At 40.5% G+C, this 205,000-nt stretch overlaps 6 protein-coding genes and 2 long non-coding RNA genes across 11 annotated transcripts; 7 read left to right on the top strand and 1 right to left on the bottom strand.

Moving 5' to 3' along the window:
* The first annotated feature begins 7,984 nt into the window (after positions 1-7,984).
* Positions 7,985-8,722, top strand: LOC122776255. Its single transcript, XR_006361189.1, has 2 exons — positions 7,985-8,046; positions 8,113-8,722. It is a non-coding gene; the product is annotated as an uncharacterized LOC122776255 (long non-coding RNA).
* A 4,424-nt stretch (positions 8,723-13,146) lies between these two features.
* Positions 13,147-48,426, bottom strand: ranbp10 (RAN binding protein 10). Its single transcript, XM_044035739.1, has 15 exons — positions 48,094-48,426; positions 36,076-36,187; positions 33,127-33,179; positions 25,203-25,370; positions 25,072-25,094; positions 24,360-24,544; positions 23,646-23,758; positions 23,312-23,420; positions 22,310-22,458; positions 21,489-21,693; positions 21,173-21,312; positions 20,390-20,538; positions 18,378-18,489; positions 17,918-18,059; positions 13,147-17,176 (listed from the first exon to the last, which is right to left on the bottom strand). The coding sequence occupies exons 1-14, from the start codon at positions 48,290-48,292 to the stop codon at positions 17,929-17,931; spliced, it is 1,848 nt and encodes a 615-aa protein (XP_043891674.1). The 5' UTR covers positions 48,293-48,426; the 3' UTR covers positions 13,147-17,176; positions 17,918-17,928.
* On the top strand, positions 28,765-31,264 carry LOC122775666. The gene is made up of 2 exons (XR_006361127.1): positions 28,765-29,081; positions 30,797-31,264. It is a non-coding gene; the product is annotated as an uncharacterized LOC122775666 (long non-coding RNA).
* Positions 48,427-48,445: 19 nt separating the features above from the next.
* Positions 48,446-54,871, top strand: tsnaxip1 (translin-associated factor X interacting protein 1). Of its 2 annotated transcripts, none has more exons than XM_044035741.1 (9): positions 48,446-49,221; positions 50,044-50,134; positions 50,405-50,545; positions 50,638-50,731; positions 51,629-51,825; positions 52,470-52,611; positions 53,202-53,365; positions 53,472-53,591; positions 54,630-54,871. In XM_044035741.1, the coding sequence occupies exons 1-9, from the start codon at positions 49,124-49,126 to the stop codon at positions 54,717-54,719; spliced, it is 1,137 nt and encodes a 378-aa protein (XP_043891676.1). In that variant the 5' UTR covers positions 48,446-49,123; the 3' UTR covers positions 54,720-54,871. The 2 variants fall into 2 exon arrangements, with proteins under 2 accessions (XP_043891676.1, XP_043891675.1); XM_044035740.1 differs by having other exon boundaries at positions 53,199-53,365.
* Positions 54,872-55,620: 749 nt separating this feature from the next.
* On the top strand, positions 55,621-61,242 carry nutf2 (nuclear transport factor 2). The gene is made up of 5 exons (XM_044037155.1): positions 55,621-55,703; positions 59,194-59,315; positions 59,549-59,620; positions 59,895-59,993; positions 60,340-61,242. Exons 2-5 carry the CDS (start codon positions 59,217-59,219, stop codon positions 60,451-60,453), a joined length of 384 nt encoding a protein of 127 aa, XP_043893090.1. The 5' UTR covers positions 55,621-55,703; positions 59,194-59,216; the 3' UTR covers positions 60,454-61,242.
* Positions 61,243-62,524: 1,282 nt separating this feature from the next.
* On the top strand, positions 62,525-96,382 carry edc4 (enhancer of mRNA decapping 4). 2 transcript variants are annotated; one of them, XR_006361131.1, is made up of 31 exons: positions 62,525-62,734; positions 64,897-65,059; positions 65,152-65,263; positions 65,515-65,614; positions 65,747-65,933; positions 66,147-66,294; positions 66,652-66,756; positions 66,976-67,088; positions 67,199-67,282; positions 67,398-67,493; positions 67,679-67,778; positions 68,056-68,236; positions 68,397-68,463; positions 68,589-68,680; positions 68,978-69,153; positions 69,589-69,668; positions 69,791-69,971; positions 70,067-70,356; positions 70,451-70,681; positions 71,763-71,864; positions 72,040-72,183; positions 72,385-72,421; positions 72,617-72,755; positions 73,015-73,170; positions 75,174-75,289; positions 75,387-75,552; positions 77,410-77,596; positions 78,291-78,510; positions 79,395-79,558; positions 84,079-84,580; positions 96,372-96,382. XR_006361131.1 is itself a non-coding variant. In XM_044035829.1 (30 exons), exons 1-30 carry the CDS (start codon positions 62,650-62,652, stop codon positions 84,260-84,262), a joined length of 4,206 nt encoding a protein of 1,401 aa, XP_043891764.1. In that variant the 5' UTR covers positions 62,525-62,649; the 3' UTR covers positions 84,263-85,951. The 2 variants fall into 2 exon arrangements, 1 of the variants encoding a protein (XP_043891764.1); XM_044035829.1 differs by lacking the exon at positions 96,372-96,382 and having other exon boundaries at positions 84,079-85,951.
* nrn1la (neuritin 1-like a) lies at positions 87,837-160,286 on the top strand. Its single transcript, XM_044035830.1, has 3 exons — positions 87,837-88,015; positions 139,830-139,980; positions 159,522-160,286. Exons 1-3 carry the CDS (start codon positions 87,958-87,960, stop codon positions 159,820-159,822), a joined length of 510 nt encoding a protein of 169 aa, XP_043891765.1. The 5' UTR covers positions 87,837-87,957; the 3' UTR covers positions 159,823-160,286.
* A 29,445-nt stretch (positions 160,287-189,731) lies between these two features.
* pskh1 (protein serine kinase H1) lies at positions 189,732-200,722 on the top strand. Of its 2 annotated transcripts, XM_044037013.1 has the most exons (5): positions 189,732-190,122; positions 191,860-192,012; positions 192,105-192,652; positions 194,335-195,246; positions 198,790-200,722. In XM_044037013.1, exons 3-5 carry the CDS (start codon positions 192,584-192,586, stop codon positions 199,105-199,107), a joined length of 1,299 nt encoding a protein of 432 aa, XP_043892948.1. In that variant the 5' UTR covers positions 189,732-190,122; positions 191,860-192,012; positions 192,105-192,583; the 3' UTR covers positions 199,108-200,722. The 2 variants fall into 2 exon arrangements, with proteins under 2 accessions (XP_043892948.1, XP_043892947.1); XM_044037012.1 differs by having other exon boundaries at positions 191,860-192,652.
* The last annotated feature ends 4,278 nt before the right edge of the window (positions 200,723-205,000 follow it).

Below are 205,000 nucleotides of genomic sequence, written 5' to 3'. Positions count from 1 at the left end.
TGAGTGGAAAGACAAGTGGAGAAAGGAGGACAAAGGAGAATAATAAATACAGAGGAATGTATGGAAAAGGTAAAGAAAAAGAAAAGTGAGATGAGGGAAAGTGAATGAAGTGATGAAAGGGTGAGAGAAGAAGAAATGAAAGAAAACGACACAAAGGAGAGAAATATTAGAATAAAGAGAAGAAGTCAGTGAGGAGGTGAAAGCAGAAGTAAAAAGCAGTTGATGTTAAAGTCATGTTTTGTGATGTCGCTGCACTCTGGTTTTTATTGTCCGGATTCTGCGTCCGTCCATCCGTCCATCTGTCCCTGAAGCTCAATTGTCCACTTTGACCTTTTGGAATTTGGCTTTTTTACGAGACGCAGCTGCGGGCGAGTCGACCTCGCCTCAGCGATGAGATATAACATAAAAAAAAAACCCAGACCGTAGACATTTATTTAGTGGCCACTGCTGCGGCTTCTGACTTTCTGTGGTTGTTAAATTCAGACGCTGAGAAGCTTTTGTTCAAATCACCAAAAATGTATTTTCTCTCTCTTTGAAAAAGAGAAAACCTTAAAATCATCAAGGTCAATTCTATAATTCACTGACATTCCTTTAAACAGAAGAATGTGTTATTCTGATTAAATTTGTGTCTTTAAGACAGAAAATCCTCTGCTTTCCTTTTGAAAACTCAAAAGGGTCAAAGGTCACAGACTGTATGTAAAAAATGTATTATTTACAGTGTTGTAAATGTAGTACAAATACTTTGTTACTGTCCTGAAGTACAACATTCACATATCTGTTCTCTTTACATTTCCTCTTACTCTCTTTGTCACGCGCTATAGCAGAAGAAGAGCTGGTATTATGGTCTGTATTTACATAGAGCTTCTATAGTCTCCATAAACTGCTTTACATTACAGTTTTCACCCATTCACACGCTGGGGTTAAGTGGCTTTGCTCAAGGACACACCACTGACCCACCGTGGCTCACTTTTTTAATACTTTTACTTCCAAAACTTAAGTACATTTTATATCAGAAAATGAAAAATGTCCAGTAAATGTCATCTACTTTAAGACTTTAAGACTTTAAGACTTTACTTTATCTCATCACCACATATTTATTGGTCTCTGTTCCTGATGTATGTCGACCTGAAGTTCTAAAATCTTTCACTGGCTATTGTTGGTGACAGGATGAGACTGTGGACAACAACAGTCTGTCCTGAACGTGTCCTCAGGTCTGACCACAGGAACCACATTGAGACACGAGTGGTCCCTGAGCTTCAGGACACATTAGAGACCTCCTCCTCCTCCTCCTCCTCCTCCTCCTCCTCCTCCTCAGCTGAGGTTGTGTGATCTGCGTCACAGTAAACACTTAACAGCTTCTACTTATCAACGACTTACTTTTACATGTCAGACATTCATTCATTCATTCATCATCTACCGTCACGGGGCTGTTGGTGCCAGTCCCAGCCGAGAGAGGGATGGAATAATAGGAGGAGAGGACAGTGAGACAGACAGTGAGACAGCGAGGGGACGAGAGGTGAAGATCATTTCATTTCTTCAGTTTCTGGTTTACTTTCATAGAGCGTGAGTATTCGACTTCACACGCAGGATTTGGTAGCTCTCTTAGAGCTGGTGAAGTTTGACGCTGATTTCAAAGTTCCTTTGATTATTTCTGTAATTCAGCGCCATAAGTGACCCCGCCCACCTGTGCACCCCCTCTTCATAACCGTCCACGCGAACACGTGATCGTAGCACTTTTAAAAAAAAGCTTTCTGAGCAAAATGTGTGTTTTTTTTCCAGAATCAGGTTTCACAGTTTCCACAGTTTCTGCGTCTGTGTGTGAAACGTCGTCGCAGGAATATTTCGGACAGAGAGTCTCGTTTCTACTTGATTTTCTCTTTTCTCTTAATTCTCCTGTCCTAAGAAGAGGATGTGCACTGACATGGTCCTGATGTGACTATGTTTCATGGAAAAGACTGAAAGAAATCGCCGTCTCTCTTCTGGGAAAAACACGTACGTTGAATCCCGGGCTTCGGGAAGCCTCGGCAGTGTAAATTGAAACGACGCTGACTCTCAAAGACTCTCTCTCTCTCTCTCTCTCTCTCTCTCTTTCTCTCTCTCTCTCACTCACTTCTTAACTGATTTGAATTCATCATCATGAGCGAGCGGTTAATGATTTGATTAGCTTACCATACGTGGAGGGGAAATTATTCACAGTGAATGATGGTACATGATAAAAGGACCTCTCCTCCTCCTCCTCCTCCTCCTCCTCCTCCTCCTCCTTTTTTACCTTCCACTAACTGGCCTTGACAACCTAATTGAACAATGGTCTAATATTGAACATTAGCAGAGCACAAATGAAAGCCCGGCTCTCCTTGAACACGCCGTCAGCTCCATTGTGAGCGACGCCGTCTTCCCTCCTTTGCCTCTGAGTGAAAGGACCTTCATCCCAGAGTGAGGAGCAGAACTTCGCCTCCTCTAACAAACACGGAACTATTCAGCGGCCCGTAATTGTCGGACTCTCTCGCCCTTCCGCGCTTGTCTTCTGAGCGGTGAACCTCCGCGAGTCCTCCTGAGAGGCAGCTGGAGCCCGGGGGAGTTACGCCAGCGCCGGGGAGCCCATTATTTCCTAATATGCTTTTTTTTTTTTAATGTGAAAATTAGAAGCAGGCTGGATGTGGAGCTAATTCCTAATGTGTCATTCAGAGTGTGATCATGTGTGGGGGGTTCATGGGGCTTTAAGCAGGCTGATCTCCAATGTTCTTCAGCTAATACCTGTAACTCAGTGGCCAATACTTGGACATTAATGAGTACCGAGAAGGGTACAGAGAGAGGAAGGAAGGAGAGAGGAGAGAGGAGAGAGTGCTGCTCTAATGAGCTCATAGTTCGCTGTATGCTGTCACTCTCCTGACCAGCGCTGTGACCTGGACAATGCCCGCCGCAGCGTTTGCCTCTGGCATTGTGTGCGAGTCGACCCGGGCAGCCAGTGCCTCATGGAGAGAATCAATGGCTCCTGTAACTTAAACTTGGCGACGGCGCGGGTCAGTGAAAGCAGATGTCACTCTTGTGTGTTGTTGTCTGGCGATAAAGTGAGAGAGAGAGAGAGAGACAGAAATGGGAAGTGCGTTACGGTGCGACGTGGAGGTGATAGTCCGAAATGATTTCATACATACTCCCGTACTCCCTCAAAGAATCACTGTCCAACAACTGTCCAAATGTTCAAAACATTGGAGCCAGAACTCTCTGTTTTTTTGGTTTGCAGTTCTGTCCATGGGCGGGGCCTTAGGAAGCTGCCTGCTGATAGGTTACTGAGTTTTGGAGCAACAGCTCAGCGGGGAAAAACTTGGGGAACCACGTATCTCTCACGGTTAGTGTTTGCTTGCTTTGTCCATCCATCTATTTTCTACCACTTATCCTCCACAAGAGGGCGCTGTGCCAAACTCAGCTGACATGGGGTGATAGGCGGGGGGTCACACCCTGGTCCGATCGCCTCGTTTCCAGGCTGTCAGAATCCGCTGTTTATCACGGATTCGCCTTACGTGATTTCCGTATTCCCGTAGCAGCTTCCGCATTAACACCACTTGTTCTCTATGTGACGACACAGAATAGTTTGTTTGTTTTTGTCACTGCGGTGAGGCTCGGTGCTGATTTGGACAGATGAAGTCAAAGTCAAAGAAGCTCGGCTTCTCTGGGAGTGAGCGGAGCAGTGGGCGGGGCACAGACGGAGGGAACTGCCTGAAAGGGGGCGTGCACACACGGGAAGAACATGCAGACTCCATGCAGAAAGGCCCTTGTTCCCACCGGGGCTCGAGCCCAGGTCTTGGTGGACTGTCTCTCAGGCTTGTTGTGAAGAGGGTGTGCACAGGTAGGCGGGGTCCACCTGCTGGATTAAATAAATATCAGGCAATGTAGGATTAGTGGTATAAAGAGTATGGAATAATGACGAACATCAGTAAGTAAAAAAAAGAGAAAGAAAGATGGCACTTACAGGAAGCTCGTCATTTGAAGATGAAGTGCTATACACACTGTTTGGCTGACAAATGATCTGTGGAAGTGCGGCGCAGACACAGCACAGCCTCAGCTGGTTAGCGCCTCGCATGTGAAAATCAATTAAAGATGGGACTTGAGGATTTACCACTTTTTTTTGGTGTGGTGGTGTTTGAGAGAAAAAACAGCATTGTTCTCGCAGAAAGCTGTAATTTTACTGTAATCACATGCTTTTAAGCTGGTGAAACACCGGCTGGGGCGAGTTCCTCTTCCACGCTGCACCTCCCACAATCCTCTGCTCTCTCTGTGTGTGTGTGTGTGTGTGTGTGTGTTTTTTAATATGCAAACCAGAGCGATCCATTTATTCTGTTGTGTGATTTCACACATCAATCATCCTTGTCATGGGTAAAAGACACATTTGTTATTTAATTCCAGGGGGCAGGAGGAAAGCGATGTGAATTTCCCCTTCCAGCTGTAGTGATAATAACAATAATAATAATAATAACATACAGATTTTAGATTTATACATTTAACAGCTCAGCAGCCCAGAGTCCTGCTCCTTAATGGGCTTCAGACCCCGGGGTTTGATTGGGTCTCGTAGTGACTCAAGCCCAATGAGGAGCTGAAAGCAGAGAGCAGGCAGTGTATGAATAGAGAGGTATTCAAGCAGGTGTGTGTGTGTGTGTGTGTGTGTTCTTTCAGGTCTTAAGAGCTCTTATCCTGCAGCAGTATCACATGGAGCACAGCACTCCCCGACCCTGACGGTCATTTCATCTACTTTCAAATGTCACCGTGTCACAGACCTTTGTTGAGACCAGAAAGCAGGGCACCACTGTGTGTGTGTGTGTGTGTGTGTGTGTGTGTACTCGTAGTTACATCTTTGTGAGGTCCAAAATGAAAACATAAATACCTGTCTTTGTGAGGACATTTTGTCTGCACCCCCACACATTTAAAGGGTTTTTTTCATAGTTAAGACCTATTTTAGGGTCAGGGTAGGACACTTAGTCGTGATGGCTAAGGTTAAGGTAAGGGTAAGGGGTTAGGTTAAGGTTAGGATGAGGTGTCCTCACTAAGATATAAAAACAAGTGTGTGTGTGTGTGTGTGTTTCAGGTATTGCTCATGTTGTGGGGACCTGTTTGACACAGTCAAGTTATGGGGACTTGTCTTTCTTATGGGGACAAAATGCAAGTAACCCCATAACATGAATGATTGCATTGTAAGGTGAAGACATTAGGATTAGGCTTAGGTTAAGATTAGGCCAGTACTAGTTATGGTTAAGGTTAGAGTAAGTCTCCAAAGTCAATGTAATGTCCTCTGATGTCATGGAAACCAGTGTGTGTGTGTGTGTGTGTGTGTGGACCACACGATTGATCTTCTCGTCAAGGTTTAAAAAAACAAACTCTGCCTGAACAAAATGGCTGCCATCCAACATGAAAAGTCCCATCTTTCCCGTGTTGTTGAGTGAAATCAAAGAGCAGAGATTCAGCGGCGCTTCAAGAAAAGACGTCAAACATCAACAGAGCATTTTTAAAACAAAGTCAATATAAAGGAAGAGCGACGAATGCTCCCTGTGGTGTGGGACTGTAACGAGGTGCTGGGTCAGCGCATGGAGCGTTTACGCCGCATTAAATATTAAACAAAGAAACAGAAGAGGAGCAGAGAGGTCAGGGAGGCTGTAACCATGGTGATATTAACAGGAAACAGGAAGGAGCAGAGACGCTGGAACAAGACATTATCATTCATTTACAAACACGACAACAGCAGCACAGGAACCTGCAGGTTTCTCCATGTTTGATGTTTCTCCACATTCACTTTTCCATCATTTTCTTTCAATTCTTTTCCTTTCCTTTTTTTACCACCTCTATAGTTTTTCATTTTTACATTTGATCATAATGCTCATCTTTGCTTGTCCACATTTCCCTTTCCCTTTACTTTCTATTCTTTCTCTTCCTTCCATTTCCTTCTTGCCTTTTATTTCCTTTCTTTCCTTTCCTTCCCTCCCCTGTCCCGACCTTTCCTTTCTTGTCCTATTCTTTCCTTTCCTTTCCTGTCCTTCTCTTTATCCTGTGATGATCCAACTTTATTGGCAGAGCTTTACAGAACCAATTCCAGGAGATTAAACTTGTGTCCTTTCCCTCGTCTGTTATTAAAACAGCTGCTCAGCTCCGTCTCTCTCCCCCTGTGTGTGTGTGTGTGTGCGTATATTGTTATACCACATATATATATAAGATATTTGTGTGTGTGTGTGTGTGTGTGTGTGTGTGTGTCTTCAGCAGCAGCAGCAGGGTCGCTCCTCTAAATTAACTCATCAAGGTCTCTTCATGTCTCCTGTGGTCTGTTGTTTCCACACATGCAAATCCACTGTGTGTGTGTGTGTGTGTGTGTGCACGTGTGTCTTGAAGTTGCACGTGTGATGATTGTATGAAGTAGTTGTGATTCATGTAACGTGATAATATAATAAAATGCAAACATCTGTCGTTACACAGCGTCGAGTGGGTTGTGGCGTTGTTTTGTGGGATTAGCATTAAGCGTGTTTTTCTTACATTAATATTTTAATCTACCTTCTTTTTCCCACAGGTTTATTATTGAACTCCTGCATCAAAAGACACAATTATACATTTAGTATTATTATTAAGGAGATTTACACTTTTTAAATCAGTGATGTTACTCAAAAAAAATCAGATTTCATGTTTTTGTCATGAACTATTTCATCTAAAGTCTGCAGGTTATGGTTAATGGAAGAAATGGTTGGAATTCTTTATTTTTTTTGTCTTGACAAAATTTTGTAAAACCGAAAAAGACCAAAATCACGACGGCTGCACATTGTATTTCTCTCTCAAATCAAATCAAATTTCTCAACAGACAAAACGAGAGTGCAGAGGTAAAATATTACGCAAAACAATAACTACTGGGAAGCCATCTGTTTTTCATTATCGACTTATTAAATGTGAATATTTTCAGGTTTTTCTTTCCTCCAAATCACAAAGAAATCATTTAAAACCCTGAATTTTTTGGTTTGTGGGCAAAACGAGACATTTGAGAACATTTGGAGACTTGAAGACATGAAGACATGAAGACATGAATCGATTCATGTCGAACACACGGTCCAGTTAAAGTGTGACACGTTGTGGAAGACTAGTGATTTTGTTGTTGTAAATTCACATTCTTGACAACAAGTCCCAGTCTACCTCACTGAGTCACGCACGCACATCAGCTCAAAGCCACCCCCCACACCTTTTTTTCCCAGCATCCCTCACTGCGGCTTCAGCAAACAATTATAATCAGCTCCCATCAGACGGAAACACGTTCACAAACAAAAGTCAAACTGAGCCTAAAAACCTGAATGTGCCTTTTGTATCAAACCACACGGCTTTAATTCCTCAGGTTCTCCTCGTGTTCTCCTCGTGTTCTCCTCATGTTCTCCTCCTGGTTTCTTCATGTTCTCCTCAGATTTTCTTCATGTTCTCCTCCTGTTTTCCTTGTGTTTTCCTCAGGTTTTCCTTGTGTTCTCCTCCTGGTTTCTTCATGTTCTCCTCAGATTTTCTTCATGTTCTCCTCCTGTTTTCCTTGTGTTTTTCCTCTGGTTCTCCTTGTGTTCTCCTCCTGGTTTCTTCATGTTCTCCTCAGATTTTCTTCATGTTCTCCTCCTGTTTTCCTTGTGTTCTCCTCCTGTTTTCTTCATGTTTTCCTCCTGTTTTCTTCTTGTTCTCCTCATGTTCTCCTCATGTTTTCTTCTTGTTCTCCTCCTGTTTTCTTCATGTTCTGTTTTCTTGTTCTCCTCAGGTTCTCCTCAGGTTCTCCCAGGTTCTCTCAGGTTTTTACTCATGTTCTCCTCAGGTTTTCTTCATGTTTTCCTCTCAGGTTCTCCTCAGGTTTTACTCATGTTCTCATCAGGTTTTCTTCATGTTTTACTGTTCTCCTCTGTTCTCCCTCAGGTTTTCTCCCTCAGGTTCTCCTCAGGTTTTACTCCTCATCAGGTTTTTCTTCATGTTCTGTTTTCTTGTTCTCCTCTTTTTTACTCATGTTCTCCTCAGGTTTTCTTCATGTTTTCCTCAGGTTCTCCTCAGGTTTTTACTCATGTTCTGTCATGGTTTTCTTCATGTTTTACTCATGTTCTCCTCAGGTTTTCTTCATGTTTTCCTCAGGTTCTCCTCAGGTTTTCTTCATGTTCTCCTCAGGTTTTCTTCTTGTTCTCCAATCTAGTCAACAACAATTAGAATAGAGTTGTGTCAGGATGTCACAATATTGTACGACACAATAAAGAATATAAAAAACAAGTGCACATATAAATACTATGTTCATACAGTGATAATCTATATTTATAAAGCCCTTCTTAGTATTGAAGTTTTGCCACTACCATTCACCCATTCATTCACACAGCACATTTTTTATCTCAGCCATCACAGACTAGGTGTTGGCATGAACCGGGAATAAAACCCACAATCTTCCAGTTGAAAGACAACCCGCTGTACCACTAATCCACCGTCATGTAGGTAAATACTTTCAGAGTTCAGAGTGTTTTTTTCCTTCTTTGTCTGATTTTGTTTGTTTGTAAATTCAATCTGAAACAATGTACAACCTCTGTCTAATTGTACATATATATACTGTATATATACATATATGTACTGTATATATACACATATATATATATATATACACAGTATATGTATGAAGGTAAGTGGCCTCATTTTTCCTTCCTGTTTATGACAATGTGTGTATGTGTAAGACAATAAATCAAATTTCCTGGTAAAAGTGTTCACGGTGATTGTTTTTATTGTGCGTGTGAATTGTGGACACGACAGATGTGGAATAAAAAAAAGAAATCGGACATCTTTTATCGGCACATGACTCCGACTGTATACATTTGTGGCCCTACCTGGAAATAAAAAGCGGGAGCCTGTTGCCCCGTTAGTGTGAGCTGATTAATGTTCTCCGCTCTGTATGTTCCGAGCCATTGTACATCTCAGCCAGACTCCAACTGTGGCAATCAATTCAATCAGCAGCGCTTATGAACCCATTACAATCTGGCTGAGAGCAGGCGGAGGCTGCATCCTTCCACTGGCCTCGCCGTAATTACTATTTATTCAAGCCAGAGGAAGGATGGAGGGATGGATGGAGGGAGATGGATGCACAGATAAATGATAGATTGGTGGGTCGACTAATAAAACATGTCCCTAATGACTCGCATGTGGATATGAATATGCATCACAGCGACGGGGCAAAAAGAGTGGGTGTTGTGTTATCCTCCACCCTCCCGTCGCACTGAGAACGCCGTAACAGGTTGCCATGGTGACTCGCATGCACCATAGCAACCACGCCGAATGCTCCATCCCAATTGTGAAGGCCAGGGGGGGGGGCCTGTGAGGGGGTCTGCACGCAGCCTGGAGGGCGTAATGTACCACACTAGAAACTCAGTGGCTGTGACGCTGACACACACACACACACACACACACTGTGAATAATTACAGGCTCAGGGATGCATCTGCACAGAGAGAGAGAGAGAGATGGGGGTTAATGATGCTGCGAGCACACTTTTGAACCACTAACCTCTGTGTGTTTTACGACACCAGGCCTCCAAGTCAAGTTCAGCCCTTATTTTGAAATGGTTTACTTAAAAAAGTTCAGTGTACAGGAGTCAAAATGAACATAAAAGACAAATTCACCACTATGTAGCTGTGGAATAATGAAAATATGACAATACAAAGGTATTTTAGATGGACATGAGGTCATATCAGCGTGTGTGTGTGTGTGTGTGAGAGTATGGCTTTCAAATGAAATCAAGTCGGATTTTTCCAACTCACATTTGAAATACTGACCTATGTGTTTTACTGTGTCACTAGACTGACACTATGTGTGTGTGTGTGTGTGTGTCCTGTGACCTCAGAGTCAATTGTAAAAGCTCTCAACATCATCAACATTTTACCTTTATTTTGAAACATGCTTACTTACAAAATAAAGCAAATGTGAGCTCCGGGATTTATTTAAGTTCAATGTTCAGAAGTGAAAAATGACATAAAATTGGAAAATTACCTATATTTAGCTATGGAATAGTGAAAATATGACAATAAAAATGTGTTTTCGATGTGTGTCCATATATAGACTGTGTGTGTGTGTGTGTGTGTGACATGAGGCCTCAGGGTCAAAGTCTCAACATCCAGTTTTTTCCTTATTTTGAAACGTGCTGGTTTGGTTTACTTACAAAATAAAGCAAACATGATGTCAGGGATTTAGTTCACTGTACAGGAGCTTAAAATAACATAAAACAAGAAATGTTCCTCTATTTCTATTGGTCGTCAGTAACAAAATAGTGAAAAGATGACATTAAGAATGATTAAAATGTGTAGATACATATATAAGTGTGGGCGTGTGTGTGTGTGTGCACATGAACACACAACACAATGCCCTTAGGTCACTTAGGCGTTTTTTTGTCAATGTTTTTTGAAGTTCATTCCAAAATAAAGCAAATTGCCATAAAAAGGTAATAAAAGTCAGTTTGCAAATGTTTTTCTTGAGACAGGAAAGTAAATGTCATCTCAGGGATTTATTTAAGTGAAGTGTGCAGAAGCCAAAAAGAAATAAAATAGATAAATCAATAATAAATAGTCATAAAACAGAAATGCATGTGCACTGTTGAAGTTACACTCTAAAATCGTGCTTTTATGATCTAAACGTGTTGGTTTTAGTGAACACTTTGAATTATGAAGTAGCTTATTTTAGGGGGATAATGTCAGACATTGAACTGTCTCTGCTGTTCACATGTGACTTTAAAGACACAACAAAGGTTAAAGAGGTCGAGTTCGTCACTGAGGGTTTTTCATTTATCACGTTACAAGGACACGACGTCGAGTGCAAACGCCCACTCCTCGTCCTCTTGACCGCAAACAGCCTAAAGGTCCAGGAAAAAAAGAAGAAAGAAAGAAAAACAAACTCCATCACTACTGTGACGTCTCAGCATTCTGAAGCCTCTGAATCTGTGTTTTTAAACATTTTAAGAGCCGTCGTCGCATCCTTAGCGTTCATGAATGAGGACGTGTGGAATGTGCAATAATCATAAGACTCACGGAAGTGAAATCTGCAGCAAGAACTGAGCTTTGGAGGGATTACGTTTGTTTAAAAATCTGCATTTTCGTGAGCAAAATTAACGTTTTAAGCTCGGGAGACTTCGATGTCACACAGACATACAAATATTTCGTTTGTCTGTGTAAAATGAGGTTTGGTTTCATATGAAATTGTCACGCTGAGTTCTCAAATCTCACTAAAACCACTCACCGGTTCCTGTTTCCTGTCATTTATGACACTTGTTAGCATTTATTAATAAAGACGCGTGACTCTGAAAGTCATCGACAGTGACAACTGAGCTTCGGAGCAGTTCTTTCTGCGTTTCTGTGAGCATAATAAGATTTTCTGTGTAAAATGAGGTTCGGTTTCATATTAAATTGAATATTTTGAGAGTCACTGTCACACTGATAATAAACAGGGAATAAAGTTCTCACTGTGGTTTGTCACATTAGTTTAGTCATTTATAAATAAAGACAAGAAAAGTGTGCGGGGATCAGCAAACAGAGAGCATGTCATGAACGTCACGTATAAACACGCTGTTAAGAGTTTGGGTTCCACCGCTACAGTTTCTTCCTTTTTACCATTTACTTATTATTATATTTTTATTCTCTTTCTTCCTTTCATTCTATTATGGACTGGTGTGAGAGGGTTGTTGTACTGGTTTGGGTGTGGGGGGATTGATTCTTGTATGATTTTGTACCTCTGTCAATAAACTATAATAAGTTGAAGGACGTTTTTGTTGACTCAAGTGATCTCAGGGCCTCAGGTATTTATGGAAATATATATTAGTAAGTCAAAATGAAGAGGTCGTGAGATATTTGAGACTGACTAATATATATTTTTATTTTTCCAAGCGGCAGAAACAAGCTCCCATACATATTCCTATTGTATTATTTAGAAATGGACTGCTTTAATTTAATTTAAGGGACAGTTTGGTTTGCATAATAATAATCTAGTAATAGATTATATACATAGAAATAGAGTAAATACAGATATACAAAAGTAAACAATAGCATCTGTATCTATTTAAATAATGTCATCATTTTAGAGTGAGGTTAGTGTTCCATGGTATGAGACTCGTGTGTGTTCTCCAACCTATTTACGCCCCCTGCTGTACAACCACTGAAAAACAGACACAAATATAAAATGATATCTATTTCAATATCAGGACATTTGATGATTATGAGAACTTTAAACTGCATTTGCCTCATGACACAAAAGCTAATAAGAATTTTTTTTTTTTTACCTCAGGATGTGAAAGCAAACATGTCAACTGTCAGAAGCCAAAGAAGAAGAAGGCCAGACTTACTTTTAACAAAACAGAGGAGGAACAGGTGAGAGTGTGAAAGCTAAAATAAGAATTTAAATAAATGAAATAAAGATAAATTATAGATACCGAAGACTGCATGTGACGTCTATATCACACATGAAAGAGCGGAATAAACTGTCTCTAATCATGTTTGTCTCGTGATAAAAGGAAACACAAATCACAGCTGCTTCATACTTCACCTTCTATTCACCCACTCATACTCATTCATGTGCAGCTCGTTCTCCATCACACATACTTGTGTCTTGAACCTTGCTCGGCGGCAAACTCAACCCCTCCGGTTACAAGCCCAAACCGCCTTCCTCTTGGCCACCGTCTGCAAAACAGGTCCTAGTTCAGGCTGGAATGAAGCAGTAAACATGACAATAACGGTCAAGGTTTGACACTTTTCTTACTTACGAGGAAACATGAACCTCACGGAAAACAACTTTTCTGTCTCTGATCCACCGGGAGGAAAATTGTTAGATCCATAAAAAAAAAACATGCACACAGTGAATAAAAACAAGAGGTCCATGATTTGCTTATGGGTGTATTTTAATAAAAATAAGTCTGTCAAAATTAAACAGAATACAATATTTCTTCTTTAACTTGTTTCCAGTACATAGGTCATATTTTTTTTATCATTATCATTTTTCCTCTTTTTTTTTGTTTTATATCATTTTAAAGGTTTTTAAAGTCATGCTAAGTAAGAGGGAATCTCATCTCACAAGTGTTTGTTCTTTTCTTCTTCTAAAACTCAAAACCCCAAAATATGACAGAAACCCGACATGTGCACATCCTGTCTGAAATCCTTTTCGTCTGTTTGTCTGTTTGTTTGTTTGTTTGTTTGTTTTCGGCCGCCTCTCCAGAGGAAGTCCATGTGGCTTCAGAGGCTTCGGGGCTTCAAACGTCCTAAGAACGATCACCGATCGATGATGTGATCGGTGGCTGTGTGAACGCGGGGAGAAGAGGGAGGGGCCCCGAGACGCGACTCAGGCACAGAAGACAGAAGACAGAAGACAGCTGGTGGACTTGTTCCCTACAGGTTTGCAACAGAGATTTGTGAACAGGTGTGTGTGTGTGTGTGTCTAACAGAAGTCCTTTACAGCTGCAGGAGCAGATGTCAAGTGCGTACTGCATGAAAACGTGTTAGAGTTGTTCCTATTACAGCTAAGAGTGTGAATTAAATACAACAACGGTGGGGCATTAAAGCTGCAGTGTGTAACTTTATGGTGATTCATCTTGGAGCGTGGGGGCAACAACACAGAACTTTCCCTATCCTATCTTTCAATCTTTGCAAGGACTTTCCAGGACTAATTCCCTCAAATTCATGGACCGAATGTGGGGACACAGATTCAGATGGTGGGGTCCACTTTCATTGATTTGCAGCACACTGGACAAGTGATTGTCTTTGGGATCTTGGGTGAGACAGTGTTTGTCATTTTCTTTGGTGAGCCAGAGATCCCCAGAGCTAACATCTGCTGTCCAGGTTCTTGCCCTCACTTATGGGCACGAGCAGAACGAGACCGTGGGTACAAGAAGCCAAAATGTGTCTTCTCAAAAGAGTGGCTGGGGTCTCCCTCTTTACTTAGAGAGTCCATCTCCTCACTGGGCTGACAATGTGGACAGCACCAGGGAAGTCTGGGGCCGCCCACTAAAGCTGCTACCCCAACGACCCGATCTCCGATATTCGGTTGATGATGGATGGATGGAGGGAGTCAGAGATCTTGGAATTAGCATTTTCCAGGCATCACGGAAGGGAGAGACAGTGGACAGCGACCACAACGCCGCGAGCAACGTAACTTCTCTCTCGCACAAAACTCAAGCACTTCCAATGACCCATGTTTACTTAGTGTCCTTTAAAAGGATCCATGGGAACCCTGTGAAAGCCCCCAAGACAACTCACAGCTGTGGTGGATTATGCCAAGCCGGTATGTGGGTTTGGTGGGGCTATGACAAAAAGTTGCATATTGTCAACACAAAACATGGGACCCATTTAATAAAAAAATAAGTTAAAAAAAATGGCGGTTTCACATGGATAAAAAGCCGATATGATGAAACTAAATTCTCCGTGGAGTCTTCTTTGTGTTTCCTGTCAAACTCACACCCGTTTGCCTACGTCTGTCATTTCTCATGTTTGTATTTAAAAAGTTACATACTACAGCTTTAAGTTAGACCACATAAACTGTTGTTAACCCAGTACTCGATACATACATCTGCAGTAAACACACTTCTTGACCTTTTTATGTTTTGATTCTCCCATATGTTCGAATATACACCTCACGGTCGGTCCACTAGTCACAAAAGGTCAGAGGTCACATCAAAGCAGCCAATCTAACAGTTTGCCACAGGTCAGAAAAAACATTCAGTCTTTGCTATTTGGTAAAAAGTAAATCCTGTGTAAAAGATTACTGTGTGTGAAACAAGAGTCAGATTTGTTATTTTGCCACAAAACCATAATCTGTTCAGATTACAGAATCAGAAACAGACAGCAGGTGATGATATAAAGATTCAAACATTTAATATTTAAAAGAAATAATTCAACAAAACTGCCAAAGAGCTCCTGCTGATCACAACAAAAACAAAAAGAGTTGTACGACTTTCTGTGGGGAAACCTTTTCAGAAACGGTGTCGGTTGGCTCGCGTGTGGTACTTAGCTAACCAAGCTAGTTAGCTAGCTACTGTACATGGGTTACTTCAGTGATTAGTTGGCTGACTCAATCAAAATGTGCTCGCTAGCTAGCTAACAGGTTAGCTACTAACATACAAAAGCCAACTTGGACATTGTGAGAGTATCAGTGTTTGAGCCAAGAGGAGCTAAAAATGACGAGTTTATTCAACTCAAACTGTCACTTTATTCAGTTAATTAAAGGGCCAATATGCAACACTATGAATTAAATATAAATATTAACAATGTAAACCGTTTGTACAGTACATAGCATCGAGCTGACGGCAAATTTGCTGGATTTGTTTTATTTTTTGGGCTAAAATGCTATAGGATTAATATCGGTTTAGCATTTAGCAACGATGGAGAGCAAAATCCAACATAAAGCCCTCCTCCTGGCCTCATTAATACGTACAGGGTTCCCAAACCTTGGTTGACATCAAATTCAAGAACTTTCCAGGACCAATTCCCTCTAATTTAAGGAGAGAATGTGCTGACACAGCTGAAAACAAACTTGTAAGAGGCTTTCAAGGATTTCAAGGACCTGTGGGAACCTTGTATGTAACATCATGCACACATGTTTGTTTTGGTTTTGGACATTCATATTCAAATATGACCATTAGCGTCAGTGAAAGTATTGCATATTAGACCTTTAATCTCTGTTATATGTCGTTTGGGTGGGTTTGGTTGTTTGGTTGGTTGGTTACTGATCCGACTCGGTATTGAAGCAATGCGACGCCTCCATTTCAAATCTCATAGTGGCCACAGCAGCAGACCTGAACGATAAAAAGATGCTCTTTTCCCACCACATTATCGTACAGGGCGAAAAAACATTCCGAGACAATCTCGTGACTTTGGGCTACTTCTATAAGTCAGACTTGACTGTGTCCTTCTATAAAGGAACTGGGCAAAACAGTGGGTTAAGTTTATGATTTACGGATTGTGAGTGGGGGTGGGGGGGCATTAAACAGAACTGGTTTTCAAACATAATGAAAACTAAAGAAAGACTGGCGGTTCTGACAGTGGCGGCACACATACAGGAGCACAGCATCAGGCTGTGGGTGATACTGGATTTAATTTGTCAGGGACCCACAGGGTGGCTGCACTTCTCCCCATACACACACACTCACTGAGCTTGTTAGTCTGCCTTTGATATGGATTTCCTTTTACGCCGTCAATACGGTGACCATGCTAATAGTGTTAGGCTCAGTTCTGAGGGCAGGTGTCGTGGGTGCCACATCACTGATTGGTTCGATGGCATGGTAGGCACAGTAGAAATACCTTGCCATCGACTTTTCTCCCTGGTCGGTGGCAACAAAGCCTCCTTCAATTACACTTAACACACAGGTGATGTCTTCTTTGGCTGCTTACCTGTTACCTCTCAGTATTTTATCCATAATAACATCATGTAACTATGATGCGGGATAAAACCGAACTTTTATTTCCCGGAATAATTGGGTCTCACTTTAGTTTTACATAAGTGTCAGTGTTTACGACTGTGCTGCAGCAGCCATGACCAGCACTAACGGTGTGCTCCAGCCAATCAGAGGTGTTTTTCATGCCTGCCGACTTGTTTACACGCCCCCTTAACAAAAACAACAACAAAAAAAGACAGAAATCCACCTCCAATTGGACATATGTCCCTCTTCTACATCTTATTAAAGATGATATATATTTCAGGTTGAAATTGACCTGCAGTCGTGAGGGTCGCCACGGTTACCAGCTGTGATTGGGGTGATCGACAACAGCGTTAAGTGTAAAATACTGGTTGTAGGGAATCACAACTCCACCCGTTAAAACAGAGGGAAGATAAAGAAAAAAAGGGAGTTGGGAGGGGGTTACATTTGTTTTGTCCAGGATGAGCACAACAAACTGACAAGAAAAGAAGTCAATAAAAAAAAAAGGCTAGATAAACAGAATAATAATTCAATATCTTTAAATAGTGTCACACATTTCTTTGTTTGATAATACTAAATTAAAAAGGAAGCTTTCTTCTCTCCCTCCCTTGCTCTCCCCCTCTCTCTCTGTCTCTTCTTTGCTCGCCTCTGCTGCTCTGCATGTGCCGCTGACTCGGTCTGACGGGACAGCCAAACTCACCAATCACACACATGCTCTTTCCTCCGTCGCCATGACAACTACCTGCTGGACATGCCTTCTCTCAGTGCTACTTAACATTAACCTGTGGAGAGACGAAGGTAGCGGGATTAAAAAACAGGACAGGTTCGCATTTACAGTTTTAGTAGAGCAGTGGTTCACAAACTGGGTTTGGGATCCAACAGGTGATCGTTTTTGGGTCCCAAAAAACACATTTAGGATTTATGTGTAAACATTTAAAAATAAATATATATATATATATATATATATATATATATACATATATACATATATATACATACATATATATACATACATATATATACATACATATACATACATATATATAATATATATATAAATATATATATATATATATATATATATATATATATATATATACATATACATATATGTATATATGTACACACATATACATATACATATATGTTACATTTATTTACATTGTGATTTGGGTCACAATTGTTTGCCATCTTTAAAAAGTTTAATTTAATGAATTAACTGCATTTTCATCATATTGAGAATCAAATCAATGCAAAGAAAGTTACTTTATGGACTTGCCTTATAGATTTATTCTATTTTTTTTTTTTTTAAAGTTGCAGTTTCATACCGCGTATTTAAATCGAGTGAAATGTTAAACACAATGAATGAGATTAATATTTTTGTCCAATTTTGTCATATTAATTTAAATACAGTTTGGCCAACTGAGTAAAGGTACTGTTCCAGACATTCCAAACTGCACTGTACCGTACCAAACCGAAACATACCACGATGGAAACCCAGCGTTTGACGGCGTCTCACTCACCTGGACTGGGGCTAGTGCAAAAAGTTGTCTACTCTGGCAAAAGAGCAAGAACCGGACCGGACTCGGGCCATGAGCTGAACGCACTCTGTGGCCTGACCCAGCGCTAACATCAGCGGAGGCTGCTTGGGCAGATTTTGCGACTCTAGAGCAGAAAAACACACAATCAGACACAAGGGGGCGCAACATCCGAGCCACAGTATATCAGAAATGTCTCCATATGAATAATGGCTTTCGTTTTCTCACTATTTGTGTGCTTGTTGTTCTTTTGGGATGTATTTTCTCTCACATTCTCATAGAAATGTTTCATACAGTTTTTTGTAATATATGAACTTGATATCATTACGCTAAGGCACTGTGTGGTTTGAACATCATTATATGCCACAGATCCTTTCTGAGACAGTTTATTAAAGGCCTGCAGGTGTAGTTTGAAGAAACATATGTAAGTGTGTGTAATCTTTACCCAGTATGGCGCTGTTGAGTGCGGCGCAGAGTGATTCTCTCTGCGTGGGATCTAACTGCTGTCCAACTGGGCAGTTCCACGGATCTGAGTACGCTAACAGACTGAATGCATCCTACACACAGACACAAACCAACATAAATACAACACCACAGTTCAGTAAAGACACAGACTGCAGCAGATTTTGGCGTTAATGAGCAGTGATTACATAATAACCTTGCATCTTAATGTAGATCATATTGGGCTGCAATGACAACATTTTAATATTTAAAACGAGCCATTTGACAGACAAGAAAATCATTCAAAGTCGATCTTTTTTTGTTTGGTGGACAAAACAAGACATTTGAGAACATCATCATTTCAGCGTTTTGGACACAGCAAACAACGTTTTTTGTAAGGACCAAACAAGTGCTCCATTAATCGAGAAAATGGTCAACGTCGTCAGAGCATCGTTCTGTGCCTCCTCAGGAATCTGTTTACATCCGCACGACTAAATGTGTAGCATCACAGAAGACTCTGAACAAACACAGCTAAAGGTGGACCAATTATTGGGTTTACTGAGCTGATTTTAAATAACCAGCATTGGCAACTTTTTGATTATTACTTGGTCAGCTATTACAAATGACACACTCTCAAAAACGTGACTTTTACTTGACAAAGTTTAGTTTTTTTGCTAAATATATAATTGATTTAATATTTATTTTATTGAAAACACATGTAGATTCTAGAGGCAGAACTTAAGTGTTGGTGACAGAGGTTAAGCATTTAAGCAACAGTTATATATCAATATCAGTTTTAATTCATTTTTTACAGTTTTCGATTTGAACAGACTTTTCCATCCCCCTTATCCGAGTCCCACCGCTGTCATTTGAAGTTGATTGTACTGTATTTAAACCCCTAAGCGGCTGTTTCCAGATCATAAACCATATTCAGCATCAAATGACCGAGAAACCAGAGACACTTTAATCATGTGACCAGAACTATGACTTAAAGAGAAGGATTGCTCTGTGTCTGTGAGTGTGTTCATGGGTAACAAGGACAGGATTGCACAGTTTCACTTGGTTTGGAGTCTCCTGCCCTCTGGTGGTCACAAAAAACATCAACTCATGTGGACATTTCCTTAGGGTGTATTTTGTCGTGATTGTGGTATTTGCAATTATTGCAATTATGTAATTAGTGTAAAATGGTGTGATAGTAGAAAAAAACTGCCCATAGTTGCACAAACAACAACAACAACACGTTTCCATTATATAATGCATTTGCTATTTAGTTTTCTCCAGGGACTCAAAATGGGAGCGCGCTGAGCGACTCCATCGCTTTCATGAGCGTGTCAAGGATATCTTTTTTGAAATAAAGGATCATCAGAAATAAAAACACAGCACTGGTTGGTTTATGAAGATTATCCTTGAGAAGAATTATGTCTGTAACTCTCAAATCTTTGTCAACTACACCCACCTCTTCTGCATTCTAGGCTCTGCGCTACGGGTGACAGGGCCTTCACCGTGGCTGGTCCTACAATCTGGAATGTTCTTTCATTATGCCGGTGATAATTCACCTCGCTACAGCTTATAAATCCCAACTAATCACACGCCTTTTTAAATGAGCCTTGACTGATGATGGACCAGAATTTGTAACACAGTTGTGTCGAGTGTTCCTGCTGTTTCACTCTGCTTTTAAATGCTTATCCTGTAAAGTGTCCTTGTGTGTCTTGAAAGGTGTTTAAAAAAACAACATCAACAAATGTATTAATAAGTATTACGTGGGCACATCTGCTCATGCTCGGCTCCCTCTCGCTACACAACTTTTTATACAACGGTGAATCATGGATTCATCTTCACAGCAGCGCTGTCCAAATCACACACTGCTCCAGTTCCCGCAACATGTAAACAATTAAGTGACCACGGCTTTTAACTGGTGCCATCACAAGAAATCTCTTCAGCCTGATTCTGGCATCATTTTAATCTGCTGGGTCCCATCTGTTTGTTGAGGTCAAGCCTGTGTGTGTGTGTGTGTACCTGTAACATCTTCTTGTGCGTGGCGTTCTTGCCGTATTCGCGGCACAGCTGTTCGCTGAGCGCCTGCAGTTCCCGTCCAAACTGGATCATCCGCTCTGTGGCCGCTTGGTTCCCTCCGCAAAACTGTTTGCCATTAATACAACTCTCATCTGCCGGACACACACACACACACACACACACACACAAATAGGAACATAAGAAACATGGAACATGGATCACAGCTTGTTGATTTTGCAGTTGCTAGAAGCTGCAGCTTGACTGCCATGGTTGCCTTAGTTTTGGATGGAACCTTTCAACTTAATTTGTAAAGAAAAATTGAAATTCATATTTATCTGCATATACTGATTCACGACAAAGTGAAAGCCATGTGACTGAATGTAGAAAACTGAGGGTGTCACGCGTCATGGAATAAATTAAAAGGAATCATGAGATGAGACGCACAGCCCTGTTTTTCCGGCATATGCACTGAACTTGTCAGGACCAGTAGTCCTCATAGAGACCAAAAACCGAGACCTAAAGCCTCATTTCTGGAACTGGTGAAGTTTAGGGCTAAGATTTGAATTGTATTGTGGTTAGGTAAAGGTAAGGGTTAGGCATTAACCGGTTATGGATAACATGACAGCGACCTTGGGTTTCATGAAAGGCGGTTTATAAATCTAAGTTATTATTATTTTATTATAAAGCGTTGTTAAGGCTGTCCAAATGAATGCAGTGTCTTACGAAGTATACCTACGCAGACTTGTGTGTGTGTGTGCGTGTATGTGTGTGTGTGTGTGCACATACCTCTGACACCATTGCCAATGCTGTTGTCGTCCGGCTGAAGGATCTCTTCGTGTTTGTACGTGCCGTTCATAATCCGCGCTGAGGAGCCCTCAACAACCCCGTTGGTATAGTGCTCTGCTTCTATTTCCATCTCACTGTCACTGACGCACACAAAACACACAGAAGGCTTAGTGAGAACCCTCATACTCATAATGCTTCCCTCTTACCCTCACAAATAAATGAGCTAACCCTAACCCAGGCAGGATAAAGGTATAGCCGAGCATTAAAGCCACACTCTGCGTTCTCCGTGTTACAGACCGGCGTCAGGGCGTCTCACCTGGTTTCCTGGGTGCTGTTGTTGCTGTGTGGCTTGGTGGAGTCAGAGGAGTTGGATTCAGAGTAGTTGACTGAAGAAGGGGAGGAGGAAGTGGAGGAGGAGGCGGAGGACGACGCGCTGGGGTATTTGACGCTGCTGCTTCCGGCGTGGCTCTTTGACTTGTTGGTGGGAGTCACCCCGTTACTGCAGGTGGGACTGTCGGCCCCTGGACAGAGAGGAAGCAAAAATGTGCAACATTTCTGCATTAAGTAGTGTAATTATATCAAATAAAATGACTTTTATAATCAACAGAAATGCATATTCATATCGAAGACAATAGAAATTTACATTCAGTCATAATTCTGAGCTTCTGTGGAGCTGCTGCTTTGATTCACATGGGGTTTGGCTTTGAAAATTGTCATAATTAATGTGCTTTTAAATTCTCTAAATCCTTATCTGTACTCAACAAAATGCCAGGACTCTTCAGCTTGAAGCTGCACGTCTCCTGGTCCTGCAAATATTTCTCAATAAAAGCCTTGTTGATGAAAACTAATGGAATCAGGGAACAGGAAATGCTAGAGTGCTTTTCCTCTGAAATAGGTGTGTTTGTGACACATGTCACATGTGACAAATAAGCAGCTGTGTTTAGAAGAGCAATAAAACATATCACAAACTTGGCTGATCGTAGTCGTGGAATACAAAGAGAGGATCAGTCACTTAATTAGGAAGTGAACTGCAGCTCTTCCACGTTGCTACTCCCTGACCTCATCAAACTCAGTCTTCAGTGAGAGACCGAGAGACAGCCCAGTAATAACTCATTCTGTGTGTGTGTGTGTGTGTACCTCCAGTGTGCAGGTGTGTGTTGCTGGCTCCGTGGCGGGGGCTGAAGCTGGGGGAACCGGGGTAACTGTCCTGTGACTTCGGGGAGCGAATGGTCAAGCAGCGAACCTCACTATCTGTACCGTTCACCATCTCCACAAACTGACGACACCTAAAAAGGACAGAGAAGGCGGGTTTTAATGGCAACTACTCGGAAATAAAACATAAGTTCCGGTGGCACTTTTTCATTTTCTGACACCTTAAGCTTAAATATTGATTTTGTCCCAGTGCATTTAAAAACAAACAAATGTATTTGAACAGCTGTGTCCTATTGACCTTAAATGATCATCAGTCACTTTGGGGGGGGGGACACAAATTCACACATAGACAAAGGACTTATTTCACTGTCTTGTTTGAAAGTCATGACTGAAAAAGTACAACCATTACATCTAGAAAAAACAGTTTCTTCCTCTTAACAACTGTTAAGTGCAGCTACAGTTTAAAAAAAGATCTGTACTGTATGCATTACATACTTTTTCACACATGACACATGTAGTGATTCTACGTGATTCACTTAAGTAAAACAATATCTCAAACTGTTTCCTCAAGCACCTTATTTATCTGTCTATTCATGTGTTCTTCACCGGCTTCTGTTGTTCCATGCTTTGACAGATAACATAATATTGATTGTTGTGATTGTAATTGGGTGTAAGTCCTTCTGTCTGAACCTAAATCCTGCAATAAGCCCAACTACTGAGATGTCCAGATGATTAGTTTGATTTTTTAGCCGTATAGGGATATGAAAAGGCTGCGACTAATAATTAATTATCGATTCATCCGTAGATTCCTTTCTCAAATAATCGATTACATGTTTGGACCAAAGAAATGCCTGGAAATGGTAATGTTCTCAAATGACTGCTTTGTTTCATGTGCTCATCGATCTATAATCGGTGTGATTTCTGGCACTGGTGACAGTGAGAGAACATCTCCATTCCACTGCTTCTGATCGGGTTCCGCTGACTTACTTTAACATGAATAGTAGGTTGGGGTTGTGCTCTAACAGGCTGGGATAAAGCTGCTGTGTAGCCTCTATGGCTTCGCCCACCCGTCCTGCCAGCACCAGCTTTTGTATTCCTATTAGACAGAAGAAGAAAAAAAGAAAGCAGAAAAGAAAAGAAACAAGATGCCATTTATATTCAATTGATTGAAAGGAACCAAAGTTTCCACTGCACATATTTGATGGAGGCCAGTGTGTCCTTCGTCGAGGCCACGGTTCACCAGGAATGAACACACACACACACACACACACACACACACACACTCCCTCAGTATCTGCTGTCAATATGTCTGGCCACTCACTCTGTCTGTTCTTAATAGACATCTGGTCCTCTTGTATTGTTGTCTCTGTGGCTCTGGCGAAAGCTGTGGCGGTGGCACAGTACCCATGATGCACCAGGTAGCTGGAAACCATACTAAAGACAATACACGGAGGGAAAAAAGACCCATGTATAATTAAGTATAATAAGTATAAGTACATGCATAAATGTTTTCCTTTCCTTTTTCTTTGATATTTATGTTTTAAACTTTACATTTCCATCGAACAGTTTCCAGTTTAACCACATGGTAATTTGCCGTGGGTATAAGACACAACTCCTTATATGGACATCCTGGGGGTGTGTGTTTGTTATTGTAATGTGTTATTGAGTTTAAGTTATGATTCATTTTATATGGCATTTTTAGTAGCGATATACAGTAGCAATAATTGTGCAAAAGTCACAACTATGCTCAGGTGTGTTTACATAGTTGGTGAAAATGATTTTTTTTCATCAGATTGCCTATAGTTTGTGCTGAAAAAAAATACATATCACATTCTTATATTTCCATCTCAATGGAGCTACAAAAATAAGTCAACTTTTCAAAAAAAATGCTTAAATGAATCTGATTCTAATCTGACGGAGAAGGTCAGCTTTTCCATCACATACTCTAAATAATGTACATTACTTAATTAACCCAATCTTCTCCCTTAACACAAAGCTTTTATGTTGATCCCAAACGATAGGTCGTGAATCGTACTTCTGCAGGACAGCCTGCCACTCTCCCAGACGCTCTCCTATGGGGAAGCGGGCGATCATGCCGTGGATCTTGGCTCGCCACTCGCTCATGTAGTCCTCGATGTCAAACACAAACGGCTGCTGGCCGAAATTAGCGTCAACGATCTCGCCTGGTGTCTGGAGACCCACGGTGGGATACAGGTTGGGCTGGAGAAGAAAAGTCATTCAGCAGTCAATAATAAAGATACAGAGACTTTCAATACACTTCAGGAGGGAAATTCACATACGCAAAGACTTCCTGAATGGCAGACTTTTCCTCGTGCTAGTTTAATTTAGTTTGACCAAGGACTTCTCATAAACGCAGATAAATGTGTGTTTTGTTTTATTTTATAAATTTGACCAATATTTAAACAATTATGTTTACATTTATTTTGAAAAATTACTTTTTTCACCTCTTTATTAGAAAAATCCAGGTATTAAGGGTGTTTTTTTGTTTAATGTAGGGGTTAATGTTTCAGGTTTTTTTTAAATCAAGTTTTCTTAATGAAAAAATGGAATCATAGCAATATTTGCATGTTTTCCATATATTGTGCAGCCCTAATATAACAATAATTATAATACCAAGCTATTTTCCTGTATATTGGCAGCTATTTAGACACAATTGTTGTCAAACATTAAAAAAAGAGGGGTTCGTTTCACTGCGTAAAATCTGAAATGAGGAAATGGCTACTTACAGGGAGGTCAGTGAAGGCCACACCTACAAGAAAAAAAGGACAAATAGTTGAAAATGAACTTCATTATACATATACTATATATGCCTGACAGTTACAAAACTAAATATATTCAGCATAGTTCATTAACCAACCTAAACTGATGCCATTTTTGGTGTAAAAGCAAGTGTTGTTTATGAGGTTAACACAGCAGCCAATCACATCGCCTGTGGTGAATGTCGGGCCGTATGGTTGGCCAGTCCCAGAGGAGCAGAAGGAGTGGCCGTCGTCTCCATGGTAACCGTATGAGTGCTTGTCCCAGCCTGAAATAGCACAAACGGATTAGGATTAATGTTTAATTTTATACTTGACCTCTAGTGAATAATAAAAAATAAAAAAGTGCTGTTTAGTGAAATGCTTCAGCACAGACAGTGGAAAAGGAGGATGATAAATGTTTGTTGTTGTTGTTGTTGTTGTTTTCAGTTGGACACTTCAAGCGGGAGCAGCTCAGTTCATGAACTGCTTCTAATTCTGGAGCATGTGAGGTGAAGTAACGCGCTCGCGGTCACTTGTTAACTGCTGAGGGAAAGAAGACGGAGACAGTTACTCATTGACTTCTGCCTGCTCAGATTTTCCCATCTGACTACCACTGCCTGCCGGGCGTCTCGTGAAAATTCACATACACACACACACTCTCTTCCCTTGACAGTTTGGCATGTAGTGCAGTGCCATGAATGTCCAGCAGGAGGAACTTGTCTATGGGAAGAAACTGGTGAGTCACTGGCATCAGGAACAGCAGCAGTGAACAGGAACATGTCATGATTTACTCATTAAACTACTATTTTTTGTCTGTTCCTGACACACACGTGTGTGTGTGTGTGTGTGTGTGTGTGTGTGTGTGTGTGTAACTATGAGCTGCTTATTCAAACAAACTGTTACTGCAGCTGTGAAGTGCAAATAATGATGCAGTGTACTTTCTAAATCAGTGGCTCTCAAACTTTTTATACCCAGTAAGAACCACCTGAGAAAATACGGCGCTCTGGGAGTAACACCATTATCCCCAACGTGAAAATACAGTGGTGTAAATAGGTCGAGTAAAGTCAGCTACAGACTTTTTATTTTCTCTCATCATCCTACTCTTCCTCACATATACTTCACATACTGGTATAGTCAGATTAGATTAAGATGGAGAATTAAGATTAAGAAGGTTGATTTATTGTTATTTGTTTCATCGGTCAAAATTCCTCAGCTCCACTCTGATCACACACACGTACCACAGTTTAAGAAATAATATCCCGTCAAAGTTTATTTGGTACAAATGATCGCTAATAAGAGAAGGGAAGCAGCCCATAGACGATCGGGAATGTGAAACTGAGGCTGACGGAATAAAATTCACACGTCGTTAGTTTCATTTTTACACTTTGTGCTTTATGTGCTGTGACATGTCTCACTGTCCTCCGTGGAAAAGGCCCATCAAGTCTCTTAGAGTTAATATAATGCGGTTCGCGGCCGTTTCAAAGGAAACAAGGTCCGTTTGTGAACCTTCGTCACGTCTGTTCAAAGTGCTTTCATGTACTTTTGTGATACTGTACTACATGATTATGTAAATGGACATTTACACAATCGTAATAGTAACGTGAGTTTAAAATTAAAACTAGTTTTGCTTAAAATAGGCTCTGGTTTCTCTATAAATGTAACATCTCTCCATCAATTTAAGGAAAATTGTGTCTGTTAATTGTATAAATGTCCAACGGTTGACTTGGAGAATGTCAAATTTGACAAGTGAAGTACTAAGGACACCGGTGTGTGTAGTGCTGACTTTGGCGTTATGTTACATGTTTAAATTATCTGGGTTTTTTTAATGTGAGGGGGAAAGCCAAAATAGTGATCTCACTGTCAAAGTGTGGGTATGTGGCGCCACCTTATGGACGGTTTACAACTAAGACATGAGCCAAATAAAAATCTATGTTTTTATTTGGCTTATATTTTTATTTATATAATCAATATTTCAGAATAACTTACTAAGTTTCAATCTTTCTGATCCAAATTTTACCTCGTAATTACAACCAGTGATTATATATATTTAGATAGATTTTATAATTAAAAATAATTAAATATTAAGAAGATATTAATTAAAGAACGAGCCGAATCTTTTGAACGGCTCTTTGAAAGGAACGGCTCCTCTAGATCCCGGCTCCCTTCAAAGAGCCATAAATCCAAGCTCAGTGGCAGAAAACCTGAACCATCACTTCAAGTGAAACTTTAAATGCATATATAGTTTTCACCTTATTTAATGTCATTGTGTCTTTCACTTCTACTGCAGTTAAATAAACATTCCTGGGAATCTTCCGAGGCTATTGGTAAGAAATTAAAAACATTTTTCACATGACGTTATCAAATAACATCCTCAAACCCTTTAAAGATGATGTGATTGTGCCAGAGATTCACTGTAACCACTGACAAAGAGAAAGAAGCCCCCGTGCACACATGCAGTCACTGTCATCTGACCTCAAACCACCTCTGTATATTTAACTGCCACTCTTTAAAGAGGCTGTAAATCAATCCCTGCATTTGCCTCACAGGACAGATTCCCTAACAACACCAACAACTCTCTGATCAGTCAAACGTCGCTCCGACAAAAAAAGATCTTTAGAGAACGGAGGGTTAGTAAGGCCAAACTGGCTGCTTCATGCTGTCCGGTAATAAGAGACGACTGGACTGCAAAGACAAAACAGGAGCAGACAACGGGACTGGGCTCTGCAGCGAGATTCCTTTACAGCACGAGTGCCAACATCAGAGATTCACGCTGGAGAGGGGTCTGTGCGTCTGTGTGTCGCGACCAGAGGTCAACAGATATGCACGTCTCTGCGGTGGATGTGGATTTCTTTAGCCAATTTGCTTTTTACTTCCATCTGATAGAATATGAGTGTTTAATCAAAACTAGGGCTGCAACTAACAATTATTTTTCATAATCGATTAAATGAGTAATTATTTGGCCCATAAAATGTCAGAAAATGTTGATCAGCGTTCCTCAAACCTGGAAATGATGATGTTTTGTTCACAAACCAACACCATTTGTTTTATGGAGCAAAGAAACCTGAAAATATTCAATTCAGAGAACTTGTTTTAATTCTTTAAAGGTCACTCAAATCCGATTATAAAATAGCTGACGATTCATTTAGTAATTGATTAATAATCGATTCATCGAATAATTAATCTACATTTTATGGCTGTCCTTCAGTGCAATTACATGCATACAATTAGGGCTAAAACACTGACTCGATCTATTTTGATCATCAATTAATCAGTTTGAGTGTTTATTTTAAAGAATTAAGTTAAGTTACTAAATTATATTAAGTTTCTGATTTTTCAGCTTCTAAAATGTGAATATTTTCTGGTTTCTTTGCTCCATACAACAAAGAAATTATTTTGGTTTGTGGTAAAAACAAGACATTTGACAAAAATCAACATTTTCTGACATGTTATGGAATTTAGGTATAAACAGAGTTAGTTACAGCCCAACGTACAATAACATTACGTTACTTGGTGTCTCAAAAGCGATATAATATCGCAATATTTCCCTGTATCACTGTATTTTTCCCCCACCCTATAATAGCAGCACAAGAGTGACTCCACTCACTGTAATGTAATGGTGACCTCAGTCTAACCCTTATCACGTGACACGTAATGTGTTTTGATTCTTTTTATTTTGCTACTTCCTGACTTCTCATGTGATCCTGTGTGATTCGGCAAACCTTAAGTTCCCCCCCCACCCCTGCGTTCAGTATAATTAAGTCCACTTGTAGTTTCACCGCCTCTCTGGCAGCGATATGGACGACCGGCCCGCTGAGCCTCATGTTCTATACTTGTGGTGTTTTGCTGGAATTCCTCCTCGTGAAATGACTGAAGTGAAAAGAGCCTGAAGTGGACAACAGCGCTCAGCTTCAGCTCACTGCACTGCTGCTCTGTCAGCGTCTCGCCTCAATCACAGCTGCTCCACCATTGCCAAAAAAAGCAAAGTGGCGTTTGTGAAAGTAGGTCATGGGTGAGCAGAGACATTGTAATGTGTACTTGTATATATGTTTATGAGTGTATATGAACGCATTAACCCAAGGCCAAACGTGTGGATTTGTATTTTTATCACAAGCGGCTGTGGTGTGTTTCTGATTTGGACTGGACTGGAGTGCATACTGTTCCCTGACGGTCCATCATGCCTTCTTTTTGTGTACATGTGTATAAACTTCTACGTGTCAGTTTGTGTGTGTGTGTGTGTGTGCGGTGAGGTATTAGATTAATCTGCTGACAGGGATATTGCCTCTAAAGCCAGGCTCACTGCTCCAACATGCTAATGAAATGGGCAGGCATCCACAGCAGGATCAGACACAGAGGTCAGCAGTGGACTACACTGAACTATTAAGAGACACACACATACATACAAACACACACACACAAACACACGTACACTGTATGTATGTATGTGTGTGTGTATATATATATATATACACACACACATATATATATATACACACACACACACACACATATACATATATGTGTATATATGTGTACATATATATACAAACACACACACACGTGTATACATATATACGCATATACAGTACATACATAGGCACATATATACATACATACATACATACATACATATATACACATATGTAATATATTTATAATTGAATATTTGAAAAATCAACATCAACATCACATTTGAACACCAAGTATCTTTATATTTTTTTTGAGCATATACAGTATTAGTTTAACTTATGTTACAAATAAAAAGGTTACTTTTTTGGATTAGTATAAAAAATAGATTTTTTTAGTCCACCAGACACAATCACAAAGAAACCAGAAAATATTCAGATATAAGAAGCTGAAAAGTTTGTTTTAATTATTTAATTATTATTTAATAATTGTTTTTGTTTTTAATATTTTCTCCAAATATGGCAGCCTAACACAATTTTATTAAAATCTCCCCTCATACAAGTGAGACAAATTCCTTGTGTATATACATATACATACATACATACATAGTCAATAATTGGATTCTGATTTATTGCATGTTTTATCAGACTCAAAATATTTAAAAATGTTACTGAATATCGCATGTATTACACAGTCTATGACACACATGCTAATGAACATAAGAGTGAGGACGCACGGACGCACGTTTGTACGTACGCACACACAAAGAATTCAGAACAAACAATGGCACACAAACACATTAAGTCAGTGTCAGTCCTAGCAACCAAAAATATTTTCATAACTAATGTGTCAGCAGGTACGGAAAACATGTCGGTATTCACGCAACACCCTTTCCACGCTGTTCCACCCCTTTGTGTGACATTTGACACGAATGGATTTGGAAGAGAGGGGAGAGAATGATCTCCGTGTGTGTGTTCACTTGTATTTGTGACCTCTTTAGGAACTTTTTCTGACCTTGTCAGGACCAGTAGTCCTCACGGAAACCAAAACCTGGTCACAATACAGCGGAACCTAATTTCTGAGAAACTGGTTACGTATAACGCCAATATTTGGATTGTGGTTAGGGTTAGACATTAGCTGGTCACAGTTAGGGAGAGGGATTATGCTTTGTTTAGTCTGTCTAAATGAATGGAAGTCATTGCAGTGTCCTTAAAAGGATGTGTGTGTGTGTGTGTGTGTGTGTGTGTGTGTGTGTGTGTGTGTGTGTGTGTGTGTGTGTGTGTGTGTGTGTGTGTGTGTGCGTGTGTAGATGCAGTACGCTGAACTTGCTGCATCAGTTTCGACAGCATTCCACAAGCCGAGGTCACCGGACAGCTCTTGACTGGTCAATGAGCAGGTCACCAGACAGGACTGGAAAATTTAACAGTGTGATTGGTCGCAGCAGCAGAGCGGAGCTGTGATTGGTTAGTTAAAAGGCAAGTGGGCTTAAGCCCGGCTCTGGGCTGCTTTATGGCTCTTTCTGGCTACTACGCTTCCTTGTATGTCATCATCGGGGATTGCTGAACCATTCACCGATGTCACTGTGTGTATTCACGTGTGTCCGGGCCTAAATAGATGTGGTGAGTCAGGGGCAGAGGGCGCAAGAAGAAAGATAACAGTGAAACGGGAAGAATAACAGTGGAGGACAAAGAAGGGAGAATGAATTATCCTCTCTCTTTATGTTATAAATTGTGACCCAAAGGCCAGGTCCACACATTAAAGGGGGGTTTTATTTCTGTGCGTTTCGTCCTTTCATCATGCATACGTACACAAACTATGGGTAAGGTCTCTGGAAATGCAAAATTTCCAGTTAATTCCTCTTAATTCCTCTTAATTCCCTGTTTGTAAGGAGCATGTTTTCTGAAATAAAGCGAAGTTATGATGTCATTAAGCTGCTTGAGGTGCTTTTGTCAGACATTCGGAAGCAAGGGTGAAGGATGTGGTTAGAGGCGGGCACAAAAAAAGCACCTGGTTAGTGTTCGGGGTTAGATTTGATGGTGAAAACACATCAAATGTCTTCATAGCCTTAGTCAAAATAAACAAAAATACTGCTACAGACGTAGACCTCTTAACCACAGAGGGTGTAACATTCACACGACACTGCAAACAACAATGCATGTTCACAGCACGAGGCACATTTAAATGTCTGTAATTGAGCGAAGACTCAGGAACAGCACATTCACATGCACAGTACATGTCCTGACATGTTCTCTTTCTGCAGCTGTCAAAACTGCTCTGACCAAAATCCAAAAACCACATGCGAGGCCACATGTCATCATCTCCTGCTTTCATCTCCAAATAATCTCGCAGAGGTTGGAACGCTGCCAGCTGTGAGTTCACTGATATACCATACATAATCCATTTCCTGTCACTTTCTTTATTCCATTAATCTGGCCCTTCACGTCATGCCTCCAACTCCAAAATGATCACGGTTGTTGGAATGAAAACAATGGACCATTTGCTTCTAATCATCGCAACCTCCATATTGTGATATTAAGCCGAACACATTCACAGCTCTGTCAGGGGTTGATTGTAATCTGAGCGACTGGGGTCAGAGAGCTGGAGCTATAAGCCAAAAAGTGATAAAACCATGTTATGGGTCAAATAATTCTCAAATAATTACTTGTATGTATAAGTACGTTTTTGGTCCAGAAGATGTCAAGAAGCGTGGATCAGCGTTTCCCAAACCTCAAAACGATGGCATTCTCAAATGTGTTTGTTTGTCCACAACCAAAAATTATTCAGTTTTATTGATTTCTTTGATAAATGGAGCAAAGAAACCAGAAAATATTCACATTTAAGAAGCAGAAAACTCTATTAAAAAAAAACAAAAATGCTCTAACCGATTAATTGATTATTAAAATAGTTGGGAGTTTAGTTTAATAATCAATCAATCATCGATTGCAGCCTAAATGCTAACTGAAGGCTACACGTTCTCAAATACACTTGGAAGGGAAGGGCGAGTGATATTTAGCTATTATAATAATAACAACAACAACAACAACAACAACAACAACAACAACAATTCATTTTGCTAAATTTTGTGATCAGCTAAGTGATAGGGAAGGCTTCATACCACTTTTCAGCACCTGAATTGTGAATATTTTCTGGTTTCTTAACTACATATTACAAAAAAAACATTAAAACTAAACTTCGGTTGATGACCTGGATGACTGAAGACCTTCACTGACAAACAATTTTGGTTTGTGGACTAAAAAAGACATTTGACATCATAATTTTGAGGTTTGGGAAACGTCTAATCCATTCATCAAGAGACAAGAACCAGTATGGACTGACACCACATCACTCCTACAAAGTGGTGGAAAGTCTGGCCCCAGACCAGCAAACCAATGTTACTGCTGGGTATTGACATGATGAAGTACTCGCCATACTCTCCGTTTATGTGCTCTGACCTTGAGCATCCTTATTCTTCTTCACCCCATCTCGCCAATTGCTTCAACTACAGAATACGTTACACTGTGACGCAACATTGACAGCAAGTGTAAACACCCTCACATTAGAGTTTCAGCACTGACGGATTAAAACAAATGTCATCCTCCTTCACTGTGTTGTTGTAACATCACCGCACAAGATACTCACCAGGCAGTCTGTTCATGTTGACACCCTGTGCTGACAGTCCAATACCCATGTACCTGCAAACACACAGGTGTACAGATGTACTTTAGTGATCCCAGAGGACTGTGAAATTACTCTGCTACATCAGGCACAAAACATTAGAATATACTCTACATTAAAAGGTAGACTAGAATAAAATAGAAAAGAAAAAAGAATACTAAATGTATACAAAATTACAACTATATATTAACATATGACGGTATAACCTGACCGGGACCAGGATTTCAATGGGGTTATTTACATGGAATCAGTGCTTCTGGAAACCCTGTTTTTGAAAAGCAGGTCCCATAGTGAAAAGAATCTCATAAGAACACTCTTGATTTTTTCGTGTATACAGCCAATGTACAAATTTGGGTACAAACTATAGCCTCATAGTTGTCCGTACGAAGACGTGTCTTGAAACAATGCACTGTTTACGGAAAACCTTTAAGGAACGAAAGAGGAAAAAATTGTCGAGGGAACGTTCTGTTTTCATGTGGACGATAAGGCCTAAGGAGTCTCAGCTCCTTCCCACTTCTTAAGTACTCTAGACAGTTTGGCGTGTTCATGTTAACTTTATAAATACTCAGATAAAGCTCTGGATTAAGTTTTGATAAGTTCTATAAACTCTGGTGCTGGGAGAGAGAGAATCCCAAACCCCAGCTTCCTGTTGGAAAAGGCTGTCTTACAGCAAGCTAAAGAGCCAAACACATTCCTAAACATAACCCAGACTGTGAATTTGAACTGTGAAAGTAGAGAATGTTAATACTTGACATAAAGCAGTTCATGGGAGATATATTAACTATATTTCATTTGATATTTCATATTAAGTTTGCATACTATATTTACAGGCCAGAAGCTTTAAGTGTCTGTGTATTGAAGGACTACATTTCCCAAAATGCTTTGCAGATATAGAGCAGACTATGGCAGTTCAGTGTCGTGTTCTAGTTAGCTAGCAGGGAAGTGATCCTCCTTTCCCACACTTGTAAACCCTTAAAGCTGTAAAGTTCACTAAACTTTTAAGTCTTGTCGTTGTTGGACATAAGTGAACCTCATTAAACTACAACATGGATATTATTAGGTGAGCCTCGTGGTTAAGTAGCTCAATCATGTTTTCACCGAGAGCAAGCCATGTCAGACTATGTCAATGCCTTTTTTACAACCACAATTCAAAACACCTTAAGGTATTTTCTTTTCTTTTGTTTCCATACTTAGATAGATGCGAAATTTGATGCGCTGAGCAACTCTAGTGTTCCCCTTCATAGCGTGACAGCTACGCTAACAAGACTACTTGTGTGTTTTGGCTGTCATTCAGTCAATTACAGAGAGACAACTACTGCTATTTACGTCACTCCTTTCTATGTGTACAACTCTAACTAGCCTCCGCATGCTCATAAGAAGCTTGTTAGCCTCATTACTAAACTTAACGTGACAGCATGATTCATTACAAAGTTTTAAACAGGCAGATTTAAATCACTAATGGTAAATATAATCATCAATATTTGTATTTGGCAAAAACTTCGACCAGCGCCTGTAGCTAAGTTACGGTTTCCAAAAATAATAACAATTTGAGGCTGTGAATTGAGTTCATTGCCCAGTTTGAGTGATTCACTGAAGAAATACTCAAACAATATATGTGCTAGTCGTTGACTATCATGGTAGTTTTTCCTGTCAAACCACCTCGATCACCTACGTCACACAGCAGTGTTTTAGCAAGCAATCAGAATCCCTCAGGGGCAACTTAAGTTACACGTTGGAGCTTTAAATACGAGTTAATAAAGTGTTGATCCATGCAATGTCCAGTAATTGCACTACATTATTAATGCTGGTGTAATTTTGAATAGACCCAGAGCACTAAAGTGGTTACACAGACACTCCTTTATTATTCCTTGTCTTTTACATCACTGCTTAACTGGAACTACAACAGGGAGTGTTCATGGTGTATCAAGCTACCCAAGCCTTTTATTTTGGAAGGATGGAAGAGCGTTTTAGTTTGGAAAGGTAGGACTCTGAACACCTTGTGAGGCAATACAAATGTCACTGGTGCTGATATACAATGCCATCTCAGCCAAGGGGTAGTTATGTGGTGTTACATTCGCTGTATAGCACTTTGAGAAAGTGGCAAACCATCTTTATTTGTTTTCTGCACCATTAATTTTTGACTTTTCTTTGCCAAATGTTGGTAACAGTTGAGAAAACTGTTTGCAGTTTATTTATTTCAGTCAGGGATTAACATCTATCAATAAAACCAAAACTCTGACATACAAGATTATACCAAAGGCTAATCTTTTCTTCCTTTGGACAGGTTGATGGTCCCAAATAAATAAGTTAGATAACTAAAGCAAAACATAAGAGCAATAACAGACAATTCACAGATCATGTGAATAGCAGCTTTGATTTTCCAGTGACCCTGATCATTGCATTAAAATATAGGCTAATTTCCTCAAAAGTTGAAATTGGACAGGTTAAATTTCATTCTATTAATGTTTTTCTTTGTGAGTCAAAAATCACATGTGAGTATTTAAATTCATGAACTACTTAAAGCTTCCACACCAGAATTTTGGGGTGTCCTTTTTCAGTCTTTCAGTCTTAGGCACATTCTCCAACCAGTTACATACATTACTCATGACAGCTGTGGTCTTGGTCTTTTGTGTGTACATACAGAACAGAATCAGTATACATTTGGCAGACAGAAACTTGACAGATTTTTTACTTAAAGACTAAATAACAGTGGTCCCAACACTGAACCTTGTGGTACACCAAGACCATTTTCACATGTCGTTAATTTCATGTTCTGTATTATTCCATTCCATTTCAATGTGTTCACAGAAAACTGTTATTCAGATCCTTCCATAGAACACAGACACTTTGACAAAGTCGTGAGAGAAATACTGACTGTAATCCAAGGCTAGAAAGTGTTTCTTTTGTGCTTACCCATCTCGACCTTTGCTGACAATCTTGACTTCAAAGTAGTAGATCCCACATGCAGCAGGTATTGGGTGTGTGGCTCGCACTGATGCTGCATCCTTGTGGTTCTTACCGTGTCCTAGAAAAGAGGAAATACAGCGTCATCATATTTATATATACACAGTATATACACACAATACACAATTTTATATAAGGATTCAAGTTTTTGTGTAGCTTCACAGCATTAAAATGCATCTTTCACACAGCTTGAAAATGCTTCATTGTGCCTTTCATTTCAAGTTTGAACCAGTAAATGGAGCTTTTGAATAACATTACACGAGACCATCGCTGTCAAGTCTCACGTGATGTTGATAGTCTTGAAACATTCATACAGAGGATTTGGGAAATGGCTTTGATTAAAAGATAAGCCCAAGGATTTTATGAATCAATATCAGCTCCTCCAAAACAATAATAATAAAAAAAACTATGAATCAGAAAATTGATTAAGCCCTAACCAACATTTATGGTCACCAACCCAGTGTCCGTGAGCACCTGGTCAGCCAATAAGGTGCCCACTGCACAGTTCTAAAAATAGCAATGACAAAATGATGTAGTGCAGCTGTACATGAATTGCGCCACAGTCAGTGAACATGAAACTCTTTGTGAATAAAAACAACATAAAGCTGCTGCTGCTGAGGTCGACCTGGTTGTTGATGACGGCGCTCATTCGCAGATTGGAACTAAGGCTTGCACCTTGCGGCAAAACTGACCATGAATGCCTCTGTACCCGTCTGTACGTTGTACCCCATCTATGAATGTTCGCAATGAGGTGTGCTTGTGTGAGAAGGAAAAGTAAATACTATAAACTTTCTGGATACTTGAGAGAGATTAATAAATGTTTCTGCTGCTGTCTGCTAAACTAAAAGTGACAGTGTCTGATTTTCAAATGCCATCTCCTTCTTCTCTTTTCTTGTTCAATTTACAAGAAATTATACAAGGGCAAACACATGATTATATGAATTTGACATACTGCAGTATAACTTTCATATGATTACTCAGTAAAATATCATTGATATCGTTGATAAATTGTGATATTGTTAGGAGAAAGCGCTGAAATGTATCTGAATGCAAAATATTCAGAATCATCCATATCATTATCTACCGTTCAGGTACCGTAGCTCTCAGTCTCAAAAAGGTTGGTGAAATGAGGAAACAGAGAAGTCTAGTCGTGTCTCTATCGGACCCCTTCACATACAGTACATTATGTTGAAAGGTTATTATGGAATTATTGATCAATAACACCAAAAATATCCTGCCAACAATATTTAGTCTTCAGTCAGGCACTGATGAAGCTCAAATAGTACAGATCAACACCATTACTATGATAGATCAGTAAAAAGGCACAGATTTTTTCTGGGAACTCTATAAATGCAGTTTGTGGTGAAGACGTAAACAACAGGGTCAAAGGTCTGCACTCATGTTATGGGTCTGGACGACTCCCATTCAGGCTCAACACACTTTACCGTCTGTCATTCCAGATTCAGACGGCTGCTTATGCAACCCCACGGGTCCTGAGAGACACATGAATGCGTGTGTTCAGCAGTGTATTATGCAACCCGGCCTCTACAGTAAGCATGTGCATCCCTATCAGTTGCATGCAATCACACCACCGAGTTCATCCGTCATGACACAACGAGTCATTGTGTGCTCTTCTGTGTCTATCTGTATCTGTATGTGTTTGTGTGTATGAAACATAGATAGGCTGTAACCTTAAACGAAGCAGCTGGCTGTCAGCAGACACCTCCAGGCTCTGTGTGTGTGTGTCACTAACATACATCACAGAAAGTCACTATGATCAAAAATGCTGCTGGACTGAAAGTGAGCTTGGCATTTTACTCTATAATTAACCATGACATGCAGCTTCTTTCATGTGAGTCTGGTCCAGACGTTGTAATAGACAGAACAATTCAATCTTTACTAATCACTTACTGAATTGTCACCTATTTTGATAAATTATGAATCAGTTTAAGTTTTCAATAATTAAAATAAGCTCTAATTTTTCAACATTTTCTGACATTTTATGGACTTATCAAGAAAATAATAACAATCAACAGATTAAGTGATTATGGAAAAATCACCATTAGTTGCAGCCCTAATCTAGTCTGCACAAAATAATTGAGCACATTAGGTGATTGTTTCAAGGTGAAATAAGCCAGTTCTTCGACATGGACTGTGGATAATGTCCAGAGATCTCTGGGTTTGGACATTCTCCGGGGGTTGCAAGCAGGAGAATCTCAAGAGGATCCAGGTCAGGCGGATGGTGCCTGGCTTCAACACGCCAGGTGAGACATTCACTCATTCACTTGCTTTGGATTATGTGTTGCTTCTTGTGCCGTGTTATTTTTAAATATGGCAAACTATTGTGACTATATGATATAAATCATGAAGAGCAAAGTTACACTAATTTAGTGTAAATTTAGTGTAAACTAATTTACAGTCCCATCTGCAAAATCCTAACATCATTCTGAATTGGTAAACAAATCTTTTCCAAAAGATGTTTGGTACATCAATTAAAACATACACCTTAACTATATAGGTTGGGGAAACACTGGCAAATTTGAGTGGGGATCAAACAAATCTCCTTTCTCTGTTCTTTGGGAATCACTGATCTTGGGAGCCGACAGAAGAATATTTGGAAAGGATCTGGAGCATCTCCATCCGACAATCTCTCAAGAATGACCATAACTCAGTGCATGTGTGAAAGCAGCTATGGAGTAATACAAGTCCAAATATAGCAACAGTGTCAGCGAGACCACAAACTGTGACAATTATCTAAATATGTCGACATACTATTCAGTCGAGTCGAGTGAAATGAGAAACAGGATTGGTGCTGCTGCAGTGCCGCACATTACAGCAGCACATTTCAATCCACTCCTGTAGAGGTCAAAGATCAAAGGTCGCTGTCTTGTTCTTCCGAACAGTCTCACTCAGTCCCACATTTTTATCTTTGGTGGTTGGATAAAAAGGGCAAAATGTACCAGTTCTAGGACAATGTGATCACGAAGGAGTTAAGATGGAAGGTCTAAAAAATAAGAGGCCGTATGTAAACACTAAATTTTGAAAATCTGTGTAAATAAAAGATAGCAGAAAAGTAGTGATGTTCACAAGATCTAACTATAAAATAACTAGAGAGGAACACAGGGCTTATGTTAAGAACACTGGACCTGATGTTGTTCCCCCAGGACACAAATGTGGCAAGAAGTCAGTGAATGTAACTAAACACGAGTGAAAAATCATCTTATTCATCTTCCGGCTTCTCCTCTCAAGGGGTTGCCACAGCCCATTCTCTGCCTGGGAGATATTGTTCTTGTTTAACAATAAAAAATAAAAACCCTTGACAGTCAGAAACAAACACTAGACTCTTGTGAGAACGGGTGAATGTCACATGGTGCTCCCTGAGAAATTATTATCCTGGGCAATAATAATGAACAGATCATTTAAAGTACAAAATAGTAAAATTAAGAAGTACCAGTCCACTTTAAGCACTATATAAATAAATATATATAGTAATGTACAAAGGTCTTAGTACACTGCCAGTTTGCTACTATAAAATTAATTATTACTGTATGGTCATGATGGCATTACCACAACAGCAAATCTAATGGTGTAATGCCTGAGACTTTTGCACAGCACTGTATATGGTGAAGTACCATGGTTCTCAAACTACAGTACGTGCTCCACTGGTGGTACTTGGAGGAAAATCAGAAATAGCGTTTCACTGTATATACCAGGCAATGTGTTCAGAGTGGGCCTGAGGAATTTTGACTGGAATGCGTAGAAAATAACATAACAATTATAATAAAATAAAGGACTACTTCACCCATTTGAAACTGCAACGCTAATTTTGCACATTTTAGACCCACTCGTAGGGGGAGGGGACCTCATTCCCAGAATGTAAACAATGTCCGCCATCTTTGCTAAAAGTTAGGCTAACAGGACCAAATGTCACTAGTGGGCACGTAACAAAGAAAAGAATGAAGATATTTCTCAACTCAGGGGAAACTGAGGTTAGGAAGTAAAATTTTTCAAAAATGCTACCCCTATTCTAGTAATACAAAGCTAAATGCAAATCACTGAATTATTCCTTGAAATAATAATAATTCGATGATTTTATTGGGAATAAACCTGCCACCTGTGAAAAGTCCGTAGGTGAGTTAGCTCGACCTATTTACACCACTGTATCGTAACATTTAGTGATAACGTTGTTACTTCAATAGCTTAATTTTTCTCTGGTGGTACTAAAGTTTGAGAACCACTGGTGTAGTAAATTGACTTCCACTGACTGAATAAAGCAGAAAATACAGTGACAAAGTGGCATCATTATTTCACCACAATCAACACCATTCAGTCCATTTTACTCTCTTTTGTTAACGTAATGCTATCATCACACTCACACAACGTAGCCTTTGACTCATTCCAAGAATATCAAACCCGGAAAACGTAATAGGTTTGCAATAATAGCCTCCATCTCGTTTGTGTTTACATGTTCAGTCTGCATTTACACGGCAGTCTTCATATTAAAAGGCCTCAGTTTCAGGAGGCTTGAAACCTCTAACTGGAACATTTAAATAGCACACAGCACATACATGATTACATGATCATTATGTCACAGGCCTTTTTTCTCGCAGAAGCCTTAGCAGAGAAAGCACAGATGTTGACGATAACATGAAAAACTCAGCACAAGTGTCCCAGTGAGATATGAATGACAGTGATGCAGCACAGAAAAATACCAACACCCTGAAACGAAGCAGCAAAATGGAATACAGCCACATCCATGCAGCACCTACTATGACAAATCAAAATGTCTGCACTGAAAAAGGGGGCCTTTTATTCACACCTCCGCTTTTTAAAACGGCAAAATGACACCGAGTACTGAGTTAAAACAGTCATAAACAAAGAAAAGAGAAACATCTACTGCTCTGTCCGACACTGACTTCACTGAGAGAGATTGTGTACACCAACATCTACACATACATTTAAAAAAACATTAGATTAACTGCTGAATATCACCTTGATTGGGTACCTTGCTGATGGTACCCAATCATTGTTGATTTGACACTCTAATGTCAAGTTTTAAGATGATTTACTGTACTTCTAACCCAAGCCCTGATAAATGGGAGGGTTGTATCCGGAAGGGCATCTACCAAGTCACATATGAAGATCATCCACTGTAGCAACCCCAGGAAAGGGAGAAGCCAAAAGACAAAAAAGATGTAATCGACAGTAGCTTCACCTACTTCCTACAATGCCACCATATGTCATGTCATATTCAAAAACTACTACAACTTTGAGGAGCATTGAGAACTAGAGATGTTCCAATACCATTTTTTCCCTCCCGATACCGATTCCGATACTCATGCTGTTGGTATCGGCCGATACCGAGTACATATACCGATACCAGTGTGTTAAAAAAAAATTCATACTATGCCTGCGTGTGATACTGTGATATGATTATCATTGTGGTAAGGCCTTGCTCAGGTTAAACCCTTTGTAAAACATGAATGAATGAATGGAAGCCATTTATTTTTATATTAGTTTTAAATAGAACAGTATAAAAAACAGTAGTGCAACAGCAACTTAAATACATATAGGAATAATTATAAAAAACGAATTAAAGTGCAGCCATTATGTACTAAAATAAAAAGGCATTTAAATCTTTAAATAGTGTAGTATTTGTGGTATCGGATCGGTGCCTGGACTCCAGTACTCGCCGATAACGATACTAGCATTTTCGGCAGTATCGGAGGCTTTTCCGATACTGGTATCGGAATCGGTACAACTCTATTGAGAACCTAACCTCAAGTAACTTTTTTTGATTGTTCATAGTGTTTGAAGGATGACCTAAAAACAGGTGCAGCTCTGAGATTACGGACCACAATGAGCAAGTAGGTCCTCGTGTAACTGGACCAGAAGCTTCGTCTTCATCCTTGGCTCTGAGTCAAACGTTCTACTGATAGACAGAGGTTGTGCTTTGTCATCTACTTTGTTTGGCTCCGATTTAAAATTCTGCCCTTGAAAATCGTAAAGGTTGGAGGATGTCCAGTCCTCCCTGGTGACCTCTGGATTGCACGTCATATTTTTGTGCAGATGACGTAGTTCTGTTGACTTTGTCAGACTGTGACCTACATGAAATTTTGGAATTCTCAGCAGCACTTTAGGGATCTTGTAGTCATTGATATTTATTTATATAGCAGCACGTTAAAAACAACAAGAATAATCTTCCACAGATGTCTCATGCACTTTTGGTAAAGGGATGATGAGGATAGGATTAGGGAGGCAAGTAGCTAAACTCCTTCTTGAGCCGTGTTTCCACAGTGGAAAGTTTTGGTACAGTACAATGTGGGTTTTTAGCGTTTCCACAAGTAATAGCACCAAAATAACCATCCCAAACAATTCAATTCTTTGGCACCCTTCGCTTGGGGTACCAGAGTATAATGGTAAGGTACTGTCAGGGTGGAGCTAGACCGCATTTCAAACCGTACTGTACCAAACCAAATCTTACCATGATGGAAACAATAAAGTACATCTATCTATTTGGAAAACAATCTGAATACCTTATGTACAGTATATGTGCTAGTTTAAATTTGGTCAAAGTGCATGGTTCTAATCTGGTTCCAGAATTGGATATTAGCTGATACCACACCAAAATAGAGCAAATTTCTTTTGAAATAAAATGATTTCTATTACTGTTATTGTTTTTGGCATTATGTGCAAGGTTGCACAGGCTGCAGTAAACCACAGAGCACTTATTTTAAGAGCAAAAACAACTCAACTGAATGTTTAGTGGGCTTCACATACAAACACTGTGGCTGTAGGAGCACAAACAGTTCTCACAGCTTTTCAGGAACATAATATCTTAGTACTTGTAAGTAGACTTCCATACATTAGTTAAAGATGATGGAGAGAATGAGGGACACTGATATTGTATAACATATCACATATATCACTGATAATATCACTGATTAACACATTTGCATAACATTTTTGTTACAAGACAACAGATTAGTCCGTCTGGATCAACAAACAACTCTGGTTTAACAGCTTCAGACATACTGGTACCAACGCATGCAGCCAGGCGAGACATTTCGATTATTTGCAATCCAATATTTGCACCAAACAAATGTAACCGGCGCCTGATGGCAGCTCTGCGTTTATACGTGAATGTGAAAATGTCACAGGCATCTCCCTTCATCATCTGAACCATATAATTTATTCACTGGTCAATAATATAATGTAGTAAAAGAGAGACCAAATATAGATGGAGAGAAAATGTAGTTAGCAAAGGGCATGTTTTGATTTTAAAACCCTTATCATTAGGACAACCATACAACTGTCCTTGTCTAAGTTTATAAATAGCTCTGTATCAAATTGATCAATAAACAATAAAGATGGATGATGTTGGAGTATAATAGGTTTGCAGTTGCACATAAAGCGACGGAAAAACAAAAAACACTCAAGAGTCAGGGAACACGCACTGCTCTATTTTTACGAATATTTATTTACTTTTTTACATAGTTTCACTAGCAACACTGACATTACTATGAATGGAATGCTACAGTGCATCAAGAGTAGTCAAGTTAGATGATTTAGCTGCAGTTGTTCCCATTTATGAAGCATTAAGGTCTATGAAACAATGAAATAAAATTAATTAAAAATTAATTTATCCTTCATTGACCAGAAATCCCCAATTTTGTAAAAAAAAAAACAAAACTACAGCATCACCTCCCCTGATAGTTTCATGGATACCGATATGTTTGTATGAATATGTTGCAGTGTCAATTCATGCATCTACCCATTTAAATTAGGGTTTATAATCTGTGCATATTAAGAGTAGGTCGACACTGTGTGGCCTTAAAGAGAAAATTGGCACATTGGTCAAAATAGCATCTAAACCACAGGGGTGAAGAAACAAAGTACGAGAGAAGACAATGATCCAGCACACTTCAGAATAGACCTATTTTACAGTGTCACAGTAATCAGTGGACTTAATGCTCGACATCACGCACATACATACGAAGTGACACGTCCCGTCATTCTATGTAAATGGTGCGTCTCAGATGTGACAAATGGACATAGCTATTTATGGACAGCAGGCAGGGATGAAAATAGAGATGGGGGTTGTCTATGTATGGGACAATACCACTTTTTAGCCAAAAGTGATATCAGTCCTTTCAGACCTTTAAAACTAGGAATTTGTTGCATTACATTTTTACGGTCTCTACATAGTGAAGGATTTGATATATGGGATTAGTGGATTGTACATTTGTATCTGTCCGATATCCAATCCAGTGATTTCAACCAGTATGGGACTGATACGAGGGGTGGAACGGTTCATTTAAAAAATCCATCCCATTCGGCACGCTTGTCACGGTTCAGGGCACGTGTGTACCATTCGGTTTATGACACGCAACGTAGCCTAAGCCTTGCGCCAGGAACCCGGTGAAGTATTTTTTCCTGTCAGTTGCAAAAATGTCAAGAGAAGACAGGAGCAAGTGAGAGGAGCAGACCCGCCCACTTTATAAAAGCCACACAAGTGAGCATCTTTCTGAAGCACTGACACAAGCAGTGACAGAATGGAATGGAAACTAGAATAAAAATATAAATGTGTAAATGCAGCAATGTCTCACCTCCTACTGTTTCTCTGGATTGTCACAATGATGTGATTAATCCCTAATCAAGCTGTCTCATTATTTCAGTTTTTGCAAGATGAAGATGATATGTCCATAAGAATATCTGATGAAAAAAATCTAATTATTAGGCTATAGATCTGATACATAGTATGGTATGAGTGTAAAAAAAATAGAAAAAAACAACACAACCCCAAACCGTGACCGTGTCCCTTTACCAAAACCGCATCATATCGGTCCATTCCTCTGAGGTACATCAATTAAATGGTTGGCCAATTAAGTGGGGCAATCATTTATGTAAAATAAAGTCATTTTTTGTTCCCTAAAGACTTGCTGAGTGCAATAAAAATGAGATTGTTTTAATTTTTTTGGTTCATATGACAATGTTTAGTCCATTTAATGTATTTAATATTTAGTTTTAACATTACTTTCATTTAAAATATACAATTCCACTGCAGGGGAGCCACGAAATGCAGCCTGGAGAGACAGTAATTGTTGTTGGTAAAAGGTCATTGATGATGAGCAATCACATGCATCATTTGTTATTATTAAACTAAAATGGCCATCTATCTGCAATCAGCTTCCCTCATTTCTTAAGACCAGCATCTGCCACAGAAAATCCAGACATTGTTTGACCTCTAAATAAAAAAAAAAATTAAATTTAAGGGAAACCTCATTTGCTTCAACTGAGAAATCAAACTGATTCTCAACAGTACAAATAAAATACACATTTTGTTAAACAACATCACTTACACTGAGAATGGGACAGAGAATGTTGGCTTATAAAAAAAAATAAAACCGCTCTTTGTATGAACACCATCAATCTAATCAGTTGTGGTTATGAAATAATCTATAATGTTTTATTAGGCAATCTGCCAGGGTCTTGATTTACACAAATGATAATAAACAAAAGGAAAACAATATTGTCAAGTCATTTTCTATTTTTATTTCCTCTCTATGTTCTTATTATTGAAGAGCTAATATTACAGAGTTACTACATATATTAGATAGACCAATTTTTTGGTTGTGTTTCTTAGGGGTTATGCATTACATTACATTACATGTCATTTAACAGACGCTTTTATCCAAAGTGACCTACAATAAGTGCATTTCAACATTTTGGTACAAACAAGAGGTAGAAGTAAGTAAATGCTTCAAGTAAGCCAAACTATGAAGTGCTAGTCATACGTGCGATGTGAAAGTAAGTGCTTTTTTTGTCGAAGTTGTTGTCTTAGACGAGGTAGAGTCGAAAGAGATGTGTTTTTAGTCAGATTATGCAGGACTGTTTGTGTATTTCCGTGCTGGACCATATACACTGTTGAATATTATGTAGAGCCCAGAGTAGCTATTATTACACACCACAGTAGCACATGGGGATCTTTAAAAAAATGAATGTCACATGATATAACTTTCTTCAATTTCAATATAAAAGATTTTTTGTTTTCTGTCAATAAAGAATTTTAAAACAACACTTAACTAGTTTCCTCAACTTTTACTCGGGAGTAAAATGTTACCTTTATATATCTGACATTTTATTGTGAAATAGACTGATTTAAAAACAGTTGGCATCAACAAAGCTTTTTTTGCCCATAAAACTGACACTTAATGGATATTTTCTTACAAGTTAGATATATTTGTGTGAAAAACGCAATAAATCGGCAGTTTCTACAATACTCAAAGTCACTTAAATCATCCTTTTTCATCACTCTGATGCGCGGTTTGAACTTCAGCAGCTCGCCTTGACCATGTCTACAAGACAAAAACCACTGATTTGCAGTCATGTGATTGGCTGATAAGACATTTGTGTTGACACAAAGTTGAACGGGTGTTTCTGTTGTTGAATGTGGGCTTATGACAAATGTAACTACTTGCAGGGACAGCTGAAATCTGATCACTTGTGCATTCAATTAACAATAAAAGTTTTTTTTATCAGACTATCTGCCAGATTCTTTATTTACACAAATAATAGTAAACAATAGGCCTTTTTTCTCGCTCTGCTATTCACAAACAGCAGGACCATGACTACATGTACAGTGTGTGCCTGATAAATCTGTCAAAATGGGCCCTGATCTCAGTGTGTTTTGTTAACAGCCAACTGAACAAAACAGTGGCCCTCTAGTGAGATGTGTTATCTCTACAGCCTGAGATGAAGGACTGACTAGCCTGTCTGATGAGGATGATGATGGAGGGGGAGGGGGGCTGCCCTGACGTGTCGCCTGACGAAAAATAACACAGCAGGCAATAACACTTCACACAGATGTCACCTTGTTTTGATTTAGAATCTGAATACGTACGATAATCCATCAGGCGAGGCCCGTGTGAGCAAAATGACAGTTTTCTCGATCCGTGATTGACTGCGCCGTCACATGAGCAAAGTTGCCCTTACTGTGAAAATGCCAAAAGAGCTCCGACACCACAGATTTATGACAAGATCGGTACATTTGGCCTAATGTAATGCGCAGAGCGGAGGCCTCGTCCTTCTGCTTCACAGCACAGCAACTGCTGAGCTGCTGGAGATTGGACCTGACACTGTTGTTGTGTTACGGCTTTAACATACACATCTACGTGTAGTTATGGGGGATATGATTAATTAAAGACTTTGTGCGAGAAACAATTCCTTTTTGATCATATTTTGACGCTTTCTGTTGATCAACAACCAAACAACTGGAGCACTACACCAAATACTCAAAGCAATACGTTTTACATGGCTAACAAGTTTGGCTCGAGTCCATTTTGTAGGCAGCTTATCACTGTTTTCATTAGCACTTTAGCCAAAAGCAGCAGCTAGCATAGCCAGCGTTAGCTCGTTAGCCACAGAGCTAGTGGCAACTGTGTTTGCTTTACGGGGTAGCTTTGCTATTAGCCTACTCGTGTTAGTTAAATTCCATGAGTAAGCTCACTGGCAAAGCCCGTGGCAGTAATGCGTCGTCATAACTGTCAGTGACCCCCACCCCCCAATCCCAGTCCAAACTGAGGAGAAGGCCAGCTGTAGAGTCAGTTTACTGCAAACAAATAACGTCATAAACGGTAAACAAACAAAAGGGAGTCGTGTTGTTGAAGGTGGATTTCACTGTGCGGGTCAGCGAGTTCACGAACACCCGATGATTTGAGGTACTCGTCTGCTCATTTGTAAAACAAAGCAAGGTTATAGGACAGGAGAAGCAGCTCAAACTAGATCTACCAGGGCTACACACACGCACACAGTCATCATAATCGCATACAGTGTGTGTGTGTGTGTGTGAGTGAGTGTGTGCGACCCCCCTTCCCAACAACACAGTGACAGATTTGAGCTGAAGACTCTGCTGCTGCTGTTGTGTCAACATGTTCAGACCCATCAGGAGTGACCCAGCCCTCTGACCTTTATAGTGGACCCGCAGGTTGTTCTGTGACAGCCCAATGTAGCTGTATTTATCCTTGGGGCTCCAGGATCGGGGTAAAGGGGTCTCTTCCTCGTTAACAGCCGGATAGAGCCGCTTCAGCCGCTCGTTCAGCTCGTGCTCCTGGTAGTTAAAAGCAGGATCCCCTAAAGGCAGACTTCCCGCTCCGAGCTCTGCCATATTCTTTTTCCTTTTCGCGACTTAATGTTCGTTCCTTTCTGTCCAAAAGCCCCGTGTCACTCCGCTGGAGCTGTGGGCTGAGAGCGAGAGGGACTGAGGGGAGAAAATAGCACCAGCAGCAACACTGGTGTGACATCCCCGGATAAGCAGCAGCGGCAGCAGACTGTATGCTGCATTGTGGTTAATGTAGTTCCGCTGCGCGCCCGCGTCATGCTCAGGTCCATGGGAAAGACTACACAGCTCCCCTGCAGTGACCCTGGTTCAGGGCTTTCAGGGAGAAACGAATCAAGGAAATGTGTTATATTTCAGCGGTTACATTGATATAAATACATTAAATTATTTCACACTTACTCTATCTATACGTGTCACATGTATGAGAGAAACGTAAGCCGTACATGTACTGGCTAGCTACTGTGACAGAATGAATGTCCCCATTGATTTCAGAACAAAATCAAGTGCGATGTTTGTAAAAATGTGCCTGTTAGTCAAATGTTTTAGCACATGTTTTTCGTATTTTATATTGCCATGACTTCCATGTTAATTTGGCAGCTGCAGATTCCTGTGATATTTCTAAAGTAAGTTACTTGTTTAATTATCATATTGTTTGTTACCGGGACCAGGCAGAGTTAGTGGCTAATACTAAGGTAAAACATATAATAACAATAACTTAACCTAAGCTTAAATTAACTTTAGGAAGTGTACATAATCTCTGTTTAGACCAAGAACAAAGTTTTCGTCTATTTGAAAACTAGTTAGGCGCGCCGCGGTCTACTATGTGGGGTCCTGCCGCTTGCACCCTCCTCGTTACCATGGGAACCCTTCTACAACGCTATGAGCTGTGACGCTAAACCTTTAACTCAAGACTTTCCAGACATGTCACCACACAAACATATTAAGTTTCCGCCACTAGCGCCGTTACAGAATCAAAGGTAAGCCATGAAGTGATCACTATGTTGTATTATCACAAGTAGTTCAGTAGTTAGTATAACTAGATGGTTAAAAAAACAAAGTTTGTTTTGTTTATTGGTATTAGCTGCCAATAAGATAGTAGCTAATGCCTCCTGGAGTCAAAAACACAAAAAAATGTTTTAAAACAAACAAGGAGGAAAACATAGAATATATCTATATCTGTCTAAATATCTATATGTCTTATCTTAATTTGCCTTTTAGCCACTGGGCCACTAAAATGAATGTTTCTGCAAGTAAACTGTAATTTTACAAGTTTTTACAAGAAATAATAATGTACTTTACTACTGTTTTTTGTAAAACAGTAAATTTGAACATGCATGGATAACGATGATTATTATATATCATTTTATAATTATATATATCATTATAATTATCACTATGGTGAAATAGCTTCTACATACTGATGTATTAACCATTACAGAAACAGAAAAAAATATTCTGTTCATTTAGGGCAGCTATGGCATAAAATTAACATCGGAGGGTTGTCTAATATATTCCTTAGGCATATATATATATGTATATATATATATATATATATATATATATATATATATATATATATATATATAAGTGGAACAATGTCGAGGGAGCAGCATATTTATAGCCTTTATTCCAAGTTCTGTTCCTTCATCTTTAGATTGATTTAGATTTCTAAACATGCAGGTAGACAGATAGAGAGGAACCAGGCCAGGAATAGTTTTTTATATACAAAGATCGACCAATGTGATGGCCATTTTAGCAGTGTACATGCTGTCTCCACATTCTATATCCTTTGACCACAGTGATCAGAATGACTGCAATTCAGGGGGAGAGCGAGATGGAGGATGTGGTGTTACAGGTGTTGTAACTGACCAAGCAGCTGCAGCAAGAAAGGTGAGCAAACCAAATAAATTACATTAATATGTGTAATAATCCAGGTTATGATTACTTCAATCAGACAATGTTGTGTTTTTGTTAACTTTTTGGGGATATTTGTTACGATCATTTTTTGTCATTGGAATTAAAACCTCAATTCTGAGGCCCTGATGAAAGTTCAGAGATTTAACGTGTGAATTGTAGTTTGGTTAAAGCTGTGGTTAGGATATCCGCATAAATGTAGTGACCAAACTAGCCGCACAAACCTGTATGTGCTTGCTCTGTTAGTTGTGTTTTTCAGGAAGCAGTCACATTTATGCAGGTACAGACAGAAAGCCCCGACTGCTGATGTACATGGAAAGTTATTTGAACAAGGAGCTCCATTCTATCAGCCCCCAAGAGCCAAAGTACCAGGAACTAAAGCTACAGGTACTAATATAACATAGACTGCACATGTGTATCACCGTCACAGGCCTCATTTAGTGTCTCAAAGCTATAACCTTCATCTGCTTTGGCCGCAGGTCCACCGTGATATCTTCGGTTGTTACATCAAGGAGTTTCAAACCTACCAACCCATCCTCTCTGCCATCAGGAAGGAGTATGAAAACATGTTAGGTCAGTACTGTAGCTGCTTCATCGTTGTGATTTCTGAAGATGAATTGCACATTTATACAGGTACAGTACAAGATTAAATGATAAATAAAAATAAAAGGTTTATATAATTGAAGGGCAACAAAGAATCTGTAATTATAATGGAGAAAAATATGAGAAATAGCCAGCTGCTGCAGGATTTGTAACAAAAGGTCCAAGTGATTTAACCTTACGGCATCATCATATAAACATTTTTTAGAAGGTCATCATGGCAACAATGAAGGAACTAAAAGAAATGCTTCTGTTTTTTTCTTATTAAAGCTTTGAACAGGAACTTTTAATCCACATAAAAATACAGAGGCATATGTTTTATTTAAAGTGCAGTCGTTCTAAAGGGAAGGAGAATAATATTGGTCCTTTCAGACTCTGTCTGTCTGCATATTAACAGGAAAACAACAGACATTAAGAGTCTAACTCAGAGAATTGAACTCGGATTCAGCTCAGTAATCATCATTTTTGTCAATTCTGAGCCAATAATTGTTGTCTGTCCTCTAAAATGTGAAAAATAATGAAGCATGCATGTGGTCCTCAGATCCCAAAGTGAATTTTTTTTTTCGCTTGAAGAATCAATTAACAGCAGTGAATGAGTAAAATACTGTAAATCAGGTCGTTGACTCGCAGACGTCCATGAAAGGACTCATTCAGCAAGTCAAGGTTGTCAATGATGATTGTTTCAGCTCTATGGTCTAAGAGTATGTATATATATATATATATATATATATATATATTTATTTATATATTCATATATATATATATATATATATATATATACATATATATATATATATATATATATATATATATATATATATATACATATATATATATATATCCTTCATCGTGCGTTGGTCATCTGTTCAGCCTATCAGCAGGATCAAATCCAAGAACTGGAACCACTGCGATCCCACTTGAGGCTGGTGAGGGAGGAATGTGAGAGGAAGATTCAGGCTCGCTGGGGAGAGGAGCGAGCTGAGATTGGAGCCTTGAAAAGGGAGAAGCAGCAGCTGCAGAGAGACATTGAGGCCATGAGGGAAAACGAAAAGGCCACGCAGACGGTGGTACATGGCATAATACTCACACACACGGTGTTGTAATGTAACTTAAGTACATCGTTCACATATCTCTACTTAGCTTTATTTATATTTCTAGCAACTTTTACTTTTACTCCACTACATTTCCCCTAACCGACTTGTTACTCGTTACTATCAAATAAAATTAGAAGAAGTTGGTATTATGGTCTGTATTTATATGGAGCTTTTCTAGTCTTGATGAGCTGCTTTACCCTACAGTTTTCACCCATTCACACGCTGCAACGTGGGGTTAAGTGCCTCTGCTCAAGGACACATATAGACTAGTAGAGCCAGGAATTCAACCTCCTTCCACAACCTTCCAGTTGAAAGACAACTCACCCTACCACTGAGCCGCTATGGTTCAAGTCTCCATTTAAATGACTTTTGATAAGTACAGTTGATGTCATACTTAGTAATATTATAAAAAGTGACTTCAACTTCTACCAAAGTCATTTTCTGGTAAAGATACTTTTACTCAAATATCCCTTTAAAGTACTTTATACGAGACTGCTTTTTAAGGCACAACCACATGTACTCCCTGTTTTAAATGGCAGAAATCCTTTTGTTCAGATCATAACATAGATAGATTATTGATAGATTATTGTTATCTCTGTCTTTTCGGTCCTCTCCAGGTAGAACATGTGCAACGTGAGCTGTCAAAGCAGTATCTGCGGTACAGAGAGGAGCGCGATGCTCGCAGGTTGCTGATTGGGCAGCTCAGTGACCTGACAAGAGCGACTGTGAAGACGGAGACCCCCGCAGGTGACAACGCAGGTGAGTCCAAGCAGGAAATCACACCTGACGTCGACTGTGGGTTAGGGTTAGACTGTTGGATGCCAATTTCAGGTGACATTCTCCTCATTGAATGAGAACAACCTCTGAGTCAACAGCCTACATACTGAAAATATCCATTTAACAGGTTTAAGACAACACTTGTTTGTTTTTTTTACTATTTTGTGGTGTTTTTTTCTTTAATTCTCACAATTTCACATGCAAACTTTGTTGTTTGGCGTTTTGCTGCCAAAGATGGTTGTGATTATTAATAACTATTAATGATTAATGATACAAACAGGCCAGAGCATCGTTGGTTTTTTTTCAAAACTAGAATGATAAAGGTGCATCACACAGAGCTGAGAAAATCTTACAATTTTGCTTTAAAAATAGCGATATTTAAATGCAAAATATTAAAAGTAAAATATTTCAATCCCGAATGACACGTTCATGTTAGTCATTTATAAATAAGTGGCCGATTATCACCCTCTTTCCCACTGTTGCAACCCTCTGGGGACCTAATATCTAAATCTAATGTATATAAAAAAACAAGTTTGAAATGTTCTGAGATTCTGTTTCCCTTCTGAAAGAAGAGGATAAAGACCCAGTGGAGCTGCAGCTCGCTCTGAAGGTGTGTCGGGTTGACCTGACCAGAGCTCAGGAGGAGCTCAGCAAGATGAAGGCAGAGTACTGGGATGTTGTGCCGCGACGTAACTGGGACACGCTGGAAGAAACGCACAAGCAGACTCTCCTGCAGGTGCCTCATACTCTAGACACAGAAACGTGCCGTACAATCTCTGTAAAACAATATAAATGACAGTTTTTCAAATGAAATAATGTGTAAAAACGTCCCGGCTGTGCAGTTGCACACACTACAGGCTGATTTTAATCAGGTGAAGAGTGAGTACGACACACTGCTGGAGCTGCACAACAACAGAGGCGATGTGAAGGTGGAGACTCTCGACTCCACAAGTGTGCAGCAGGTACAGTGATTTACACTCAAAGACGCAAAAGATTTGGGTCCAGTGTAGAGGTACACCAATTTATTGATATATTTATTTATTTATATATTAATATGTTGGCCAATTATTCCAGATTGCTCTCAGAAACTCAACAATGTGAAGTCACTGAAACTTTTTTTTTTTTACATCCCAAATTTTAAAAATATTAATATTTAGTTCATTCATTATTTATTTTTACTGGAAATACTGTATATGATTGTAGATTTACAAAATGTAGAGTGGGAGACAGATCTATAACTGGTTTCTGACGATGAGCTGGTTTTTTTTTGAGTTGTAAACAGTTACATTTTATCAGATGGAGGGGGGGAAAAATCTGCTTAACCGTTAAGAGTTCTTTTAAAAATGTACTAATTTGTTCCTAGTGGCAGAATATGCCACCTTCCCCAAAAAATGCTGTAAAAACATTATATATTAATATTTTTTCACACTTTAAATTAGTCAGCCTTTTAAAACAATTTCAGCCTGAAATATACATATCAAATATTAATAATATATATAATTTTTAAATTGTAACCCTTTAAAGGCCATTATGTTTACACAACTCAACAAAAAAACTACAATCATTTCCATAAAATACCATTCAAGAAGTATTGGGTTATCATTATCAGCCTGTATATTTTAGCTTTAAAAGATTGACTCATGTGGAAAAGATTATTAATATATAATGTTTTACAACAGCGTGGCATTCTCTGCCGCTTGGAACAAAATAGTAAGTTCTTGTGTAGCTTAGCCATTTTGGGCTGAGAGTATTACCAAAAATGAATATCCTCTTGAAAATGTACACAGGAACATGTCCCCAGGAACTCTTAAGGGTTAATATATGGGCCAAAAAATGAGGGCAATTATCAATTATCAGCCATTGACTATCATAGAAAATCCTGTATCAGTCGACCTCTATTCCTAAATACAATATGTTGGTTTTGGTTGTAATGTGTTATCTCTGTGTAGTTTCTGCTCCTTCTCTAAAATGTTGCTCTCTCAACTTAAACTCCCCAACAGCTTGAAACTTCTGATGAGCCAGCTTTACCTCCAGCTCTTGACCAATCGGAGGAAAACGCAGAATCCAATGATTTTCCAGCGAGCAACTGATGTGGAGTTTGAAATTCACTGTTGCTTATTCTTGAATCACACAAAAAACAAATATGTACAGTAGATATTATAAATACAAGAATAAAAAAAAGTGCCATTCATCTCCATTTTACTAGGATCATCCAATAAACACACACATAAACTGTTATTCACCAAAGTGTGTCATGTGTGTTATTGAGCAATAATCTCTTGAAATCTCTTCCTCATTAACCCATTAAGCCCTAAGCCCATTTTTTAGGTATCTGCTTGAAAATGTCATACTCACCATAAAATGAGTATATCTCTGCAACCACAAGGTCTATTTTAATACTTTTGGTGTCAGAGTAAAGGAAGAAATTGTTTAGATGTGTAAATATCACTGTAAGTGTTACTGGTAAAGAGTAAATGAAGATGGCACACAATATAATGATTTAGCTTCGCCTGAAAGAAATAAATGAGGATGAATCTCTCTCTGGAATGATGGAGAATCAGCTCTAAACTCACTCAAATCAAAGTACAACCTGTGAAAATAATCTCTGCAAAGTTTGACTTTGAGCAAGTGAAGCGGAACAAAATTAGAGAGAGTTTAGTGCATAAATTACAGGCGAGGACTCATTTGGCACATTTTGGAAACATCTGTGCCATTTGTATTTGAACCATGTATTAAAACATTTTTCAGTGTAACTCGTGCAGTAGCCACATGTCGGTGTCAACTTTGGAATTCTGTGAAATATCATTATGAATATCTTAATTGTGATATCATGATGTAATATAGTGTTATAATTTTATTTTTTTTTCCTTGACCAGACTAGACGCTCATTAGCCTCCATGTGATTTGAGTTTCACACCCCTGACCTAAAGCAATGTTTTTCCTCCCACTTCTAAAAACTACAATCCCCACAATCCAACGCGGCCGGTTCGCCGACGACGTGCCTTGTGTACGAGCCCTTACGGAACGCACCCAGCACTGTGCGATCGAGCGCTCGGCCTCTGCATTGGTTAGTGGTAAGTTCCCACCGTTTGTTTTGTTTTCTCGTGAAACCTTCCTATGTAGCAATGAATGGGAACGTGTGTAAAAACATAAAGCGCTGCGATAGCCTGCTGTTTGAATCGCCATGGTGCTGTCGAAGTAGGCAACTTGGCCGCTCCTGTCCCGTCTCGTCTCGGGCTTACGTTGGTTCACGCCTATGTGGGCTCGCTACACCGGGTTGACAGCAAACTGCGTTTGCGGGCCCGCAGGGGCGGAGGGGGTATGGACACTTGGAGCGGACGGGGTATTTTTAGTAACGCGTGAAAATGCCAACGAGCCCCGGGCAGTCATGAGCACTGACTCTGTGAAAATACAATTAAAACCGACGTCTGTCGTTAGCTGCGCGGAGGTGCGCTAGCTACAAGAACTAGCTAAGTTATATCAAACAAGACAGCTTAGAAGCTAGCGGCGGCTATATAGCTGTTTTGAACTAGCAATTAACCGGTGTTTACGCGCAGTAGCCGTATTAAATGCACTCGCACTTCTATGCCTGTCAATTATATCTATTCGTGTCTGTTATTATTTATATCCCCATATTTTCGTTGCTGTTTTGTCAGAATTTCACTGCTAATGTGTCAGAGCTCTCAGGTTGTTCACAACAGTGCTCGGACTATGTGGAAGCACATGACTCGTGTTGTCATTCAGAGGCCTCTGTTACTACTCCCTTTACTGTGACACCACAGGCGTGCAGGCGGCTGTACATATTATAAACTACTGTGTCAAAGAGGTTCAACACAAGTGTAGTGTACGCGTGATTTTGGAAGTCTCTGCACTGTTGTAGTGTTCCCAGACCACTCATGTTGCAACGCACATACCCCTTTACGAGTAGCAGGTGCCGCTTGTACATGGTCAACCACTGTTCAGTCACAAAATCAGAATCAGAAGAGCTTTATTGCCAAGTACGATTTGCACATACAAGGAATTTGTTCTGGTGTCATTGGCGCATAATAAGCATACACAATTTTAAAAGTTTAAGTGAACAGTATATGTATATATACACAGTATATAAATGTTTTTTTTTGTTGTTGTTTTTTTAACCACACTGCCTGTGGTACCAGTGTACATTTAGTATCATGTCTTCTAATTTGTCAGTGTGAAAGCAACATACATTCATTTACATGTTCTTGCTTGTGAGTGCTATTGCTGGCTATGCATTATTGTATGAAGTACCTAAAAGGGATACGGAAGTATTAAGAAGCATGTTACTGATATAAAATGTACTTAAGTGTAAGCAAGACACTTAACCAAATGTGGCAGCATGTGAATGTGTATGAAAGATCATCAAGCTAATTAAGTCTAGAAAAGCTCTATGTAAATACAGAACTCTTCTTCCTCATAAAACACATTTCTTGCAGTTTGTAGATTAGATTAGATTAGATTAGTAGATTGGACATTTTGTTTGATGTGGATCATCGGTGTTCACGTGTGGTGGGGTAAATCTGGCTGCCTGCTTGATGGAGAGGGGCAGACTTGACGCCCCTGCATGCACACCCGTTTTGCGCACCACTCCACAAAGCCGCAACATTCCTGTAGCCGAAATTCAACCAGTTGCGGATGCTGTCGCAGACCAAAGGGCAAATGCACAACACTATGTGAAGTCCCGCCTGTAAGCTGCGCAGCAGCCGGTACCGGAGGACCCAGGTGACGTGAGCCAGGAGACAGGTGCTACGTCAACAGCAGCAGCACCCGCTGCAAATAAAACACCGCGCTTCGATCAATGGGAAACTGTATTTCGGGTTCGGGCGGACAATTCATGCTGATATGTCGGGGCGGGTCGAGTTCGGGTGTGAAGACCCGCGGCCTGGGACGGTTCGGGTTGTAATCAGGCCCGTTGAGAACTCTAGTCTGAAGCTATGAAGTAAACATCTCACTTGTTCTTGAGAAAGTTTTTGTGAGTTAAAATGACAAGATAAAGAGAAGTTATGTGAAGATTGTGAATTATATAAACATTAATTCTTGCTGTTATCGTTCTGAACATACTCTTGGGGAAACTTGTTTGTGTGAAAGTTTGAGACTTTCATATTTTTAAAACATTTTTTGGCAGTAAAATACAATTTACTGTGAATAATCTATTGATGCAATCTGCTAGATGTACAGTCCTGTGCAAAAGTTTCAGGGAGCCACCAGCTTTTTTGTTTTAATGTCACATTCTGAGATTGTTGGCATTTGGATTGGAATGATATCACGTCACCTTCATCACATTGAAAAACAATCAGTGCTTTACAAAGTAAAAGGCATAATAACAAGGTTTAAAACTTAAAGTAAAACACAGTGAGAAGTAAAATACTTCTATATCTAGATAGAAGTGTCCAGGTTGACTATTCTCATCCCAAAGTGAAGGCCAAGGAGAAGACATGGGTCTTTTAAAGTGATATAATATGTTCAATGGTGGGGGCAGATTTTGTGTGTTATTTTAAAACCACATACATGTTTACCAAATTTTCTGGATGTGTTCAAAAAAGTGACTGAGAAATAATTCTGTATGGCATGGCTACACAAGGTTATCGACACCATATTGGCTGTAAAACCTATCAGATCTTGGGAAACACACTAAGAACCCCTGATATGACTAAAACAGTAGGCAGAATAGCTCAACTTGTATTTGTGTCATGTTTACTTATGTTGTACTGCTACGACCAGGCCTAAGGGAAAACGTAATCGCAACAAATCATTTTAAAGGTTTATTAAAATCAAGCGCAAAATGTTTGCTGGCAGTGAGTCGTTTGAGGAAGTCCACTGCAGCTGGGATGTTCAGGCCTCTTATTCGGATTCCTTCCGTGCAGGACCAATCAGCTCCCAGGATCCCCCCTAGACTCACTCACACAGGTCATTCACTCAAACATGCACACCTGCAACACATCTCACACTCGCGTGCAGACACATACACCCAAGGAAAAAGCAGTCACAACCCTGGGGTCGTAACATGTACAATGAAGAAAGTATATTCATTTAACTACGGAAGAGACTAAATGACCTCTGCAACTTAATCAAAATAGTTGAGTAATGTTGAGTAATAGGTTGTTTATCACTACATATGTTTTGTTGACCAGCCTCATGAGCACAGACATTGACGTATGTGGATTATCTCATTATTTGTCTGATCACTTAAATGTTTATTGCCATTTTTATGACGTTACGCATTGTTGTATGGAGTGCCATCTCAGTCAAAATGAAATAAATAAATAAAAACAGAAATAAATAAATATGGCTATGAAAAAAATAGAAAAGAATAATTTTATTTATTTATTTATTTCATAGCCATGTTTATTTCTGTATTTATTTATTTATTTATTTATTTATTTAATTAATTTATTAATTTTGACTAAGATGGCGCTCCATATTTTTGGTCCAATTGTTTTCATAGACTGAGAATGAATGACTGTAAACTGTAGCTCACGGTCTCTCGCTTTGTTGTTTTTTTTCCTCTTTAACACTGTTTAACCTGTCGTGTCTCCATCCTTTCAGTGTGTGTTGCAGGGTGATTCAGGATGGTGGACCAGCCTCTGTGGGAGCAGATTGGATTCAGCTTTGTGCAGCATTACTATAAGATGTTTGACTCTGACAGAACACAGCTCGGATCCATATATGTGAGTAGGGGCTGCTGCTAACGGATTAATCTGTCAATTATTTTCTCATTTAATCATTTCCTTGTTTTCCTGGTCCATTAAATGTCAGAAACCTGGAAATGATGATGTTCTCGGATGTCTTGTTTTGTCCCCAAACCAAAAATGATTCCACTTAATGTTTTTTTTTGTTATGTGGAGAAAAGATGAAAACAAAAAGAACACAGTATGGTAATAACAGCCCTGTCTTCACACAGATCGATCAGTCATGTCTTACCTGGGAGGGACAACAGTTCGAGGGGAAAAGAGCAATTGTTGAGAAACTCTCTGTAAGTCCATTGGTAACTCACTGTTTTATTCAGAGAAAGATGCAATAGGTGTGTGTATACAGACAACAGTCTGTAATTTGATTACTTACTTGTGAATGTGCACGAGAGAGATCAGGGATATTTTTCTACCATTTTCTGTCACACACACATATATCACGTATTTACACATGATAAATTTGAGGAAACTCGGATGAATGTTTTGATTTACTTTTGCCTTGGACTCGGTATATTAATCTTCTTCAATTGTGTTTTTTCATCTGTGTATTTGTGTCAGAGTCTACCCTTCGCAAAAATAGCGCATAGTATAACAACACAAGACCACCAGCCAACTCCAGACTACTGCATCTTGAGTATGGTAATAGGACAGCTTAAAGTAAGTAGCACTGTTATTCACAACTTATACATATAATCAGTTGTCAACTTCTAAAGTGCCTATAAACGTTTTTCTATACTACTAAATGGAACTAGGCCATCATCATTTTGATGCCCCTCTGGGTTTCTCTACTGTGACCTGTTAAAATGGTGCTGTGCAGTGTGCACAAGCCCCTTTCATGTCCACTCATGTCTGAAAATGGCTTGAAAGGCAACCACAACCAGTCTGCACAGTGCTGGGACTCTGTATTATCCTGTCCAGTGACACACCAATAGTAAATGTGCTAACTGCATTGCTTTGTGGAGTGTCCAGTTTGTCCTGATCCCTTGTTTGTTCACAACTGCAGGTAGATGATGACCCCATCATGGGATTCCATCAGAGTTTCATCCTCAAGAACATTCAGGATGCATGGGTGTGCACCAATGACATGTTCAGGTTGGCCATCCACAACTTTGTTTAAGCTCCGCTCCCTGCTCCGGTGGACAGGGGCAGCCATAGCAAAGGGCGCTGTGTGTGAAGCATGGAGTTGGGGGATGGAGAGAAGTGCATCCCTTCCTCCCTCCTGCTGTCTCATCAACGCCTGTCCGACAAACAAGCAAACTACAAATTCTAGATGTCAATCACTGAACCTCATCCAAGCAAGTTTTTAGACCACCCCAACCAGTAGAACTGCGACACGTTTGTTTGCTGTGAGCCGGCTGACCAATCAGACGCCCCCTGTCTGCCACTCTGCTGACCTGCATGATGCTGGGAGCCCATTATGACAATATCTACACTCAAGCCACCTGGAAGACAAACAGCTGACCAACGCCATTAATTCATACTCTGCTCTGCTTCCCATCCAGCTTTATTCTATTCTAACCTTCTCTGCTCCCTACTGTTTTACCCACTGCTGTCAACTCTGTTCTCTTAGCACTACTGTTGACTGGTTTCTAGATCATATTCAGGTCCTGAGTTGGCCTCTTCACTCGTGACTTGTTTTGTAAGTCAGTTTTTTTAGATTACAGTTGTTTGTTGACTACAGCTTGCTTTAGTGCACTTAACTAAGTTCAATCTTTTAATTTTACCTAATTGTCAATTTTGTGACAGGTTTTGCCCTCGCAAAACCCAAGAGTCATGGACAAGAACGTTTGATTTAACTGTCTGATAATGCATAATATCTCACTCTCTCCTCTCAATCGTCTTTCTCTCAAATCTGGCATGGACTTACAGCCATGATACACAATAAAACCTGGACTTTTTTCTTAAATGGTGTGGCTTCATTCTCCTCAGATAATCTTATTTCCAGTCATCCATTAATCTCTTAACAGTTAAACCTGATAGATGTCTTGATCATGTATCTTGTAGATGTTCCTCATCAGCCATAGCTGTCCCCAAAAAAACAATAAAAAGAAAATATTTTAGTTTCTTAACCAGGTCAGAAATACCATATGGGTCAATAAGAATGATGTGTGGAGACCGTTGGAAGTCTAAGCTGGCTGACGGGGCCAGAGTTGCTGACTTGATTGAATGATTGTTTTTGAAGGATGCAGCAGGTTGTACATTGTGTTGTGGAAGCCCGTGTTTGTTTCTGTCTGCTCCAACAGTGATGAGGAAAAAGCAGTAGATGCACCACAAACTGAAGGAAATTTAATATTTCATCCTCCACATGTTAATTGTTTGGTTAGCTATGAATTAGTTGAATGGGGTTAATGGCACCAATAGCACAATTTTCAGATTTCAATTACATTTTCTGATGACATTTGTCCCAAGAAAAATATACGCTACGTACGTTCCTTTACAGAAGAGGATTAGGGCCACGCGTGATAATATTAATGTCTGAAATGCAAAAAATGTCATTTAGAAGTATTTTGAAGTATTATTTAAAAATACAACAAAGTGTTTTTCTCTTGAGAAAACAGACCTTTAGTGCAGGGGTATAAACCAATGACAGCCTGTGAGGAGGTGTTTGGTCATTTGAATATGATCATGTCATATACTGGCTGGTCATGCTTTACTCATTTGTTCTCAGTCTTTTTTCCTGTTGGGTTTGAAGAATGGGACATTGAGGTTTTTACATGCTTTCACTGATGTTACATTTAGAACCAATACACACATTTTATGAAACTGACAATGCACATTCATGCTAGAATTATTCCAAAAAAGGCTAGTTTTCAGCAACTTTGGTAAACCAGTAAACAAATGTTGACATAAATGATCATCCGGCTAAAATAACCTGGGTTCAGGCTCCACATAAGCAATCACGCAAGGCAAGAAGTACTATTTCTGGTTTAACAGTTTTTTGTTTACTACATAATTCCATGTGTTCCTTCATAGTTTGGATGTCCTCAGTATTAATCTACAATGTAGAAAATAAAATAAATAATGACAATGTGTGTCCGAACTGCATTTACAGTAGGTATTGTTAACATATACTAAGTAAAAACATGTATAACTGTGGAGGGCGCTGTCATGCCTTGTGTGCTGTGGATCCCGTCAGAATTCGAGGTAGGAACCAATGACCTCACTCATCCTCAAGTCGGAACCTTCGCCGCGGACATGACGGAAGTTTAGACGGTTGCTCTGGGTGAACGGAGTGAACACTTGACAGCATCGCATCCTAAAAAGACACTATTATCGCCCCCCAGATTAACCCAGTCTCCCCTTTCCCTCACCCATGGCTTCCACTAACATAGACATCGAGGATGCGACCCAGCATCTCCGGGACATCCTCAAACTCGACCGTCCCGGCAACAGCGCCGGTGAGTTGGACCGAAAAAGAAAGCGGTGGCTCCTGTAAGGCCGCGGCAGCTAACCTTAGCTCATCGGCTAAGTGGCTAACATGAGTTGGTTGAGCGCGCAGCTTTAAAAAAACACTCAATAGCACTTTGAATACACAATAACGAAAGAACAATGGAATGTGAACGTGGAGACACGCACATTTACATATATTTCTACGGAATAATGATTTTGTTGTGATAAGAAGGGAATGTTAGTACGCTGCGTCTGAACTGCGTCGGAAAGTCCCAAATGTTAGCTTCACAGCGAGCTAGCTTGAGTCTCCGTTGTAGGAAAGCTGTTGTCTCGAAAATGTTTAGTACGTTCGAAATCCGTCGTTTACAAATACTCTATAATGTGATACTCCATTGTAGGTATTTCACCCTATCATCATATCCTGTCAAATGATTTTATTGCTATGGACAATCAGCTCGAAACTGCGCACGGAGGTTTACGTTCGTCGATTATTTTCAGATTCATCATGTTGGTAATATTAATAGTGTATTCTGTCGTTTAAATATCAAAATAATGATCAAGATATTACAAAGTTGAAAATAATGTTGCCCAAAATTGGAGACTAAACAGAAATACATCGCGCATTGAAATTAATGTTATATTTAATGATGTGCCTGCACAAAAACCTACATGTGTATGTAACCTGATTATGTTTCAACATTTACTATAAATACAAACTCAAGGTCTGGCATCACCACATTAAATAAGTAAAAGCAAATTTGCGTTACAAATTCACATTAGAGAACATGGTTCCCTCCAGAAACTGAAGTCCATCGAACATTGAATTCCATTCAAGATTGAATTCTGTGCCTGTACATGAACCTACATGTGTACATATATGCCAAAAACATTTGTTGCACAAGGAAAACAACTGTGTACCAAAGAAAAGATGTTGAATATTGTACTGAACTTGTAACATATCAGCACCACACACAGACTACCACATTTTACATAATTACCAAAATGTTGGGTTATTTTGGTTGGTTGGTGGTCTTTTACAGCAGTTGCCATCCACAATTTTGTGTAACTGCCTTACCCATTCATTATTTTGTCTCCTCACAGCCTCACTCAGGTACGCAGATAATTGTTGTCTTTTACCAAAGAAGATTAGATCAAGGAAGACTGTGTTTATTCTGTGGAGGAAATGGAAATGATACTTGAAAACTTACTTAGAATTTACCTGAACCAGTTATGTAGGAGATACATGCGCATCAGCAAAAAACTTCAAATGGATACCTGTTTAAATTTTGTGGCAGGTCGGTAGAAGTCCATGTTGGTTGGGTGGATGTTGGTTTCATCAATCCATTAAATATCCATGTTGTACATAACTTTCTTTCTGGAGTAAGTGCTCCATCTCCTCTGTAGATGCATGCACTCAACTGTGAATGACATGAATGGTGTTATCCCGTCTCCATTTTTTTGGCGTATAGGGGGAGGGGAGGGGAGTGTGCACCTTTCTCTACACTGCAACAGCATATTAACAGGCATTTAGAGTGAGCCTTTCTATTGTAGGTTGTCTATGCAATAAATAATGTCAAGTTTAATGGTTGAATGAAAACGTTTTTGCACTATTGTGTAGGGGTGAACGATTTGGAATAAATATCGGATTGCCATTATTACTGAAATTGTGATTGCCATATGAGATGGAATGGTAGTTTTTACATAATTATTCTCTTTTTCATTCGAATAACTATTTTAAAATGATTACTGTGTGATGTTTGTGCAGATCTGTGGGAAACAAAGATGTTCAGTCTGTAGTAGGGCTGAACAGTTAATCGAAATTCGTAATTATTCTGAAATGGTGATTTGACACACAATTTATCTTTTGGAAACATTGCACCTCCTGTGATTGAAAATTACAGTAATCCGTATTGCGATTTTGATAAAAGTTTGATTAATTGTTCAGCCCTAATACTAAAGAGTAAAGTAGTTGATGTGAAATGCCCTGTAATACAGTACCACATATCATTTGAGCTTTATAATTGTGGGCTCGCACGATTTTATCACCCAGGTACACACAGTGTACCTTTTTGAATGTAAATTGTATCTTACTTTAACAGAACAGACACTGACAAAGAAACCATATACAGTATATATACACAGGCCAACTTTCCAACTTTTGCCCCCCCAGATGCACAGTCAAGTGATGGCCAGAAAATACCGTCTTTTAATGGAGAGCTGAATGGGTTATTGGGGGCAGCAGGCCTTCTGGGAAGCACTGACATGTCAACCATGTCAGACTCTACCCAACCCATCTCCACAGACCTCAGCACTGCTCAGGAGAGTCAGATCATGTGAGTGGGCTCTTAAAATCTCTTACCCAAAATAAGCAGAGAAACATTCATTGATGTCTCCTTCTAATTGAATCTATTTGCTGCTGTTTCAGTTGCCTTTCTGGTGATGATGGCTCCACCTGTATCCCTATCACCTCCAACAACGTGGAGATTGTGGCGAGTCAAGACTCCAGCATCAACAGCAAGGCCCGTGGCAGCAACAAGGTAAAAACTGTGAGCATCAGCTGCAGCATAACCATGTCCTTGATGTCTAAATTGCAGACTTTTTTTTGGCTTTTTCTGGCTGAACAAATGAATGGCTAACAATGATTAAAAACCTGTGGAAACGTTTCATTTGTTGTATAAACTGTACAAATCCAGTTTTTCATCACAACTTACCTGACTTGGAGATTTTTGTCACTATGTTCTAGTGAGTTTTATTTGCTTTTTAAAAGGTGAATTTGTTTTTTGTTCAGGTGAAGATTCAGCCTGTTGCCAAGTATGACTGGGAACACAAGTATTATTACGGCAGACTGATCGCTGTGTCCAACTCTTTTGTTGCCTATGCCATCAGAGGTGAGGTTCCCACACAAATTGGCTATTAATGACTGCTCTGCCTGAGTTTTGTACCACCGCCTAATTAAATTGGAGTTGTGTGCTGTTCCCTGGTTTAACTATTTAATTTAAAATAAACACTTGCTCCTGCAGGAGCCAACAACCATGCCATGATTCGTGTCCTGAGTCTGGGTTTTGCTGAGCGTTCATTACTGAAAGGATTCACTGGAGGTGTGGCAGATTTGGCTTTTGCCCACCTGGACTCCTCCCTGTTGGGTTGTGTGGATGAAGCAGGCAACCTGATGGTCTGGCAACTCACCTGCACTGGAATCAAGATACTGTATCCAGAAAACTGTAAAACAGCGATGTGAGGGAATGTTTCTGTGTGTGGATGGGTGGATGTTTGGGCTTGTAATTTGTAGTGTTTGTTGCCACAGCCAACACTACCTTGTAATCTCTCAAAAATCCACCGCTTTTCACAGGGTAACAAAAGAATCCAATGCTCTATGAGCTCGTCTTCTCTTCCAATTTCTTTAACTCATGCTCCCTACAGAGATCAAATAGTGGTTCATATCAGACGGCCAGATGATACTCCACTGAACTCCCAACGGCGCCTCATCTGGTGTCCATTTGTCCTGGAGGACAATGAGGAGAACCAGGATGATGCCAGCCAGACCTTGGCTCTTCTACATGAAGACAGGGTATCAGTACTTTTTTCCACAGAAATTTTGATTTGAAAACACAAACAAACACTTAAATGTAAATAGAACCAATTACAAGAGCAGAGGAAATGGTTTTTAATTCAGAGTCTAGTTGTGTTGACAGCCCCAATACCATTTTACAGCCTCGAGTTAAGTGCATGTGAATGATCTCATTTTCGTACATCAGGAACGATCCGCTTCATACAATAATTCTATCCCCAGAAAGAACATCTGGGCTCCAGGTTTTCAAGAATATTCCAAAAAGTCTGTGTTTACCAGCGTTGACCCAAATTACATCGGGAAACAAACAGAATTTCTCCACTGTTGATCTTTAATGTTGTCACTGGCCTCTTCCAGGCCGAGGTCTGGGACCTGGAGATCTTGAAAGCCAACTATAGCAGTTGGCCCGTCGATGCCACAGAAGTGAAGGAAGGCGTCATCACCGTGAAGGGACATACACAGGTACTGATCGTGATGAAAAACTAATATTGTCCAAGAATGAGAGATCAGGCTTTACCAATTATAAATACATAAAGCTATGAAGTAAACATGCCACATTTGAGTTGCTTAACATGCACACCACGACATGTGAAACTGATTTCTTTACAAAAGTAAAGATGTTGAATATTTTCATTAGAGAAAGTGAAAAACCTTGTGTTTTTTCATGTCCTGTCTCTGTAGCGTGTCAGTGAAGGGGCCTTGTCTCCAGATGGAACTGTATTAGCCACAGCTAGCCATGATGGATACATCAAGTTCTGGCAGTTGTACATAGAAGGGGGACAGGACAAGCCCAGGTAAGCTAGAAAGATGTGTTTTTAATGTGTGTGGCGAGTTATCAAGCGTTTTTCTTTATTCTGGTTTTCTCTTTTGTCATCGTTTTTCACTTCACTCTCTCCTTATCCAGATGTCTACATGAATTGAGGCCACATGGAGGGCGTCCCCTCTCTTGTCTTCTTTTCTGTGACAACCACAAGAGGCAGGATCCAGAGTTAGTACACAAGGGTTACACGCAGAACATATAACATTAATCTAAAGACATCGCTATTTGATTGTCCTTTTTTACTTTTCACCTTAGGCTATTTGCTACTTTTTTGTCATTGCAGTGTTCCTTTCTGGCGGTTCCTCATTACTGGAGCAGATCAGAACCAGGAGTTGAAGATGTGGTGCACTGTTTCTTGGACCTGTTTACAGACCATCAGGTTATTCTTTCAGTCTGTCATTTAAACTTACCCCCCTGTTATCACTGTAAAATGGTATTACATTGGCATAAACTAACTAACTAATACATTTTCTGCCTGAAAGGCCTCCATTAAGTAAAAAAGAGTTTTGAGAAGCAAACATGTTATTTAAAGATATTAATGATATGCCTTTTGTTCTCTCATAGGTTCTCACCAGATCCGTTCAACTCCTCAGCTCTGCCAAGTCTGAAGGCCAGCCTGGACCTGTCTGCCGAGTATCTTATCCTCACAGATGTACAGAGGAAGGTCAGCACCAGGTTTCAGAAATGTTCACAAAACACAGTTTTTAAAGGTCTATTGTATAAGAATGAGTGACTTGTATTTGTGAGACATACCAGAAATTATGTTGACACTCTTTCACAACTCTCTTCACTCTCCCATTCTCTCTGACATTTCCTCTTTCCTTGTTGGTTTATTTATCGGTTTTATGTGGGCAACGCTGTAACGCAACACCACACGTCTTACACATTAAAACACACATGGGAACACATGAACTAAAATTAGAAGTGACCTTTCTGGCCAGGTTCTTTATGTGATGGAGCTGCGTCAGGACCTGGAGAAAGGGAAGGCCAGTTTCACAGCGGTGTCAGAGTTTCTGCTCACCCACCCTGTGCTCAGCTTTGGAGTCCGGGATGTGACCCACTGTCGACTGCAGCACACGGAGGTCCTTCCTGCAGAGGAGGAGAGCGAGAGCATGAGTACAGGTGAACATCTACACCCACACAGACACACAAATCCTCACAGTGTTTGATTATTTCTTAATTACACATTGATACAGAAACTACAGAAAATCAGCATTGCTTTGTTACGTTTATCTTTGATGTAATTAACACATTACTTGGTTTGCATGTCTTTTTCTTTCAGAGGGCACTCAAGGACTCACAGAGTCCAAGTCCGGGATCCAGATCAAACTCTACTGTGTTCACACTAAGTAAGTTTTTACCCATTGTCTAATGTCAGCCACTGTTTTTATGGCCAAAATTGATAAGATCCTAATTACTAAAGACACTGCATGTCTATAATTTGTGTTTTTTTTTGTGTTGTGGTTTGTTTTAGGACTCTGCAGGATGTACAGATCTGGTTCCAGCCTCACATGCTCTCTAGCTCTGCAGTCTTCCTGCCTCATTCAGATTCTCAGGATGGTTTTGGTTAGTCACTGTCACCAAGACTTCAGAATCAGAACTAATAAATACCAATGGTTATTTATGATTTGTTTGTTTTGTTAATATTTGGAAAACTACACCAAGTATATATTGATAGGAAATATTTAGTCATGTTGTGTGTTCAAATTGTATATATTATTGTTTATAGGACACAAATACTAATTCTAAAAGTTATCAGTGCAAAATTATTTTAAATATCTGGGTCCACATGCTGCATACATACAGTAGCGCACTGGTCAAATATCTCCGCAAAGCTTAAGTCCTTGTGTGTGTTTCCTGCAGGGTTTTCAGATCACCTCACTGACCACAGCTCTGACAAGGAATCAGGAAGCGGCTCCCAGAATGACCTGAGGAAGATCCCATCTCTTCCTGCTCCTACTGACTTCTTGTCAAACTCCGCCACTGGGCCAATGCCCAAGCTGATGACTCCTGATGCCTTCATGACACCGAGCACTTCGGTACAAACACACACAGAAGACAATTAGATTGGCCTTTTCTGTCTTGCAGCATCTGAGTTTCTTTTCAGCAAAGTTGTCAAAACAATTCAGCCAATGAACATTATGCATTAATATGTCTTCTGCACTGTGTGAGACGGGGTGGAAGTGGCGCTTTTTCGCCATCTCTACTGATCTTGCTTGCATTTCTTATCCAAAGTTGGCACTGCACTCACTGGTGCCCTTTGTAATTCACCTGCCAGTTTGAAGCCTTTCAAGCAAACAGTTCTATGAATATCTAATGGTCAAGTACTAAGACACAGCCAAAATCTTATGAAATTCACTGGAAAACATCAAGTAGTCAAGCAAGGAACAAAATACAGGACATAAATGTGTTTTTTTAAGTAACCTAGCAATGATTTTCCAAACCCTCCCTGTCACTTTTTTGTCGCCCTTCAGGTACCAGCGTCTCCTGGCAGCAGTGGCAGCAGTCTGACCATTGTAACCGCCATCAGCAGCAACTCTGACTCCACTAACAGGTCAGTTCTCCTCAGCAGCCTCACAGTCATTAAAAAATCTGTAATGTGAAAATAGTTCCATCTTTTATTACTTTAACAAAATGAACCCCGCGTTTTAACTGAATGTCGGTCTCTGTGTGCAGAGGGATGGATGATGTCGGTCAGAGTCCAAACAGGGCAGAGTGTTGCAGTAGCAGCAGCAGCAGCAGCAGTAGCAGTAGTAGTAGTGGTGGTAGTAGTGGTAGTAGTGTGACACTCTCTGCCTCCATCAGCACCCCGAGAGCTGCTTCCTCTGTGCTGCTGCCTGGACTGGAGAATCTGCAGGTGAGCTCCGACTCATTTTCCTACGTCTAAAAGGCTCCATGTGCTCTTACTGCATGATTTTTTTTTTTCAGTGCTCTCTTCCTCTCCATATCCAGGCTTTGGCATCCCCTAGTGCTCCTCTTGGACTTGACAACCCCCAGGTTCTGGACTCTCCCCTCCTGCCACCGCTGGCTTCTCCAACCAGGGCTCGATCCCCTGACGTCATCTCCTCAGCCTCCACAGCCATGTCCCAGGACATGCCGGAGATTGCATCCCAGACCCTGCAGCTTCAGCGTGGATTAGTGTCCAGCCTGGAACCCTTACCACTTTCTGCTCTCCAGACAGACAGCATGGCCTCCGCTGCTTCTGCTCTGCACCTCCTCACGTCGCCACGCACAGCCAACAGGTACGCTGTTGACCAGCAGTGATGGTGCTTACTGATTCTTGTGACAAAAAAAAACAACAACTTAAATTAACCCAATACTATATTGTCTTTTAAGCTTATTACCCCTGGAACTCGGAGGAGCAGATGGACCAGTAGGTGGGGCTATAGAGACCGAGCCTAGACTCAGCCACACTCCATCTTTATTGGAGAATGCCTTATCACAGGAGAACCCTGGAGTGGGTGGAGGTTCTTCAGATGGTAACGTTAGCCACACACCATGGCCTGCTGCACCTGACATCACCAGAGAAACCAGGAACAGTCTCAGGGACAATGGTCTAGGAGACTGGTAAGAATCTCCGCATACGCATTTACACACATTTAACAATGAGAAACATACACATAGTAATCAAAATAATCTCTCCCTTTGCATTTGTACAGTATTTGTATTTCTTTTTAATGACAATATTGGTAGTAATGGATTATTCCCAAAGCATTTTTGGTCTCTAGAACAAGACACACATAGTCATGTTGACATAAACAAGCAGTTAAATGAGGATCTTCCTCCCCCTGAAAGGAAACATTTAAAAACTAAGGCAAAAAGCTTTTCGGCTTAGTTTTTAAATGTAATGTCAATAATATCCGGACTAGGTCTTTGGATTTCTCTGTTTCCACCATTTAATCATACTGTTGCAGTTGGTGTTTTTTTTTAATAGAAATGTAAACATCACTGTTTTGGTTCCTACATTGATTTATGTGTTGTAATATGTTGTTGAATCATCTTGGGCTGCTTTCACGTTGGATGTGTGTGCATCCAACGTGATCTGCTCACACAGATCTGTCGTTTACACCCGCTCACCTGCTAAAGAGCTGCTCTGCATTCTGCTTTTGTTTTTCAGAGAATTTGTATTTGTTGAATATACTTTTAAATACTCGTCAGAGTATTAATAAATAAGTATGAAGCTGTGCATCTGTTGGTGCTGCACAAATCATGGCAAAACTTGAAAAATGAATGAAATCAGGGAAGTGAAACACCAGAGTGGCTTTACTTTGGAAACAGGAACAGGACATGTTTGTTTATGGCATATGCGACACATGTAGATACTGAAACTCAGTCATGTGTGAACAGTCTTAAAGAGTGAACCATCAGAGCCATAACCTCCATATTAAACAAAGGTTGGGATTTAATTTGTCTAAAATGAATCGGGAGACTGCTGTGGCCTTTTTTCACATACAGAGGTTTTGAGATAACCAGTCAAAGCCATTTAAAGCTTTAAAATAAGTTAAATAGTAAAACAAAAATTTAAGTCAGTACGGAAGCGAATGGGAGCCAGTGAAGGGAGGCAAGGACTGGAGTGATGAGATTGTGAAACTTTGTGGAAAAGTATTTGATAAAAAGAGGTTTGTGTTGTGTTTCGACTGTGTTGTAGTTCAAGAGACGAGTCAAAGGACCGACACCTGAGTTCACCTTACCACCGCCGCTCTTATCACCTCACACAGAATGACAGTCAGGACACTGGTCCAGAGCAGAGGTAACACAAATCAACATACCTGTCCTCGTTTCTGCAAATAGTGACCATAGAATTTTATTTACAGTAACATTGTAATGTTAATGTTGGTTACAGTACACTAAGTAAACTGTATGCTTCACATGCTGCTTAGTTGCTGTTTGTCTTTTTATTGATGTGCCTGTTTTTTTTCCGCCAGTGACCCTGATGATGAGGTGGCCAGTTTGGCATCTTCCTCTGGGAACTGTGGCTCTCGTTCTTCTCACAGAATCCCAGTTAAAGACTGGAAGTCTTCGCCACGAGGCTCGCCCAAACTGAAGAGGAAGTTAAAGAAAGATGATGGGTATTTTGATATTTGGAGAATCTCGATGTAGAATGAGAATGTACACATAAATGATGATAGCTTTGTGCATTGAGAGAGAATCAATGTCTGTCACCCAGGCTAGGTTTGAGCATTTATTAGCAGTTTAAATGCACATAAAAACATTCCTTCTTTCCTTCCTTCATGGGCTGATTGTGTTTTATCTTTCTTTCTTCCACCCAGTGAATCATCTCAGTCTAGACAAATGGAATCTGGTCAGGTAAGTTGATCACAAGACATTTGTTCAACTTGTTTTTTCATAAACAGATCACTCCTAACATAATCCAGTATTTTTGACAACTTGTGGATTTCTTTTGTAGTCTTTTAGTAAAGAAATGTAGTCATTAATTATGAAATAAATACATGTGATTAATCAGTGATTCATTTTCATTTGTCATTCTCCTTCTGCTCATAGATGAATGCTGAGGTGCAGGAGGAGCTGTTGATGCTCCTGCGTAGCCAGCAGAGGGAGCTGACTGAACTGCGTGGGCAGCTGGAAGCTATGCAGAGCTCCATTATTGCCCACGTCCTCACCAACCACCAGGAACAAGAACGTATCCTCATGCGGCAGAATGGAAAGTGTCATTAGTAGTAGCAACATACATTTCTCTTTGGACGCAAACCTTATTGCAATTAGAAGAGCTGAAGTTACCATGCATGTTTACCAGTAAAAACAAAACGTTTTAGAGAGTAAATTGAAAAGTTTCTGTCCAAGTATTGATGCTCCTTCTGAAGGACAAGCGAAACAATCGCTGGTCTTGATGGTCCTTTTTACGGTATATTATTTTGAGCCTTAACCATTGGTGACTTCAGAGCGCAGACTGGAGCGAGTTCTGGCGGAGAGTCGGAATCATCAGCAGCAGCTTCAGGATCAGCTCAGCCAGCATCTTAGCCACACCCTCAGCTCCGCTCTCACCAACAGAATGGACAAAGTGCTGCGTGAGGAAATGAAGAAAATCGTCCCACAGAGTAAGGAAGCACACAAAACATCTTAAATGCCTTATTTGAATTTGCTAATTACATTGACAGTTCAGGGGGACTCAAATATTTACAGAGGTGTTATGTGATATCTGCGACACTCAGAGGTGGTGAATATAAGTTTCACTCATTTGCATTCAGTTCCAGCTCACTTACAGTGACCACCAGAGACGGGTTCTTGATCTTTTCATCAGAAAGAGCTTTATTCACGTACAGGTCTAAAAATCCCTGTCCTCATGACTAACACCTTCCTACAGTCTTCATCCAAGAAGGCATCAAGGTTATTGGAGGTGTTATAGAATAGTTCATGAGATATAAAACCATCCTTGTATCATACAAGAATTTAATAATGCAGTTAGATCAACAACTCGGTCACGTCGTGCAGTGTTGAGCAGTTTTTATATGCTGTACGGACATTTTCAAAATGTGCCACTGCAGTTTCTCATGAATGTACAATAACATTTTGTTACGTTAACAACATCCGGCTTTTACAGTTAGTAGACAACATCCTTATCTGCAGTTAAAGAAGAATGCGACGGTGTGGTAAAATGTTATACTGCCTCTTCAGGTTAGACCAGACTTTTAATTAGTTTTACATTTAGGAGACGTGAGATGGAGGAAATGGCTTTCCATTCATAAACAACTCTCTCCATTAAAGTAGTTTCTTAAATTGGAACTTTGCAAGTCTGGTCGGCTTCTAGCCTTTTTCCTCTACAGAGCGCCCCCTTGTGTCTACCGCATTATCCTCAGTGTTGCAGATTTGGGGGGAGTGGAGACAGCCCCCAGTCACCCTGCACCAAGACATTTAACCATCACAATGCCTCCAAAGCTGTGAAACTAGGGTAAAAATCCTGCATACTTCTGCTTTAAAGATTTCAAGATGCGAGTGTAAGCTAATTTTCCACAGGTCAAAAAAACAACAACACACACAAACATCTGGCTTTTATCTGCAGTGGATACAGTCAACATTCTCCCCCAGGTCAAATAACTTTGCAATAGACACAGAGTTTTATCGACTCCAGCTTTAAATAGCAGTGATGTTATCGTGACACCTGGATGAACGCAGTTGGTCTCTGCACACACGTACATGTGCTCATTTTGGTGTAAAATGTTAGCTTTAAGAATCTTGGTGTAGGGGTGTATAAAAATGTCTGGGCACAAAAATGTTCATGGTGTGATACTGTGTCTATTCTAAAACCTATATCAAAATGTCCTCTCACTAAACACAGGAGACTTTATTTTGGTAACATTTTTATTTTCAAAGTGAGTTTTTCTTTGGGTGAAGAAAATAACAATATATCCCCTCCCCTGCAGTATTCTAAATTATCATATCATCACATTTGTATCGGGATATGTATCATATCACCGCATTTTTGACAATACACAGATGTAATGCAGTATGACTTGGGCTGATAAAGGATTAATCAGTGTCTGTCTGATTTTATTTTTTCAGCTTTTTCTGGTTTCTTTGCTCCTTATTACAGCGACATTATTAAAACTGAGTCATGCTAGTGCGTGCGAGCGACGAAACACATTTGAGGACCTCATTTCAAAGTTTTGAAATGATTTTAATAATGAAAACAATTGTTCGGTGCAGCCCTACTTGAAACAGAATTATATTTTTAGTTCCAAAGTGAAAGACCATGTCAGTTTGATCGGTGGAACAGGAGAGATGACCTGATTAAGAAGCGCGACACTCATAGTGTAGGCTGCTCAAAAATGGACATAATGCAGGCCAGATTGTTCATTAATAAATCAACCATGCTCGAGATCATCCCAGACTTAAATTGAATTAAACATTACAGCTGAAATTTGCTGGACTGAGGCACTAAAATTAGGCAGTCTTTTGAGAGATGTTTTCTTGCCTCGCCTCGCCTCTCTTGCCCTCTAAATAGAAAATGAGGCATTTCTGTCTTTCACTGCTCCTTTGATCATATTTATTATGTGATAGTTCTTGTTGATCGGTCTTGTTAATAATTCTTTGTCCTCTGCAGCCATCTCAAAAAGCCTGGAGCCTGTGACGGGTCAGCTGAGCAACACGATTGCTGCCAAGCTGACTGCTGTGGAGGTCACCCTCAAGGACAATGTCAGCAAGGTGGTCAAATCCAAGGTAGGTTCGCCGTCCGACTTACTCCCACCACCTGTCTGAGTTTGCTGCTCGTTCACCTGATCGCTGAAATCTTTCTGCCCATTCTTTTTCCCCCCAGAACACGACAGATGCCATCGGTCGGGCAGCGGCCGAAGCGATGCAGGGGCCGATCCAGGCGGCGTATAAAGACGCTTTCCAGAGCATCGTCCTGCCTGTGTTTGAGAGAGGCTGCCAGTCCATGTTTCAGCAAATCAACGACAGCTTCAAGCAGGGAACACAAGAATGTAAGGCCTGATTAACATGTCAGCAAAGTAATACCAGACATATAACAAATGAAATATACTATTTCACACCATACTTGCTTTTCATTTGAGTTTCATTGAACATGTAGGTGGGTTTATTTGCAGATATTGAAGATAGTACTCATGAGTATGTTTGCACAAGTGCTTTAATATATAAAAATGTCTGGCCTTTCTTGGCTTAGAATAAGCATTTTATATGTAGTAGCAGAGACATACTGTGCAAATGCAGAAAAAGTATTTGTTTTTTGTGTGTGAAGGCTGTTGTATTTTCCTGAAAGGCTTGGGAAAGGGAGGAGTGAGCGGAGAAGTCCCTCTTTTGTCACAATCAGTAGTTTTATCATTAGATCTCACTAATTCTAACACATTAGACCTGTAAATTGTCAGATTGTCCCTTGATGGCATTTCCATGTGGAACGATGCTCTGTTCGTGTTGCTTGTTCCCTCTTTGTAGACATCAGAGGCAGTTTATTTTGAAGTCTGATTAAATTGCTATCTCTTTTGAGAAAGCTCGGGGAAATCATTTTTTAACATCAGTTTTCCACTCTGAGCCACAGCACTGATGTGTTGATAAGATGTTTGTTTGCTCTCAGACTCGCCATGTCCCCCCGCAGGAAGCTGGTGTTTTCAGATTTAACCGAGTCTGTTATAATCTGAGTCAATTTGACACACACTCGCGCAAACACAGCGTGCAGTAAATGGAGAGTCTGTAGTACGTCTCCGACTTCATCTTCTCTGAGGTTAGGACACTCTTGAACACTTGATGTTTAGAATGAGAGTGATATTGATCGGAAACGGAGTGTCAAGATGAATGCAGGCTGCCCTACTGCACTTACAGGTTTTACATGTTGAAACTATTGAGTAACCGTTCATAATTCGTGTGGTTCCATTTGGTATGGGACATTAGTTTATGATCAGAGAGCAAGAAACAAATCCATGCTGTGCCTTTGGGTAAAGTTTGTCTTTGGATTCTATTAGAAAAAAGGTAGTAATCGATTTTAAAAAGGGCAGTTTTACCAGTTATCAATGTTTCTGGACTTTGCTGTCCTTGGCTGCACTGACAACAAACGCATTGTAAGAAAAAAAATCAAAACTCACGATTCTCTCCATGAAATCAATTTTTACTTCCCTACGTCTTTGTGATTAAACCAAAACAGTCTCTCAACAATCTCGATTTTTCGGGCCAAATATCCACTTCTACAGCATTGCATGTGTCCAATTTTTATTAAGTTACAATTTCTTCCCCAAATACATGAACATGAAACAATATCAATTGGTATGTACAAGTTTATTGATACAGCACATTTAAAATCAACCCCCCTTTGGCCCAGTGTGCTGTACATATTCATAGCAAGAGACAAAACAATATGACATGCAACCTGATTGAAATTAATATAAGACGAGCTCAGATGGGATTAAAACTAAATAAAAAATAGGTCTCGAGCAAAGGCTTAAAACTCTCACGGGACTGAGCATCTCTTATATGGTGTGGCAGACTGTTCCAGAGGTTTTGTCAGAAGTGCTGGTGTTGGTTAATTTCAGATTATACTGAACAACAAAGAACACGCAGTATCTCGTCTCACTGTGGGTGGGACAGTATTCAGCTCATCTTCACTGCATTAATGGAGGCAACACCTAAGATCATAATATATAAATAAGCTGTAGGGCACAGCCGCTCTGGAGAATTATCACTGCTGCCCTTTCGCATTACACTCAGTCATTTCATTCCAAGTTCATATGAAAAAAGTAGCACTCAGTGGAGCTGTGACGGTATTTATGATGCGTTTGCTCGTGTGGGGCAGATAAATGATTCTTTTTTTGTGTGTGTGTGTGTCATTGCAGACATCCAGCAGCTCGAGACTCACATGAAGAGCAGAAAGCAGAGAGAGCAGGAGACTCGGGACCCCATGGTTGGCCAGCTCCAACAGATGATTGACGGCTTCCAAAGCTCCACTGACCAGCTGGCCAATAACATCACGGCTAACGTCCGGGCTGAGGTCCAGCACCAGATCCAGATGATGGTGGGAAAGTATGTATCCTATTGATCCATCATCGATCACACCTGGGGTTGGAAGGCTGCTAATGGTCTCACTTGAAAAGAATGGACACTCCACATTTTGTCCGATTTTTCTTCCCTTATACATAATCTGTTCTTTTGAGCACTTGGTGTAACATGTTATTTAATCTCATCACTTCTGTTTTCTATAGTCTACTATAAGCTGTCACTCAAGGGTGGCCAAAGAATCCTGCTGTTGACTCCTACTCTCAGTAACTGGTGCAACAGCCCTGATTGATATTCTGCACTGATGCTTTAAATACCAGATATGCATATTAGTGTATATGCCTATGCCAGCAGTCCTGGACTTACTCACTGCCTGTTTAGCAGCTGTGTAATGGATTGGAGAGTAGAAACAAAGCAAAGCTTAATCTTGTGGCTCATGTAAGAACATCAATTCGATCAAGTCTCTTGCTCCCTCTGCAATTAATTTCCTGGCCTCTGGAGTTATACGTATATTTGTCGTGGGCGAACCATAGAGCAAGTAGTTGACCAACTAAGACTTAAAATCTCGGAAAAGAAATGACAAGGCCTGTCTGAGCTGAGCCACAGTGATATTAATATCTACACTGGTGAGGTAGAATGAATCAAATGCAAGTCTGTGGTGGGAAATACTATGAATCGGCCGGACCTTTTCTCACCTTTCCTTTCCCTTTTTCCTCCACAGTTTGCAGGAGTCTATTCTTAGCCACGTGCAGCGAATTGTCAAAGGGGAGGTGAGCCTGGCGATGAAGGAGCAGCAGGCTGTGGTCACCTCCAGCATCATGCAGGCAATGAGGTCAGCGGCCGGTACGCCTGTCCCCACAGCACACCTAGACTACCAGACCCAGCAGGCCAACATCCTGCAGCTCCTCCAGCAGGGCCAGGTCAACCAGGCTTTCCAGCAGGTAACACAAACACAGAGATGTTTGCAGTTGTTCTTCTTCTGCTGTGATTTCCATTCATTTGGACAGATTAAACAAAGCCTCATCCTTAACCGTAACCAGTTGATGCCTAACCCTAACCTTAAAGACCCTGTAAAGCAAGTACTGAGTCTCTCCTCTTCACATATTATATATCTTAGTCTTCTGTTCAGGATATTTTTAGGCGTGTCATAACTCCTTCTCACATGCAACTACAAGAATACACACACACCTGTTTTAAAAGAAAAGGGGATTAGAGCTGAAACAATTTATGGATGAATCGATTATTAATCGATTACTAAACTTTTTTGATAATCAATTAATCGGTTTAAAGCTTTTTTCCGTGATTAAAACACATACAAATGCATTCCCTCTCCCCTTACCCAAACCAGTACAACTATACAAATGCCTAACCTTGACATAAACTGAATTCTAGCCCTAACACTAAAACCAGGTCTTAATCCCTAAACAGCTTTGAGAACTTTGAAAGTGAGGACTAACCAGATAGTCCTCAGTTTCCCAAAATGTCCTCACTTCCTGTGCGCCATTATAGTATCACAAAGATACCCATATAAGTACAAATACACACGCACATACTCGGGGGGGCCCACAGAGCCAGTATATTGCTACAGCATCACAAGTCCTGAAGCTGAAACTTTATACCTGAACTTGCTCTGATATTGTTACTACACGCACACACACACACACACAAACACACCAGTACAACCCAAAACATGTCACTGTGATGTGATTCATCTCAGGTAATGAGTGTGATATTTGAACAAGATGCAGTCTCTGTATAAATGTGATCTGTGTAAATGGTTGAGCCTGAAGGAAACACCTCTCTCTCTCTATCTCTTTATCCGTAGGCTCTGTCAGCCACAGATCTGAACTTGGTCTTGTACGTGTGCGAGACCATCGACTCTCAGCAGGTGTTTGGTCAGCACCCCTGCCCACTCAGCCAGCCCGTGCTGCTGTCGCTCATCCAGCAGCTCTCGTCCAACCTGTCAACCCGCTCTGAGCTCAAAATGAGGTGAGGAAACGAGTGCTGTTTCCATGCAACGTGTTTGTGTGTGTGCGCGTGCGTGTGCGCGTGTGTGTTTATAATGCACAGTGGTATAATAACGTCAGGTGAGATGTCTTTATGTTGGCGTGTTATTTATAGATGAACACACTGGACATTGTGAAATAGACAACACAGGACATAAAAAAGGTGCCGTCTCTTCATCTAGTGTGGTAACAATATCTGATGACATCACATGACATGGATGCTCATGAAAGGATGTGGTATTTTTTTAATAAAATACTCATTTTCATGTTAATTAAAAGTGCTAAAATAGTATCGTAAAAATAAATCGTTAATTGTTAAATCTGTCAAATGTGTTCTTGAATGGTTGATTTGTTGTCGTCCATTAAATGTCAGAAAATGTTAATTTTATACTCTATAACTTGTGAACATGAATATAAATCAACAGATTAATCTGTTGACTATTTTCTCGATTAATCCAGTACCAGGAAACAATGTTGGTATCAAATGCCTCCTTTTGTCCTCCGAGCAAATAAACCAGAAAATATTTTTTATTTTATTTAAGAAGCTGAAAAAAAAACACTCAAACTGATTCATCGATTATTAAAATAGTTGATGTTTAATTTATTAATTTAGTAAATAACTCATGTAAACATCATAAAACGTAATATATGTAGTACAATATATAGTCCGTGTATTTACATCGGTCCTTTACATAATCAAAACAATAGCGTCACACACATATATATCTTCACTGCGTAGTTTTACTCATTTCACTTTAAGTTTGGCTGAATTTAAAACGTCTGTAGCGTTTATGATTCAAATAAAACCTCTGCTCATGAATGTTGACAGGAAATATATGATCTGTTTATAGTATGAAATGATGTAAATATTGATCCGTCCTCTCTCCGGCCCCCCGTGCTTTCCAGATTCTTTGTCGCGTTTCATAATCTCATTCACTTATCGCCTCTCACCTCTCAAGTTTGATGTAAGGCCTCTGTCTTGCGGTGCAGCTTAACTTAATAATTTTGAAAAATTTGATTAGATTTTATCAAAAACCTGTAAACTTTTTAAGTTTCTCCGTTCACCGAATTCCGCCCGGGCGTTTTTGTTTGTATTATGATCATATTGAAGCCCTGGCAGCCGTCAATAAATTAATGTGTCTGAAAAACAATAATTGTAACTCATTTTAATCGGGACTTCATGTCCGAGTGAGGAGTGATAAATAACTGACTGGCCTCTCTCATGTCCTCTCATGTCCGTGCATTCACACTACAGCCTGGGAACCTGACCTGAGCCCGGTGGTGACCTGATGGGCCGTGCAGGGGTCTGACATGATTGTGGGGCATGGGTTGGGGTCGTTTATGTTAGTTGACATGGTCATTTTAAGTTCTTTCAGTGGAACATACAGTAAAATAAGGTGAATTTGAAAAAATTAGAAACATGGTGGCCGTTGAAGAGGTTATTTTATTGTGCTTGACCCGTAATGGACAGAAAACGCATGCGGATTTCGCAGTGGTGGAATTTAGACCATCGTATGTAAGTCGTCCCATTAATGTCATATAGAATAGATGCATGTAATTCCGCAGCGATTCTCTCTGAAACATGCCACCAATTGACTCTACTGTCTCTACAATTTCCAGTGTTATTGCTCCATTTCATCATGAAATGAACGCAAAGTATGGACAAATAAAATGCTCCGTCCGTCTCCTGCATAGAGTATAAATGGGGCCTTTATTCTACTTGTCGTGAACGAGATATACAGGACATGTGTTGGGCTGTTGTCAACCTGAGCCACGCTCTACTTCACACACTGACAGCCAGAGTTTGGCCTGTAAGTCATGGACAAATGACAAAGAATGTACATTAAAAACAACAACAACACAACAATCCTGTGTTTCAGGAGGCGTAGTTTTGACAAGGGAGCTGACCGGAGGTTGTGTCGATTGCGTGATGACATTGTTGGCCTTTCCCTGCCTTTCCGACCCTTGTTTTAGTCCCATTTCATTACAAAGCGATAGTGCAAACTCGTTTTTCTGTACTGCATTTAACGTCTCCCACGCAAGCCGAGTCCTGCGCCTCCCTTGATCAATAACATAGTTAGTCTTTGCCTAAACTTTGCTCCCTGCCTCATCTCCATTGTGCGTCCATTATCCACTGTCTCCTGGGCGCTAAACAGTGCTAAACTGCTGACCCCATCACCCGGCTCTGTCTGTAGCCCGGCTTCATAGCTGTCGGGGGAGCTCAGATCATCTTCTGAATAGCTCTGCAATTTTTTGATGCTCACGATTCTGTTCCTTGCCTGTCCTTGTGTCGTTAATCGTCTTGTTTTTCCTGCCATTCTTCCCTCCAGTACTTTTTCTGCTCCTGTAACAGTTTGTGTTGTGCTGTTGTCCTCAAGTTTTTAGGAGCTTTAAAGACAATGAGGTCGGGAGTGCTGAACGGAAATAAAAGCACAGACTGGTGTCGGTTTTACCAGAGGTGACAAAAATAATTAGTGAGGGGAAGAGGCGCAGGTAAGAGTGAGCAGAACTAAATTTCTGATATGGCACTAGAGCGAAGAAAGCCGCACTCGCACAGTGAGCCGGCAGCTAGGAAGACGATCAAGGACGGCGTTTGAAATTCAGACAGTGAAAGATGGCTGGAATAGAGAGATACTTTCACCGTTCTCTGCAGCTGCTCCGAGGGTCAAAATACACACCGTGTCTCTGCACTGCCTTTTATATCTGCGTGAATTAAGTGAATTAAGCCTCAGATTTATTACACAACTCTACAAAGAACAAAAAAAACCTGTTGTGTTCAATTAGTTTTTCATTATCTCATCTCGTTTGATTCTCAGAAAAATAGCCTGGAACCAGCTACAAGATAAATCATGATATTTTAAAAACGGAAAAAGCAATCGCAAATGATCAGCATCTTCTAATGCTCTTATTCGTCTTATTCTTAATATAGTGTATACAGTAGAGGTGGGATATAATATCTATTTGGTGATATATCGTCATCCTTCCTTGTCCAATATGTTAATCGATACGTAGATATCGTTATTTTAATGAGCAAATGAAGGTGCTCTAAAGTGAACAGTCACTGTCTCCTCATGGTGGTGCCTGGCTGAAGAAGAGGGAGTTTACAGCGGGATAATGGTGGAGAAAGCTACGTTAAGAAATGCCCCATCCACGTCCGATACGTAGACTTTATGCACTTTGTTCTTGTTTAGTTTTCTTCAGTTACCGTGACGTATCATTGTATCGTGATATTATTGGTATCGTGGACTGTGTATCGTTTCGTGAGGCCCGCTGCTAGTATACGGTGTATTGTAGCTGCTGTGTTCACAGCACTTATAGCAGGGGTGTCAAACATACGGCCCGGGGGCCAGAACCGGCCCGCCAGAGGGTCCAATCCGGCCCACAGGATGAATTTGTTAAAATTTCACCCTACGATTACAATCTAAATCTCTTCCAGATACCTGTGACTAAATGTTTGTGCCTTTTTATAGAGCCAGTGTGATGTGTAAATAGTACATTTAGGCACGATATTGTTGAAATTGCACTTATATTTCTCAAGAAACTTCATGTTTGGTAAAAATATCCTTCATTAAATGGAGTTCTTGTTGTTCATAGGTTATTATGCTATTATTTTACTATTTTTACAGGTCCGGCTCACTTGAGATCAAATTGTGCTGTATGTGGCCCCTGAACAAAAATGAGTTTGACACCCCTGACTTATAGCATATTTGTATCAATAAAGGATTTGCTCGTAGCTGACGTGCTTTTTACTGCTGTGGTGAAATATCAATGGTTAACCGTCACGTAACCGCAAACAATGGAACGGGAACGACACCTTGTCCCTTTTAAAAGAGAAGCTGTGAGGAGCTGACTTGATGTCACTTCCTCTGTCATTTGCATTGTGATGCGTCTCGTATTACTCGACAAGGTTAGCCATTTTATGACGATCAATTCGTGTTTAATTCATCACAGCCCTCGCCATCTTTTAGTGTCGCTCCTGCTAACTCCGCTCAGGGTGCGATAAGACCACACACAACAATGTTTAGTCTCTATCATCAACCGTGTAAACAATTGAGTAACTGCCCGTGGTGAATTGTGAAGTATATCTCCTTCACTTTGTATTTGATTTTCATTGTTGTGTCCACCAGTGTGGTTGTGTTTTTGTCGGTTTTGTGAGCAGTGTGACTCGGAATGTGAAGAACAGATTTTGGTTCAATCTGGGGATATAGATTATGGTCCAAGAAAGAAATGGTGACATTTGTCCTGATTCAGAACTTTTAAAAGGAGAGGGGCGGAGTGTTGACTCTCGGAAACGGAGACTTGGTGGACTCCAGAGTCTTGACTCCAGTTACCTGTGGAACCACTATTGATGCCGTCTCTGTTTTTAGACACCTCGCTTGGATGTGATGAGGAAATTTGAGACGGATTTGACAGAAAAAGTTTAGAAAAAATGTCTGGAACAATGTTTGTATCATGATCTCTCTCATGATCTCTCTCTCTCTCTCCCTATGTGTCCACATGCAGCTACCTGGAGGACGCGGTGATGAATCTGGACCACAGCGACCCGCTGACGAGAGACCACATGTCGTCCGTGTTGGCTCAGGTCCGACCCAAGCTCTTCACCTTCCTGCAGCAGGACCCGCACAGCCTGCTCTGTAAGAGGGCGCGGCGCCTGATGATGATGCTGCAGGGCCTCGTCACCCACTAGTCCCCCCTGGTTTTTCGAGTAAGAGAAAGCAAGCTCACACCATTTTGTCCAGTTTTTGTTGAGACGCGCAGGAAAACTTCACTTTAAAGCTGTTTGCTGGAGCACGAAGGACGAGGACGGACCTTGTCGGTCGCTGGTGGACGACGACAGCGGCGGCTCCTCCATGAACAAGTTTGAAACTTTTCACTTGGTTTAAGTTGACGTCCCCCTCATGTCCTTTCCGATCCTGTCCTCTCATCCTACTGCACCAGTGAGACGTCACGTTTAAATAGTGGACTACTTTAGTTCCCCTTCTTTTTCCCCCGTAGACACACACATGTAAGATGGTGAAAAGTCTGGACACAGAGATGGCTGTTGTTTGTTGAGGAGACTCTTTAAGTTCACTGTAGATTTCTTTCAGATTTTTTTGCTGCTCCCCTCAAGAGACGGCCTGAGCGCCCTCTCGTCCTTTTATCCCTTTTTTCCGTGAACGACTGTCTCAGAGACGAGAGCCCGGTAACTGTGGTCCCCTCCCCCGTCTCCCATACGCACAGTCCTGGACACTTGTTTTGACCTCACATCAACAGAATGTACAGCTGAGTGGTCCACGAGACCACGCGTCACACCGTTTCCTTCTCCTCTGATGTGATCCTCTGACCCTTTTTCATTCTGTTTTTTTGTTACTGGACAAGAAAAAAGGGAGTCGTGTTTTCATTTTTCAGTTTTCTTCGGATTGAAATTGATGCCCGGCACCTTCAACGTCGGTTCTCTGTAATCACAGAGCAAAAATATCTATCGTCCCAAAGCCAGTTTATGTTTGGAGGCATGTTTCCGTTCAACTTTATTCCTCGTTAGTTTGGAGATGACAACAGGCCAAAATCTCACTGAGGATCAACAATTATTTTTACTCAAACTAACCTTGTTTTCACAAATCTCTTTAATCATTTTTCCCGATGGAAACAAATACAAATAAATGAATAAAAGAGACACATTTTTTAAGTTTAATAAGTGTGTACGACAGTCTTTCAAAGTAATATTTCTTCCCCTGGTAGATTTCCACTCTTTTCTCCTGTGACGGCCCGCCTTCTTTTTTTTATATATATATATATATATATATAAATATATACATATAATGACATGTAGTATTTGTAAGACTTGTATACTTGCTTTAAAAAAAAAAAGTTGTCAAAACTAGTTATCAAACACGTCCCGAGCATTATTGTTACTGCTGACTGTCGTTTATTATCAGGAGGTTCCAAATAAAGTGGTGTAGTTGCGTCTCACGCGCTCTAGGAGGCAGCACTTATTTGGACATGCACATCGTCGTCATCATCACCACCATTTAAGTTGTGCACTCATGTGAAATCATTCCTGCTCTCACAGTATCTGGCGTCGTGTACAAACGTGAGTTGGACGCACGTTTGATTGTGAAGTAGACGTTTGTTTGACTTTGTTGCATTTTAGACTCAGTTAAGGTGGATTTGTGTAGCAAGTGCCTTATTGTATTCAACCTGTTTTTGTTTTCCGAGCCGGGCCTTTAACGTTCACACTTTGTCCCGCGGCAGTTTCCATTTAGTTCATTGAAAATAAAAAGAATAAATAAATACCGTGTGGTGAGGAGGCGTAAACAGAGTTGCATTAAGAAGAGGAACCTGTTTTTGTTTTTGTTTGGAAACATTTGACTGCTCATCATGTCAGTGAGTGGAAGGAGAAAAAAAAAAGAGAGATGAAGAGATGGAACGTTTTGACTGTGAAGGTCAGGCTTCACTCTGTCACCTTTGTCTTCTCTGGTCCACTGTTTGTTGCTTATGTTATGTATCTTTTACAGTTTGTTTTACCCCGAACATTTTTGGAATAAAAAAAAGGCTTGTTCAATTTTTTATTTTGTCTTTATCGTTGATGCCGATGATGATGTTCTCGTGCCTCCAGAACACAGACCTGAAGATGCTCCCCCCTCTACTTTTAAAGTCCGTGCAAACTATATTCACTTTAATGCATTTAAATCACTCCACTACATTCATGAGGTAATTATTTTAGTTTTGGGTGTTTCTCAGGGTTTTCAGCTTCTTAAATGTGATATATTTTCTGGTTTCTTTGCTCCATGTAACAAGGAAATCATTAAAACGGAATCATTTTTAGTTTGTGGGCAAAACAAAGACAGTTATTTCTTACTAGTAGTAATAAAATGACTGACAGATTCAAAAATAACTGCGATGAACTAGGTTATTGTGATAATTGTAGGAATGTACAGTACTGTTAGATCACCACCATTAGATCACGCAACACATGCAGAAAAATGTACAGATACAAAAACAGCATCTACAGGTTAAAGTGTGACCCTGGGTCTCTTAAAACCGTTTCATGTCTACAAATGTCTTTTTCTTTCTTTTCTTTCAAGTGTAACCAGGTTTAATCCAGACATGGTGGAACTTGAAGTTATACACGTGATGTATTGAGTTAAAACTGGTTGACAGATGACAGAATGATTATATAACTGTTTCCTGTGTCACTCCTGGTCCTCGTGGACTCGGTGCTCTCCGTGTTTTCGATGCTGCTTTGCTCCAACACACCTGATTAGCTCTTCGTCAGACTCTGGTAAGGAGGCGCTCATTTGAATCAGGTGTGTTTACATCATTTCAATCCAAAGACAAACGATCACAGAAACAGAAGAGGTAAGACTTTTGCACAGCGCTGTATTTAACATCAACATTTAAATAGCATGAAACACACTTTATGTTTGGTAAGAAATAAATATATCTATTTTAGTAGTGTACACAAAAGAAAGAAAGAAACAAATGTCAAGTTTTTATATATAATTTATTGTATAGAAACACAGATGTAACTGTTCTGCACAGTGAAATGTTCATGATTCCATTTTAATTTGCTCAATCGTTGCATTTTTAGTCACATACACAGTATTTTACTGTCAGTACACACTCATTCCTATAGCTGAAACAATTACTCCATTATCACACTAACTGCCAACAATTTTGATAATCAATTGTTTTATCTTTTTTTTATGATTATAACAGGTTTTCTGGGGTTTTTCAGCTTCTAAAATGAATGTTTAAAGTTTTTTTTGCTCCAAATAACAAAATAATAAATAAAATAAAAAACTGACGATAAAAACAAGACATTTGAGAACACCATCAATTTTATTTTTTACATTTGGGAACATTTTCTTCTTCCTGCAGCTGTGAGAACTAAATGAAATTGATATTTTCCAAATTAAACATGTGATTAAATCCATCATCCATCATCCACACTTTCCTCCTCCTGGTTGTTGTTATAGTTTGAAAACTTGCAGCAGGTATTTAAATGATCATGTTAGTGAATGAAATAAGAGAAATGTAACTTTTTCTGACCACCCAGACCTTATCTGGGACTGCACACCTTCATTCTCCTCCTCCTCCTCCTCCTTCTCCACGGCACGGACGCGCCCTCCTCCCTCTCTCCATCCCTCCCTCCTTCCCTCCTCCCCTTCAGCGCAGGGGGGGAGCGCACTGTGGATGCTTGAACACTGGAGTACAGAGCTGCACCAACAAGGACAGGAGGAGGGAGGGAGACACTTCGAGGAGTAGAAAAATAAAAACCAGAATCTCGTCATTGAGGCGAAGAAGAAGGAGAAGAAGAAAAGAGGAGAAAAACTTGTGGGGAAAATTCCGGTGCCAGGCTGAAACTCTGTGCGGTCCAAGGACAAGTTGTGTCGGGTCACCATGGCGTCTCTGATCCACTCTGCGCGTCTCCTCTTCGTGCCTGTTGCTCTGCTTCTGAGTAAGTGCTGACTGAATGAATGAATGAATGTATGCATGAATGAATGAATGAGTGGCTGAGTGTGTGAGAAACGCGCTGGAACTTCCCAATGCGGCGTGTGCTGCGAGTGGCGCGCGTGCGTAAACGGTGCGTAAAAACGACTAACCCCACTGTCGTGGTGTTAATCGGATTATCAGATGCTGCTGGGTGTGATAATCTGTTGCAGACTGTGCATAGGTTGTGCGCGGTTAAATTGGGGGGGGGGTCCCGCGTGTTCCCCCATCACCATCATCCATGCAGCAGCAGCATCCTCCCACGGAACGTGTGCTTCCCACTCACTCACTGCATCCGTGACACGATATTTAAAACTAGAATAAGACTGACATGACCTTGTGGTGCAGTAGGAGTGCGTGTGTGTGTGTGTGTGTGTGTGTGTGTGTGTGTGTGTGTGTGTTCCCAGAGGTGGGGGCAGGATCGTTACGCACACACACACACACACACACTGAGAAACAGCTGCTGTGGAACAGCTGGAGCTGAGTCTCAGCTTCCACGCGGCAAAGAGTGCAGCAGCGGCAGAATCACATGGAATCTGAGAGTTCATGTCAATTAATACGTGATGGATGAGTGAATGAAAGTTTACAGTCAAAGGTCAAAAGCTTCTTCTTTAAATCCCTTGTGTGTGTGACGCTCTTAAATCACTGAATACTACATTTCCCAGAATGCAACTTGACAGCACATCATTAGTATTATTATTTTATTATGATTTACTTAGTTCTTCCTCTTGTTTTTTTTCATTATGAATGTTCACTAGCGGTTAGAACTGTTGCCTCACAGTAAGAAGGTGCTGTGACCCGCTCGGTCACAGCGCCTCCATCTGTCGGTTGTATAATGACAATAAAGACGATTTCCTTCCTTTCCTATATTGAGGCTACTGATAATCGTGCGTTCAGTCTGTTTAAATGAATGGAAATCAACGCAGTGTCCAAAGAAGACGAGCTACATATTTGTGACCTCGTGCACTGACCTTGTAAAGACCAGAACCTGTGACCCCCTAATGATGCAGGACTTCACTGGTTAAGTTTAGACCTTGGTAAGATTTGAATTTGGTTGTTGAAACGTGTCAAAGGTGTCGGTGTCCTGAGGAGAACCTGCGTGTCTCATAAACTCATAAACACAATTTATGACGGGTATAGAAACTGCTATAGCAATAAAGTTTGAGTGATTGATTTTGAGAAGGACCCTGATGACATCACTGTGACATCACTGTGACATCATTCAGGCTTGTTTTTTTTTTCTTTGTCGCTGCAGCCGTCCGTCACAGACTCAATGAACAATAATACTGACTTACACTATATATTGTACTTTAAAATAATGTTTACGACCACATCATCATCATCATCATCCTCATCATCACCCTGAGCTGCTGCTGCTGCGGATGCAGATGCCAGAACAATGACGATGATGATGATGATGATGATGATGAGGGAATAGATGGGACAGGATTCCCAGGAGAGTTTGACACAGTAGAGTTAAAGAAAAGAGAGGAGGGGGTGAGAAAAAATAAAAAGTCCCACTGATGGAGATGAATGATGAATGAAGCACATCTGTCCACGTCCTCTGCAGCAGCAGCAGCAGCAGCAGCAGCAGAGTCTCCAGGGAAACTCTCCTCTGTCCTCTGTCCTCTGTCCTCCGTCTTTTCCGTCCCTCTGAATGACTGATTGACGTGACTTGTTCTGTATATTATCATATTCCGGTGTTTGCGTTCCCATTTAGATCGGAAGTGGGAACTGGGAGTGACGTCACCTCCAAGTTGACCCAGCCGAGAAAACATGGATGCAAAAGCATCTCATCAAGGGTCTTTTAAAAAGCACGCTACAGCCACGGTTCTCAAACTGTGGTGCGTGTACCACCAGTGGTACATGAGCTTCCTCTGGTATATACTGTTCCACTGTATATACCAGCGTATGTATGGGTCAAAATGTAAAGTTCGCCCAACAAATGAAGGCGCTCTAAAGTAAACAGTCCCTGCCAGTCACTCACCACTAGGGCTGGCCGATATCTCGATATTTTAATATATATCGATTTATTTCTTTATTATAAAATTTTTTATTTTATTTTATTACTATTTATTATTAAAATGTCGAGATCGTCCAGCCCTACTCACCACCAGACATCACTACTTCATGTCTCCTCAAGGTGGCGCTGCTCAAATGAATAAGGGGGAAACTTAGTAGGTGGAAGTTACCTGGCTGAAGAAGAGGAGCGTTTACAGCGGTATAATGGTGGAGAAAGCTACGTTATTGTTCCGAGTTGGAAATCCGACTCAAAAGCTTTGACCTCTGACTGGAATCTGCTGTCTGAGGTACAAGCACTTGTTTGTTTTGGTTCCAGATGTCGTCAAACGTCAGAGGTTCAAAAAACAGTTTAATGTGAAACAAACACAAGAGTTTGTGGGGTTTATCTGCATTGTTTTGGTATGTTTTCCGGTTGAAGACACGCCCCCTCAACCTTGATATTCCGACTAGTAGAAAGTAGAAAGTGTTTCTCAAACCATACTCTGGTATAAACAGCAGAAACAAAAAAGTTTTTCTACTTTTCCTTCAAGTACCAGCAGAGGAAGCTCGCGTACCCCTGGTGGTACACATGCCACAGTTTGAGAACCGTGCCCTCTCTCTCTCAGTAGGGGCTGATTGTGAGCCGGTCAGTCGGCCTCGATCATTTCTTTGGACTTAATTGCTGCTTCATGAATATTTAACGGCTGCGTTTATTTTCACGGGCGACGTCTAAATGTGTCTTGGGTGTGAGATAATTGTGTGTGTGATTACAGCTCGCGCTGTAAGTCCTTCCTCACGGCCGACGTTTGTTACTTCATGGTGATTGATGATGATGATGAAGTGTCAGCCGTGACACCGGGACACTGAGACACTGAGAGACGGTGAGACACTGAGACAGTGTTCACGCGACTGAAATGGAATGCAGACGTTCTTGGATTTTCTTAACTGATCCATTAAAGATGACCTTTTGTTCTTTGGTTACAACCTAATTAGGATGTAATTTGATTTTTGGCTGCAGGATTATTAACAGTATCAGACTTTAATCCAGCATACTGAAGCTGCTTTTTTCCATGCCATCCACATTCTGTATTTTACTTATTTTCTCTCTCTTTTTCTAGTTTTTTTTTTAGAGACATTTGAGAAAAAAAAGCACTTGCAGAATATGCAAATGTTGTAAAATGCCTCTGGCTGTACACACGTACTCTGGCAGGAACACATTAAATACTTGTGCAAAGGGGCTGCGACGATTAATCGATTATTAATCCATCATCAACTATTCTCATAATCGATTTGAGTGCTTTTTCATGAAAACAAGTGTCTCTGTGAATCATTTCTGGTTTCTTTGCTCCGTTTGAAAGGAATCATTAAAACTGAATCATTTTGGATTGTTCGTTCTTCCAACTCTCTCTTTCTCCTCTTTGTGGTGAACAAAGACAAAGACGCTGATTCTCCGGCTTCCTGACACAGCGCGTGTAAAATGACTGTAATAACCACCAACGCTGGCTTTGACGTGCGACTTGTCAGCTTTCAGAAACCGCTGGAATTTCTCCGAAAGCACAAACTGTCGCGTAATTATCGTAATGCAAATCTGTCGTCTGTACATGTGTACTGACTTTAACAGTGTGTGTATATATATATATATGTATATGTATATATATACATATGTGCACCTCGGTTAATGCACCTTGAGAACACAAACCCTGTTATATTGCAGAGTATGTACAGACCTTAAGAGTATGTATATATATATACATATATATATATATATATACTCATATATATATATATATACATATATATGTATATTTATGTGTGTATGTGTGTATATTTATGTGTGTATTTGTATACTGTGTATATATATAGAACAGACCTTAAGAGTGTGTATATATATATATATATATATATATATATATATATATATGCAGGAGTAATTGGACTATGAACTGCAGTTAGTCTGACTAAGACTATAGCTCAATTTTAGTCAGACTAACACGTTTATATGACATTAAGGAAACCAAATTATTGTTTTAGTCTGACTAAAATCAGTCTTTTAACATGCATGTAAGAGGGACAGAGTCAGAGGGGAAGACTCTGTCGTCGTCCCCCTGGGTCCAGGTCTCCTGTCCTGTCCTCTTGCCTCTGCGTCCTCATCCCTGCCCCGATGATCACATTAAAAGCACAGTCCATGGGCGAGAGGGAGATTATATTTGGATTTTAATTGTTCTTCTCCTCAGGAAACACTTCCTAACCCTCGTCTCAGTGGGCTCACTGCAGTGTTTTTTTATTTTATATTTTAAAAACTGCAGCACACAGACACATGAAGTGGAAGATTCCTCATTAAAACCCATTTTAAAGTCTCAAGGAAAACTGCTCATGCTTCACCTTCCTCCTCCTCCTCCTCTTTTTTTCCCCCCCTTTTCAAACTCACAAAGATCACACACAAGTTTCTCTACCCTCTCCTTCCTCCATTCCTTCCTCCTTCCTTCATCCCCACTTCCTTCCTTCTTTCCTTCCAGCAAACCTCCTCGTTTCACTCACTTCTCATATCTAAAGTCACCCCCTCCTGCTCTATGTGATCCCTCCATCCAGTCTTTTTCATCTTAAATTTGTCTCTCATCTCTCTGCTCCTTTCATCCTTTCATCATCCCCCTCCTCTCCTCTCCTCTCCCTTCCCCTCTCTTCCCACGTCCCTTAGTTCTCATTAGGGATTCACAAATATTGATAAATCTGATGGTGAAGGTCCTGCGTCTAATGTTTCAAATCAAAGCGCAGCACATTTCAAGGATTTTATTCATGATTAACAAAATAAAAGCAGGGCGTTAAGAGCCCCCACACACACACACACACACGCTGACATGTCATGAGATCACAAAGTGTCAAAGACGCAGTGAACAAAAACAACCCCGAGGGCAGTGGAGACATGTCTTCACTTCCTTTACGAAGGACAAATGTGTCTCTCGTTTCTGTCCTTGTTGAATTGTGAGACTTTACAAGGTCACATCAGTCATTTTTTATGTTTCTATAATGGTTAAAACATCAGTATGTAGAAGCGCTTTAAACTGACATGATTTTTTAATGCTAAAATAAAGTTATTATTGTTACCCATGAATTTTACAACACAAACAATAGTAAAAGCACATCATTATTTCTTGATTAAATGCCAAATTATAGTTATTTACTTGCATTCCTGGACAGAAACATTATTTTTCGTGGTTAATTTGTGAAGCCGTCTCACATCTGAGTATAAAAAAAGCCAAATAAATAACACTAACTTTCCTGTAAAACAAAGGAAACTCACACCCTAGGGCTGCAATAAAAACAGTTAGTTGATTATTAATCAATTACTAAATTAATCTTTTAATGATTGAGGGATTTCAGGGATTTTTTTATTATTTAAACAAGTTTTTTCAGCTTCTTAAATGTCAATATTATTTCCTTTTCATTTTCTTTTTTCCACATGACAAAGAATTAAAACTGAATTGAGACATTTTATGGACCAAACAAGTACTCGATTAATCGATAAAATCAAATAAAGATCAAATCAATGTTGTGCTCAATGTTTATAGATAAATAAAAAGTTAACTGTATTTCTTTTCTTTTTCTGCGTTTTGACATAATTAGAGTGTTTTTGAACACAGTGATACAGTAACAGTGGTTTTGTGGTTTGACCTTCGCGTGACCTCTCATGGGTCTAGAGGCGGGGTTACGTGTGCCCATCTCTGTTTTGTCCGGCTGTAAGAGAAAGTGACCCTGAGAATTTTCAGAATAAAGTTTGACAGAAGCTGTGAACATGAGTGCTTTTATCACATGATCGTCAACAATTATTTACTCTTTTTTCCTGTCCGTCGTCCATCCTTCCTTCCTTTCCTATTTTTATTTCCTTCCATCTTTCCTTCCTATCTTTCTTTTTTCCTTTCCTTCATTCCTTTCTATCAGTCTTTCATCCTTATTATCTTCCTGCCGTCTCTCTTTCCTTCCACCCATCCATCCATCCATCCGTGCATCCTTCCTTCCTTTCTATCTTCCTTTCCTTCCTTTTCTTTCTTTCACAGTTGTTGTTTTACTTTTATTCAAATAAGAGGAAGTGAAATGTGAGGTACAGACACGCAGTAAACGGGATTTTGACCGGCGACCGTCTGCTCGAGGCTCGTGGCCCATGAGCACTCGACGATCGGGACACTGCGGTCACTTTTACTCTCCATCTGTCTCTCAGTCTCCCAATAATCTCAGCTCCTCTTTCCAATCAATAACCAACATGTGCTATTTTTAGTCCACGAGCTCTGGGAAATGTCCAGAGAATTAGGAAACGGACATTTTGGCTCTTAAATCTCTTTATGCTACAATTTTGCCCGTTCTTGTCCATGCAGGGGACACACGGGCCTGTAGGCTAGTGCAGCTGGCGATCGAACCCCCAACCTTCCAATTGGAAGACAACATACTCCCGACCACAGTGACACCAGCAAACATAGTGAACGTACACGTGTTGTTGTATTTATGCCTTTGTGGGGACCAAGAATCATAAAAACCATACGGAGTGAGGACATTTTGGCAAAGTGAGGACATTTTGGCAAAGTGAGGACATTTTGGCTGGTCCTCACTTCTTAGAAGGTCTGACTTTTGTTAGGTTAGGGTTATACCCTTATGGATCTTTTCTACTCTACTCTGTTTGGTATCGTTTTTCCATTACAATATAATACCTCCTCAATGTGGGCGGGGTCATCATAGCATGGCTGCATGAAACGTTTTATACACGACACAAACGCGCAAACTAGTGACTTGTAAAGCAGTTGTTTTGGATGCACTGAATCATGAGAATCAGTTCATTAAAAAGATTTGTTCACAGAATCGTTCAGTACTTCCCTGAACAGGTTGTGATTCGACTCACGATCACCGTCTTTCAGCAGTTTCCTTCGCTAAATGTTGGAGATTAACGCATATTTTCAGGATTTTTAAGTCTCTTTAACTGAGTCCGTCATTGTTCGCTCTGATTCTTGTCATGTTGGACGTCGCGCTCATGACTCTTCCAGTGACGACACTCTCTGACCATTTTAGTATCGGATTAGCTCGCTTGGAACCTTATCAGAGCTGGTACTAAAAAAAACCCCAGGTACTATCACTGATGGAAAGGCAAAAACATAACACGCCGTGCTATAACTGTATATTGGAAAAGCAGCATTAGTTGTGATGGTTAAGGTTAAGGTAATGAGCTCGGGAAAGCATTATGTCTATGAGCGTCCACACAAACAATGCAGAACCAGCGTGTGTGTGTGTGTGTGTGTGTGTGTGTGTGTGTGTGAATGTGAGATTCCTCACACACAGACCCAGTAATGAAGTACTAGTGGAGCGTGACTCTTTTCTCTCTATCCCCAAACTACACTGAGCATGAATATTCATGCACACACACACACACACACACACACACACACAACTTAATCATACTGTATCTTTGCACACACACACACACACACACACCATATATATTATATACTATATTAAGGAGTCACTGTCCTTTACTACTGTCCTGTAATCTTTCTAATTGTATTCGTCTCCTCTTTGTATTTGTGTGTGTGTGTGTGTGTGTGGCCACTAAGAGTAAAGTTTAACACATTTATATGTGAGTGCATACGTCTCCAAAGACATATGGAGCTCTCTCACACACACACACACACACTGGTTTCTATGACTTCAGAGACATTGCGTTGACATACATTCACTTAATCCAACCTTAACTATAACTACTGACCCTTACCTTAACCCTGACCTTAACCCTGACCTTAACCCTGACCTCAGCCATACTAAAACATCATCTTCACCTTACAATGTGGTTGACTTTTGTCCCCATAAGGAAGACAAATCCCTGTAACGTGACTTTGTAAACACAGTTAGGTCCCCACAACATAAGGAATACCAGGAACACACACACACACAGTTAATTCTAAGGGGACAGAGTGCAGACAGTGTTGACTTTCAGTCTGAAAGTGAGTCAGAGAGAGAGAGGGAGATGTTTAACTGCAATGAAGTTTACAAGAACAAAATTCAAGAGGGGAGAGAAGGTGAGTGAGAGAGGCAGAGGGTAAGTGGACATCGAGGGAGGGAGAGAATAAGATGGAGAGGAGAAGGAGACACAGAGACAGATCAGGACCATGTATTTATCATCAAGCACTGTCAGGAGAAGACAGGCCATCATGGATCACTGACCAGAGCCTCTGGACAATTTAATTTAACATGGTCTGAAGCCAACACACAAGACATCCTGAGAAAAACTCTCCAACTCCAGCGTCCTCAAAGACGAGACAGAGACAGGGACAGGGACAGGGCCAGAGACACACACACAGCAAACTGCCTTTTGTACTCTTTTTAAAGACAAACGAGGTGGGAATTTGTTTCCCTCACAGGTTAATGAAGACGTCTTTGATGTGGCCATTAGCGGCGTAGATGGAGAAGTGTGTGTGTGTGTGTTACTGTGTGTGTGTTACTGCGTGTGTGTGTGTTACTGTGTGTGTGTGCGCATGCCGTCATACTCAGTCAAAATGGAATCTGCCTTCGCTCTTAATGGGCAGAAAATGCGATTACGCCTGTTATAGTAATAAATGTCCAGACTGCGCAGCCTCTTCAGATTGATGACGTTCTCGCCGCGTCTCTGATGTGCAGACAGAATTACCCCACAATGCTGTTAAATCAAATAAAATAAAATAAAAAAAGAAGATCCAGTAAAATGGTACGTTCCATTTACGGCGGAGGTTGGACGTAGTCGTGACGTCACTGTCTGTGAGGACCGCGCTCATCAGAGACGTCAAAGGAAAATATCACATCACGATATCACAATTAAGATATTCATGATGATTATTCCAGAGAATTTCAAAGTAAAAGTGCTTGTTTTGGTATGGAATGATGTCACAATAAAAGCATTTTAATGATTACTATTAAAATGTAGAAAGGAACAGATAGAAAGGAAGGAAGGACGAAAGAAATATAGAAAGGAAAGGCGGTGGGGAAGAAAAGTAGGAGGCAAGGAAGGATTGATGGAAGGAAAGAAAAGGAAGATAGAAAGGATGGAATGTAATGGAAGGAAGCATAGGAAGAAACAGGAAGGATGGAAGGAAAGAAAGATAGGAAGGAATAAAAGAAAAAAACAAAGAATGGATGGAAGGAAAGAAAGACACAAACAACAAAGTGGAAGTGTGACCTGAGGGGGCGCTACAGCTGTCACCTATGACTTTAAAACAAGATTGAATAGAGACAAAGAGTTCCCCGTGTTTCCTGTTTGGTCACTGTTGTAAAGTTGCTGCGTTGTGTTGCGTTGTGTTTGTGTTGAGTTGTGCTGTTGTGTTGTGTTGTGTTGTTTTCCCCCGTGTGAAAACGATGGTAGATCCTCAGTCAAAGTTGTGTTCTCTGCAGAGTTTTGTGGGATACTGCAGTTGCTCTTGTGCTGTGTGTTGACTCATCTCTGCAATCGTCCCAGAGGCCAAGAAAAATCACATGAAAATAAAGTGTATATAGAGGATGAATATAGATGTGGAGGGTTCACTGCTTTCAGCGTCACAAGGACAACTTTACAGTCTATTGCAGCTTTAATATCATTTTCATTTGTTCTGCTTTTGCATCTTCTCTTTAAAAAGCACTCACACACACAGTGACTTATTGGAACTCCTGGAATTAATCAATTTTCTTCTGAAACAATCGCATTTTTGAGGCACTAAACGTTAGTGAAAATGGACAAAAATTGGCACGCACATCCAAACTGGCGACAAGTTTCATAAAATAAAGGTGAAATGTAAAAGTGGTGCAAAATGTCTCAGCAGCGCCCCCAAGGGTTACACCCGGTAGGACAAAGCCAAAACTAAGTTGTACGAAATTTGACAAAACTTGGTGGAAACGTGTCACAGCCCAAGACAAACAAAAAAGTCTATTATGACCATGGCCTCAACGCAACAGGAAGTCGGCCTTTTTTAATTTGGCGTCCATGTTGGCAATTTGCATGTTTCTTAAATAAACAAACTCGTCTGAGCATAAATAATTAGCGTTAGTCGTACCAACATAAAAAAAACACGCATTAAAGATGAAAAGTCATCAAAAGGTCACTCAGATACAAACGGCATGGCCACGGCAACCATTGGAATTTTGATGAATTTCGACCATTCGCTACAAAACAGGAAGTGCCCAGTAACTCCGCCATGCATTGACCGATTGGCTCGCAAATTCATACGTGACACAAGAGACCAACTCTGAACACGTCTACGAATATGGACTCCACCCAACAGGAAGTCAGCCATCATGAATTTAGTTGCCATTTTGCCACGAAACAGGAAGTGGCCTGTAACTTTGCCGTACATTGACCGATCTGCAAAACTTCATAGGTTTAACTTAAAATTCTTGAACTTTGTTTGTGTTTGGCATCATCATCCTCATCTGTCCACTGATAAACCCGTGAGGATGTGAAGTAACTTGAGAATTAAAATAAACATGCACATGCTTCAGTGGGTGTGCGTGCCCACAGCTGTCCCTCATGCACCGACAGTGTGTGAGTTAGGTTTTGTGTGTTTGCTTTCATGAACGCCCACAACAGAGAGAAGTGGACAAAGCTTAGGTCTGTGGCTGCACAGCTGAGGCTTTTAAAGGTTTAGAAAATAAAACATTATTTACAGCTAACTCAACTTCTTTAGAAACAAGAATCTAGACAGTCAAGGGAAACCAGACACCAGTGAGAAGATGGAAGAGAACAATGGCAACGAGAAACAAAAATGTGAAAGTTGTCTTCCACTTTCTGTTTCTAGTGTCTCAACTTTTCCATTACCTTAACTTTTAAGATTTCACCCTTTGCACTTTATGTACAAAGTGAAACACATTCTTATTTCCACACTTCTTAGTCTGAGTTTATTCATCTCCTCCCTGCATCATTTTTTATCACGTGTTACATTGCAAGCGTCGCAGGATCCTCTGTTCCCCCATGGTTCTCAAACTGTGGTATGTGTGCCACCAGTGGTACTTGGAGGAAAAAAATGAGTCACCTTCTCACTCGCTCCATCTTAATCTAATGTCAATATACCAGTGTGTGAAGTATATGTGAGGAAGAGGAGGGTGATGAGTATTATCTCAGGTGATACTTGGTATAGAAAAAGTCCCATAAACCACTGGTTTATTTTTATTTTGTCGTCCTGAAATGTCACTTTTGTTTCAGGGTGGTTGTTGTTACTGTTTTATTTGATGTAAAAATGTGCTTGAGAGCAACACGTGTCACACAGCAGCGTCAAACACAAACAGATCAACCTTCTGTGGAACATTTAATACTTAGATACTTGTGTAGTCATGTGTAAACACACACAGGATACATAACAATGCACAGCACGGAGCTGCAGCCTCAGGGGCATGAAGCAGGAGGAGGAGGAGGAGGAGGAGGAGGAGGATTTCCATATCATGTATGCTAAGGGTGTTTGTTATTTTCTCTATAGGATTACGTCTTCCTGTTTATGTATGTGTGTGTACGTGCAGTAGTCTACAGGGAATAGAAGTGAAGGTTCAGAGCTAAAGAGGCAACAACAACATTTCAGAAGATCCAGTCAGTCCTCACAATGGAAAACATTCTCTAAATAATGACTTAATATTTGGTGATTTAGTCATTTAGAGCTTCAGCCTCACTTTAGTATTAGTCACTATTTAGTAACTACTACCTTTACTAGTTTTTGTCACGCAGCGTCCTCTGTTAATCCTCACTAAAGCTGTTTATAGTTTTAATGTTCCAAACCTTGAATGTCGTTATTTGTTTACACAAAACAAAGTTTCTCTTCTAAGTTGACATGTAGAGGAAAAAAGGTGGATGGAGTTTTGAAGAATCACAGCAGAAACTTTTACCGATATCAGTCCGACACTTTAAACCATGAAGCTGTTAACAACACATTTGTGTAACTGTGTAACAAATATTCTTCATCATATCATATCATATATCATATCACATAATATCATATCATATCACATAATATCATGTATCATGTATCATATATCATATAATATCATATCATATCACATAATATCATATCATATCACATAATATCATATATCATATAATATCATATCATATCACATAATATCATATCATATATCATATCACATAATATCATATATCATATAATATCATATCATATCACATAATATCATATCATGTCATATCACATCATATCATATCATATAATATCATATATCATATCATATTATATCATATAATATCATATAATATCATATAATATTATATCATATATCATATCATATCATCATATCATATCATATCATCATATCATATCATATCACATAATATCATATAATATCATATATCATATCATATCACATAATATCATATATCATATCATATCATATAATATCATATAATATCATATAATATCATATCATCATATTATATCATATCATATCATATCATCATATCATATCACATAATATCATATATCATATCATATAATATCATATCATATCATATCATATCATATCATATCATATCATATCATATCATACTTAGTACCTAGTTTGGATTAAATAACACAGCTATCAAATATTGAATGCAATTATAACGTTACTATAATCAATATTAGTCAAGCCCAGGGATGGTGGGGTGGTGGGAGAGCGGGGCCCCATAAAGGCTTGGGTCGGCCCTGCTGCAGAGGACACTGAGGGTGAGCAGGTACAACATTGACTTTACTAAGAATAGTTGTTGAAGAGCAGGCTTATAGTTGGGAACAGGCGAGCAGGCAAACGAGTCCCACGGGGCGCCCGCGCTGGTCAGGAGGAGACAGGTGGTCAAAACACACATCTACAAAACGGGAGCCGGGACGAGACACAAACAGGCAGACAGATGGAGGTTCACTTATTGGCATCACGGGGAGGAGAGTAACATAAATGCAGGAGGGCAGAGGGTAGACACTCACTGTTGTGCTTGTTGAAGTTAGTTTAGGTTAAACTTTTTGCGCCGTTATTGAGAATAACAGAGACAAGCAGGGTTAAGTGACGAGTCCAGTGGTTCTCAAACTTTAGCAACAAGTAGCACCTGAGAAAATATTGAGCTCTCGAGGTTTAGAGAAATGAGATTACTAACATTACTACTTCATTTATTGTTATTTGTTTCATGTTCTAGGTCAAAATTCCTCAGCTGGTATAAACAGTACAACAGTATTTCTGATTTTCCGCGTCCCACACTCGTTCTGCCGCACCAAAGCCCAAAAAATCAGCGATTTTGCGTCACTGAACACAGGAGTTGTTGATCCATTATTTACTTGAAATGTGTTATTTTGTTTGAGTTGACATAAATCACACCAACTTAACCAAAGTAGGCAGCAGCAGACCAGCAGCTCCTGATTTTCTCTCTGGACTTAAGTGTGAACGTTCGTACACACTTAATTCTCCCTCCCTCAGGAAAGGCTGTCTTCACCAATACATGCTGCTAAACACATTTCACCCACTGTGCCTTTAAAAGTTAAGCACTACACAGCTTTGAAACGCTGTAAGTCTGAAAGTTCTCCTGTGGTTTTCAGAATCCCAGGAGGCGTCTGTGGTTGCGAACGCACGCAGCACTGAAGTTGTGTCTTTTTTTGTGTGTTCTGACGTCTCCTGGGATCATTACAGACACGCAAACATATATTACGTGTGTTTGCTTATCCCTGCGTGTGCGTGCGTGCGTGTGTGTGCGTGCGTGCGTGCTCTCCCCTGTGTGCCGTGCATCTGGGGAGCGAGGCGCTAACAGTGATAAGTTACAGCAGCAGCTTCAGGTGCTGAAGTCAATAAAAGCTCATTAGCTCAACAAGAGGGTCAGTGGTTCAGTCCACTACAATATACCTCCCACTTTGTCTTCTTCACAGGGCAGCGGTGTGTGTGTGTGTGTGTGTGCGTGTGTGTGTGTCGCTGGATCAATGAGATGACACACACTTCATTTCCTCTGACTTTTGTTATAAACATGCGGTGGAGATCATACAGTGATACACAAAATAAAGCCATAACGACAAACGATAACTGTGATTATTGACAAAGATTTGTCACAACGTTGCTGCCGTTTCACGATTTCGTCTTTCACTTAATTTCAGACCGAGAATCAAACTCCATGTCTTCAAATATCTTTATTTTATTCATTTTCAGTGTTGGGTATGATTATATATATATGGTATTTAACTAAAAACAATATTCAGCTCACTAAAATATTCACCTCTGCTGTTTTTTTTTTAATCAAAACGATGTGTTTGTTTTTATAAAATCAAAAACATAGCTAAAAATCAACGTTATTGTAAAATTTTGGAATATATAAAGATTCACAATTTCTTTCATTTCTTTGTCATTTGAGAATCAGGTCTTTTAAAGGTTTTAAAGTCGCTTTAAAATCAACTGCAATGAGTAGTGGTAGAAATGTGATCCGATAACTTTGTTATGTTCCGAGTTACAAACGCTGCATTAGCAAAGAAAGTCCTTTTCTCGATGCGCGATCAAATCAGGAGCTCTTTGGGGCTGTGTAAGCTTAATGATTTATAAATTACCTTACAATAATAACACATCCGAACACTCGCCTATAGCAACAGCAGTGTTCGTGTGGAACTGTGTCTCTGTCCGGCTGATGAATGAAAGTCCAATATTCCAGAGTTTCTGCTCAGTTTTTGTCTCCAGTCCTTCGCTCCTGAGGGAAATACATGGAATACATGCTGCATTACGTACTGTTGCTACTTTAGTGTGAGTGTGCTGCAGCTGCAGCTGCTGCAGCTGTTTACTGGAAGCAGCTGCTGAAAACAATAATGTTTCTTTTGTGAGAGGGTGAACTCAGTATAGACACACTCTGTATGTTTACATGACAGTGGAAAAACAAAACAGTTATTGTGTTAGTTCAACTAAAGCTGTGCTTTTGAGCTACACATAAATACACATGGTCTTGGTCTGTTGTGTGTTGGGGTAGCTCAGTGGTCTTTCAACTGGAAGGTTGTGGGTTTGATTCCCTGTCCACATGCTGAAAGTGTCTTTGAGCAAGACACATAACCCCACACTGTTCCTGACGGCTGTGTATGAAAGATGTGTGATAGTAAATACGCTGCACATAGTGTCGTATCACTCTGTTGTGTGTTGTATCAGTGTGATGTGTGTTGTGTTAGTGTGGTGTGTGTTGTATCAGTGTGGTATGTGTTGTGTTAGTGTGGTGTGTGTTGTATCAGTGTGTTGTTTGTGTTGTATCAGTGTGGTGTGTTTTGTATCAGTGTGTGGTGTTGTATCAGTGTGGTGTGTGTTGTATCAGTGTGGTGTGTTTTGTATCAGTGTGGTGTTTGTGTTGTGTCACTCTGGTGTGTGTTGTATCAATGTGTGTTGTATCAGTGTGGTGTGTGTTGTATCAGTGTGTGTGTGTTGTATCAGTGTGGTGTGTGCTGTATCAGTGGTTTGTGTTGTATCAGTGTGTGTGTTGTATCAGTGTGGTGTGTGTTGTATCAGTGTGGTGTTTGTGTTGTATCAGTGTGGTGTTTGTGTTGTATCAGTGTGTGTGTGTTGTATCAGTGTGGTGTGTGTTGTGTCACTCTGGTGTGTGTTGTGTCAATGTGGTGTGTGTTGTATCAGTGTGGTGTGTGTTGTATCAGTGCGTGTGTGTTGTATCAGTCTGGTGTGTGTTGTATCAGTCTGGTGTGTGTTTTATCAGTGTGGTGTGTGTTATATCAGTCTGTGTGTGTTGTATCAGTGTGGTGTGTGTTGTATCAGTGTGGTGTGTTGTATCAGTGTGGTGTGTGTTGTATCACCTGTGTGTGTTGTGTCAATGTGGTGTGTGTTGTATCAGTGTGTGTGTTGTATCAGCGTGTGTGTGTTGTATCAGTGTGTGCAGTGTGGTGTGTGTTGTGTCACTCTGGTGTGTGTTGTATCAATGTGTGTGCATCAGTGTGGTGTGTGTGTTGTGTCACCCTGGTGTGTGTTGTATCAGTGTGGTGTGTGTTGTATGTGTGTGTATCAGTGTGGTGTGTTGTATCAATGTGGTGTGTGTTGTTGTATCAATGTGGTGTGTGTTGTATCAGTGTGGTGTGTGTTGTATCAATGTGGTGTGTGTGTTGTGTCACCCTGGTGTGTGTTGTATCAGTGTGGTGTGTGTTGTATCAGTGTGGAGTGTGTTGTATCAGTGTGGTGTGTGTTGTATCAATGTGGTGTGTGTTGTATCAGTGTGTGTGTTGTATCAATGTGTGTGGTGTGTGTTGTATCAATGTGGTGTGTGTTAATGTGGTGTGTGTTGTATCAATGTGTGTGTTGTATCAGTGTGGTGTGTGTTGTATCAATGTGTGTGTTGTATCAGTGTGGCGGTGTTGTATCAGTGCGGTGTGTGTTGTATCAGTGTGGTGTGTGTGTTGTGTCACTCTGGTGTGTGTTGTATCAATGTGGTGTGTGTTGTATCAGTGTGGTGTGTTGTGTCACCCTGGTGTGTGTTGTATCAGTGTGGTGTGTTGTATCAGTGTGGGTGTGTTGTATCAGTGTGGGTGTGTGTTGTATCAATGTGGTGTGTTGTATCAGTGTGTGTGTGTTGTATCAATGTGTGTGTTGTATCAGTGTGTGTTGTATCAGTGTGGTGTGTTGTGTGGTGTGTGTTGTCATGGTGTGTTGCATCAGTGTGTGTTGTAATCATGTTGTATCAGCGTGGTGTGTGTTGTATCAGTGTGTGTGTGTGTTGTGTCACTCTGGTGTGTTGTATCAGTGTGTGTGTGTGTTGTATCAGTGTGTGTGTTGTATCAGTGTGGTGTGTGTGTTGTGTCACCTGGTGTGTGTTGTATCAATGTGTGTGTGTGTTGTATCAGTGTGTGTGTGTGTTGTGTCACCCTGGTGTGTTGTATCAGTGTGGTGTGTGTTGTATCAGTGTGGAGTGTGTTGTATCAGTGTGGTGTTGTATCAATGTGGTGTGTGTTGTATCAGTGTGGTGTGTGTTGTATCAATGTGGTGTGTGTTGTATCAGTGTGGTGTGTGTTGTATCAGTGTGGTGTGTGTTGTATCAGTGTGGTGTGTGTTGTATCAGTGTGGTGTGTGTTGTATCAGTGTGGTGTGTGTTGTATCAGTGCGGTGTGTGCAGTGTATTGGTCTTGTGAGTGCAGCTCATTGCTGTGCTGCTGCTGCTAATATCTCGCTGCAGTGTTCTGCTGACTTGCGTTTGGTGTGGAGAGGTTGTAACTTGTGTCTCATCTGGAGAAGTTAGCTTGTGCCTCAGGGAGAACTTCATTAATTCATCTGACATCACTCCCTCTCCCTCTGTCTCTCTCTCTCACCCTCTGTCTCTCTCTCTCACGCGCTGCTTTTCTGCTCGCTGTCGTTTCCAGTTTCTCAGTTTTTCACTGATTCTCCGTCTCTTACCATCATTTTTCACTGTCACTCACTCTTTCATTTAACGCTTCCTCGTCCAGCGTCTCGTTTGTGTCTTTGTCCCTGTGTCCTTCACGTGTGTGCGCACACTTTAAAACTATCCTCCTCCTCTTTTCTCGGCTTTATTGCTTTACATAACTCCAGCTAACTAAACTGTTTTTTTTTTTACACATCAATCTTTCATTACTACTGTGTTGTAAGTGCTGCCTAACAAGCTTTTAGGCTGAATAATGCACCAAATGGCTGCCAGCGACTGAACACCACGTGTGTGTGTGTGTGTGTGTGAGTGTGTGTGTAGGGAGGTGTGTTTTCTTTCTCACTCTCGTTGGTTGGATTCATTTCCACAGTAGTGTGTCATTGACCCATCTGCTACTGGGTTAAACACCTTGCTCAAGGGCACACCAGAAGGACATATATATGTATGTATATATATGTATGTATATATATGTATATATATATATATATATATATATATGTATATATATATATGTATACATATATATGTATATATATGTATGTATATATATGTATACATATATACATATATATGGGCAGTTTCTCAATTAGCTAAGAAAATGGCCGCCTCGCTAAAATTTCCCATGAGGCACCGTCTCACTTGGTTGAGCGTAAGCGGCTGCAAATGATCAAATTAACATGTGACATGCGTGTGTGGACACCCACAAACCAGCACTGTGATCTATATCCTGTTAAATTGGGAACCTGGCGTCTGTTTCCACAAACATATTGTAAATCGATAAACGTGCCTCGTGGGGGAAAGGTCAGATCCACAAGCACGGTTAGGCAAGAGTGGATATATTTTGGAGAAGTAATTAATTAAAATGCGTCAGTTCCCTGTGAAACGTTCTTGAAAGGAGTTGCTAACGCGAGTCCGTCGGGAAGCAAACTCATAGTCGACAGTGTGTGTAATACGGGGGGTCTCCAGGGTCTCGGATTCCTTAATAAACACCCAAGAAGTCCTTGAAAAGCTTCAAATTAAACATTTGCAAGTGCTTAAAAAAACCCCAGTTATTATAATCTTATGTGGTTGATGAATAGTGTGCCAGCCACTGAAAAGGCTCCATCACCTCTGGTTTTATGCCTTGTTCTTAGGATCATTCATTAGCAACTACTCTGAGGATCTTGTTACCCCGGCAGCAGTTTGGTGACGTATCAAATCGCATCTAAATTAATTGAGGCCAGCCCATTTAAAAACATTAAAAAACATGCAATAGAATCTTAAAATCAATCCTGAACCGGGGGGGGGGCCAGTGTTGGAGGGAGGACACAGCGGGTGTAATGTGGTCACACTTTCTTTTTCCTGGTCAGAAGACAAGCTGTTGCATACGACGAAGAGTCGACTATTCGTTCTAAATCCAGGTAATTCAGGTAGTTCAGTCTTGAATAACTCTCTAAAAGTCTTTGTAGGAGAGTCTTTGTACCTGAGGGTTCTTGAGGTTCTTTTGCAAATAAAGAACTATTATTATAGTCCTCGTCTTTGGAACAGGATAGTAGGTTCTCAGTCACCCAGGCTGTAATAATAATTGTTGTAATAATAATAATAATAATAATGATAATAATGATAACTCAACTTCTGTACTTTTCTTCAGTTCTGACTAGAACTGAAGTAGAAGAAATAGTAAGAACTAGTAAGAAGAACCAGGTATTTAAAACTCTGAGGCTGATAACAGTCTAGAGAGTCGATAAATAGATCGTTCAACCCCCCCCTTCCAGTTTTAGGTTGTTGGTTTCACCCGGATCGTTATTAGATGGTTCTTATAATCTACACGTCCTCTCATATTGCCGCAGTTGAAGGTTCTCAGTAGATATCTGGAGGCGACTAGACTTAAGTTCTTCAGGAGAACTGATGAAACTGATGGATTTAATGTGTCCAACTTAATTCGAGCAGCATCTAACTACAAAAGATGGTCTTCGGTGGTTTCCTGTAAAGCACTTTGAGCTGCATTGTCTTGTATGAAAAGTGTGATTAATCGATTGATTCATTGGTTAGCACTCTTGCCTTTGCAGCAAGAAGACCTTTCTGCATGGAGTTTGCATGTTCTCCTCGTGTGTGGAGCGGTTTTCTCTGGGTTCTCCGGTTTCCTCCCACAAAACATTTGGGGATTACACTCTAAATTGATCAGGAGTGTGAGAGTGGATGGTTGTTGTTTGTCTATGTGGCAGTACTGGCCACCTGTCCAGGGTGGCCCCCACCTTTAGCACTATGTCAGCTAGGTACTCTCATGTGGAGTATAAAGTGGAAGAAGATGAATGAATGAATGAAAAGAGTGATCAATTGATTTACAGCCGCAGCATGGACGGACTTGTTGATGTCTCCTCTGTCTCTCCTCTGATTTACGCTTCAATATTGTTGTGACAATAATTCAGCGACAGCGAGGATCATCACAGTCTCTTTTGATGTGAAAAGCCAGTTTGTGTCGCTGTCAGAAAAAAAAAAAAAACTAAGTCTGCTCTCTGTAGTGACAGATTAAGTTTCCTCTCTGTGCAGAGCGGCGGCGTCGAGGGCATTATTTGTGCCATTTCACTGCTCTCTGATAGGCTGTTATATAACGCTACTGTGTTTCCCTGCACGCAACAACCTCATTATGCCGCATGGGCACTTACAGGCGAAACACACCCACTGTAGCTGTGTGCAGTTTTGACAAAATCTATGTTAATTATGTTTAGAGCGCGGATACATTTGCATAAGCTTTGAGGAGAATGACAAACGGCCACATAGACAGTGGATTATGAACACAGTAATTATCTCGGAGTTTGTCGTGAAGGCATAAAACGGAAGAAATCCTCTTAAAGTGAAGTGATTCTGCTCACAGACAATAACTTTGTGTTCAGCTCTTGACTACAGTGACCTCCCAGAGAGGGAGTCACTCTCAGCAGCGCAAATAATACTTCTAATTTTGCAAGCGTCTTATGTTTTCGCCTGATTTTTTATTTCTTTTCGCATTTTTTTTTTGTTTGTTTTAATGTCACCGTGAGGAATTAAGTTAATTGCCCACCAGGTTGCACTTAAAAAACACCCGTGGAGTTGACACAGTCATCAGGCAAGACAACACAAAGAGGCTGGAGTGAGTCGGAGGGGGAAGTTCACTAATTTCTTTTTAATTACCTGGAGAATGAAGAGACAGAGCTCGTGAAAGGTGTGCAGCCCAAACAGTCCACAAAGTACAAGGGGGGAGAATCTTCAATGATTTCAATGAATTTTTTTTTTACTTGTTAGCTTTAAACATCATATGTAAAAAGTACCAGAAAGTATTCACATAGTTGGGTTAGAGGAGCAGCCAAAATGTCCTCACAAATCAAATTTGTCGTGTCCTCACAGGCCTAGTACAAACTACAGTCTTGTATAAAGTACCTTAAAGGGAGTAAAAGTACAAGTATCTTTATCAGAAAATGACTTTGATATAAGTCACTACTTTTTTATAATATTACCTAAAGGAATACTTCACTGATTACCTTTTAGCTTTGTATTACTAGAATAGTGGTAGTATTTTTGAAAAATTGTGCTTCCCAACCTCAGTTTCCCTTTTTTGAGAAATATCTTCATTCTTTTCTTTGTTACGTGCCCACCAGTGACACTTGGTCGTGTTAGCGTAACTGTTAGCAAAGATGGCGGACACTGTTTACATTCTGGGTATGAGGCCCCGTTCCTGTACGAACCAATAACAGCTGCTGCTGTTTGTTTCACAAAGCAGCTTCAAGTCTCCTGGATGCCGTCTGGACAAGCAACGCTATCTTAAACAACAGATGACTTACCAAACTGCTTCTTTTTCTCTGAGTCTGAGTGACGTTTCAGTCCCATGATTTCAAAATATCCTTTATTCTGCGAATCTGTCTCCATTGTTCTCATTTGCATTTTACCTTTTATGAACACACTAACTTTTCCACCTCCGTCAAGCGTAAAAACGTCTATGCGTGATATTTTCTATACTTTTTCTTTTCACTCCTTTTCAATCAGTAGTGTTGTTTTTATTATGCACACAATTTAAAAAGGTGCATATAAAAACCGGCTGAGGAGACGTGCTGGTACTGTATGTCCATCTGCTGAGAAACAGCTGACGCTTTTATGTGCTTTTGGAGCAAAACCTCATATGACTCCCCCCCTCCCTCCCTCCCTCCCTCTTTCCTCTCCTCTCCTGTGGTCAGAAGCGTTTGTTTTATTGTCAGACTCCATCTTGATGCGGGAGGAAGGGGCTGATGGGAGCAAGTGTGCTGAATAAAGCACAGACGCTGATGTTAAAAGCTTCCTGCCAAAATGATTAGATCCTCCACCTCCTGAGGTGCAGCAGTCACTGAGGGTGTGTGTGTGTGTGTACTTGAACAAACATCTTTTTGAGGACCATGAGTAAACCATACAGAGTGAGGACATTATGGGTCTAGGATTAGGATTAGAATTGGGTTAGGGTTAGGGTTGGGCACAGTTGTGATGGTTAAGGTAAGGGTAAGGGGTTAGTGAATACATTATGTCTATGAGGTTCTTCACTTTGAATGGTGCCCAAACGTGTGTGTGTGACAATAAGAGGTCCTCGACTTCTGTCCCACCTTAAATGGGCTGTCTAATCAACATAGTGTTGCTTTAATGGGACTGAAAGTCAGGCAAGAGTATGTGTGTTGTCCTGTCTTTTAAACTTGTGTGTTCAAACCTTTCTTTATGAGGACATTTTGACCTTGTGGGGACATTTTGTGTGGGCCCCGCAATGTTAAAGGTGCTTCTTCAGGTTTAACACCTGGTTCTAGGGTTTAGAATTTAGTTAGATTAATGGTAAACGTTGGACACTTCACAGTTGTGATGGTTAAGGTTAGGGTAAGGGGTTAGGGAATGCATTATGTCAATGATGTGTCTTCACTAAGATCTCAAAACAGGTTTGTGTGTGTGTCTGTGTGTGTATTTGTCCTTGTATTTGTCACCTCCTTATGTTCTCCTTCATAAACACTGACCTTGTCTGGACCACTAGTTCTCACTGAGACCAAAACTTGCTCCTCATGTTTGGAGAACTGGTTAAGTTTAGGGTTAAGATCTGAATTGGGTTATATAAGGTAAGGTTTAGGGTTTGGCATCAGCTGGTTACAGCTGAGGTTAAGGATGTAACGTTTAGCCTGTTCTAATCAACTGAAGTCAATGCATTGTCCTAGAATAGCAGTGCAAACTTGTTTAAAAGGCTTTTTGAGGGCTGAAGACTTGGTTTTAGGGATAGGGTTAGAATCAGGTTTAATTAGGGCTGGGTTATATGTTAGGTTTGGGCCTTTATTTGTGATAACTATGGTTACAGTAAGGGGCCAGGGAATGTGTTATGAGTCTAGAGAGTGAGGACATTTTGACTTATTGTGGGTTAAGACCTGGTTTTAGGGTTAGGTTAATTGGGTTTAAGCATTTTAGTTGTCTATGAAGGTCCTCACTCTGAATGCTACACAAACATGTGTGTGTGTGTGTGTGTGTGTTACAGAGAGGAGTGGAGGGAGAAACCAGTTGGGAAATCAAAGAGAACAATCATGGCCACACATCAGTGCCCTCTTTTGTTTCACAGAAGACACTGACAGTTCTTTACCACAGCAGAACGACTTTGTGTCCGTCTAATTTTCTAAATCATCTCAGTCTCGTTGCATTCCGTCACTTCTTTGTGTCGTTTCTCTGAGTCTTTCTGCACTTTTTTCCCCGTCCGTCCCATCAGAGCTACAACTCTGTGCAGTTTAACTAACGTCAAACTTCAGCCTCAGTCGAGTGGTTGCAAACACACTCTGTCATTTATTTCATCCTTTTCCTTCCATGTCAAGGTGTCCTTCTCCCCCCCACATCTTTTCAATCTCACCCCATCATCCCTTTAACTCCCTCCCTCTCACAGTTTTTTCTGTCCACTCTTAAAATTCTTCCCTGTTTCCCCTCCTCTGTTTCTCATGGACGTGCATCACTCGCTTGCACTTCTAGTTCCCGCCGGAGTCGGTTACTGGAGGAATTCACTTTCCACCAGTGCTGCAGTTGTTCAAACTTAAACCTGATACATATTCATCAGCGTGTCCTGGCGTAGGAAAGTCTTTTGTGTTCCCGTCCAACTTTATTAGCCTGCAATACGTGCCACCAATGATGCGGAACAACACCGGGGAGAACCTGAAGTTTTATTTTTACTCCTGGAAACTATTTTTATGTTGCTGCCACACTCGAGAAGAACAACACTTTTGTTGTCACCTGTATGTCTTTTTTTTTTTTATGAGTTATAGGTCCTGGATGCAACATTAAGCTGTGTAAGACGTCAGGAAACAAAAGAAAAAGTATGTTGTGAGAGGAAAGAAAAAGGTTGGGTGTTCAGGTCTAATTCACAGCTACAGGAAGCACCCGATGGCGTTTTTTGTTGCCAGCGGACGTTCAACCTGTTACTAAGTCCAGGACTTCACTTATTTTTGTCCATCACTGCGATGCTTAATGAAAACTTGTGCATAAATACCACAGCAGTCACTTCCACAGATGGCCGTGTGAGATATTTTTGGGGGGTTGGCAAATAAATTAGTTGAATTATTTTTTTCCCACCCTTTAACTTGACATTTATTGAATAACACATAAAATGAAGTTGTGACTCATTTATAGTGTTCATATTTCTTTGGAAATGGCCGCTTTAGCTATTTAAAATGATATTATGGGTTACAAATTTGTCATTTAGGAAACACAAAGTCTGAATGGTTTGTGCAGTAGGACCACACGGGTTCTTCTCCAGGGTTCTTTCAGCATGTTCTTCCCATGTGTGCGTGGGTTTTCTCCAGGTTCTCCGGTTTCCTCCCGCAGTCCAAAAACATGCCTTATATAGGTAAACTGGACACTCTAAATTGACCGTAGGAGTGAGAGTGGATGGTTGTGACCCCACCTATCACCCTATGTCAGCTGAGATTGGCACAGCGCCCCCCTGTGGAGGATAAAGCAGTAGGAAATGTGATATAGTCATCGGCCCTCATGCAAAGAGTTTGTGAAACACTGTACCATAGAACCTCTTCTACCAAGTGAAGGTACAGTTCTCAGGGTTTTACCATTCCAAACTGAACCGTACCATGATGGAAACACAGCAATAGACTCTCTGGTGTTACATGTTATTGATGCATAAATAATGTTACGTGTCTGTTACATGGTTGTTTTGTTGTTGTTGTTGTTGTTGTTTGTCTTGGTCTGACATGCCTTGTTTGTACTCTTTTCTTTAAATACAAAGAAATTACCTCAGGCCACAATCAATAACCTGATCAACTCATTAGTGAAGGTGCTGTGTCGCACTGTGAGAAGCAAATGTTGGTCATACTACAGGAGCTGAGTGGTTTTTCTGCCCCATGTGGAAAATACTGATGTGGATTTTTCACAAAAGTGAGAAAAGATTTTGTTTGCACTAAAGAAATCTTAAATTTTTTACTCCAATCCATGTAAAAATTCTCTAGCTATGGGTCTAGGGCTGCAACTATTATTAGATTATTTATTATTAATCAATTACTGACTATTTTGATGACCAATTAATCAGTTTGAGTATTTTTATTTTTTTATTTTTCAGCTTCTTAAATGTGAATATTTTCTGTTACTTTGCTCCATGTAACAAAGAAATCATTAAAACGTTTTCTAATATTTTATGGACCAAATCTTACGGCTCTCTTAATTATTGTCCAGTACCAGTTGCATGACGTGCGCCACATATGTTCAGTTGTAGGAGTTGTTTGTTGATTTTGGGAAACTTTTAGACACGCTGTGATTTAGTGGATGTTTGTCATCATTGGAAGTGAAGCAGAAAAAAAATGCTCTCTCACGAATATCAATGATTTTTTAATGGATTAAACAAATTACTGTTGTTGTAACGTGTTCATTACAAAGTTCTAGCTACAGGAAATGTTCTTTTACTTTAGATGATCTTTTAAAAACTTTCAGCGGCGTCTAATGAAATGTGATCATACCTCTGTCTTCTGGCTCTGTCGCCGGATTTTGGAGGCGAGCTGAGGAAGTTGCCTTGGATAGCAGTAACAAACTAGGTTATCTCACACGCTGATGTGGGGCTTTTGAGTCTCTGACTTAGATCTGCGTCTGCTTTGTGAGAGGGAAAGGTTCTTCTCTACACTTTTTTATTAAAATGTGCTCAACTTTATTACTGTGGAAGTTCTCATAAGCCTCAGAGCTTTTCGGAGTTTTTCCCACCGTCGGTAGCAGGGGATTCGGTGATATGATACTGTACCTGAGGCCACTTCTCTTCAGGTTGACAGTCAGTGAATATCACATTATCCTGTTAAGTTTGTGACAGAAAGTGTTTGCACGTTGTTTTGGTATATTTTTTGAAAGTCTTCTCAGTAAACCGGTTTAAATGAGCTGAATGGGCAGGAGATGGTGGACATGTTGTTACAGAATGATACTGACAGATGGAAAAAGTGAAGGGGAGTGGAAAGTAAAGCCACTGTGGACGTTCCTGAAACCTGTACTTTCTTGAATGGCCATCAGACGGTGACTCCACTGGTTTACTGAGTTTATCGTCCCAAATGCTAAGAAAGCTGCACCGAAGTGTGTGTATTTTCTTGTATGAGTAGCTTTGTGAGGACCAGACAATAAAGCATAGGGAGTGAGGACATTATGGGAAAGTGAGGACATTTGGACAATTCTGAAGACTTTCTTCCTAATATGTTTAGTAAATTATGGTCAAAGACAATAAAATAATGTTTTCTACATATAAAAGACTCTGGGCCATCACAACTTAGTAATTTACAGCTGCAACTTGGTGCTGTTTCCTCTCAGGCAACCAAAGAACACGAATTTCTGAAAATGTTTCTGGCAAGAAAAGGTAACTACACATATTAACATACTACACTTGCATAAATAAGAGTACACCAGTGATTATTGACAGAAAGTATCCCGAAACAAAGGAGAACAAAGGTCTTGCTTGCACTCTGAAGTTGTGAGGTTATTAATATATTATAATATATTATTAATATTACATATTACATATAGAAAATCCCATTCAGACACTATTTGATAATCAGAACTTGGTATCGCTCAAATAAAAACCCATGCTTTTGGTCCACCTTCAAATTTATCAGGCTAAGATATTTACTACCAACACCTCTGTGACCAGCAAGACTCATGAGGTCGTTTAACAGCTAAACTGGACCACGTTTCTGTTATCAACAAAATATCATGTCTGTTAAACGTAAAACTACCAAAGACTCAGCGTTGTCAACAAAGAAAACAAGGCAATATCTCAAGAGTTACCTTAGGAACATGAACAGTTCTTAATCAAATATTGACCGTGAGAATAAAAACAAAAACCTACAACTGCTGTTTATTTTTGCATATAAACATTTGTTATAATTCATTTTAATATCTTGGGGTGTGTGTGTGTGCGTGGACAGGGGTTCGGTTTGGGGGGCGTGGTTTTCTTGGACAGAAAAATGTCTCCCGATGATATAAATCAAGTGAAAAATAGGCTCAATTTCCCATAAACTTCCGTTCAGACAGAGTTCCCCCTGGTGGTTAAGTGCTACTTCCTGGGCTTCGCTTCTCAGACCTGAAGGTTGCATCCATTTCTTAGATACAGTCTGTGGTTTAAACATGTATGTTTGAGAGGAACTGCACAACTTATTCCCAAGAGAAGTCGAAGCTGATTTAATCATCCAAAAAGTCTGACTCCTGACTTTAAATCATTAAAACACACACTCGCGCTCGTTACTCTCGTCTTTTTTCCCCTCACCACTTCAGTTGTTTGTTATTTATGTGGCCGAGCAACAGTCACTCGTCCAATATTCACCAGTTTCCACTACAGCGTTCCCCTCAGACTCCCCCCGATCCATCCACCTCTGTCAGCACTACACGTCTGGGCTTCAACCCACCTTAATCACACTCTCGATGTTGGTTTGTCAGTGTGCAATATGGCTCTGGCAGTGAGTCTGTGTAATTGGCTATGCACCAGCAACTTAAAGCCATGACTGAGCCTTATTATGCAGCTATATTTGTGACTAAATCCTATTTCATCCTGCGATAGTTAGTGCGGAGTAGTAGCTCGTGCAGAATATGTTGTTGTGCATAAATAAAAGAGTCTGTGTGCATTAATTACAGCAAAAAACATGTCATTTAACAAGTTTCTGAATGGACAAAAGAACATAAGAGGCTGTGCTGTAGTAAAAGGCTTTTCCTCCACCGCTCACTTATTGATCCTGATGCCACAGACAGATACTGTAACACCTGGAGGAGACACTGTACACCAATCAGCAACATGCAGTCACTGAACACCACGGCACTGCAGCAATCACTACAGTCTTTCCACTCTGTCCACTGGTGTCCCAGTGGTATCCTGTTCTTTGGAACGGAGACGGTGCGCGCGAGTCGTCCTCGGTGCCGCAGCTCTGTTTGGCAAAAAGTGAGGGGAGTTAAAAAAGCAGAGAGTTTGGACGATGTTGCAGTGTCACTGCAGCAGCAGACTGCGCCGCGAGTCGCTGTGAGAGCAGCAGCAGCAGCAGCAGCAGCAGCAGCAGCGGCGGCGGCGCTGCATCTGTACACGCTCACCAACTTCAGACACTGAAGCAGAAAAATACAACATGTAGTGATGTCATTAAGGGACAGTTTGAGAAACTTAAAGTTTAGTTTTCACTTCAGAGATACTGGAGATAGATAGATAGATAGATAGATAGATAGATAGATAGATGACATCATGTTCTATTGGAAAAAAGCTGAAACTAGTAATTGAGACTGTTAACTCTTCAGGAAACTGTCCTTGAATGAATGAATCAACTATGAAGAAGAAGAATCATTGACGTCCATTTAAACCTATTTCTTTTTGCGACCTGTGAAGTCGCCCCCTGGTGGCTAACTCCCACTTCCTGGGCTTTTCAAACCAGAAGACTGCGTCCCAGATATGTCCCGGTGTAGACGGCTCTACTCCCATCATATCGATTGGTTCTTATGAGTCAAAAAGCAAGTTTTTATGGTCTTAGGTCACAGGACTTGTTTTTATTGTCAGAACTGAACATAGAAAGATTGTTTTTAAGTTTGCCGCCTTCCCTTTGACTGGAACTCTCTCTGCAAAATGAGCTAAAACTGAAGGAGCTGGTCTCACTGAACGACTTGGAGGCACAAACTTCTGGCTGTAGATGTTTTTTTTTTAACTGATTCCAACTGGTTTTAATGTCACTAAGTCTACATTTGTTGAGCACTTGTTGATTACTGTGCTGCTGCCTGTCTTGGCCAGGACACTCTTATTATTCATCTCAGTGAGTCTTACCCTGGTTAAATAAAGGTGTAATAAAATATAGTCTGCGGCTTAAGTTAAGGATAGACTTTTCTAAAATCCCCTTTATCCAATCAGGATCCAGAACTACAAAAAGGAGTCTCGCTGCTAGTTTGATTTTGGTTGGCTTTGTTTGGCTGATAAATGACTCTCAATAAGCTACGGACAGGAAGTTAGCTAAGGGCTTATCCACACAGAAACAGAACTGTCTCTTTATGGTTGTTTTCTTTTTCATTTTTAAAATGTTTTTCATAAACACGACATTGCTGCTGTTGTAAATATGCCAGGCCTGTATGTGGCGCTGTAACGTGAATACACCAAAAACGGAAAAAAGGTTCTAGGACTCTGAAATGCCGGTTCCGTGTGAATACGATACAGAACTTTTCTACTCAACAACGTGCTCGTGTGTACGGACCCGAACAGACAGAATGACTCACAGCAGCTTTAAGCAGATAAATGCACCTTGTCTCCTAACACCTCTAACACCTCTAACATGCCTGACTAGCACTTACTGTGCACTATTGTTCCAACAGAGTTTGCACTTTACTTTGAGGTTTGCTCCTGCACTGATGCAGTCGTACGTGTTTTTCTGCTCTGCTGTGGATAAAAGTGCAAATGCAAATGTCATTCTTGCCCAAAATGAAAATAAACATTTGTTTTTATTTAGTTATTTTTTAAATTCAAAATGATATTTAAAGAAAATAGCAATGAAGCGCAACAAAATCAGCGCCATTCACTGTTTGTAGGACGAAATTAGGATCTTTTCTGTTTTCTTTCTCTCTCGTTAAATCAAATCTTTAGAAAAGATAGAAAAAGAACAGGTCAAAAAGGTCACTATCTGTCCAAAATACATATATTCTTTCTGCCTATTTGTTTTTTTAAATATTTCACAGTCCCTCAGATTCCACGCGGCTTCAATGTTTCCACGGTGTTTTTTCGTCGCAGAGGACGCTGCAGTGATAATGATGCAGTGTGACTGATTCCTCATACACAACTATAAAAAAACAAAACACAAGTGCAGCCACAGTTCACGGCTAAAATACTGAGCGAGAGCAGCAGCAGCAGTTACATGCACCACACACCGCGTTCACAGATCCAGAATCTGCACAGATTTTTATCACTCCTGAGACGCAACATGAGCCGCTTTTCCGACATGAATTCCAGGCTGGTTTTTTTTATAGATTTGGGTCTAGACGTCCTCCAGAGTGTGCTGTTCATAATATGCGGGACATTGTCAAGGTGAGACACGTTCACAATAATAAGAGGATCTCCAGAGGTTCCAGATGAAGGGCTGATGCTCGGATTGATCATAAACGAGGCGCCCGTTCATTTTCTGTGGATCCTCGAGAGTTCTCCGCCCCGCTCATGTGAGCTCTCTCGGACATTAATTGAAGATTATACTGACGAGCTGCCACAAGAATCTCTGCAACAACTTCTGCAGCCATTTTGCGTTCACACACGTCCGTCCTCAGGAGGATCTCAGAAGAATCTCAGAAGAATCTCAGAAGAATCTCCGGAGTATCTCCAGAGTTCAGTGCATGCCCGAAAGCGGGTCTGCAGTGCAGTGGTGGTAATTGGTGTCTGGGGGTTCACATGTGAGATAAATGCGATACTGGAGAGGAGTGAGTGCACATTTCTGTGCAGCGGCACTGTGCTGAGTTTAGCACTGGGCTGTCGGCGCATGTTTGGTTCACGTGACTGTCACGGATCGATTGCGTTTGGTAATGGAGGAATGTGCCCGCGCGTGTTTTCCAGCCTCGACACTTTAAATGTGTAAGTAAGTGCTTTCAGTCTCCATGTGTAATTGAATCAGTAGCAACTGGACTTGTAGATCTCTTGAAGCTGTTTCACCTCTTGCCCAAGAGGCTTCTTGAGTTCTCAACTGGAAAAAAAAAACCCCGTCTTGGATGAAGGTGAAATGTCTTTAAGAATTCTACAATCCCAGTTGATATTGATTCCCTCAGTACTTTTCCATTCACAGCAGTTTAATTGGCCCACTGTCCTTGTCCATGGACTGGAGTGTGTTGGCCTCCACTACACTAGGTGGCGATATGTCCCTTTCAGCTTGTTAGCATATCAAGTGGTTCCTGGCGACTATAGTTGGTAGCACCTTGCGTTCCATTGAATCATCGTATCATCATTCATTCATTCATCTTCTACCGATTCATCCTCTACATGAGGGTTGCGGCGGGCGTCTGGACACATCGTCAGTCCATCACAGCGCCACACAGAGACAAACAATCGTTCACATCTACAGTCAATTTAGAGAGTCCGGTTTGTCTAATCTCCAAATCTGTATGTTTTTGGACTGTGGGAGGAAACTGGAGAACCTGGAGAAAACCCACACACACACACACACACACACACACACGGGGAGAACATGCAAACTCCATGCAGAAAGGCCCTTGTTCTGACCGGGTCATGAACCCAGGTCTTCTTGGGGTTAATATGTCTATTTGTTTTGGGAAAATGATTAATCCCTAGTAGAGAAATAACATTTAACGACATACCGTACATAAACACAGAGCTGGTTTAGCTACAGTCCCGTTCCCTTTCTCCCTCGTTGGCTCTTCTTGCTGTTATTCTTCTCTGCTTAATTTCCTCATCTTTAGGAATTTTGGATAAAGTGACAGCTTTTCATGGTCAGACACACTTTTGAAGCTTGTTACTGTGTTCGAGCAGCAGTTAAATAACTATGGCTCTGGTGTGTCATCGAGCCATATTTTTAGACACGCCAACACGTTCTGAAGATAAGACAGGAGAGAAACTACAGTATTCTTTTTTTACATGTGCTCAGCCACTATTTTCTAACATATATAACATGTGAAGAAAATCTTTTCATTTGCTTTATAGGGACTTTTTTCTTTGTACTGTCTAATGTTAATCCTGTGTCAAAATCAGGGGGCGGGGGCTGTGGAGAATGGACAGTTCCAAGTCCTACTGATCAAATACAATTATATACTCGTATAGTTGGACAAAGATACACATTTTGTCATTTTGTACACCACCACGATACATTTGAAATGAAAGTTGGGAGGGATTGAACAAGACAATCACATTAACCGTTGAGAAATTCTATGCATTTTTCATACATTATTGTCCATTTTCAGGGAAATCATGGTAAATAAAAGGCTTGTTTTAATACTCGGTGGCTGAAGTCTGGAACCTATGGACATCACCAAATGCCTATAATTTCTTCAAGGTTATCACCAGACTACTGTGTTTGCATGTATTTTAAATGTCTGTATTAGTCGGATTAACCCAAAAATGTGGGTTCTTCTGACAAACAAAGGCCCCTTGTCTCTTTATAGGCAGATCGTCTCCACTTTGCTCTCTCCCTGGCTGATTATTGCCCTTTGACAGTCGCTGCCACTCAGGTTGTTTGCACAGAGGCAGCAGAGGAGGTGGACATTTATCTGATGTGGAGTTGAATTGATTTTCCTGTGGAAATATTGCGGCGAAACATGGAGGAAAACGACTCCAACGGCATACAAAGTAGAAGTTTTGGATGTTCCGCTGACATTGAGTATTCAGGGTAACCATGCAGTAACCATAGCAACATTTATTACGGACCAGAAATGGCTGCTTTTTTAATGTACTGCTTTAAAATTAATTAGATTTTATCTGTTGACCTGCTCCTCACATATAGGTGGGGAATGATGTAAATCATAAAGCTTGTGTTTTATTACACAGTCATGTGAGGCCGTTAAGCTGGGACACTGATGTTCCCCGGGACGGCTCGGTTCATAGGGGACATAAGCGACACAGGAAGATGGAATCTTAATCTGGCCTAGAGCGGTGAAAAGGCAGGAGTCGGCCGTGGCTGCTCTGCTGAAATGATCGGCGTCAGCACTTCATGTTTGCCCTGATGGTACAGGTTGTCACTCTGGCTCACTGGCATGTGTAAAGGATTTAAATGTCCCATGAGGCGGATAAAGACACGGAGCCGTCATATTTCACTGGAGGACGAATGTGAGCTTGTGTTTTCGGGATGAACTCCTGCTGTGACCTCAGATGTGTTGGTGTTCCCATGAATATTCATGCACCCACGGTCACGTATCAGCGGCCAGCAGGGGGTTAAAAATGATATCCAGTACCTTTTCTTATCTCGTCCTTCACTTTCAGGTCTCCTTCAAGTTTATCCAGAGGTAGAAAAAGATTTGAGATAAAAAAATGTTCTTGCCTCCAAGGCCATGAGGACCAGAAGTCCTATTCAAACTGAGGTCTTTGTGCACCCAGCTCAGTCGCCCCCTAGTGGCTCGCGGCTACGTCCCTCATCATTGCAAATCTCTTTGTTTTGTCCTGTGAATGTACGGCCTCAAAGGGACCCTTACAAGAACAGAGGGTTTATCCAAAAGATGCAAGTGCAACAGGTAGAATATAAGGTGGGCATCCAATGTGCATCCTTCTTTAGTTGTCTGTTTTTTCGCTCACAGACGGTAGGAGGAGTGGAGACAGCTCCCAATCTCCCCAACAAGACATTTAAGCACCACAATGACTCCAAAGCTGTTAAATTAGGGTAAAAATCCATAGTTCTGCTTTAAGCCAACTGCACTATACCCACACTGATAATCCAGTTGCTGATAATGAGTGGCCAATTGCCCCCAATTCGGCCATGATTGGTAGTTGCAAAGTGTGATAGGGAGACCTGCCAACAAACCCCAAACTCATTTTCTAAATACTGAAAATTCAATTTGTGTCCACACTTCCCAAGCCAATCAGAGATGAGAACAGGGTGACAGCAGCTGAAACCCGCCCCCCGATGCCATGCCTATAATTTCTCAAAGGTTAATGCAATTTTTTTAAATCCCAGGTTATTTGATTGTGGTAGTCTGACACAATGACCCTCTAAATTAAGACTTTGTGAGACCTCCTGATTCTGAAGACCCTAACCCTAATTTTGCAAGGCTGTTTTTTTTCAATAAGGAGTGGAGACGGCTCCCGAGACATTTAACACATCACAATAAGTTAAGATGACTTCACAATACCCACACTGATAATCCAGTTGCCGATAATGTGTGGCCATTTGCCCCCAATTTGGCCATGATTGGAGACCTACCAATAAACGGGTCAAAAACCCCAACCTCATTTTCAAAATACTGAATATTATATTTCCCAAGCCAATCAGAGACGAGAACAGGGTGACAGCAGTTGAAACCCGTGTTGGTAGACCTCACAGGGGACAGAACGTTGTGCCGGATCCCCTCAGTGACTCTGACAGTCTTGTAGCTTGAACTTGGCTTCAGATCCATGGATTATTCTTCAGATTTGGATGAGCAGCAGTCAATGGTTGGTCATGATGGCCACTGAATGTTAGATTTCTTTCAAGTCAACAAGCATTATATGTCTACAAATGATTTTGTGGGCGGTAACTCTAGTTTATTGAGTGTTTTGTGGGAGAGGGTTGATATACGCGATCAAGTACAGGTCTGTCTTTCAAACACTCTTCCTGTTTGAGCCCCTGCCCTGCAATACATGGAGAGTGAGAGAGAGAGAGATGCAGAAATATAGCTACAAGCTGCAATTTCAACAATTTACATCAAACCAGAGGACACACACACACACACGCTCAGACCTCCATGCTATTAAAGCCAATTCAATCAGCGATCACGAGGCCTGATCAAACTTAAAAGACCGGCGTAATCTCTGAGACTTCATGAGATTTCATTTCATCTCTGCTTTAGAGGCAACACTGTGCTCGTCCGCCGAACATCACTAACACTCACCGCTGCCAAATATGGAATGCACCAAACATAATAATGATATCAGAGCTGGATGCGTCTGCAAGTACAGAAACTTCGCCAGAGTTTTGGTGATGAGTTGTTGGTTATAAATATAACGTTGGACCAAGAGTGAAAAATTAATTCTTCCTCCTGTTTCCTGCAGAACTTAAATGTTGCTGAGGAAACGCAGAAATGAGTTATATCATAAAGTATTTTCACCTAGAATCATAAGAGGGGTTAAAGAAAGTTCTAAAAGTTGAATTCTCGGTCAAAGAGGGACAGTACTGCAAAGATCCTGACCTTTTATCCGACTCATTTATTTATTTATTTAAATTAATCTCATTTGCTGTAACTATGACACTGATGAAGATTGAGTGTGAACTTTAGATTTAATAGGAAAATAGACATCATTCACACTCTGGTATTATAACTTTGTTATGTCAACCACGTTTTTAAAAAAACAAACATAGCCTCTGTGGGGAGGTTATTCACATTTTCTTTTGGAGATTTGCACTTAAATTGGATTATAATCTGACTAATGGTTCTTCTTGGCCAGGCTTTGGAGCTAATTCCATCTGTTCATCTATCAGTTTAAATGAAAATACAAATTGTACATAATCTATCTATCTATCTATCTATCTATCTATCTATCTATCTATCTATCTATCTATCTATCTATCTATCTATCTATCTATCTATCTATCTATCTATCAATCAATCAATCAATCAATCAATCAATCAATCAATCAATCAATCAATCAATCAATCTATCTATCTATCTATCTATCTATCTATCTATCTATCTATCTATCTATCTATCTATCTATCTATCTCTGTATCTCTGTATCTATCTATCTATCTATCTATCTATCTCTATCTATCTATCTATCTATCTATCTATCTATCTATCTATCTATCTATCTATCTATCTATCTATCTATCTATCTATCTCATCTATCTATCTATCTATCTGTATCTATCTATCTATCTATCTATCTATCTATCTATCTATCTATCTATCTATCTATCTCTGTATCTATCTATCTATCTATCTATCTATCTATCTATCTATCTATCTATCTATCTTTTCTATCTATCTATCTATCTTTGTATCTATCTATCTATCTATCTATCTATCTATCTATCTATCTATCTATCTATCTATCTATCTCTGTATCTCTGTATCTATCTATCTATCTATCTATCTATCTATCTATCTATCTATCTATCTCTGTATCTATATATCTATCTCTGTATCTATCTATCTATCTATCTCTGTATCTATCTCTATCTCTGTATCTATCTATCTATCTATCTATCTATCTATCTATCTATCTATCTATCTATCTATCTATCTATCTATCTATCTATCTCTGTATCTATATATCTATCTATCTATCTCTGTATCTATCTATCTATCTATCTCTGTATCTATCTATCTATCTATCTCTGTATTCTATCATCTATCTATCTATCTATCTATCTATCTATCTATCTATCTATCTATCTATCTATCTATCTATCTATCTATCTATCTATCTCTGTATCTATCTCTGTATCTATCTCTGTATCTATCTATCTATCTTTGTATCTATCTATCTATCTATCTATCTATCTATCTATCTATCTATCTATCTATCTATCTATCTATCTATCTATCTATCTATCTATCTATCTATCTATCTCTGGAGAGTGAGCAGTTTACAAACCTGATCCTAACCAGGTTTGGTGATACTATCGACTTAAGCCACATTTATTTTATTTGGCTTTTTGTTAAGGTGTCACCCCCCGTACTGTATATACTGTAAATCCCAGTTTTCAAACATTACCACCATAAAAGTCACCATTTCAACCTGTTTTATGTTCACATTTGTTTCACTATTAAAGTGCTAGATGTATATTTGCACCATTTTCTTGCAACATTTTTGTGACTTATTTCCCAAATCAAAAAGTGGATTAAACAACCACACCTGAGTGTGTGTGTGGAGGTTTAATGTGACCATACTTTTTTTTTTTCTTCTTCCCACTGACTTGCAGTTAGTTTCATTTTTACAGTTTTGCTAATTCACAGAATAAACACTAAAACAGCGTCTATAAAACGAGACGTCAGCCAACATCACTGACTCATGGTTTTATGAGTGCATGGAACCAGCGGCAGTGATGGGACTTTTAATGGACTGAATGGGTCATTGTCACAATGACATGTTCTGACTCAAACCCATAATTATTTATATGCTTAAATATTAAGTGATGTTGGGTTTGATTTTTTTATTGCAGCTGTTCATTCAGGAATAATGTCGCACCGTAAATCGCTGCACTCAATTTGTGAACACATTTGTCCTCAGCGTAGTAAATATGAGCTCTGACAGACGCACTAACGGAGATTTAGTGAGCCGTAAATGAGACCAACATGTCCAATGCTGCGGGAGAGAGGGAAGGGTTTACGTCCTCGTTGCGTCAGTGACCTCAAACGCTCGTTCGCCAACTCTGGGCAGTTACACGGCAAACAACATATGAACCGCACGTTTTACGGCAGTAACATTCTTCTCATCGTTAACCAGCTGTTTTTCCGGTTCCCACGACATTCCAACATCTCTGTCTCACCAAAGTAAAAATGACAAAGACTGACTTTGACCCAAGATTCCGAGGACAACCACGTGTCCAGATGCAGAGTAAAAGTGGACGCCATCATGGGCTTAAGCTGTGTCGGCACATTCTGTCCTCGAATTTGGTCTTGGAACTGGTCCTTGAATTTCAACCAAGGTGTGTGGAAACCCTGGAAACTAAAGTTTAAAAACAGTTTACTCTCCCCTCACAAAAGTCCATTGAGAAAATAACCATTTTTTAACAACCTTGTGAGGTAGAGGAGTGTATTGGGACTGTGGGAAAGTGAGTGTCCTTGTGTGAGGCATTGAACTCTGAATTAACGCTTGTTTCCGTCCAACACTGTTGAATTTTTTATTTTTATATACTTTATTAATCCCCTTAGGCAAATTCTTTGTCTGCATTTAACCCATCCTCTACAAGGAACCTTCCTAGAATTAGGACTCTACCCCAGCCCTTTGACCTGGTGGGGACTCAAACCCAGCAATCCTCTGATTACTGGCCAAGTTCCCTTTCCACTTGTCCATGGGCTGACTGGCATGAGAATATGTTGAATATAACAAGTTTTATAAACAACTGTTGGGGGGTAGTTCTCTGGACAGGCAGCGTTAAACAGGTGCCAAGAGATCATGTAATTGAAAGATTAAACACCAGTGGAAACCTCAAAGTATGGAGAACATGGACATGGATTGATCTATTTTTAATGTATTCATTTCAGAGACGCTACGCGCCGCAGATTTAATGTTTTCATCTCGTTGGCGGACGTTGAAAGCCACAAAATGGAGGCGCGCTCACGTTAGAGGTTTCTCAGCGCGGCTCGTCCGGGGGGGTTGGCGGAGTTTATGTGCATAACACGTTAAACATTTCAAGGTGGATAAAAACCGGCGCTTTAAAGTGTCACATGTGGGAGGCACTTCACTTCTGAACGCCGCTTCAAACGGACGAAAAATGAAAGTTCATGAAGAACCTCCTCTCGTGCTGGTTTTTCATGTTAACAAGTTAATCTTGTCCACAGAGGCTCTTTTCACGGGTGACACGCTCAAGTCTGGAACCTGAAGCCTTTCACTAATGAAGGCCCTGCTTCTTTTTCTTTCTTTCTTCTTCTTTTTTTCCCCTGTATTTATCAGCAGGTCTTTCTTTCCTTTCATATTTTTCCTTCCGTGCTTTCATTCCCCAGTTCATTCAGGGCTGCGATCCTCCCTGCAGAGCGCACACACTGAGGTGTTAATGGAACGCTACTGTAGAGCAGGTTTCCCAGTCACACTGATGAGTCACCTGACCTGCAAGCGCTCTAATTAGAAGGTGTTGTTGTTCACTCGTGTTCCCATGAACACACATGTACCACACGCACATGTATATGCAGTAACATACTGTATGTATACACCTGAATATGTCAGTTACACATTATTTAACTTAACGCTTTGTTTTGGAATGAATAAATCAATTTTTCTTTCGAAATTGTAATACGGCAAATGATCAAAATATCATTTTAGACTTAATTATTGTCCTCATCTACACACGTCTTATTCCACAGACTAAAGACTCTCACAGATCTGCACAAATATCACACAGTGATCATTTCAAATATGAAAATAAAGTATAATAATTACCATTATCATATCGCAATTTCTGTCAAAATAATCAAAATCGGTCAGCCCTGATAGACGGGCGTGCGCACACACACACACACACACACAGTGACATTAGTGTGTTATGCAGGAATATACTGTAATGTTATGCATAATACATTAATTTACCTGCCTTTGAGAATAGGTGGGTATATAATAAACACACGTATACATTTTGTATTCGTGTATATTCATGAATATTTGAGAACATGATTATATCAGTGACACATGACACATAATAATTAACTCTCTTTTTGTTTTACAATAATTATGTGGAAAAAGTGAGACATACACATATACACATGTGTATATATATATATACATAATTATATATATATGTATAAACATATTAACGTGTTAATGTGCTCAGATTTACAGTAGTATTTACATAGTTAATGACATTAGTGGATATGCAGGCGTACACTGTAAAATTTGAGCACATTAATACATTAATTTACCGTCCTTTGGGAGGATAGGTGGGAACACACACTCGCACGCACACGCACGCACGCATGCACATGCACATGCACATGCACATGCTGCATGATGTAAACAGTCTCAGTGGGACGTTGGTTCTCACGCGATGAGGCCCGTCACCCTGAGTACCGTCATTAGTCCTCCATATATTTTCATGGGGAGTCACGTCAGAGTGTCCATGGTGAAAGTTACCATAGTGTCATGTGAAAAACATTTGCTGAGTGTGCGTGTGTGTGTGTGTGTGTGCGTGTGTGTGTGTGTGTGTGTGTGTGTAGGCTCATCAGGAGCCATGTGCACCATTCAGCAATGGATTGACACATGAGGAAAAATAGCTGCAGGTCTAATCAATCTGAATGTGTTCTCCTGGGACATTCTGCATATATGTGTTTTCCTGCATGTGCATGTGTGTGTGCATGTGCGTGTGTGTGTGTGTCGGGTGAGCCGAGCAGCAGGCATCAGCAGCATTTCAGTCCAGTCAGCAGTGAACCTGCCAGCCTCTGCAAGGCCAGACTCATGAATAGATCAGTATGCACACTCGCCATGATATCTGCGGCTCCCGGGAGATAGAATGCAAATGCATGTAGTTATCATGGCTGCACAGTCGCCATCATAATCTGCCACTCTCTTAGCGTGTAACATGGCAGTGAGGGAGTGAGGGAGTGAATGAGTGAGCTATGTTCACATTACTCCATTTTGTTCAGAATAGAAAATCATTACATACTGTATATACACATGTCATGATATATACAGTATAAATAAGGTGGATTTGATTTTTGAACACTTAGGAGTTGTCTGTGCTTGACTATTATTGACAGAAATGCAACACTATAAATTGCATTATATTATGTGTTTATTGTAGCTGTGTTATTTACTCCAAACCAGTGTCATTCTATGTTGTTGTTAACATTAGAGGGCAGAAAAATCACAAACATGGCCTAGTTTTAATTTGTACTTTCATTATTCCTGTGGTGATACTGGAACTTGAATTGATAAACAAACAACAACAACAAACAGAATACACGTGCAGACGATAAGGAACCTCAGTAAAACGACCACAATGGCGGCGGTAAATCGTCGTCTGTCCCAGTTACAACCAGTTCTGTGCACTCTTGGCGTGACATGGCACATGTTCTGTCACATGATCTAGCAACCCGGGGCACCAACAACGGCGGAGGGTAAAGGGAGGTAGCACACCCGGTGATCCCGCACTTGGCATCAACAAGTGAAGATACACATCAACATGGCGCCTAGAAAATCCACGCTTGAAAACAGAACTCTACTTAAAATAAATAGGAGACGACACGTATTTACTGCTCGTCTATTTGAACGCGATCAGTATCAACTGGGGTAATTGTTTCCGAAACTTTTTACCCAACATGAAAGTACTGATCCTGATATGGCACATTCGAACGGGACTAAATTCATGGCATGACATTATGTTCAGGTGCTCATGTCTCTGGAGGTTCTGCTTCCTTTGAGCCTCGTGATTATACAGAAACTCAGACTGACTCTCGAGCGTTCACCGCTCCGACTCTTTCTCCACACAAGCGTCACCGGCACAGGGACGGCAGCTCACACTCCACATGTCTCCACGCGCAGTGAGACATTTGACAACGTGACAGTGACACACGGCCGTGCCTGATGCTGCGTGACATTATCATGCGTAGAGTTTCAAATGCTACCATGTGTCTGTCGTTGGAGTCACTTTACCCACTCGCTGACATGTTTTCGGGTTGTCTGCTGAATTCTGCCGCTCAGGCTGGTGTGAAACACAACATGCTGATGCTCCCGTGAACGTACTTCTGTCCTTCACGATGGTCAGATTGTCAGTCACTGTGGCACGGATTCTTGCCACGACCCCTTTAGTTTAACTTTGTCATGGTAGTCCTCTGTGGTGGTTGTCCCTTGAGGAGACGTCAAAGAGGCAGAGGTACTTCGGCGTCACGACAGTATTCCACCGACCAGTAGTAGCAGCATCAGAGCCGGCCCTGGGCATAGGCAGTATAGGCAAGTGCTCGGGGCGCCATCATCTGCAGGGGGTGGCGAAATTATTATTTTATTTTTTTACCAGTGCCATTATTACTATTATTTCGAAATATTATATAAGCCCACAGCAACATAAAGTCATAGCAAAGACTATTAAATAATGCAGAAGCCTTTTTTCTCGGCGCAACGAGCCGTTGCTCTGTACCTGCCCTCTGTGAGGGGGGCGGGGTCAAGAGGCCAGGTGCCTGAATCTGACCGTGACCCAGAGACGAAGAAAAAGATGAATGACACTGTATCGGAATTATGTCCAAAAGACTGAAGCCACCCGGCGCCCAAGGAAGGAAAAGAAGGAAAGATAGAAAAAGATAGAGGTACAGTAATGTCAATGTGATGAAGTGCATGAAATTACGAGTTTAATGGATCGTAGTTACCGTTGTTGGAGCAGAGTGTTAGCTTGCTAGCTTACTTCGGACGAGTGGTTGTAAGCCTTTGGTTTTATGTGTCACGGTTTATGTTTGTTAAAGTTTACATCAGTGTTAAAGTGCAGTTAAAGTGTATTACTGTTAATATTTCATACGTTAGTTGTTCCATATCATTCATAGGCTATATATACATATATATTCATTTCACTGCACTTTACTGGTTTTTGCACTCTGGTTAGACTGAATTGCATTGCAATGACAATAAAGTTGAATGAATCTCATCACATTTTCATTATTAGTCTATATTAGTCTCATGTATAGCACACCAAGCATCTGTTTTTTTATTAAAACGTAACATGCAGTCGTCACATATACTTCTCTGCTCTCTTCAGTGACACAGCATCAGGTGCTCCTGTCCTTTTTTAATTTTATCACTTGTTTCATTCTTTAGTTTTTATTTGGTGTGATATTTTTTACTCAAAGAAATAAAATCTTGAATACACATATGCAGTTTCTGTGTGATTGTATGAAAGTTGGTTGTGCGCCAGCTAAAATCACCAAATTACTCAGGGCCGGCACTGAGCAGCATCTATCTTTTTCTTATTCACCATGTTTATGTCTGTATCTTACGCCGTGACAGAGCAGAGAAACATCCTAGACTTTTCCCAGACCCCAAATCTCTGGTGTCTTTTGTTAGAATTTTGTTGGTGTGTGTGTGTGTGTTATACGCTTAATTTTTGGGATCCTTTTCATGTATTACCTAGTTAGTTTTTATTTTTCTCTTGGTGACTTTCTGACAAAGTCAAGGTCTCTTCAGGATTTCTTTGGCTTCTGTGATTACATATATTGTAATGCAGCGTTACAGCGTCACATTACAGTGGTTAGCGTTGTTTTGGGGGTGGTTTCGTGTGGATAAAGACGTTTCTTGAAATGATGTGTCCATGGGAAACAAAGATTGTTTAGGCAAAGTTCTGTTTCTGTTATTTCTATTGGCCCGATCATACACTGGGGTCTACCCTGCCTCTGGTCCACTGTCAAGCCTCATACCTTCAAAGATGGATATATTTTTAAAGCTTAGACACCTGACTCTCTTCCCTATAAGTACAAATGGGTTTGGGGCCTCTGGGAGCGCCAATGACAGGACAGGGAAGACAAAGCACTGAGCCACAGTCTCATCTGATTTGTTGACAATAAAGAAAAATGTGGCCCAAGTGTTGTCCTTTAACATTGTCACGTTCAACATTTGTCATAAATGCTTATATCTGAGTGAAGTGACATCAATATTTCCTCTGCCAAACAAATACCATTTATCAGTGTTATTTATCTGACCCCAGAGGAAAACTGCTTTTCTTCTTTTCTGCATCTCTTTTTTTCACCCCTGTTATCTCTCCCCCTGATCACGGTCAGGACACCAAAGCCTGCAGGTTTCTGTCGCCGCCCGTATCAATCAGTCACTTCTTACTCTCCACGATCGTTCACCTCTCTTTCTCCCTGGGCTCAGTCTTCTTTCAGATATCAAATATTAATCAAGGCAGGTTGAGATGCAGTTGATCAGTTGTCCCTGCATTGATCAACCTGCTCCCTCTGCACCAACGTGTCCTGCACAGCTGGAGCCATCAGTCAATTCGCTCGCGGATTTGTAGTTGCATTGTTTTTCTTTTTAAATTTGTGTGTGTGATTTTTAAGCACTTTTTGATTTCTATTTTTTAACGGATATGAAAACCACCAGACAGTAAAACAGTGACAGTGACAGTAAAGCAACTTCTGCATTAACCTTGGCAAAAACTTGCCATTAATCGATATGGAAAATCTTGGGAGAGCCCTGTTTCATCTCTGTGCAGCAAATGTATTAAAACTCTTGGTCTCGTCAATATTTTGCTTTCTTTTACTTGCATATCGTCTCTAAGAGGTAAATGGAGCTCTTCTCTCAGGACGCGCCAAGCAGGAATCAAAGTTGGACTCTGTACAACCTGAGTGTACATTACAATACGCTTGGCAACAGAGTGACTATCGTTTTCTTTAAGAGCAAAGTCTTTTCTTAGTTTTATTGTTGATATTATTCTTCATGAAGAGAAGTGATTTAACATTATCTGGATGCTGTTATTTATCTGAATATGGCCTCTGTCTATCAAATACTGTCGGACATGACTGAGGGAGCGTTTGTGTGTATACAGCAGCAGAGAAGGGGTGGACAGACAAGGTTTTTCTTTAAGCAGAATTCACTTTTTTTTCACGTTTTTGTGCTTTCAGTCATACTCCAGTCTGTTTTCAGTCATCTTGCTTTACTAGCATAATGTTGTTGCTTCCAAGTGACATAAAACAAATCACTTAAACACCAGCATATGTACATGAGATACACAGAGAGAGTTGTGAGGATATAATAGGCTTAATCACCATTGTGGGAATTTATTCCACAAGTATTTGACTGTGACAGGCATTTGTTCGTATTTCAAATGCATACACTACAGTTTTAAGTTTCCTGATGCACACATTAAACACAAGCTTCTGAGGGAACCTGAAGTCATCTCTGAGCTGTTGCTCCTCATCACTGCCAGCTTTGCGATCCTCATTTTCTGTTCCAGACTGAAATATCTCAACAACTGCAGAAAGGGTTGCCATGGAATTCAGTTCATGAATGAATTTACGCTAATGTGGCCGATTGTCTCGACATTTACCTGGAACGTCACCACAAGGTGGTTTGTCGTAAATGTCAATATCAGATTAACTGACATTATATTGGGTGCAAACATCCATGGTCCCCAGAGGATGAGCCTTAATGATTTTGCTGATTTGGGAGAAAGTGTGACTAGGACAAAGTTAAGACCTGGTATTAACATCCATCCTGAGTGATTCACTCATGTCTCGGATCCAATCACAAAAACCATATTCAGAAGTGGTTTCACAGCTTCTTTTTTACACTGATCAGTGCCCAGACATTGATTTATTTGAAGCTACAGACACATTTTTAACAATGATTTTGTTCCCCCTAAGGGTTAAAATCTAATTTTATGCTACAGTACTGTGAGTAATGCTGTGATTCATTCCTGACATTTAGGCTGATTTTGGTTGTTTCATGGGATGAAGACATTTCCTTGATCAATTTGGTGTCTACAGAAAGAAAAAGACAGCTTACACTTTGCTCTCTTTCCGTGTGGGCTAATTGTTGCTACTGGTATTTGCAGTGATACAGGCTGCACACCAGAACACAAAGCACTTAAAGGAGCCATTTTACCTGAAGGTTGCAGAGCACACCTGGTAGTTTGGTGAGATGAAGATTATAACCACCACAGACAAACCAGTCCAGGGTCTGATTGGAACCACATGGAGAAAAGGATCTTGTTGCTTTTGGCTCACACCCAACAGAAATTCTGTGTTCACACCTTCAGATGAATCAGGAAAAACACACCAGAGTCTGGTTAATCCAGACCGTTATCCAGACTATCTTAGCCTGTTAGATCCCATAGTTCGTCAGGATTAAGTGGAGAAGAGTTGAATGAAGTGTCGCTAACAGATAATGAGTTTACAAGCCAAACCTGGAACAACACATCCCTGCCAGTTGAACAGATGTGCCTCTCTGACTTGATTTCCCAACTGCAACCCCAGAACTCATTTCACTTTGAATAGTGGCTGCTGGAGATAATCACACAGCACTTTTCTGAGGAAGACCGCCCCTAAAGAAGTGCAGTAATTTAGATCGGTGCATCATGGGACCTCCTGCCATTGTGATGATTTTCATTTAGTCACTTCAATGAGATGAATATGACATAATTCATGCTTGTATACATAGTGATAGATCGACTACTCGTGGACACTTTGAAGCGGCTTGTCCTGATAATGAGGCGACGACATTATTTAAAAGTAAATAGTTTGTACAGTACAGCACAGTAAGTAGTTTGTAACTTAGATACTGTTGTGATTCAATTACTTTAATTACTTCAATTATTTTAAACAATAACTAAATAACAGCCAGACTCATGCTGTGCACAAGTGTCACAGTTGCCATCCCCCTGATTTTATGCTTTATCAGCTTAAAGAAGTTAAAATATTTAACTTTTGTATTTTCATGGATGGTAGTAAGACTCGTGCTTGACATGCTAAGAAGTAGTTGTAAGTTATTTGAAAGAGGGCATATTGCCACCTTGTGTTGCATTCAATAAAGTGATTTCCTGCTTGAGCTTGAATACTTGAACAAGGACAGTAGGCTACAACTGTAATCCTTGGGTAATAGTTATTATTTACTGTTGTTACACATTTTTCACTTGTGTGAGAGGAACATATAATGTTTACACAGGAATCAGGATTCAGTTAGCCTAGCTTGACATAAAAAAAACCCTTACAGCTAGTCTGGCTAGTTTCAAAAAGAAAAAAGTACACCTAAAACTCACATGTTAAAAAAGTATGTCGAACAGTTACAACAGGAGACAGGACTGTAGTTAGCCTAGTTTAGCATCCAAAAGTCGATGGGAAATAGCTAGTCTAGGTACTTTCAGAAGAAAAAGGAAACTTAAAACTCACAAACATGTTGTATCTCTGAGACATACTCAAATGCAAAAGTAAGTACAATAGTTACAACAGTACAACAACAGAAAGGGTATCGCCTAGCTTAGCATAAAAAACTAGCTAGTCTAGCTTTTTGTTAAAGAAAAAGAAACCTAAATCTCACAAACTAATGTTGTCTCTCAATTGTTTCGTACAAACACAAATTTTCCCATGGAAGTTGTTTTCTTTTGTATTTAGCAACAGCTAGCCACAGAGGTATAGCTTAAAATTAAGAAAACCAATACAACAGGAGTCAGCTGTAGTTAGCTGAAAACACATGATAGGAAATAGCTAGTCTAGCTAGTTTCAAAAAGAAAAAGGAAAGAAACTCGCAAACTAACATGTTGTCTCTCAGTTGTTTAAAACATACACAAATGTAAAAGTAACAGGAGTTAGCCTAGTTTAGCATAAAAAACCTAATAGGAAGCTAGTCTAGCTAGTTAAAATAAGAGAAACCTAAAACTCAAAAACTGATATTTTGTCTTGTTTGTTTCACACAAACACAAATGTAAATGTAAGTACAACATTTTCCATGAAAGTTGTTTCGTTTTTCTTTATTTAACAACAGCTAACCACAGTGACACGGCTTCTTTGGTTTCTGTGCACTGTGGATGTCCAATCAGCCAGCGTCATTCCGTTCATCTGTCATTACTAAGTCAAGCAATCTTGGTCAATCGCTTCCCTGTCATCTGTACCTCCACTCCATTTTCTCTCACGCATTATTTCCCTCCTTCTCTTGCCCTTTTTCCTCCTCGGGTCTTCATTAAAACTTGATGGAGATGAGTGAAGCCAATAATCTTCAAGCACTGTGAGCGACCCTGTCTGAAATCAATAGGTTTCCTGGGAAGAGGAAAAAAACCAAAGGGTGGGCGGGTTATCAAATATTAAACAGCAGGTTTCTGGTGGTGGGGGAGAAGAGTTGAGGTGATTCTGTGTCTGACACAATTAGCATCTCCTGTGCACCTGCCAAGCACCAGCCACGGCTCCTCTCTGTGACTTATACTCGTCACGACAAAGCACTTCTGGGACAAGCCACATTCTCTTCGGAGGCTTTATCCCCGTCGTCTTGTACACTAATCACGACATGATGCATCTGTGCCTGTCACGCCTGCGAAGAGGGCCATCTTAGCTCTGTGAAATATTGGTCACTACAATATCCAAGATGATTTCGCTCCACGGGAGAGCTGGCTGTCAACAAAGTCACAGCGAGGCTCCTCTGGGACGCGCAAACTCTGTAGTAACATTGTACAACTTGTTTTGTTACCTGTCAGTGACTTCATCAGGGACCACGGCACTTTTGACTGTTAAAAAAAAAAAACTTCTACTACCCATAAGTTAATGGTGTCACTTCAAGAGCTCATTATTTTCTCAGGTAGTGCTTGGTAGAAAACATTTGAGAACCACTGCATTAGAACATTCAAATGAAGTAACCTTATTAAATCACCTTTTTCAATGAGAGGGAATTCCATCCTTTAACTGATGAGATGGTCACGATAAGCAGCAGAAGCTCATACAACCGTATGATTTCAGCACAAACACACTCATGATAAATTGGAAGCCTGATGAAAACGGAGACAGTGTAATGGTTTTGGGTTTTTTTTTTCAAATTCAACATCTCAGTTTTAATCAGATCTATACTTTATTATCCCTCCCGCGTTTATATGCAAAAGGATGACATTGTAATTCACCAGGCAGACCCGTCCGTGTGGTGGTCTGCATGTCCTGTCATTAGAAAGGAGCTTCAAGATGAATGAGAGGCGAGATGAATCCAAGGAGACGAAAGATGGGAATAAGCAACAGATGGTCAAAGGAAGAAAGTGCCAGAACTGTTTGCTGGGCCTCGTTTGTCTCAACTTGTTCAGGAGGATGAAGGGATGGAGGTGACCCTCAAAACCAACCTGTTTCATAAAGTTTTTTGTTCCTGTCATTTCAAAACCACTCATGTGACCAAGTGTGTGTTGATCATCTGAAGTTGTCTCACCTACCTAATAATATGAACAAGGACATTTTGAAACCACATCATTTCTTTCAGCATCATGTTAGCCAGCCTCTGCTTGAATGCACCGTTACCACAGCAACAGAGTCACAATGGAACCAAACATCAAGTGCCTTGGCTAGTCCCAAACGTTGTTGTTATTTAAGGTTTCCTAAATATAGCAAATGCACTTTGATGCGTCTCAATACTTGCGCTTTTTGTTGGACATTTATTCTGTTTGGACTCTTTGTTGTTCTTTACGTTGGGCTTTTAGCGCTGTTTTCTTTGTTCCCTGGTATATTTTCTTGTGTGTACCCTTCTCGAGTTCTGTTCCCTGTCCTGTCTTCAGCCTGAGCCACAGTAGAGGATAATTGGTGAAGATCTGGTCCTTCCTAAAATCATGGGTGCCTTCAGATTTTAGGTTGGTTTGAACAGATTATCTGGGCCAAATTATCCTGTAGTGTGAGGAGTAAACAGATGCAATTTTAACATCAATCAGAGTCTTCCTGATGTCAAATCATAAGTATAAAACATGTTATTTTGATCATGATATTTACGACTGAACAGTGATTGGGGGGCGTGAGCAGAACCCTTCAATAACTCATGAGATGTAGCGTACTTTTGTTTAGAGTTGATTCCGTCTTTTCAGCCATGACTTCATCCACAGTTTTTTTTGCATTTCTCAGCACAAAACATTGCACACGCAACAGCTATTAACTAACTGTTTATATTCTAAAGTCACGTGTGGTCCTGTATCATGACTGATCATATAGTCTGTGCTTTTAAACATTGAAACTTCTGTGTGTCAAGTCAGATTTGAAAATCCACTAGCGTGGGGCAAGCTTTACCTGGTGATTGTTTGCCCCGCCCTAATGTGATTCACCTGTGTCCTACTTGTCTCACCTGTTTCTGATTATTGTCCCCGCCTCCCTGGTGTATTTAGTCTCTGCACTCCCCGGTGTCTTGTTTGGTTCATTCTGTCAGAGGTGTAAAACAATGGAAACCAAAAATGAACCAAAGAGTGTTTAACAAATAAAACAAAAACACAACCCTAGTAAAAATTCACAGTAAAGAGAGAAGACAAGATGTTACGACCAGTCAAATAATGATAATATTGCCCAATGTATCTAACCTGTACATATGACAATGAAGTGGATTTGCAGTGTCATTATTTACTCCTTCTAAATCACCTTTAAACGCCATATTTATTGTGTTTAACTTATAATGACTCCGTTTTAAAACCATATCTAACACTTAACCCTGCGATCTTTATGCTCTGTTTCTCTGGCAGCATTGCAGCACCACATACAGGCCTTGCTTACGTTATATTGCAGCATTATGGGGTGGAGGTGTCATGTGTATGAAGACATTTCTTGAAACAATGTCATGTTTAAAGAAAAACTTTGAAGATCGTGTTTCTGTGAGGATGATTTAACAGCCCTGGAAACAAGTGTGTCAAATGTGAAAAAGGTTTGACGTGCATATGAAGGAACAGCAATAAGTTTATAAGTTTAAGTTAATAAAACCCTGTGATGGAATAATTCCCGCTTCCAAAAGCCACGCTCCTTCCTCCCAAGTCCTCTCAGGCCTCTGATTCACATTCATTTGGCGTTGCTTACATTAAAAGATGAAAATGGAGCAGCTTAGTCAAACAGCGGTGCGCGCGTCCCAGAAGAAATCCAGTGCTCTGCTGTGTGTACATAAAAGCTTAGTTTGCTGTTAATTCAAACCTCTGTAAATTGCAGTACGACATAACTGACTGATCAGCTTTGGGCTTTTGGTGAGATGCTGTAAATAGCCTCATACAAAGTAAATGACTTGTGAGACTAAGTTCTCAGGTGGGTGTGTGTGTGTGTGTGTGTGTGGGGGTTTCTTGTATTTGTTCACTCTTTGGGACCTTCTCTGGCATAAACGTTGACCTTGTCAGGACCAGCAGTCCTCATAGAGACCAAGAACTAATGAGGATCCTGTTAAGTTTAGGGTTCAGATTTGAATTGTAGTGAGGGTGAGTGCGTTTCACACACATGTTTTCTGATCACCAGTCACCCAGAACCTGGCTCACATGAGACCCGTCACGCCACTGAGCCACGTGGCCCCTTTTTTTCTCTAGCTCTCATCTATTTTTGGTTTCCTGTGAGCTGCACCTAATGTCATAGCAAAATATGACATTAGTTGGTACAGAATAGAACCTCGTCAGAGCAGGTTCCAAAAAAAAGCACCAGGTTCCAGGTACTATCACTAATGGAAAAGTGGTAATAGTAGAGTAGAGTTAAGCCGAGTTGATTAATGGTAGAACTGTATCATGATCAAGGGATCATGGGAAAAAAGGCCTATTTCGGGCTTTGGATTGTGTATTATAACCAGAATGGGTCCAGCCTGGGACAAGAAACAAACATCAGACAGATCAGTCTGTTGTTAATGATTAATAATATGATGAATCATATTAGTTATTCAGTGAAGCTACAGTAACTTCAGTCAACGGCTCCCAGGTTAGATTAGAACGGATGCTGCATGTTCACTTTAGTTTAATTCCTTGAATTAATTTGTATCAGGGACAGTGAACAAAAAACAACAACAATCATCTCAGCAAGAGAAAAGAAGATTTGTGCCAGATTTAGCTACTGGCAATTTCCATCTGTAGTACCTGAGTAAGTGAATAGACACAGTACAATAACCAAGCAGCTTCACACACTCATGTCAAAATAAAACAGAAGCTAAGTGTCACATTAATACTGTCAAGGCTGGTTATTTAAAATCCATTCCCCACCCCCACACACACTTCTCGAGAGATAGTATGAAGATCTGTGCCGGGAAGCTTATTCTATTCTTTCATGGCCCTGAAGGCGATGGCTGATTGTGCGAGTGGCAGAACGTTGTTTACAGACACGACAATCCCCACCAGAAATAAGACCTTGACGCTCCGCTCACGTGCTCAGAGCGGAGCTCCAAAAAGTTGTTAGTGGGGGAGATGCAGCATTGTGGATTATTTCATGCACTGAACAAGTATCAGCAAGGAGGTCGCCGGTTTGGAACCCCCTGTTCGACCAAGGGCCTAGTTTGTGATTTCTTTCTTTTCTTGTGAGAGGATTATTGGCGGGTAATCCAGAAACGTGCAGATCAGGTTAATTGACCATAGGTGTAAGTGTGAGAGTGAATGATTGTCTATTGTCCCCTGCCGGGATTGGCTCCAGCTCCCAGCAACCTTTATCTTTGATGAGTATATGACATATTTGATGAGTATATCACAATGACGATTGTTTTCTGATTTTCTGTCCAAGACCTTTAGGGGTTTATTTATGCAGCGATCTATGAGCTGGTTTGGATGGTAATATCTTGGCTGCGTTCAAACATGAATGGTGGTGGGAGTTGTTGCTCTGAACACAACACAGTCATGTTGGACTGGGTCCACACACACACCCACCCACCCATCCAGCCTCTTCTGTTATCTTCATCTCCTGGTCAACGAGGCTTGATGTGTCTCATCTTTGATGTGGGCAATCGATCAAGTGGCGACTCTAAGCGCTGAATGATTGAGGGGACGGAGGATGGAAGACAGATCCGTGGCTGTCTGTAGCTCCGTGTGTATGATGAATAATGCTCAGCCGCTCAGTTTATCACGGCAACAAGCAGCTGTGTAGACGGCAAGTGACAGTGCGGCACAGACGCACCCGCTTGTCTCAACGCACACCGGTCCAACAGCTGTGGCTGTTAACACCGAGACACAGTCGTCTGTGGAGGGATGGCGCTAAGTGCTATTGCTGCTTTGAGTGATTTCCCAATTCACAATAACACAACAAGTTTAACTTCCCGTTCTTTTCTTGTTGTGTTTGTGTTTGCAGTGCTGAGCCCGCGCCCCGTGGCTACAGCGTCAGCCCGAAGGTGTCACTTCATCTACAAGGGTTTCGCTCAGTGTCTGATGGCTCTGGGCGACAGTCTGACAGACAACGCACGCAAAGACGAGGACATGCACGAGATACACTCCATCTGCAGGTCAGTGCCTACGCACGCTCGCAGGGACAGAAGGTCTGCAGAGTTTGAGCATTTGAATGTGCATTTCCGATCCCTGCAGGGCCATTAGGTCAGCATTAGTAAGAATTCACTTACTTTAGGTGAAAGGGTTGAGAAAACAAAAGACAGCAGCTCTCAGGGGGGAGGCGGGGCTCCCACAATTCCACAATGTCAGACTAATATCTGATATCAATACAGCAACAGGCTTCGCCACAAATCCACAGATCGAAGTCTTGGCTCTGTGATCACTGACTGGACATCACAAATCACCTACAATTTCATTTTCAGTGACATTCAGTAAAAAAAACAACAGTTCATTGTGATATCAATAATAACAGTAACATGTCAGGGCTAATGCCCCAGGTCACACTTTGGACATGCCTGCCTTATGCTAAGCGTTCACGCTAGGCCTGAAACAATTACTCGATTACTAATCGATTACTAAATGAATCGTCATCTATTTTGATAATCGATAATTGAGTATTTAAAGCAAGTTTTCAGATGTTTCAGCTTCTTAAATGTGAATATTTTCTGGTTTCTTTGCTCCATATAAAAAAACTGAAGACAACAACACGAGACATTTGAGAACATCATCCTTTCCAGGTCTGATCAACATTTTATGGACCAAACAATTATATATTAAAATAATAATATGAAAATGAGTTAGTTGCAGCCCTATTTCACACGGGACTCGATGCGAATTTTGTCGTGCGACAAGTTTACATACGTAGTCAATGAATGGACGCGATTTTCACGAGTTGAAATTTTCCAACTCAAGCGAAGAATCGTGCTGACGTGATGATGATCAGGCCAATCAGCCTTGAGATTCTCTGGATGACGTTACATACTTTCCAGCGACCACACTGCTCATAACGGAGGGGGAAACTGGGCACTCGGAGCTCTACAACATTCTATCTCTTGTGGAAACATCTGCAGAGAAGCAACCGCCGTCTTGTGTGGTTTCACAACGCCATACGGCACCGGACACAACTTGGCGAGTTTCGCCGTTTACTTCAGGAGCTCCGAGCTTCGGGAACCACACATAACGTCGGTTTCTTCTCTGCAGACAGAGAGTGAGAAGAAACGAGACGAGACAGCGAGAGAGAGACCACAACAATACTTCTGTGATCCACATCCAAACATTGTATAGTTGACCATGTATCATGTCTTCCAACCCACTACAAATCTAAAGTAGTGTCTTTATAGTTCTTCACTTGACACCTTTGATATCCGTCGCAGGAAACTGCATAATCAGTCGAGTCGCGTTTCAGTCCATTGTGTCACGTTGCTCGGCGCTGTCTGCTTGTTTATTTGTATCCATGTCCGTGAGACTCTTTCTTCGTCTGGATAATGGATGGATTAGATGAGGTTCTTGATATAAATGAGGAGGAAGATAATTTGTATTTACTTGCACAAAGAGGACAGATGGGATTTGAGACAAGTGTTGTTCCCACAGTTGAAATTGAAACGTCGACATGTCACAACAAACTGTGACACCACAACATTCTTCACGTGTGCCGCAGGAGAGAAAAGATTCTGTGTGTTACCTGATAAAGTATAAATTAGGCTCTAAATTTCAGTTCAGGATGTCCTGTATATATTTGTGTCATGATTAAGAATTCACTAGTACTGCTTGAAAGGAACAATCAACACGGGCTGCTCACAGAACACAGTTGAGAAAGCAGAGACGAGCTCAAAGCATCCAACTCTTGGGGTTTACTACCAAAGAAAGCTCATTCTTTGGTTGAAGACAAGGAGATAGATGAGAGATTTCCACGATGAAGAGCTCTGTAAACCGCAAAAGGAATCTAAAATGCCTCAGCGCTAGCCCTTTTCTTCCTGTTATTGCGCTGTCACACTTAAATTAGCAGGTATTCCTGGGTTTATGAGGTTGAAATACTAACCTTTATGTTGCTATGGTTCAGAGCGGTCCTCCCTGAGCTGACTTGCATTTGTGTGGGTCAAACACAGGTTACGTAAATTATGTAGAAGACGTGATTGTTCTAAGGCAGCAAGGGAAGCTCCTTTCATTGTGCAATGTAAATAATACCCATATTATTGTGTTTTCTTGTTGAAGTTGATTGTTCGTTTATTCATTTCTTTTTATAAACATGGGTTTGATTGTGGGGTGGGGTTGGGGGCACCTGGACTTGAAATGACCTTCCCTTTTTTCAAAGATAATAAAATGATGTCAGGTGAAACATAAATATGAAGCTCAGTCCTAACTTCTTAAAACTAACAGTTGCTAAAAATATTCATGGATAACGGCTACGCTAGCCGCTGTAAAATGACGTAGAAGAATTTATGATGCTCACTTGGGTTCTCTGGTTAATGCAAACTGGAGCCAAACACCAGTGCAACTCATTTTGACTCTCGAGTGAATTCCGATTAAATACAATCCCATTAGTGAAAAATGGGATTGTTTCTTTGACCAGTGGGATTATTAGGAAACTTGGTTTGGTATCAGTCACATCATTTTCCATTGCTGTGGTACCTCCTCAACTCTGTACATAGACACAAACACACACACTAGTGACACTCAAAGCAGTTGTTTTCGGCGTAACTGAATCATTAGAATCAGTTCATTAAAAAGATTTGTTCACTACTTCCTGCATGTTTTCAGGATTTTTAAGTCTTTTTTAACTGATCTGATAATGGAAAGGCGCCATATGTAACCCATCTGATTTCATTGGTGACTAACTATAATAGGCGTGATTGATTCGTGGCATCAGCTGCCAAAATGTGTCTCGTTTTGTTCTGCTATGACCAGTTGCCCTCAATTATTGCGTACTGGCCCTTTAGTTTGACTTTAACTCCCTAACAGCGCTGCCTCTTTTCTCCTCCCAGCGTAGTTTCAGGCGGCAGGTCTCTCTTCAGCCTCTCATTGTTTTGGCTGGAGGCCTGATGACACTGATTAAGGATGCAGAACATCTCTCCCTTACTTTCCCCTCACAGCTTCATTTCTCTGTATCCTGTAACCATCCGTCATCCCTCGTTCTCTCCGTGTCATCGCCGCTCACCGCTCTATTTATACGTACCTCTGTCATCCATCTTCCCGGGGAAGTCGTAGCCTCTCCGCCGAGGGGGAAAAGAGCCATTATGTGTGAGGGGTGTTAAAATAGGATTTTCTGATTTGAGAGCAATGTATCTGTCAGGTGCAATTTGTGCGACGGCAAAATGATATTGCACCCAGAATCATCAAAGCAGACTGTACACGGATGGGAACAGATAAAACGATGTAAACGTTACACTGGAAGAAGTTACTGTAATACAGCTGACGGGTTAAGAAGTTATTCAATGCAATACACAGTGGGATTGTAACCGGCACTCAACCCCTCACTACATTATGAATGAGGCTTTTGCAAACTTAAGAGCTCTTGATCAGACAGTGACAGTGAACATGCTCCATAAAGTAAGGCTTACACGTCTTTGATAGTTCACAAAAAGATGTTGCTGTTGCTCGGCTCACTCTGCGCGACTCAGATAAAACTGTGGGAAGATTGTTTTCGACATACATTTTACACTGCGCTCTACAAAACTATATACACTCTATGTATATAGTTTTGAGGGGTTTTGTTTTTTTCTTGAAATGGCACTCAGGGGTTATTGATTCACCGCTGCCTCCATCAGTAACCTTAATTGTGTTACACTAACTATCCAAACGAGGCAGCAGTCGACCAACAACTGCTGTGTCCAGTGAAATAAAATCATCGCAGATTTCCTCTGTGGGCTTTTGTGTGGAAGAGTGAACCATAAGCTGACTTAGGTTTATTTGGTGAACTCTTAATAACTTGTTAATGTTTTAATTTTCCTGATTTTCTAACTGACAGTCGTGTCTCTCTCTCTCACATTAAGATGACGGCGTATTCCCAGGATTTGTAAACTCTGGTGAACCCGCTAAAAATAATCAAATAACAACACATTTTTCACCTCTGTGTCAACTGTACATGAATTATGATTCACAAACCTGCCAGAAACAAAGCGAGTCAGAGGAAGGTGAAAACAACAACAACACAGTGGAGTTCACTGACAATGATACAGTGGTTACTATATTCAATCTTTTGTTTTTCAAGTTTAATTAATTTGTCAGTGGAGCTCTAAGAGCCGTCATGTTAGCAGCCTCAGATTATTAACCAAAATTCACTTAAATCCACGGAGAACGACGATATATCACAAAACTTGAAAGACTGAATATAACCTGATCCTTATAATGCCCCGGCGAACTTTCTATGAGGTTGGAAACAGGTGGAGAGGACATTATTCCAAACCTGCAGTCGCCTGGCAAACCAGACCTACGTCAAGATGTTTGGTCTGGGCACACACAATTGGCAAGGGCTCAGTGAAATGGTTGTCTTTCAAATTCTGTACTGGAGATGAGGAAGGAAGGAAGCCTCCGCAGTAGAAACCACGACAGGTCGCTCAGATAAACGAGACCGTGAACCCGTATCTGGTTGGCAAAACTCCGGAAACATCTGTCTGAATGACTTCAGTGCCGTTATTTGTACATTTTTCAAAGAAAAGCTTAACTCCAAATGCTTTGCCAGCAGCAGCCATCTTCATCATCGTCCACCGACTCTATACACGATGTGATTAGCCAAACCAGAGTTTGGATTCTGCAGCTAACGAGGAGTTTCTAGACGGAACCCTGGCTGGGTGCGTCTAGATTCCTAGAGACTGTCCTCCAATGAAATGTACATGAGGGACATGCAGGAATTACGACCTATTTTTTACGTTTTCAAAAGCAGCGCCCCTAGTGGTTGTATACATGACAGCAACCACTTCCCCCTTGGAAGAGGTATCTAGTAGCTTTGCTGATTGAGTGCGGTCGACAAGGGTTCAATTCCTAACTATACCACCTTTTTAATATTTCTTTTTTATTTTTGCTGCCTAACCCTGTCTTTTTTGCCCTAACCCTAACTTCAGTAACACCCGTGCGTATTCGAGTTGAAAAATACTTGTAAAAATACCTTTACGTCATATTCATGGGTTGGAAAAAAAAACGACCCATAGTTACGTTTCAGGGGTTGGAAAAAACGAAACAAATAGACGTTATCTGGCTTTGTGACAAACAGTTTACTAGCTAAAGATAGCGTTGTTGTCACTGGAAGGGTAAGTGTCGTGTTAGCATAATGTAAGCATTAGCAACAGGCGGTTTAATGTAAATAATCCATTATTTGTTTCTTGTGTTTGTTTCCATTGCTCCATTGTCTTCAGGTTTCATAGCAGTCATTCACCTTCACCGTCTCTCTGGATCTGTGGGGATCCGGTGAAATGTTCTCCCATTAGCTTGTCTCTGACTGTTTTGGCACATCTATCCATTATCTTCACTTTTATGATGAAAACAGCCGGTAAACAGACGAGTTGTTGTCTGACATATTGCCTGATTTATGTGTTGTCCAGTTTCCCCGGCTGTGTGACGTCAGCGGCCGGAGCTCTATTGATCCAAATGATGGAAGTAAAAAGTCAGACTCATTACAAACTTTCACGTAACACGTAGAAGATGAAAGCACATTGAAGTGTAGATGGTAAATGACACATGTACATTTGGGGCTTTTGTTTCCCATCAGACATCCATGTATAGTCCGCTGGCACAGCTGTCAGGAGCAACCCAGGGCTAAGTGTCTTGTCTGAGTGTGGGATCAAAACCCCAACCTTCTGGTTTGTAGATGACCTGCCCTGCCACTGAGCCTCCAGTAATGATGCATTACTGCCAAAAAATGGAAGACAGACAAGAAATGAGTGTGTTTACGTGGGTCTTGTGTTCTGACCAGTGCTGAAACACATTCCAATGAAACAAACATGGTGTAAAATCCCATTTAAAGCAGTGAGAATGGGGTTTAAGACACTGACTATGTCAAGTCAAGTCAATTTTATTCATAAAACACAATTTGCCTCGAAGGGCTTTACAGCCTGTACAGCAAGTGACAGCCTCTGTCCTTAGACCCTTAAATCGAGTAAAGATAAAAACCCTTGTACAGGGGGAAAAAGGGAGAAACCTAAGGGAGAGCCACAGAGGAGGGATCCCTCTCCCAGGACGGACAGACGTACAGTAGGTATCACATGTACAGAAACAAGTTCAGCAGATTACAAACAAAACGTTAAACATTTACAAAGAGAACAAAGAGGGCAGGATTATGTTTTACAAATCAATAACATTAATAGCAGTTCTCATCATCAGTATCAGTTTCATCTCATCCAGGGTGTGCTATTGCCATCTGGGATTGGTTTGCAGCTCCTCATGTGACCCTCTGAAAGGACAGGACGTGGATGAAGTAGATGGATGAGGATGATATAAATGTTAGCAGTAATGAGTGTCGCTATATAATACATGCAACATGTACTGTAACTCATATAACACCAGTTCAAAAACAAAAATCCCAACTCTCGCTCTCAGTGTTGCATTCAGATCCATCCATAGGAGATCATTTAACAGAACATTGACTATTCTAGCCATTATGACTACATTGTGTGTGTGTGTGTATGTGTGTGTGTGTGTGTGTGTGCCCTACAGCCCACCCGTGGTCCTCCTCCACAGTTGTTACCTCTCCGCTATTCCTTGAGGTACCAATTAAACTACTAATCCTGCAACTCAGTGAGAGAGTGTATCCTAATGCTGGGACATATAGTCTCTCTCTCTCTATCACACACACACACACACACACACACAGTTCACATATCTACTCTAATTTACGCTAACTCCATGTTCTCGCCTCACTTCCTTCTCTCTCCATTCTCATCCCCCTTTTTTTGTCCCTTTCTTTTTCTCTGTCGTCCCTCTCCCCCCCTCAATTGCTCCTCCTTTCCTATCTTTCCCTCCCTTTATCATCCCTCCTTTCTTTTTCATTCTCCTCCTCTTCCTCTCTTCTCTCAGGAACATGTTTTAGCACTTCTATCAGAGCCACCTAATGAGGAGGTAACGTGGCACTCCCGTCTGAAGATCCACACACACACACACACACACATATACAGTGTTGTCTGAACAGGAGGCTATGATTTGCATCTAGGCCAAGGCTGCTCCATTGTCAGTGATCTCTGAGGAGTACAGTGCTGCTTTTATTCCTCATATTCACAATAGGCTTTATGCAGCAGCAATCACTTGCTGTGGATCCAGAGTCGGTGAAGCAGAGAAGGAAATATTTGGGACTAAAGATACTGAGGAATTAGGGACAATAGAATTAAGCTGTGGCTTTAAAATAAACAGTACAGGTTTGGATGATGAAAATAGTTACCACGTCACCTCATATTAAAGCACAGATGCCTATCTGTCTGTCTGTCTGACTGTCTGTCTGAGTTCTTGCCTAAAACCCTTGATAATGATGCTACCATCACACGGGCTGTGGTGTAAAGTCAAAGACTGTGGCTTAGTTGTAATAAGAGCTGCATGGTTAATGGGTCATTGTGCAGTAAACACCACACTAAGCTCCTCCAGCCACACTCGAGGTTTAACAGCAACGCGTCTTTGCTTCCTCCCACTGAATTATCGTGGAGCCAAACATCAGCGTTGAGTTCTATGTATGTCCAACCAAACACGTGTCAGTTTCAGCTGTCAACTGTGAATTTAAATCTTTTTGAACAGCTAAAATGATGGAAACCACATTTAGGAAGTATTTATTTGAGTCCAATCTGCTAATGTGGAGGAGTCAAGGGTTTATGACCTGACTGCATGACTGCAGCCTGATCAAGATGTTCTGGCTTCACATTTGGGAGCTGTCCTGTCGTCCATCTGCGTGAACTCATTATTGTTCCATAATGGGAATGTGTTGGGGGCTAATGGGGGCGTCATCAGTGCAGTAGGAAATCATAAACCAAAGCACCAGGAAAGCAGATTTTTATCCGAAATGGTACAAGATTAAAATCCAACACAATAAAGTAGAATAGAATGTCGTCGTCATAGTGGAAACAGGAGAAAAATCAGTGGATCTTTCTTTCCAGACAGATAGTGGTGGAAGTTTTTTTATTGAAATGATTTGGTTACATTGGAACAGTAAATATCTGCACATAAATCCATGCCAGTCCATCATCATGTACTGTGTTGGGACTTTTGGTGAGACGGTGGTGCAGACTGTCCTCCAATGAAACATACATATAGGTCTATGCAGGAATTAGGACCTATGTTTACGTTTTCAAAACCAGCGCCCCTCGCTCGTTGTATACATAACAGCAACCACTTCCACAACCTGTCCTCCTTTGGAGGTTCTTTGTATGGTCTAGAGACAGTGGCACTGAGGAATGACAATAAGCAGAGCTGGAGGTAGCAGAGATGAAGATGTTGAGGTTCTCTTTGGGAGTGACGAAGATGGATAAGATCAGGAATGAGTCAATCAGAGGAACAGCACATGTTAGATGTTTTGGAGATAAGGTCAGAGAGGCCAGAATGAGATGGTTTGGTCATGTACAGAGGAGGGATAGGGAGTATATTGGTAGAAGGATGCTGGGGTTGGAACTGCCAGACAGGCGGTCTAGAGGAAGACCAAAGAGAAGGTTTATGGATGTAGTGAATGAGGACATGAAGTTAGTTGGTGTGAGAGAGGGGGATACAGAGAACAGGGTGAGATGGAGGAGGTTGATTCACTGTGGCGACCCCTGAAGGGAGCAGCCCAAAGGAAAAGAAGAACTGACTGCCGTATAAAACGACGGCAGTGATATGACGATCCTAGTAGACTGGAGTGGAGCTGAGTTGTGGTAGAACTGTATGATGGAAAAGCACCATTTGTGAGAGGGCGTTTTGTATTTCACTGAAAATGCAGAGTCTGACCTGAATCATGACATTCATTCCAGCGCACCGTTGATGCAACACATGCAGCAAATTCAATGGCGATCCATGTGATTTTTATGAAGACATTTCGTTGTAGCGTTAGAGGAAATGTCTCAAAGTGGCTCAGTCGAGTCATTACAACGCGTGTCATCATCCTTTCATGTTACCTCAGGATGGTGGAATTTACTGAACCTGAAGAGCAAAGGAAGCGCCAAGGTTTTATTTTCACCAAGTAAAATGGGTTAAAACATTAGCAGAATCAAAGACACGCCATCAACTCTTTATATTCATGTATACATAATATATGCACAATCTCTTTAAACATAATATATAAACGGAGAGTTTATATATCCATTCGAATCATAAAAGCCCATAACCAGTGTCGTAATCATCATAGAATCATCTTATAATGCAGTGTGCGGCTCAGAATTCTACATTTATAATATGCTCAGTCAAAGAAACCAAAACAACACAGAGAGAAGTTTGTCATGGGCAGGATGTGATGGAAAAAAGACAATCATCTGACAAAACACAAGTGCTTAGGAAGAGTGCAGTATTCGTTTCCTTGGTTACAGTCAAACATACAAAAGCCGGAGTCCTCCGCTAAAATGGGTTTCATCCGAAAACCCTCTCTCACACAAGGTTGAGTTTTCTTTCAAAAGGAGCCTTTCTGTTCAGATTTATATTTTTATCCTCCACAGATTTAGATAAGGCCATTCCCTTTTCTGTCATCCCTCTGCACTTCTCTCTATCCCTGTTCCTGTCTCGGTTTCAAAGTGACTCTCAGCCCTGCAGCTCATTTAGGATGCAGCCGTTATAGGATTTAAACTACTGCCAAACAAACACCCAAAACACAATAAGCTCGGAGGGCTACTCAGGTGTGGTTAATAATGTCCCTCTAGTGCTCTTTAATTTTAGGGATGCAGAAAATGTTAGACAAGCTGAAAACATCTATGGCACTCAAGAGGATCACGAATTAGAGCACGGATACTCAACCTGAGGCCATCAGGATCCGCCAGGTTCGGACAAAATGCTGAAATGATTTTGGGGCTTTGGTTGGAATCGGTCATGTAAAATTGGGATGGTTAATTTCAAGTTGAGCACATTTAAAAACAGCCCAAGGTTGAAAAAAGTGCTTGACAGAGTTAAAGGCACAGCAACATAAAAGGTATAAAACATAATAAGATGGTAAAATCGAGATCCGGGTTGACCAGGGCCAAGGAGAAGAGGTGGGTCTTTAAAAGTGGTTTAAAATCTTCAATGGTGGGGGCAGATTCAATTTCCATGGATAACTTGTTCCAAATTTTGGGGGCAGCTACAGCAAAAGGCTTCATCGCCGCCTTGAGTTTTTAGTCGGGATTTTGGCACAGGTAAAAGCAGCCTGTTATTAGACCTCAGAGCTCGGGATGGTAAGATGGTGCCAATCTGTTTCAAATCAATCCTAAAATGAATAGGAAGCCAGTGGAGGGAGGAGCAACACAGGTCAAAATTCAAATGACTTTTTTAGAAAAATGGCTTTATTGAAAATATGGTGTGTGCCACAACAACCACCTACATGACAGTCAGAGTAGGCAAACTCTTCATCCTGCTCTCACTGTGTTGTTACCGTTCAATTTTTTTCAAAAAACTTCCACATGTGGGAAATGTGATCGTAGCTTCTGCTTCAGTTGATTGATGGATGGATGGATGCTGCAGTCGTATCCATCCATATGTCCACATTAAGCTCTACAGTCCACTGAGCATGGCTTCACGGAAGAGTGGTCAGGAAACACATGTTTGGAAATGACATGCGACATGTTCCCTTAATACACAGAGGACAGGGAATGCAGTGGGAATATTCTTGTACTGGCAGGGAGTGGAAGAACCCTAGTCGGGATTGAAGGGACGATGGATGTTTACCGAATCCATGAAGAGGAAAACCTGTTGTGGGGCAAGTTATCGTCAAGGCATTCGCCTTCCAATCCAGGAGGTCACATCATCAGCCTCTAGATTCTCCTCCTACAGTATGGATGACTTCATCGTCATTCATCGAAAATAAATGACGACCATGACTGTTCCCTCATGCTCCTCCATTTTCGATTTGAAGTAGAATTTTGCAAGTGGTTGTTTTTCTCTACAGAGCGCCCCCTACAGTTTTTGCAACACCACCACTGTCTACCTCTTTATGCATCTGTATGCAGTTGTTTTTACTGGAGCATAAGCCGTGGAGCCATGTCCATGCTGGTCAGCATCCTCTTGCTAAAAGCCAGTCCGATGTGTACTCATGTGTGGCCCCTTCCTGGATCAGACAGTCGTTTCCTCCTTATAGCCAGTTCCTGGCTAGGGCATGTGTGTGTAGTGCAGTGACGCAATTTGTGTATCTCGTGAGACACTAGACTTCCCGAGACCTCCTGATTCTGAGGACTCCAGGTTTGTGGTCCTGATCTTGCAAGGGTGGTTTCCTGCTCACAGACAGTAGGGGGCAGTGGAGACAGCCTCCAATCTCCCCAAAACAAGACGTTTAACCAGTAGCGTACCGTGGGGCTCCAGTCAGGGCCTTCAGTAAAAAAAACAAAACGACATAGCGCACACGCACACCACTGCGCATCTATAGGCTACTGCATCATTACCACCACATCTTCCGTTAAGTCACTCTGCAAAAGCAATTTCACAACCCACTATATGACACAAAAACAAGCTTCCACATAAGCATGGGCATCAGCTACGCGGGGAACACGTCCCCGGCACTATTTATGATCTACAGTTTTGTCCTCACCACTTCTAAAAAATGTTATAAATTTATCATTAACACTCCAACTACCGGAAAATATGTACCTCTTCCCTGTAGGTCTTCCTCTTGAAATAATTTCCTTCTTTTCTCCAAACGATCGCCGTGAAAAGTGCACATGAAGGAGATGAGAAACATGATGGATCGTGGTGTTAATGCAGTGATCATAACTTACTTCAAAACCCGCCAAAGGTTCAAACGACGTTGATGACATCACTGGGGGCTAGCGCCAGACACATCGCTGGGCCTGGGGCGTTCTGTCACTATGATATCACATTTTGATTGGCTGACGTCACACAGTCAGTCAAAGTTATAACCAAATAGGAAATGGCAGCTTCAACGAAAGGCCAGCAGTACTACTAGAGCAGGTCCACGGAGCTATGATGCGTTTAATGACATCCAGGAAAATCCAGCTCAGCTTCACAAAAAAATAACCATATTTTTTCTGGAAATATAATCATAACATACTGAAAAAGTAATTGAATTCAGACACGTTCAGACACACATTAATTGGATTATTAAAAATAATAATAATACTAATAAAAAAAATACTTTTTTGATATTGTCACTGACAGCCCACCACTGCGTTTAACCATCACAAGTTAGACTCCGACTTGGCATTTTTGGGCACAGTGATGTAAGGCTTTAGAGTATATAGTTAAGCCCCAAAAACTTAGTGTGACAGCCCTGGTTTCCAGGTGAGGTCCAGAACATTTGTCTTCTTGCCTTTGGTCTTTCACAGATTTGTACAGGGCCTGAGGGCTCAACACCCTCCAACTCAAGACAGAACAAACTGGAAAACAAGTTAAAAGAAGAACAAGAAAAAGGGCAAAAAACAACACATCAATGGGCACGACAAACAAAAGGACAAACACAATGTCAGTCTGCTGCTCGCCTGTAGGTTTTTGTTCTGTGTGCAGTGCATGTGTGGCCCGATTCGCTTGAGTTTATCTATGTGCGTGTCTTTCCTCTGATCTGCAGTGCAACACCTTTTTATGTGGTGGAAACGATTTAGTCAAACAGAGCAAACTTCCTAAAAACCTCAACATTTGTTAAACCAAGAAGAACACAAAGAGGGGGTGAATACTTTCTTATAGCAGAGTGGATCAAAGTGAGTTGAAAATCAGAAAGGACTTTATTCTATCTCTCTCTCTCTCTCTCTCTCTCTCTCTCTCTCACTCGCTCTGCAACAAGGTGAAGGAAGCCTTCATGAAGCACATCAATCTGGTAACCCCGATGAAGGCCACTGCAGCACAAACATGTCGGTTGTTACATAAAAGCTTTGTCAAAGTCAATCGCAAGAATAGAATTCTCTTCGTTTCTTTGCTCCTTTTCAATTCACACATGAGCTGAGAAAATGTTTTTTTTTTTACCTTAACCTTGGACAGAATAATCACGACACACTGTGAGTTTTGTGCAGGATTTATAAAAAGGCCCACGTAAGTGATGTTTAAGAAAATAACACTTTCACATGCCGTGTTATTTTCAGCTCGTGAAGGGAGATATGATAGTGAACGTGGGCAATGTTCTGAGCGAGCTAGACACTGTATCGACTCCGTGGTTAAATATGGAACATTTGTGAATTTCCAAGTTTTTATTTCATGAATGAATAAGTAAAATTGGAGGGGGGGAAAGAACCACGCACTCCAAAAACTCAGCAGAGTACATCTCCACCAAGGCCAAGCTTTTATCGTAGAAATATCACATGAAAAAAGAAGAAGTTAAAAAGAATTACTGGATTGTAAATCTCCTCCCAGGCCCAAACACTCTTCTCCACAAAGTTTGGTTTGGAAATCAGTTTAGCAGATTTGTGTGTGTGTGTGTGTGTGTTTGATGGCAGATGTGGCAAATGCAGCATCACCAAACTTAGTGCTTCACTTTGAATATGAATGTACAAATTAAAACAGTTTTTAAACAACACAACTATAACTAATGCAGTTTATAGTGTTACATTTGTATCAATATTAGTCAAGCACCGGCTACTCCTTTATGGGGCCCAAACTCAGCTTAGGGCCCCATAAATGCCGTGATTAAGTGTGTTGAAAATGGCTCCAGATGTCAGTAAATGTATCCTGTAACACGGAGCAATGGAACTCAGTCCAAACCCAGATGGCCATACTGCTGTGTTCAATCGTTTTTGTTTAAAAACGTGGACGGGGAAACAAGCTCCGACGTGGTGGTTTTGGGAGGTTTTCAGATATAAGCAGCAGCAGAGCAGACGGACCCTCGGGAAAGGGTTTTGGTTCGCGAGAGCAGCTGGTTGTCTGTCAGTGTCCTCGCTGTGTTTCTGCTGTCTCTGCACCACCTGTGACTGGAGACCGGACCTAAACCCAAAAATCCCCAAACCACGCCATTTAATTGGCCAGTTTACAAGCTCTAACGGGGGGGAAATCAATTTATTATATGAAGTGTGTTCACCTCCGCTCCACTAGGTGGAGATACGTCCCCGTCCTCTGACCGGGTCGGGAACCCAGGTCTTCTTGCTGCAAAGGCAAGAGTGCTAACCAAGTCATCTCACCTGAAAATCCAAAATCTCTGTAACTGTGTTTTCCTGTTGACCAAATACGTCACACACCTTTAGTTGCCAGCATGCTGAGCGTCTCTCCACCATCTGCTAACTTTAAAATGTTCAGTTCTGTGAGCTGGCAGAACATTAACTTTGTCTCATTAGCCCGACAATGTGGTGTTTGCCGTGTTTTTCCTCCTTTTTTTCTGTGTATCAGCTTCTTACTGACTCTTAAATGAAGTATGAAATATCCCCCATTTCACAAGCAATAGCCGCACTGGTTTAGGAGGACACACAAGTAGACACACACACACACACACACATCACCAGATGTTGTCACCCCCTCCACCCCCTTCCATCAACTTCTCCTCCCACAGCAGCAGGTAAACAGTCGTCGCAGAGCATTTGCTCTGTCACAGCTGGACCTCTGGAGTGTTTAAGTCTTGAACACAGTCCAAACACACTCACTCACATACACACAAACAAATGATCTTACTGAGGACATATCATAGACATAATGTATTATCTAACCACTTACCTTAACCCCAATTCTATCCCTAACACTTTGGTCTCAACCCTGAAAAAGCTCTTTAAAGTTGGGGGGCCCAAAAAAAATGTCCCCACAAACACAGGTCACAAAGAATTTAATTCAAGCACACACACACACACACACACACACATAGGTTTGCTCAGCTGTTCTTCTCAGGACACTGCATTGACTGCATTGTCCCCAACCTTAATCTTAACCCTGACCTTAGCCTAAGCACAATTCAAATCTGGGGTCTAAACTTAGACTGCTCCTCAGAAAATCCGCTTCTTCTTCATGGGGAAGTCTTAAGCCTGAAGAATCCCTTTAAAGTTGTGGGACCCAGCCAAAATGTCCCCTCAAGGTCAAAATATCCCCACAAATATAGATTTTTTAAACTTTTTGGGGGTTTTTTTTGGTCCAAAGATGAACCTCCCTAAGACATTCTTTCTTACATCAGGGACTTTACTCACGCTGTGGGGACCTAAATCTGTTTACACGGTCACATTATGGGGACATGTCTTCGTTATGGGGACAAAAAGCCCCCATAAGGTAAATTATTAAATTTTAAGGTGAAGACATGTTGGACAGTTAGTGTTAGTATTAGGTCAGTAATAGTTATGGTTAAGGTTATAAGAAGTCTCCCGGAAATGAATGTCAATGTAATGTCCTCTGAAGTCATGGAAAGCAGACTGTGTGTGTGTGTGTGTGTGTGTGTGTGTGTGTGTGTGTGTGTGTGCTTGAAAGTAAACGTAATCCACATGACATTGTATAAAACTTCAAATATTGTATTTTTAAAGGACTTTCTTAAGCTGTTTAACGTCAACTGTTCAGTTACGGCGAGATTTACATCAACACTTTGCAGGATCAGAAGTAATAAAAGCCTGCAAGGCATCAGAGCGGCAACAAAGGAGAACATCCCATCATATTTATCTTATTTGCTCCGGTGATCAATTCCACACAACCACACAATGAATAAAAAATGAGTCTCCGCTCTTCTCAGAAGCAGTTGGTCTCACCAGCATCAGATCTGTGTCTCTTTTCTGTCCCTTTTTTTCTTTGATGCATATCCTGAATTTATGAGGACTGACTCTATCTTTGATTTATTATGTAGTAAATTGAACTTTGATTTTTTTTTTATAGGGTCAGTCCACGCAGTTTGGAAAATTGTAGAGCATCCAGTCTGAGGAGACTTAAAGGGACAGTTTAAGTTATTTGAAGAGCGGTAGTCGTTCTTGCTGATAACACGGGAGGCTTCAGAGAGGGAAGCAGATTTTAGCCACTTAACAAAAGTTCACAAAATAAAACATACACCTCTTTAAAACCCTATTTGGACAGGATTAGGATGATTGGGAAGTTGGTTTGAGGTTGTTTGCGCGTTTCCGGTGCCGTGTTGGGGATCGCCGGGTTTGTTACCTGCCCTTGCCCTCCAGGTCTGGGCCCTTGTTGGTGTCCCGGGTCAGAACATGTGGCTTGTCTGAGTGCACTGAACTAGACGTAACGGCAGTAAATGGCTCCTGGAAGAGACCAAGCGATTTACCCCAATTTACCCCTCCCAGTCGTGGTAGTTCTACTGAGATTTCTTATCCTGTGCAAATTGGCCGTTGATATTACAGATAAAATGACATTACTCCACCTTCCCATGTAAAACTAATCCTGGATAAGAGTATGGTTAAAACTGAATTTAGCTTGTGGGGACAAGGTAAATCACTGAGGTAAACCTGAACCAAAGATTTAAAAAACCTGAGTCACAAAATAACACATTTGAAGTGACTGATGGAGGCAACAGCGGATCAACAGCTCCTGTGTGCCATGATATAAAAACGATGATATTTTCCCTGTGGGCTTTGGTTTAGGGAGAGATTGTCACTGAATATTAATAGAATTTCTCAAATATGTTTCTGTTTTTAAGGTTTGGGGGGGGAAACTGCTTTGTACCATGTTGCGTGTGAGGGTGCGATAGACACACAGCTCCTGTGTTGTGAACATGGCAAAGTCGTGGTAGTAATTAGATGAATGTGTGTTAATGTGAAATGTGTTGTCAGCATTTGTGAGTTTTGTGTCAGGCATATTTTGAAAAGTGCCATCTGCTTCGGCTCCTTCCACCGTCTCCCCCCTCTCTCTCTCTCTCTCTCTCTCTTCATGTATTTAGCACTCAGCCAGTATTTCCTTGGAGATAAACTTGTGATGAGAGGAAGAATTACCAGCCATTTACTGTCAGACTCAGCATGAAGGTTACGTGGCATAAAGTTTCACTGAGAAAGGAAGAAGAAGACGTGTGTATTCCAAGTCTGTGTTAGATAATTACTCCTGCCTGTGTGTTCTTCCTCGGTTTCCTTCTGTTTTCCGCCCTCATTGTTTCTCCTCTCAGGTCTAGGACTGTTCCAAACAATCACATTTATATGAAGCAGCAACAATTCAACAAAGTCCATGACAGCTTGAATGAAGTGTTGTTTAACCCACGGGGAAACCTTTGCTCTCAGAGTGGTGAAGAAGAAGTCAGGGCAGCAGACAGTTACTGAGTTACTCCGTGAAATGACTTGTGCTTCTCTGTCACGGCGACTTCCTCGCTTACGTCTTCATTAGTTAAACCATGTGAGCACAGAAAATTGTCAGAATCATCCTGGGAGATGATTGGTGTGGAAGTGTGGATTTAAAGGAATGATGCGTCAAATCCTTAGGCTTAATTTGCTCAGTTTCATATCTATAGGTTGACGACTGCACTCGTACTGTTGCAGCACTGCCTGTGATCTCGTTTTCTACTTCTGTGTCAGCGTTGGAAATAGCCAGGGTGACACAGTGTGGATTGCCAACAGCGTAAATGAAAATGATTCATTAAAAGATAGGGTTGGAGATCCTTGAAAGACAGTTAGAGCAGGCTACATACTGTAAATGCCACGGCAACAAGCGCTATGCGCAACAAACGTGGATTTGCAAGCACTTGGGCGTCATCTGTCGGTACTTTTTGTTGACGCTACCTTTTTTGGATATTTGTTCAAATGACAACGTGATGCCGAAAAACAACAAATACTCTCAAAAGATCACAAAGATGGAAAGTTAAACTACCTGTTCAGTAGAAACAGCGCCACCATGGCATTGCTTTCTGAGCTTTCGGTCGTCGCAGCAGCACTGATGTTCACTCTGGTCTTGGATCGCTCCGCATCAGCCTGTTTCTTGTCAGTAGCTTTCCCAAAAAAACAGTATTTCGACTGCAACCAACACCTGCTGTTGGCACCTTTTCTTTTCTGCCATAACGTTGCTGCAACTATTTAGCAAGCTAGCATAATCTCTGGCGTCTTCTGAGCATGCGCGATTAGTGCGCAGTTTATAGGGATTCATTAATTAATTAATTAAGTTGTTACAATCTGGATGTGAAGAGGATTTTAGGCAATACAGAAAAAAAAATGCTCTCCTACTGTAATAAAACATTCCAAACCCTCTCTTTGTTGTACCGCAGGATATATTGTCTATATGAAAATGTGTGTTTCTCCAATTATATTTTGCGTTGTCTCCTGGTTCCGAGTGTGTTGGAGAACCTGTGTAGCGTTTAGTTTGCTTCATTTTTCGTTTGTCTATTGTGGGCTGTTGTAAAAAACGAGGAAGTCCAAAAAGGCTGCCTCCGTAGAGATGACCCAGCTCCTGGTATAAATATAAAAGGTAATGAAAAACAGCAATTCATACAATCAGGTGATTGTCCACTTATAAAAAACTAATAAAAAATAGAGACTAATTATTTTATCTGCAGTTTGTGCTAAATGAAAAACCTGGGATGCCATTAGGTGGATTTATTTTTATACCTGTCCAAACTAACGTTCCAAACTGAACTAAACTTTGTGAACTAAACTTTGTGTCTTGTGTGATGGATGGTTTTCTGAAGCAAAACTGCTGAGCTAACCATATTTTAACTCATTCGGTCACTCGTCTAAAAGCTTTAAAGCAGAACTATGCAGGACTTTTACTCTTATTTAAAGGTGACATAGAATGCTTGTATCACACATATATGTTAGTTATGGAGGTCTACTTACATATATTAACTTGTTCTCATGGTTAAAAACCTCCTAATCTCTGCAAACAAGCCGATCAAAATATCTCCTCACTGACGCTCTCGTCAGCCGCGCTGTTTCAGACCAAAACCACACCCCCAGAACGTGGACTGTGTTATGATTGGCCAGCCAACAAGAGCTTTCCCACTGTCCTGTGATTGGCCAGGTACCTGGAAGTGACGTAATAGATAGGCCAGCTCTCAGATACACAGCTCCCCCTCTGGCACGGTGGATGCTCTGCATCTCAGCAGCTACAACGAGAGTAGTTCTTCTTCTTCTGCGGTTGAATGTACGCAACCGGATGTGCCCGGAACTAGTGCCCCCACCAGGAGGCGCTACGGTGGTGAGAGGAGTGGTGAGGATTTTTGATGACGACATCAAATTAAGGAAGTGCCGATCCGCTTCGCAGAGCCCAGGAAAACAATACAACACTATTTTCTCAGCAGTGGCTGAACTGTTTGTTCTGAAACTTTAGGGTTTCACAAACGAGGTAATGACGCAGATACACACACACAAACGCAGCGTTAATTGGAGCTTCCGGTCTATGTGGGCTTTAACAGCTTTGGAGTCATTGCGATGGTTAAATGTCTTATTGCAGGGAGATTGGAGATAACTGTGGAAGTCCTCCCAATCAGAGAGAGATGAGAAACACATACCACTCTATTGTAAGATCAAGGCAGTGATAGCGTTATTTTACACGTTCATCATGGAAGAGCTGGCGAAAAAGGGAGGAAAAAGTTTTCGGAGGAAGAGAAAACGTTGTGGGGGGGCTACACATGAGGGACAGGGAGGGGGGGATCGTCAGACGATGGATGGATGTTTACAGTAGTAACAGATGCAACCAGCAGTTCCACTTTAAATCCATCTGAATAATAACTGCAACCTTGCCACCGCTCACGTGTCCCATGTGCTCCTCCTTTCTACAGGTCGTGGGACGACTTCCATGACTGTGCCAACGTGGCGATGGCCGGCTGTCCGGAGGAAGCAGCAGCCGTGTGGGAGTCTCTGCGACAGGAATCCAAGAAGATGCAGTTCTCTGGGAACCTCTACGACATGTGCTCCAACCGGAACAGCCACCCAGTCTCCTCGGTCTCCTCGCGCGGCTCGTCCAACCAGGGCGAGATCAACCAGGAGTCTCTACGAGGCCACGCCGCTCGCCTGACAGGCCGCCTCCACTTTCTCATGCTACTCTCGCCTCTGCTGCTGCTGCTGTTGTTTTGGATATAACCAACGTTAAAGAAGTGGGACTCATGTGAATAGATGTAAACTTTGTGTATTTTTTTTCCCGTTCCACACGTCCATGGACTCTCCACTGTGTTTTCCTCTGCCCTGCCAGAGGCTGAATACGTCTAACTGCATGTTCAGAGGCCAGAAAGCCCTTTTGATAATGTATCTGTCAACTGCCTGTGCTGTTTCATGCATATTCTCTGCCTTTAAATTAGTCTTTCTGTCTCACACACAGAGCTACACAACCACTGTACAAACAGGCCTGCAAACACATGCATAGTTAAACAGATGCAACCAGCAGCCTCATGTCATCTGTCCTTATCTCCTATGCCCTTAAATCTACTTAGTGCGAGCTTGTAGATGCTGGTTCCCGCAGGAGTCAACATTTGTCCTCTTTTAATGAGCCGGAAAACTGGGGGAGATGAAGATGCCACGGGTCGTTCCTGCTTAATATTTGTTTATCGTCTCTCAACTCTGTGATAAATGGTGACACACCTGGTTTATCACTCGCTCCGGCGCAGTCTCGTCTTCTCCATCATTTTCCCCTCTCTCTCGTCTCCGAGGCGCGCTGCTGTCAAAGCTCCTGTTCCTGTGACTGACAACAGCAACCAAAAAAGTTCCAAACTGTTTCTCAAATGTCAGAATAGACAGAGAGTTTGATAGGGATGATTTTCCAGAAAGGGAGGAGGTGTGACGAGACACATAATGAACCTGAACGTGAACACATTTACATTCTTTTTGGGGTCGCTGCATTCAGAGCCGAGGTTATTATTCGTTCCCTGACAACTTGTAATGTTGCAAATTGGACCTTTAATGGATTTTGTTTTCAATTTTTAGCAACGCACAACCGTCCTGCACTAGAGACTAGAGGCGTTTAATGAATTTTGTGTCTGTCAAGACTCTGCGCTCTGTGCAACACAATATTTGAATCCAGTAAGAAAAAAAAAAAGACCAGAAAGGCTGAGAAAGATAAAATAGAGAAGAACTCAAAATAAATGTTTCCCCTGAACAACTTAAGACCGTCCCGACCACAGGCACAACAAACTGGAAGATTTCAGGGAGGAGATTCCAGGGAATCGCAGAAACTCAACTCGTTATCGAGGGGTTCTGCTCACGCCGCCCAATCACTGTTTAGTCGTAAATATCAGACACGTTTAATCCAATGACCTCAAAATCCCGTCCGTGAACCCCTCACACACTACAGGATAATTTGGCCAGATAATCTGTTCAAATCATGCTAAAATCAGAAGGCACACACGATTGTTGAAAGGGCCAGATTGGGATTGAAATCTGGCCAAGGAATTCTTTAGCGTGGAGCAGAAGTACTGAAAATCTACTCTACTGCAGAGTTTCTCAATCCTGGTCCTCGTCCTTTAGATGTTACCCTGCTCCAACACACCTGATTCAAGGCTGATTATTTGAATCAGGTGTGTTGGAGCAGGGAAACGTCTAAAACATGCAGATTGAGAGACAACACAAGGGCATATTTAAAGAAAAAATCAACAATGAGCGTAATGTACATGAACCGTGGAGGATCTTGACATTGCTCACTGTGCAGCAGAAGTTAAAGTAAAGTCAAGAGTTTAGCTACTTTTATTCGGTGCTTAGCCAGGTATGAAACCCTGCGGGGCTCCTCCTTGGCATCCATACAATATGAGACCAAATATGTTCTGCAGAGCGAATCACGGTCCTCTCACATGCCAAGTGTATTTCCTGCTTGCGTCGTCGTCACAGTTTGGTCCTGCAGGGCTTTCAGCTGAAGCTGCTTGTTATTCTGCGAGGCTGCAGGTAACAGTTGTTTCTGTCTGGCGCAGGATTAGAGAGAGAGAGAGCGAGAGATGAGTTCACCCGGAAAACAAACACCGTTCTGCCTAGTTGACGATTGAATCCACCTGTCTAACAGTGTGTCGTACACAAGGGGGCTCAAAGTTATAGGTTGCCTTGGTTCACAGAAAGAAAACAAAAGCATTAAATCAAGCCGGGCTGACTTTAAACGCTCGACGGTGAAGAAGCTCAACACAGAAGCCTTAAAGGCTTCAAGAGATCCAGACAGAGTCATATTGAGTCAAGCCTGTCGACCCATAAAGTTCATTCTTCATACCAGCAGTTATTTTCATCATCGCTTCATTACGTTCTAGTGGAAAATGATGATGATCTCAAACGTCGAACCAAAATGAATCAGTTTGAGTGATTTCTTTTGTTATATGGAGCAAAGAAACCAGAACATTATTATTATTTTGAACACACAGAAGCACCCATTGAAATAAAGTCATTCCATCTCTGGTCTAGCGTTAAAGGGGAAGTCTGTAATTAGTTCCTGACCGCTCCTAACTCTCCTTATTCAGACATGAAGAGGATTTCAACAAGGATTTATGGAGGTTTTATGGACTGTTCTGATCTGATTATATACCTTACATATACGCCCCGAGCCTGCGACGATAAATGACTGGATCTTTGAGTCAAATAAACCCAGTGTCTGTTGGATCCCAGTGGCAGAAAAAAACCCTACAAGGTTAAAGGTCGTGAGCAGAAATAAAGAGTTTGTGAAGGATAAGAAAAACCTCTCCAATCAGCCCACAACTTTTTCTTCCTTTCCATAAAAAAAAGGCAGGATGTGCTCGGATGGTTCAAAGCAGCTGCTGTACGTTTTTTGAGCATTAATTAAACTGGCAGAATTAGCAATTAGAGGCCTCCGCTGCTAATTCACCGAGGTGCACCAATTTGAAAAGTTACTCCGCGGTGCTCGGATAATATGTCGTCACTGGAGGCTGAAGCTGAGAAAAGCATAAATCTGCAGGCGGCGGAGACGGGAGAAAGATCCGAGTGCATGTGTTTGTAGCAGCAGCAGAGCCTCAGTTCAGTCGTCACACTGTTGTTTTATAGGAATATAACTCCTGCCGATTGGATCTCGGAGTGTGTTCTGTGCGGAGGTGCTGCTTTCATTGTCTCAAACACCGTGTTCCATGTAAGCTGCAGTGGACAAATCTGATTGCGGTGAAGTTTTCAATAATAACGCAGCAGTGGAAACGTGACGTTATTGACGAGAGCAGAGCGGCACCACATCTGAGACTGTACATCTCGTTGCCCGCGGCGACGACTCGTTGCTCTGACAAATGGGTTAAATTGGACAGAAAGAGACGCCGCACTGAAACACTGTCACATTAATGGTGCAGTATATTTGGTGTGATAACGTGGATCACTACATACCAACGTGCATGTGTTGCATATCACCCAGTCCTTTGACAATGATCCCTTTTTTCCAGCTGAAGAGGCTTTTGAATCTTTAATGAAAGCTTAAAACTTCAAATTCAACTCCCTTAAAATTGTTTTCCTTACATGAAAGAGACAAAATTTACAAATGAAGAGTTTTCCTAAAGTACAGCACTGAGTGTTTCCCTAGCACAAAAGGCTAAACTAGATTAAGGTTAGAGATAATGCTTTGTTTAGGCAGTGCAGTGCTCTAAGAAGAATAGCTGTATGTGTGTGTGTGTGTGTGTAACCCCTGTCCTCCAATTCCACTGTGCACGCACAAGTAACTTTAAGTTTCAGTGGCAGATGGCGGCGTGAAAAATGCACGATCCCTGTGACCAGAGGTTTAAGTGGGACAGTGAGACTCAGCCTCGAGGAAAGGAAGGTTAACCTGAGCGCTGGAGTCAAACTGTCGCCTGCGGGGAAAAATGGTGCAAGCACAAAGTTCTGTGTTTTCAAACTTTGGGCTTCAAACCCGTTCTTCTCACTTCTCCTGGATTTCATTAATGATGGAACACAGGACACGAGATACAGTAGGTTCAGCTCCGACCGCCACATGCAGCTCAGAGAAGGGTTTTTGTAAGAGCTGGCAAGTATTTGAGAGACAATCTGGTCGTAGTCGAGTTTAGCTTTGAATCGCCTTGAATCTGAAAAATGTGACAGCGGTCAAAGATGAAAGTTCAGAGGTCACGAAACCAAGCCAAATTATAACAATTTAATGTATGATTTCAAATAAAAACGTCATCAAGATCGTTTTTGAATGTCACCTCCATCAAAGCCTGAGAATTCTCAATTCCCTGAATCATCTGAATCAAGCTGACAAGAACCTGGGGCCCGGGTTTGAGAAGGGCCCAATAAGACAATCTGGAGTTTAGCAAGCAATCGCCTTGAATCTGGGCGATTAAAAGCGGAATTACCCACTCGCGGACGCTAGGGACTTTTCAGATTACCAGGAACTTTAGAGGGGCGGGGCCATGTGCTGAAGAACGCTGTAAAACAATCTCGTTCGTCACGATATTTAGTGCATATCGTTCTAAAGGTCATTTGCACACCGGACATGATGGAATAGTGCTAATAAATTTGGGTTAGCCTCCTGTGCACATCAAACATGATTTTATTAAAATCATGAATAGTTTATAGTTTATTAAAATGGAACGGGTGACAAGAAGTTTGAGGTGCGGTGGAAACCACGCAGATTACCGGGTGGGAAGGTAAATAAGTTCCTAATAAAAGTTCCTGGAAATGCTGGTGGAACAGGGGCTGTACTGAAAGACGTGGCCTGTGTGGTAGAAATCACTCCTTTACACCAATGTCACTAACTTTTTTGTCTTAGTTTGACGTAGAATGCGGGGGCCACGGGCCCTAGAATCTTCTTAACACCCTTGGTTACACATAATGTGTCTTGTGCAGACTGAAGAGGAGGATGATGGGAAATAATTCTGCTTCTCCTCTCTTTTTATTTTTTAAATCCCACTTTTATTGCCTGTTTTGAGGAAAAAGACGTGAAACAAATCAAACTAAATACCTCCTCCTTTCATTAAACACACACGCAGTCTTGCAAATCACTGTTTTATGACGAGACATGCCCAGATTGGTTATGAGTTGTGTCGCATCGCCGTGTGTAGTGTGAATAATTACCGCTCTGTGGATATCAGTGTATATAGGAGCATATTTCATATTTAAATGGACAGCGTCATATTCTGCAAGTGCTACTTTTAAAGCTTTAACATTTTATGTAAGCTGTGCTGTTTCACGTTGAGCTTCTTTTTTCTCCTCTCCCCGCGTCTCACCTGCGCGTGACTCGTTTGTTTATTGAATTCCCGCTGGAAGTTTTCACTCTCGGGTTTCTCGAGTCATGTGAACGTCTGTCTTCTGGAGGACGGGAGGGGGACGGTCAGCATTATCTGCACTCTCACACTGCCATCTCTGCACTGGTGACATCATGTGTCCAATCGTGTCCAAGTCATGGTTACGGCCGTGTTTTCCAAGCTCGAGTAGATTTATTTTTGTGGTTTCCTCTGACTCTAACGGGACGTAGCCATTGGTCATCTGTGGTTGTTTTAAAGTGCTTTTACAAATAAAGTTGGATTGGATTGGATACAATTGTATTTAATGCATGAAATGTGACTGTGATTATCTCCCGTTCTTTACAATTCCAGGGTAGGATACGTAAATGCCAGTGATTACCATCATTCTTACCATGTTGTCAGACATTCTGTAACTCCTTATCCACTACAGGAGAAGGAGGAGGAGATGATGGTGTTTATGACTTGTACAAAAGCCAGACACCAGGGGGCGATCTAGTATTTAATACCGGGATCAGACTACACGATATTTGTGTCTTTTGCCTTGGTCGCCATGTCAGATTATCGTAAAATCACCGTTCTTGCCATGTCTTGTTCGTGTATGACCCCCAACCAATTATGGTTCACGACACATCGTAAGGTCATAAGTCATCGGGGAGGCGGGGTAAGCAGTTGTCAATCATGGCTCGTGGACTTGGTGGTCCCTTGAGGAGATGTCAAAGAGGCAGAGGTACTGTTGCCAAAATCCAACACAATGCTCTTCTGTGTCACTATTGGACCCAGCAGCAGCAGCAGTCTCTATCTCTACTCTATCATCCTATTGATCAACGTCCACGAGCACGTCGTAGGAGACTAGAGATGCTAGACTCATGTTGTCCATAATCGCGTCCAACACTGGAAATGTGTCAATCACGACCAAAACGCTTGAAAATCCACCTGAATTTGTGTCGTCTGATCCTGGCATGGGTCATTGTCCCGTAGACTTTGATCCAAAGAGAGATCTCTTTTGCAACAGTTAGCCCCCTGGTGGCTATACACCTACAGACATACTATTACTTCATGATTTACTTCACCAAGGAAACCAAGAGATTTCGTCAAGTTTTCTCTCTGTATATGGTCTATGGTACTGAAGCGTGAACTTTTCCATTTTCAGTAAAAAAAAGGGAGATAAATGTAAACAATATGGACAAAAGTATTTGACCACACCTGTTATGTATTCAATTCCAGTTTTTCAGTCAGGCTTTGAGCTCGAGCTCCTTATCTTAATCTCAATCTTAACTCTTCAGCATACCAAGACGTTTTTGGACAGTTTCCAACATGACTGTGTCCCAGTGCACAAAGAGTCTAACCCAGCAAGGACTCTAAAGACATGGTTTGATGACTTTGGTGTGGAAGAATTTGACTTGGTCCCCACAGAGCCCTGACCTTTAACCCCATTGGGCACCTTTGGGATGAACTGGAACAGAGATTGTGAGCCAACGTCAGTACCTGACCTCATAAATACTCTGCAGAATGAATAAATGGACACAAATGAACCATAGAAAGTCCTCTAAAAACGAGAGCAAGGCGTCTGAATACTATTGTCCATATAGTGTGTTTGCCCAGATCTTTTCTTTCCCTCCTGTGTTGTCGTCTCTGTACAGCAGATGGTGATGGATGTCTGTGCTCAAGGTTGTGTGTGAGTGTGTGAAAGAGAGATCACGTTTCTCACTGTGGTGTAAATGTCTTTGTGGAGTTGATCATTTATCTGCACAACGCGTGTCATTGTTTGTGTTTTCTCCCTCTCCGGCACGTTTCCAGTTAATGACTCACCTTTATTTTGAATAAAGGGGATGAAGATCACACTTAAAGCCGGCTTTAACGCCTGCACACGCTATTCACACACACACACGCGCGCACACACAAACATGTAAATACAAACCTGAGAGACGAGAAGTTTCATGGCAACACGGACAAAAGACACGGACTTTCACAGAGACGGAAACTCACAGACTTTAAATCATGTCACTGTGGACAGTGAGGAGGACAGTCCCCGGCACAGCACTGCACCCGGGAGTCCTTTCACATCGTGCAGATGCAGCGTTTTCAGCTTTCAAAGACAACTCTGTGGAGACATTTTGTGCTCGTCCTTGTACGTCTTTACACTTTTTCCCCCCCTTTTCTCTCTCTCTCTCTCTCGCTCTCTCCCCCCTCTTTTTTGTTTAGTTCAGTTTTTTGTCTTGACCTTCATGTCCGATCTCTCTCTCGCTGCCTGTCCGACAGGTACTCTCCGCGCTCCTCCTCGCTTACATCCATACATACACATAACGTAGTGGGGTTTGCTACCTTTATAGGGAATCATTAAACTGGTGCTGACTGACTGACTAATTGAGTGTGTCCTTATTGCTGTCTAACATTGAAATGAATTTTTGTACAGTTTTCTTTCTCTTTTTTATTTTATCTCAGACCTTGGTAAAGCTTTCAAGGTTTTATGGCCATGACTTACACATAAAAAACATTATACTGAAAGGGTTGTTATTGAATTTCGGCTCAATAATAAAATAAAATGTGCTGCAGATTTACGCGGCATGCTCGATGGATCATTATAAATAACTTCTTGAGTTATTCTATTTTTACCCTGAAATATTTAAGATATGATAATACGAAGCAAATGATCTGAGCTCACAGAAGTGGTAATTATAATAAAGAAGCTCTGCTGCCTTCTGTTGCATCACTGAATACTAAAGGCGAACACGCGGCCTTGGTCCGACTAAATCCTCCCTCGGGCTCGGTGTTTCTTTAAAAAAAATTGCTTCTACATCCAAAGTTTTTCCCGTGGGTAAATAATTCAGAGTGGATTCCAGTCACACTATTTTTACACATTATGGCCATTATGTGAAATATGATACAGGATGCCCGGACTCCTCGTGCTCATGTAAAACCACCACAGGGATGGTTTTACCCCGAGGGCCTCCTAAAATATCTGCTGTGTGAATGTGGTCAGGGATGTTGTCCTACAGTGGACACTCTGCCGCCGCCTGACCTTATGCTGCTGTTTGCACAACGTGAGCCAAAGCAGTGGACAAAATGTGACCAGCGGGGGTCACATGGTCACACACTCTGTGTTGTGTTGAGTGGAAGAAGCCAGGGCCGCACCACAAACTGCGGCCCTGGCTTTCGGAGGCGGTCTTTATGTATTTTCTCACAGAAAGTTCATGAAACAAAGGGAAAAACACATAGAGGAGAAAAGTCAAACTGACGACGTAAAAACTGTTCAGTGAGCTTGAAATTATATCAGGATGTTCATATTCAGTAATGGTGTTCATGACGATATTTGACAGAATTTAAAATGAACGTTTATTTTGAGATGGAACGATACAGAGTTCACGTTCTGGAGTTCAATAAAAACACATTTGCAAAATCCATCTATAAATAACAAACACAAACAGAAATGACATTAAGCAGCGGGCCTCATGACATCGATTGCAGGGCCTCATGTGGCCCTGGGGGCCACGCGTTTGAGACCTCTGCTCTAACATGAATGGAATAATAAAGATGAGTTTGCAAATGACATGAAAACGTTCATAAATAACAAAGCTACAGCGCAACAATTAACGGATGAAAATGTTACGTATCAGGTGCACCTACAACAACAGAACAAACAACAAAAAGTTCCACATGTAGTAAAAGTACATTAAGATGTTAGAAAATCATTATTTACTTGCATTCCTGAACAGAAACATTAGTTTTAGTAGTTAGTAGTAGTAGTAGTAGTAGTAGTAACAACACATTCGTCCTGAGTCATTTCATTTTCAAACAAACTTGATTTTTTTATTTATGTTTTTTACAATCTGTGCATAGTGAAGCATGTGATATATAAGATATTTCGATTGTAAAGTAGTTTACATTTTTATCTGTCTGATCCAATGATTTTCCAATCCACTCCAACTTTATTTATAAAGCACTTTCACCGCAACCTGTCGAGGCAGATGACCGCGCATCTTTAGCCCCTTTTCCACCCCTGCCACATCCCAGCTCACCTGGCTTGGCCTCGGCACGGCACGCCACGGTTTCGGTTGGTTTCCCACTACAAACATAGTACTTACTCAACGTGGGCGGAAACAAAGAGTGACGAGTGACTTGTAAAGCAGTTGTTTTCAGTGAACCTTTGCCCAGGGCCTCAGATTTCCTAAAACCACCCCTGCCCGTGCACTTGAACCTCCACACGTACTTTGGTGTGAGGAGAGCGTGAGTGAGTCTCAGGTGAACGTCGGCCACACTGCTGTATGTTGTGCAGGAGTTGCTCGCAGTTATTTGGAACATTTTTTTCTTTTCTTTTTCTTTTTTTGCAGATGAATATTTTATTAGCGCCGGATGCCTCAGTAAACAGAGAAGCAGCAGCAGTTTATAGAGCGAAGATGAAGTCCCGGAGGTCCTCGGGGGGGGCCTGCACAGTAAGTGCAGGAGCACGTGTAAATTCACAGTCCACCGGTCCAAAGACAGTGACACACAAATCCTCGACATCTGCATGGACACGTACGCAGCGAAGGTGTTTTTCGGCCCTGATGTTTCCTTTTTTTTAAAGGTCACTTTCCTGCACTGAGAGTTTCCTCTGTGGTTTAGCAGCGAGAAAACCTTCAGCTGGAGTTATACAAACACAGCTTCTCCCTGGGTTTGCACTCAGAAAACTGGGGGTAGTTATCTGTGTCAAAAGTTCTTTATTTATTCATTTTGACCTTGAGGCGCAAATGTTTCCGACGCAGCAGCGGCTCTCTCCTTTATATATACCAGACAGCTGTGAAATGGGTGATTATACCTCTGTAAAGAAAAGCTGAAATGAAGCAGCGGGAAACTTTACAGCAACAGAAATTCATTGAGAGGCTTTAAAAAGAAGTTGAAGGATTCTTCGGCGCACTCAGACTTCTGTTTTCTCCTTTTTTTTACTGCATGAATTACTTATGCAGATGAGTTTTCACTGCATTGCAATAAAGTCTGATTTTTCAAACTAATAAATCTGGCTCATTATTAAGATTGGTCTATCTTTATCTTCTTATCTCATCTATATATATTTACATATATATACATATATATATATATATATATATATATACATACACATATATACATGTATATACAGTATATACAGTATAAGTGAAAAAAAGCCCTTGAAGGCTTGGTCTATCTTATTGGTTGCAATAAAGTCTGATTTTTCAAACTAATAAATCTGGCTTATTATTATCTCATATATATACATATATATATAATACACACATATACATATATATATATACATATATACATATACATACACATATACATACGTATATATACATACACACATACATACACATATATATACACATATATATATATATATATATATATATATATATATATATATATATACGGCCCTGTGTGCCTGTATTTGAATGACAGGACAATGAATGACAATGAAAACAAGTTTCCAGCTCGTTACAGAACTAACACAAAATTTTTATCAGTTATTCTTTTCCTCTTTTTTTTTATTTATTTTTTTTAACAATTAGTTCTTAAATACTAATTATCTTATAGCAATATTTTCACAACTCGCTGCATTAAACGTTTGACTAATATGCCGCAGTGAAATTAAACCCTTTAATTACACAAAGGGTCTGGAAGGGACACTGTACAAATCTCATAATTAAGCAGAAATGAATTCAGGCTGAACTCCTTAATGACTGCGCGAAACAAACGAGAGCGCTTTTGTGTTCTGTGGTTACAGTCGCAAAATAATAACAAAAATAATAATAATAACAATAGTACAAAAACAACACACTGAACAGGATTTTATTTGACAACACTTTTATTGTGTGTGATGAAATATATATTACAGTGCTATTGTAGTGGAACTCCACTACCTCTAGTATTATTACCTACAGTATCTGCAGTGCTATTGCTGCCCCTATGAATATTATTATGATCATTTTATTAGAGTATTGTACATTTAGGACCGGAAACTGAAATAGTGATTGAGGAACATTTTGTTATTCACAGTAGGTTTTTAATCTGAGTCTGTCTTTACACACACAGCTCAGCTCATTGTTTTATTTTGCTTTTTCATTATTGATAACATACCTGGTACCTGGTACCTTTTTTAGTACCTGCACTGGTGAGGTTCCATTCGAGGTGAGCCAAACGTTTCAGGGTAAATTCCAGGAATTTCCAGAAATTCTCACCAAGAGACATTTAATTCAGGTGTGAAACACGAGAATATGCTGATTCTGTGGATGTTCAACAAGTGCTTGAAAACTGGCATTCGTGCGAAGAAGGAAGGTTTTTTTTTCAGGTCTGTAACCTGAGGCTTCATCCATTCATCGTTCCAGGCGACGAAACTCTATCTGCCCTCATGACCAAACTACATCTGGCAAATTAGATTCATAAGAGAAGTTAATAAATAACATTTTTTTTTTAAATCAAATCCATACAAAGGTGCACGCTTTGCACATCAGTGACTCAGAGGCACCGCTTCTCCTCATTCTGAGCATCCACAATCGCTTCCTTAGCCTTCTCACTTTATTTGCTTTAAATTGAATGCATTGTGACAAAGACAGCAAGAGACTGTGAAGATGTAAAGACTTGGACATGAAGGACAGATTATGAAGATATATGCAAGGGAGACGTGAGCACGGGAACGCAAGGTTGTATTAATGAATGGTTTCACTGGGGGGGCAGAGAGAGGAGGAAAAGGAGGATGGAAGAAAGTAAAGAAGAGGAGGAGGAGCCGGAGGTTAGCACGAGAATGGGTGAGCGTCAAGGGATGTTAAAAGAAAGATGGTTTTGTTATTTTACAAAAAGGAGGACAGTGTGAGCATGTGTGTGTGTGTGTGTGTGTGACCTTGAGTGGATGAACCAGTAGCTATATAATTCAAGGCATGTTGCAGAGGTGCACCAACACACACACTCTTCTTTATAGGACACTGCATTGACGTCCATTCATTTGGACTAACCTAAACAAAGCCACAGCATTTTTATGCTGTGTTTCCATCATGGTACAGTACAGCACAGTTTGGAATGGTACAGTCCTGGGTCAGGCTTTGTGCTTCGACTGAGAACAGTGCCTTCACTGGGTAGGCGTGGTGCGGGTGTGGGCTGTGTCTGGTGATGTCGTACCAGGGCAGCGACAACAAACGACAGCATTAACTCAATTCAATTTGATTTGTATTGCACTCACCATACACGATCTCAAGGCTTTGTACATAGACGACACATAGAACCAAGAATTCACACAATGAGCATCAATGGAGGGAGAAAAAAAACTCCCTTTTAACAGGAAGAAATCTCTGACAGAACCAGACTCAAAGATGTGCGGCCATCTGCCAAGACAGGTTGGGGTGAAATGAAAAATGGGGAACAGAGGAGAGGTGGGGGACAGAGAGGGGGAGATAAAGCACAAGAGGAAGGTGAGGTAGAGAGAGAAGAGAGAGATGAGTGATGAGTTAATGAACTCATATGTTTTAAGGTTCAAGGAACAATGAATTTCTTTTGAGTTATAAATGAAAAAAACTCTCACTTTTCACAATTCACAATGTGTTTCCTCATGTTTACTGTCACATATATTCACATTACATATCTATGTATTTTTAGATTGTACTTTGTTTATTGAAATTACCTGCAAATAATCTACGAACGGTCAAAATGACTAAACGCAACTCTAACCCCTAACCCAGCGAGTCGTCTTTCAACTGGAAGGTTGTGGGTTCTATTCTTGGCTCCGCTAGTCGGCAGGACGTTGCTCCTCGCGGCTGCGAATGTGTACGAAAGACGTGTGATAGAAAAACGTGCGGTATGCTGTATGGAGTGCATCATCAAGGCGAGAAACAGTGTTATATAAATACAGACAATTTAGCCATTTACTTCATCATCATCATCATCATCATCACACTGTTATGTCTTATATATTTCCTCTTCCCCGTTCCCCTCCTGTTACATGGCTGTCTGTCTGTTTTCCCCCAGTCTGCATGAGTGGGTGTGTCTGTGTGTTTGTGGGTGTGTCTTCTTGTTTTTGTCCCTGCAGTCTGGCTGGAGAAACCCCTTTACCTGGTTTCCCTCCAGCTCAGCTGATGCAGATTACTCTGATTGTCACCACTGACTCAGATTGTTTCGTGTTACTGGTAACATGCAGTCTTTATGTTTGCTTTCTATTTTTCTTGGGATCACCTGAACTTTTTGTCCCTACTTGCTGTGGCCAGACTGCTTCCTTTGATTTTGCTTTGCTGTTTGTTTTTGTTGTTTTTGGATGACTTGATTTTTTTCAATTTGGATTAAAATTAAAGATTAGTTTTAGTTAAACAGTTTCTATGTTTGCCGTGAAGGATCTTGAGACTAGAGCTGCAACGGTAAATCAAATTTTGAACAATTACTATATGTGTCACCTATTTCACTAATCGAATATCAATCCGAGTGATTGTTTTTGTACAATTAAATGTGAATATTTTGTCGGGGGTTTCTTTCCTTGGTTTTTGCTCCATAGAACAAACAAATGTCTCATTTGTGGACTAAAACAAGAACATCATCGTTTCAAGGTTTGAGCAAACACCAAGCAACATTTTCTAACATTTTATGAACCAAACAACTAATCGATGGTGAATTGACCGAGTCTTAACCCTCAAAAAAAGCCTTTGATGTTGCGAGGATCTGCTACAATGTCCTTGCAACATCAAAAATGTAGTCGTGTCGGTGAAGATGATCTGACAGAGTAGTAATGGTCAGCAGAGATCATTACACATGAGGAGGATTGATTGACGGTCCATGAGTGTCCACACAAAGACTGCACCACCAGTGTGTGTGTGTGTGTGTGTCTCTGCAGTAATCCCAGTGACAGCAGCCTCACTGCCTCAGCTGTAGCCTGACCTTTTCTCTAATTGATGCTAATCAATTGAGCTCCATCCCGCTCTGTCGCTGTGTTAGTTTCCTGAATTTCATCACCGCAGATTCACTTATTCACTCGCTCGACCAAATGTCCAAGTTTAAGGGCGGTTAAGTTGGTAAAAATTGTATTTTTGTATGAGGTATAAGGTACAATTTCCATCATTAACACAAATGGTTTGTAAATCTAAAAAAAAACAGAACAAACAACCATGAAATTAATACATAAAATATTAACCCTTAGAACACTGCTTTTTTTCATTACTATGTTTACATGTACAGTATACACAACTATAACTGTAACAACTGAGCAAAAAGTACTCAAAATGTTTCAAATCTGATTGAATTTGTGAAATATGTCACAGTTCAAAGTTCACTTGGCTCATTTTTTATGAACAAAAACAAGAAAAAATTGTCGAATTTTGTGACTTATGCACAATTATTGCTACTTTATATCACAAATAAAAATGCGATATAAAATGAGTCTCAACAACACATAAGAATAACCCCACAAGGGTTAAGCAAATTGTGATGTTTGTCCACAAGGACATCTAAACTACATATATATATATATACATGCTAAATATAAAAAATGTAACAAGATCTGTGTGGGAAAAAAAATTATGAATTAAAAATGAAGTAGAGAAAAATATTTCTCAATTGTACAAATCCATCAGAACAATGGTGTTTTTCCACTGAAGAGAAGCCAGTTATTACACTATAAATATGGAAGAAATATACACAACAATAAAAGCGGAGAGCAATAACAATAATATAATTTAAAGGAACTAAAAATATTTCTCAATTGCACAAATCCTTCATCGCAACAATGGAAAAACACACTGAAGAGAAACCAGTTATACTATCACGGAGAGCCAGGGGTCAAGACTAAACCAATCCACAATAGGTATGAATGAAATGTGGGTTATTTGTATTATTTATTTGTAAGTCCAGGTGTGACTCCCTTTAGCCCACTAATTCCATTAAAGTAGCCTATTGCTATAACTCCCGTACTCGTTGACCCAGAGGTGAGCTGTGTTCTAGACAGTATAATTACCGTATAATCTATTGGATTATTTTTTTTACAGTGTACTGTGACATTTCTGACTATTGTTTAGAATTTTTTTTATTTCCAATAGGTTAAATCAGCCATTTTCACAAGATTTGCAGTGCTTAACAAATATATTAGACCACCACCCAAAGCCACAGCTGCCCTAAACTAACATTAGTTATCAACATCATTTTTTTATGTTTCTGTAATAGTTAATACACCAGTGTGTAGAAGCTCTTTAACCAAAATGACATGGATAACAATAATAATGTGTTGTTATCCATGTGCTGAATAAACAGTAAAAGCCTGTTATTATTTCTTGACTAAGATGTTATTGTTGATGTTATTTACATGCATTCCTGAGCAGAAACATTAACTTTAGTGGTTGAATGCTATGCTTAATGAATTCAATAATGTCTGAGCACAGTGAGTCGTCTCAAATGTGGGTATAAAAAAAACATGAATTCAGTTTTGTTATTTTTGCCAAACAACACTAACATTTTCAGTTTTTTTGAAAGATTTCTAAAATATTTAAGTTCTCTAGTTTCTTTATGACAGGTGTTCTAATAAATGAATAACTTCCAAGTTCATTTTATGTGTTTTATTTGATCATTATTAAGCAAAAAGGCTGGAAAATGAGTTGGCGACGTCAAAATAAATCAGCCTCTGGGAATCACTGATGACACTGATCAAACCTCTCTCTAAAAGCTTTTCCACTCAGACTGTTTCCTGTTGTTTGAACCCTTTCTTTTCTTCTTCTTCATCTTCTTCATCTTCATCTTCTTCTTCTTGGTTTAGTTTGTTTTGTGGCTGCAGCTCGAGCGTCCAGCTGTCGACGTGAGCTTCAGTTGCAACGTGTGAGGTGCGGACCAGGTTTTGGAACAAGGTCCAGAACAAACATACTCTATTGTGGGGCTGCAACGATTACGAGGTTAACAACAACAATTTTAACATCTTAACTCTCAGTTTAGGAAAAGTATAATTTTGAGTCTTGGGAAAATACCGTTACAGATTGTTGAACTCATCAATTAATCTGGAAAAATAATCAACAGATTATAGGATTATGTAAATAATCATTAGTTGCTACTCAATTTCCAGCTTTTCATTCACACACACACACACGGACACACACACACTCACACACTCAGCTATCCAGTTAACCAGTTAAACTTAACCAGTTCCTCAGAAAATGAGGTCCTGCCTCATTAGGACCAGGTTTTGGAACAAGGTCCAGAACAAACATACTCTATTGTGGGGCTGCAACGATTACGACATTAACAACAACAATTTTAACATAATTAACTCAACAGTTTAGGAAAAGTATAATTTTGAGTTTTGGGAAAATACCGTTAGAGATTGTTGAACTCATCAATTAATCTGGAAAAATAATCAACAGATTATAGGATTATGTAAATAATCATTAGTTGCTACTCAATTTCCAGCTTTTCATTCTCACCATCATCTTTTTCTCATATGAGACCAAAACCTGTTTAAGTTTAGGACTAAGATTTGAATTGTGGTTAATTTAAGATTAGGATCAGGATTAATGAACGTTAGTCTGATCTTCAGAGCAGCAGCAACTGTGTGTGTGTGTACACCTGGTATTCCTTATGTTGTGGGGACCTACATCTGTTTACACCATAGGGACACAAATTGAGTCCTCATAACATAAATTATATTATTATATTTTAAGATGAAGTAATGTTTTAAAGTTAGACTGAGGTTAGGTTAGGGTTCAGGCCTGTAGTATTTATAGTTAAGTTTAAAATGAATGTATGTCCTCTGAAGCCATGGAAACCAGTGTGCGTGTGTGTGTGTGTATGTGTGTTCTTGTATTTATATCTATGTGAGGTCCCAGAAATGTAAAAATAAAAAAAAATAAAAAAAACCTACCTTTTTCAGTGTTAAGCCTGGTTTTAGGGTAAATGTTAAGGTTAGACACTTAGTTGTAAAGAGTTAGGGAATGCACTATGTCTGATATGTTGTGTCCTCACTATATAAACAAGTGTGTGTGTGTGTGTGTATCAAACACTAAGTTTAAAGTGAAGGTGAGCAGATGTGTTTAGTTTAGTGGGAAACTGCTATATTGTGGAGCAGTTGTTGTGTGTGTGTGTGTGTGTGTGTGTGTGTGTGTGTTAGTGTAAGGTGGCTGTGATTAATTTCTCTCCGTAGCCATGGCCCTAATTCCCGGCTGAGCTGGGAATGGTCCCTGAAAGAGTCCCAGTGGAAATCACAGTAGGCAGGCAGGCAGACAGCAGCTGAGAAACACTGATGAATTATCCATGGAGAGAGAGAAAGGGAGAAAGGGACGGTGGGCAGAGATAGAGAGGAGAGAGGAGAGGGGCAGACAAAAAAAGAGGTGGAAGGGGAACAAGAGGAGGCAGGAAAGAGGTGATAGAAAGATAAAAGAGATGCGAGGAAACTAAGCATAAAAAAAGAAAAGAGTCCTGAGGAGGAGGAGGAGGAGGAGTGAGAGATAAAAGAGAGAGTCTGAGAGTGTGTTTGCTGATGGATGGATGGCGAAAGTGAAAGCTGTGTTTTTGCCCCCACTCGAGAACACACAGCACACTCACTGCTGGATCAGCGTCAGCGTGTTGGTTTTTACACAGTCTCTCTCTCTAGGTTTTTACGTCTTCATCCCAGCAGCTGTCAAAACTCGTCAGCTGTCAACGGAGTGGGGACTCGCAACAAGCTGCTGCAGCGCGTCAGGGGCCCAGGACAACAGCAACGACAGAGGGAGAGCTTAAATATGATGAGATATCCACAGGAGAGTGAAATGACACCATGGCAGGAAACGTCCTCATGTCACCGGCTTGTTTTCAATTGGTTCAGTTTGATGTACACGTCTGTGGGCCCTAAAAGTTTGATGAAGACCAAATATGTGCATATTTGTAGATTTAACTGTCATAAAATGTATGTTTTACAGAAAATAAATGAACATTTTACAGGTTTGACGGTAACACGTGGTCTTTTTCTATTACCAACATGCATGTTTTGTAGATTTAACACTCATAAAATGTACATTTTACCAAAAATCTATGTTTTTCTATTTTCAACAAAAGAATTTTTGAGATATAAAAGTCATAAAATGTGTTTTTAGAGAAAATAAATGTACATTTTACAGTTTTGATAGTAACATATGTTTTTTTCTACGATCAACACAAATGGTTTGTAGATTTTACGGTGATGAAATTTATATTTTACAGAAAATAGATGTTTTTCTATTATCAATTTTTTTTTAGATTTAACTGTCATAAAATGTATATTTTACAGAAAATAAATGTACATTTTACAGCTTTGACTGTAACATGTGGTCTTTTTCTATTACCAACATAGATGTTTTGTAGATTTAACACTCATAAAATGTACATTTTACCAAAAATCTATGTTTTTCTATTTTCAACAAAAGAATTTTTGAGATATAAAAGTCATAAAATGTGTTTTTAGAGAAAATAAATGTAGATTTTACAGTTTTGACCGTAACATGTGGTATTTTTCTATTATCAACACATGGTTTGTAGGATAAAATTGATATATTACAAAAAAAGTGTTCAGAGTGCATCGTTTGTATATTTAAATGTTTCATTATTTTGGTTTATTTTGTATATATTGAGGATATTTTTTTCTTCAGTATGGTTTTCAGGGACTGTATCACTGTACTAAACCAGACCTTTGTTTTATTTGTAGTATGTTGATATATCTGGATTATTTCCTGATTAGGTTTGAGTTTTATTTTCCTCTTAGTTACTGTTACTGGTGTTATGTCACTTTATCACTCCCTGGTCTTTGTCTGCTTTCCCACCTTTATGATGACCTGCCCCGCCCTAATTAGTTTCACCTGTGTCTCGTTGTCCCGCCCCTTCCTAGTGTGTATATAAACTTTGTTCTCTGTCAGATTTGACTTTCCCATGATTTTGGTTTGCTCCTCATATCCTGTTCCCCTCATGGATTTGATCTCTGTAAGTTGGTTTTTACTTTACTACCCTTGAGTCCTTTTGCTTTGCTTTCTTTGTTCTTGTTTTATTGTTGCTTGATTCTGCCTTTGTTTCATTCATCAAGAGAATATTTGCTTGCAATAATCCCCGAATTGTCCTGCACTTGTGTCCAGTTTGTGACACCCTGTGCCTATAGAACCACGTAATAACTGATATGCCTGCTTGAGTATGTGAAATCTTGAGAATATGTTTGTTTTTTCTTGTCAATAGAGAGACTTTCTTTCAACTAGAAACTGAAGTTTGTGTCGCTGTATAAACTGCTTACTCCCCTGCACCAAAGCCCATTGAGAAAATCTCACACAATAGTGCAACTTACTCCATCAGTAAATACAAATGTGCTGTTTTGTGTACTGGGTGTTTAATTCTTCATTCAGGTTTACCCGTGTGACATAAACTCACCAAACCAGGCAGATCCTGTGTCCCCTCAAGCTAAAAAATGATGATTTTTCTCTATGGACTCTGGTGCGAGAGTGTTTGGTTTACAAATTTCCTTTTTCCAGTCACAACAGTGAATGTGTAATGACAACAAAAAAAGCTCTCAGGATATTGCACACTCGAGCAGATGTGTGTTTTTCTCGCGTCCCCTGTTGTCCTGTGTCAGTGAGTGTCTCTCGTGCTGCCTTAAAAACTATCACTCTATGAAAAGATTTAATCATTTCATACAATATCTGCTATACATATTTCATGGCGTCACTCTTACATGTGTGTTTTTTATATCCCACTGAACCACTGGCTAACCACGTTACCCTGTGTGACATAGTTTTTTTGTTGCATGCACCTGGCGGTCACGTAGTAGTTTAGCTATTATTAATATTCACCACGACATATAATTAAAGCATCATTTTCATGTGGGGTAGTTGTTGATGACGCCGCGTCGTTAATGACTGTTGCTGTTTGACCTCGCGTTAATGCCGCGTATGATAACAGACAGCCTGTCATCACAGAATACATTATAGATCTGTAATGGCCGAGTTATGTGGGTGTTGTTTTCCACGTTCCCTCACATGGTTCCGTCTTTGCCTTGAGGTTTTCCACAGTGTCCAAATCGCACAGAAGATGATTATATTATGATGATTGCGCCTGTAATGAACTCATAAGCTGCTTTTAATGTCTAATGACCAGCGCTCGGATGAGAAGGGCAAACCCATTTGCTAAAATGCAGGGGAATGAGGTATTGAGCTGTTGTGTTCCTCCTCTGCAGATGTGACAGGAGGGAACTTTGATGTTTGACTTTGTTTGAAGTTTAAAGCACTGGTGAGTACGAGTGTACGTCAGTGTTTTATTCCTGGACCGACGTGACAAATTCTGCGCCAAAATACGCCCCCTGACACATCCTTATTTTGGATGCTGTGTCCGTGGTTTGACCGCAAATTTGTCACTCACATACAGCGGTGGCTCCCAACCTCGTGGGAAGAGGGGAGGAAAGAGGGGGACGGAGAGACACAGCAATAGGAGGTGTGTGTGTGTGTGTGTGTGTGGATGAACAAGGGAAAAATATGAAGTGAAAACAATCTGAATGAGTGTGAAGAGAATACAAACAAACATCAGTATCCTGCTGCTGTTGTCCTGACCTTTATTTCATTAAAACTCAATTTGGATCCTTTTCTTTATTATTTGCCTCTCCTAAAGAGAAAGATCAGGGGTTTTGTTTTTTTTATGACATACTGACATAATGGTTACAGCCATACAACAATTTCCCTGCCATGGGACTATTAAAGGATTATGTTATGTTATGTTATGTTATGTTATGTTATGTTATATCATATTATATTATAGTATGTCATGTTATATTATATTGTATAATATTATGTCATGTTATATTATATTATGTCATGTTATGTTATATTATGTTATATTATATTATAGTATGTCATGTTATATTATATTGTATTATATTATAGTATGTCCTGTTATAGTATATTGTATTATATTATAGTATGTCATGTTATATTATATTGTATTATATTATAGTATGTCATGTTATATTATATTGTATTATATTATATTATGTCATGTTATATTATATTATGTCATGTTATATTGTATTATAGTATGTCATGTTATATTATATTGTATTATATTATATTATGTCATGTTATATTATATTATGTCATGTTATATTGTATTGTATTGTATTGTATTGTATTGTATTGTATTATATTATATCATGTCATGTTATATTATGTCATGCCATGTTATGTTATACTGTATTCTGTTATGTTATCTTATCTTACTATTGTGTTATTTCAAAATGCACGCTCTCACGCGGTCGTTTCCTCGCTTTCTCTGACGGCGTTTTTCTCTGCTTAATTTTCGCCGGCTCTGCCATGATGAAAATAATTCTATCACTGCCTTGATCGTAAAGCTGGTACCTGGCTCGGGTATGTGTGTGTAGTGTCCTGATTGTGCAAGGCTGGTTTTCCTCTAACAGACAGTAGAGTGGAGTGGAGACGGCCCCCAAATCTCCCCACAACAAGACCACCACAGCATCACAATGACTCTGTTGCTGTTAAATTAGGGTAAAAATCCTGCATAGCTCTGCTTTGAGTGACAGGGACACATCGTCATGTCGCAATGGAACCACGTCAGAATGTTCAAAATCACAGCCATCTGGTGAAAATGGTCCACCTGTTTGTATGTTTTATGTTTGACAAATTTGAGGATTGCAATTTCAACGCACTAAATGCACCGAATCCCCATCATGGTGCAGTGTATGTATGTGTAATGGTGTAATCCAGAGAGTTTTGTTCCAACTAAATGCTATCAACAAGAGACTATGGCAGAATACACTGAGAACAGGTTGCTAATATCTTGTTTTCTCATCTACCCCTGTTACATTTTTGCAGCCCTGGGAAAACAAATCTAGAATAATATGAAAGTGATCGGAGACAGACCACACTTTTGACTTCAGAAGTGTTTCCTGATGACACATTTAAGACTTTATCTGACGTTAGTTTGAAAGGAAACGACATAGAGGCAAACAGACTCCTGAAAGTCAGAGCCTCAGTGAGTTGTTTTTTGTTGATGGACATCTGGCTCTTGGCTGAGATACAGTGAGCGTCGCTGCTGCTTTCTCACTGAGGCTGGAGGTTTGGTCATTATCTGGCCTTTGCTGACAGTGCAGTGTTTTAGGAATAACACACAACACTGAGCCAATCACACCGTGTTTGCAGCGATCCTGCATTTGATTTTTGTACCTGCAGTCGAATCAATATGAACTGCACACAACTGCCCAATAAAGCAGGGGTAGGCAACCTATTTTTGTTCATTGTTATTAATCAATAATTTCATCGTTCGTGAGAGAGAGAGAGAAAACTAGACTCCTGCATCGCCTCTGGATTTTGTTTTCAGGCTTAGTGTAATCTGATCTGTGATGGGGGGACTTCAACCAATCATAGAGAGCCAGAGAGCGCCTCCTCCTGGCTGTTCGACGTAGTGTAAAGCGACTTTAAAAAAAGGGGGAGGAGTCAAAGTTGCAATTTTTTTTTTTGAACAATGGAATACACAATGTCTTTGTACAACGGATGGGTGTAATGGCTTAAAATAAGATTTCTGTATGTTTAGATTAAATGGCGAAAGACTTTATATAGTTGTATTTTATACAACTGTATGTGATGTCACAGGCAAACAACAGTTTAAGAGTTTAATTTTCTGCATAACAAAGCACAAATCACAGAATACATGTTATTGACAGTACTTCGACTCGCTGGTTTTGACCCCACGACCCACTTTTGGGTCATGACCCACCAATCCCTGTGCACTGGTCAATGCCAACAACACACACACAAATATACATGTAGGCAAAAAAAACCCCTGCATGAATTCAGGACCAGGTCACTACATTGTCTTAATCCATAATTATTAATCTAATAATCTGTTAGATCTTATAAGTTTATTGCAAACTGCATTGTCTGACATGGATCTAATAAACGTTGATGCAGACTGTGCGACGGCTGAGTCACAAGCTATGATGCACGTCAAGACACGAGCGTAATGACGCTTTTCTATGATACAGTTGTAGCATTACTCAGCTTGGCACGGCTCAGCTCCACACAGCTTGGTGTCACAAATGTAATTTTCCATTACTATTGTATCTACTCCACTTGGGTACCATGGTCGTCATAGCACGGCTGCGTGAAACGCGGTGTTTTATATGCGTCAAAGCAGTTGTTTTGGGTGTAGCTGAATCATTAGAATCAGTTCATTAAAAAGATTTGTTCCCAGAATCGTCAGCTAAAAAGCAACAGACTCCCTTGTTAAATATTGACATTTTAGACATTTTCCTTGCTAAATGTTGGACAGTACTGCATGTCTTCAGGATTTTTAATTCTTTTTAACTGATCTAAAGTTCGGCATTGTGCACTTTGATTCTTGTGTCGGACGTCACGCTCATGACTCGTCTAGTGACAACACTCTCTGACCAATCAGTGGCCGGCAGTCTGTCGATGTTGGCCATTTTAGCATCGGATCAGCTCGCTTGAAACTTCGCCATAGCAGGTATGGTAAAAAGCACCAGATACCAGGTACTATTGCTAATGGAAAAGCAAAAAAAAAAACAACTAGAGTCGAGCCATGACGAGCCGAGCTAGAACTGCATAGTGGGAAAGCACTGAATCATTGGAATCCCACTGAGTTAATTTTCCCTCCATTCCGTCCACTCATCGTTTCATGCTGCATTTCTATTGGTTCTTCAGCAGATGTGGGTCGTAGCAGCAGCCAATCACACTGCGATGTTCATCCTGAATTTTGTTGTCAGAGACTGTGACTAAGGCCGGATGTTTTGGACTGTTTTGGAGGCGCGAGCAAAGATATCGCCACGTTTAGTCATCTTTTTGTCTGAGCTTTCAGTGTAACACAGTGGTGAAAAACATCAGATCTGATTCACATCAATGGGGGAAAAAAAAACTGTCCGAACATAGTCCTCAGAGAGAGGGGGGGAAATGTTCTTCGGTTATCTGTCTGGATATGAAGTATGAGCTGCATGTTCAAAGCAGTGAATGGGACTCAGGACAGAGAACTTTGATCCAAAAAAAGGGATGAAAATCAACAATTGCTGTATTTTTCTTCCGCCGCTCTGCAGCTTTAAAGCTGTTGTAGTGAAGAAAGTGTGGTTCTTTTTCTGTGTCTGCGCCCTCTGAGACCCGTCTGCTCTATTTATCTCTGTCTGCCCGTGGATCCCTCTGTGCATGCCTCTCCACTCCTCTGTCCCCTAAGCAGCCAGCTAATGAATTAACATCTACCCACACTGCGATGTCTGAGGAGTTCTTAAGCACTCCATCACAGCCGTTTCTTATTCACTTCCTCCTAAAGTGGTTTATCGGGCCTCAAGGTTAACTCCAGGAACTTTTCCTTTTCGCGTAAATTTGTCAGAGCGTGGTGCCTCCTCACCTCTTCATGTCACCCCACTTTTCAGCGCCAACACTTGAGCGATAGTTGGCTCAATTTTGGCTGCGTCTGTCACTGTCTCCGTGTCTGCATGTCACTCTGCGTGATGATCTGCCATTCAGCCCCGTTTTTAACAGTCACAGCACACACAGACACCTATGAACCTGCTGTTCTCCAGTCAGTACTGTATAAGACTCTGTCTCCACTCTCTCTATCTTCTCAACTCTTTTATTCACTAATTATTTATTATTCAAATGTACTGAAATTTTAACCACATTTTCAAAAATGGGTTTGGTGAAAGAAAATTGTCATTTCACCGCTGTTAAATCTGCCTCCGTTTGGTCTTCATGAACAGAAACACATCCTTCAGCTTAAAATTGGCCCTGTCAAGTAAAACTATCAGACCTGACTGAGGGAGTGGTTGTGTGTATACAGCAGCAGAGCAGGGGCGGGTGCTTATTACAGTCTTTATCATATCAAACTGCTGAAGGACTGGGTTTTTTCTGGACAATTCTTTGTGTTGGCATGGCGCTTTTCCACTGCACAGTTCCAGCACCACTCGACTCTATTGCTTTTTCATCAGTGATAGTACCTGGTACTTTTTTAGTACAGGTTCCAAGCGGGCTGAGCCGAATGATTGGTCAGAGTGTCGTCACTGGAAGACTCATGAGCGTGACGTCCGACAATGCCGAACTGTAGATCAGTTAAAAAAGAATTAAAAATCCCAAAAACATGCGTTAATCTCCAACATTTATTTAGCAAAATCTGAATATTTAACAGAGGATTCAGGTGTATTTAGTATTTAGACCTCTGCTCTACATGGTGTTTTACTCACGCACACAGCGTAGCAACATTTTAATAAACACACAAATGAGTGCAATTTAGAGTAAAAGTAGCAGAGTGTTTTTATTTTTGATATAATCTGACTTAAAGAGGAACGTGGACTATAGGTGGAACACACTGATGGTTATTGCTTTTTTTGAAAACAGTACAACCCAATAAAATAAATGACATAGAAGGAAAATCCAAAATTGTTTTACTTGAAAAGTCTTTTTACTTTTACTATAACTTTTTAATCCAATTTTTATACCTCTATAAATGTTCTTTTGACATATCTGGGGACTGTCCAGCTGTGGCCACTGTAAAGTTGAATTTAAGGACACGAGGGACTTTGAATCTGTCACATGGGGGAAATATATCGCCCTGGTGATTTAAAAAAAAAAAAACTGCCATAAAAAAATGGAGACACAGCAGGAGCAGTAACTTATGGGATGGACGATTTAAAAAAAAAAAGTTAGTAGCACAGGAATTTAAGACATGTCCAGTTTAATCTGGGACCAGATGAAAATCTGGCTGCGTGTGGAATAATCCCTCTGAACGTTCTGAAGGAAACTAATATCTTGCCCGAGGTGGTCAACGATATCCTTGCAAACGATCGCAGTAGTATTCTGTGATATTTTTATCTCCTGTGGTGTCACTAGAATATTCACACAATATTCCCTCAGGGAATTAACGCGCCTCCGGCAATCAATAGTGCGTTTACTATGACCTGATTGTACTGACAACGTGCAGCAGTGCTTTCTGTTTTTTTTGATTTTCCTTTTTTCTTTTTACTACGCCTCACTCTCTGGGGGAAGTCCCCCCCGTCAGAGTAAGGGGGGGACAAAAATACCAATATCCTCCAATAAGACGGATGTGATTTTTCTCCTGTTTCCCCCACTGCACCGAGCCGCTTGTAAACGCCACATCAAAAGTTGTCCACTCACTGTAAACTCATTTTATTTCATCCACTGCAGCATTTACACTGAAACACACACGCAGATATGAGGGAGGAGCCAACATGGGGGGGACATTAATGGAGCCTGAGACACAGACGGAGTCAATTGGGCTTTTAATAGAGCGTCTCCTCTTCCTCTGTGTGGATAAATAATACAACAGTCAGCAAATCTAGATCTTAATAGATGATCCTGACCTTTTGGAGGAGGGGTTGCGTGACGATGGAGAGTGAGTGTCGGGACGGAGGAGGAAAAACACAGCACAATTGATGCAGAGAGACACACACACACACAAGTGTCAATAGAAGCATCTTAATCAGAATGTGACTAAGAGGTGATCAATCATGAGGACGACAGAGTAGGAGAGGCCCTGACCTCAGCTGCACTGCAGATACAGATACAGGAGGAGCACTGAGGCTGTTTGGGCAGCACTGGCACCTCAGAGACTCTGCTTCTTCTGCTTTTCTTTTTTTTTATCCCTGTTCTTTGTCTTCTCTCTATCTCCCTCTCTTTCCATTTTGATTACTCTCCGCTGTCTCATCTCTCTGCCTCCTCCTCTTGCTCCCTCCCCATATTTCTGTCTTGTATCCACCATCTGTCATCCGCTGTCTCCCTCCCGTCACCCTCCGCCCCATCCGTCTCCCGCTCATTTTCACCCCCTCGATCCAATTCAAGGACCTTTATTGGCATCATAAGATGAATTTTTACTGTCTCTCTGTCTGTCTTCCAGGAACATTTGTCTCCCTCTTACTAAGTCTACACTAACTCTGCGGCGTCCTGTGCAGGCTGTAGGAGTCACGGTCAGTCGACGCGCCATCCCGCCAAAGCTGGAGTCAAGGCCGTGCTCTCTTTTATCACCTCGCTCATGAACAACACGCAGGGTTAAAGTAAATGCTCCTCAGGCCCCAGGATGGTTTACTAGTGGAAGTATGAGTGTTGTAAAGAAACAACCAGCCTAATAAAACCCCTTCAAGGCAGATGTTATCGTCAGAGACGGCCTTGGACGGGGACTTTTATGTGTACAGTGACACCATGTGGAGTTGCCATGAGTAACAGATTGGAGCATCATTGTCCCATAATGAGCCGCTCATGCTGCAGGAGCCGCAGCTGAAATGCATTTTTGTCTCCAAACGTCTGCAGGAGACGTTTGTCATCTGTTTCTGGACGATGTGAGGAAAAGCACCGAACCATGACACATACCAGAGAACAACTCGTTTCATTTCATTTTGTTGTGGATGTTTTTGGGGGATTTTTTTTTTTACAACTTCAGACGATGTCAGGATCTTTCTGTAAACAATAAGACATATTTATTTATTTATGTATATGGTGTTGAAATCTCAAGCTTCCTTTTATTTCTTCTATAAAAGCAATGCAGACATATGGACTAATTAGTCTAGGTCAAATTAAAAGAGCCATTTTTGTCCCTTACCCAACCAAACCAATGTAATCTGGAGTTGCAAAAACCTATTTGATCCATAGAATGAAGATAACATCATGTATTAAGTTTATATATAGATCTACTGTATATTAAATAAAACATAGTTTGTTGCATTTATGAAATTGAACAAGTAGAAAAGTAAAAGTTGAGTAAAGGTTACTTAGTTTCTTTTTTTTAACTCATCACTCACTTGTCCTAATCATTCCCCTGTCCTCATCACTCACCTATCCTCATCACTCACTTGTCCTCATGATTTCCCTGTCGTCATCATTCCTCTGTCTTACTCACTCACCTGTCCTCGTCATTCCCCTGTCCTCATTACTCACCTGTCCTCATCATTCCCCTGTCCTCAACATTCCCCTGTCCTTATCATTCCTCTGTCTTACTCACTCACCTGTCAACATTTTTCTACTCAGTACTTAAAGTACATTACATACTTAAACATACTTAAAATTACAAATTTTACACAAAAAAGTACACAAAAAACCTACTCAATTACAGTAACGCGAGTAACTGTAATTACTCAGAATTAAATCAGACATGGCAGGATGACAGTGTGTCAATACCTCGTAGAATAGTTTAGAACAGACTAGAATAGAATGGAATAGAATAGAAACTGAAAAAGTTGTATGTATCGAAATATAAAGTCCATGTCCACTTTTTAAATCCCCTCACGTGTTGTTGTTGTCTGTGAGGTATAATCACATCAGGTGAGAATAACATAAAATGAAGAGTTTATTCATCTGTGACTAAAGGGACATGAACTTTTGATGGAGCTGAGAAATAACATATATTAAAAAAAGAAAAAAAAATGCAGTGCCTCCCAGACTTTCTAGTACTTTTCCAACAGAGATGTCAGCACTTTGTCAGAGAGACTTCGCTCTGTATCCAGGAAGTGACGGTGAGGAACTGACTGGGGTCGAAACACAAGCTGAGGGAGGTCGTCCCGTCTCTACAAAAGAAGTTGGGTGGAAGAGGAGCTCAGTCAAGGTGGCGCGAGACAGGGAGACACACACAGGAAGTCCAGGAGTTTGGCCCTTCGAAATAAAAGTACACTGTAAAAGGGATACTGAGGGAAAACATGTAGAACTTGAAAATATGAAATACCTGAAATAGTTCAAGGATTTCATATATTCTATGGCACATAAGAGACGTTGATCCGAGTGAGTCCCCCCAAAGTTACTCTAAACAACATAGTACCAAATTCCCTTTAAGAACTGGCTTCAGATTTGGTATTTCAAATGAAAATAAAAGTTCTTTAAACATAATAAGTACACAAAGTTGGTCCAGTCTTCTGTCTTGATGTCACCACATCATCTCGTCACTTCTACGAGATGATGTGGTGCGCGTTGATGTAACGCTCGTGCCGCCTCTGGGACGCGGTGTGAATGTCGCCCCAGACACCAGTTTTAAAAACTCTGCTGATGAAGCTGCTGCTGACAAGCTTCATCAGCAGTGTGTATGTGTGTGTCCACTTTTGGCAGATGGACATTAGCATTCGTTTATTAATATGTAAGAGTCCGCACTTTAAAGCTTTAAAGTCCAAACCCATTATCCTTAATTTATGGCCCTTAAGTGTCTCATAATCCTATAATGTATTCAGTAAACTATTAAAAAACCAGCTGATGCATCACCTGCTTGTGAACTGCTATTCTCAAGCTTTGAGGTTATGTTTTGGACATTTACACGTCGGGTGTTTTTTTGGCCTCGTCTGCTGCACGTCCACCTATACTTATAGCCAGTGAGCTGTCAGCGGCGTGGTGTCCATGTCCCAGAGCACGCTGTGCTTCATTAACTACTGTAAACATGACCAAAATTGATGTCCAGATGGACATCATATTGTAAGAGAGAAACCAGTGATTGAAACTATAAACCCTGGTCTTATGGATCAAAAGAGCAAAGGGCTCGTAGATTTGAGGCCAAGTGTGGTCTTCTATAATCTCGGTCAGATAAATGACATTGTCCACCTTTCTGACTTTAATCTCAGAATTTGACTTTTTTATCAGAATTTTGATTTCTGATTTTAATCTCCTATTTATGACTTTCTGATTTTAATCTCAGACTTCTGACTTTCTGATTTTAATCACAGAATTCTGACTTTAATCTCAAAATTCTGACTTTAATCTCAAATTTCATGCTGTTTTTTTTTTTGTTTACTTTCTTTTAAAATACATGTGGCCCAAATACTCTTTCATAACTATGCACTAAAAATTGCTTCTAAAAATGAAAAAAATACACACGAGCATTTTATTGTGAAATTTCCAACCGGAAGCTGTGAGTTGCATTTCCGTCTCTTCACTTCTCTGATTCTCGGATTTTTTTGGGAAGGTGGTCCTGAGTGAGGAGAGGAGAAAAAAAGAGAAAAAAAAGAAAAACAGCGTCCACAAGAAGCCAAAGAAACGACGAGGACAGTTTCCATGTTTTTTTCCGTCTCTTCTCGTTTCTAAAACACCTTAAGGGCAGAAACACGGAGCTGCGGGAGACGTTTCGAGCACGTTTAGGTGACGGACGGAGCGCTCGATGTGACATGTTGGTCTTTCGGGGGGAGAAAGTTGTGAAAGTTGCGGGGTGAAAATGGAGAGCTCAGCTGAGTGAGAGTGGGGTGAGGAGGCTGTCTTTGGCAGAGCTGCGAGTCCTGCCCTTCTGCTGCTGCTGCTGTTAGCACCATACTTAGCACCACTCTTAGCACGTCCCGCTATCTGCGGAGAAGTTTCTGAAGGTGAGTCGCTTTTCACTTGTGTTTTTGTTAATGTCATGTAAAAGCTGTTGTTTTCTCAAACTGTCTGAATGTGTCTGTGTGTGTTGCTGTTTTTTAGTCAAAGAAGGAGAAAAAAAAACATTGACATGACTTTTAAGGCCTGGCTTTTTTTTTTTTTATCTTATCTTAAGTTTTTTTTCCCTTAAACTCATTCACTCTGCTTTGTTTTCTGTTATCTTTGTGCCAGTTTTCCTTTATTTTGAAGCAGGATTTTATTGTTACTTGGCTGAAAACATGCTTGACAAAGTAAAATATGACAACTATTTAGTTGTAAATACCTTTTTAGTATTGAGCTCAATTAAACTGTCTGACAGTTTATTAAGTTTTTTGTGGTCATTTCCACACATGTACTGTACTGCACTAGCTTAGTTTCACTATATAACATAACTTATTTAATTAAAGTATGTTTTCGTTTTACAATGGTGTAGTTCTGGTTTTACAATGGCAAAATTGTTTTAAACTAAATTATTTTAAATGAAGTGTTTAAAACATGTCACATCACACAGCCTCTGTATGAGGTTTCATTAAAGTATTCAATCAAAATGTGTCGATACTAATGTTTTGTTGTTGTTGTTTCCTTTTACCACTATTACACAATCTTTGAATAGTCACGAAATACAATACATCATTTAAAAAGAACAAGTTTTCTGCCTTTCAAATCATTTTATGCCCTCTTATAGTTGATTAGCTGTAATTGTGCTTGTAGTGTAGTAGTAGATACTTAAAATACCATATGCAGTTGATTTAGTGGCATTTCTTTTCTTTTTTTTAATGGTAAACATAATTCATACCAACTGCTGTGAATCACCAGCAACATCAACATTGTTTTCTTGGCCACTTGACAGCATTTGTGTAATCATATATAGTGTGTGTGTTGTGTAACATGAGTACTTTGTGTTAAATGCTGTGCAGATACACAGTATTGTTATCAAAGTTTTGTTGTTGTTTTCCTTTTGTACCGCAATCTTTGAATTATCACAAATTCAATAAGATATATTAATTAACCTCTAGAATTACATAACCCTCATTCATAGTTATTTTTAATCACTTTTTCTTTGTTTTATGAGTTTATATTTATTTACTTCAGCTACTAATGACATCTACATCACCCCATGATCATTGAAGATCTTAATCTTTTGACCCTAATATTTTCTTTCTTGGGCAATAATTTATATTCCTGGAAATAATGTCATAAACATTTGTTCTTTATTTTATTAGTTGTCATCCTCACAAACAGACATGTGTGAAAATGTAATGTAATAATGTAAGAAAGCTACTCCGGTCACATTTTTATTTGAAATTCAGCATTATTTAGCATTATATGGTAGGGACAGGATGGTCACAGGTTCAAATCCCAGGATAAGACGAGGGCTGGGGAGCAAGGCAGACAAGTGTTGTCCACTGCCCCTGTGCTTGGTTTGTGTGTGTTCCACTGGATGGGTTAAATGCAGAGGTTTAAATTCACTATCACTAATACGTGTGTGTGTGTGTGTGTAAATTCAACTAATTCTAATTCTAATGTTGAAAAATGTTGTGTTTGTGGAGTTTTGGCGAGTGGTGTTTGAAGTCACTTTTTAATTTGAATAAATGTATAAAATAAACTCAGAGTTAACCATATAGTCAAACAATGTGCCTATTTATTTGGTCAACCACTCAAGTTTCATGTTGCATTGTATGTGCTTTTTCTTTATTTTTCAGAGGCTCCCTCTGCTGTTACTCAGCCTGTGATCCTCCAGGGGAGCTGCTTTATCTGTGGCCACACCACTGCTGACACTGCAACTTCTACCATTGGATCAAAGCATAGCTGATGGTCTTTGTTTCTGTGGAAGTTTTGCATGAATCCAGAGAATGGTGTTACATTTCTCCTTAAATCGATCATACTTTAGAGGCTCTGGATGAACTCCACCTCCCCTGATCAAGGTTTTTTTTCTGTGTGTGTACAGTGAGCATCCACTCTTACTGCTCATGCACTTTTCTCCACAACTGTTGACGTTTCATGGCATCTGACATGGCGCCCTGCTAGCTTCTTCAGGGGGATTGAGCTGCCGCCTGGATGCTGACGGTGCCGCTTGGCCGAGTGTGTACAAGAGCCATCGGCGCAGGTCCATAAAGAAACACAACAGCTGATGATTAAGTCCTTGCTGGAAGGGTTGAGGCGGCCGCTGCGCTTGCCAAAATGCTTTCTTGAACTCTGACTTTTTAAAGTGGACTTGAGTGGATGTATCAGGGAACTCTTGACTGCTGATGCCAGCTCGTTGGCTCTGGAGTGGGTGTAATCTGCTTTATTCATGAACCGTCTGTCTCCGTGCGGGTACGGCCTGGATGTTGGATGCCCTGAGGTTGTTGAATCGGCTGTTGCGGTGATGAGGCAGGGCTCCTGGTGGCCTGTGTGGCTCGCTGGGCAGTGGCCCAAGGTGATGTGATGGGTTGCAGGAACAGTAAGGTCCTCCCTGAGCCTCCAGGGGATGTTCAGCTGGACCTCGTTAAAAAGGTAAAGTAAAAATGTACATTTTGATAATTATCAATACAGTCCTGTTTGATGATTTTAGCCACGTTTCAGTCCTTAAGTCACTAAAATATTATTGAAAAAATTTAATTAAAACCCCAAAGTTGTTGAATATACATTGATAAAAACTAGGGATGAGTCGATACTGGTCAAAATGCCTGGATCAGACATCGAGGAAGAAAAAAACATCAAATCCAATATTAGCCTTGAACCCTGCATGTCACATAAATGCCTCACTAAGCACAGATTGTAGAATAAAAAAAAAGTATTATGCTCTTTAAATGTTTAAAATGTTAACTAGTCGTCTGATAAATACAAGCAAGAAGAATAAAATCCTCACAATGAGAAGCAAGTGACAGAAAAAGTCTGTGTGTGGGGTTCCCTAAAGGAAAACAAATATAATTTTACTCTCAGTCAAATCATCAACGATTGCTATAATGTTCCCCACAAAGATAGTGTAATTAGGATGATGTCATTAGTGGGATAAGAAACACATCATTAGAGATAACTTGTTACAGATGTCTTATCTTCGTGTTGTTGACTAATATGTAACGCGTATATGTTTTAAATATGTATTTTCTTATTTAAGTCTGACAGAACGGATATGTTTTATGATATTAATATTAATAGTTTATGCCAAGTCAATACCACACAGCATATTGTTTTAATACAAATCTAATTTACGCCATTTAAAGCAGAACTATGCAAACTCCCCCCCCAATTTAACAGCCTCAGAGTCATGGGGATGGTTAGATGTCTTGTCATGGGGAGATTGGGGGGTAACGTGGTGGACAATGGATGGGTGTTGGATGTTTATGGTGGCAGTGTAAAAATATGTCCTCCAAAACTGTAGGGGCACCTCCTTAGAGGAAAAAAGGCAAACATAATATGCGCTACTAGCTCTCTAACATCCACGTGTTGGCACGTATTTTAGGGAAATATGGGAAATTTAAACAACATCATTGCAGATTAAAAAAAAACACACAATAAATTTTACTTTTAAGTATTTACTTTCAAATATTGGGATGATAGGAAAAAACACGACTGAATTGAAAATGCTGTCTAGCTTACCAACTACTTAAAATTCTTGTTTTTCTAAATAAACATATAAATATAATAAATATATCTTGTGGCATGTTTTATGTAACAAAATAACCTTCTGCTACATTTTTGGCATCGCAAATAATGTTTCAATAACTTCTGCATAGAGTTTACATGTTCTCCCCGTGTGTGCGTGGGTTTTCTCTCCGGGTTCTCCAGTTTCCTCCCACATGCAGATTTGGGGATTAGGCAAAATTAGACACTCTAAATTGACCGTAGGTGTGAGAGTGGATGGTTGTTGGCCCAGTGATGGACTGGCAATCTGTCCAGGGTGTGACCCCGCCTCTTGCCCTATGTCTGAGATTGGCACAGTGCATTTTATGTCAAAAGTTTTAATCTAACAAAGAAAATGCATGTTATTAAAGCGTGGGGATCTAAAAGAGAAGCTTATTTTTCCAGTCATCACAACAACTGTGAATTTTTAATTATTTTGGTCAGTTTTATCATGCCAGGAAATATGTACCTTAATAAACGTTACCTTATTTCTCCTCATGTAAAGGACTACATGTTATTGTTCTACTGTTATTGCTGTTTCCATCTGTGATGAAGTTGTGTTGATGTTTCAGGTTGATCCTCCCCCGCCCCCTCAGACAGATATCTTTAAGCACTTCATACGAGGGGATGGCGCCGGAAGCAAGATGGGCAGGGCTGGTGACAAGGCCGACTCAACCTCCCCATATCAGGCCCTGGCACAGGCCGCCACTCCCACCGTCTCCACTCAGACGCCCAAGGACCCGTCCGAACTGTCGGACCCGCAGCGGAAGAAGGTGGCGAAATATCGAGCCAAGTTTGATCCCCGGGTCACCGCCAAGTACGACATCAAAGCTCTGATAGGACGGGGGAGTTTCAGCCGCGTCGTCCGCGTGGAGCACAAGAGCACGCGGCAGCCGTACGCTATCAAAATGATCGAGACCCGTTACCGCGAGGGGAGGGAGGTGTGCGAGTCGGAGCTGTGCGTCCTGCGGCGCGTCCGTCACACCAACATAATCCAGCTGATGGAGGTCTTTGAGACGGCGGAGCGCGTCTACATGGTGATGGAGCTGGCCACCGGGGGCGAGCTCTTTGACCGCATCATCGCGCGTGGCTCCTTCACGGAGCGTGACGCCACCCGGGTGCTCCAGATGGTGCTGGACGGCGTCAAGTATCTCCACACTCTGGGGATCACTCACCGCGACCTGAAGCCAGAGAACCTGCTCTACTACCACCCGGGCGCCGACTCCAAGATCATCATCACCGACTTTGGTTTGGCGAGCAGCAGGAAGAAGGGTGACGAGTGTCTGATGAAGACCACCTGCGGCACGCCGGAGTACATCGCGCCCGAGATCCTGGTGAGGAAGCCGTACACCAATGCGGTGGACATGTGGGCGCTGGGGGTGATATCGTATATCCTGCTGAGTGGAACCATGCCCTTCGAGGACGACAACCGCATGAGGCTTTACCGGCAGATCCTCAAGGGGAAGTACAGCTTCTCTGGAGAGGTGAGGAGTTACAGTAGATCTGTGTCCCGCTCGCTCTCGCACTCTCACACACTCTCTCCACTTCACCCATATTTGGAATACATTCTTCACACCGCAGGAGGTTTTGTCAACAAATTTCCAAGAAGTTCAGCTTTCGGCAGGACTTTAACACACACACATGCACACTTTGTAAACCTTGTAAACTGCACTCCAGAATTTTTACACGATGTGTCACTGTTCTCGACTGCATTTATTTGTCTTGTCTAAGTCAATATTCACCCCTTTCCCTTACCCCCGTCAGAGTACAGTAATTTAAGCTCTATCTGTGTATTTAGTTGGAAGAAGAATGCTGAGTAGTCTGTTGCCTTCTCTGGTAGTGTGGGATGTTTATGTTGCGAGTTGGTTTTACAATGATAATGTTTGTCCCACATACAGTTATTCCAGCGCAAATAGAAGCTGAGTGGTTTTACAGGAAATCATGTCCACTTTTTTTTTTTTTTTCCATGTCTGTGACCGCCGTGACCTCAGACTAAATGTTTTCAGATTTCTTACCACTAGGGCCTGCAGCAATTCAACGATTATTAAACTATTTTGTCAATCGATTCATTAGTTTAAAATAGATTTTAAAACTAGCCGTCTGATTTTTCAGCTTCTTAAATCAGAAAATGCTCTAGTTTCTTTGCTACGTGTAACAGAGAAATCATCAAAAGTGACAATTATTCGAGAAATAAATTGGTTATGAATATAATCTTTGTTTAGTGGCAGCTCTACCTACCACAGTGTCATGAACGCATTCAACCTTAAGGGAATTTCTTCAAATTTGGCAGCAACATCTAGTTTTAGTTCAGGATAAACTGATCAGAATTTGGTGGTGAAAGGAAAAGCAAATATTTGGTTAGAATATATTTTATATATATATATATATATATATTCAGACTGCAAATAACACTTATTTCCATAATCAGTTATTTTGTCTATTATTTTCTTGATTAATCGGGAACTTGTTTGGTTCAGAAAATGTTGATCAGTGTTTCTCAAACCTGGAAGTTATGATTTTGGTTTTGTCCACAAACCAAAATGATTCAGTTTTAGTGATTTCTTTGTCATATTGAGCAAAGAAAAATAGAAAATATTCACATCTGAGAAGCGAAAGAATTGTTTTAATTCTTCAAAAAACAAACAAACACTCAAAATGATCAATCGAGTATCAAAATAGTTCACAATTAATTCAGTAATCAATTGATAATTGATTAATCATGTTATTGTTTCAGCCTAATATATGATGTATTATGCTGCATTTACATGTACATATAAATCTAAAGCTACTAGAGCAGTAAATGTGGATCAAAACAGTTCAGATGTGGGCAGGAAAATCAAAACAATGAGCTGAAATTACACAAAAGTGGCATCTGCTGGTTTGTCACTGTACACTGTCACACCCCCTTTGCCTTGAACATTTCACTCTCTTTATTTATGGAAATAGTTGTTCTGGAAGTTATAAAACATTTGGAGCTGCACAACCAAGTTCTGCTATAACTTATAGTAGCCGCTCATTCTCACTCGTGTGTGTGTGCGTGTGCATGCGTGAAGTGAGGGGAAAAAATAAGTGCCAATTCTCCCCTTATCCATATGTCTGTCAGTATTAGTAAATCATGAAACACTTGAGTTATGAGAATAACTCTTAAGTTATGAGAATAACAAGTCAATAAAAGAAGATGTTGAAGAATGAGTTAAAATCTATGAAACATTTTGCCCTTGGATTACCATTAACGTTTCCAAGAACAATAAGAATTAAAATCTAGAAACAAACACTAGGACAGGGGCAAATTTGTTCAGGGGCCCACATCTCATGTGGGCCTGACCAGTAAAATAATAGCATAATAACCTATGAACAACAAGAACGTTACATTTAATGTATGTTTTTTACAAAACGTGAAATTTTCACTTTCAACAATATTATTCCTAAATTTACCATGTACACATCACACTGGATATTTTAAAGGCACAGACATTTAGTCACAGATGTCTGGAATTGAAAACTATAGTATTTCAATAAGATTCTAATCATGTATATATAAAAAATTGGACCCTCTGGTGGCCCGGGTTGTTAACCCTCCTGCACTAGACTCACACGAGAACAGGTGAACGTCATGTGATTATTCTATAGTTATCATAAGGAATTGGACAGATAATTAACTTTTTTGCAAAATAATTTTTTACTGGAAAATATAGTGAATAACAGTTTTCCAATTTTTTTTTCCATAATTTAAAGTGAAAAAAATATACTTTAAACTAAAATCAGAAATAACAGATACCACTGCGGTACTCAAAACTCTAACATTAGTGTACCGATACTGTGTTTACACATGAAAGTGAGTATGTTCTCAGTGTGGGAGCAAACTCAGCTGCATTTTTTTATTGGGAACATGCAGTCGATCTTTACATCTGTGTTAAATAATGCTCGTGTTTCCCTGCTGTTTCCAGAGAAGACGGAATCACAGTCTGGACGTTGTTTTTGGTGGAGTTTTTTTTTTACAGTCACGTCTATAAATAAATAAATGAGTACGACGTCGACTCATCGTTTAATTAACAGTCGACAATTGTTACACTGGATCATGTGGGAACATGACTCATCAAATTAAAACCTAGACTGAGTTTGACAGCATCAAAAATCCTAAGAGGTGTAAGAAAAAACAAAAAACAAAAAACACTTGTTGTTTACAAGAGTGTTTATCACAGTGTGTATCACATGATCAGATCCATGTTGCTCTGCTGCCCTCTTGTGGCCAGAGCTGTGCAGACAAATAACAAACTCTCCACATTTGTGCCAAAAGGTTGATATTTGTAGGCCTTCAGCTAACAATTATTTTCATAATCGATTGATCCGTCCAATTTTCAATTGTTTGGTCCATTAAATGTCGGGAAAATGTTCATCAGTGTTCAAGGATGTTCTCTTTATGTCAAAAATTATTGAGTTTTCGCTTAATTTGTTACACAAACAAAAAAAAGGAACTGATTCATAAGAGAGGTTGTTTTAATTATTAAGTAACCAAATTAATTATCAAAATAGGTGGCGATTCATTTAGTAATTGATTAATAAGCGATTCATCTGTGAATTCCTAGATATTTGCGACATCAGAGCTTGAAGCTGAGGTCTAACTTTTGTCATTTTGATGTGTAAATTTCAAAATGTTTGCATTTCCATTAGGACTGAACGATTTTGGAATAATATATATAATTGTGATTATTTTTGACAGCAGAGGGAATGGTCATTTTGGAATCATTATTCTCATTCGAAAAACACATGTTCAAAACATGATTGCTCTGTGATATTTGTGCAGATCTGTGAGAAACAAAGATGTTTTCTTCAGTCTGTGGAATAAGATAAGACAATAATTAGTGTAAAATTACATTTTGACACTAATTATTGTTATAAAATATTGCTCATCCTGTGATTTGAAAATTGCAGTAGACTGCATTGCAATTTTAATAGAAGTTAGATGAATTGTTGAGCCCCAGATTTCACTTTGTCTCACATCTGTCCGTCTGTCTCCCGTGGTGCAGCCGTGGCCCAGCGTCTCCAACCTGGCCAAAGACTTTGTGGAGCGGATTCTGACGGTGGACCCCAGCGAGCGGCTCACGGCCGGCCAGGCGCTCAAGCACCCTTGGATCGTCAGCATGGCGGCGTCGTCGTCCATGAAGAACCTCCAGCGCTGCATATCGCAGAACCTCCTGAAGAGGGCGTCGTCACGCTGCCACAGCATCAAGTCGGCGCAGTCGACGCGCTCCAGCCGCTCCACCAAGTCCAACAAGGCGCGGCGGGTGCGGGAGAAGGAGCTGCGCGAGCTGAACCGGCGATATCAGCAGCAGTACAACGGCTGACGCCCGTGACTCCGGATTTCTCTATCACCGTTTTGTGATTATTCTAAAAACTGATCCCCGATCTATGAAGACAGTGAAAATAATGAGTTCTATATGACACGGTGTGAACACAGAAGGACGCACCAGAACAAACGTACTGTACTGCAACGGTTACATCATCATCTCTTCGTCCATTCCTTCACCCTCTCTCTGGCTGGACGGCGCCTCCCGCTCCTCCCGTCCCCTTTTTGTGTCTCTCACTTTCCTGTGTCTCTACATATTTATTTATTATTATTAGTCTCCATTGGAATGGTCACTGGATAATGACCTTCTGCGAGGATCTGTTGAACAGAGTTCTGGGTACTGAACTTTCTAAAAAGAAAAAGAAATCGGGCGGAGATCAAACTCCCCCTTCACTCATTCCTGATTGAAAATTGCTGTGAATTTATTGTTGTAGTACTTGTACAGACCTTGTCTCGCTTTAGATTTGGGTGATGGAAACACACTGCAAAAAAAAAAAATGACCACACCCCTGAAAATCCAAAATGAAGGCATGTTGTTTTTATTATAATTATTATTATTATTATTATTATTAGTCACTTCTAAGCTTATCTAATCTTGCCATTTTTTTCCCTCTGATGATATTCTGAAGCTGTCAAAAGATTGTGAAGCTGTTTTAGTCTTAAGTGTAAATCTGTCACATCCCAGTTTATTTTACAGTCGTGGTGAGCCTGTTAAGTCATTAAGTGTTCGGAATGGTACGCGGCCATTTGTGGGGGCTGTTTAATCGCAGTGAGAACGACACAGTGAAGGCAAAATCATTCATAGGTGAGAGAGAGGAACTTTGTGTCGTGAGCACCAGTCCCTTTTTTGTATGTTAAACTAAAGCCCACTTAAAGGTACAGTGTGTAAAATTTGAGTTTCAGGTCTGAGAAAGGATGTTACAAGTAACGTTATAGGTGACTATCCAAATACAATATACAAATAGAAATACAAAAATACAAAAGCATCAATGAATCAACGCTCCAGTGTTTTATGCTGATGTAACGCCATGTGACTCATAGCCCCCCGTATGTGACATAATGAAAACACTAAAGATGTTTACAAAACCTCAAAATCAACTCGTAACAGCCAACACTCAGCTTTTCATGAGCTTTTGAATTATTCATTTTACAAGTACTTAATCGACCTGTAATGCCGCCACAGTGAGTTGTTTCTTGACAATGAATTTTACAACGGCGCGGACGTGAAGCCTGCCAACTCTTGCTCTGGTCGACCATCAGGGGGCAGTATGGATATTTTACATGGCTTGCATTATATTGCTTTTTGAGTTTCTATCTCTTTTATGTTTATTTGTCACATCAGTGACAAATACAGTGACGCTACAAGCCTCTGGCGCCCTCTGTTGGTCATATTGGCAACATGCACGGTACAAAAAAATAAAAAAAAATCAATTGACATTTCAGTCACTAGACGGTGCCAAGTGCCCACTCTCACCAGCGGAGTTGTGTGAGTGTTTCACAATTTTTTATAAAGCCAATTTTTGCCAAAGGAAAATTTCACCTAAATTTTACACACTGGACCTGGAAAAAAGTTTTGCCTCTTTATGTCACTGTTTGACAGACTTTTCCAACTGGAAAAATGAAGTTTGTGTCGCCTTTTTTAAACCACTCACTCCCGCTCACGCCAAACTCCATAGAGAAAATCAGCGATTTTACGTCGCGACACACGGGAGCCGTTGATCCACTGCTGCCTCCTCCGCTGACTTCAAATGTGTCTATTTTGCCACATCCGTGTTTGAAATCCTCCTTTTTGGGTTTCCCCCCAAGTGACTCAAACTCACCGAACAAGACGGCACACGACACGAGCACCCGCGTCCCTGTGACGGTAAAAGCGCTGGTTTTCTCTACGAGGTTTGGTGCAGAAGGGTGAACTTGAGTTTCCAAGCTGGAAAAGGCTGAAATCACTTAATTTAATGTGTGACAAAGTAACGGTTGTTATATTTTCTGTCCTTGCTAGAATGATGGGGTGTAGTGAGGTCGTGGCAGAGGTGATGGATAAAGCTTTTGATTGTCTTTAACACGTTTGTCTGAAGCTGTCGGTGCAAAAAAAAAAAAAAATGATGTTGGATTTTGCACTCAAAAAAAAAAAACAGAATGAAGGAAGGAATCCACTGAGTGTGTGAAGGTGATTTACTATGCAGTCTTTGTTTGGAAAGATTTATTTTTTATAATCTTTTAAGTGCACTTAATTGAGAACTGAATCAAAATCGTAATCAAAATGAATTTTACAGTCACAGCCAGAACAAAAGCATGTCGATAATGACGTCAGTATTGATCTGAAATGAGATTTTACAATAATGTCATTGACCTGAATTGACTTAAAGCATGGACGTGTTGTCTTATGACTTAAATCATTGTATTTAACGTCTTTTAATCCCAATTTGCCCTAAGTAACCTAAGTCATTGATTCAGGAAAATAAATCATGGACCTCTTCTTCTTTTAATTTTTACCTTTTTATCCAACAAAGCTCTTGATGTACAAACTTTCGTAGACTCTTCTTTCTTTTCTTCTTCTTTATGTGAGTGATTTGTTTTTGCTGTGATTTGCCCCCGGACTCATGAAATGTGCTGTAGTTGTGAACTTTTTTTGTTTTGTTTTATTTTTAACACATACTGGAAACCTAACCGAGCCATGTCAGCTGACCTCAGTTTTTCCTCTTGTTTTATTTTTATTTTTTTATGTCTCTCGCTCTTTTTCTTGTTTCAGGATCCTTTAATGTTTCTGGTTTCTATTTTATTTCTATTTTTTGGGGACGTCTCTGTCCCACTGCTGTCTTCTGATCTGATATGTTATCTACGTCTTCTTGGTGGGAGTAAAATTCTTATACCTTCAAGCAGTTGGTCAGCAATTGGTGGTGCGTGGGCCAAAAGTGGCCCGCCAGAATCAGTATCTGGCCCCCGGCAGATGAGTTAACAAATCTGAGTTCAGAGCTTTTATTCTGAAAAAAACTTATTCAAATGAGATTATGTTGCTAGAAATGACAGTTAACCTAAACTAAAAGTTTGTTTTGCAAACACTGCTGTTGTCATGGTGACAGTCAGGTTTGGGGAGTAAATGTCTGTAAAATAACTACTTGCACATATTAGACTCAAAGAAGAAGAAGAAGCAGTGATTCTTAAAATTTAAATGATTCACAGTTAATATTAACAGTACGAGTTTGTGTCCACATTATTGTTAGTTTAAGGCAGCAAAGACGTTTTAAGGCATTTTCTCTGATGAAAATACAATGTTTTGGCCTTAAAATTCAATTGCTTACAAGAATTGTCCCTTGGCCATGTTTACTTGCTGATCCCTGTCTAAAAGAATATACATTTACACTCCGATCTTTACTCTGTCCACATTTTAGACAGGGTATTTCCACTTAGGCTTGAAAAGGTGCAATTGAAAAGTATATATGTATTGTTTCTTCATTGAGATAATACCTGTGGCCACTTTGAAATAGATTTTATTACAACATAAAGTGTTCTGAGGTAGCAGCCTGACTGCTAGTTCACAGATTTCTGTCCAAAAAATAAACATATCAGGTTTTAAATGTTACAGTTTGGGCTGCAAGGTTAATTGTTTGGGCCATAAAGTGTTGGAAAATGTTTAAAAACCTCAAAATGATCATTTGGATCATTAGGTTTTTCCCCAAACCTGAAAATAATGATCTTCTTAAATGTCTTACTTTGTCCACAAACCAAACATTTCCCCCAAAAAAATCCGTTTTAATGATTCCTTTGTCAAATGGAGCAAAGAAACCGGGAAATATTCACATTTAAGAAGCTGAAAAATCATACAACTTCTCATTAATTCTTCAAACTGATTAATCGATTATCAAAATAGTCAAAATAATCTATCCAGGTACCAGCACTAATTCTAGTTCGCAGATTTCTGTCCAAAATAAACATTATAGCCGGTTATAAATGTCCCACTTTGGGCTGTGAGTTTAGTCTAAGAAATGTCATAAAATGTTGGGAAAAAAAGTCACAAACCAAAATGATTCACTTTTAATGATTTATTTGTTTTTTTTTTCCAAAGCAGAAAAATCATATTTAAGGAGCTGGAAAATCAGAAGTCTTATTTTTAATTCTAAAAAAACAAAACAATGAATGAATGATCAAAATAGTTGGCGATGAATGAAGTAGTTGATAAATCGTCGCAGCCCGACTCACAGCAATGTTCCAAGAATCACAGCAGCTCAGTTATTTTCCACTGTTGTTGTTGTTCATTAGTCATCTCGAAAGAATGTCAGCAGCACATTTTCCTTTCTTGTTTCTCATTTTTTTATACACTTATACGAGTGATTTTTGTATCAATGTCGTCCTGAATGAAGTAGCCAACTCAACACTGTTCCCTGAAAACAGCTGTTTGTCTCTTTTTTTGTTTGTTCTCGTCGTTGCCGTGTCAGAATAAATAACACTTTGATTCTTTTACCATTAACTTCTTTTTTTTCTTTGTTTCTCTCTAAATTGTATGTGCAAATAAAACACCTGAACCTGACTCACTAGGTTTGTTTTATTCCTTCTTATGACCCTGAAAGGTTTGTTCAAGGTCAAAGCAACCATCATGTCACGATGCATGACTTTTTGTCTTTACTGTTGTTGAACTTTAAAATGTCTTCTTCTACATAAGAATTGCCCACAACCACAGGAATCTTCCAGTCCACAAGGTGTCGGTCCCCGTCCTCTGAGGTCGTCAAGGGTTAGAAAAGCCGAAATTATGAGATAACAAAGTCAGAATTATGAGATAGTCAGTCATCATCTACCGCTTTATCCTCCACCAGAGGGTCGCGGGGGGTGCTGTGCCAACCTCAGCTACATCGGGCGATAGGCGGGGTACACCCTGGACAGTTCGCCAGTCCATCGCAGGGCCACACACAGATAGAGACAAACAACCATTCACTCTCACGGTCAATTTAGAGTGTCCAATTCACCTAATCCCCACATTGCATGTCTTTGGACTGTGGGAGGAAGCCGGAGAACCCGGAGAGAACCCACGCACACACGGGGAGAACATGCAAACTCCATGCAGAAAGGCCCTTGTTCCAACCGGGGCTCGAACCCGGGTCTTCTCGCTGCAAGGCAAGAGTGCTAACCACTATATCACCGTGTGTAATTATGAGATTAAAAAAGCCGAAATTATGAGAAAAAACGTTTAAACTATGACTTTTTTGTCTCATTTTGGACGACATACTAAACTATGACATTTTGGTCACTTTTTGGACGACATTCTATACTATGACTTTTTTGACTAGTTTTGGACGACATACTAACCTATGACTTTTTTGTCACATTTTGGAGGACATACAAAATTATGACATTTTGGTCACTTTTTGGACGTCATACTATACTATGACTTTTTTGACTAATTTTGGACGACATACTATACTATGACTTTTTTGTCACATTTTGGACCACATACTATACCATGACTTTTTTGTCTAATTTTGGACGACATACAAACCTATGACTTTTTTGTCACATTTTGGACGACATACTATACCATGACTTTTTTGTGACTTTTTGGACGACATACTAAACTATGACTTTTTTGACTGATTTTGGACGACATACTATACTATGACTTTTGACTGATTTTGGACATACTATACTATGACTTTTTTGAATGAGTTTGGACGACATGCTATACTATCATGTTTTTCAGTGATTTTGGACAACATACTAACCTATGACTTTTTTGACTGATTTTGAACGACATACTAAACTATGACTTTTTTAACTGATTTTGGACGACTTACTAAACTATGACTTTTTTGTCTCATTTTGGACGACAAACAAAATTATGACATTTTGGTCACTTTTTGGACTACATAGTAAACTATGACATTTTGCTCACTTTTTGGACTTCA

This window comes from Solea senegalensis, linkage group LG10, assembly GCF_019176455.1.
Source record: "Solea senegalensis isolate Sse05_10M linkage group LG10, IFAPA_SoseM_1, whole genome shotgun sequence".
Classification (NCBI taxonomy): Eukaryota; Metazoa; Chordata; class Actinopteri; order Pleuronectiformes; family Soleidae; genus Solea; species Solea senegalensis.
The sequence above is the reverse complement of the archived record's forward strand: the minus strand, read 5'-3'. Positions and strand labels throughout refer to the sequence as shown.

What these genes read in the sequence shown, in the direction of transcription:
- ranbp10 (XM_044035739.1), bottom strand. Translation starts at nt 48,292, where the DNA reads ATGGCAGAGCTCGGAGCGGGAAGTCTGCCTTTAGGGGATCCTGCTTTT. An exon ending in TGGCAGGCTGTCCTGCAGAA is followed by an intron (nt 23,759 to 24,359) that starts GTACGATTCACG and finishes TATTGTCTTTAG; the next exon opens with TATGGTTTCCAGCTACCTGG. An exon ending in CACACACCTGCACACTGGAG is followed by an intron (nt 21,694 to 22,309) that starts GTACACACACAC and finishes CTCTCTGTCCAG; the next exon opens with GGGCCGACAGTCCCACCTGC.
- tsnaxip1 (XM_044035740.1), top strand. Translation starts at nt 49,124, where the DNA reads ATGAGCTGTGACGCTAAACCTTTAACTCAAGACTTTCCAGACATGTCA. An exon ending in GCGCCGTTACAGAATCAAAG is followed by an intron (nt 49,222 to 50,043) that starts GTAAGCCATGAA and finishes CTTTGACCACAG; the next exon opens with TGATCAGAATGACTGCAATT. An exon ending in ACCAGGAACTAAAGCTACAG is followed by an intron (nt 50,546 to 50,637) that starts GTACTAATATAA and finishes CTTTGGCCGCAG; the next exon opens with GTCCACCGTGATATCTTCGG.
- nutf2 (XM_044037155.1), top strand. Translation starts at nt 59,217, where the DNA reads ATGGTGGACCAGCCTCTGTGGGAGCAGATTGGATTCAGCTTTGTGCAG. An exon ending in CACAGCTCGGATCCATATAT is followed by an intron (nt 59,316 to 59,548) that starts GTGAGTAGGGGC and finishes GTCTTCACACAG; the next exon opens with ATCGATCAGTCATGTCTTAC. An exon ending in TGGTAATAGGACAGCTTAAA is followed by an intron (nt 59,994 to 60,339) that starts GTAAGTAGCACT and finishes TCACAACTGCAG; the next exon opens with GTAGATGATGACCCCATCAT.
- edc4 (XM_044035829.1), top strand. Translation starts at nt 62,650, where the DNA reads ATGGCTTCCACTAACATAGACATCGAGGATGCGACCCAGCATCTCCGG. An exon ending in TGCACTGGAATCAAGATACT is followed by an intron (nt 65,934 to 66,146) that starts GTATCCAGAAAA and finishes TGCTCCCTACAG; the next exon opens with AGATCAAATAGTGGTTCATA. An exon ending in TCATGACACCGAGCACTTCG is followed by an intron (nt 69,154 to 69,588) that starts GTACAAACACAC and finishes GTCGCCCTTCAG; the next exon opens with GTACCAGCGTCTCCTGGCAG.
- nrn1la (XM_044035830.1), top strand. Translation starts at nt 87,958, where the DNA reads ATGGCGTCTCTGATCCACTCTGCGCGTCTCCTCTTCGTGCCTGTTGCT. An exon ending in GCCTGTTGCTCTGCTTCTGA is followed by an intron (nt 88,016 to 139,829) that starts GTAAGTGCTGAC and finishes TTGTGTTTGCAG; the next exon opens with TGCTGAGCCCGCGCCCCGTG. An exon ending in GAGATACACTCCATCTGCAG is followed by an intron (nt 139,981 to 159,521) that starts GTCAGTGCCTAC and finishes TCCTTTCTACAG; the next exon opens with GTCGTGGGACGACTTCCATG.
- pskh1 (XM_044037013.1), top strand. Translation starts at nt 192,584, where the DNA reads ATGGGTTGCAGGAACAGTAAGGTCCTCCCTGAGCCTCCAGGGGATGTT. An exon ending in AGCTGGACCTCGTTAAAAAG is followed by an intron (nt 192,653 to 194,334) that starts GTAAAGTAAAAA and finishes TTGATGTTTCAG; the next exon opens with GTTGATCCTCCCCCGCCCCC. An exon ending in AGTACAGCTTCTCTGGAGAG is followed by an intron (nt 195,247 to 198,789) that starts GTGAGGAGTTAC and finishes CCCGTGGTGCAG; the next exon opens with CCGTGGCCCAGCGTCTCCAA.